The 285983-nt window shown below is 43.5% G+C and overlaps 10 protein-coding genes across 24 annotated transcripts in view; 4 read left to right on the plus strand and 6 right to left on the minus strand.

Moving 5' to 3' along the window:
- The first annotated feature begins 5493 nt into the window (after positions 1-5493).
- On the plus strand, positions 5494-18674 carry GFAP (glial fibrillary acidic protein). Its single transcript, XM_020997665.2, has 9 exons — positions 5494-6052; positions 8051-8111; positions 8472-8567; positions 9388-9549; positions 10004-10129; positions 10329-10549; positions 11744-11787; positions 15471-15556; positions 16279-18674. The coding sequence occupies exons 1-9, from the start codon at positions 5499-5501 to the stop codon at positions 16315-16317; spliced, it is 1389 nt and encodes a 462-aa protein (XP_020853324.2). The 5' UTR covers positions 5494-5498; the 3' UTR covers positions 16318-18674.
- An 86-nt stretch (positions 18675-18760) lies between these two features.
- Positions 18761-22903, minus strand: FAM187A (family with sequence similarity 187 member A). Its single transcript, XM_020997666.2, has one exon. It carries the CDS (start codon positions 21255-21257, stop codon positions 20019-20021), a length of 1239 nt encoding a protein of 412 aa, XP_020853325.1. The 5' UTR covers positions 21258-22903; the 3' UTR covers positions 18761-20018.
- Positions 22904-22985: 82 nt separating this feature from the next.
- DNAAF19 (dynein axonemal assembly factor 19) lies at positions 22986-27504 on the minus strand. Of its 2 annotated transcripts, none has more exons than XM_020997678.2 (4): positions 27291-27504; positions 25386-25537; positions 25067-25211; positions 22986-23830 (listed from the first exon to the last, which is right to left on the minus strand). In XM_020997678.2, exons 2-4 carry the CDS (start codon positions 25526-25528, stop codon positions 23345-23347), a joined length of 774 nt encoding a protein of 257 aa, XP_020853337.1. In that variant the 5' UTR covers positions 25529-25537; positions 27291-27504; the 3' UTR covers positions 22986-23344. The 2 variants fall into 2 exon arrangements, with proteins under 2 accessions (XP_020853337.1, XP_020853335.1); XM_020997676.2 differs by having other exon boundaries at positions 27210-27503.
- Positions 27505-27566: 62 nt separating this feature from the next.
- EFTUD2 (elongation factor Tu GTP binding domain containing 2) lies at positions 27567-72769 on the plus strand. Of its 2 annotated transcripts, none has more exons than XM_020997664.2 (28): positions 27567-27672; positions 29686-29802; positions 36094-36259; positions 39795-39873; positions 41671-41746; positions 42257-42322; positions 43178-43213; positions 47649-47739; positions 50000-50082; positions 50866-51032; positions 56253-56377; positions 59744-59807; positions 60467-60557; positions 62855-62990; positions 63911-64038; positions 64480-64673; positions 65476-65587; positions 65980-66120; positions 66694-66795; positions 68484-68566; positions 69459-69545; positions 69847-69973; positions 70191-70278; positions 70799-70917; positions 71148-71242; positions 71747-71900; positions 72004-72111; positions 72451-72769. In XM_020997664.2, the coding sequence occupies exons 2-28, from the start codon at positions 29698-29700 to the stop codon at positions 72544-72546; spliced, it is 2919 nt and encodes a 972-aa protein (XP_020853323.1). In that variant the 5' UTR covers positions 27567-27672; positions 29686-29697; the 3' UTR covers positions 72547-72769. The 2 variants fall into 2 exon arrangements, with proteins under 2 accessions (XP_020853323.1, XP_078012088.1); XM_078155962.1 differs by lacking the exon at positions 27567-27672 and adding an exon at positions 28004-28024.
- Positions 72770-73607: 838 nt separating this feature from the next.
- On the minus strand, positions 73608-76952 carry HIGD1B (HIG1 hypoxia inducible domain family member 1B). 2 transcript variants are annotated; one of them, XM_078155963.1, is made up of 5 exons: positions 76713-76952; positions 75993-76594; positions 74958-75164; positions 74282-74416; positions 73608-73754 (listed from the first exon to the last, which is right to left on the minus strand). In XM_078155963.1, the coding sequence occupies exons 3-5, from the start codon at positions 75055-75057 to the stop codon at positions 73690-73692; spliced, it is 300 nt and encodes a 99-aa protein (XP_078012089.1). In that variant the 5' UTR covers positions 75058-75164; positions 75993-76594; positions 76713-76952; the 3' UTR covers positions 73608-73689. The 2 variants fall into 2 exon arrangements, with proteins under 2 accessions (XP_078012089.1, XP_020853343.1); XM_020997684.2 differs by lacking the exons at positions 75993-76594; positions 76713-76952 and adding an exon at positions 75202-75436 and having other exon boundaries at positions 74958-75093.
- Positions 76953-86314: 9362 nt separating this feature from the next.
- GJC1 (gap junction protein gamma 1) lies at positions 86315-127081 on the plus strand. 9 transcript variants are annotated; one of them, XM_020997667.2, is made up of 6 exons: positions 86315-86556; positions 99004-99097; positions 106292-106434; positions 111486-111593; positions 119403-119478; positions 120765-127081. In XM_020997667.2, exon 6 carries the CDS (start codon positions 120785-120787, stop codon positions 121961-121963), a length of 1179 nt encoding a protein of 392 aa, XP_020853326.1. In that variant the 5' UTR covers positions 86315-86556; positions 99004-99097; positions 106292-106434; positions 111486-111593; positions 119403-119478; positions 120765-120784; the 3' UTR covers positions 121964-127081. The 9 variants fall into 9 exon arrangements, with proteins under 9 accessions (XP_020853326.1, XP_078012090.1, XP_020853328.1 ...); XM_078155965.1 differs by having other exon boundaries at positions 86496-86560; XM_078155964.1 differs by lacking the exon at positions 99004-99097 and having other exon boundaries at positions 86315-86560.
- A 27416-nt stretch (positions 127082-154497) lies between these two features.
- ADAM11 (ADAM metallopeptidase domain 11) lies at positions 154498-190830 on the minus strand. 4 transcript variants are annotated; one of them, XM_020997735.1, is made up of 27 exons: positions 190499-190830; positions 189736-189914; positions 171663-171739; positions 171226-171292; positions 168401-168486; positions 168207-168264; positions 167621-167684; positions 167458-167525; positions 166471-166545; positions 166226-166297; positions 164916-165082; positions 163579-163663; positions 163336-163426; positions 162887-162938; positions 162306-162405; positions 161876-161947; positions 161668-161760; positions 161114-161194; positions 160882-160932; positions 160635-160698; positions 159877-159976; positions 159383-159502; positions 159040-159208; positions 158774-158888; positions 157956-158046; positions 157687-157704; positions 154498-156813 (listed from the first exon to the last, which is right to left on the minus strand). In XM_020997735.1, the coding sequence occupies exons 1-27, from the start codon at positions 190563-190565 to the stop codon at positions 156798-156800; spliced, it is 2298 nt and encodes a 765-aa protein (XP_020853394.1). In that variant the 5' UTR covers positions 190566-190830; the 3' UTR covers positions 154498-156797. The 4 variants fall into 4 exon arrangements, with proteins under 4 accessions (XP_020853394.1, XP_020853395.1, XP_020853393.1 ...); XM_020997736.1 differs by lacking the exon at positions 157687-157704; XM_020997734.1 differs by having other exon boundaries at positions 154498-157704.
- A 26800-nt stretch (positions 190831-217630) lies between these two features.
- On the minus strand, positions 217631-239912 carry DBF4B (DBF4B-CDC7 kinase regulatory subunit). The gene is made up of 13 exons (XM_020997769.2): positions 239769-239912; positions 238980-239053; positions 237480-237628; positions 235813-235995; positions 234789-234839; positions 233886-233970; positions 231414-231487; positions 230447-230483; positions 228515-228560; positions 223749-223865; positions 221172-221280; positions 220776-220900; positions 217631-219979 (listed from the first exon to the last, which is right to left on the minus strand). Exons 2-13 carry the CDS (start codon positions 239017-239019, stop codon positions 218665-218667), a joined length of 2331 nt encoding a protein of 776 aa, XP_020853428.1. The 5' UTR covers positions 239020-239053; positions 239769-239912; the 3' UTR covers positions 217631-218664.
- A 23414-nt stretch (positions 239913-263326) lies between these two features.
- CCDC43 (coiled-coil domain containing 43) lies at positions 263327-275074 on the plus strand. Its single transcript, XM_020997707.2, has 5 exons — positions 263327-263555; positions 268797-268884; positions 269545-269680; positions 271392-271450; positions 273594-275074. Exons 1-5 carry the CDS (start codon positions 263367-263369, stop codon positions 273779-273781), a joined length of 660 nt encoding a protein of 219 aa, XP_020853366.1. The 5' UTR covers positions 263327-263366; the 3' UTR covers positions 273782-275074.
- Positions 275075-277122: 2048 nt separating this feature from the next.
- Positions 277123-285983, minus strand: part of MEIOC (meiosis specific with coiled-coil domain) — a 16576-nt gene continuing 7715 nt past the window's right edge. Inside the window, exons 4-8 of the mRNA XM_020997744.1 lie at positions 285791-285895; positions 282939-284814; positions 282073-282207; positions 279464-279644; positions 277123-278893 (exon numbers count right to left, since the gene is read on the minus strand). Of these exons, the coding sequence (XP_020853403.1) occupies positions 278664-278893; positions 279464-279644; positions 282073-282207; positions 282939-284814; positions 285791-285895 (2527 nt within the window). The 3' untranslated portion in view covers positions 277123-278663. The remainder of the gene's footprint in view (positions 278894-279463; positions 279645-282072; positions 282208-282938; positions 284815-285790; positions 285896-285983) is intronic.

Here is a 285983-nt window from a genome sequence, read left to right on the forward strand (position 1 = left end):
ATACAGCCATGTGTCAGAGAAAGAGCTAGAACCTAGGTTTTCCTGACTCCAAGTACATTTTTTCAATATGCTCATTGGTGGCAAATCTCCCACCTCTACGGGTAGCCTGGATTTTTTTTTTTTAAAACAGGAAGACATCATGTGGAGCTACATTTGGTGATGAAGCAAAGGAATCCCTTTGGAGTCAAAAACTGAGGGGTTACTATAAAGGATGAAATGGGTTTTGTCTAAGCCACAGCTATGGCCTGGGCAGCTGGGTACTGCCATCTAGCTGCCAGCTAGATACTTCACTCTCACTCAGTGTCTGGCCAGGACGTTGGCCATAGGGTCAGCCTCCAAGGGTGTCAGGCTGACAGCTTCTGCACTTCTCTACTCATTCTCCTCCCAACCAGGATCTCTGGACCCTTTGTAGCTCTAGTCAGTCAAGCTCTGTTGAGTTCTCTGCCTCCCCAAGCGGACAACTCATTTGGATCATAGGTCTAGAGATGGAAGGACCATCAGAGCCCTCTAGTCCAACCCCCTCATTTTAAGAGGAAACTTTGACCCAGAGAGATTGTGACTCACCCACGGTCACACAACTAATAAGTTTCTTTCTTTTTTTGAATTTTTAACATATATTTTTTAAACTTTGGGTTACGAATTTTCTCCCTTCCTCCCTCCCCACCCATCCTCATTGAAAAGGCAAGCATCTCGATACCGGTTATAGCTGTGTAGTCATGTAAAACACTTCCATTGTAGTCCTGTTGTGAAAAACTAAGTATATTTCCCTTCATCCTATCCTACCCCTTATTTATTTTATTCTCTCTTTTGACCCTGTCCCTCCTCAGAAGTGTTTGCTTTTAATTATCCCCTCTCCCAATCTGCCCTCCCCTCTACCAACCCCCTGCTCTCTTGTCCCCTTCCACCCTTATTTTCCTGTAGGATAAAATAGATTTCCATACCCCACTGTGTATATTATTCCCTCCTTAAGCCAAATCCTATGAGGATAAGATTTACTCATTCCCTCTCAACTTCCCCCATTTACCCTCCACTGTAAAAGCCTTTTCTTGTCTGTTTCATGTGAGATAATTTACCCCATTCTACTTCTCCCTTTCCCCTTCTCCCAGTATAATCCTCTCTCACTCCTTAATTTTATTTTCCAGATATGACCCCTTCATCTTCAACTCACCCTGTGCCCTCTATCTATCTATGTATATATACCTATACTGACAAAGTACTCAGGAGTTATAAATATAATCTTTCCCTGCAGGAATGTAAACAGTTCAACCTTAATAAGTCTCTTATGATTTCTCTTTCCCGTTTACCTCTTCCATGTTTCACTTGAGTCTTTTTTTGAAAGTCAAATTTTATATTCAGCTCTGGTCTTCCTCAGGAATGCTTGAAAGTCCCCTATTTCATTGAATGACCATTTTTCACCCTGAAGGATTATACTCAGTTTTGCTGGGTAGGTGATTCTTGGTTGTAGTCCTATCTCCTTTACCCTCCAGAACATCATACTCCATGCCCTCTGGTCCCTTTATGTAGAAGCTGCTAAATCTTGTATTATCCTGATTGTGTTTTCACAATACTTGAATTGATTCTTTCTGGCTGCTTGCAATATTTTCTCCTTGACCTGGGAATTCTGGAATTTGGCTACAATATTCCTAGGAGTTTTCCTTTGGGGATCTCTTTCAGGAGGTGATCAGTGGATTCTCTCAATTTCTATTTTGCCCTCCAGTTCTAAAATATCAAACCAATAAGTTTCATAGGCAGGATTTGAAACTAGGTCCCTTGACTCCAGAGTGAGAGGTCTTTCCAACGTGCTATGACAATATCCCTAAGGGGCAGCTAGGTGGCGCAGTGGATAGAGCACCGGCCCTGGATTCAGGAGGACCCGAGTTCAAATGTGGCCTCAGACACATAACACTTACTAGCTGTGTGACTCTGGGCAAGTCACTTAACCCCGTTGCCTAGACAAAAAAAAAACAAAAACAAAAAACAAACAGACAATATCCGTAAGCTTCAGTTGTTTCTTTATTTTTTAAATGAGAGAATTGAACATGGTAAGTCAATAAATCAACAAGCATTTATTAAGTGCATGCCTGAGCTAAATGACCTGTAAGGCGTTTTCCAGTTCTAACATTCTTTTTAAAAAAAGCATAACCAAGGATCTAAGACAACTCCAAAAGACTCACAATGGAAAACACTATCCACATCCAGAAAAAGAACTATGGAGTCTGATGCAGAGCAAAGCCTACTGTTTGTTCTCTCTTTTTCTTTTCTTCTTTCTTGTAGTTCCTCCCATTGGTTCTAATTCTTCTTTACAACATGACTAATGCGAAAATATGTTTAATACCAATGCAAATGTAGAACCTATATCAGATTGTGTGCCATCTTGGGGAGGGGGAGGGAAGAGAGGGGGAGAAAATTTAGAACTCAAAATCTTATGGAAGTGAATGTTGAAAACTAAAAATAAATTAATTAATTTAAAAGCATAACCAAGGGTCCAGACCTTTGCTAGTTGAATGACTCCTCTGCTAAACTCTGCCTTCCTCCATGATCCTTCCCTCTGCTGGCCTGATGTTCATGAGGCTGGCGTTCTAGACTATAGAGGGAGTGGGTAAATGAAGGTAGAATGTTGTCAGGAAAAGACACTTGTTGGAAGGCAGGGGATAGTCAGAAGGGGACCTAGGTAGAAGGAGAGTGGTCAGATGAAGCTGAGGACTCCTGGCTGTAGTTTGGGGTGCATCTGTCCTGCTGGGTGTATCTCAGAATCAAATCTGTTTTTGTGACTGTCTGTGTAGAGGGTGGTAATGTGGTATAGGGGTGGAGGCAGGAACAGGAGCAGGGCTTCAGGGAGGGTTAGGGAGGAGGATGAGGCAGGGAACCAGGAGTGGGGCTGCTCTTGCAGCTGTCCCCTGGGTATGATGATGGGGCAGGTCACTAGCAGATGGACAGTGATTCAGAAAGACAGCAAGTAGCAGAGAAGGAAATTTCTCAAGGCTCTTATCTGTCACTAGTCCATCATGATCAAAGCAAAGAAGGGTTACCTAGCTTGTTTTTGTGATTTCTTATTCTCCTTTACTGGCTTCCTTGCTCTTTCTCAAACAGGACACTCCATCAACCAACTCGATGAATTTTCACTGGATGTCTTCTGTGTCCTGATGTCTACCTCCTGAATTCCCTGGATTCCTTAAAGTTGGCTAGAATCCCACTTCTACAAGAAGGCTTTCCCAGACCTCCTTAATGCTCATGCCTTCCCTCTGATTTATCATCTCTCTCTCTCTCTCTCTCTCCATTCATCTATCTAGATATAGTTTGTACTTGTTTGTATGTTGTCTTCCCCAGTAGAATGTGAGTTCCTTAAGGGTATGGACTGTCTTGCATTCTTTGTAAACCCAGTGCTTAGCACGGTGCCTGGCACTGTATGTAGCAGGCACTTAATAAATGCTTCTTGACTGGACTTGACAGCATCTTTAAAGTTCACTGGAGCTTTACTTTCTCTTGGATACAAATGGCAGGTGTTGGTGGGAAGAGTACACAAACCTATTGAATCCCACTGGAAATGTCCTCAGTTTCTCTCTGAAAAATGAAGATGAAAAATTCTAGCCTCTCAGTCTTGCCCACTCCCTCATACCTTCCAGTCAGCCCTTTTTCTATTTGGGGGCAGTTCAAGCATTTCCTGAGCCTTGCCTCAAGGGTTCTCCAAGTGTTCCAGACCTAAAGCCTTTGGGTAGTGTAAGTTCTGGGAACCACGGACATCATCTTGCTCTTCCTCCCTTTGGAGGCTCAAGGGAATGCCCAGACGACTCCAGCCCAGGCTGGTGCCACTGATTGGCCAACTGTAGAACAAGCTCTAATTGGAGACAATACTTTGATTCAACTCAAGGTTCCTCTGAGTTTCCCAGAGAAACTGTGGCAGGGAGGGTCAAGTTGGCTTTGTGAAAAAAAGTTGGGGAGGGGGCAGCTGCTACAAGCTGGAGCTGTGGCCTCTCTCTGGAAATGATTTCTCTTTTAGCTTTTGGTCTCCCTCTTACCCTCATCCCCCGCCTCTGCTCCCCTTACCCGGCCTCTTCTGCCCGCTGCATGACTCACCTTGGCACAGATACAATGGCTACAGGGTGGGCACAAAGCCCACTGCCTCCTGCTCATCAGCCCGACTACACTTCTTTCCGAGAAGCCCATTGAGCTGAGAGCTTGGGCAGCACCCTGGTTTGGCAGTCTTGCATCCCTGGGATAAAAGCAGCTTTGCCTCCTGGGGGGAATGACATTTTTCTCCTCCCAAACCCCTCAGAACAAGAATCCTTTCAGCAAGTGCCCAGGAAAGTAGAAATCAGCAGCCTGAGAATAATTGGGACAGGGTGGGAGGGGATGCCTATCTCACAGAAGCTCAGGGAGATTGGAACTTGAATTCTATGTTATCGAAGCAAGAACACTAAGGTCTGGAGGCAGGACAGGAGCCAGGAGTCCCAAGGCAGGGGAGAGGACCCAGGCATCAGAACTCCCAGTCCAAAGTTTACCTGGAGGGGTAACTTGTTCCCAAAGTTCTCCTCCTCCCCATCCCCTTATTTCCCAGAGTACCAGTCCCTAGCTCTTCTGCCTGGGAACCTAGAGGATCTGATGTGTGGGAACTCAGGGGCTATAAATCTTTGGTGAGATATTGGTGGGGGAAGGGAGAGGATGGAGTTGGGGAAGGGACCCTGGGAACTCTCCCTGGGAGACAGCTCAGCACAGTACAGCCTCCCCGGCCATCTGTAATGGCTTTGTGGAGCTGTCCAGTCCTGGGCCCTGGTGAGAGGCCCAGTCAGAGGTGACTTATGGACCAAGGCAGGGTGGCATGGTTGGGAAGGCCAGGGGAGTCCTATGCCCTCCTCTGGCTCCTCCTTGAACAACCTCCCCCACCTCTCCCACCTGCCAAAGTCATTCCTTTCCCTTTCTACCAAGAAGGAAGACCAGGTCCCAAGATCATGAGATAATGGAAAGAATGCCAGAACAGAAGTCAAGAGGGCCTGAGTTTTAGCCCTATTTTTGTCACTAACTACCTGAGTAAACTTTGACATAACTGAGGACCTCTCTGGATCTGTTTCCTCTTTGCTAAAGTGAGAGGGTTGGATTAAAAAGTCTTGAAGGTCCCTTCCTGTTTTGAGATTTTAGGAGCCAGGTTTCCAGACTGATAGGTCCTGGCCAAGCTCCAGGTCCAAAGCTCTTGGTGTGGAGGGAAATGGGTAGAAGGAGAGTCTTGGGGAATGGCAGTATCCTGGCCTCTGCTTAGAAAAGGGAATGCCCTCAAGAAGCCCTGTGTTTGCAGTGAGAAGGACTATGAAGTGTGTCACAGTAGAACAATTTATTCCAATTCCCTGAAAAATACAAAGGCCAGCAAAAAGACCTTCTTTCTGTCTCTGTCTTCCCTTCAGCAGACTAATGAGATGGAGAGGGGGGAGTGGGAGAAGAGGGCTCCTCCCCCAGGGGGCCTTTGGTCAGCGCCTCATCCCTTTCCAAGGGACAGTGCCAAAGTAAACATGGGCAGTGCCAAACACCAACAGCTCAGGGTAGTGGAGCTGGGTGTGCCTTTCTATAAAGCCCCCTTGGGGCCCCCTGCTCCAGCCAGAACCAGGGCCAAGATGGACAGACGGCGCTTCACCTCCTCTGCCCGCCGCTCCTATGCCTCTGAGGTTGTGGTACGCTTCCCGGGCGCCCGCCGCCTGGCTCCAGTTGTCCGGCTGTCCCCAAGCAAAATGCCACCTCCAGTTCCTACCCGAGTTGACTTCTCAGTGGCTGAGGCACTCAATGCCAGCTTCAAAGAAACACGGTCCAGTGAACGGGCTGAGATGATGGAGCTCAATGACCGCTTTGCCAGCTACATCGAGAAGGTTCGTTTTCTGGAGCAACAGAACAAAGTTCTGGCAGGGGAGCTCAACCAGCTTCGGGGCAAAGAGCCCACCAAGCTTGCCGATGTCTACCAGGCTGAGTTGCATCGGCTCCGGTTTCAGCTGGACCAGCTGACTGCAAGCAGTGCCCGGCTAGAGATCGAGAGGGATAACCTGGCTGAAGATCTGGCCACCCTGAGACAGAAGTGAGTAGGTGGTTGTCCTAAGGAAAAAGGGAGAGGACAGGGTGCAGTGTGACTTTGAATAGGTTGGTTGACCTCTCTGGAGCAAGGGGCTGGGTATCCTGGGTCAGGTCAGAACCTCTCCGGGCTTCAATTTCCTCATCAGCAAAATGAAGGGGTCGGATTGGGTGATTTCTGAGGTCCCTTCTCAATCTAAATCTATGATGTTATGGGTCTGTTTCTCCAACTTAATAAGAGTGGTCCCTGCTTCCTGGGTCTGCCATGAGGCTGGGGAAAATGAGAAGAAATGAAGCTAGAAAAGGTAGGGGAAATAGATCTCAGGGCCAAATATGGAAGCCACCAAAGTTTCTCATTCTGTTTTTTCCCTCTGATTCTTGGAGCAGTGGCTCCTTCTGGAGGAGAAGTATGGGACAAGTGCCAGGGTGCCCAAGCTCTGGTGACTTTTGCCTGACTGGGTTACTCTGGGCATCTTGCTTGACCCCTCTGGGACTCAGGACTGTATAAACATCAAGGAGGGAGAAAGGGCTGTGAGTGTCAGAGAGGATGAGAAAGTTAGATCCCGGGTGTATATGAAACTGCAATTCATACTCTTTAGACTCTGGCTTTGGGGGCCTATTAGTCACTCAGTTCATTAGTCCACTCATCCCACAGACTGTGAGCCTCTCACCCCTGTGAGCAGAGTCTCCTGTGCTGAGCCCACAGGGGAGATACACACACCCCTGCAGGGGAGCTACCAATCTGACCAGATACATAGGAGGCACATTCAAAACAGAGACAAGGAGGGACTCTTGGGTAGAGCTGTGAGCATCAGTGCTAAGGGAATGCATGGGGAATGGGAGGAAGCCGGGAAGGCAGGTGGGAAGAATTAAGGAAGGCATCCCGGAGATGAGGAGGAGTCTTGAACAGGGCTGGGGGAGGAAGGAAGGGAGAAGGCTAAAGAGTGAGGCTAGAGTGGGCTGCCAGGATGGGTGTGAGACTACTGTCCACATTATTCTTCATGGTTACCTCTAAGAATTTGGAGGCCCTTTAAGTTATTCAAATTCATCAATTTATCCGTACTACAGACTGACTATCCCCTGTGGGCAGGGCCTTGTTCTGAGTAAGCATGGAGGGGAGATACGTGCATCACCAGGGATTACCTGGATTGGAAAATAGAAGCTGGAAAGTCCAGAGAATGAGTAGGGATAAGGCGTCAGTCTAAAGAGGCCTTGACAGTCTGAGCAGTACAGTAGGGCCAGGCTGACATCCAGATTTACAGATGAATTCCTCACTCTGGGGCCATGTGGACAATCTGCTCACATGCTCTAAATAAGCATGTTCTCAGGGAGCCGGTGGCGCCCAGGGTTGAATGGGCAATAGAAAGAAACCCCACAGAGAAACTTCTGGGTTATTGGTGGGGGCCGGAAGGAAAGAGGAGGGGAGGGAATACTTTATATGTGTGCATATCATTGTGTAGAGAGATGTAGATGGGTTAGTGGAATAATGTGAGCATATAATCCATTAACTAGCTGCATGACTTTGGGCAGGTCACTCCCCCAACTCTGGACCTCCATTTTCTAGTCTGTCAAATGAGGGAGTGGGAACCAGGTGATGGCTGGGGTCCCTTTTGGCCCCAAGAACTTATGACTAGGATTCTATCTGATGTGTGTTTGTGGGAGCACATGAACAGTGTTGGGGCCAAAGGTTTTGTCCTCCCCTTAACTTACCCTTTTTCCCAGAGGACTGTTGTGACCCTTCTCTCTGTAGCCTTCAAATGGGCAATTTAAGGCCACTATGTAGCATAGTGGGTGGAGTGCTGGACCTGGACACTTCCTAGTTGTGTGACCCTGGGCAAGTCACTTAACCTCTAATTTGCCTCGATTTCCTCTACTATAAAAATAAGGATGATAATAATAGCACCCACTTCACAGGGTTTTTTGTGAGGATCAAATGAGATCGTATTTGTAAAAAGCACCTGGTACATAGTAGGTGCTGTATAAACGCTTATTCTCTTCCCTCCAGGCTCCAGGATGAAACCAACCTCCGGCAGGAGGCAGAGAACAACCTAACAGCTTATAGACAGGTCAGGGGATTTGGAGGGACTGGAGGGAATCCGGGTAAAAGGTGGTGGTATCCCCTAAGCCTGCCCCTTGTCTCTGCCCCACCCCCTGTTTTTGCCTTTGTCTCTCCCTAATCCATCATCCTTAAGTTCTGCCTTCTTTTCCTGTGCCTGGCTTATCTCCGGTCCCTCTTTTGTCCCTGTTCTACTCATTTTCTGTTCTATTCCTTGAAGAGCCTTGTCCCTGAAGAACAGAAGCTGGGTAAGAACTGGGATGAAGAGAATGTATGTATGTGTATGTGTCTGGTGGGATGGCAGTGGGGAAGGGGGGAAGGGAATGATGTCCTGGGGTCAGATCCAGACCTTCTCCTCTTCCTGCTGCAGGAGGCTGATGAAGCTGCTCTGGCCCGCCTGGATCTGGAACGGAAGGTTGAGTCTCTGCAGGAAGAGATCCGCTTTCTCAGGAAGATTCATGAAGAAGTGAGAAAACCAGGATGTACCAGGATTTCCCTTCTCCTTGTATTCCCTTGGCCCCAAAAAACACGCAGGCACACGCTGGACAGTTACACGCACACAAATACCCAGTGCTTATCACAGCCATAAGCAATCTGCTTCCTCCTCCTCTCTGTGTCTCACAAACACACACATACACAATCTCTCTTTATCTCTGTATCTCCTTCTTTGTTTCTGTCTCTGTGTCTGTCTTCTCTGCTCCCCCTTCCATCTATCTCTCATGTATTCTCTCTCTCTCTCTCTCTCTCTCTCTCTCTCCTCTTCCCCCATCTTCTCCTTTTCCCTCCCCCTGTCTCTCATACACCCATTTTTCTGTATTTGTCTCTGTTTCTCTGTCTTTCTCTCCTCCTCTGACCCTCTCCCTCTCCCTTCATCTCTTTTTCACACACACACACACACACACACACACACACACACACACACACACACAGAATTTCCTCCACGTACACAGTCACCCCCTGAACCCTCACCCCTCACCTCCCCTGCCAGCTAGCTTTCCATGTTGGTGCCAGCCTCGCCCAATTGCCCAGAGTCTCTACCCCCAGGCAAGAGACAGAAGGACAAGAGAGGGGCCATTCCATGGATGTATATACTCAGGACACTTAGATTCCTTCCTGCTCTGACTAGGGCCATGATTAGCTCTTGTCCCTATTTCCCTAACTTGTATCCAGGCCCCTTTGCTTATCATCTCTGACCCCTCAGTCTCTGGGAAGGGAAGAGGAGGGACTGGTGATGTGGAGGGCAAAGGCAGTACCCAGTCCTCCAACCTCTCCACTTCCACACCCAGGAGCTTCGAGAGCTACAGGAACAACTTTCCCAGCATCAGGTCCACGTGGAACTTGACGTGGCCAAGCCAGACCTCACTGCTGCCCTGCGTGAGATCAGAACCCAGTACGAGGCTGTGGCCTCCAGTAACATGCAGGAGACTGAGGAGTGGTACCGGTCCAAGGCAGGCCTGCCCTTTCAAACCCTTCCTTCTGAGCCCTAGGTGCCCTAGCCCTGCCCTGTGGGTACATTTCCCTCCGTCTCCTTCCCAACAACAACATCACTTTGCTCTGGTTCTACATTTGTAAGACACCTTGTTCTTTTCATGCTTAACATCTATTACTTCCCTTCCCAGTATCTGTTTGCTCCTCTGGGAAAGAAAGGGCGTGGCAGGAGATGGAGGAAAGAGAATCAATGAGCTTGGGTGGAAATGGGAGGGTAGTTATATGCTAGCGTGTCTAGGATTAATGGAATTTTGGGAGGGCACTGAGGAAGGAATCCCCCACTGGACACATGCCTCTCTCCTCCATACTCTTCCCTGGGCCTGAATCTTTTCCCTCCCCCACTCCCCCCCCAATGCCAGCCCCAGAATTTATCTACCCCACGACCACTGATTGTCTTTCCTCCATCCCCTCCAGTTTGCAGACTTGACAGATGCTGCCGCCCGGAACGTGGAGTTGCTACGCCAGGCCAAGCACGAGGCCAACGAATACCGTCGACAGCTGCAGTCACTGACCTGTGACCTGGAGTCCCTCCGCGGCACTGTAAGCAAGAGAAGAGGGAAGGATCCCACTATGGGCAAATGGGGGCGCACAGGCATGGACCAAGACAACGAATCCCTGTGCTTACTCCCGAGGGGCTGGGCTGAGGGTGCTCAGGGTATGGTGCCATGGGGCGGTACCCAAGGGTGGTGTCCCAGGATGGATCCCATAAAGACATGAGCCGTGGGGTTTGTTTGGGAAGAACGAATCCCTGGAGAGGCAGATGCGGGAGCTGGAGGAGCGGCATGCCAGGGAGGCAGCTGGCTACCAGGAAGCACTGGTGAGGCTGGAGGAGGATGGGCAGAGCCTCAAGGATGAGATGGCCCGGCACCTGCAGGAGTACCAGGAGCTGCTCAATGTCAAGTTGGCCCTAGACATTGAAATTGCCACTTACAGGAAGCTGCTGGAAGGGGAAGAAAGCCGGTAAGCTTTAGTCACCAATGCTAATTGGGACTTCCACACTCTGGACCCTGACTAGGAGGTCCTATCCTCAGAACTCCAAATAGCCATTTTGGTATCCGAGGCCAGCAGCACAAAATTCTCCATGGCAAGTGATGCTAAATATACCCTCAAAGATAGCTGGGGAGGCTATCATGGGGATGGGCCAGGGAAGAGTTCATCTGTCATATGACCACAAGTGTACTCTCTCATAGCTTTCTATTTTAACCTAATATTCCTTGTTAAACTCAGTTGCTTCTATCCTGCAAAGGTATGCAAATACTGTCATCACCATCTAAATTTAGGCACCCTAGGGCAAAGCCCTAGCCACCCTGCCCTAGTTATGGCTCTGCCCAGTTCTGACCTTCTCACTCTATTCTCATCCCAGCTTATGGACCCCTTGACTTTACCCCATGACTCTTTGGCCATTTGACTCCTGATGCCTCTCTCCTTGCCCATCAATGCCAGAACCTGCTTTTCAGCACAAATAATACCCACCCTCTTTCCATGGCCTTTGGTATCCTATTCAAAGTCCTCCCTATCCTTACCTTCCCCAGTCTTTCAAGGCCTACCTCCATTCCTATCATCCTTCTTTTTCTTGTCTTCACTCCCCATTACCCTTCCCATCATTCTCTACCTTCTCTCCCATTACTCCCCGCTTCTCTCCATCCATAACTGCTGAGAATTCTTCATCTTCTTTCTCCTCCTCCTACCTTATGATTTTTCCATACCCTTCCCCCAAACTTCTAACCCCACTCTATGTCATCAAAGTCATCTCTCTCCCTTCTTCTTTTGTCCATCTCTTTTGGGGAATCTTCTCAGACTCAGAGGAAGAAAGTGTGCTTATAGCACTGCTTTGATCCTAAAAAACCCCTCAATTCCCTACCAAGATCTGTGTGATATTATCTGTCTGGGGGGCCAGGAAGCTAGGCAGGAGCCCATGGAAACCAGGACACACACATTTCCATGAGCTTGGAGAGAGATCACACAGATCTCCGGTCTCCCAGTCATCAATAGAATGTTTGGAAAGGGCTATTTGTGACTGAGATAGATAGAGGCACATAAGGTTGTTTTAACCCTCACTTTCTGCCCTGACATTCCCAGAGATCAAAGTCAGTTTGGGGTCTCCCCCACCCCTTCCACTCCTGCTCATCTTGCTCATTCTCTACTCCCTTTTAGCATCACCATTCCAGTCCAGACATTCTCCAATCTGCAGATCAGAGGTCAGTGGGGACTGCTGGAGTGAGGGAGTGGGGTAGGGTCTGAAGGCCTGGGAAGGGAGGAGACCCATTGAGGACCCTGACGGGAAAGTTCCCATTGTTTTGTGCCATGCACCTGTTGGGGTAGCAGAGCACCATCTATCTGTTCTAGTGTCTATGAGGCAAAGAGGGTCTCCACCTGAACGGCCATTGGGAACACCAGGGTTTCCTACTAATATACACACCTTGGGGATCCCCTGGGTGTCCCAAGGCAGATCCCAGCTAATCTTTTAATCCTTCCTTCAGTAGACCTTATGGAATGAACTTCTAGTCCCCCTCTTGGCTCTTACCACCTGTTCTTCCACCTGAGGTTCATTCTTTAGGGATCCAAGGGGGAACAGAAAGCAGTCTCTCCCCTCACCTCACATAATCCTCTGAAGATTTTCTAGGGGTGGGGTTTCTCCAATAACTTCAGGCAAGAAGAGGCAATATGACATAGTGGATAAAGTTTTGGGCTTCGAATCTTGGAACAATTAACAAATTTTTTTAATCACCTACTATGTGCCATGCACCGTGCTTGGTGCTTGGGATACAAATAAAAGAGCAAGACAGGCCTTGCCCTCAAAGAGTTTACATTCTACCAGGGATACACATGTTCACAGATAAGAAATATTTTATATATACATATATATACACACATACATACACACACACACGCGCACACACATATATATACACATACATAATCATTTCAACATGGGGGCTGGAAGGGGGACAGTACTAACCACTGAAGGAATCAGGAAAAGCATTAGAACTAGAACTGGGCCTTCAAGGGAGGTAGAGATTCCCAGAGGCAGAGATGAAGAAGGAGACGAGTTCAAATCCCACCTCCATCACTTCCTGTGTAACCCATGGACTAGTCACCCAATCACTACCTACCTCCATCAACTTCCCTGAGATTTATCTATTAAATCAAAGACGAGTTGGGATTTGCCTCGGTAGAGAGAGCTCTCCATTCAAACAGCAGGGATTTCTTCACTCTGAGGAAATCTCATTGATTACAAGGAAAAAGACAAGGGATAAAAATAATAAAAGAGGTGATGGTAGTGGGGGAAGTTACTAATTTCCATGAAGTCTCAAAATAACAGTTATCCTTGATATTCAATATAATGTAAGTACAGATCAGGCCTAATTTCTCTTGGCTCCCTGACTCTACTTGTGAAAATGAAAGGGTTGGATTCCATCAGTCAATCAATTAATCAGTCAATCAACTAGCACTTATAAAGCACCTACTGTGTGTCAGGCATGGGGACACAAAAACAAAGAATGAAACAATCTCTACTCTTATGGAGCTTACCTTTAAGTTAACAAGTTCATATTTAAGTAATAACAAGTACATATTTAATACATATATATAAATGCAAATACATATATTCTGGATATACAGAATAAATGCAAAGGAAACAAATACAAATGATACAAGGTAGTTGGGGGGTACTAGCAATTGGGAGGTCAGGAAAGGTTTCATGTGGAAGGTGGTGCTTGAAGTCAGAGAGGGATTCTATGAGGCAGAGGTGAGGAGGGAGTGCATTCTGGGCATGGGAGATGGCCAGTACAAAGTCATGTAGATAGGGAATGGAGTGAAGAACAGAAAAAAGTCAGTTTGACTGTCTTATAAGTACAAGAAGAGAAATAATGTATAATGGAATTGAAAAGATGGGTTAGAGCAAGGCCAGCTTTTGAAAGACTGTAAAAGCTAAACATGGGAGGGTAAATTTTATACTAGAGGAAATAGTGAGCCACTGAAGTTTATTAAGCAAGAGAGTGACTTGGTCAGATCTGTGCTTAAGGAAAATCATTTTGGCGATTATATAGAACACAGGTGTTCAAACATGTATCCTACACTCCCATGTGCCCCAGAACCAGATTAAAATGTAATTGGGAAGCATTTAACAAAATAAATAAAAATACAACAAAACATAGATAACATTACATTTTAAAACTAGATCAATATGTGGTCATCTGGGATCCTTATGTATGGATGACTGCCTCCTCTTTCTCTTTGAGTTTGATGTTACTGGTATATAAGATGGACTGGGATGAAAAGAGATTTAAAGCCTGGAGACCAATTAGAAGGTTATTGCAATAATCTAGTGTTGAGGATTTGAACTAAGGTAGTAGCTGTCTGAGTAGGGAGCCAGGGTGGATATGTATGTGTATGAGGGAAGGTACAGCCAGTGGTGGAGAGGATGACGAGAGTTTTCTGGAAGGAAGCCAGGTCTCAATGAGGACAAGTAGATGGAAGCAGTATGAGAAAAAGAGATCCATGATGGATGGATAATTATTCACCAGGGAATGGGAATTCCAGAGGGTACACTGAAAGGGGTAGGAATATTTGGAATGGAACATGAGTATGGAAGAGTAAGTTGAAGATAGTTTGCTTCTTGGTGACCAATTACTGAGTAATACAGGAATAAGGGAAGAAGCAGATAATGGGAACCATTAGCCACAGGAATAATGATGAGTGGCCAGCCCATAACCTCCAAGGAGTGTTTCATGACTCCTAAGGTCTCTTCCAACTCCAGAATCCCTGAGCTGGAAAGGACCTTAAAAGTGAATTTAGTCTAGTTCTCTCATTTTACAGATGAGGAAACTGAGGCCCAGGGATGTAAATTGAATTGACTTGACCAACACCATGCATCTATTAAGTGACAGAGCCAAGCCTTGAACCTAAGTATTGTGATTCCAAGTCCAAGGCTTTCTCCAGTACACGTACAAAGAAAACCTATGGCCTAGTGCCTGAATGTTCAAGGACTCAACCAAGATTCATTTCCATAGTCATAGAATGTCAAAGCTGGAAAGGACCTTAGAAATCATCAAGAACAAATCCCTCAGTTTATAAAGAGGATGCAGCTGAGGTCAACAGGGCCAGCTGTGTCCAAGATCCCAAAGAGAGGTAGCAGTAAGTTCAGGACTTAATCAGACCAAGGTCTTTTGTTGCCCAGTTCAGGATGCCTTTTTTTCCCCACTACATACACAGTTTTTCTCTATTTTTTTTTCCCTCTTGACCCTTGTTGGATTTGTTTTGAGAATCTCCCCTTCAATTCAACCTGTGGCTTGGTTTTCTTCTTCCTCTGGTAATATTGCACTGTGGCCAGCACAGAGAATTATGTCCCCAAGAGCTTCTCTTTGTTGAATAAAGTTTTATATTCTCTGTTCTTAATTTTAAAAATAGGCAAGTGGAGTATTTAATCTCTCTTTCTTCCAAGAGGGGGAGAAACAGCTAATGAAGTTACTTTTAACTTCTTCAATGTAATCCCTGATTCATTCTTTTTCTTTTCTTTTCTTTTCTTTTTTTGGGGGGAGGGTGAGGCAATTGGGGTTAAGTGACTTGCCCAGGGTCACACAGCTAGTGAGTATCATGTGTCTGAGTCTAGATTTGAACTCAGGTCCTCCTGACTCCAAGGCCAGTGCTCTATCCACTGTGCCACCTAGCTGCCCCTCTGATTCATTCTGTCTGTGAGTCAGTGACCTTTGTCCTCCACTTCTGTGCTAGGAGGTATTTTTTTCTTGGGGGCGGCAGAAGAATGGAATATTGTCTTGAGGCTCAGCTTGTACGACTGGGGTAGGTGGTAGAGTAAGGTAGATTTGGGCCCTGGTGCCTACAGTACCTGCGCATAAGAAAGTGGCCCTTTTCTTGCCTGTAGAGACCAGTCTGGACACCAAGTCTGTGTCAGAGGGGCATCTCAAGAGGAGCATTGTCGTAAAGACTGTCGAGATGCGTGACGGAGAGGTAATTGACTGGAAGTCTGGAAGGAACCCTTCCCACCAGCCCACTACCATGAGAATTCAGTATCTAGGGGTTTCCCAAAAGCCCAAGATGGAGAGGGGACCAGTAGTCTGTGTCTTATGGGGAGGCATAATGTGGAAAGGAAAGCAATCAGAAGATAGAAGCCCACGCTGCTGCCCTCTCTTCCTCTTCTTCCCAATTTGGCTCTAAGACTATATTCATAACTTGTAGGCAGAAATATTATCCCTATTTCATTTCATTTATTTATTTATTTTTGTGTTTTGCTAGGCAATGGGATTAAGTGACTTGCCCAGGGTCACACAGCTAGTTAGCGTTAAGTGTCTGAGGTCAAATTTGAACTCAGGTCCTCCTGAATACAGGGCTGGTGCTCTATCCACTAAGCCACCTAGCTGCCCCATATCCCTATTTTAAAGAAGGGTAAACTGAGGCTCAGAGTGCCTAGATAATTTGCCCAAGGTCACACAGCTAGTGTTAGAACCAGAATCTGAATGAACACAGGGGAATACAGGCCATTAGATGAATGATTCCAGTTAAGGGTAGAGGAATCATGTGCATGTCTTCTTCCCACATTTGGCTCAGATTCAAGTAGGAAGGGGGAGTCTGGAGAGATGGGCTGAGTTTTCCTAAATCAGAAAAAAGGTCCTTGAGCTAACTGTGCCTCATCTTTCCTTTCCACCAAACATGTCCTTTCTCTCTTCATCTAGGTCATTAAGGAGTCTACGCAGGAGCACAAAGATGTGTGAAGAGGGGCACACCCAGAAGCCCCTACAACAGGAGGCAGAGTAGCTGCCTTGGTTCCTAAGTGAGAAGCTGTAGGGTAGGCGATTTATCCAGATGCAAGTCCCATAGTATGCCTCCTCCTCTCCCCAACCCCCGGTCCCTCAGCCAGCTTTGTTTGTTTAGGCCCCATCAGTATCAGGGCTGATGCTACACTTGTCACAGTTCCTCCACTTCCCCAGTCCCCTCTCCTACTGACTGGACAGGATGAGCCTCTAGTGTTTGTATTTCTGGGACTAATCATAAGGCGATGATGTTAGAGATGCTTAGAAATCAGTTCGGTTTAGGCTAGTAGGGAGAGATGGAAGCAGAGGGGAGAACATTGCTGGAGGTTGCTCCCCCTTGACCCTCCCCACATCCTTGTTTCTATGGCAACTATTGCCAGGGCACCAGGAAGCCCAGAGCTGTCATTCCTAGACTAGGGGAAGGGAAGGGTGTTGGAGCTTGTGGGGATGGGAGTGGGGGATTGTCTGGGCCCCTTAGAAAAAATAAGACTTAGTGAGGTGAAAGCAGGGCCCCTCAGGACAAGGGAAGAGGCTGATCTCCTGTCTCTGGCCCTGACCTGGGAGAGGCTGGGGACCTTCATGGAGGTAGTTATTACTCAGTTATTAATCATTATAACTCACTTATATAACTCATATATATATTTATATTCAAGGTTTACTATTCACTCTTGCTTACAATGAGTCTGTGAGGTAGGCAGAACCATTATCCCAATTTTAAAGAAGAGTAAACTTAGGGTCAGAGGGCCTGAGTTCACACAGCTAGCTTTAGAATCAGGATCTGAACCCAGGTCTCTTGACTCCAAATCCAATGCTCTCTTCCTTTGTCTTCTGAGTTCCAGGAGAATAAAATACCCCAGTTGGCTTCCAGTTGACTTCGTTGTTAACACAGCATATGGTCACTTGTTACTCATAGGTCTTAGGATCATAGATGCCCAGAGAATCAGCACTGCGATACTCCCCCCCTACACTCTACCTCCACCCCCACCACCCCAGATGTGGTTGCAGCAGAATCATTTATGGGGATTAAGGTCTGGAAAGTGTTTATACTTGGAGAAAGCCATTTGGAGTTCCATTCTTAGAGCTTCAAATTGGGAGGGAGGGAGAGGAGGCAGAGTATTTTTTGGTGCAGGAAAGTCTCTGGTGGATGTGGAGGGAGAAAAGGGATCAGAGGTGGGGAGGGAACAGAGAGAGTTGTACAGATAATTCCTAGTTTGGGTCAGGAAGGGCCTGAAGAAGTTCAAATGGAGACTTGAGATTCTGACGTGCAAGAAGCCCGGGGGTGGAAACCTAGTTCAATCAATCTGTCTCTCCTTCTCCCCCTTTCCTCAGTTGGAGCTAAGTGAACAGATCACAGATCAGAATTCCCCTCAAGGTTCACTAGTTGCTTCATTTGGCCTCTGGATCACGGCAATTAAGAAGTTAACATCCTCTTCCCCATGCCAGATTCTGTTGGGGAAAGTACAGCTAGAGAGACCACCAAGCTTAGGGGATCATGTAGTCTATTTCCAAGGCCTCTTTCTTGACCAGTCAAGGCCTCACAGTCCTTTTTATACCATCCCACCTCCACAGCCCTTCACCTTCCCCCATCTTTTTCCATTTTTTTCTGTATAAAATGGATTCTGATCTTGACTTCCCCTCCCTTCTCTCCCTCTCATAAATTGAACTAAGAGGGTATATAATTTCCAATTTCCTGGTATAAGTTTAAGCTTTAGGCTCTCAAACCAAACTTAGTAGAGTGTTCCTTTTCCCCAATAATTCCCCTGGCCCAGAAACAGCCATGGTTGGTACTGTGGGGGGCTTCCTACACACTGCAGAGGCTGCTTGGATGATAGCAATACCTATCTTCTGTCCCTCTCTCACACATTGCTGACTAGCTGTATTTCTAACGTGTTGATGATCTTCTGTAGCAACTCCCTCCCTCTCTTGCTCCCACCACACACGTCAGCCTAGGCTCCATTTTTAAAAATGGGAAAACTAAGGAGTAGAATCAGGGGAAGAGATTAGGCTGAATAGGCTTAGATTTAAAAGCAGCGCTTGGCCCGGTGTGTGTCCTTGGCATTCTGTAGAAGGCTTTGCTGGGTATAGGGTTGGTAGTGCAGCAATATGTGGAGCCTAAAAAGTGATCTGGGGGCATTTGTTTCAAGACCCCCACTTCACACCAACAGGCCAGACCTTGGAAGATAATGGAGAACCTTTCCTCTCTCTCAAGCTTCCTTCGACCATGCCTTTTCCTTAGCTCTGTCACTTCACTGCTTCGCCATTGCTGACTTTAATCTAGTCAGTTGCAGAGGATAAATAATAAAGTGTGATCTGCATTCCTTGGAGTGAGCACCTGATTTGTATTTGAGAGGGAGGCACCATGAACTGAGGCAGGAGCAAACCCTGCTGTCTCCCCTAGCCCTGGATTCCAGCATAGCTGGGAGCCACCAGTGATTCTTTCCTCCTTTCCTCCAGTTCTTATCCCACACCAATTTCCCCAATTCCACCCCCAATGAGGGTTTGACTAGGACTCTCTGTGCTGGTTCTCAGATCTGGGGCCCCACATAGGCCCAATAACCAGCCTCCTTTTCAACCAATCTCACTTTATGTTCCCACGTCAGCCTGTGAATCATGATTCCCACCACAACTTTCCCTAGTTCATGACCCAGAAAAGGCCTGAACTTTGTCTCATTATCACTCACTTAGGACCCCTACCTTGTTTTTTAATCTCTTCTCATTGTCCCAAGTCCCCCATTTCCCCCTGCCGACCTAGCCAACTGGGGCCACCTGCGGTAGGATGGAGGCTGGGTGTAGCTGCCTCTTCTTTTGCAGAGATGAGAGACCATGGGTGTGTGCACTATCTCATATACTGTCAGACACACTTGATGTGTTTAGTTGGGTTTAATGAGCTGCTTTTTTCCCCTCCTTTTTAATGATGTGTTACAAGGAAACGTCACTGGATAGGAGAAAATGAAGGGAGCCCACCTCTTGGCTCTAACACCATACACATTTCCCGTAGGGGAGGGGAGAGCAGGTTTAAATATGGAGCAAGACAGTACCAGCCTTATCACTGTCCCCCTGATCTCAGACCTTTATCATCTCTCCATTTCTCTAGTCTATGCTAATGATACTGTTCATTCAATAGTAGGTTGGGGAGTTATAACAACAGCATGTGTTCCTGCTTCCTGCTCTCCACTTCCCAACCATGATGCAGTATCGTTAGGACTTCTTACATTTAACTAATGAAGGTAGTTTACAAACAAAAGATATTTTTAAACTTTTTTTTAAATCAATAACCATTGAGGTCTTCTCCAAAAGAATCAATCAGCTCCCCAAATCTCCCCCATTAACATGGCCATCTCTATTTTCCCCACCAAACCAATGCCTACTTGACCATCTTTTAAGGAAAGCTCTAAGACCCCATCTCTTGGCTCTGATTCCATACATACCTACTTTAGGGGAAGGGAGAGGAAACTGGTCCCTGAACCCAGACCCTTATCTCTTCTCCATCCATTTGCCTAGTCCATGCTAATGATACTGTTCATTAAATAGTAGATTGGGGAGTCATAACCAACTGCTTCTCTAGTCTCCACTTCCCACCCATGGCGCAGTATCATTAGAACTTTAACCATTTAACTAATATATTTAATAAATAATTGGTCTCTAAGGTCTAAGGGAAAAGCCTATATATCAGGGCAGCAAGTAAAGAAGTAACAGCAGCAGCGGCACAAGTGGATAAGGATGAAGACAACTGTAAGGAACACATAGCCCACCAGGGCAGCCTGCAGGGCATATCGGGTCTCAGGGTCAGAGAGAGAAGCATAGTAGCGACCCCGAGACGTCACAGCTACCCGGAAGCCAGCTACCATCTCCCCTTCTCGCCAACAGTAATAGATTCCTCTGTCATTCAACTGGGTGAATCGGATATGGAATTGATTGCCATGGTCAATGAATATCCTCATGGATCGGTTGACCCCCTTCAGGAAGCTGGTGCGGTATAGACGGAGCTGGTCCTTGTCCCAGGCTACAGCATGTTCTGGACGAGCCCCAGGGCAGGAGATGATAAGCCCATGGCCAAGCTTCTGTTGGTGGAGCTGAATGGGTACTTTGGGAACCCAGGGTTTGCTGCCCAGCTTGGAGACGAAAGTATAGATGGCCATCAGTCCCACCTGTGACTTCTTCTTGCAGGGCACCATGCAGCTCCGGATCATCAGCTCAGGTGGACGGTGCTTCCCTGCCATATTTCGCAGTTTCCTGGGCACTGCCTGGGAGCCACAGGATATCATATCGGGCACACTGTTTCGGAACCGGGGAGGAAGGCCTGGTTTATTCAGGTAGCAGAGACCAATCCGCCATTGTTCCCCCCGGACACCACAGCGATCACAGTGGGTCCACTCCCAGAAGGTAGTGAAGATATGGAGGTTCCCATGCTCCTCATCCACAGCAGGCTTCTGGCCAAGGTCAATGAACGCTGCCACCATTTTTTTGCTGCTTTGTATGTCCACATCGTAGCCATAGAAATAGTCACCGTAGCGTGTCCCACAGAGGTAGAGCCCTGAGTCTTCAGGCTGTGCCCGGAACACCAGTAAGCTGAACATCCGGATGCTGAAGCGGGCCAGCATGCTGCTGCCTACCCGCACTTGTCCCGAATCAACCACCACCCGCCCATCAAAATCTGTCAGGACTCTGGTGTGGTGGCTCCCTAGTTGCTCCTGGTAGTACCAGACCACAGCGGCCACCCCTTCAGGCTTGCAGTGACAGGGGAGCTCAAAGCTCATGTCGGTCAGGTAAGCTGCATTATCAAACATCAAGAAGGCAGGACAAGGGACCTTCTGAAAAACATTCTCCTTTTCTACCAATTCAAAAGCCTGGAGACTTCCCCAGCTCCACAGCAGTAGCAGAGGGGTATGGACCAGGCCCATATTGGTAAAGCCAAAGAGCTAGATGGGAAGGAGAAGTAAAGAGTAAAACCAAGGGGCTAAAGAACTTTGGGCTTAGAGACCTCCCAACATTGTGTATAGAGGGGAGGGTTAACAGGGAATCACTCTTCCAGCTCAGTTCTTAAGGAAGTACTTTTCTGTAGAGAAAGCAGATCCCAACTAGAAATGTTTGCCTTTTTCATACCTACTGAAAATTAGAATGTTTCTAGACCTGATCCTACCTCATGAAAAAATCATTCTAGAACCAGTTCTTTCTTTCTGTTCTAGAATGCCTATGTGGAGGTGACCAGATCTGATGGTATCATGTCAGTGTTCTTCCTTCTTGACCTCTCTGCTGCATTGGGCACTGTTCACCACACAGAGATGCTCTGACCTCTCTAGGATTTCAAGATATTTCTCTCTCCTGGTTCTCATCAGACAGTACCTCTCTGACTGCTCCTCAGTTTCCTTTGCTGGCTCACCACCCTAACTCTGCATGTTCCTCCTCTCCTCTTTTTGATGACCTCATCAGCTCTCCTGGGTTTAATGATTACCTCCATGTAGACAGCTCATAAATCCATACATCCAGGCCTGGTCTCTCCCCTGAGCTTCATTCATACATCAACTGCCTAGTGGACATTTCAAACGGGATGTTTCACAGGCATTTCTACTCAATACGTCCAAAATGAAATTCATCATCCTCCCCCAAAACCTTCTACACTTCTGTCAAAGGCACTATATTTTTTCCATTCTCCCAGGTTCATAACCTCAGAGCTATACTTGACTCCAATATCTCACCCCTCCCCCATATATCCAGTCGGTTGACAAATCTTGTTATAGTGTACCTTCCTAACATCTCTTGCATGTGACTCCTCCTCTCTCTTCACAGAGGCATCATCTTAATTCAGGTCTTCATCACTTCCTCCCTGAACTATTTCATTAGCCTCTTTATTGATCTTCCTGACTCGTCTCTCCCTACCTCAATCCAACTTCCACAAAGATGCCAAAATGATTTTCCTTACGCTCATGTCTAACAATGTTATTCCCTCACGAAACAACTTCAGTGGCTCCCCATTGTCTCTAGGATAAGACTGGGTAGCTTTTCAAGACCATCACAACCTAGACCCAATCTATCTTTCCAGCTCCATTACACATTACTCCCCTTCCTGCATGCTAACCTGGTCAAATTGCCCTTTTAAAATTTCTCACACTTGGCACCATCCCCCCTCTCTATGCCTTTGTAATTGCCTCTCTGTGCCCAGAATGTGCCCCCCCTGCACCTCTGCCTTCTAGAAGCCCTTGCTTCAAGCCCACACCACCTTCTACACAAAGCCTTTCCTGATCCTCTCAACTGAGACTGCCCTCCCTAGCTACCTGCTCATATAGAAGTAGTTTTCCTGATGGAACATAAACTCCTTTGTTTCATTTCTTATACTGCATGTCCAGTGCCTGAAACATAGCAGACATTTCATAAATGCTTGTTGATGGCTTTTCTCCCATGTTGTTCACCCTATCTCTTTGGGAACAAAGTTTTTTCTTTCATAAATCCTGGAGAAGAAGTAAGGATAAGTATGTGTATAGCCTGGCAATTCTGAACCACCCTTTAAAGCCTGGGTAGCCTGACAAAGCACTACTGATGACTCAGGATTTCCCACAGCCCAAATCAGAAGAACTCAATTCTTGGGGGAAAATAGTGTCCTCTTCCCCACCCCGAAATAAAGTGTCAAAGTCTGTCAATAAAATGTCTTTATTGGCATGGGGTAGATCCCTATAGATATTAATGGACATAATTAATCACAGATTTTAAAACTCTGCCTGCACGGGTTGGTGGTAAACACTAGGATGGAGGATTTTAATCTTAGGGCAAGGGCACGATTCTTAGCAGGTTTTAAGGATGAGAAGTCAAATTTCTCACAGTATATATATATGTATATAGGTTTAAATAGACCTATTTAAAGTTAGAATGGATAAAACTAATCTTTTGCCACAGTTCCGGAGGGACAAGGCTAAAAGGAAAAGTTTGGGGTCAGGCAGCAAGATGGCCAACAATATTAAGGACTGTCTAGGAAAAACAAACCTCCAATAGATAGTTAGGTTTGCTGTTTGTTCTGAGAAAGATAACATCTCTGGCCAATTTGGTATAGCTCTGATAGCTCCTGGAGGAGTTTCTCATCCCCATCATTCCCACTGTGTGGTTTCTCTAGCTCTTGCTCTTTACAGCTCAGTTCTTCTTCTGCGGGCCTGGTAACATCCATACTTTGAAGTTTCTGAAATAATTTTTGGCAGCTCTCTCTCTCAGCCTTGCTCAGCAAGCTCAGATTGAGGCCAAATCGGCCAGTTCTGGATAGGCTATGAAGAATCTCTAGAACAGCAGCATGGTCAGCTGGCTTAAAATTCTCTGCCAATGTCATCAGCAGTTCACCCAGAAGTCCAAAACCCACATCTGCCCGGAAAAGGTGGCCCAGGTTGGGGGCCCCAAGCTGTAACAGGGCCTGGTAACGCTCTGGTCCACTCTGTAGGTAGTGGCGCCAAGCCCTGTAGAAATCTGATGATGTCTCAGGCTGACAATCTCCCTTCTAGGTCAAAGGGGAAAAGTAAAGAGAGTTAGGTCCTCAGGACACTGAGGAATCAATATTTGCAGGCTCTATTCCTAGCTTGTCTACTGACTCAATTTTCATCTTAGGAAAAACATGACCCCTTGTGGACCTCAACTTCCTCTTATGAAATAGGTTATTTTAAACTTGCCCCTTCTTAGGCACAATCTTAGGGATTAGGGTATTGAATTAACAACATGATTTAGCATCATATCATGGAAATTTACAGAATGTGGATATAGCATATTCTATGATGGGAAGAACGCTAGGTCACAGGTCGCAGAATCCTAGAGGTCGGTCTAATTGGCTGAGAGTCGACAGATCCTGTCTCCTCATTCAAACCATAACAACTGCACAAGCAGTGGGATTGTACTTTATACCACGTGTCCTTAGCAGAATGTCATCTGGGACACTGAGCTCCTGTAGTCCCCTTACTCCCTCATTTGAATTTGGTGCAGTTTCTGCTAGTTACAGCTCTGTACACAGTTGTTGAACTGGGAAAATACAATACAATATAGATAATGTTAATTTGTGGTTTCTATAAGTCATTATGGGGCCCTACAGGGATCCATTTCTATTCAAGTTTAGGGCCTTTGTTCCATAGAGTACAGAGAGCCTGGCCAAGGTCACAGAATCTAAGAGACAGCTCTGATTGGCTGAGACCTGACAGACCTGCCTTTTTTCCAAATCACAACTTGGCTCTTCACCCTGTACTTATCATAGCCCAGAGTCTGTATACCCTATACCTGAATGAATGGGATTTCTCGAGTAAAAGGGGAATAGGGCTTTCCCTCAAGGCAATGGCATGGTGGGGCTTACATGCCTCTTCCCCAGAGATATTGGTTTCCATACCTTTCTTTGAAGCCCTCAGGATGCCTAGAGCACAAATGCTCCCTTGGAACTCTTGAAAGATGGGCCTTCCCCTTTAAGCATGACTGCACATACAAGTGGGACTGTACTTTATACTACATGTGCTTAGCAGGCTGTCATCTGGGTCATTGAGCCCCTGCAGCCCACCTACTCCCAGCACTTAGCTCAGTGCCTGGCACAGAGTAGATGCTTAATAAGTATTTATTGACTGATCGGATTGAATTTTGTCTAGGGCAGTTTCTGCTAGTTACAGCTCTGTAAAAGTTTTATGAATTAGTTAATTAAGAAAGAGATGTATTACAAGTTAGGGTTAGGGTTCCCCAGTAGATTATGGAATGCCTATTTCACCTGGGAGATATAAGTGCTGTCCTCCTGAGTAACGCCTGTCTGGGCAGTGGTCCTTGTCACATGGCAGTTCCAAAGCACTGTCTTCTTGATATTCATTTTGTCCTTCCTCTCTAAAGGCTTCAGGTGTGAGGCAAGGACAATGTCCCTGTGGGCAAAGTAGATAGTATTTGAGGGAAGAATCACCAGGCTGGGTGTGCAGGTATGAAGCTGCTGAACCCTGTAACTTCTGCTGCATGAGCATGGTGCTGTAACTGTCCAAGCTAATTGGGCCATGGAATATAGGGAGGACAGCTCTGGGAAAAAGTGAAAGTGAGCCAACCTGAACTCTTCATAGGAAGCCACCTTCTGTTCCACAGCCCGGAATTTGGCAGCATTCTCTCTTCGGTATTTCTCGTCAGCAGCTAAGGCAGCCTGCAACTCCTTCTCCAGAGCCTTAAAGTCAATGGTATCAGTCTTTTCCATGTCTGGAGCCTGGGAGTGAAAAAAGGGTGAAGCCCAGCAATGAGATATTACCAGGGGAAGAAGCTACTCATCATGATAAAGCTTTGCCATCCTAAAAAAGTTGAAGCACGTTGTCCAAATTGTCACTTATCTCAAAGGGAAGGGTACAAAAGTTAAGTCTCCTCATTTTATTTTATTTTATTTTTTGTTTTTTTCTTTCTTTTTTTTTAAAGTCTCCTCATTTTAAAGAGAAAGGATCTAAGCTATGTAGCAATGGTCTAAGATCCCAAATCACTCCATTGTTTCACTGGGGATAATAATTGACAACATTTATATAATTCTTTAGGGTTTACAAAAGGCTTTACACATATATTGTCCATACATATATATTTCACCTACATATCCCACAAGAACACTGTGAGGTAAATACTATTATTATCCCCATTTTATGGATAAAGAAACTGAGGCTCAGAGGAAGCAAGTGACTTGTCCAGGGTCACACATGTAGTATGTATCTGAGAGTATCCAAACTCAGATCATCCTGATTCCAAGTCCAGTATTCCATCCACTCTTGAGGACTTCTGAGTTGATATTCCCATCTAGAACGGCCTCTAGACTAAAGACTAAATTGCTACTGTCAGTCTCTTTATTGAAGCAGTGGTTTCAAAAAGCCATTTGAAACTGAAGGCACCTCAGAATTCAGACCTGAGAGGGTCCCTCCTAAGAACTCTCTTTGGAGTGGACTGTTAATAATGAAGGGCAGATGGCTTCACACAGCAGATGTGACTATAGCTCCTTTTGAGCCTAGGATAAATTTCAAGTTATGTCTATCCAAATCAGACGTAGTGTTGGGGTGGGAGTAGAACCGCACAATCGTTGCTGAATTTTCTAAGGGTCTAATGACACTTTCCAGCCTCCTCAATTGTAACAACTGAGCTAGGAAGAAATGCAAGAGTATCAGAAAGAACTGGTTAGGATGGATGCACCATGACCTTGTGGCCTTCCTCTCTTCTGGAGTCACTGGCATCACGTGGTCCCAACTCAGTGGACACCTGTAGCAGCAGGAGTGGATGTGGACTAGTGAAAAACCAACGCCTAGAGGCTCATGTCTTGCACAAATTAGACACTTCATAAACATTCCCTGAATTGAACGGTGGCAGGAAAATGGACGAAGGGCAACTTTTCCTTCTACTCGATTTGGATACCTTTGCGGCTAGACCCTTCTACCCTTTTCTTCCCAGGTCTCAGCGCAAACTGGCACCCTGCACCTCTGAGATGATGGAGCTACTCTGAAGGGTCAACACTACTGTGGCCTCCCTCGCTCTCAGAAAAGACCAGCAAATTAAGATCTGTAAAGCACCTAGAAAACTCATCTGGTCCAAGCCCCTCTTTAGAAGGGTCTTTCAGAGCTTATCCAGTCCAAGACTCTCATTTGGGGGTCCGGAGAGATTGAACAACTCGCCCAGGGTGATACAGGTAGATAATCCAGATCCTGACCCCAGATCAAGTATTCTTCCCACTGCACCGAGGATCTTCCGCCACCACCAAAAAGGGCCCATCCCAAAAGTTAAACCGGGTGGCGGGAGAGCCAGGGACATCGACCCCCCCCCCGCGTGCATGTAAACTGAGACCACACAGAGCCCAGGAGTCCCAACCCAGTTCCAACTGCCCCGAGAACTAGCAGAGGAGAACGCGAACCTACCCCAAGCTCCTGGCCAGCCGTCGCTACCCTCTAACCCTCCCCCCCAATCCAAGAAAAATCCTAATTTTTCTCCTGCCTTACAGCTGCAGTTCAGGCTATAGCCACGCCAGACGGTTGCCTAGCAACCGTTTGACTCAAGCGACCCACGTGATCGTGCCAAAGGCCTCTCCCCGTCCGAGCTGCCCTAGGGCTGCCTGATAAGATGAACGCCGCGCTGGCTCGCTCGGCCTCGCCTAGGCCGTTACTCTTTCACGTCCGACCTGTCGCAGTGTTCCCCCTCGAAGCACCCCTTCACCCCGGAATGGGATTATCCTACCCCGGCAACTCAGGCAGAGAGGCTGACGGCGGCGGAAAGGGGCGTGGCCTCGACGCCGCGCGGGGTCCTTCCTAACGGGTGTCGCAGGCGCCGGCGCATCTTCGGACGCAGCGAGCGCGGTGTCGGAATCGGGAGTTGAAGCTGCAGGTGAGGAGTTACGAGCCCCCGAAGTCGGGGAGTAGACTTGACCGGATGGGATCCGAGGCAGGCAGATGTGGAAGGGGTGGACCTTAAAAAAAATTATCATCTTACAAAAGAGGAAACTGAGGCTTGGGGGAACGACCGGACTCTCCTCGGCCCAGGGTCTCGGTCTCCCACGAGAAGTGGGGATGAGTGGGCCGGGCCTGGTGGTGGTGGGGAGGGACTGGCGTGTCACTGATTGGCCTGGTTGTAACCGTGGGCAGGTTTCCTAACTGCTGCGTGCCCCTTCATAAAATGGAAGCTTCTTGAGGGCAGAGACTGTTGTTTTTGGTTCTGTGGCTTTGCAACTACATACGTAGTAAGTGCTTTACAAGTATTTGTTTAATTTTCTGCCTTCTTTTCTATCTCCAGCACATGGCACTTAGTAGACGCTTTAAATAAGTATTTGTTGAATTAAATGAGCAATAATGTACATTTTACCAAGTGCTCTGAGGTTTACACACTGCTTTCTTCCCCGATCTCCCTCCATAACTCTGAAGTCATAGGTACTTTATTCCTATGTGACTGATGAGGTCCAGAGAGGTTAAGTGACATCATCACCATCATCATCTTCATTTGTAAAGCACTTTAAAATTTATAAAGAGCTTTGCATGTGTTACCTCATTTGTTCCTCACAGCAATCCTCTGAGGTAGGTGTTAACTATTATCCATATTTTACAGATGAAGAAAATGAGGCTACAGAGGTTGTGACTTATCCAAAGTCATACACAGCTAGTAAATTTCTGAGGCAAATTTGAACTCAGGTCTTCCTAACTACACTAGACTTGTCTCGCTAATAAGTGTTAGAGCAGTGAGTCCAACTCCTTCCATTAGAAGTCTGCTTCTGTTACACAGAGTGCTGTTGGGGAGTACCTTTAAGCTTCAATAGCTTTTGGGATGCCCTCTGCACAGTGCTGGCCCCCTAATATATAGAAGATGTGTTCTCTCATTAATATAGATTCTATATTTAAATCCTGGCCTACCTTGGAAGAAAGCTTAATAAATTACCCTAGCCAAAAAACAAAAAAACAGGTCATGGTTTGGTGATTTACTACATAACATACCTTCTGATGATGAATATTCAATTAATCTAATCCTTGAACTGTGCTTGGTACAAGAAATTTTTCTAGTCTGGCTAGGACCTGCTTGAGCTAATGTAGTTCTGCTGGGATTGACTTGTAACACCAGTGTCACTTTATCACATTGGGGCACTGGAGTGGAAGCTTAGTAAGGGATATTCATACCTTCACTGGAAGTTGATTCAACAAATGTTTGATTTAAAAGTTTTGTTGATATCTTTTGTTTTTACATTGCCTACAGTTCCAAATGTATCCCTTTGTTATCTACTTAACCATCCCTAGTGTCAAAGAAGAAAAAAGAGGGAGGAAAAAAAGTAGTTGAGTAAAACTAACCAACACTGACCATGTATATAATTCAAGAAATATTTATTAAGTACTTTCCGTGTGAAAGGCCCTTGGCTGTTTGCTGGAGAGATACAAAACATAAATGAATCAATTCTTGTCCGCGTGGAGATTATAAGTTTGGATAAAATGGGAACAGATCTTAAAGTATTTTGAAGGTGTAAAAATTCTAGAGAACCAGATAGTACATTTAAACCTCATAGAGTTTACATCAAAAGGGTTTATCTTAGAAAATAGGAGATGCTCACTTAGTGTTTCTTGGGGTGGGAAGCTTGGAAGGATCTGTAGGAGAAATAGTACAAAAATACACAGGGAGTTTTATTAATTGGTCTTCAAGGAACATATAGCATGATGATTTCGTTTTGCTCTGCAGCTAGCATAACATAACTAGGGAGGGGCAAAAAATAAATAGTTCCAGATAGATGTAACTGTTCATTTTACACTGAAATGGAGGTTAGTTTAAAGATAGTCAGTCATGGCCAGGAAAGGAAACATATAGTACCCTCCTCTTCTTTGCCTGCCTAGAGATTATTCATATTTTTTGTTTTCTTCCCCTTAGATATTTAGCATCATGGACACAGATCTCTATGATGAGTTTGGGAATTATATTGGACCAGAACTAGATTCTGATGAAGATGATGATGAATTGGGTAGAGAAGCCAAAGATCTTGATGAGGTAAGACTACTTTAAAATAAAGTTTACTCTTTTTTGGGTGGGGGTGGGGGATTTGAAATTTTATGTCACTGAGAATAATAGCTGGTGTTTATATAGACCTTTAGGGCTTACAAAGCACTTTATAGATATTATTTCATTTTATCCTCACAACACCGCTGGGAGGTAAGTCCTATTACCACCTCCATTTTACAGTTGAGGAAACTGACGTAAGCAGGTCACATGACTTACTCAGAGTCACACAGCTTACTGTGTAAGGCACTAGTATCTTGGTGTTTGAACTCAGATCTTCCTGACTCCAGGCTGAGTGCTTTATTCCCCGTGCCACCTAGGTGCCAGAATAGAGAATGTGAAGTATTTTATTTTATCCTTTCCTCTCATTGATTTTTGATGGAAATTTTTAAGGAGGTGTGATATTTTGGAATTTTATTTATCTTTTCCAGATTTATTATTGACTTATTTTTAATGTTCTTTCCTTTTCAAATTTTGAGTTCCAGATTCTTCCCCTCCCGTCCCCTCTCCCACCCACTGAGAAGGCAAGCAATATAATATCAATTACACATACGAAATCATGCAAAACACATTTCCATTACTGCCATATTAAAAAAAAAATTTAAAATGTGAAAATTATACTTCAATTTGTACTCAGAATTAGTTCTCTCTCAGGAGGCAGGTAGCATTTTTTCCCCAGCACGAGTCCTTTGGAATTGTCTTAGATATTGTATTGATCAGAATAGCCAAGTCTTTCACAGTTGATCATCATCCAACATTGCTGTTACTGTGTACAGTGATCTCCCAGTCTTCAAACTTCATTTTGCATCAGTTCATCTAGTTCTTGCCATGTTTTTCTGAAACCACCCCTTCATCATTTCTTTTTTTTGGCGGGGAGGGCGTGAGGCAATCAGGGTTAAGTGACTTGCCTAGAGTCACACAGCTAGTAAGTGTCAAGTGTTTGGTCTGAGGTCGTATTTGAACTCAGGTCCTCTTGACTCCAGGGCTGGTGCTCTATCCGCTGCATCACCTGGCTGCCCTGTCCCTTCATTTCTTATAGCACAGTAGTGCTTCATCACAATCATATGCCACAACTTGTTTAGCCATTCCCCAGTTGATGAGCATCGCCTTAGTTTTTCAGTTCTTTGTCACTACATAAAGAGCTGCTGTAAATATTTTTGTATATATACATCCTTTTCCTTTTTCTTTGACCTCTTTGGGTACAACTCTTATAGTGGCATTGCTCAGTCAAAGGCTATGGACAATGTTATCATAACCCTTTGGGCGTAGTTCCAAATTGTTCTCCAGAATGGTTTGAACTATAACAATAGCATACCTATTTTCCTCCATGCCCTCCAGCATTTATCATTTTTGATAGGTGTGAGGTGGGACCTCAGAATTGTTTTCATTTGCATTTCTCTAATCAGTAGTGATTTAGAGCATTTTTTTCATATTCTGTAGATAACTTTGATTTCTTTGTCTGAAAACTGCCTGTTAATATCCTTTGACCATTTGTCAATTGGACAATGACTCTTATTTTTATGACTTTGACTCAGTTCTCTATACATTTGAGAAATGAGGCCTTTATTAGAGAAACTTGCTGTAAAAATTTTTGATGTTATTTCATTGTCTGTGGTACCTTTTAGCAAAATGTGGTTTCCCTGGTCTATTTTTGCTTTTGCTTTGTCTGAGATTATGATTGCTATCTCTGTGTTTTTTTCTTCAGCTAAAGCATATTGGGTTCTACTCCAGCCCTTTATTTTAACTCTGTGTGTGTCTTTCTGTTTTCAGTTTGTCTCTTGAAAACAGCATATTATTGGTTTCTGGTTTCTAATCCATTTTGCTATTTGCTTCTGTTTTATGGGTGAGCTCATCCAGTTCACATTTATAGTCATGCTTACTAACACCTTTTCATTTTCTTCTATTTCCTCTTCTCTCTCTTTTTATACTGTCCCTCCTCTGTTTTGCTTCTGGCTACTACCTCCCTTAATCTTCCCTCCCTTTTATTATTCTCTCCGCTTTCTCTTATCCCTGTCCCCTCCTATTTCCTTTTGGATAAGTTACACAATTGAATGTGTATATATATTCTTCCTTCTTTGAAACAATTCACTCCCTGCCTGCCACTCCCCCCAGTTTCCCCCTCCTTTGTAAAAACTTTTACTTATGAGCCTTTATTGTGTGAGAAAATTTCCCCCATTCTACCTCTCCCTTCCCCCTTCTCCCAGTGTGTCGGTCTTTCTCACCACTTCTTTTTTTTTTTTGATGGGAGGGAAGCTCATCTAAAGATAATTGATACACATCCATTGCCTCTGTCTATGTAGACTCCTTCCAACTGCCCTAATAATGATAAAGTTGTTAGGAATTATGTGCATCATCTTCCCATACAGGAATGTAAACAGTTTAACTTTATTCCTTTTGATTACTCTTTCATGTTTACCTTTTTATGCTTCTCTTCAGTCTTGTGTTTGAATGTCAGATTTTTTATTCAGCTCTGGTCTTTTCATCAGGAATGCTTAGAAGTCCTCTATTTCATTAAATATCCTTTTTTTCCCCCCACCCATGAAGGATTACACTCAGTTTTGCTGGGTACATTATTCTTGGTTGTAATCCTAGCTCTGTTGCCTTCTGGAATGTCTATTTCAAACCTTCCACTGCTTTAACGTGGAAGTTGATAAATCTTGTGTGATCCTCACTGTGGCTCTGCAACATTTGAATTGTTTCTTCCTGGCTACATGAAGTATTTTCTCTTTGACCTGGGTGCTCTGGAATTTGTTTATAATATCTTGGGAGTTTTTATTTTGGGATCTTTTTCAGGAAGTGATTGGTGGATTCTTTTGACTTCTAGTTTACTCTCTAATTCTAAGATATTGGGGCAGTTTTCCTTGATAATTTCTTGAAATTTGATGTCTAGGCTCTTTCTTTGATCATGGCTTTCAGGTAGTCCAGTGATTCTTAAATTATCTCTCCTGGATCTATTTTCTAGTCAGTTTTTCCAGTGAGATATTTCACGTTTTCTTCTATTTTTTTTTTATTAATTAATTTATCTTGAATTATCAACCATCACTTCCATAAGCTTTTGCGTTTTAAATTTTTCCCCCTCCCTCCTCAAGATGGCGCACAATCTGATATAGGCTTTACATATACATTCCTATTAAGCATATTTTCACATTAGTGATGTTGTAAGTAAGAATTAGAACCAATAGGAGGAACCACCAGAAAGAGGAAACAAAGTACAACAGAAGAAAAAAATAGCAAATGGTATGCGTCAATCTGCATTCAAACTCCATAGTTCTTTCTTCGTATGTGCATAGCATTTCCCATCATGAGGCCTTTGGAGATGTCTTAGATCCTTGTGTTGCTGAGAAGGGTTAAGTCTATCATTGTTAGTCATCGTACAACGTGGCTGTTACTGTGTACGACGTTCTCCTGGTTCTTCTCACTTCACTCAGCATCAGACCATACATTCTTCTGACTTTGTTTTATTGTTTCTTGATCTCTCATGGAATTATTAGTTTTTATTTGCTCAGTTCTAATTTTTAAGGAATTATTTTCTTCAATGAGATTTTTACCCCTTTTTCCATTTGGCCAGTTTTTTTTTAAATAGTATTTTAATTTTTTTTCCCCAGTTACATGTCAAGACAATTTTTAACATTTATTCTTACAAGATTTGGAGTTCCAAATTTTTCTCCCTTTCCTCCCCACTTCCTAAAATAGTTGGCAGTTTGATAGAGGTTATATACATGCTGTCATGTAAAACATAGTTCCATATTAGTCACAGCTGTGAAAGAAGAAACAGATCAAAAGGAAAAAACTACAAAAAAGAATAAAGTAAGTGAAAAAAGTATGCTTCGATCTGCATTCAGAGTCCATCATTTCTTTATCTGGATGTGGATAGCATTTTCCTTCGTGAGTCCTTTGTACTTGCCTTGGATCATTGTGTTGCTGAGAAGAGCTGAGTCATTCATAGTTGATAGTTGATAGAAGCATAAAAAGGTAAACATGAAAGAGTAATCAAAAGGAATAAAGTTAAACTGTTTACATTCCTGTATGGGAAGATGATGCATGTAACTCCAAAGAATTTTATCATTATTAGGGCAGTTAGAAGGAGTCTATATAGGATAGAGGGCAATGAGTGTGCATCAGTTACCTTTAGATGAGCTCCCCCCCCCAAAAAAAAAGGAAGTAGTGAGAAAGAGGGATATGCTGGGAAAAGGGAGTGGTAGAATGGGGGAAATTTTCTCACATAATAAAAGCTCACAAGGAAAAGTTTTTACAATGGAGGGGAAATGGGGGAGTGGGGGTGGCTGGCAATGCTTGAACCTTACTCTCCTCTGATAGTTGACAGTATTTCTGATACTATGTACGTTTTCCTGGTTCTGCTCATTTCACTCAGCATCAGTTCATACAAGTCTTTACAAGTTTTTCTGAAATCTGCCTATTCATCATTTCTTATTGCACAATAGTATTCCATTACATTCACATACCACAGCTTATTCAGCCATTCCCCAATTGATGGGCATCCCCTCAGTTTCCAATATTTTACCACCATGAAAAGGGCTGCTATAAGTATTTTTGTACATGTAAGTCCTTTTTCCTTTTTTATGATCTCTTTGTGATACAGACCTAGTAGTAGTATTGCTGGATCAAAGGGTATGCACATTTTGGTTGCCCTCATCTTCCTGAGTTAAAATCTGACCTCAGACACTTACTGGCTATATGATCCTGGACAAGTCACTTAATCCCTGTTTGCCTCAGTTTACTCATCTGTAAAATGAGCTTAAGAAAGTAATGACAGACTGATTCAGTATCTTTGGCAAGAAAACCCCAAATGGAATCACAAAGAGTCACTGAAATGTGTGTGTAAAATATGCAAATACTTATTCTTTTTTTGTTATTTGTTAAATTCGGAATAAAAATAAAAATTTAAAAAAAGAGAAGTCAATCAGAAAGCATTATTAAGCATTTACTATGAGTCAGGCACTGTGCTAAGCACTAGAGATACAAAGAAAGGCAAAAACAGTTCCTGTCCTCAAGGAGCTCATGTTCTGATAGGTGAGACAAACGTGAAGATAACTGGTATATATGAGGTATCTACAAAGAGGGAAGCGCTAGCAGTTTAGAACCTGGTAGAAGGTGAGATTTGAACTGAGTCTTGAGGAAAATTAGGGAAACTAAGAGACAGAGGTGAGGAGTGAGAACATTCCAAGCATGACAAAAGCTCTGCGGTGGGCGAAGCCCAGTGTGATGCAAAGAATAGACGGGGCCACTGTATCAAGAGGGTATAGAGGATGGAAGTGTAAGAAGACAGACTAGAAAGGTAGGAAGGGGGCAGGTTTGAAGACAGTCCAGTGCCAAATAGAGTTTATATTTAGCCTTGGTCTTAAGAAGAAGTGATTAGAGTTTATTTAGTAGGTGGTAGGGCAATGCCTAGCGAGACTTTCCCTTTAGGAAATCCTTTCTGGAGGGAGGATGGATTGGAGTGGGGAGAGACTTGAGGCAGGGAGACCAATCAGAAGGCTGTCACCATAGTCCAAGCAAGAGATGCCAAAGGTCTGAACCAGAGTGTGGTCTTGTGAGCAGAGAGAAGGCATATATATGAGAGGACAAGATTTGGCAATGGATTGTCTATGTGAGGTGAGTAGAGTGAGTTGAGGTTGATAGTGAGGCTGTGAGCACTGGATAACTGGGAGATTGGTGGTGCCTTCAACAGTAATAGTTCAGAAGAGGGGAGGGTTTGGAGGGACACTACAGAGTTGTTCCAGAGCTGTGCTTTTGTTTCCTTTCTCATGGATCTCAGGTAGGAATTTAGGGTAGATAGTCTTACCAGTAGGTACAAAGAATTAAACAGCCCATCCACAGTCCCAGAAATTTATAAGTAGTAAATAATGTCCTATGAGATTCCCCATGATGCTATTGATTGTTAATAGGACATGTCCTGTGGGTTGTTTTTCCATGAGTATTTTGTTTCTTTCTCTCTCATCTGGTCCTTCACTCTTGTGATCAGAAATAAACATTGTTGATATCTCTCTGGTTAGGGTTAAGCAGGTGTTCTTGCCGTGCAATCTCTTTTCTCTCTGTGTGTAGTTAACTGGCTCACATAGGGTGTGAAACCGCCACACTGGCTTCATTAGAATCCTTCTCTAACCAACTGAGCTAACCAGTCCAGACTCTCACCAGGAGTAGTAAGGTGAATGAGATCAGTGCTTTTTAAAGTAAAAAACATTATCTTCCCTCATTTGTTACTCATCTTTTTTGAATAAAAAAGTGCTGGCCATTTGTAATCTCATTCCCTCTTGGTTTCAGATGGATGATGATGATGATGATGATGACATAGGAGACCATGATGATGATCACCCTGGGATGGAGGTGGTGTTGCATGAGGACAAGAAATACTACCCAACCGCCGAGGAGGTCTATGGACCCGAGGTGGAGACGATCGTGCAGGAAGAAGACACTCAGCCCCTCACGGGTAAGCCACTGTGGTCCTGGACTAAGCCCTGGGTTACTGAGGTAGTCTAGTTTAGTGGAGAGTCCTGGACTTGGGGTCAGAGGTAGCTGGGGTTTAAAAAAACCCCCGACACTTACTAGCTTACTTACTTAACCTCTCTGAATCTTACCCTTCTTATTTATAAAATAAGGATAATAATATCAGCAGTGCCTGTCTCAGAGGGGTTGTGTTAGAATCAGATGCTTCCACTTCCTTTCCTCTTACTTCTTGACACTCTGTAGTTTGGCTTGTAACCTCCTCATTCAGCCAGAGCCATTCTCCAGAGCTACTAATGTCCAAATCCAATGACTTTCTCTCTTTTTATGTTCAAGTTCTTTTGGTTGGCTGTTCATTTTTCCAGCCTGTTTCTTGACTTTGAACTTCATGTTAAAGTTGGACTCTGCTCACCTGGTGGGGAAAGGAGGGTGGGTGCTGTCCCAAGCTTCAGGCTGTTTTGCCCTGCTGTTTTCATAGATAGTTCTGGGGGGCTTTCACAGCTAATTTTTGGTGCTTCCAAGGTGGTGTGATCTGAGAGAGGTGAGGTCACCGCCTTCCTGTTCTTCACTCTAATCCTTACCTAAGAGGGGCTTCTGCTTCCTTTTAAGTGCAAGTACTTCTCCATAGCCTGGCCTTGGAACTGCTACCCAGAACTGAATAATAGGCAGTGGAGTTGCCAAACAAACAGTGCCTGGTCCTGCACCCAGTGCTAGCACAGGGGTCCCCTGTAATCTCTCTCTGACCAGTTGTTCAATCCCCTTATCCAGGCTGAGAGCTCTCAGAGCTGCTGCTGCTGCTGCTGCTGCTTTTGCAGCTACCTCCAAGGCCCAAGCTGGTGTTGCTGCTGCCTGCACTCAGGACCAGCCCTCTCCCCAGTGTCACAAATGTCTCTTTCTGATGTCCTAAGTTGTCTGGGGCTGGAAAAATGTCTCACCCTGACCTTTTGTTGGCTGTATTGCTCCAGAATTCCATTTGACCCATTATTTTAAAGTTGTTTGGAGGGGAATGTTGGAAGAGTTCTGCTGGAATGCTTCTTCTGCTTTACTGTCTTGACTCCACCCCCTTTCCAATGGCCATTTCTTAATCATCATCTTTCTTGACCTCTCTGCAGCCTTTGACACTGTCTGTCATGCCTTGATATTCTCTTCTCACTAGCTTTTGGAATACATGTCTCTTTTGGTTTTCCTCCTAACCTATCTGACTGTTCCTTCTCACTCTCCTCTGTTGTATCTTCATGCAAATCATACTTGCTACCTGTGGATGTCCCATGGGGTTCTGTCCTAGGCCTTGTTTTCTTGTCTCTGTATACTCTTTCACTTGGTGATCTCACCAACTCACATGGATTCAGTCATTATCTCTACGCTGCTGATTTTCTGATATATTTACCCAGCCCTGATCTCTGCTGATCTCCAGACTTACACCTTCGCCTGCCTTTTGGATATCTTTAACACTATGTCCCATAGACATATTATACTCGACAACTCCAAAGCTGAACTGATTATCTTTCCCCTAAAACCTTCCCTTCTTCTGAACTTCTCTGTTTACTGTTGAGGGTACCACCATTCTCCTGGTCACTCTGGCTTATAACCTAGATGTCATCCTCAACTCCTCTCTCTCTCACCTCCCATATTCAGTGTTGCCGAGGTCTGTTGTAATATCTCATCTATGACCCCCTCTTTCCTGACACGGCCACCGCCCTGATGGAGGCCTTCATTACTCTGAGTCTGGACTAGTGCAGTAGCCTCCTGGTTGGTTTCTGCCACAAGCTCTTCTTCCCACTCAAATCCGTCTTCCACTGATGAAACTGATTTTCCTAAAGCTCAGATCTCACCATGTTACCTCCCTACTTAGTACACTCCAGTGGCTCCCTGTCACCTCCAGGATCAAATATAAAATGTCCTGTTTGGCAGTCAAAGCTCTTAATAACCATCTGCTTCTTCTGGCTTCCCTGGCCTTCTTCAGGTCCCAGCTAAAATCCCGCCTTCTACAGGAAGACTTTCCCATTGCCTTCCCTCTGTTGATTATCTCCAGGTTATGCTGTCCATAGCTTGTTTGCACATGGCTATGTGCATGTTGTCTCCATCATTAGACTGTGAGCTCCTTGAGAGCAGGACCTGTCTCTTATCTTTCCCTGTATCCCCAGTGCTTAGCCCAATGCATGGCACGTGGTAAATACTTAATAAATGTTTATTAACTGATTGAAGTCACACGTCAATGAGTGTAAGTTAATATACTTGTAACTAAGAAAATGTGTGCCGAGGGCAAGTGCCAATTAATAAAATAAATAAAACTAAGTGGGATTACTCAGGGAAGGTTGGCTGGGCAAAATGATTTTTGATATATTAGCATTTAATCAGATTATTTGCTTGGGAAAAGGGCAGTGTTATTCAGCTGTCTTTAGGGAAGCAGAAAGGAGCAGGGGGAAGGCTGTGAGGTTTCCTTGGTCCTCACTGGTTGATACTTAAGAGATGGATACTCTGTTCTTGAGGTGAACTCTGAAGCTGACTCTATCCATTGTGCTACTCTGCCTCTGCCTCCATTGTCTACATACATAAAAAAATGTTTACATCCTTGAAGACAGTTGTTGAGAGTCTTCCCCTTAGCTTTTTCTTTTCCAGGTCAGACAAACCTAATTCATTTAACTTTTTCTGCTCTCTGACTTTAATCACTTTTGTTACTCTCCTCTGAGCAGGAAAGCACTTGGAAGTAGTGACAATCTCACAATCCATGTGATACCCTTTTAACATTTTGTGGTTATGATTTCTGGACCTCAACTCCGCTAACCTCTAATTATGGTCTACTCCAGTTATCTTCCAGGATGACTACATTTTGACTTCATATTGCTTGGAAGTCCCAAGATCGTAAACTCTGAAATTCCCTCTCTGGCCAGAATTTCCTGTCCAGCCCTGGCTGCATCATTCCCTTGCCAGGAGTGGGCTTTTCTTTTCTCTTCCATCTCATCTCTCCTCATCAATTGACTGAAATCAAGACTCAGCTCCTGTATCCTCTTTCTCTTTTTCTAAACAGCCATCAGTGTGGTCTCTCCATCCTTAGAGCATTGTACGATCCTGTTCACTTATCCCATTCTAAAGAACATCATGATTTAGATGAGAATTCTTTATGTGTTCTTCTTATCTCTCCAACATCATTATGTGCTTTCTGAGTTCAGTAGCTATTAGTGTATTTGCTTTGTATGGTGCCTTGCAGGTGTTCCCTAGTAGAGCAGGGTAAGGTAATGCTTAGAGAGCTGGCCTCAGAGCCAGAGGGATGATCTGGGTTCAAGTCTTACGTCAGACACGGATTGATTGTGTGACCCTGGGCAAGTCACTTAATCCCATTTGCCTCAGTTGTAAAATGGGGATAATAACAGCAGCTGTCTACCAGGGCTGTTGTGATGACCTGGAAAATTGTAAACATGAAATAAATGTTAGCTATTATTGTTAATTCACATATAGGAAAGGACATGTGTACATTTATTCTTGCCTGAATATGAGCCATATTTATTATATTTCTTCCTCAGAGCCAATTATTAAACCAGTAAAAACCAAGAAATTCTCTCTGATGGAGCAGACCTTACCTGTCACTGTGTATGAGATGGAGTAAGTAGCAAAGTTTTCACCTCCTGTACTGAAACAGCTTGGAGATAGAGCGTGGTATGTCATTGGGTTGTGGAAACATCATTTCTCTTAACCAGAGTCAGTTTGGGCTATCAGCTGGGAAATCTAACTCTGGCTAAGTGTGTGCTGGTTGATCTGCAGTTTCCATGTCTTTAGACTTTTACTTGGTGGTAGTGTAAGTGAACTTCTGAAACAAAATGAAAAGCTATTAATTTTTGATGTTGTGTTAAATAGCATGATTGTCAGGATCCCAGCAGCAGCCTTGTTTTTGATTGAAAGGCATATAAATGTTTTTCAAACACATTCACCCTTTATTTGGAATGGGGAGAGCACCTGCTGATGGAAATAGGTTCAGAAACACTGGGCCTGACCATAGAATGAATGCTGCTTTTGAATATACTTTCTCTGTGAAATGTACTTGAGATTATACTTGAGTGGCACTGATATTCTCATTGCTCAAACATCTAAACAAATTTCTGTTGATGTTTTTTGTGTACCCTAGATTTCCCCTTGTATTATTTTTCCCAGAGAAGCGTCCCATGTTACAAAAGATACTTTTAAAGAAAAAAGGAGGAAAAACAATCAGTAAAACTGATTAAAACATACAAAAAAACCCCCCCAAAAGTGAATGCAGTGTTCTACACCCATAGGCCTTCTGCCTCTGCAGAGGAGTGGGGAGGTGCCTCCTTCCTTCTCTTCTTTGGAGCCATTCTTGTTCTTAGTGATTTGGGAACATTCACCTTGGAATTGTTTTGTGGTTTTCTTGTATCACAGTCCTTCAGTATCCTCAGTGGTGGCAAATCTTCATTCTTGAAAGGTGGATTTAACTTTTGAAAGTAGTCAAAAGGCATCTGCAGCTGCAGTGTGTTACAGCGGATAGAGCGCCAGCCTCAGGGTCTGCAGGATGCAAGTTCATGTCCTTCCTCTGACCTGTACTGATTTTGTGGCCCTGGATAAGTTACTTAACCTCCTAGAGCTCCAGGCTCCTCTGTAAGACCATAAGTTATACTATTATCCTTCCATACTGGTCAAGTGAGTTTAGTCAGTAGACATTCTCTCCTCTGACCAAATCCAAGATTCAGACATCTGGAGCCTAGGCTGGTGATCAGACTGCCTCACGTCATTCTGGATCACAAATGAGCTATAGTTATGAAGTAAAGAGACCAGTTTTCTTGTGCAGCTTGTGACTTAGGTCAGATGGTAATTCCAGATCATAAATTCCAAAGGAGATTTCAATTGGAATAACACTGTAGCTTCCTGAGATGGCTGCTTTGAAGTTGGCAACACTCATTTGGATGTATTGATGCTATTGTGTTTCAAAAAAGAAAAACAGGAAAACAATCAAAAATAAAAACTTTATAGTTGCAATATAATATATACATGTATATATTTAGAGAGGGAAAGAGCCATATATGTATATAGATAGATATAGATAATATATCTATAATCACATAGATATATATCTATCTGTAGTAATTTTCCAAGGCATGCATTTCCGGGTGTAGTCCTGCTGTTTAAGCGACTTTGGTAGTGAACCATTCCATTCTGGGTGCCATAGTATCTGTGTAGATACAGAAGTAGTGCTTCCATTTTCATTTTCGCAGGCTTTCCAATTGTTAAAGTCACAAGTAGAAAATCTTGTTTTACTTCAGAACTCTTTCCCAAATGTTATGAAACTGAAATATGCATAATATTGGGTGTTTGGGTTTTCTTGAATAATTCAAGAAGCATAGCTCCCCTGCTTGAGGCCATTTGAAACCAGCCCTTCTTTCTTTCCAGTTTCTTGGCAGACTTGATGGACAACTCAGAGCTGATCAGAAATGTTACCCTTTGTGGACATCTTCATCATGGCAAAGTAAGGAAGGCCTGGAACCGCTGTGGAACTGGATTTCTCTTTATTTTCATTAGTGGTTCATCATCCCTGAAAATTGAATGGATGGGGGGGGGGGCAGGTAAGCAAGTTTCCTGATTCCAGAGGGTCAGTCCTTGCCATGGAATCATACTATGAGTGGCCAGCATTCTTGTCTCACAGCAGATGTTTATAAGTCACTTGCCTTCCTGAGCCTTGTGTCTACAACTTGAGAGAAGAGAGATTGAGCTTTTAGTTGACTTACTGCCTTACTCTGATTTTTATGAGTTTTTATTTCCTAGGGGATACCTGTCTGAGAGGCAATTCATCTTATTTCATTTGGAAATTAACCTCTGGCCTCAGAGTTAATACTTTTCTCTCCCTCAGTCCTGCCTTTTCTCCTACCACTTCTCTTCCCCTTTTCCCTAATTATGTTGGGGTTTTTTAAAAAAAAATAATTTGATGTTATACCTTTTCTAATGTAGTTGACAGATTTCATTTTTTCTTCCCTTGAAGACTTGTTTTGTAGATTGTTTAATAGAGCAGACTCATCCGGAAATCAGAAAGCGCTACGATCAAGATGTAAGTAGACTACCATTGTGGGTGACTCAGGTTGAATCCTAGTGTTCTCTCTGTCATCTCCTTTTACTTTATGAGGAGATGGAAACTACCAGATGCGGCTTTGTAGTTGTTGGTTCTGCTGATGGTCTCTGAGAGGGTGGTGTGAACTCTAATTTGGGTGTAGAGAATCTTCACCTGCCAGGTCTTGGCAGTCTCTTCTCACCCTGGAGTATATCTTCTGTCCTGATATATCTAGAGTTATGCACTTTATCCCTTCTTATTAGTAACCAGTCTGCGAATACACATTGGGGCTTGTTTTCAGTATACCTAGTGAATACCTCTAATATCTAAATTCCTCTAAGTGAGGGCAGAGTAGCTAGAAGTCTCACTGCAGTAAATGCTGGCAGGAAAATATTTTTGAAATATTTAATATCAGGAATCCTTAGTTCCAGGGGAGCCATTGGGTAGTGGGGAAGAAGGGAAAGTGAGTGACAAGGAACCTATTGGCAATTAAATTCAGGAAATACCAGTTGACTGTTCTGACATACAGGGTTTCTGAGAAGGCTGCTCTGCTGCTGTTACCCCTCTAAGGGCCCTTCATGGGTTTGAGTGATTATATCCATCTTACTGCCCCAGGTTTTACCCCTTATTCTCTAGTGTCCTCCTCCACAATTGCATATACTTTATTCACATATCTAGTGACTGTCTCCAGTTGGACAGACACTGTCCTAAATGCCAGATTTTAACTGTGGGGTCTCATGCACTTTCAGTTCCTTTTTTTGCTTATAGTACTTATGAAGGTTAGGATGTTGTTTGTCCAGGACAAGGAATCTAAATCTGGATAATAATAATGAGAGCCCTTTATTTTTTTTTCAGCTCTGCTACACAGACATCCTATTCACTGAGCAAGAGGTAAGTGCCTAGGAAGACCAGCTCTTTTTGACTTGATCTAGCAGCTATCAGATCAGTAAGGTGTGAGGATGAATGACAACACCATGGAGTGACTTATAACACATCTTCCTTCCCTCTGGCATCTTAGTCTCCTTCTGGCACCATACTTCATAGTTTAGGGTGGGGTGGGGAGTCACATTTTAAGGTAAACCGTTTCTGCTTGAATTTGATATGACCTATAGAGCCAGTAGCAAGAGACAGTATCTGTGCCTATAGTTGCAAAAATTCAGCACAGATCTAAAATTAGCAATATATTAAAAACAAGTCACTTAACCCTGATAGCTTCACCAAAAAAAAAAGCATGTAAGATAAAGATGTTACTCTGCAAAGAGGGTATAATCGTATGTATGTAGCATACAGAAATACATTCATAATAATAGCTTATGTTTTGTAGCAAGATATTATAATAGCAGAATACTCTATTGTATTTTTAATTTGCTTGTAGTAATCGCCTGGTAAGTTAAATAGCCATAAGTGGGTATATCCTTATTTTACAGATGAGGGGATAGGTTCAGAGAGGTTTAAGTGATTTTCCCAAAGTTTCAGCACAAGGATTTGAGGCCAGGTTTTGTAGCTCTCAATCTAGCCCCTTTTGCCTTAACATGAGTGTGCTACCACCCATTCTTTGGTCTATGAGTCGGTGGGGCGTGTGTTTGTCTGTCTCTGTCATCCATGTTTTCATTTCTTCTCCTCACCTTTCTTCCTTAATAGATGAACAGTTTATAGAACTAACGTGTTTGTGTGCGCATACCCATACAATAGCTCACATTTTCCTGGTGCCAGAGTTTGCAAGACACTTTGATCACAAACATTTGCTTTATTTTGCAAGGCATCATGGTGTGGACTGAGTCGTGGGCTGGAGCCTCAGATTCTGCCTCACTTACTAGCAGTGTGAGACCCTGGGCGCTTGTCCAGCCGAAGCCCACTCTTTAGGCTTCAGTTTTTCTATCTGTGAAATGAGGAGGTTGGACTCAGTGACCTCTTCCATCCATGTCAGCCCTTAATCCATGGTGTCTGAGGTAGAAAGCCTGGGCTTTATTGTCCTCATGTGACTTAATCAAGGTCATATGGGAATCAGAAGAATTACATGTCAAATTCATCGACTTCTTGCTCTACATTTAGAGACCTTTATATTGAACCACACATAATATCACAGATTTAGAGCTGGAAAGGACCTTAGAGGTCATCAAGTCTCATTTGTAGTTGAGGAAACTGAGGTCTGGAGTAGTGAAAGGGAAGTGATTTATCCTAAGTCACAGAGCCAGTGGATGTCAGAGGCAGGGTTTAAACCTAGGATCTGTCCTCTAAAGTACACGAACTCTCTTTCTTTCTCTGTCCCTGTCTCCCTTTTTCTCCATCTCTCCCTTTCTCAGTCTCTTTTACTGTCTCATCATACATATGCTCGAGTACATATACGTACATATTTCTATAGAGAGAGATATATGTAATATACCATGAATCTGCAATTTCTGCTCTGATTTCCCTTTTCTTCCCTCCCCAAACCCTATAGTTAACCAGCTGAACTTTGCATTATCTTCTTTGCACTGTATTCTCAAGTCTTATATACCCTTGGCCTTTCACCACTCATTCCTTGCTCAGACCCACCTCTTGGTTACACCTACCATCTGCTTCCTTCCTTCCTAGACCAGTGTTGCAGAATAGTGATGGAAGAAGTCACACAATTATACTTCCCGGGTACACTACAAGTTTGTTATCCACTCTCAATTGGACCCTCAAGGAAATCCCTTTACTCTTCCTTAATTGACGGGACTGTGTTCCCTCCTGTGACTGTTCAGAATCTTTTCTTCTTTCAAGCCTCCTATGCCAAGCTCTTTTCCCTCCTCAGAGGATGTTGCTTCATACTTTACTGAAACAGGAGGCCATTTTTTTTTGAGCTCCCCATTCTCCTGTCCTTTAATCCAGTCTCATGATGAGATGGCCTTGCTCCCAAGGCCAGCCATCTCTGTTTGTGCCCCCTGATCTCAGAAGATCACTGTCATTATCATCATGTCTCTCTCTCTATTCTTCAGTCTCTTCCTTCCTTACTGCCCACAAATATGCCCAGAATTCCCTCCTCCGTCCTTAGAAAATTTTCACTTGACTCTACCAATATCCTCCCCTCCCCTTCCCTGCCTAAGCCATCCTCCCTTTCACAGCTAGACTCCTAGAAAAGGCTGTCTACACATTCTGCCTCCAGTCCTTTTCCTCTCCCTTACTCCTCAACCACTTAGAGTCTGACTTTGCCCCTCATCACTTAACTAAAACTGCTCTCTCCAAAGTTACCAGTGACCTCTTAATTGCCAATGAAATGACTTTTTCTTAGTTTGCATCTCTGTAGCTTTTGATGCTGGTGACTCTACCTATCCAGATACTCTTACCTTTCCAGGTTTGTATGACATTCTTCTTTCTTGGTTCTCCTACCTCTCTGGATGCTTTCGTTCTCCTTTACTGCCCTCTCATCCTTGTCCTGCCACTAACTAAATACACCTGGCCTAGGCCCTCTTCCCTCCCTACACCTTCTCAGTGATCTCTTTATCTCCTGTGGGTTCAGTTATCACCTCTATGCTGATGACTCCCAGGTGTATATATTGAGGCCTAATCTGTCTTTCTGAACTCCACTTTGACCTCTCCAGCTGCTTAGTAAACATACCACCTTGTGTCCCATTGACATCTCATACTCAGTAAACCCCAAACAGAACTTGTCATCTTGTCCCTCAAACCCACCTTCTCTTTCTAACTTCCCTACTTATGTTGAGGGTGCTACCATCCTTCCCATCATCCACATTCAGAATTCAATCAGCCTCAGTTCTTCACTCTCATCGCTGCTCCCTATCACATCCTGTTACTCTGTCATCACCACATGTCTCACATCTAAGTCCTTCTTGACAATCATAGTCACCTTGATGTAGGCTGTCAGCACCTCTCCACTGGACTGTTGGAATAGCCTTCTAGATTCGAGTCTCTCCTAATTCATCTTCCACACAGTTGCCAGAGTGACATTTTTTTTATTAATTAATTTATTTTTAGTTTTCAACAGTTCACTTCCATAAGCTTTTGAGTTTTAAATTTTCTTATCCTCTCTCTTCACCTCCCTCCCCAAGAAGGCATGCAGTCTGATAAAGGCTCTACATATACATTAGAGTGATATTTATAATGCATACATCTGACCATGTCACTTCCCTGCTCAAGAAGTTCCAGTGGCTCCTTCTTGCCTCTAGGATAAAATACGAACTCTTTTGTTTGACATTTAAAGTTCTTCACAGTCTGTCTCCAACCTGCGTTTCCAGACTAATTTCTGAATTGGGCCCCCAAATTTGAGCTGTTCTTCCTCCTCATCTCTGCTTTTTCGAAGCCCTAGCACCACTTCCTACAGGAGGCTTCTTCTGATTCCCTCCCAGCTGCTAGTGCCCCACTCATGAAATTACTTTGTATTTATTGTGTATATTTACTTATATGTGTACAAGTGGTTTCCCCTCGTAGAAAGTAGGCTTCATAAGGGCAAGAACAATTTTAGTTTTATCTTTGTGGGTGCCCCCTCTATCCCTGCCACAAGACCCTAGCACAGTACCTGGTACACAGTCCTTGCTCATTAAATGTTTATTGATTGATTTTTGTCATTGTAGAGAATTCCTGGTATAGGAACTCCCTCCACAAACATAGATTATAAAGGGTATGATTTAATAGATAAGTCATGGAGATTTGCTTGAAGCACATAAGGGTTAATGAGGATCTCAAAATTGGTAAGCATCAGAGGCAGATTTGAACCTAGCCCAGCAGTCTATCCATTGTGTTCTGCTGCCCCCTCTCAGAATCTGAACATGCGCGTATGTAGATACACACGTGTACATATGTCATTATGTAAACATAGGCACTATGTCTAATTCTGTTTATTAGTTTCCTATTGTTCTTTTTTTATGTCCCCTGTTATTTTAAAATGAAATAGATTTTAAAATCTAAAGTAAAAACTACCCCAAAATAAAATCACTTTTTACTTAAGTCACTGAATTGATTTTTTTTTACTTTAGACCAGTCACACTGGATTAAAACATTTATTACCCATATTAGAGATATTAGACCTAGATTTCTCTAAATAAACTTTGTATGGTCTTCATACTACATTCCATCTCTCTTCACTATTCCAGATTTATCATAGGGAATCTCTCCCCACCTCATTAAAAAGAAAGGAAAAAATAATATATCAGGATCATAGCAGGAAAGCAAAAAGATCATAGCAGAATGGGCTTAGATAAAAATCGCATACTGTGTGTGTGAGGAAGGGGGCTCTTGGGGAAATAGTAGGGTTATCAGTGCATCTTTAGTTGGCAAGATCTCCAGAACAGAATGACCTCAGTGCCCTCTTATGTTTAGATCTCACCTTCTAACTTTATCCTTTCAGAGGGGTGTTGGCATCAAAAGTACTCCAGTAACAGTGGTCCTGCCAGATACCAAGGGAAAGTCTTACCTCTTCAATATCATGGACACGCCAGGTGAGCGTGCCAGTATCTGCTGACACAACTAATAGGTCATTCCTTAACCTTTTAACGTCTCAGCCACATCTTGCTTTCCTTCATGCTCTCCATTTCAAGAGTAGACAAGTTCATGCTTGGATGTCAGTCAATCAATAAACATTTATTAAATATCTAATACGTACTAGTGCTAAGTTCTGTGGATATAAAAGGAGGCAAAAGACAGTCCTGCCCTCAAGGAACTTACAGTCTAATGGGGGAAACAACATGCAAACAAATATATACAAAATAATCTATATACAGGAGTCATGGGGAGAGACTTAAAGCAGGCAGATACTACAGCAAGCTATTGCAATAATCAAGGCATGAGGTGATGAGGGGCTGCCCTAGAGTGGTTGCAGTGGCAGAGGAGAGAAGGGGGCATTTGAGAGATGATGCAAAGGTGAAATTGATAGGCCTGGGTAACACTTTGGATGTGGGGGGGTAGGGGTCTGGTAAGATACAGTGAGAAATCCAGGATGACTCTTAGGTTAAGAGAGTGAGGGACGGGAAGGATGGTGTTACCCTGTACAGTAATAGGGAAGGTAGGGAGAGTTTGTGGGTTCTGTTTTGGACATAATGTGTTAAAGATGTCTAATGAACATTCATTTCAAGATGTCTAAAAGGCAGTTAGCTATGTGAGATTGGAGGTCAGCAGAAATGTTGGGGCAAGATAAGTAGATTTGAGAATCGTCAGCTTAGAGATGGTAATTAAATCCATAGGAGCTGATGAGATGACCAAGTGAAGTAGTATAGAGGGAGAAGAGAAGAGGGCCTAGACAGAATCCTGAGGGACCTATGTTCTAGGGGGGGTGATCTGGAGGAAGATTCAACAAAAGAGATAGAAAAACCAAAAAGAAGTCAGATAGGTCGAAGGAAAGTCAGGAGAAACTGGCATTCTGAAAATCTGGAGAGAAGAGGGTATCCAGGAGTAGAGAGTGATCAACAGAGGCAAGGGCTGCAGGGAGGTCAGAGAGAATGAGCATTGAGAATAGGCCATTGGATTTGGCAACTAAGAGATTGTTAATAACTTTGGAGAGAGCAGTTTCAGTGGACATCCATCACGCTTTAAATCCCTCCTACCTAGGAAGGAATAATGAATATGTTATGTAATATGTAATAACATACATGTTATAAAGATATAACACATATTATATAGTCAATATATATATTTGTAATATTGTGTTACTATTTTACATTATATATTGTTAAATATATTATGTGTAATAATAAAGGGCCTTTTAAACAGCTCCTTTGGCTGACCAGTTCCAGGCATCCCATGTCACCCTTGTTTCTATTCCAGTGCCATATAGTTGAAGGAAACCATGACTTCCCTAGTAGGTTTTCCCTCTCGATCTAGGGCAGGGGTGGGGAACCTGTGGCCTTGAGGCCCCATGTGAGCCTCCAGGTCCTCAAGTTCAGCCCTTAGACTGAATCCAAACTTCACAGAGCAAATCCCCTTAATAAAAGGATTTGTTCTGTAAAACGTGGATTCAGTCAGAAGGCCATATCCAAGGAGACCTAGAAGGCTACATGTTGCCTCAAGGCTGCAGGTTCCATACCTCTGATTTAGGGTATCCCTAGATCAGAATTATAACCCAGCCGTCCCCTACTTTTTAATTCTACTTCTTCCCCCTCCAGAGCACTGGTACTGCTCATGACCCCCTCCCGCCCCTGTCTTTCTCCTGAATTCTGAACTGTCCCTTGACACCTCCTGGGCCAAGAAAATGTGTTTGTTATAGAAAAATAGGCTATCAGAACTGAGAGATAATCTAGTCCAATTCCCAAATGAGGCAGACAAGGCCCAGGGGGGCAGTGACTTTTCCAAGGTCAAACAATAATTAGTGGAAGAGCAAGATATAAAGTTCATACTGTCTCCTATCCCCTTTTCAAAGGATTTTTTCTCTGCTTTCTAGAGCCACTATCTGCTAGTTGAATAAATGTATTTGTATTAATCTGTTAGTGGGTACAAATGTGTATCCCTTCTTACCTAATAAGGGCTTTTGTAGAAGAGGATTAACTCAGTTTGTCTTATCAATGGGAATTTCAGAATTGTGTGAGACTTTGGGTTGGAGGAACGTGAGGAGGTGTTACAGGTCTGGAGGTTGTCTATAGTTGCAGTAACCGGGCTGAAGTAAGAGAGCCAGAGACTTTCGTTTGAGCCATTGCAGGCAGGTAAGAGTACCAGTGCATTAAGCTGTACCCACGGACTGCCCTTTCTGCATGCTTGGTTTTTTTTCAGGACATGTGAATTTTTCTGATGAAGTAACAGCTGGCTTACGCATCTCCGATGGGGTAGTGCTTTTCATTGACGCAGCTGAGGGGGTGAGCATTTGCTTTTGTGAGATATTGGACAATATTTTGTTAACCCCCTTCCTTGTAATTGCTGCAAATAATTCCCAGAACAAAAGAACAAGAAAGGTTCAGAAGTTTTGGTGATTAGTTTAAGGTAGTTGTGTGATTAAATTTAGTTTTGCTCTGATTTAAGGACAGTGAATCAAATTCAGCATCCGTTCTTAAAAGGTGTGTAATCACTCCTTTTCCTTGGTAGAGCTGATCAGTGGAATTCAACACGATTTGGGAAATGAAGAGATAACATTGTAATCTGGAGGGAGGGGGCAGGTATAAATGTATTTTAAATATTTGCTCTAAATTAATGATTTTATTGAGTTAGTGGTAGGAGTTAGAAAGATCTGCTGAGAAAGAATATGATGGTTGGGTGGACAAATTCAAGGTTCCACAGGCCCTTGTCGGGTAGTCAGAAAGCCGCACCAATATTTATAGTTTCCTCACTTATGTGCCATTGGTGAGCTGGCCAGTAGGGGGAGCTATTAGTTCTTACCCAGATAATCCTGCTTCTTCAAGGTAATAATAACAAAAACTAGCGTTTTTATAATGCTTTAAAGTTTGCATAGTTCTTTACAAATGGTGCTTCCTTTTGGCTAATCACAGGTCTTGGCTTACCAATTCCAAGAATAAGTGAGGGAGCTTGTCTGCTGTCTAAACCCTCATTCCTGCTTTGCCCATGTTAAAAGATAGGGCCCTTTGCAGCCATGCTGTGGGGCTTTCATGGCTTCTCCTCCATTCTGTAAGCCTGGTGTTCCTTAGGTGATGCTGAATACTGAACGGCTGATCAAGCACGCGGTGCAGGAGAGGCTGGCCGTCACTGTGTGCATCAACAAGATTGACCGGCTGATTCTAGAGCTAAAGCTTCCCCCAACAGATGCCTATTACAAGCTGCGCCACATTGTGGATGAAGTCAATGGATTAATCAGGTATGGGGGAGGCCATTTAGAGTGTGCTTTCCTTCTTCAGTACTATTGAGTTTTTTAGAGATTGTAACCCTGAGGGCCCGAGGTTGTGGTTTGGGAAGACTGGATGGAGGTGAATTGTTGTGATGTCAAGGAATAGAGTTTCCTGGGGTCAGAACCCAAGAGGCCCAAAGTGATGAAGTGACTGCCCAAGGCAACACAGGTAGTAGTAAGAAGCATCAGGATAATTTGGCCTAGGTAAAAGAGGGACAGAGATTGATGGGATTTAATAACTGAGTTGGTGTGTTTGACATAGACAGAAATGCTGCTGCTGACCCACCATTGACAAGATGTGTGCTCTGAGGTTTTTTTTCTAGTGAGATCAAGGCTAGGGACATAGGCTGTGGCCATAAAAGGATCGAACCATAAACTTGGTCTCTCGTCACTGCTAATAAGCCAAATGACCTAACTGCCTCAGACCTTCAGGAAAAGGATTATTAAATAAGTGGCAGCAAGTAGCTATCCTTGTTTTCACTATAAATGGACCTAACTCCAAACTGCACAGGTTCAGAAAGAATTTCCCAACAAAGCATTGGAAAGCCTGTGATGTATTGCATAGTATAGAGAGTCAGCATTCTACACAGTTGGAGTCAGGAAAGACTGGGTTTGGAGTATGCCTTTGGCATTTAATAGATGTGTGATCCTGGGCAAGTCATTTAACTTTCTGAGCTGCTTTCTAATCTGTAAAATGGAGATTGTAATAATAGCACCTGACTCACAGCATTGTTGTGAGACTTAGATGAAATCATGTGTGTAAAGGACTTTTGCAAACCTGAAAGGGCTATGAAAATGTCAGCTGCTTGCACGAGCTGCATGAAAGCTTTATGAAGCCGCAGCTGCAGCTGGTGCTACTGATGTTACCATCACTCCTACCATCTACCACGGTCAGTGGGGTAGGTGCAATCTTGTGTGAAAACAGAGAAATAGACAGAATGATCTTTTGGGGTCTCTGCCAGCCCTAGGGTTCCATAAAACAGCCGTCCAGATCCATCTGTAAAGATATTTTGTCCCTTAGAGTTCTTCCACTTTACGGAATTGAGGGTAGTGTCTGAGCAGCACACAAGACTGCTTCTAGGAGTCTTTTGGTTTCTTAGCCCCCTCTTTTGTAGTTTCTGTTGCTTTATAATGTAGTCTGTCTGTTCCTCTTCACTTATCCCGCCTTGTAGCTGTGAAATCTTCTCTAATCCGACAAGCATTTATTAAGTTAAGTACTTGCTCTGTGCCAAGCACTGGGATTACAGAGACAAAACATGAGCAGTCCCTGCCCCTGAGGAGTCAGCGTGCTCCTTGGGAGAGGGGAAGGACGAGGGATGTTGGGGAACTGCAGCATATTAACTGATTAGTAAATGCACGGTTATTTGAGGACGAGTTGAGCACCCACAACTAAGGGTACCAGGAGAGGAATCCAGAAAGAGATGACACATGCTGAGCTTTGGATGTGAGGAGGAGGCAGCTCATGATTCCAGTACAGAAGATGGAAAGCCTGGGATGAGGCCCAGAAGATGGCTGAGTGCTGAGCTCAGGAAGCCATGCGGGCCACTTTGCCTGTGATGGAGAATGGCGAGGGAAGCAAAGACAAACTGGGCCAGATTGTGAAGGACTTTAAGTGCCGAGCTAAGTTTGTGTTTTATCCTAGAGGCTGAAGGGCACTGCTCACAGTTCTGGGGCCGAGGAGTGACATGGTCAGACTTGTGCTTTAGGAAAGTGATTCTGCCAGCTGTGTGAGAGATGGATAGGAGAGGAGGAATTAAGAGGCAGCATGTCTGAGGTTTGCCACATACTTTTTCTACAGGAATTCATTCAACACATTGACTAAGTGTCTACTGTGTATGGCATCCTGTTGCTAGGGAGATAAGAAGTTTAGATAGCCATTGTTCATGTTCTCATGGAAGTTGAAGTCTAATGGGATTTTATATACCCACAACCAACTTTCGTAATCCATGAGAAGTACCTATGAGGGTTCAAAATGCTTGTGCAAGCCAGGATGCTAAGGTTATTATCCATAAGGAAATGCACAGGATGGAGGTGAGAAGAGCTTGGCTACAACAAAGTAGAGGTAGAGGGCAGTAGTATCACCCTGGGTAGGCCACTTTGTCTTTTAGCCTCCTCTTCCTCATCTTTAAGAAGAGGATAATGGTACCTAGAGAACCTGCCTCACAGGCATGTTATGTGGGTCAAAATGAGATTTGGCAGTCAACAAACATTTGTTAAGCACTTAATATGTGCCAAGCCCCTTGCTAATTTTTGGAGATACAAAGAAAAGTCCCTGCCCTCGAGGAATTTGCATTTCAATGGTGGAGATAATCTGTACATATGTAGGAATTTATAAAGATATATATCGAATAGATGGAAGGTAACCTTAGACAGGAAGGCTAGTCTGTTGGCTGAGGGAACACAGAAAGGCCTCCTACAGAAGGTGGCACTTGTGCTGAGTCTCCAAGGAAGCCAGGGATTCTACGGAAGCATTCCAGGCATGAGGCCAGCCAGCACAAACATATCAAGACTATAGATAGAACATCCTGTGTCAGGAACAGTAGATAGGCTAATGTGGCTGGGTTACAGAGCACGTGAATGGGGAGTAATGTAGAAGACTGGAGACATTACAAGAGCTTGAAATATTCGATTCTAGAGGTAAGTGGGAACCACTGGAGTTTACTGAGTAGGGCTTGGTGATGTGGTCAGCCTTGTTCTTTAGCAAACCACTTTAGCAGCTGTGTGGAGGTTGATTTAGAGCAGGGGAAAAGCTAAGGCAGGGAGGACCAATTTAGGAGACCATTGTGTATATGAGAGGTGATAAGGACCTGAACTAAGGTGGTCACTGAGAGAAAGAGAACAGGTCAGATGCAAAGAGATGTGGTGGAGGAAGAAAACAAGATTTGGCAGTGAATTAGATATTTGGGGTAGAAGAGAGTAAGGTGTCAAGGATGGCACTGAGGTTGTGAACCTGAGTCACCAGGAGAATGATGGTGCCCTCAGCTACATGAGGAGGTTCAGAAGAGAGCAGGTTCTAGTGTAAAGCGTCCAATAGGCAGTTGGTGATGATGAACTGGAGTTCAGGAGGGAAACTAAAGCCAAATATGTAGAACAAGGAGTCCTCTGCATAGAGGTGATAATTGAAGCAATGGAAACTGATGGGATCACCAAGTAAGAGTATATAGAAAGAAAAGAGGTGGGTCCAGTCAGAGCCATGAGGTTTACCTCCAGTTAGGGGATGTGGTATAGAAGATGAACCAGCAAAGGAAACTGACAAGTAGCAGTCACACAGGTAGGAGGAGAACCAAGAGAGCAATGTCATGAAAACCCAGAGAGGAGAAAGTGGTCAACAGTATCAGATATTGCAGAGAGCTCACAAGGGAGGAGGATTCGGGAGAAACCATTAGATCTGGCAGTTTAAAAGTTCTTGGTAAATATGGAGAGCAAACTTTCAGCTAAGTGAGGAAGTCAGAAGTCAGATTGCAGAGGGTTCAGAAGAGAGTGAGAGGAAAGGCAGCATAGATGCAGCCAGTTGGCTTTTTCTAAGAAGATTAGCTGAGAAAAGGAGAGAAATGGGGGAGAACTAGTGGGGAGGGCAGCATCTGGGGAAGGTTTTTTTAAGGATAAGGAGACTTGAGCGTGATTGCAAACAACAGGAAAGGAATCAATAGATATGGAGAGATTAAAAATTAGAGTAGGGATGATGGAGCAATGTACTAGAGATAGGTTGGAGGGCATATGGAGAGGGCTTGGCCTTGGTGAAAAGAATCACCTCTTCATCAGAGACACCAGTGATCAGTTGGGGATGATGTCAGCAGGATGTGTGATGAGGAAGAAGGGAGAAGAGAGAGCTTTCTGCTAATCACTTTGATGTTTTGTGAAGTATAAGGTAAGATTCTTGGCTGAAAAGGTGGGGGAATGGCTTGTTGTGGGGGGATTTGAGGAGAGAAGAGAAGGTTTGGAACAGCCACTGAGGTCAGTGGGATAGAGAATCAATTAGGTAGGAACAGGAGGGTTGCTTTGTTGTAGTGACTGCACAGTTGACATAATATGAACTGATAAAACTCATTCTGAGGTAAGACTGGGAAAATAGAGTGGCACCAGATTAGAGGGTCTTGAATGCCAGGCTAATAAAGAGTTTAAGATTTACTTAGTATGGAAGAAGGAACTTTTGGTGGATTTTGAACAGAGATGTATATTCTAGAGAGATTTGTCTGGCAGCGTTGTAAAGGATGGGTTGGTATGCAGAGAGAAGGCAAGCTTAAAACCCTGGGAGGATGAAACTTCAGGAGTAGAACAGTAATGAGAATCTGTATTAGGGTAGTGGCAAGGGGATGCAAAAAGAATTAATAGACTATTAGGACTTGGTGTCTGATGGACTTGGCAAGGGACCGGGAAAGTCCTTAGATAAAGCTGTACTTTGCTCAAGTACAGTGCTCAGGAGGCAGAGGGGCCATCTCCAGTCATCCTGATCTGTGTCTTGCCACTGCACCCAGACGGCTCCAGAGGAGAGAGTGAGGCTTGTTTAAATCCAGTTCACTTGCAAGTCATGACATCACCTTCCTGATGTCATGGTCCTCACTGAGAGCAAAGGACCAACTCTGCTCCAACCAACTCAGCATTTCTCAGACTCTAAATCTATGATTCTATGTCAGGACAGAGGGAGGAAAGCCTGACTCATAGTCCTAAGCTGAAACCATAGGAAAACAGATTCACCGTAAAGACACTGCATTAAAACAATAAAACAGAATGGTACTGCATAGTAGGGAGAATTTTTCAGCAGATGATAACCTACAAGGAAAACGTGTTTGCATTAGTGACTATTCCCAAGTGTATTAGTCTAATTGCTATTTCTCTAAAATTCATTCATTTCTTGGCACAGTTGATTTGTTCTGTACTGCAAAATCTTTGTCTTTGGTCTCTGGTTTGCCCCTTGTCAGTCCCGTGCAGTTAACTTTTCCCAAGATTATATATAATATTACCAACTCTGGGAAGTCAGCTTGTTAATGAGAGTTAGGAAACGGCTCCATCGTATCAGTCTCTTGGACCAAGCTATTGGCGATGCTGAGCCTATTATGTAAGCATGTTTAGGCGATTGGATTGTGTGATGATACTCCCACACACACAGCTACATGCTGTGTGTCAGTACTATCCCATCATCCAAGTGTCCATACCAGCTTGTCATTCTGTTTGTGGCCATCTCTGTTTCAGCATGTATTCCACCGATGAGAACCTGATCCTCTCTCCGCTTCTGGGCAATGTCTGTTTTTCCAGCTCCCAATACAGCATCTGTTTCACACTGGGCTCCTTTGCCAAGATCTATGCTGACACTTTTGGTAAGCTGTCTGTCTTTTTTACTTCAACAGAGTTTCTCATTCTGAATGGATGGGATTGTGGCATCCCGCCAGAATCTTCCGTGGGAGCCTTTTTCTGACTTTTACTGTATTTTGAATACTCTTTTCCTTCCCCAGGCCACTTCTTAGAATCAAGTGGATTATGAATACTAAAGAAGTATAAATGATAGGAAAAAGATAAAGAAAAAAGTGAATTACTCTTTAGCATGAAAACTCCTGGTAGAGTGCATACCCTGAAGCCAGGAATGCCTTAAGCCAACAAAGTACTTTGGGGCACATTATTTAGATGTGAAGCATCTATTACCATTGGCCTTCCTAGCAGTTCAGTTCAGTTTGCCAAGGGTCCTGAGAGAGCTAGGTAAAAGGACTCTGTATTAGCTTTGCAGTGGGTGTGTATAACCCTCTTTCTGGCTATGCTTAGTTGAACTGTTATGTCGGCTTTTTGGCTTCTCAAGAGCTCCTGCCTCAGCTTCCCAAATTGAGAGTCCCTGTAGCTTTCTTATCCAAGCCTCCTTGGTTCCCTAAGCTTCTCAGTATTTATTCTCAATATTTATATATTTATTCTGGTGAAAGAATAAGAAGATATAGTCTAAGTTTGAACCCACTTTCCCTAGACTCTGTATAGACTAGTGGGGAGAGTCTGTTACAGACTGCTGGTCTGAACAATTGGTTTTATACCAACTGTTCTTATTATTACACCTCAGTAAATGCTCCTTTCTAAAAGCTGAAAAGAGAAAGACGAATGGGGATGTCAGACCTCGTTGGAGAAGGGCTTTTCAAGCATAGACTGACTGATGTGGGAAGCTAGTATCAGACTAAGACCTACTAATGTAGACAGTACGACCCTATTACAGTGGTGGAGCATAGGTAACATGTGAAGCAGATTCATGGGAATCCTTTCTGCAGCTGTAATGTAGCTGTATGATAGTAACTCCTAGTTGGACATCTTTGAGACATAGGAGAGACAAATTCCTATCTTCCGACTCAGTGTTAGTGCAGGAAAGTGTCATCATGGAAAACACAGGAGAGGAATAGACCAGCAGCATTTAGTTTTGTCACTGTCACTGTACACGTTTGTAGCAGTAGCCATGATCTGTTCTAGGCCCTGGCGATACAGAGAGAGAGAGGAGACATGGAAGACACAATGCCAGCCCTCAGGGAATTTGGAGATGTATTAGGGAGAGAGGACATAAGCACAAGGGATGAATAACAATTCAGACAGCGGAAACTAAGAGCCAAAGCGTGGTATCAGCACTAATAACTAGTGAGTGGCCCAGAAGTTCAGAGGAGGGAGTAAGCCCCAAAGTTCGGTTTGGATTGGACTTGGAAGAAAGCTAAGGACTCAGATAAGTAGAGAATAGGGAGGGCATTGCAGGTGTGGAGAACAGGCAGGGAGCTAGGAATGTGCGCGGCACAGGTAACGATGATTAGATCAATGTGGCGAGCACAGAAAATTCTGTAGATGAGCAGTGGGGTCACCATAGTCAAGGGTCAAATGTGGGCCTTAAGCATCAAGCTGAGGAGTTGGAACTTTATCCTGTAGGCCGTGGGAAGCCATGGAGGGTTTTTGAGTGGGGAACCTGCGTGTGCAAGTGGAGTTTGGAGCGGATTACTGTGGCATTTGTGGATATTATATAGATTGACAAACATTAGTTAAGCTAGCCACCATACTTGGCGTTAGGAATACAAATACAAACAGGAAAGCTTACAGTCTATTGGAGAACATGAAATGATCAGATAAGTAAATACAAGATATATTGAAATTGGCAGGAAGGAAGTAGGATTAACAGCTATGAGAATCAGACATACAGGTGTGGGGGGAAGAGGCTGGAGACTAGATAGCAAGCTCGTGCAGTGGTCCAGGTGTGAGAGAATAAGTGTGATGACTAGAGCAGTACCTTTGGGGATAGAATGGTGTTGGATGAAGTGGATGTAGCCTCTGAGGAGTATTCCAGGATCAACAGGACGTGGTGACTAGAACTAAATGGGGGGAGGAGGAGGGGAAGAGTGATAAGGGATGTTTATCTTGTGACCACAAAAACGGTGGAATCCCTAACAAAAATAGATGGAGCTGGTTTGGGGGACAAGGGAATAGAAGAAGAAGAATTATTTTGATTTTAGATTTATTAAGTCTGAAGTGACCAAAAAGGTACCCATGTAAAGGAAGTTCTAGAGATGCCAATGTAACAGCAGAATCTCCCAGAACCCCTGAATCTCAGCTTGTTGTTTGACCCAGTGGGAGACTCAGCTGGATTGGGACTGAATCCAGTCTTAGAAAGGCTGAGTTGTTCAGTCTGTCTTGGTCAGGATCAGTGTTTATAGCCCAGCCAGAAAAAACTCTTTTTTGGGGGGGGGGGGAAGTGGAGATGAAATGTCCCAGACTCCAGACGAGATATTCGGTGTTTTTTCTTGGGCACTATAAGGTCCTGTATGCCCACAGAGTCAGGGTGGAGGGACAGCAGAAGTGAGGTGGGCCCAGGCAGGCTGCAGCTGTAGGGTTGCTAAAACTGGCAGCAGCCCAGAGCTTCCCCATGGATCACAGAGAAACGAGAGGGAGGGATGGGGTATCAGTGCTAGCAGAAAACCCTGTGCAAGAAAGTCAGAAGAAGCATCAGTCATCTTTTCCTTCAAGCACCACTAAACGCTGAGACTAGAGAGTGTGAGGGAGACAGAGAGTTGTGTTTTGGTCTCAAATGGTCTCATTGACTTAGTTTTGCTTATTTTTATTCTCAGTTTAACAAATACCACATAAAATGGGTAGTTCTGTGTGCATAGTAGAACAGAAAAAGAAGATTGTACATGAAGCCACTGATTCTGTTATGCACAGCTTGCTTTAATTTTTAAGTACATAATAAACTCAACTTCCAGCTTTCCACACTGTCGTGCTTTGTCTACTTCTTTGTGGCCTTCTGTCTGTTCTCTTCTCTATATCTTTTAAAAAGAAGCCCCAGCAGCCCTCTTTTCTCTTCTGCTTTTTTTTCTACTGCCCTTTTCTTATGTCCCATTACCCTCCCTTCACCCCCAATGGAGGGGGGAAAAAGAAAAGAAAAAAGGAAAACAACACATGTGTTGTTTAACATATTTTTAACAAATATGTATAGTCAAGGAAAACAAATTCCCATGTTGACTATGCCTAAAAATGTGTGTCTTATTCTGCCTCTTACTCACTGTCTTGGAGTGGTTGCTTCTTTCTGTCTGTCTTTTCCACATGTACCCCTGTTCTAAATCTTTTAAACCTGGAAAGAAGTTTATTGATGCTTTTATTTAGGAGCCATTGGTGATAATTTAAAGGATTCACACAATCACTACAAGCAGAAAGTGGATTATCATTTTTGTCTTGTCATATAGGTGACATCAATTACCAAGAATTTGCCAAGAGGCTATGGGGTGACATTTACTTCAATCCTAAAACGTAAGTGGCCTGAAGAATTTCCCTTTCCTCAGGGGGTGGTCTGCTTTCCCGCTGAGGCTTTGTCCCAGTCATTGAGGACATGGAGGAAGAGAGCTCATAAAGATTAAATCCAAAGCATTCAATGGCATAAACTGCTCCTCTTCTCCTTCTTAAATGAGATTGGCTTCATTGTCTGTAACCAGGGAGACGATGTGTCTTTATGTCAGCAAGCACTTGCTATGTGCCAGGCACCGTGCTAAGCACAAGGTAGCAGAAAGAAAGACAATCCGTGTCCTCAAGAAACTTAGATTTCAACAGGGAAAACAGCACATAAAAGGAAACTGAGAAACGGGGGATTGGAGGCAGGAGATTTGGGTACCCACCGAAGGGGCATGGTAGAGAAAGCCTGGAGCATCAGCAACGAAGACATGGCCAGGCCGGGCTGGGCTGAGCATCCTCCTATAAGTGGAGGTTCTGAGAGCAACTAGCCAGTCAGGAGGAGGCCACTGCCAGTGTGTGAAGAGGTCCCAGGGTAGCCCCAGAAGGTAAATCCCTTAGGAATTCTCCTCTGACAGTTTCTACTTTCTTCTCTCATGTCCTGACTGGCTTCAAAGTCCCTTGGATGATAGGCGCTCTGTCCTCCAGAGGTATCCACAGCTCTCTTTTCTCTCACCCTTTAGGCGGAAGTTTACCAAAAAGGCCCCAACCAGCAGCTCCCAGCGGAGCTTTGTGGAGTTTGTCTTAGAGCCACTTTATAAGATCTTAGCTCAGGTGAGTGGAGGGGGATATGTCGTTTTGTCCTCCCACATCTTCACATCCCTTTCCTGCTCAGGTCTGCTGTGCTCTTCTGAGCTGAAGAAGCACAGCCGTGGTGAGTGGCTTCCTCCATCCCTAAATCCATCCTACTGAGTGTTACCATTTATTAGGATTTCTTTTGAGCAACTGTTGAGCACTGATGTGTGCTAGGTTCCATTGGATGGGAAGGAAAGATGAAGTGGAGTACAAAGGAACAGTCCTTTAGGGGAGGCCAATCCCCCGGGGATGCCTTGAGAATTCAATTCAGCCAATAGTAATCGACCACCAGCTATTTGTGCTGGGAAAGTGTGTGAAAAATGAGAAAAGCATGTGACAGTTGTTCCTGTCTTCAAGCAGCTTGTGATCCAATTGAAAACAGAATTACTTATCAACAGATGCTAAATAGCATAATTGAAACTCATTACAGGGGCTGAGGAAGACCCAGAATGAAGTGGGGTGAAGTTAGACAAAGCTTCATAGAAGAAAGCTTCAATAATACTTGCTGAATAGATATTTTTTTCTCTTCTGGGATATGTCACACTAGAATCAATGAATTAGTTCACAAACTTTTCAAAATAAATGTTCATTAATATCATTTTTTATATCATTTCTATTCCTTGACATGTAAATGGGAAGTATATAACCTTCTTTTCAAAAAACCATCCCTTATTGTAAAAAATTAAAAGACAGGGGGAAAAGTTCAGCAAAGCTAGTTGATTTCACAAAGGTCTAATGTTACATGTGGGTGTTCCACACCCGTAGAATTGATAGGTAGTGTTTTCTCATACCTCTTCTTTGGGGCCAGTCTTGGTCATTATAATTTTGCATGTGGTTTGCATTCCGTTTCACTTGTCTTGTTGTGGTGGTGGTTTTTTCCATTAACATTGTTGTCGTTATATAAAATATTGTTTTCCTGGTTTTGCTTACTTCATCTTGCATCAGTTTATTCAGGTATTCCCATGCTTCTCTGGAGTCATCATTTTTTACAGCATATATTCCATTGCATTCACGTACCACAGTCTGTTCAGTCATTCCCAAATCTTCGTAATATGGAAAGTATGAATTAGTACATTTCAGAATTTAGGTATCTAAAAAAAGAATGCAGAGTGCCCTGAGCTCAGCTGAAGGAGAGGTCACTTCTAGCTGAAGGCATCAAGAAAGGCATCTTAGAAGAGGTGGCATTTGAGCTGGATGCTCTCTCTGGCCTGAGTACAAAATCCACCAGTGGCTTTATTTAAGCAACAGCAGTCATGAGCCTGGCTCCTGTGGCCTTCCATTGTCTGAAAAGGGGTGCTCAGTAATCCTGAGGAGGCTTGCCCACCTGGAGGTGAGAATAAGGAGATAAAGGTCCAAGGGACTGCTGGGGGACAGGAACAGCCTCTTTGTAATCCTGGGAGAGGCTTGTCCCCTCCAGATAGCTCCCCGTATGCCTGTGCCTCAGACCTCTCACCTGGGGGAGATTCTTTATCAGCTTTGGTCAATTGTACCACATTCAAACCATTTATTGTCAGAGATGAGTAGGCTGTCAGGAGGTAGAGATGGGGTGGGGGGAGGCACTTTGTGGGATTCCAGCTATACAGAACACAGTGAATAAGGGTGCAAGGTTTGGTTGGAGCCTGAGACGTGAGAGGAGACATGCAAAATAAAGCTGAGTTGGGGCCATGTTGTAGGAGTACTTTGAATGACCAGCCAGGGTTAATGAAAGGAATTGATAGGCTCACCCTCCCTGTAGACCCTGAGAGCGCTGGGGATGATTTAGATTCAGCCTTGCCTGGAGGAAGGGTGATATATATCCAGCCCTGTCTACGTGTGGTCACTGCTAAGTGACCTTTTTTGGTTTCTCACAGAGGTCTGATGCTCTAAATCATGTGTGTCTGCCAAGAGGTGTGGGTGATTGCTTGGCCGAGGTGAAATGCTATTTTTAGACACAAGGTGGCAGCACTGAGAGCCCTCTGTCTTGAGTGAAGACCAGCCATTGGGAAAGCCAGTCTGTTCTTTCCCAGTCAGTGACTTCCAAAGGGCCTCTCACCAGAGCAGGCAATAATTTTCCAACATTGGTGTTTCTGTATCGGGGGTGGGAACTAAAGTAAAATTCTTTTCTGTCCCTTCACTGTCATCTTTGGTGGAAGCTCCAGCCACAGGGACTCTTGCGATTGTCCTTCGGACCCTCCTCTTGGCCTTACTGCATACATATAGCAAACCAACAGCACCCCCTGGGTCACATCCTGGAGCCAGCTTCGACTGACTATGTTAGTGGCTTTCTGTCATGATAGGTTGTGGGAGACGTGGACACCAGCCTCCCAAGGACCCTGGATGAACTGGGTATCCACCTGACCAAAGAAGAGCTGAAGCTGAACATACGCCCTCTCCTTAGGCTGGTCTGCAAAAAGTTCTTTGGGGAGTTCACAGGTAATAAACAGTCCTGAGTGTCAAGAGATACTAGAGATCACCTGCCCACCCTGGCAATGCTTGGGACGGTCTTTGAGAGCACGTTCAGGGGCAGCACAGCCATATGCTTTTCTCATCTCATCCCTGGCGTCAGGACGTAGGCCTTGAGATCACCAAGGAGCTGATTTGCATCTCAGGGGAGAGCAAGGATAAGTGTGACCCTCTTCGGAGGGCTCATAGCCTGGTACAACTTGTTGTAGATGGACTGATTCAGAAACTCCCCGGACAGATATTGTTGGTTAGCAGTTGTGCTAATTGTGCCCTGGAGGTACAAGATGCTCATTCTGGCCTAGCACATGGGACAGGTAATAAAGATGGGAAATTTTCCTATTCTCATAGAGAACTGCTAACAATTTATTAGAGAAACTAGGAAAAAAACCACATTTTAAACAGAAATAGAATACAGTGCTTCAAAGAGAGGAGTTGGATCAGGGATTATTCTTTTTTTTGGCTAGGCAATGGGGTTAAGTGACTTGCCCGGGGTCATACAGCTAGTGAGTGTTATGTGTCTGAGGCCGGATTTGAACTCAGGTCCTCCTGAGTCCAGGGCCAGTGCTCTATCCACTGTGCCACCCAACTGCCCCATGGATCAGGGATTATTCTGAAGGGTTGGATGAGGGAGGGGAGCATGGGATGTCTGGTTTTAGTGTATAATCTGAATAAATAACCTGGATCCGGAATCATGAAAACTTCTTAGAGTTTTGGGTTGAACTTAAAAATCTTTTGCTAGATGAGTATTAGTAACCCCTCACCAGATGACCTTGCCCCTGCACAGGCCAATGAATGATCCTGTTTGCTGGACGCTCTACACCTTCTCTGAATGTATGGGCTTTCCTTAAGGGCGGGGGTATCATCATGGCATTCTCTTCCTCTCATCACAGGCTTTGTAGATATGTGTGTGCAGCATATACCTTCTCCAAAGGTGGGCGCCAAGCCCAAGATTGAGCATACTTACACTGGCGGTGTAGACTCAGACCTTGGTGAGGCCATGAGCGACTGTGATCCTGACGTAAGGAGACCTGCTGTGGGGCCGACGTCCTTGCTCCCCCACCCCTCCCTATCCCTGTGCTCCCTGCCTTTCCTCTGCCCTTTCCCCTCCTACTGCATTCTCCATTCTGGCCTTTCTGTCTTTTTCTGCCATTCCTTATCCTGAGTAGATTCATAACCTGAAGGTATAGGCAGTTGAGCATCAGGATTTGTGTTTTTGGCAGAAAGAACCCCACCTATTCTTTTGTTCCCTGGTTCTTTTCCTCCAAAAAAAGTGGAGGAATTATCTGCACTCAGTTCTCAGTCTTTCTGTTGACTGTGGACAGAGTAGTGTTGAGCTTTGCTTTCTCCCAAAAGAAAGCAGAGCAATGCCCAGAGAGCTCATATCCCAGCCCCAGCAAGCTGGCATTGTATTCTCTTGCAGGGCATATGTAAACACGGCTTTTCCATGTCTCTCTACCAGGGGCCTCTGATGTGCCACACCACCAAAATGTACAGTACTGATGATGGGGTACAGTTCCATGCCTTTGGGCGAGTGCTGAGTGGCACCATCCATGCTGGGCAGCCAGTGAAGGTGCTTGGGGAAAATTATACTTTGGAAGATGAAGAGGATTCCCAGATCTGTACTGTGGGCCGGCTGTGGATTTCTGTTGCCAGGTACCACCAGGTGGCGCCAGCATCCATATTATTGCTTTTCAGGCTATGAAGAGGAGTCTGTATTGAAGGAAAATGGTGGCAGTCTATTTCTATGTAGTGTGATTAAGAAAACCTCTTGACTTGTATTATCTGATTCCCATGGTATAGATCCCTCTTCACTGGTCCTAAAGGCTTTGCTTTTGAGTTTTGGTTAAACCTCTCTGTGGGAGGATTTCCATTCTTTTCTGTAGCCCAGCCCAAAGATGTCAAACCTACAACATTCCTAAATGGGGCCCGAACCAGGTTAAGATGGAATTGGGATTTAACAAAACAAAAATATAGTAATACATAAATAATGCTAACATGATTTTCTACATCGTATGGCCCTTAGGGATGGGCCTTATATGTGGTTATTGGCCCTGTTTCTATTTGAATTTGACAGTCCTGGCCTAGCCTATAACTTTAAAAATCATCCTTTACTGTAAGCTCAGCTCCATTGTCTGTCATGTGGCAGAGATGTGACTGCTGTACACCTCCCCAAGGTAATTTCCCGATTTTGGTGGCTGCCCTGGGGGAAATGAGAACGCTTAAGGGCCACAGGAGGCCTGTGCCTTGACTGGAATACCCTTTGTCTACCTCCCAGCTTGCATTTCCTTATTCCTCATATATATATACTCCTAGAGTATTGCTGAGGCAAAGTAGCCTGCTGGAGTGGAGAGTAGCTTCCACATCATTAGTACACTTAGTTCCTTTTTCTGTGTTGTACCTCAAGAAACTACTGCTTGATGTGCCCTACTTGTGTCATTCTTATGTTGGGATCCAGGTATCACATAGAAGTGAACCGAGTTCCTGCAGGCAACTGGGTTTTGATTGAGGGTGTGGATCAGCCCATTGTGAAGACTGCCACAATCACTGAGCCCCGAGGCAATGAGGAGGTAGGGCCTTGTGAAATAGCTGCCAAGATTGTTATCAATTTACGTGGTTCTTGGGGACAACACCAGAGCCACCGAGACTTAATAGGAAATCTGGGCTCTGACACTGGCTTGACTGAGGTCAGACCTCACTGGTTTTCCTTGCGCGAGGAAGTTTTTGACGGTAAGGGTATGCTCAGGAAACCCTTTCTTTGTCTATAGATCCTCCTGACTCCCCAAGATCTGTGAGATGAAGTAGATTTTTAGGCTGCTCAGAAGCATCTGAGCTTTTAGCAAAAACACCCCAATACTGGCTCCTCAGGGGAGCCAATCCTCTGTTATATGTCAGCTATCACAGCTTTCTCTAGTTGCTCCTTAGGCCAGGTGGCCTCACTTCTCTGCGTTTTGAATCTCAGGCTCAGATCTTCCGGCCTTTAAAGTTCAATACCACTTCGGTCATCAAGATTGCTGTGGAACCAGTTAACCCCTCCGAGCTCCCCAAGATGCTGGATGGCCTGCGCAAGGTCAACAAGAGCTACCCGTCCCTCACCACCAAGGTGCGTCCCAGGCCCCACAGACTCTTCCCCAGTAGGCGCCATGTTGGTGCTGTAAGAGGCAGGAGTAAATTCAGCCTTAAGCTGGCATCTCTGCCAGTCACTCTGCTAGTCTGCTTTCTGGCATTGGTTTTCTATACCCTGGTCACTACAGAATGCCTACCAGCTCCTTTTTCTTTCTTTCTACCCAAAGTACCTAATGCTGTCCTTTAATATGGAGGTGAGCTGCTGAGTTGTATTGAGCTAGCCATGCTCCCTTTTGTGACAGAGTTAGAGGCTGGCTTGGGGCTGTGACCATGGGACAAAGTTTTGGTTTTTTTGTTTTGTTTTGTTTTTTCAAAACTAATGTTGTCTGGTAGATGATAAACCCTGATCACCTTTGTAACTGGCCAAGGGGTGGTTTGAATTGATCACTTGTACTTCTGAAGTGTCACTTTTTAAGAGAGGCTGGCCCTATCCAAGGGTAATGGAACACTGAGTTCCTCCTCCTTGGTCTTCCTAATCCTGATTATATCAGTAATTGGTGGCATTGTTGAGCCCCAGACCGAGATCTGTACAAGAACTATTGTATTTCAGGTGGAAGAATCTGGGGAACATGTGATCCTGGGCACGGGAGAGCTGTATCTGGATTGCGTGATGCATGACTTACGGAAGATGTACTCGGAGATAGACATCAAGGTGATGTCACGGTCCTTTTCCCAACCTTCCTTGGCCGGTGGGTAGCTTGGCTTCTAGTTCAAGACTGGTTTTTACCAGTGAAAACTACATATTTCTCCTTGAAAATACTGGAGATGGAAGGGAACAATGGGAGTCTGAGAGACTAAGAGAATCTTGGTGGGAGGGTATCTCTACCTATTTATCCTGTTTTCTTGGATCATGTCAATGTTGGGACCCCGGAGCAAAATTTTAGAAAGAGTTCCTTTGTTTCTGAGATAATCTGTACCAAAGAAGAGCCCTCTCTTTTGGCAAGTTCCTCTTTTGGTGCCAGTTTGGTTGGGTGGTCTTTACATCCATTATCCTTTTTCCTCACTCCTTTATTTCCCACCCTACTTTTTGATAGGGCAAGGCAGCGCAGAGTTACAGTGGGAATGAGGCTGGCTTTTGCCTCTGTTCCCTCAGTGCTGTGCTCTAGAGTGCCCCATCACAGGCTTGCAGTGGTTAGTTGCAAGAAGAGAGTGGGAGCCAGCCCTGCTGGCTTCAGAACTCCAGGTCTGTCCCTAAGTCACCTTTTTCTTTTCTTTTTTTTTTTTTTAATTTTAATATTTTATTTTTTCCCAATTCTTTAAAATGATTTTTAACATTCATTTTTAAAAATTTTGAGTTCCAAACTCTCCCTCCCTTTCTTCCCTCCCCCGCTTGAGAAGGCAAATGGTTTGATATAGGTTATACATGTGTAGTCATGTAAAACATATCTCCATATTAGCCATGTTGCAAAGAAAACAGACCTAAAAAAAAAACAAAACAAGAAACAAAGTTTAAAAAGTATGCTTTAATCTGCATCCGGATTCCATCAGTTTTTTTCTCTGGGGATGGATAACATTTTTCATCCTAAGTCCTTCAGGATCTTCTGGATCCAGTGATCCAGTGTTGATCAGTGCATTGCTGAGAATAGCTAAGTCAGTCACAATTGTTCATCTTGCTGTTGCTATGTACAGTGTTCTCCTGGTTCTGCTCACTCCATTTTGCATCAGTTCACATAAGTCGCCTTTATCCTCATAAGCAAGTTCTGTCTTTTGTCTGGGCATCTGTTTCCTATTTCATAGAAAGTTCCTCTTAGTGAGTGGTGATGTCTGTGTTCTCCCTCCAGTTCCTTGTTCTGGTGTTGACTGAGTAGAGGATGTTGGCTTTCCAAAAGGATAGACTGTTGTGGGACCTCAAGAAGGATTGTGATACTTGGGCCTCCTGTTATCCTATCAGCCCTTTGGCGCTCATCTCTTAGTGTTAGATTTGAACAACAAAAACCACAGGATTGCTTCTCTTTCCTTTTTCTTGCCTACTCCTTTTTTTGGGGATTTCTAATGGTGGTGCAAGCAAACCAATTGTCTCCGTGTTATTCTTTGTAAGTTATTAGTTGCTGGGGCAGCTCGGTGGCGCAGTGGATAGAGCACCGGCCCTGAAGTCAGGAGGACCTGAGTTCAAATGTGGCCTCAGACCAAACACTTGACACTTCCTAGCTGTGTGACCCTGGGCAAGTCACTTGACCCCAACTGCCTAACCAAAAAAAAAAAGTTATCAGTTGCTACTTTGCACAGCTGAGGGAATTCCTAAGAGGAGCAGGCCCTGGAGCTCCTGGTTTCTTTTTGGGTGGGAGAATACTATCTTACCCCAGCAGGCCCTCCCCTAACCGTTCATCTTCTCTTTCCCAGGTGGCTGACCCAGTTGTCACATTTTGTGAGACAGTGGTAGAAACGTCTTCCCTCAAGTGTTTTGCTGAAACACCCAATAAGAAGTAAGCAGTAGATATCTCCTCATGTGGACACTAATACCTTCAGCTTGCATGCAAGCAGATTTTGCCTCCTGCCACATAGGATAGAAGGCAGGACTCTAAAGTTTTGATTTTGGCAAGAGTCGGTATCCCCATCTCCCTTAGCACCTGTGCCCGTGGGCAGATTTCTGTGTTCTCTCCTCTATTCCTTTGTGCGTTCCTACTGTCTTATGGTGATTTTAAGAATTTACCCAGAACCTGCTTTTATTTTTTTTTATTTTATTAATTTATTTTGATTTATCAACAATCACTTCCATACGTTTTTGAGTTGAAAATTTTTCTCCCTTTTCCTCCCCCCCACCCTTCCCAAGACGGTGCACAATCTGATATAGGCTTTACATTTACATTCCTATTAAACATATTTTCACATTAGTGAAGTTGTAAGTAAAAATTAAAACCAATAGGAGGAACCATCAGAAAGATGAAACAAAACTCAACAGAAGGTAAAAATAAGTGATAGCAATTTGACTTCCATAGTTCTTTCTTTGGATGTGGACAGCATTTTCCATCCTGAGGGCTCTGGAGATGTCTTAGATCCTTGTAATGCTGAGAAGGGTTCAGTTGAACAATATTAGTCATCACATAACGTGGCTGTTATTGTGTACAAAGTCCTCTTGGTCCAGAACCTACTTTTAAAAACAAGTGATTTCAAAAGTAGGGAGCAAATCAAAATATATGTTTGACTGTTAGTATTGTTTTCTCCTTTCATACCCCTTAGTTTCTCATTGGTCTGTAATCACATTTTTGCCACTTATTTTACATCACCAAGTTTCTTTCGTTCCCTTTTACTCAGAGAGTAACCCTTCTCCTAGCCTTGTTTTGATCTTTCCATATTAACCCATTTTTTTCTGCACAGGAACAAGATCACCATGATTGCTGAGCCTCTTGAGAAGGGTCTGGCAGAGGACATAGAGAATGAAGTGGTACAGATCACTTGGAACAGGTGGGAATGGGGTTTTGTTCCAGAATTGATGGGGGAATGGGTAAAGAGCAGGCAACAGAGGGAAATGACTTCTCTGTTATCTCTACCAATACTGACCTCCTGGGGAAGGTGTTAATATGGTCAGAGGAGTGCTCTATCAGCATCCCCTTGCTGTTACCCCTATAATCTACATATGTATAGGGAAGAGGACAAGGAAGATTGATAGTCCTCCAGAGAAAAACCACTAAAAATCTGTATTATCAAAAAGGCCAATTGCAATGGAGCCATCCCTAACACCTCCACTTTCTCTTCTTCCTACCAGGAAGAAGCTAGGTGAGTTCTTCCAGACAAAGTATGACTGGGATTTGCTGGCTGCCCGTTCTATCTGGGCCTTTGGCCCTGATGCCACTGGCCCCAACATCCTAGTGGACGACACTTTGCCCTCAGAGGTACAGGGGAACTGGTGGGTGGTTTACTCATGGTTGCTAAATAGGGAGGGGGCATAATGAAAATGTTCTCCCAATTCCTAGGAGAGCTTTGAGATCTTCTCATGAAATAGAAGGCCTCTCCCAGGTTTATCTCTCTTTTCTTGTTGTCCTCTAAGGCTATTGGTCCCATGAACAATGGCAAGAGTTGTGGCTAAGATGCCTTCATGTTTCTGAACAGGTGGATAAAGCTCTGCTGGGCTCAGTGAAGGATAGCATTGTCCAAGGTTTCCAGTGGGGCACCAGAGAAGGGCCCCTCTGTGATGAGCGTAAGTTTGCTAATTATTTATAGAGGCCTCTCACCTGGCAGTAAGGTGTACTGTCATCTCACCACCTCTGAGATCTGGGCAGTGGACCAGATTGAAAAGCAGAGGCAGAGCTATACCCTGCTCCAAACTCCCTCATTCGTTTTTTTACTAGGTGCCTCCACCTGGCACAGGCTAGAATTAGATGTACCTTGTGTCTCCAGATCCAGAAGATGCCCTTCAGGTCTGCTGAGAGGAGGGAGGTCAAGCTTTGGGCCTGGGTGGAGAGAAATAGCAGGCCACAGTAGCTGGGCTTGCCAGACTGTTGGAAAAGATGTAATCTCTGATTCAGGCCCGAAACAGATACTGGCCATCTATCTGAAACCCGAGCATAGCCTTGCAGAATTCCCTCCCTAGGATTTTCTGTCACATGCTGTTTCAGTGAGCAGTAATTATTCTGCTTTATTTCTCACTTGAACCACCACTGGGTTTCTCATCTTTTGGCTTCTTCATTCATGGTCCACCCATTTCTCTTCATTCCCAGTGATTCGCAACGTCAAGTTCAAGATCCTGGATGCAGTTGTTGCCCAGGAACCCCTGCACCGGGGAGGAGGCCAGATCATTCCCACTGCCAGGAGGGTTGTGTATTCTGCCTTCCTTATGGTATGGAGCAGACGTAATGGAGTTGCAGGGGTGAGGGGGTGGTGGCAATGCCTTATCTATCTCTAGAAGGCACTTCACCCAAACAGCAATTGAGAATATCTGTGGAGAGCTGAACCCTTGAGAGACTCCGTGCTCCTGCCCTCCACTTTGGCCTTGCCCATCCATTTTCTCTGGTTCCCTTCTTTACCTCTTCCCAAGCTGAGGACTTCTTTCTTTTGCCTTTGTTGCAGGCTACCCCTCGTCTAATGGAGCCCTACTACTTTGTGGAAGTTCAAGCCCCTGCAGACTGTGTCTCTGCAGTCTACACTGTCTTGGCCAGGCGCAGGTGAGCAAATCTAGCATCCTAGACCCAGTGGTGACCCAGCTTTTAGTGAGGAAGGAGAAAGAACTGTTTTGCCCCGCTTAAGACCAAGCATGCTGAGCTAATTTCCCCGAAGGAGTGATCAACAGGGGCTCCCAAGCAAAGGGTGTCTTGTTTTCCCAACTGCCTATAAAGAGAAGTCCATATTGACCCTTTGCCACCTTAGCTCTTGCTCATCTCTAGAGAGGGACCCTCAACCACTAATTTGGGGAATGGTGGAAGATGAGGGATGACTTTCAGAGGAAGGCCTCTGACCCTAATGCCAGCTGAACTCCCACTCTTACTTCTTGTCTTATGGCCCTGGGAGGAGCACACTGAGAGCACTCTACTTAATGTCTAATATCTGTTTTCTTTTTTTTTATAAGATGATAGCTTTGGTTTGGGGTAGATTTAGGGTTGGCCAGTGGTTAGTGCTTGCTTGCCCATCTTCCCAGGGCATGGGGCTCAACTTTTGTCTGTCTGTCTCAGAGGCCATGTGACACAGGACGCACCTATCCCAGGCTCTCCACTCTATACAATCAAGGCCTTCATCCCAGCTATTGACTCATTTGGTTTTGAAACTGACCTCCGGACCCACACCCAGGGACAAGCCTTCTCTCTGTCTGTTTTCCACCATTGGCAGGTGAGGTTTAGAGGAAGGTGAGACATTTCCAGGGCTCTGGTAAGATGGTTTGCACCCCAGGACGTGGGAGCCTTCCCATTCTTATATATGGCCTATGTTTTAGATCGTACCTGGTGACCCACTGGATAAAAGCATTGTCATCCGTCCCCTGGAGCCACAGCCAGCCCCTCACCTGGCCCGGGAGTTCATGATCAAGACCCGTCGTAGGAAGGTACATGTTCCCCTTCCCCCATCCTGCACTCAGTGTTCTCACTAGAAGTCAGTCTCCATTCTTAGGGATTCCTCTCCCAGTGGACCACTAGGTAAAGCAATACTCGTGGTATGTGGGATTTCTGTGCTTTCCTTACAGCTGCAGGCACTGGGAGATACTTTCTTACTGGGATGGGAGGGACACAGAAAAGTCCTTGCCCTTCCCTGTGAGAAATCATTGCTCTTTCTGAAATGGGCAGCTTTGTCCAGAGCTTTGCATCAGCCCTTCCCTCCCTCGCTGCTAGAACACAGATCAGCTTTTCCCCAGGCGTCATTCTGGCCTTTCCTTCCCCAACCCTAGGGTCTGAGTGAGGATGTGAGCATCAGCAAGTTCTTCGATGACCCCATGTTGTTGGAGCTTGCCAAGCAGGATGTGGTTCTCAACTACCCCATGTGAGCTGGGGGGATGCTCCTGGCAGCTCCCGTACTTGGTCCTGGGCAGCGCTTTCTGGACAGCAGAGCCTGGGAGGCACAACTTTGGTGTATTGGACCAAGTGGCTTTGCCTTTGCAGTTGCTGATGGCGGGGTAGGGGGAGAAAAGAAATGGTATTGATTTTTTTCAGCAGCCAGTAAACTGTCTCTACAGACTCCCCAGGAAGGGAGGAACACTTGGCCTCTTAGGTCTTTCCATGGCCTCTGCTTATTAGCTCTATTCCTCAGGGAGTGAGGGAGGGAGTGAGGCTCAAACCTCAGGGGGGAAGAAGAGAAGGAAAATGTCTGACCCTGAGAAACCCTGTCCTGGAATTTAGAATTTTATTTTTACAAATTTGACCCTAAACATTGTTTGTAAGTGAGCAGAACATTCTGGTCTTTGTCTGGTCCTTTTCCTTTCATCCGTTTCCTTCTATCCCTTACCAAATCTCTGCAGCCTTGCATTTACCCTGGTACTTGCTTTTGGGTGAAGAGGTATAGAACCTCCTAGATGGTCCTGCTGGCTCTGGGCTTCTAGCTTAGGGCTCTCTTTCTCTGTTCGTGCCCAGGGAAGCCTATTAAGGGATCAGTACTTGCAGCCACTCTTGAATTAACATTTCTATCAACTGTCTAATTATTCTTTTTTTCTGTGAAAGGAGGTGGAGGTGGGAGGAGAGGGAGGAATCTGGGATCCCTGATTTAGGAATTACATTTGTGCTTAAATTTTCAGCGTGCCCAAATCCTCCCCGGTGTCATCGTGCTAGAGTGGAGAGGATTCTAGATTTGGAGTCAAAGGATCTGAGTTCAAATCCTAGCTATCTCACTTAGTATTTAGCTGAGCCTTTCTCACCTCCAGAATGGGGGGGAGGGGGTCAGATAACCTCTTAGACCCCACCAGCTCTAACTCTATGATCCTGTGAACTAAGAGGCCAAAGTGCTGATTGCCTGCCCCCACCCCCCCTCCCCCAGCTCATTCTTCTGAGCCCTCACACCAGCTGCCACCACCAACTTCTTGAGTGCTTCCCTGTGTTAAGAACAGACTGTCGCTCATCCTCAGAATCACTTTATTATAAGGAAGCATACAAGGGACTCATTTAAGGGAGTCTGACCGCCAGCCTCCATACAGCTCCTACTTCTCCTCGGCATCGTGTGCTGTTCTCTTGATGTAGTCACAGTACATGGTGTACACTGCACCTGTGTGAGAGGAAAGGCCAGAGATAGCCCCTTGGGGTCAGAGCCCTCATGCCCCCTCCAGCTGGCCAGGGATCAGGAGTTAGAACAGCTTCCAAAACCCTGGAGCTCCACTGTGGCAGAGCCCCTGGGGGTTTTACTTCCTCTCTCATCTTTCTGCCCCAAGTCACAGCAGCTGCTCTAAACAACTGACTGCTCCAAACCCTTTCTCCCTGTTCTCCGCATCCCGTCCCCCAGCTTCTCAGGATGAAGATGGACCGATGTGGGGAGGTGAGGGCAACTGGCTATAAACAAACTTACACTTTGCTGCATTTCCCCACCCTACCCACCCTGAGTGGTAAAATGGGCTCTACCTGCATAAGTGTGAAAGAAGATGTAGAGTCTGGACCCTGAAGGCTTGTCCATGTTTGTGGCTCCTACTGGGAAGCTGCCCTGCCCACAGGGTTAGGAAGAGTTTGGACTCTTGCAGCCCCTGAAGTATCAGGGCATCAAGCTAGGTTTTGGGGGCCCTTGCTCTGATGCCTGCTCACCCAACATGATGGCTCCCACGGCGCAGGCCTGAGCTGCCACTCGAGTGTGGATCAGGTGTAGAGACATCTTGAGAGGGCCTCGGGCCTTTAGCCGATAAATGCCATAAGCTGTTACCACCAGACAGCCCCCCAGGCCTGTGCAAAGAGGTGGGGGGTAGGGGGAGGCTGTTAGGACAGAGCCACAGGGGGCTTCAGTGGCCTTCAGGCTCACCTGACTCGGGACTGTTTCCCTTCAGTTCCCCCACCACACCCTGCACCTTATCCCCTTAACTCACTTCAGCAAGCACACACACCCTTACATCCTACTCTAGTCACTGCCAGCACCCCCATCTTGCCTGACAACTTCTGATTCTCCATGTTTATTTTTAGGGTGCCCCCCCGAACCTCGATGGGTGCTAGCTCCTCTGACCCTTCGAGTCTGTGTGCCAGCCAGCCCTGTAGCTTGTATGCTAGCTTCTCTCTTCCTTCCACCCCCTTGGCAGTTCCTTTGTTACTTAGTGTGTCAGTATAACACTCCTTCCTCTTGTCCCTCGGCACCCTCTCTGTCCTTCTGCTTCTACTCCTGGTCAACCAGCTGCTGGTGGTGTTCAGTGGATTGTGTTGGTATGTTCATTATCTGGACCTTAGACTCCAAGACCTTGGTTGGCTACTTTCCCCATCCCCATCCCCAACTCACCCACAGGTACCAGTGGTGACTCCCTGGTCTTCCTCAGTAACTTATCAGAGGCTCCACCTTCGCCCTCAGGTGGCACCCACCAGTCCTTTTTAGCAGACATGGTCCTGGACCCAGATGCTGGGGCCCTAGCCCTGACCTAAAAAGACGTCTCCCACAATCAGAATCCTTGAAGTTGTCCTCGTTTCTTCTTCTCACCTGTATGTTGGGCTGGAAAAAGAAGGGTTGGACAGCTAAGGCCCCTCACCTCTCATGCTAAGGGCCACCTCTTTGGAAGAGTAACCAACAAGTCCTTTTCAGTAGATAGCCGAACCATGCTGTCTGCTGTTTTCCGTATTTGCCAACTGTCTCTCTACAACTCCCTTCTTATAACTTTCTTCTCCCTCCTCATCTTCCTTCCAGTGATTTTTTTCCCCTGCACCCCTCCCTCTCCCTAAGCTCCTTCCTTGAGATTGTGATCCCAAGCTGTTTGGAAGAAGTCATTGGAGGGGTTGGACAGGGAGGGAGGGAGGGAAGGAAGAATAGGGAGCTTCATGGATCCCACTGGACCTGAAAGTAGCATGGATAGGGGCCCTTGTGCCAAAGTATCCAAGAGAGAGAGAGACAGAGAGACTCAGCATTTTAATCAGTTATAATTTACATGCTGTTTTGAATATAAGTTTATACATTAGTTTTCTGTCAAAATGAACCTATTTTCCCCTGCGTCCTATACTTTCACCTCCTACGTTTCACCCTGCACCTTCACTCCAGCTTCTCTCCCAATCTTTACTCCCTGCCAAGTGGTGGAAAGAAAGTAAAGTAAAACCAACGTCCCCTGACTTTCTCCTTTTTAACCTCTCCTTGAGTACCCATAGTCCCAGGAAACAGATGCTTGGCTCCCCAGTTCTAACCATTGGAACATCCAGCATTTGCTGAATCTGGACCTCCAAAGACCTAGTTTTTCTCCTAGGGGCCGGGGCTGATGCAGATGAACTCTGCCCCTCCAGGGACAATAGAGGGCTGCTCCACCACAGGGAAACCTAGCATAGTGGCACATACCTTAGTGGTGGTGGTGAAAGGGAGGACTGCCTGAGCCTGTGTTCACCGTCCTAAAGCTGTTATAGAACTGGAGATGAGCTAGTACTTTGGGGTCAGGGGAATAGTGGCTTGGGTTTTATGGAGATTTTGGAGTGAACAAGGGGAGGAGAGTGAAAAGAATGGAACACTAGCCTTAACCCCTCCATCTGCTGGGAACTCCAGGCCTTCAGAAGTGTTGGGAACAGATGGAAGCAGCAGTGATTAGGAACCTAGGCCATCCTGGTTCATTTTCAGGCACCAATGGACACATAAGGATTAGAGCAGAGCCAGACTTCCTTGTATGAGGGGTAAAATGGGAAATGTAATGTGTTTGGGGGAAGGGAAGCAGAAAGAATTGACACCAGTTACAGAAGGCCACGTCTCCCAGCCATATGATCTTGGACACTGCACACTAGGCCAGCTGCTCTCCAAACAGCTTCCTGCCCCTGCTTTTCAGGTTCCCACACTCAGCTGTGCTTTGTTAGAATCACTGATGGATCCTTCCCGCATAGCTCTCCTGTGGAAATGGTCAGTATGATGGTCACCTTGGGGGGTCGTGGATTCAGGTGCTAGTGTTAATTACCCTGTGAATAGGGAAAGGGAAAGAAGGGACCTCCTCAGAATCTGATCACCTCCAGCACTCCTGTTGGCCCATGAGATTTGTTTAGGGAGGAAAAGTAGGAACAGCTGGGACCCTCTCACCTTTCAAAGGTTTCCTGGGGGACATCTGCTTGTGGGATGCATGGACAGGTTTCAGAAAGCTGGACAGGGCCCAAGGCAGGCATCTGTCAGGATTGGCTATAGAACCTAGGTGTCTGTAGGAAATGAATATCATCCTTTGTTAGCAAGAGAAGGAAATAGAAAGGTGGATCTTGGAAGCCTGCCAATAAAAGGATCCTTGAACATATAAGACAATAGAGATTTCCTTTTCCACCAGATGCCTTTGTTTCTACCCTTGAATTCCCCCAGGTTTCCCTTCTTCCATCTCCAGTCTCTGTCCTCATCCACCAAAAGCCTAACATTTGTCTCCGAAGCTTAGAAGGAGCCGTCCAACCTGCCCCACCCCCTCCCTAGACCCAACATAAAAAAACTGGTAGGCTTACATTTCCAAGCAGGGGACAGGAAGTCACTGCAGATCCCCTGGGCCTTCCCACCTCCCCAGGGTCTGTGGGAACTGGCCTCTGTCTTTCTCTCACACTTTCCTCTATCCCTTATTCCCAACTGCATCATCTGGGACCTCAGGAGAGGCCCCAGATGGGGATCCTCCCTTGGGGTTCTGGATCAATAAGTGGGGGACAGGAAGGGTGGAAGGCTCATACCAAGAGGGCCAAGGAAGTGGGGAAGAACACCGGGGTAGAGAACTTGGACTTCAGACATGGGCTGTTGTGGTCCCAGCTCTGCCCATGGAAAGCTGAGCAAGCCTGGACAAGTCCCTCAACCTTTCTGAACGTCTATTCCATCTAATGAAGATCAGATGACATGAAGTACATGAGTGCACTTTGTCTGATGTAGTGCTGTATGCCTGAAAGAGATTGGTATTGTGTAGGGTCAGACGTCGGAGACTGAGTCACAGCGTGCGGAGGTAGGGACAGGTGTGCAGGATAATGTTGCATCCAAGAAGAAGGACATGGTATTGCTGTTTCCACCAGGGAGAAGACTAAGAATGAAGCCCACAAGTCCCTGTTTCTAGTCCAGTGAAGGGTTACCAAAATGAATTTTCCCTCCTGCACGTTAATACTGGGGAGGGGGATGCTTAGGAGGGCCAAGGTCAGGTCTTAGACCAGCAGATCTTAAGAACAAAACATTTTTTTAAAAGAAATTCAGCTTTGTTAACTTTTGAGAATGTACTTCTTCCCAAGTAAAGAGCCTATTTTAATTCACTGATAATCATGTCACAGGGGAGATGGAGAGGGAAGGAACAGGTATTTATTAAGCACCTGCTATGTGCCAGGCACTGTGCTAAGTGATACACAAATGTTATCTGATAATGAGTTCATATTGCCGAGAGTATACTGGCATGCCAGTGAACTTTTATGTCAGGATCCTGTTGTGCAGTTTTCCCAATACAACCCAGGCTGCTCTGTTCCCACTCAGTTTTGGGCCCACATCAGTGTCCACATGTAGTCTATCCCTGACCAGGGTATAAGGACCAATGGACTAACTCAACAGACAGCCCTATTCAACTATGTCAGAAGGGATGGGGAATGGACCTGTGATTTTCATTTGGTATATAGAATTCCTGGATGAAGAAACATCACTCTTCCCCAATCCCCCCCCACACAAACACACACATTGGCACATTCTTCTTAACTTAGAATCATAGTTGCCTGGAACACAGATGTTAAGTGATTCGCCCAGGGTCACATAGCCTAAGTATGGCAGAGATAGGAATCTGTGCAATAGGCATTCTTTAGCCCTTTGTTGTTGTCTTTTTTTTCTTTTCTTCCATATGTGGACTATTAGAATGGCCTCTTTTGAGTAGCCGTGGATCTCATCATAGTGGTCTTGTTAGTGTTCTGGGACCTGATGCAAAAAGCATGAAAGTCATCTGCAAACAGGACTGTGTGAAGGAAGGACCTCAGTATCTATAGGCAGTCCTATTTAGACCCTGTGTGGGACAAAGGTGAACAAGTTCAGGAAATGTGTCTCCCTGTTTTATGTCTCACTTGACACAATTAAAGATACTAGTGTGGCTGTAAATCATGGAGCATCATGATTTCTACAGAATCAGAATGACAGATGGCCCAGAGGAAAAGGAAGAAATGTGCATGGAGGCTGGATATAAGTAAGTTTCAATACATTAACAATGATCTGTGTGCTAGAGATGATATGAAGAAGACCATCTGGAAATACGTGATAGCAAAGAAAGTGAGCTGGTTACAAAATCAGCTGAGGGGTAACATACAACCCGAATGTTGCAGCGGTGCCTATAGAATGTCAAAAGACCCTAAGGAAGGCTTCAGCATGTTGGATAAATCATGAGGATTTGGGAGAAGACACAGACAAATGGGAGGGGGTTGTAAGCTCATAACATAATTAGCACTATTGGAGGGAGCACTTGAATGAACTGGACTCATGAATCCTTGAAATGTGCATGTTCTACGCAAAGCAATTTGCTTTCTTATGTATGATAAATATGCTATGGGAAAGCTTGGCACAGAGATCATCTTCCCCCCTCTTCCAGTACTCTACACAGAACTCCCCTGGAGGAGGCACTTGGAGTGTGCAGAAGGTGAACAGGACCGATCAGCTCATTCTCCACTCCCACCCTCCAACCTTGAGGATTTAGGGGGAGGATACCACTCCCCGAACTTGGGACCTGCTAACTCAGGATATGAACTTGGAATAAAATGTGTGTGTGTCCACACACACACACACAGTTTGGTCAAAGATGGAAAGAATGGAACTGTAAGATGTCAAAAGTCTAGCTACTACTGGCTGCAGAAGGGTTAGAAGTTCCACTGAGTAGAGCTGGGGGAAAAAAGAAACCTGGGATGTGGTGAGAGTGGCAAGAGAGTAGTGTAGTTTAAAGGGACAGGCAGTGGGAGGACACTACCAGGAGAAGAGAAAGCTGGGGAATGTAGAATCAAAGTCAGGAGCAATTTAAAAAAAAAAAAGATTAGAACTAAAGACTTCAGTATAGAAAAGTAGAGGAGTCTGACCAGTCTCTCCCACAGTCAGAGACCAGATTCCTTCTTCATGGGCCCTAGGAGGTCTTAGTTATTCCAGTGATCGGAGAAAGGGAAGAAAGAAGTAGAAAATCTATAAGGAGCAGATAGGAATAACAAGGTGGCCTTGGTTGGTTACATTTTTAACTCGCTTCATGTTTCCTGGCTCTTCTGCATTGGCTTCCTCCATTATTCAGCCCTTATCACTTCTTAATGGTTGGTGCAGCCAAGCAGGGCTGAGATGCCTGGTGTCAGTATCAACTATGTCACTCGTGCTGTATATAAGCCCTGTGGAACAGAATGACCAAACTGGGAGTGTGTGGTGGAGAAAAGAGAGAGAGATGCATAAATTCTGCTGTGAGCCAAGGTGCCAGGGAAGCATATGAGGGAGAAGGAATGAGTAGGAGCTGGAGGACCCTAGGATCTGGGAGAGGTGGCCCAGCTGGAGGAATGGAGTAAATACCAGGTTGTACCCAGAGGAAGTTAAGAAGTAAGAAGAAGGGGGAAGAGAAGAAAAGCCTGGGAAACTACATTCCAGGATGAAGTAACAATGCTGAGAGCCTGGAGGAGATACCTCAAAGGGTCTCATCCTCTCCGGGGCATGAACCCTCCCAAATACTTTGACCTAACTAATATTTCTCCAAGACTATAGCTGAAGGCCACAGGTTTGCACCAGGAACTGTTTTCATGAGCCTTTGAATAGGGCATGGGGCCCATCCGGTGTATGATTTCATGGGTTAAGGGAACTTGAACTCCTAGATGAAGAAACGCCTACCAATGCAGCTACGCACCTTCCTGAAATGTTAAAAGTCCTAGATAGTTACCTAGAACACTGAGGAGGTCAAGGGACTTGCCTGGGATCACGCAGCTAGAATATGTCAGAGGTGGCGCTTGAACCCAGGTCTTCCTTGGTTTTGAGGCCAGCACTATATTATGCTGCCTCTTGTTGAGTTCTTTTTCAGTTGCATCTGAGTCTTTGTGACTCCATTTGGGGTTTTCTTGGCCAAGATACTGGAATGATGTTGCCATTTCCTTCTCCAGATCATTTTACAGATGAGGAAACTGAGGCCAACCGTTTGTGATTTGTCCAGGGTCACACAGTAAGTGTCTGAGGCCAGATTTGAACTCTGGAAGATGAGTCAGACCTGGCTCTCTCTACACTGTGCCACCTAGTTGCCCATTTCTTCCAGAAATACTCTAAATGTGAGGAAGCACATAGTACTGGATTCAGGAAACCTAGGCTCTGTTGCCCAGTAACTGTATGGGGGAAGGGGGAAAGGGCACAATTGTTTCACCTATCTTGGCCTCAGCCACTCTCACCTGTAAGATGAGGCAGGTTGAACTAACAGCCCCGAAGGTCCATCCTAGCTCTAAGATACTATGGTTCTAGGCAGCCCCAATGGACCTTTAGAACCCATGGAAACATTTGAAAAGACATGGCGCTATTATATGAGTTGATTCTAGAATTGACCCAATGAGTATTAGAAAGTTAAAGGTACCAGCAATATCAGCACTGAAGAGACATGTAGTATGCAAGGGAGGGGATCATTTCTGGCCACATGAGAAGCTGCAGAGGGGCTCTCACCACTTGCCTCTGCTATTTTGTGAATAGTTTATTTGCAAGTTCTCCTTTTTGGCTATCTTTTGATTTATAAAGTGATAGTAGTGCCCACAAGTTCCCCCATACAGCCACCCTTCCCCCACAAAAATCACCTACCCTCAGGGCAGCTAGGTGGCGTAGTGGATTCACTGGCCCTGGGTTCAGAGGAGCCTGAGTTCAAATTTGGCCTCAGACACATAACACTTACTAGCTGTGTGACTCTGGGCAAGTCACAACCCCATTGCCTAACCCCCCCCCAAAAAAAAATCACCTACCCTCATGGTGTCTGTGGCTGCCACATTAACATGCTGGAGGTGACAAGATGTCCTTGTATATGAGAGTTCTGACAGATTCCTTACATCAATCAGCCAGCCCCCCACTTCTGGTCCCCTCACATCCAAGGGCAGGGTGGTCAGGAAAGAGTTTTTTTTGTTTGTTTGTTTAGGCAATTGGGGTTAAGTGACTTGCTCGGGGTCATACAGCTAGTAAGTGTCAAGTGTTTGGTCTGAGGCTGCATTTGAACTCAGATCCTCCTGATTTCAGGGCTGATGCTCTATAAGAAATTTCATTTTAAAATCATCTGGAGCTAGATCTAATTATTGCTTACACTTCTAAGGTGCCTTAAGGTTTACAAAGCTATGAGGTAGGTAAGGGCAGGCATTTTTTATTTTGCAAATGGGGAAATTGAGGCCCAAAGAGGCAAAGAGAAGAAATTCCCTTAGGTTAGCTGAAATTTGGGATTTCTATACTCCCTTGTCCTGGCTCTGAGACATCTATCGTGGGCAAGTTAACCTGCTCTAGGCAACTCTCAAAGAATGTAAATTGCAGAGAAGGTGCCTAACTGCATCGGTAGAGGGAGTGTTCTCACCTGGGAGTTCCCTATACCAGTTAAACCACAGGTTTAACTCTGTCTCTATCCTTCCTTGACTGAAAGGTATAGTGGTATAGTGGAAAGAGTACTAGACTTGGACGTCAGGAGGGCTTTATAGCTTGTCTGTGACACTGGACAAGTCACTTAAACTCAGCCTCAGTTTCTCCTCTATAAAATGGGGAGGACAATAAGTGGAGCACTTACATAACTTACTAATCTATGTAAATGTCGGTTATTATTTTTCCATGGGTAATCAATATGTGTTTGTAAACCAATTCCCTTCATCTGGAGGAGGCAGCCTGCGTCAGACAAGACTCCTGGCTCCCACCTGGAAGATTGCCAAGATCCCACACTTTGCTTCTTGCCACTCAGACAGAAAGGACCCTCTGTGAATGTTCTCCAGCCAGGCAGAGCCCCAGTGTTCGTAATGGAAACAGTGACAGCAATGGAGTCAGTGAGCTGGCCCTGAAATTCCCAAGCCCCAGAGTCCCAGAGAGACTTTTCAGTTCCAGAACTAGCCTTTGATCCTGCTCTGCCTGGAGCCTTGGGTGAATGTGTAGTGATGTGGTTCCCATAACAGAGATTCCCCTCCCCCCCCAGCCCACAGCTGGAAAGCAGAGGGGCCAGTAGTCCCTCCACTGGACGGTGGAAGTTCTTTTTCCAGGCTTCCGGTAGGTGGAACACAGACAGAGTACTCACACACTCTTCTGGAGAGAACAGCACATGGCTGTGTGTCTGGAGCAATCCACTTACCTATAAAGTACCAGTGGGGTAAAAAGAAGAGTGAGTTATTGCGTATTGTAGGGGCTTAGTAATCGTTGAATTAAATTTAATTGAAAGGGACCTGGGCTGGGAAGTTAGAGATCTGGATTGTGCTTCTGATTCAGTCCCTGACCAGTTATGCTGTGGTCTTTGAACATCTCCCATGATAGAGAAACCAGCTAACTCATGAAGTAGCTTATTCCATCCTTGGAGGCTTATTCTATTCTAAGGTTCTTCTCTTATCTTAAAAGCTGGAATCTGCCTCCCTGTAACTTACACCCACTGGTCCCAATTCTCCCCTCAAGAGCCGCACAGAACAAGTTTTACCCTTCTTTCATATTTTTTTTGTTGTTGAGGGTTTTTTTTTTCAGTCATATCTGACTTTGTGACCCCATTTAGGGTTTTTTTCGGCAGACAGTGGAGTGGTTTTCCATTTCCTTCTCCAGCTCAATTGATAGATGAGGAAACTGAGGCAAACAGGGTGAAGTGACTTGTCCAGGGTCACACAGCTAGTAAGTGTCTGAATTTAGGTCTTCCTGACTTCCAGGCCCAGCACTCTATCCCTTGCCACCTAGTTGCCCTTCCTTTCACTCCGAAGCCTTCAAGTATTTGAAGTCTCCCATCCTTTCAAATGATCCCTGGGTGACATACTTTTGAATCTTTTCCTGCCACAACCCATTAGTATCTTTCCCCAAAAGACTATGTTCCTGTGTGGTCTGATTATATAGAATCACTGACGGAGCTAGAAGGGGGACCAGCTAGTTACAGGGCCATAAAGTTACAGTTAGAGGGGATATAGTCCCATTTTCTTTATTATACAGATGAGAATATTGAGGCTGGGAAGAGGGAGGAATTGAGTCCTTGGGGAGGTGGGGGAGGGGAGTCTGAGAAAGGGACAGAGTTGGAAGTGACTTTGTCCAATGTCACTCATAGATCTGGAAGGGACCTCAGAGGTCATTTATGCTACCTCTTCACTCTAGGAAGGAGGCAAGCGATTTACCCAAGGTCATGCAGAGACCAGATCTGAATCTCCCAATCCAGCACTCTTGCAACCGACCACCTTAAGGGTCTTCAGATCTCCGAAGGATTGGTATTTGGGGAAGAGGTAACTTGTCCACAACTGCCTGCATCCAGCTGAAAAAAGAAATAGTGTTGAAGCCAAAGCATCCAAGATTCAGCTTAGTTTTTAAGGAAGAACTTCCAGAACAGTAAGGCTTATGACATGCAGAATAGGCAAGAGTGGAGCTGGGGAAGTTTGGGGTTTTCTTCTGAAAGTCTTTTAACAGACTCAAATCTGAGATTGTTTTGGTGAAGATGTATCAGGAAGCAGGGGGCTAGCTGGCAGAGATGAATCTTACTGAGGGGAGAGGTGCCTTCCAGGGAAGGAAACTAGATTAGCAAAATGTCAGACTCTGGTAGATAAAGACTTGGAAGGGCCCCGGAATGGGGAGCAGCCTAAGTGTCTCTTTTAGACCATGACCTAGTGCAGAGTTGGGGGTTGGAACTGGAAGACCCTTTCTGCTTTGCAGCCCTCCAGAAAGCGCAGCTTCCGACTCGCACAATACTTGGCTAGGACCCTCAGGAAGCCCAGGAGGGACTTCTGGCTGCTGGCACCTCTCCCCTCCAGGAATCTAGACCTGGGGGAAAGCTCGAGCCCCTGGCCCCCAAGGACCTGGACTTGGAGATCCCCAGCTCAGGAATGCAGCTGGGCACGCACTCACACACACACATTTTACACGCGTGTGCTGGGTGTGTGGAAGGGGCGTGCCTCCAAGGCTGGGGCACACGCCCCACCAGCTCCGAGACGCTGGGTCCCGCTTCCCCGCTACTCTACGGGCAGGACCCCCCCCCCAATTCCACCGCCCCCGCCCGGCCCCCAGTGCGCAGGCGCCTTGGCGGGTCCGGAGGCGGCGGCGGCAGCGGGCACGGGCTCGGAGGCTGGAGCGGCGGGCACGGGCCGCGCCCCGAAGACCCCTTACGGCGGAGGAGGCGACCATCCCTGGCAGGGGAGGGGCGGCGGCGGGGCCATGAGGTGCACATGAGGCGGCCGGCGGCGGCAGGACGGGCCGGGGGCCCGGAGGAGGAGGAGGAAGAAGAAGAGGAGGAGGCGGGGGCTCCGAGGGGCCCCGGGCCGGGTGAGTCGGGGGGGGGAAGGGCGGGAAGGCAGAGTATGGGGGGAGGGGACTCTGAAGGTCCTGAGAAGGGAGACTTGTGGGGCTCGGGGGTTGCCAGGGACACTGGGAGGGGGATGCCCGCAAGGGGTCCCTGGAGAGAGGGTGTTCTTGGAGGCAGAGATGGGATGTCTTGAGAGGACTGGGAGTCCTAGAAGGGGACGTGGGGGTGTCCCGCGAAAGCACTAGGGAGTTCTTAAGGGGCAGATGGGGTGTTCTGAGAGCGGACTGAGGGATCCCTGAAGGGGGAGATGGGGAGTCCTGAACTAGGGGCTTGGTGAACTTGGCGAAAGGAATCCTTAAAGGGGAAGGAGCGCGGGTCCGGGGCGGGGGGTCAAGGGACTGGAGGCTCCCGACAAGGGGACACTGAAGGGTCAGGGAGGAGGGGAGCTCTGGAACCGAGGGTCTTGGGGAGGAAGAGGGGTCCCGGAGGGGGGTCAGGTAGAGGTGGGCCTAAGAGGGAGGGGCCCAGGAGGAAGGAGGAACTAAGAACTGGGGGACCCATGGAGGGGGGGAACTAAAAGCCGGAGGGCCCGGGAGCAGGGGACCGAGGGCCGGGGGCGGGGGTGCCTGAAAGCCGGGGGACGGAGGAGGGAGGAGGCCAGGGACCCAGGGGGGCGGGGTGGGGGGCGGCGAAGGGGCGGGGAAGGGGCTGGGGAGAAATGGGGGCCCCTCGGGGAAGGGGGCCCCGACAGCTAGGGGCCGGGGAAGAGGAAGAAGTGAGGACTTGGGTGGGGGGGTACAAGAAAGGGGAGGAACCAGAAGTGGGGGGCCCGGGGAGGGGAGGGACTGAAAACTGGGAGGGCCCGGGGCGGGCAGGGGACTGAAAACTGGCGGCTGTGGGGGTGCCGGGGGCCCGGAGGGGCCTCTGAGGAGCGGCGGGGTGGGGCTCGGGAGACCGCGGAGGGGAGGGGGCCGGGCCCGGCTTCTTCGCAGAGCCCGGGGCCGGACGCGCCGTCCCCTCCCGCGTTGTCCGTCCCCTCCCGCGTTGTCCCCCCCCCCGGGCGGGCGGCGGACGCGCTCGCGGCTGCTGCCCAAATTGGGAGGGAAAAGAAAGGCTGGGGGTGGCCCCGGCTCTGCCCCGACTGCTCTGCTCGGGCGGTCTCTGCTCCCCCTCCCCTCCCGGTTCTCCCCCTCCTCCTCCGCGCAGCCGGCCCAGCCCAGTGCTGCCCCACGGATGAGGAGGGCGCTGGTGGGGGCCCGGCGGCCCGGGGCCTGAGGGGCGGGAGGGCGGCAGCGCCCGGCGGGGGGGGGCCGGCGGCCCTGCCTTGCACCTCCTGGAAGGGGGAGCTGGCTGCTTTGCTCTCCACGCAGCAACGCCGCGGGTCCGTTGGAAGCTGCACGATGGGGGCGCCAGCCTGGTGCCTTTTCCCAGTCTAGCCTTTGTCTCCCGCGCTGGACACCTCCCGATGCACAGGAGCCTTGGGTTTTACTTTTGCCTCCCCTCCGCTCGGACCCGGAGCCCGGGAACCGCGTGAGTACGTTTGAGAGACGGAAAGAGACGGAGAGGACTTAGCGGAGGGGGAGATGGTGCGGGAGGAGCTGGGCTGGGGGCGACAGACGGTCTCCTCCCCATCCTCTTGCCTTAAAATGGTTGTTTTCGGAGGCTCTTGAAACTTTGGAGGGCTCTGGTCTGCAGCCCCACGTACGAGGAGAGAAGGAGCCGAGTGTCCGTGGAGGCAGGGCTGTTAGCTGGGATTGCCCGGGAGTTGGGAGTTTGGAGCCGGGCCGGGGGTTTGGAGCAGGGAGTCGGGAAGCTTTGGGTGGGGGGTGGGGAGGCGGGAGATTTCATTTTTACGTGCTGCTGTTGGGGGGAGAGGGGGACGGGGGGACGTGAGTTTGGATTTGACTGGAGAAGGGCTCCGCTAATCAGAAACTAACAGGACCCCAGTGTGGCCGGTTTGGGTTTCCTCCTTTTCTGTTTGGTGGGCATGAGGCATAGACCAGATTGTGGAAGGGTAGGGTAAGTGAAGTTTGAATCCGCCTTTTTAGAGAAAGCCGCTCCTGTTTAAGGAGGCTTAAAAGTGTTCTGGAAATTGTCCTTTTTGTACCCCATCCTACTTTGTGTATGTTCACATGCAGATGAGATAATAGATAAGAAAGAGCTGGGATGATTATTTTCTTTCTTCCTTTCCTTTTTCTTTCTTTCCTTTTCTTAATTTCTTCCCTTCTTTCTTAATTTCTTTCCTTTTTTCTTAATTTCTTTCATTTTCCTTTATTTTTTCCTCTCGTTTTCCCTTCCTTTCTTTGCTTTTTCTTTTTTCCTTCCTTTCCTATTTTTCTTTTTCTCTTTCTTCCTTTCTTTCCTTCTCTCCTTTCTTCTTTCCTTTATTTTCCTTTACTCTTTCATTTTTTCTTTCCTTCCTTCTTTCCTTTTCTTAATTTTTCTTTCCTTCTTTCCTGTTCTTGATTTTTTTACTTTTTCTTTCATTGTCTTAATTTTTTCCTACCTTCTTTCCCTTTCTTAATTTCTGCCTTTCGTTCCTTCTCAATTTCTTTCTTCCTTTCCTTTCCTTTTTTCTTAACTTCTTTTTTCTTTCCTTTCCTTTTCTCAGTTTCTTTCCTTCTTTTCTCTTCGAGTATTCTCTTCTAAGTAGAAAACAATAGTGTGACGTGTACACAGTTGCCTGCTTTTTGAAAGAACTAGCAAATTGATGGTTTAAGGATAAAATGATCTTTCTTCTCAAGGTGGTTTTAGTATTTGAAGGAAGGGTCTGGAAAAATAAATAGCGTACAGCCTCGGAACTTGAAATACTGTTAAGTTGCTGTAGGTCTGCTGATTATTTCTGGAAATCCACCTTTTTATCTGCCTTCATTTTAAATTTCTCAAGTACTACGTAATGACGGAACCAAATATGAACTAATTCTTCTAGGTAAAAGGTAAAGGTTTTGTAAACAAATCTGCGTATTCTGTAACCAGAAGCTTAGATGCTCAGCAGGATATATGGTTCCCTTGGAGAGAGAATTACTTTAGAGGAAGGATGTTTTGGAGAACATTTGTGAAGGTTCCATGAAAGTCCTCTTTTAAAAATTTGTTTCATGTTGTATTGTCTGATTTTACGTGCTGATGGATCTGTTTTAAAAGGAATCCATAGTCCTTTTTAAGTGTTACAAACTTCTCAGTATTATGAGCTGTTTTTTAAAAAACAAAAAAACTGTCATTTTATGCTTTTTAGATTTGAAGGAATGTTTGTTCTTAGAGTTATTTTCTGTTCTGTTACTCCCACCCCCATCTCCAATGACAAAACAGGAAAAAGAATTTTAAAGATTTCTCCCTTTTCCCTTATTCAGCCTTCAAAGGAGCTATTGATTTTTAGCCATTAATTTAAGGATTTCCTACGTGAGATGGCATTATATCTGATACTAATCAACGTCTCATAGTTGGGGTGTGTCCATTAAGTGCTGAAATCTCTTAATATCTAGTCTTTATTCTGTTTTAGCTTTGTAGAAATCACCCTTATTGGGGATAAGCTGTAAGGATATTGATGTTCACCCCAGTGTGCCAATCTCAACCCTTACTTAGCTCACTCACATTATAAGGAATTTGGATCCTTAAACAGATGGTACATTGTTTTCAATCCAGGCTATCACTCAAACAGCATATATTTAGTACCTACTATGTGCCTACTTTTGTTTAAGGTGATAAACCAACTCCAAACCTTTACTCAGAAGTCTGTTTACTGGTCATGTTTAGAAATGGTTGTGATGCATTGGAGCTTAATGAATCCAGATTTTTAAGAAGAAATGTGAGAGATTTATGCTTATTTAACATTTGTGTATTAATGCTGCTTTTGCCGTATAGAAATGAATCTGTGGCCCCTGATGGAAGAATACCTATTCCTAATAAACATAGGCAAAGAATTTGTTTCTTTATCCTTGACATCTCTTTAAGCTGAAGACCACATCTGGGAGTCAGATTACAGCATATATTTGGCAAACATTCTTTGAGAATTTAGAGGTTGAACCACTGTCGGTTGTCTTCGTATTCAGTTAGTTCAAACATAATGTGCATGGAAGCCAGTGTCTGTTTAAATTTGGTTGTTTGGTTGATGGGAAAATAGGCTTTCTGTCCTTTCCTTCTTCTATTAAATCTGAGCATTTTTTAGTTTTAACAGAAAATCTGCAGACTAGTCAGGCACAACACTGTCACATTCTGGCACAGGAAGAATTGTGCCCAGGCTGAGCTGACAAGTCCCCTTTGGCAGTTCACCCTTTGTGATTCTGGGCTGTGGAGCATATTGCCCACAGAGGTTTCCTGCAGCAAGGACAGGATCCCTTTGTAGATTTCAGTGTGCTCCCCACTTGAGGAAATTAAGTGATTTGTGGCATGAACGCAAGACCTTGGTGACAGCCTGTTCTCTCTTAGGCATGTAGGATGGATAAATGAAACTACATCCCCATTCCTTAAGACACCAAATTGGGGCATCAGCGCTTTGATGATTTTCAAGAATTGTGATAGGCACAGCCAGACGGTACAGGTGGAGAATGTCCAAGATCCTACCGATGCCTCCCTAGTCTTTGAAACAGCTGTAGGCAGAAAAGGAGTGTTTGGTACTTTATCTCGGACCTAACTAGTCATGACGAATGTTTTCTTAACAATTTGGAGTTAAGATACCCAGTTTGGGTCTGAGGCCTAATTCTGTTACTTAGTACAGGTTTGCTCTTCAGCATTGTTGGTTTCTCTAGGTCTCTGTTCCCTCATCCTTAAGAGTAGAGCTTTTGGACTTAATTTTATCTTCAAGGTTCTTTCCAGGTCCAGATCCTGTGAACTTACTCATCTTATATCTGTATGGAAATCATTCAACTCTAAACACTTACTTGGAGACAGTCCTTTGACTTTTGACTCACATTAACCATGTGTATCAAGTCTTAAATTTGTAACCATTGAGAGAGAATTTTTGAACACGTTGGTGGCCTAACAGTTGTAACATATTGGAATTGGAGTTATTTACCAGATAATTAATAAAATTCCCTGAGGACATACCAGATTAGGTGGAGCTAGGATCTTCTTTGTGATAGGTGATGTAAGGTGAGAGCAGACCTGGAGTGCTAGAAGCAGTAACAATCCAGACCCAGCTTTTAGCACCTGCAGAGAAGGAAGCTGGTTACTTGTTACTTTACTAATTAACCAGTTAGGGAGTAAAATTTGTAATGGAGCCACCAGGAGGCACTACCTCTGGGCAACTACTAATTAGTGTCCTCAGAGAATATATTTACTGTCTATGCACTGACCTTTCTAAAGGCCTCCATAGACCCACTGCTCTCAGAGGGCACTTGACCTCCATAGCACCTGGGCACTGGCCCCAGGTTCAATCCAGATCTAGGAACAGGATATGAGACATATACCAAACTTAATAAAATAGGACATCTCTTCTCTAAAGCTGCTACCATGCATTTGGGCAGTCTGCTTGATTAACCAACTTCTCACATGAGATGTAGATAATTGACTTTTTAATTTCCACGTGATCAGTTAAAACCCAGGTGTAAAAGAGCTGATACGTAGCAAAACTTTCAAGGAGCTGCTTTTCCTGATGATCATTCTAGTCCTCCCAACCACTGTTCCTGCCTAGGGCATGAAGAGAAGAATTGGGGAGGGGATTATGTGTATAGAACTTAACCAGATTGACTGGGCATGTAATCAAAGAAAATGGGATAGGGTTATAGCATTAGGGTTTGAGAATTGCATCTGACTCCATCTGGTTGTTTCTGAGGTTTTCCCACAGTTGCTAGTCCTGTTCGGTCTCTTTTTGGTGTGTATAGTAGTGGGTAGCCTGTCTGTGCCACATTCCCAAAACTTTAGCCTCATCTCTGCTCCAGATCTCTGTCTTGACCACTACAGTTCTCCAAGATTGCTCTAGTTCAAGGGGTGCTTGACTTGAGCTCTGTGAACTTGTTTTTAAAAATATTTTAATAGCTATGTTTTGATATAATTGGTTTCCTATGTGGTTTTTTAAAATGCATTTAAAAACTTTATTCTGAGACTGGATCCATAAACTTCACTTGACTGTCGAAGGGGTCCATGATACAAAAGAGATTGAGAACCCCTGGTCTAATTGGACCACTGTGACACCCAACTTGATTGCTAGTGACAAGAATCATAAGGAGCAAGCAGTTTGTAGACCCCCCTGTTCCATTGGGAACCCCTGATCTCGGGAAGCATTTCACTCTTGGCCTCATGGAAGGAAAGGAATGGCATGGTAGGCTAGAAGTCTTTTTCACAAGGGCAAAGAAGAGAAAACTTGAGCAATCTGCGGAAATGTTGACTTAGGTCCTACCTTCCTTGGGTCCTAGGTTTCTTCTGTCCTCCACCCCCATGAATTTCCTGGAGGCTTTCAGAACACCTGTGACATTTAGAGAATGCCCTTGGATTACTACTCCTTGTGAATTGAGAAATTCTTCTTCAGCACTTACAGGGATCTGAAGTAATTTTTCTCTTGTTTATGGTCATGAGAATGGAGAAGAGATTTCTGACAATTGCCTTTGTGTGTATTTCCAGCAACTACTGTTTTTTTGTTTTGGGGACTTTCTGCAGTATTGATCTCGTGTATTAGGAGAACATGAGGTGCATATAGATACTTGGCTGACTGGTGAATACAGGTCTTCTAACAAGCATAGATTTTGCTCTTGGCTTTCTGAATCAACAGGCATTTAGTGGCATGGGCTTAGGAACAGTAGCATCCTAACAGACCTCACTGTAGGTCAGTCAATAGACTTTATAATACCTCATGCGTATAAAGCACATACAAGGGCTGTGGTCACCTAAGTAGGGGCAGGAGGATTGGCACTGCCTTATCTGGTCAAGTTGCAGTCAGTATTTTAGAAACTGAACAGTTGATTTGTTTCATTCACAAATGTAGCTCAAACATTAGGTGTCAAGCAGCCGGGGATAGGGGGTAGTCCCTTCTCCCAAGGAACTTGTACATTGTCTGTACAGTGGCATGAGATCTGATTAGAGACGTCAGTAATTTTCTACCTGAGCTTCATTGACTCTTAGAGCAATTACTACAGATTTTAAAAGTGCTTTGACGTCCTTAAACACTAAATAAATGCTAAGTGTGCTTGGAAGAACCAAGTTGTAATGTTGAAAAAATTATTTTGGAAAATAATAGTTGATCAGGCAGTTTTCAAAGGAAGAAGTCCAAACTATCAGTAGCCATATTTTTAAAAATCTTACAAAAATCACTAATAATTAGAAAAATGCCAGTTAAAACAACTCCAAGTTTCCTCACAACCATCAGATTGTCAGAAATGCCAAATGTTGGAAGGGCTGTGAGACAACAGGCACACATGCTGTGAAAATTGGTCTAGTCATTCTGGAAAGCAATTTGGAACCATGTCCCAAAAGTCACTAAACTGTGCATGTTTTTTGACCCAGTGATATCACGACTAGTCCTATATCCCCTATAGAGATTTTTTTTTAAAAAATAAGAGGAATCACATACAAAAAAACATTGATAACAGCTCTTTTTGTAATGGTAAAGAGCTGCAGATTAAGGGTCATTAATTGGGGAATGACTGGACAAATGATGGTATTTGAATGTGATAGAAAACCCTTTTGCCATAAAAAGTGATGAAAAGAGTGGTTTCTGAGAAACCTAAACTTAACATGAACTGACCCAGAGTGAAGTGAGCAGAACCAGGAGAACAATTTATATTATAGCAACGTTGTAAAATACAGTCCTTAACAACTCTCATTAGTGCACAGACCAACCATGATTCTAGAGGACTAGTGAAGAAGAATGTGCATCACTACCTGTTAAAGAGGTGATAGGCTCAAGATGCAGCTGTAGAGATGTATTTTCTAACATGACCAATGTGGGGATTTGTTTTCCTTGATTGTATATATTTGTTATGAGGAATTTTTTCCTTTTTTCCCCCTCCCCCCATTAGTGGGGAGACATGGGAAGGAAAGAAATACTTATGAATTGAAAAAAAGGAAAACTAAAAAAATAATAATAATAGGCATTACATTGAAAAGATGTTGGAAAATTTTATAAGATCTGAGAGGTTAGGCCTTCTGGATTCCGTATTTTAAGAACTATAATATATTGTCACTCATCACAGTGGAAATGCACGTTCATTGAACTGCTGTGAGCACTGGACTCAGTAATCCTTAGCTTAACTGTTTCCATCTTGATCCAGCTAACCAGACCATGCTTTATCCTATCAGATTTTCAGTTTCTAGTAGGTTCTTGATGGTCCTGTGTGTCCCAGGCTGTTAGTTAAGCATCCCTTTTTCGATTACTGTGGAAAATGTTTTGGTGAGAGAAGGCAGATAGTATTTACCTAAAGGAAATCCTCCCTCTTTCACGACAGGGAATCCGTTGTTAGTGTGTCTGGCCTAAATGGTTTGTCCTGACCTCACATTCCAGTTCAGTAGTAGACATTCACGTTATCTAAAGTGAAAGCTTTGTGTATAGGGTGGGCAGGTCAAACATGTGCTCTTCTCAGAGTCACTCGGAAAGGAGAGCTTCCTTTGTGCTTGGAAGAATCATTGAAAAGGAAAGAAAATGTGGAGTCTATGGTTTGGTTTGGTTTTTCTTATAGATCTGTGTATTTGGAGCTATAGTATTGAGATGGAAAGGGGTTGGAAAAATACGTTTATGATTTGAGGAATGCCCAGGGGTCAGATTGCATTTGTACAGTTTACATTCTGCTGGACAAATTCACTTAGTTACCAATTAATGGGGATGCTTCATGGAGCAATTAAGATGGACTTGCCGTTCTGAAATTCAGGTAAAGTGCCTTTTGTTGAATGGAGGGAGCTGTGTGTACTTTGAAGGAAACCTGGTGTTTAATTCTATCATTTGAGAAAACAGCTGTCTTTGTGTTAGTGACCTGTGGTGTGTGAACATGTGGCTGGAATAGAAAGCAAGAAAAGCTTTAGAGAATGGTGGTCCTTGGAAAAGAAGTAGAATTGGAATACCTCCTTAGCAGAATTTGAAAGGCTAAAAAAGTTATATTACTTAATGGTAATACTATAAAACCTTCAATAGCTTAGGGAATATATACAAATATAACATTTCTCTAGGGAGATAGGAATTTTTAGTACATGTTGAAACATGATAGGCAAATTTTTATCTTATAAAAATTATTAGTGTCTTTTAAATCACAATTATTTCTGGATATACCCTTCTCATCTCCCCTTCCCTCCATTTCCCTTGAATAATGAAAAGCAGCCAATATAACACCCACATGTCACATTTGCCATGTGTGACTTGCTGCTCTCCTCTCACTGCAAGACGAAGGAAGATTTGTTTCGTCATCTGTCGTCTGGAATCAGTATCGATCATCGAATTTAATCTACATTCACCTGCCTTTTAGAGTTGTTTTCATTTCCATGTAGTCATTGTGTCTTTAATGTTCTCATAATTTTGCTTTCTTTGCTCTGTATTATTTCATACAAATCTTCCAGTATTTCTCTGCATATATTATTCAGGACGGTAAATAAACCATTACCTTCATATTGCCACCCCTTAATCAGCCACTCCTCAGTTTATTTCTAGCTTTAGTTCAACTTTATTTTTAGCTTTTTTGTTAGCAACAAAAAGTGCTGCTATGAATGTTTTGGTATCATTGAAGTTGTTCTTTTTTTGTCTTTGGCTTTCCTAGAGTGCCTAGTAATGGGGATTGCTGGATCAAAAGGGAGGAACAGTTTAATAATTTTTCTCATATAATTCTAAATTGTTTTTTGGAGTGATTGGACCAATTTATATGTCTGCCAACAATATTAGTGTGCCTGACTTGCCACAATCCCTCCAAAATGGACTATTTCCATCTTTCATTATCTTTGCCAGTTGGCAGGCATAAGGTAAAATATCTGTTTTTTTTTAATTTGTGTTTCTCTTATTAGCCTTTTGGAGCATTTTTCCAATATAGTTGTTGATAGTTGTCTTTCCTCTTTTGAAAAATTGTTCATACCCTTTGACCACTTTTCTGCTGTGTTTTTTATATAATGGATTCTTCGATTGCTTTCTTTGGCTTCTTTGAAAGGAAATGGAAGTTAGTGATGAGCCCAGCATCTAGGTGTGTAACTCACGTAAAGGAAAATTGTAAGAGGGTTGGCCAGTTGTATAAATGGGCAGGTTTTGAAATGTGTTTCCATTATTCTTCTGTTTCAGATATAAAAGTAACTTCTAGTCAGGGATTCCACTCTATTTCATGAGAAAATGAGGAGAATGGTGATAATGGCATTACATAGAAAGTTTTCCAGTGCTATTTATTGGATTGTACTTGTAGTAGCTTTGATGTAGATAAGAAAATAGATGATTTGTTCATTATAGGTAGATGTGTAGTGAGAGTTTTTTATGCCTTGAGGAGTAAGCTGCAGTGTTCTCTTTACATTGGGCAGAGCTTAAGATCTAACTATTGATGTTTGGACATTTGTATATTATTGATTCTGCATTGTGTTACTCAATAGCAGACCTTGGGTAAAAATTACTACATAAAGAAAGAAAATGGAGATTTTGTGTTTTGTCGTATTGCATATTGTATATTTGAGTTAACAAAGTCCTGATTAGTGTGAATAATAAAACCCCTGAAGTAAATGCATTGTTTGCATTCACATTGCATATTTTCATTGAGCTAGGACCAATCTTTTATATAAATATAATTTTGAATAGTGAAAATTCGGACATTTGGGAATACTTCAGAGGATTCATGGTTCACACTGAATTAGAACTAGCTGTATTGTATCCAGTTTTGTATTCAGAGAAGATGGAGGTAGAAAAAATACTTCTATGATCTGAGAAACACTGAGCTTAAAAAAAATTTCAAAAGTTCATGAATTAAGATTTACATAAAATCATCACTGTCATAAAATTCACTACAGAATGGAATCCAGTGTAAGGTGGGTCTATCTTGGATCCTAGCTAAAGGAGAGAATAATTATTGAATTTTACTGAATTACCAAAAGAATATTGAGTAGTTTCACATGTAAAGTAATGCCATGTCATGCAGACTGTAGTTATATTATGGTTTTTATTATTGCCCATATACCTATGAGTAAAACAACTCTTAAAGAGTTATATGTAAATTTGGTAGATTTTATATCCTTTACTCACTTTAGGAAACAACAACCCACTTTTAAATTTAAATGGGTAATCTTTTAATTGAAAAGCTATGTCAATTTCTTTTATTCTAAATCAGCTTTTTCCACTTTTCCCCATCCATTATAGTTTCTCCTTCAGTTTTCTTCTTCCATACCTAGTTTTCTAGCCTAATTTTTCCTTCAAAAAGAGTATCTGTTTTGATTTTGTATATTGTCAACTTGGTCATATCAGAAATAGCCTACATTTGACTTCACTTTGGCATAAGCATGTTCTTTTTTCCGTATTCCAGTTCAGAATAGTTAGTTTGACCCAAACTTTAGGGTGCTTTGAGTGTCAGTCTTTTGCCCTCTTGTGTTGTGGAAGAAATATCACTTGTAACTCTTGGAGAATAAATGCATTATTTCAGGTTGCCCCAACTTCATCTGGTCCTTATGAGTTCTTAATGTGTTGAATGAAAATGGAATTTTGCCAGTGCATGACACCATGTACTTTCCCTCTCCCTGTCCGTTGACAAAGCTGATTGCAGAATGCTTTTTAACTTGGTTTTATTCACTGCACATATTACTTTCTTGTCTCTGGAACCTCAGTTCATTTTCAGAATCTCTTCTGAAAAAACAAACCCAAAACTTGTTGATTACACAGATTACTATTTGCTAGTCAGCCAGCTTAGAGGTTTTGCTTAGGAGCTGGCACTAGCTGGTTATTAAACATCTATTATCACTTCTCTGGAATTAACTTGCCCTTAAAACATACATTTAAAATAAAGTTAGGCATTGTAGTCTCTCTAATTGCTTCTTTGCTACATCACGTTCAGCACTCTCATTCAGGAGTATGAATCATCCGTGGGATTCCCAGAGGGCTGTTCAGCTTATTACCCGTAATACCAAGACAGTTAAATTTGGAATCCTAGTGGTTAGTCAGAGTTGATTAACTTTGAACTCATGCTACTCCTTTTTTTTTTTAACATTACACTCCAAACACAGAAGGGTTATTCCTGACGTTGGTGGGAATCTGTTTCGTATGATGTTCACAACGCATACTTCATTCATTCCATCATCTCCCCCTGCCCCTAAAATTTTTGATAATGTGTCTATACTGTCCATTGCTTAGAGGAGCCATGATTTTGTTCATGTTGAAACTCCATTCTTGGTGCATATTATAATCCTCTTATGCTCTACTGGAGAGTTTTCCTGTATTTCTGAGCCACAACAATGAATACTTTTTTAGCCAGCCTAGTGGCTTAAGGTGACCCTTTGCAAACTTAGGTAGGCTGCTGAGCCCACGCCTAATGCTGTGCCAGCTTCCGTGGGACTTGAGAGAGCCGCTTCTCTTGCTGACACAGAATTTGTGGACGATTCCTGTCTGTCAACAGAAAGCTGTAGTGACCTAAAGGATAAGGCACTGGCTCCTAAGCCCGGGATTGAGAGTTTGAATCCCATCTGGGGTGGAGTGGCCACTCATTTTGGGGCATCGAGGTAGTACAGTGGATAGAGTGCTGGGCCTGGAGTCAGGAAGACTCATCTTCCTGCTTTCAAATGTGGCTTCAAACACTTACTAGTTGTGTGACCCTGGGCAAGTCACTTAACTGTTTGCCTCAGTTTCTTTATCTGTAAAATGAGCTGGAGAAGGAAATGGCAAACCACTCTAATATCTTTACTAAGAAAATCCCAAACAGGGACAGAAAGCCCAACAACCAGGCCATCATGAGACATAAGAATAGGATTTTGGTGGAGGATTCATTGACCCTGTAGCATATACATATACATATATGTAATGTGGGAATAGGGACTGAATCTGTGATTTGTTTCATTGGCATAAGGAATTCTCAGGTGAAGAAACTCCCATTATCAATGAAGGTAGACACTTTCTCTGAAACCTGTAGTCCTTAGAGAGTTGCCTGAAAGGTTAAGTGATTTGCTGCAGGGTCACACAGGCGGGACATGTTATATTTGAACCTAGATCTTCCCGGCTTTGAGGCCAATTCAGCATTCACCATGTTATACTGCTTCTCTTATGTGTGTAATAGAGATAGAAAATACTAAATCATTTTTGTTTTGTTTTGGGGAATGACACCTGAAACACATTAAGATACCCTTATAGTATTTAAAACTGTAGTTCGCAATCACTGTTCTAGGATTTGGACTTTTCCTGAGCCCTAGGTTTGTCATTTTATAAAGGAGAAATTAAGATCTAGAATTGTAGTGTCATTTTGTTTTGGTCTTGACAGTTTGGAAGCATAAAACTCAGTTTTAATGCAGTGGTTTGTGCTAAACTGGAAAATTTTAGAGCTTTTAAAATAGTATTAATACTTAGACATAAAATTTATTTTCAACAATTATACTGGTTCCTATTCATTGCATTTATCAAGAATTTAAAAATTGGCCAGAAAATGTATGTAGCAGGAGCCAAGTTACTCTTTTAATTGGTTAAGCTGAAACCTCAAACATTGTTTTACACAAATCTAATTGGAAAGAATTTTTCGAAGCTATAAATAAAAAAAGATATATTTGGAATAACAGTGTATTTGTGGTCAGCATTATAGTAAGTAAGGGGAATGTAATGGAAAAAATGAGTCAGATAATCTGAATGTATTGTTGGTTCTCAACCCCCACCCCCAGCTCAGTTGATATAATCTCAGAAAATAAAGAACATACAGTGGAGGTAACAGGGTGTTAATATATTAAACAAAGTGCAATGATAGGCCTTGTTATTTCTTTACAAGTGTGAAGAAGTTTCCATGATGGAATTGGAAGGGTAACTGCCATTGGCTCTTGGAGGATTAGCCATTCCCCTGGGACTTTTTGCTTTTATTTTTTATTTTTGATGTAATTCTTTTTTTTTTTTTCAATGAACAAAAATCTATTTTTTAGGTAGCTAGGTGGTGCATTGGATAGAGCGCTGGACCTGTAGTCAGGAAGACCTGAGTTCAAATCTAGCCTCAGACACTTAACTGTGTGACTCTGGGTAAGTCACTTAACCACTGTCTGCCTTAGTTTCCTCATCTGAAAACAGTATAAAAATAAGTTACCTTTTGCAAACCTTGAAGTGCTATAATAAATGCTAGCTAATACCATTTTTCTTCTCACTTCCTCCCCCCCAAATTTTTTTTAGTCTGCACTCTAAGTCTGTCATCTCTCTGTTAGGAGATGAGCAACATCATTAGTCCTCTGGCATTGTGGTTAGTTACTGCATTGATTAGAGTTCTTAACTGTTTGTCTTTGCAATGTTGTTGTTATTGTGTAAATTGTTCTCCTGGCTCTGCTCATTTCACTCTGTTTGCATCAGTTCATATAAGTCTTCCAGGGTTTCTCTGAAACCTTCCTGTTTTTCATTACTTATATCACAGTAATATTCCATTACATTCCTATGCCATAATTTATTTAGCCATTCCCCAATTGATAGGCACTTCCCATATTTCTAGTTCTCACTGCAACAAAAAAAGCTGTTATAAATATTTTTGTACATACAGGTCTTTTCTCTTTTATTTTGATATAGGCCTAATAATGGTATCACCAGGTCAAAAATATGTACAATTTAGTGACTTTTGGTGCATGGTTCCAAATTACTTTCCAGAATGGCTGGACTGAATTCATAGCTCCAGTTATATTAGTATGCCTGCCTTCTCGTAGCCCCTCCAGCAATTAATGGACTGATATTTCTAGCTCAGGTGACTACTGTTCATTTTTATTTGTTTGGAAATGGACATAAGAGTTGTTACAGTTCCGCCCTGTTGCCACCTGAAAATCCCTTGTCAACTGAAAATGAGGGAAACTCAAGGAAAATTAAATCCCAGTTCTTACTGTTTGGGGAGTGGGGGGAGGTATGGTGTCAGGACTCCTAATACCTACTGCAGATAATAGCCCATACCATCCAGGAGCCTGCAATCTAATCAAGGAGAAAAAAAAAGACAAGATGACTATTTAAATGCTAAATTGTGTGATTCTGACTCTAAATATGGTAGGAATTCAGACATGAGAAAGATCAGTATTAGTAACTCAGAAAAGCTTCATGGAAGAGGTAAGAGGAGGAGCTGAACTTGAACAAGAGGGGAAGAATATGAGGTGGGGGAGGGTGTGACAATGGGGCAAGCATTTATTAAGTGCCTGCCTTGTGCCGAGCAGTGGGCAGAGAGCTTTACAGATAGGATCTTATTTGATTCTCACAGCAGTCCTTCGTAGTAGGTGCTGTTATTTTCCCTGTTTTACAGTTGAGGAAACTGAGGCAGACAAAGCCCATCACTCTATCCACTGAGCTACCTAGCTGGATTGCTGAGCGTCTATCCTGAGGGTAAAAATGGTAAATTTAAAATATGATGCCATGAATGCATTCATTTCTCTCAAGTAGAGATTTTAGATGACGGAAAGAGGTGATGGTTCTGATTGTCCGCTGCCCTGATCAGACCATCTGAAGTATTGCATTCAGTTCTGGAGACCAAATTTTAGGAAGAACATTGAGCTCATGCCATAGGAGGACTGGTTGAAAGAACTGGGGAGTTTAGCTTGGAGAAGAAAAAGGTTAGGTAAGATAGGTAGCAATTGTTAAGCAAGTACTTGAAAAACTGTCATGTTCACTTTGGCCTCCCAGGGCAGAACTGGAGCAGCAGGTGGAAAGTCGAAGAGAGGTAGATTTAGGCTTGATGTGGAGAAAAACTTCTGAACCATTTAGAGCTATTGAGGTAGAAAGAGCTATCTTGGGGAATCGGGGATCCTGCCTTGTTTTGAGCAAAAGAGGTTCTATGACCTATTATGTTGGTACTATAATGTATATTGTATTATACATTATATGTTATTATATATAATAATTATTATTATACCATGTATATATTATATACATCATAATACATATTATGCATGCATTATTTGTATTATAATGTATATTGGTATTATAATGTATGTATAATTATTATAATGGTGATTCTTTTTTGGGTAGGGGTTTGATTCCATAGCCTCTGAGGGTCCTTTCAACTCTGAAACTATTATTCTGGGGTGTCATTTACATGCTTTGTGATGTCCTCCAAGAGCTTGTCGAGGCAGCGATGGTCAAGAGTTAAGGTGGCCAGGTAGGGTGTTAGTGGACATATTGTTAAATGACTAACTCTTGGAGTTTGGGGACCAGTCTAGGATTCCTTTCTTAATTTAACTTTTTACTAAGCCAGGTAAAGCTGTTGGTCTTAGTGATATTTGATTTGGGTGGTTCTTTCCCTGGTATCATTTCCATATCGCTCTGTCATTTACAGTGCTTCACAAACTGCCCTCGTCCTGCTTTTCCAGCCTTCCTATACACACTTCCCCTCCCAGTGCTCTTTGGTCTGGCTTCCTGCCAATAACGTTCTTTCCCCCTTTTCTGTGATTTGTGCCAGCTGAGCTGCAGGTGGCAGTTCTCACCTTCCTTTCCTCTGATTCTTGGAATCTCTGGTTTCTTTTGAGACTCAGCTCAGGCTCCTCCTTCTGTAGGTATCTTTTCTTTGTCTCCCCAGTCTATAGGGCCTTCTCTATAGTTACTTTGTATTTGTTGTATTTGTGCTTTGCATTGGTCTTTCTCTGTTTTTAATCATATATGTACATGTTTTCTCCCCATTCATTCAGGTCCAATGTGGGTGGTGATTGTTTTTCTTCCCAGAAATGCTTCAAATGATTCTTTTGCTGATTTTCCATAGTTTTCATTGATAATTAGACTCAGGTGTGTAGTATTGGGGGGGTTGCAGCTTGAACTCCTTTGCTTTTTGGATTGTACTATTCTATTTCCTTCTTCAGTTTCTAGTGGGTACAGAGTAATCTCATATTGTTTGAGAGTGTTTTTCCTGTCTGCTTGCAGAATTTGTTATTGGAATTGTTAAATTTAACGGTTGTGTCTGGAAATTTTAAATACAGGCTTTTTTCCCCCAGAGGCAATATGTGAATTCTTTTGATGGGCATTTTGTTTTCTATATTCAGAAGTCTTAAATGCAGAACTGAGCAATTTCTTGTATTATTTCCTTCATTATAATATTCAGACTTCTTGATTTGTCATGTTCTTCAGGGAAACCTACAATCATTAGTTTGTGTTTCCTTTCTTCAAGGTCAGTTGTTTTGGTTTGTATAGAGATCATGTGTTGTTTTAATTTTTTTGCCTTTTGCTTTTTTCCTCTCTACTTTAGCATTTTTGTATTCCAAATCTGTTACCCTGTAAAGATTCTCTAAAGATGTTTAAGTGAGAGTACAGTCAATTTTTTTCTAATCTGCCCATTGAATTTTTTATTTCTGCACTGAAAGTTATAACTTTTGATTGATAGTCATTCCTAACTTCTTCTCTTACACATTTCATTTCCTTTTTTTTTTTTTAACCATTATGGAATTTTTTGTTCTGTGCTCTTTTGGGTTTCCACAAAATTCTGTATTTCATTAGGCATTGGTTCACTTGGTAATATTGATTGGGAGATTTGTAATAATCCCTTTAAATGTATAATACTCATCCTTCCCTTCCAGTTTTAGGATCCTCTTTGTTGGTTGATCTGTTTCTGATCTGGTTTTTTAGTGTTCTCCTTCTTGAAATCTTTGATGTTTCAGTATTATTTCCTTATTGTCTCCTGTCACTCACTTTCTGACTCTTCTGCATTTGCTAGTGGATATGTCTGCAAGACTGGGCTGTCAAGTTGCCTTGGCTTCTTCTTACACTGATACTCACTGGTCTTGTCCTTGGCCTAAGTAGCCCCTCAGAGAGCAGAATTGACTGCACATGGATTTTAAGGTCCCTTTGAGTCTGGTGCAGCACACTGGTCCCGAGTCCCATTTCTTCCCTCTTTCCTCAGCTCTCTTTTCTTTCTTTGGCTATGCTGAATCAGTTTCTCTCACTTTTTATAGGTTTGGGGGAGAGTAGGAAAAGTGCTCTGGATGTAGGCTCTGTAGCCTTAAGGTTCCTATTGTAGAGACCAACCCAGGGAGAAGACAGTATCCTCTCCTCCCACCCTCTCAGCCTACAGTGTAGGCTGATCAAAATCAGTGTCCACCATTCATACAGGGTGAGGGGGTGGGGTATATTGGCAAAGTCTCTGTAGCAGAAATGAATTCCAGTATGGGCCCCAGGCACATGCCTGCTAGTTTGTGCATCCCTGCTGGGGGCATGGAGACTAGTGAAAGTGGGTTACTGAATGAACACTCTAAAGATTGTTGGCCTGTGCTATTCTGGATTTTACCTTGTTGGGTCTCTCTTTTTTGTCCTGTGGATTAAGTTGTAATTACTCAACATTTGATATATAATTCCTTTTTTTTTTTCCATTCTGGGTCCCCCTATCTTGCCCAGATTGGAAGTGCAGAGACCATTCCTAGATCCAGTCCCACTGCTGATCAGCCCAAAGCTTTAACCTGCTCTGTTTCTGACCTGGGCCACCTCATCCCTGCCTTGGCATCCTGGTGGCCCTCTGCTCCTCAGGGCTCACCATAGGGGTGCATTCACCCTGTCAGCTTTTCTACTGTCAGAACTCCTGAGTTCAAATGAACCGTGGGCACAAGCCTCCCCAAGAGTAGATACTACAGGTGTGTGCCACCACGCCTGGCTCTGGGGTTTCATTTTCTGAGAGTTAGTGAGACTGGGGAAAATATTTAATTAGTTTATTTGTTGGTTCCATGACCCTTCTGTGTTCAAGAAGCTTGTGGTCTGTGCAGAATCAATGCGTACACAGGTGTGTGTGTGTGTGTGTGTGTGTGTGTGTGTGTGTGTGTGTGTGTGTGTGCACGCGCGTGTATATACACACAAAACACAAATACAAAAAATTGAAGGGAGGGGACAAGAACTGGGGGAGGAGCGTTAATAATTAGAGAAATGCAATTAAAACAATTCTGAAGTTATATCTCATACTGACCAGATTGTAAAAAATGACCAAAAAAAGGAATGACAATTATCAGAGGGACTACAGGAAAACAGGCACACTGCTGCTCTGTTTTGGTAAAGATGTCAATTGGTCCAGCCATTCTGGAAAGTAATTTGGAACTGTGTCCCAAAAGTCAATCAATAAACACTTATTAAGTGCCTACTTTATGCCAGGAACTGTGCTATGTGCTGGGGATATACAGAAAGGCAAGGACAGGGGTTCACTTCCCCCCCCAAAAAAAAGGCAGGGGCTCCCAAGAATCTCCCACAGTCTAATGGGGAAACAACCTGCAAATTATTGTGTACAAACAAGGTATATACAAGGATAAATTAGAAATAATCAAAAGAGGGAAGGCATTAGAATTTAGGAGAAATCACTTACTTGGGAGGTGGGATTTTAGCTGAGACTTGAAGGAAGTCAAGAAAACCAAGAGGTAGAGATAAGAAAGAAAGAGCATTCCAGATATGGGAACAGCCAGGCAAAGGTGCACACCCTTTGACTCAGTTATACCACTGCTAGGCCATTACCCTGAAGAAGGGAAAGAAAGAGGTAAAGGACCTATGGATACAAAAATAATCATAGCAGATCATCTTCTTGTGGCAAAACCTAGAAACTAAGGGGGTGCCCATTTGTTTGGGAATCACTACACAGATAAATGATGACAAACACCAACCAGGGAGATCACTTAACAGTTTCTTTCTCTCTCTGTCTCTCTCTCTCTCTCTCTCTCTCTCTCTCTCTCTCTCTCTCTCTCTCTCTCTCTCTCTCTCTCTCTTTCTTTCTCGACAGTCAGGTTAAGTGACTTGCCTAGGGTCACACAGCTAATATGTGTCTGAGGCCAGGTTTGAACTCGGGTCTTCCTGACTCCAGGGCCAGTGTTCTATCCACTGTGCCATCTAGCTTCCCCTATCAGTTTCTCTTTTGAGTTCCTCATTTTTCTTTTCCACTTAATCTCTTTCCATCATCCTCGGTGATTTCAGTATCCTTTTTTAAATAAATATATTTTTAGTTTTCAACAATCACTTCCATAAGCTTTTGAGTTTTAAATTTTCTCCACCTCCTTCCCCAAGACAGTGTGCAGTCTGATATAGGCTCTACATACACATTCCTATTAAACACATTTTCACATTAGTCATGTTGTAAAGAAGAATTAGAATCAGTATCCCTCTTAAAGACTCTTTTGACAGCCGGACTTCACAATTCCTCAGTTTTAGTTACCTTTCTCTCCTGGCTGCTGTATCCACCTTTGTAGAATGGTCATCCCCATCATCTTCCTTCACTCTGGTGCTGCCAAGCTGTTGAGAAAGACATGAACCCCTGGGGCTGGCTATATATGTATACCCTTCCACTGTAACTGGATTCTCACTGCAGTTCAGTGGTCCTTGTTGGTTTCTCTCGTTGACTTTTCATTGCATTTTTCTCAACAGCTGTTCCAAAGCTGTCCCTATTTAGGCATCAGAGATTCAGGCCATCTAGCAAAAATGCTACCTCAAAGTATTTCTGTGATCACATCCTCCTCACCACTTAAGAATTTCCTTGTTTATCTTTCCTTTCATTTTTTCTTATCTCAAAAGATGGTATCCTCCTTTTCTCATCCTTTCCAATGCTCGCATCATAGATCCAGAGTGGGAATGGGCTGCAAAGACTATCTAATCCACCTCATTCATTTTACAAATGAGAAAAAGGAAGTCCAGAGAGGTTAATTAGGTGACTTTGCCCAGGGTCACATGGTTGTAAAGTAACAAAGCTCGGTTTGGCACCCAGGCTCTTTAGTTCCAAATCTGGCAGTCTTTTCCTCTGACAGATTTCTACCTTACACTAATCTGTCCACCCCATCAATTATTTCCTCTTTTGTATCTTAAAATCTCTTTATTTTTATTGCCTTCATTTTTGCTCATTGACATGCTCAGGGTTACACTATCTTTAAACAAATTTCCCCCAATTCCCTGTTTGAACTGTACTTTCTTATTTCTGTCTCTCATTGCAAGACTTTTCTTTAAAAAGGGATATGTACTGTCTACCTTAATTTCCTCACCATTTCTTCAATCCTGTACCCCTTCTAATCTGATTCTCTCACACCACTTTCCTAAATGATCTTTCTAGTGTTACCAGTGACTTTTGTTTGCAAAATTCAGTGGTGTTTGTCATCATTTTCTGGGAAACTGGTTGCAAAATTTAATTGTATCTACTTAACTCTTCATTTTCCTCAATGTCTTTAATGCTGTTGGCCACTCTGCCCCCTTGAAATAAATGACCTTGCAGCTTTAGCTTCTGTGATCCTATAACCACTGCAAAAAATTCTTATCCCTTAGCTTTGTGAAACAACTAGAGACCATTTGAGTGTGAAATTGTATGGGACAGACTATAAGCACAAGAGGAGAGATTAGAGGAAGGAAGATCAGTGTGGTTTAGAAGAGCTGAAGAAGGCCGCTGCAGAGGTGCAATGGAAGTATAGGTAAGTCTTAAGTAAGGAGAGTACAAGCTCCAAAGGGCATTCCTTGAGTCCAGCCCCCACATCTTAACAGATGAGGAAACAGATATAGACAGGTGAAGTGATTTGCCCAGGGTTACAGAGGTGATTGGCATACAAGTCAGGATCTAAACACCATGTCTTTCTGACCTCAGGTCTAGTGCACTACCCAGTGCACCATGTTGCTGTTTCCAAAGTATCTTGCAAGTTAGTAATACATAAATTATCACATGATGAAGAAGTGTTGTAGCATTTGAACCCAAGTCCAGTAAGCTGTCCACTTATTCTGTGTTATAATTGCTGATGATATTGTCATTGTGAGTGTTTAGTTGAAATTAGTGCAAAAATCTAGTAGTGACTGTCATGCAAAACATTTGCGAACTCAGAACGATGGAGAAAAATTATTGAACTTCCTTGAATTAAAAAAAGATCAGTACAAATGGTATGCCTGAAAATAAAACATCAGTCAAAACAACAAAAAAAGAAAAGAAAGGGTATTCTAGCCAGGAGGAGGTCAACAGCATAACGGCAGCAATGAATGTCCGTACGAACAGAGAGTAAATGGATCTGCCCAACTGAATGAAGGGCCTTGAAAACCAGGCTTATATGTTCTTGAGTAGGGACGTGACACACTCCAATTCAGGAGTCATTTAGTCAACGATCATTTATTAAGCTGTTAAGGGCAGCTAGATGGCATGGTGGATAGAGTGCCAGGCTTGGAGTCAGGAAGACCCAAGTTCATATCTGGCCTCATACACTCACTAGCTGTATGACCGTGAACAAGTCACTTCACCCTGTTTGCCTCACTTTTCTCATCTATAAAATGAGCTGGAGAAGGAAATAGCAAACCACTTGAGTATCTTTGCCAAGAAAACCCCAAATGGGGTCACAAAGAATCAGACATGACTGAACAACAAAATTTATTAAGCACCTGCTATGTGAGCCGGGCAGTTTTTGCTAGGATATAAAGACAAACATAAAACTGACCCTGCCCTTAAGGAGCTTACACTTTATCAGAGCTACACTACACTTATAAATAGAGACAAAATACATAACCAAGTAATGGGCTGGGGAATGCCACTGGCAGCTTGGGGATCGAGAGTTTGTGAAATTCAAATAGGGAAAAAAGCCTGTAGTTAGCTAGGAGACTTATGTAAGTCTGGGTGTGAAGTGAGGTATGCTTGGGCCAGCTTTTGTATTTCTATCATTCTGTACTTTATTCATTTAACAAATATTTAGTGACTTATGTTCAAGTCGTGTATGTGTGTGTGTGTGTGTGTGTGTGTGTGTGTATTACATCTATGTATATATCTGTATAGGTGGACTCTGCCCTTTGGGAGCTTAGTTGAAAGTATAAGATATATACTTACATTCTTTAATGAATGTATGTTTTCATCAGTGTGAGGCTTTATGGGGTAGGTTGGATCGGATCTGAGCTGAACCTTAAAGGATGCCTGCCAGTTCCAGAAGGACAGAGCTTGCTAGGTAGGGAGGCTAGCATAAGCAAAGAATGGGGGCAAGAAGTCAAAAAGACATGTTTCAGGGCATGGTGAATGGCTCAGTTGGTTTGTGGTAGCAAATTGGTCTGGAAGAATAGCTTGGGGCTACATTAACAAGGGCCTTGAATGCCAGCCTGAGAAATTTAGGGTTTGTCTGCTGGGCAGTACTGAGTTATTGGGGGCTTTTAAGCAGGAGACTTAGATTGAATTATAGAATTTTAGAGTTTCAAAGAGACTTTAAGGATCTTTGTTACCTTTCACTTTGAGTTAGGAAGGTCCATTTACTCTTCTTCCACACAGATATAACTCACACTCATTTCTGCCTCCTTGACTTTCTTTGTTTATGCTAAAAGTAAATGTTTGAGGAAGACAACCTGGTGACTTCATGTAAATACATTTGAAGGGTAGAGGGGAGAGACAGAGAGGCTTCCAAGTAAGAGGTTCTCTTTCGGTTCTGAACTAGGGTGATAGCGATAAGAATAGGAAGAAGAGACTGAAAGGAGATAGGATGGAAGAATTACTGCTCACTCCGTGACTGACCAGATGTGGGACTTGAGGGAAAGGAAAGTCAGAGATGACTCCAAAGTTTGGATCCTGGATGATTGGGGAAATGGTAGTGCTATTAACAGTAATAGAAGTCAGAGGAAGGGGCTATTTTGCAAGCTCCGGCTGTCCCTTCATTTCCTTGACAAAGCACTTTTTATGGTCTGGAGGGTTTTCCCACCTCTAGGACTGCTACTGTTTTGTCTTCTCAAACTCCTCCCACCCTCCTGCGCCATCTTCTGAGACTCTGTCCTTTATTCCCTCTCTGAGCATTTCAATTTCCATAGCCTCAGTGATTACCTTTATTCAGATGACTCTCAAATCACCAATTCTGCACTCTTACCTGTAACTCCAGTCCTACATAGTCAGTGGTGTACAGAACTATCTCTACGGGGATGTCCTGCTCAAACTTAGTCATGTCAAAGTGACCTCATTTTTGCCCCTCAATAGGTTCCTCTGTAACTGGCACCAATATTCCCTCAGTCCAAGACAAAAAACCCTTATAGTTATTTTTGACTCTTCCCTCTCCTTTATCCCCTGAATCTTGTCTATGATCAAATTTTGTCATCCCCCCCCCCATTAAACACACCTCAGATTGCTAGGTGTTGCAGTGGATAGATAGGGTACTAGATCTAGAGTCAGGAAGACTTGAGTTCAAATCTGCCATCGCACACTTTCTAGCTGTGTGATCCTAGGAAAGTCACTTCACCTGTTTGCCTCACCTTTCTCATCTGTAAAATGAGGGTTTTAATTTTATCTACAGTCAATTTATTAACTGTTACCTAAAACAGCACCCACCTTCCAGAGTTGTTGTGAGGCTCAAATGAGATAATAATTTTAAAGCAATGAGAATAGTGCCTGGCACATAGTACATATAAGAATATATAAATGTTGGCCATTATTATTAATCTCCTTACTGTCCACACATACAGGCTATACTCATCCAATATGCCTTTATGACCTTGTGTATGCTGCTCCTTCTTCCCTCCATTTCTTGGGATCTTAAACCATATTTCTTGCAAAATAGCTCCTTCCTCTGACTTCTATTACTGTTAATGATGAAGCAAATGTCTAACAAAGAGTTAATGTCCAGGGCAACTAGGTGGCGTGATGTATAGAGCACTGGCCCTGAAGTCAGGAGAACCTGAGTTCAAACTTGGACTCAGACATTTGACACTTACTAGGTGTCTGACCCTGGGCAAGTCACTTAACCCCATTGCCTAGCCAAAAGAAAAAAAGAAAAAAAAGAGTTGATGTCCAAGATAAGTGAGGAGATTGTAAGAATGTAACTAGCTGATCTTGATGAATTCAAGACACCTTGCCCAAGTGAATTAACTACATCCACACATCTTGAAACAAGTGGCCAGTGTAACTGCTGAGCTGCTGTAAGCTCATGGGAAATGAGAGAAAACATCCTAATGATTAATGCTTTCTAACAGTCAGAGTCAGGAAAACCTTTCTAACAATCAGCTTTTCAGAAGTGGAATGGGCTGCTTCAAGAGGTGGGTTTCCTCCCCTTAGAGGTCTTCACAAAGAGGTTGGATGATCACTGGCCAGGTATGTTACAGTGGGGAGGCCTTTGGGGTATGGATTGAACTAGATGTCTGCTCAAATAAACTCTCAGGATTCTGTGATTCTGTCATTTTATACTTAGCGTCAGGAGAGTGGAAGAGATAGCAGAGAATTCCATGGGGAATATCAAATAGTACCTAGGATTGGTGATGTCATGATGCATTTGTCTTCAGTTACTGCCCTACTTTCATTGTGTTTTTTGACTTTTTTTTTTAAAGTTTCTACATTGTCACCTGTTGTTGGAAGATAGGGGTCTGAATAGGATCATCATTTTGTCTTTTTGCTTTTGATGCTTCTCTGTTGCTTTGGGCTTCATGGAGAGATTGGATTTCCCTGCTGAGCAAGGAAATGTTTCTCTTCCATGAGAATTCTATGGTATAAAGTTCTTATAGGGTGCTTTTTTCCCTTCCTTATATTGACTTTATTTAAATTTTTTTAACATGAAAGAGCATTACATTCCCTTCCCCCCCCCAATTTGTTTAAATTTACGTCTCCATTATCTTTCATTGATTTATTTCCATCATCTTTTCACATGGGCCTATGGACTTTTTCTGGTAATACAGGTCTGGATCAATTTTCTTAAATTAATGATGATTTTACATAGAATATAATAAGCTCTAAGGATTTTCACTTTTATAGATTAAGGCATGGAAGAGGCTTTTAGAAATTGTCCAGTCCAATCCCATTTTTAGATGAGAATACTGGCTGGACTAGTGTCACATAGGTATAGATATGAGATTTAAACTCAGGTCTTTTGATTCCAAATCCAGTGTGCTTTCCACCACACCGTATCACATCACTAAGCACTTTCCTCATAAGGACCCTGAGGAAACAGGTGAAGAGACTTCGCACAGTCACACAATCAGTCAGTCTATAAGAATTGACTATTTGCCAAGCACTGTGCTGTGCTGAGGATACAAAGAAAAGCAAAAATGGTTCCTGCTCTCAAGTAGGTTACATTCTAATGCTAGAGACAACATGTAGATGAATGAGAACATACAAGATAATTAAATAGTAACAGAAGGAAGTGGGGCACTAACATCTGAGGCATCAGTAAAGACCTCCTGCAGAAGGTGCTGCTGGAGCTGAATCTTGAAAGAAGGCAGGAATCCCAGGAGGTGGAGGCGAGTAGGGAGAGCACTGTTGGCATGAGATCAGATCGTTGTTTGAGGAAAAGCAGCAGCAGTAGGCCAGTATGGCTGAACCATAGAGTGTCGGGGGGGGGGTACTGTGTAAAAAGACGATAAGGATAGAATAGGAAAAGCTTTAAATTCAAAACATGGAAGTTTATATTTGATCCTAGAGGTTATAGGAAGACACTGGAGTTTATTTACTGTATAGGCGGGTTTTATGATCAGACCTACATTTAGGAAATTTTGATTTAAGAACTCTGATCAATGCAATGACCACTCATGATTCCAGAGGATTGATAATGAACCAAGCATGAACCCTACTTCCCACCTCCTGACCAAGACGTGATGGACTCAAGATGCAGAAGGCGATACATGTTTTTGGACATGGCCAAATGCGGTAAATTGTTTTGCTTAACTATGCATATTTACTAAAAGAATTTTGTTTTATTGCCTCCCCCCCCCAGTTTGGAAAGGAAATAAATGTTTGTAAATAGAAAAACAAATTTAAATCTAAAAGATTTTTAAAGGAAAAGCAATGGAAATGTGAATTGGTCCAGCCATTATGGAAAGCGATTTGGAACTGTGCTCAAAAAAATTACTATCCTTTGATCCACTAGTACCACTATTAGGCCTATATCCCCAAAGAGATCAGAGGAAGGGGAAAAAGACCCATGTATCCAAAAATATTTATAGCAGCTTTTTTTGTGATGGTAAAGAACTGGAACCTAAGGGAATGTCCTTCAGGGAATGGCTGAACAAAATGTGAATGTAATGGAGTGCTATTGCATTATAATAAATAAATGTGTTAGAGAACGGAGAAACCTGGAAAAACTTGTATGAACTGATACAGAATGAGGTGAGCAGAACTAGAACAGATTGTGTAATAACAACATTGTAAAGACAAACAACTTTGAAAGATGTAAGGACTTTGAACAGCACAGTAACCAACCACAATTCCAGAGGACCGTGATGAAACATGCTGACCTCTTCCTGACAGAGAGACAGTGGAGTTAGGGTGCAGGTTGAGATCAGTATTCTTTGGATGTGATCAATACATAAGTTTGTTTTGCTTGACTATACATATTGGTTACAGGTGTTTTGCTTTTCTTTATTTTGTTTTTCAAAATGGAAAGGTGGGAGGGAGGGAAAATAGATTTTTGTTCATTGAAAATGTTAAAATAAAAAAGGAAATCACTTTGGCAGCTTTGTGAAGGGTAGATTGAAGTAAGGAGGCTAGTAAATAAATAATAAAAGTGAAGGTTGTGACTCTGTGTAACTGAAAGAATGGTGGTGTCTTCAATAGCAATAGTATGGGAGACCACAAACAGGGAGATTTGAGAGTAAAGAAAGTGAATTGTGTCTAAAACTGAACTCATTATCTTTCACCTAACCACCCTTCTCTTCCATACTTTCTCTTTCTGTCGAAAGCACCACTGTCCTTCCAGTGACTCAGACTTGTAACCTTGATATTATCTTTGACTCCTTTCCTTTCTCTCATCCCAGCTGTCACATATTGTCATTTCTACCTTCACATCTCTCGCATGCCACCCCTTTTCCCCACTAACCCAGCCTATTGCCTTAGTTCAGCTCCTGCCTAGATTATTGTATCCACCTCCTAATTGTTCTTGCCTCAGACTGTCTCTCACACGCCAGTCCATCATACACCCTGCTGTCAAAATAATTTTCCTTAAGCACTGACTGACCATGTTGTTCTCCTACTCAGCCAACTCCATTGCCTCCAGAATAAAATCTACATCACCCATTCCAAGATCCAACCAAATTTCCCGCTGTTCTATTTCCCCATCCCACTGCTTTGCATCGTTCATCCCCCCATGCCTGGAATACATTCCCTTTCGACCTCTTCCTCAGAGAAAGAATAGTTTCAGTTGGATGATGAGGTCAGAAGACAGATTACAAGGGAAGGGAAAAAACTAGCAAAATAGATCATGAGACAAGTGGTTTTCCATTCCACTGCAAAGGAGTGCGAAGAGGGGGTGATCTTCATGATATGATTTGTATCCATTTAAAATTTATTGTAGAATATGGTATGAGGTATTTGTCTAAGGCTAATTTCAGCCAGACTGTTTTCCCAGAGGCTTATCAAACAGGAAGTTCTTTCCTTAAGTAATTTGTTGTTTTATGTTTGTCAAATACTAGGTGATTTAGTTTCATTATTTTTAATTCTCACTTGTCTAGTCTGTTGCATTAATCTACTTCTCTATTTTTTAACTAACGCTAAATGGTTTGATAACAGTGTTTTAAAATGTAGTTTGAGATTTGGAAGTGGTATTTCCCTTCAATTCCTACATTTGTCCATTATCTCCCCTAAATATTCTAGATCTTTTGCTCCTGGAAATGAACTTTTTTTTTGTCTAGTTCTATAAAGTATCTCTTTGATAATTTGGTATAGCATTAAAACTATAAACTAACTTTGGTCATTTGTATCATATTGGCAAGAACTAGCCATGAGAGCTTACAGTTCTTCTAGTTATTTAGGTTTTATTTCTATGTAAATTATCATGTCAGCAAAGGATAGTTTTACCTCCTCTTTACTTACATTTATATTTTATTGTGACTTCTAGCATTTCTAGAACAATATCAAATAAAAATATCAGGAAGAGAGGGCATCCTTATGCTCCATTGTGCCCCCATTGCATAGGATACTTGCTTTTGGTTTTAGATACATACTTTTTATGATTAAAAAAAAGATCCTTTAATTCAACTTCTTTGTAGGGTCTTGATATAAATGAGTTTTTCACTGTGTCAAAAGCTTTTTCTGCAACTTTTTTTTCTTTTTGGTGAGGCAATTGAGGGATAAGTGACTTGCCCAGGGTCACACAGCTAGTAAGTTTCAAGTGTCTGAATTCAGATTTGAACTCAGGTCCTCCTGACTCTAAGGCTGGAGCTCTGTCCACTGTGCCACCTAGCTGCCCCTGCAACTCTTAAGATAATCATATGACTTTAGATATTTTGGGTTTTAATATGATTAATTGTATTGATTGTTTTTCTAATCTTGAATCATCCTTTTGCCCTTGGAATAAATCCAACTTGTTCGTAATGAACATTTTTTTGTACAATTAGCTATATGGTATGTTTTACAGGATTTTATTTAAAAATTGTGAAGTTTGGCTGTGAAAAGGAGGAGAGATATAAGGAGATAGCTTTGTGGAATGTTGGGATGGAGTGAAATATTTTTAAGAATGAGGGAGACCTGGGCATGTTTGTAAGCATCAGAGGAAGCCTGTAAATATGGAGGGATAGAAAATTAGAGATGATGATGGATATGATCTTCTGTAAGAAATTGAAGGGGATGGGCTAGGCCTAAATCCAACCCTATGTGAGAGCCTGCAGTAAAAGATGAGAGAATGGGAGATGCTGTCAAAGAGTTCTGAAATGTAGAGTAAGGCAGCTACTTGACAGAACTATAGTTAGGGGAAGAATTCATATGATAAGCAAAAGATAGAGGTTATTACAAAAGACAATTTCAATTAGCATATAAAAACTTTTGCACAAACAAAATCAGTGCAACTAGAATAAGAAGAAAAGCAGTGGTTTAGGCAAAAGTCTTTTCAAGTGTCTCTGATAAGCATGACATCCAAAATGTATAGGGAATTTACACAAATATATAAACTTTTACCAGTATACCCTTTCTACAATTTATAGTCTTAGGGCATGGCAAAATCCAGTGTTGGAGAGGCTAAAGAAAAACAAACTAGGGGCAGCTAGGTGGCACAGTAGATGGAGCTCCCGCCTTGGAGTCAGAAGGACCTAAGTTCAAATCAGGCCTCAGACACTTGACACTTACTAGCTGTGTAACCCTGGGCAAGTCACTTAACCCCCACTGCCTCACCAAAAAAAAAAAGAAAAGAAAAAAAGAAACTATAAATTGATCTAACTGTTCTGGAAAACAATATGGAATTATGTTAGAAAAGTTACTAAACTGTTCATGCTCTTTGATCCCATCATCTGATAGCAGAGCATACATACCCTGATGAAGTTGGTGACAGAAAGGTCTCTTATATGCTGAAATATGCATAAAAACATTTTTGTAGTAGTAGCAAAAATATGAGGAAAAATCTATGTGTATTGACTGGCAACTGCCTGTATAAATAGTAGCGTATGGAGATGATGGAATATTATTGTGGGGTAAAGAATTAAGAGAATGGGGAAGACTTGGAAGAACTGATACAGAGTGAAGAAAGCAGAGTCAGGAAAATAATATGTGATTATAGTAATGCAAATGACTACAACACTAAAAGAATAATAGAATTCTTATCACATGCATTGACCAATGTCATTTATAGATGATTGATGGTGGAATATGCTTCCTTTTCTCGGTGGAGAGGTTGGGGATTACAAGTGGTGTGACCTCTCTGCCATAACTTGACATTATTGACCTCTGTCGGCTCCCAGACGCTCTCATATCTATGAATTTTTGTGATAATTGCTCTCTTGGTGCTATTCCTACTAATTCTGTTCAATCTCCTTTGATAGAACAATATTGATGTCACACGTTTTAATAGTGGGTGCCTCTCTCTGCCACAGTCTCTGTCCAGAAATGCTTTCTCTGCTGTCTCTTATTCTGTCTTGATGACTTCATCAGCTCCCATATGTTCAATTGTTTCTATGCAAATGACTCTTAGATCTTACATAGCCATCCCTAGTCTCTCTCCTGAGCTCTAACTCTGAATCACCTGCTGTATTGTCTATTGTATGTTTCCAACTAGGTATCCCACAGACAAATGAAATTCAACATGTGTAAAACAATTCATTTCCTTTACCTTTAACCCCACCGATCTTCTGGATTTCCCTATTGAGCCCGACTGAGAGCACCACTTTCCAGTCATCCAGGTTGACAACCTCTGAATCATCCCTGACTTCTAACTATCATTTCCCCCCCACATGTCCAATCAGTTGCCATATCTTATTATTTCTGGCTCTTATGATTCATATTCATCCCCTTTTCTCCACTCTAATGGTGACCAAAATGATGTGGTTTAGGTCTCACCATGTCACCCCCAACTCGAACTGCAGTGTTTCCCTGTTACCCCTAGGATCAAATAGAAACTCTGTTGACGTAAAGCTCTCCTCACCTGTCTCTCTCCTTTCCTTCCAGTCTTCTGACACGTTCCTCCACTCCCAGGCACACTTCGTTCCAGCCATTCTGGCCCAGCTCCATCCTCCTCCATGCCTTCACACTGTGTGACCCTCACTTGGAATGCTCTCTCTTCTCACCTTTACTTCTGAGAATGGTCAGCCTTCTTGAGGGAGTTCAGTTCTGGTCAGTGCAAAAACCAGCAACTCCACCAGAGGGCTGGTGGTGAAGCGTTCTTCCCACATCTGACAGAGGCGTACATATTTGGACATGACCAATGTGGAAATTTGCTTTGCCCGACAGTGCATATTTGTTGAAAGGTTTATGTCATTTTTCTTTCAACTGGGAAGGATACAAGGAGAGGGGAATAAAGGATAAGTTCCCCCCAAATAAAAATTAAAATGAGAAGAAAACAAAAGAAAGACTAAAAGGAATCAGACAAGTGAGACAGCTTAGAAATGCACATGTGTTGAATCTATCATATTAATTAAAAACAAAAACAAGCTCTACATGAAAGTGTCATACTTTTATGGACAATCCTACCCTTCTGTTTCACAGTGTACGTGAAATGTTCATTTTATTTGGTGTCTGTTTAGTTCAGAGCAAATAAAATGGGGAAAAAAGACTCAGTTCAAGTGCTTTCTCTAGGAGGCCTTTCCCAGTCTGTCTATCTTGCCCCAGCCCTGACCCCCAGCTTCCCGTGTTTTCCCATACAAGGTTAGCAGGTGCCTGCTTTGTCTATGTTGTGTATGTACCTACATATGTACCTATCTCCTCCACTAGGATGTAAGATTCGTGAGGACAGCGACTGTTTGATTCTGTATCCCCATCACTTAGCATAGTGCCTGGTATGTAGTAGGTGCTTAATAAATGTTTGCTGGTGTATTGTTTGAAGGCTTACTGGAGTTAGTAGGATTTTTTTTAATAGTTTTTAAAAGGGAAGAGTTTTGCTATAGCTGACATTTGGTCATTTGGGAGGGACCCTGTGTATAGGTGTCAGCATTTTTAGAGGGCTTTGTTAGAAACCTGCTATGTATCACATTTAAATAATTAAAATGGTTCTTCACTGTGTGTGGTTTTAATAGAGAAAGGTTGGGGGCCCTTGGGGAAACCATGCCTGGAATTGCCAGTTGGACTAGCCCCATCGATACATCTGGGGCCACGATGAAGCCATTTGCTCCCATGATGGTTTATTTGACTATAGCATTCTGGTACTCCAGTTTAAAGAGCACCAAACTCCCCCTCAATGTTTAAGGGATGTAATCTCTTCTCAATTTCTGTATAGACATGGCTAAAGTCATAGATCCTTGGAGCAAGAAGTGACCTTAGAAAGTAGTCTGGCCCCCAGTTTTATTTGCAGATGAAGAATCCTATGCCCATAAGGGGAAGTGATTTGCCCAATATCCTGAAACTAGTTAGTGGTAGAGCCAAGGATAGAGTCGTGGTCTCTAGACTCTTTTAGTGAAATGTTACTACCTCTCCCATATATGGAAACATTGACAGTCCCATATATTCAGATGTGTAGTTGCCAAAACTTCGGAAACTTTCTTCCATATGTAGATGTCAGAAATGTAGAAAGTTTCTTCCACATTAACCTCTTTATGGGCCTTTGGAAATCATTCAGAAGCCTTCCTGTTTTTTATTTCTTAACTTTTACTGTAAGTTCTTGGGACTTTTTACATGCTTTGCTTCAGACCTCCAGCAGCCAGAGTCATAGAATGATGGAGCTGGGAAGGAGGGCCTCAGATCTTATAGCTCAGATGAGGAAAAGAAGGCCTAGAGAAGTTAAAAGACTGGCCCAAGGTCTCTGATACAAATTCACTCTTTAACCTTTAGTTGTAAAGAGTCCAGGCTTGCTGATCCAGGTCAGTGACCTTGCCTTAAAGGTTTCATCTTTAATTTATGAACCTCAACTTGAGGTACCAGGTTTCCAGTCCCCTCTCGGTGCCTGAGCTTTCTTGGTTCCCTGGGCTCAGAGGTGAGTTGTGCCAGATCCTCGATGGCCTTTTCTGCTTCTGCCACTGCACCTGGATGCCTCATCCACCCTCCAGCCCCACCTTGCTCCCTAGATCACTCAGAGGTTCTTAACATTGCTCTGTAGTGTAGTAGACCCCTTCCTTTGGTGCTGGTGAGGACAGCAGACCCTTTCCCAAAATAATATGTTAAAATTAATAAAACAAAATACTTAGGATTACAAAGGAAACTGACTATATTAAAACACAGTTATCAGTGTTTTTTAAAACCCAAATTTTGACCCCAGATTCAGAGCCCCTGCTCCAGACCACAGGGGTTTCTCTACAGTGCCTAGCAAATAATAGGCATTTAATAAATGCTCATTGACTGAAGGATGAGAAATAGTACAGGGTACAAGTGACATGAGGCACCCCCTCCTCCTCCAGTGACCTGGGAGCCCCCTGGAGGGGGAGGGGTGACTCAAGGGCTTAGAGAGGATGGAAGTAGCACAAGCCCTCTCTGCTGGAAGGGAGAAGAACTGCAGGAAGCACTCCAGGAGGCCTGAGGACCACAGCACCCATGAGGGACTCACTGGCCAGGAAGGGGGCAAGCAGGGGCCAGAGGAGGAGCCAGGCCCGCTACCTTCTGCTGGGAAATGTTTTTGTGACAAAGAAAGAGCTAGGTAGGGAGTGTCTTAGGTAAATAATTTGGCTACTCTTTGCCCAGCAGGACATGTTGGTTTATAATAAGTAGTGGAATTAGTCCAAAAAATGTAGAGAATAAAGATGCATGTGGTCCCTTTGGGGACCTGATTTAAAGGAGCTGGAATTGCCTCTGCTTTGGCGTTTTCCTATGGATGACAGAGTTTATCAGCTTCTGTTTCTCATAAATGTTTCATCTTCATGTCATATTTTCACAGATTGCTGTGTCAAAAGAGTGTATAGCTCACTGCTGTTTTATTGGTCCTGCCTCATATAGTTTTAAAAAGAGAGAGAAATGTAACATTCAAATTCTAATTCAGGCTCTTCCTTTTCAGTGCTTTGGGTATAATGAAAGCTTTGTTTCCTTGTGCCTTTTGAATATGACTTTTTAGTAACTCATTGTCACCTATGGGAGGAGGCTTAAGACCCTGTCTTGTTTTCTTTTTTGTCCTTTCAGTGGGATTCTGGAAGAACTGCAAGATAAACATCCATTCTTCAAGTGTATTCTGCATAACCAAAGTTCTGGCTAACAGGTAAAAATGTGTGTTCAGATTGCCTTTGAGTGGAATGGATAAAGTATCTGTAACCGAAAGGAGCAGCAATCAGTCTAAAAATTTTAGAACAAGACTAGATTTTTCTTTAAGGAAAACTCTTCTCTCTTTTCTCTTAAAACATAGACCTAGTTTAACTAGTCATTTCAAATGGGCCATCCCATTCCCTGTACTTGATATCCAAAGCGAAACTACAGTTTAAATGTAATCATCTGCATGCAACTTCTGTTATTCTATAAAATGGCCATAGAATCTGTTGCTGAATTTACTCATTGCAGTCTTTTAAACAAAACCAGGTTCCTAAATTCTGCCATATGAGGCAGGCTAGCCAGGGGACACAGAGGGGGGGGGTGAGTCTCCCCTTGGTTTCTTTCTGTCTTTAAATTTCAACTCTTGATTGTTGCTAACGATTTCCAGCTGTACCATTTCCTTAGCTCCCCTTAACAGTTTGCTGGCTGGTGCCACATTTCAGCTGCTCCTGAAAGAAAATCTATTTTGTTCATTTTTAATTGACCCTTACTATGGAATGAGGTCCTGTTAAGAAACCTGTTGTCCTCTTTTAAGAACCCAGCTCCTTTGTATCTGTATTAGTTACAAAGATTAGATAACCATTGCAATTAGACCCTTGTTTTAAATGTTAAACAGATGGTGTTAAGTTTGCAATATTTAACAAACAAATAAAGATCTTTGTTTCACAAGTTGGCATAGCCAAAGAATTTATCATCTAGTAGTTACCTTACAGCTAATGATGAATATTGAAAAGATTTCAGCAGAACCTAGCAGATTCTAGATGCCTTTGGAATCCAGAATTTGAATAGAATCCTGAAATGGGGATTCACTTATTCTTCTCTTTCCTGATATTAGTCTGGTTTCATACCATCCCTAATATTGTTTTCTGGAGTCTGGGCAGACCAGGGCCAAAAAGTTGAAAGTCCTTTCAGGTCCAGCCTGACTCCGGAGTTTGGAATTAGGTCCACGGTAATTTCGAGACTAGGCAAGACCTGGAACCATCCAAACCACACAGGGCCATTTTGATTCAAATGTAAACCCGTATGGTCAGACTGAATTGGATTGGATTGGCCAGTGGGGATAAAGGGCAAAATTCCATTTACACCATGATTCACTGTAATGTGTGTTCCTTGAGTTTAGATTAACTGGCCCTGAATAAGGATGAGAGTGGTTCTGCTGTACTTCCTGGTAACATGAATTTGTTAAAGTTTTTAAACACTTGCAGATTTCTCTGTTGAGGTCTCCTTCTTTGTCTGCAGGGTAAGCCGATCCAGTCACCATGAGTTGGAGCTTCCTGACTCGACTATTAGAGGAGATCCACAACCATTCCACGTTTGTGGGGAAGATTTGGCTCACCATATTGATAGTCTTCCGGATCGTACTCACTGCTGTGGGTGGGGAATCCATCTATTACGACGAGCAAAGCAAATTTGTGTGCAACACAGAGCAGCCGGGCTGCGAGAACGTCTGCTATGATGCTTTTGCCCCTCTGTCCCACGTCCGCTTTTGGGTGTTCCAGATCATCCTTGTGGCCACCCCATCTGTGATGTATCTGGGCTATGCCATTCACAAGATTGCCAAGATGGAGCACGGAGAGGCAGACAAGAAGGCAGGGCGGAGCAAGCCCTACGCAATGCGCTGGAAGCAGCACAGGGGCCTGGAAGAAACCGAGGAGGACCATGAGGAAGACCCCATGATGTACCCAGAGATGGAATTAGAAAGTGAAAAAGAGAACAAGGAGCAGAGTCAGCCTAAACCCAAGCACGATGGCCGGCGGCGGATTCGGGAAGATGGGCTCATGAAAATTTACGTGCTGCAGTTGCTAGCAAGGACCTTGTTTGAGGTGGGTTTCCTGGTGGGGCAGTATCTTCTGTATGGCTTCCAGGTCCGCCCATTTTATGTGTGCAGCAGAGTCCCCTGCCCTCATAAAATAGACTGCTTCATTTCTAGGCCCACTGAAAAGACCATCTTCCTGCTGATAATGTATGGTGTGACGGGCCTCTGTCTGATCCTCAACATCTGGGAAATGCTCCACTTGGGCTTTGGGACTATACGGGACTCACTAAATAGCAAAAGGAGAGAACTGGAAGATTCAGGTGCTTATAATTATCCTTTCACTTGGAATACTCCGTCTGCTCCGCCCGGCTATAACATCGTGGTCAAACCGGATCAAATCCAGTACACCGAACTGTCCAATGCCAAGATTGCCTACAAGCAGAACAAGGCCAACATCGCTCAGGAGCAGCAGTACGGAAGCAACGAGGAGAACCTCCCCGCAGACCTGGAGATGCTGCAGCGAGAAATCAAGGTGGCCCAGGAGCGCCTGGACCTCGCCATCCAGGCCTACAACCACCAGAACAGCCGCCATGGCCCTCGGGAAAAGAAGTCCAAAGCCAGCTCCAACAAAAGCAGTGCCAGTAGCAAATCCGGGGATGGGAAGAACTCTGTCTGGATCTGATCTTGGCCAGGCCCATAACTGGTGCTTCTCCTCGTTAGGGTAAGCAGCAAGCGGCTCACTGAATAATGACTTCCATTGAGTAAACATTTGGCTCTGGTTATCTTCAGGGAGGTTTAGCATTGGCCAGTGATCCGAGCTCAGGGGACTTGGGGCCGGGAGGGGGAGACTGGGGAGTGGAAGAGAAGGGAAACAGAGCGTTCCCGGGCACATGTTCTCAGCAATAACACGGTTACGGAACTTTACCCTTGTGTCTTCCAGATCTGGAAAAGAACAGATATATTTAAATCATTCTTGTTGAACAGTTTTTTATGTACAGTATTATGGTACATTTTTAGTATGCTAATTTTCTTTTGTATTTGTACATTTGACCTCTGCAGTTATACTTTTATATTAAAGGAAAAAAAACTGTAATAGATAACGCCTAGCATTTGGCTAGTGTTATTATTACTTTGGCCAGCAGACTTTTGCCGTGTGTTTAAAGTTATAATAGATGCAATTCTTAATAAAAGTGCCTCATGCTGTAGGGAGGACTTCAGTTACAGAGGGAGACCAAGAAGGAGCCCTGAGTTTGGAGATTTGAAAAGAAAACCCTGTAGCAACTTGGGCCAAATTCCTTCACTCTTCCCCAACAGAGACAAGCTCCTATTGGTCTTATCCGGATACTCAAAACTGCCTCTTGTACAGATGTGCCCATCTGAAACAAACATGCTAGGTGAAAAGCCTGAGTTACAAGAAATGAAGTAAAGTAGTGGGGGGCAGGGAGTGCTACACTCTATGAAAAGATTTGATGGAGTTAGTGAGCTTGGCTAATGCCAATAGCATGTCATCCAATTTCTTTTTCAAATCACCCAGCTTTTTTTTTTTTAAGCCCAACATCTGTTGCACAAAGGGAGGCATGCCTACCTCTGGATAGCATGGCTTCCCTGGGAGTGTCTACTTACCTTGTCAGAAAGCAAAGTCACACCTGAAGAATGGGCTGTGAAAGCAGGGAGAGAAATTATTCCTTGCTTGGATTGCCTTCAGTCTCCCTCCTGTAACCTGACTGTCCTCTCACGAAGCCTGTAATAAACAGTTCCATTTTTATATATTAGCAGGAAGTATACAAACAGCCTTGCTTGTATGAATAATACTTAGAGCTACTCAGGCTGCAAAAGACCAGCGAGCCTGGAGTCCACGTTCCATGGATTCTAACTGTCCGCTGGCCAGGTGGGGAGAGTGACATGCCAGGATGGGTTTTCTGGCCAGAAAACCCATCCAGGCTGATACTGTGGATATTTTGGCAAATAATTGGCGTTTGTAAATGCAAAAGGGAAGAATTTTCTGTGTTTACAGCCTGTGGTACTGTTTTTTGGTAAGAAGAGGCAGTCCTATTTGTAAGATACTGATAATTTATGTGCATTTTTAGCCTTGAGGGGGCAGTGATCTTAGCACTGGGTCATGTCAAAATGTTTGGCCTGCTGGTATTTTCACGTTGTTTGTCTTAGGGTGTATAACCTTTTTTTTTTTTTTAATTACCTGGTAGTGAAAGGAAAACAAAGGGACTTTTACTCTAGTGGATCATTTCCAGAGATGTCTGTTGGGTCCTCACCTACAGGCCCCAAGTTCTCCAAAGCTCAGTTTCCTTATATGTAACTCCTAAGACCTGCCAGCTGCCTGTCATTTGGTGAAGTCCGAGAAGCAAGCCCTCTTTTTTTTTTTAACTGGGTTTTTGTTTCTCTCCATTGCAGTCCAAAACATATCATAACATGTGAATTACCTTCTAGCCATTCATGTTCACTTTTGGTGCATTTTTTTTCTGCTTAGCAAAGAAGAGCGTCCTCTGGGTCCTCCAGGCATCTTAAACCAAAAATAAAACCAAGTAGGACAAAAGGAGAATATTCCGGAAATGTAATCTATAGATATATCACATATAACTAACATAAACTTGCTGTTTCCTTAGAAGCAAAAGCTTAAGAAGGAAATTTATCATCATTCACTTTAAGAAAATACGCAAGATTTGAGCTTCCCAAGACTAGCCAGGGAAGGATTACCTCTAATTAATTCATCTGTCACTAACCTTAAGGCATGGTAGAGCTCCACATAGCTCTCTTCCTTGGAGAAGGAGGAATTTTGGAAAAAGCCTAGAGAAGAGCAGAATGGCTAAGCCAAGGGAAAATATCAGTCAGGGAAGAAAGGGCGTACGTTGTCAAGAACCCGGCAAAGACGTTTGAGGCCTGGAGTGCTCATTATGTACCCATCCTGCCCCTGGTTCTTCTCTGTTTTGTCAAGAACTGTTCTCTCTTTTGAATTTCCTCGTTGATGACTTTGTGGATGACTCTGAACATCTTAGATGGAAACAGTAATGGTTTAAAAAATAACTACTGCTCACTGTCTCCTCCCTCCACCTCTGTGTGTGAGATGAATTTCCTGATGGTTGGTACCCAGTTTCTCAGTAGGCTTTCTTTCAGCCTTTGCTTGTGTGAAGGGTCCGAACCATTCCAATAATTCAGTGTTTCTAGGAGCCTACCTGTATGTCCTGGGCAGTCCCAGCTGCCTCAGATTGACAAAAAGATCACAGGACTCAGCCCCACTTAACCCACTAAACATTGGACCACCAACGGTGATTCCCACCCAAAAAAAGTATATAGAATTAAAGGCACTTGTCACTCAGTTTACTTGTTAACTTTAATGTGGAGCCTGGTTGCAGTTTTTCTTAGCTTGTTAAGGATTCCAGACTCACCTCTACTGCTCAGACAGGCCATTCTGGTTGTTTTTTCGTATTGTTGGAGAACTTCAGGATTTGACTATTTACAAAACCTGCTCCATCCTTCCGTGGAATGCTTCCCTAATGGAAGGGTGGAGTGGTAGAGTGGAGGACTTAGGTCTTTGAAGCATGGTTGCATTTATTCTAGTGCAGCATTCACCTTGTTTGGACATCAGTGTAAATGTAATGGGGAAGAGACTCATCAGAGAAATAACATTTAAGAAGCCTTTTTCTTGGGTGAGTCTTGAAGGAAAAAAGCTAACATGAGAAAAATCAGACATTTCCCATGAATTAGATGCTAATTTTTTTAATTCTGTTTTATTTTATTGCCTTATAAGGTTTAAGGGTCTTACGTGGTTCTCTAGTCATTATTCATTCAGCAACCATCAGATCTTGGAAGCCACTGTTTCCTTGACTGTGGAATTACACTCAGTGATAAGAAACTTTACCTCCGAAGGTGTTTCTTACAGTTGGAGTGAACAAGAGCGATCAGTGACTATATTTTCCCCAAAGGCTTTGGGTGTATTGAGGAAACTATTTTTGTATTTCTCTTTTACCTACCTCCACTATCTTTGTGCCCTCCCCCTATATCTGTCTGAAGGAGGGGGTAAAAGAGTGTGATTTGTTAGCTAAAACCCTAGCCTGGGACCTGTGGCTCCCATTCTAACATCACATTCCTCGTCTTTCTCGTTTCTTCATGTTGTAACCTTGGGCACATCGTTTTGTTCCTTTGTCCAAGCTCCAGGAATATTCTCTGTGAAACAGGGGTAAAATAGCTGTCTCTCACCTACCTCACAGGGATGTTGTAAGGGTTGGTCTCACCAGAGCTCCTGGAGAACTTTAAATGACACCATTATTTTGCCATCTGTCTGAGTCTGGAATTTGAACTGTAAGATACAAATGCAGTTGAAAGAATTGGTTAATGATAACAAAATGTCTCTCCAGTACCACAGGTAACAGTACTCAACAGCCTGGGAAACCTAATTAACCCAAGCAGTGTTTTCTGAGAAAGGGTTTACTAAGAAGCAGCATTCTACCTGAGCACACCCACCAGGTGCTGGAATTTCCACCCCTTGTGCTCTCTGCATTACATTCTGATGCCACCCCTTTCTAAGAACAAACAGGTGGGGGAGGGGAGTGCTGGCAGCTAACTTTCAATAAAAAGCCAAGTATTTTAGACTTCACCTTCCCCTTTGGAAGGACTTTTGGTAAGACTAATGATTTAATTACCTGACGGTAATGATTCAGGGCTCTTGGCAGCTGTGAGTGATAGGTATGAAGCATTAGATATAGAGGGATTTTTCTTCACCTGTTCAGTATCCCATGTGGTCTGGGGCTACATTTATGCTCAGTTAAAATGACCCATGACCGCTTTGCTTTCAGGAAGCAGACCTCATATGTTGGTGGAATCCTGACTTTTGTGGGAGATGAGCTGAACTTGGCAGTGTCTTTTATTTTACCCCTTTTTAATCATGTATTCCCATGAGAAAATTCTTCCCCTTCAAAAAAAAAAAGTAGAGCCTGGTAAGAGGGATATAATGGAATATAATGTAAAGTTCTGAAAGTTTGGCAATCCCAGTTCATTCATGCCAGTAATGTCTTAATTTACTGGCCGTATCAAATTTTGGAATCATCAAGCTGAGTGAGTGTGCTTGCCATTCATTCTGTCTGCACATCTTGGAGACCTTAAAATGTTGTAATTTGCTACTGCCCAGACATAGCTCTTTCTCCTTTGTTGTGCGAAATGGCTTTCATTCGTGCACGTTCCATGTTCACAGGTAATAATCACTCCTTGAAGGAGCAAAACTATATATAGTGTTGCAGAATTCAAGCAGCCAAAGGAAATTGTTTTCAACTCCAGTCCAGAATCCCTACAGGAAAAAAAATAAAGTTATATTTTTTCAGGATGAGGCTGCTTGCTTTGGTTGAGTAAGGGCCATGGGCCGTGTCTGCTTGTATACTTCCGAGAAGATTGGAAATCTTTTCCCCTGTTGTACTCAGTCATGTTTTCTGTAACAAGCCTTTCATGGAAGTCTCTACCTCAGGCACTAATTATTTATAGTTGTACTTAGTAAATGAATATTGAACCAAATTAGCTGGGATTTCCAACTTCCTAGGGCAATTCAAACAGAAAACCCAATTAAGTTAACCAGTGACCTAATGTTATTTAGTGTACGGAAAATTGGAAAGTGCATGAATAGCCGGGGAACTAAACATTCCAGTACCAAAGATCACACATTTCTGATTTTATTCTCTCTGTGGTTAATGTAAAGCTTTATGGCAGAGGCAAACCCTGTGTCCAGGGATTCGTCTCCAGTAAGGTTTTGTTTTTGAAAGAATGTTTTGTCCGTTCCAAATACAGTTTAGAAGATTCATTTGTGGTCTGTGCATCTTTTTTCCAAAACTTGAAACCCATTAATAATCCAGCTGCCGGAAAATGTCGTGTTTGAGATTTTCCCCATTCTTTGTGTAAAATAATGCCGCCAAGAACTTAATGGTTTTAGTCATAGCATTTGATACCGAATTCTCTTCTCCAGTGTTCCGGGTAAGTTGATCTCAATGGGAATGTTTATGCAGAAAATCCCCTGAGGAAAAAGGTTGCCTGAGAATACTGCTCCGAAGTCACCCATGCCCCTCGGAGACGGCCCCTGTGGATGGCTGGGCTAATGTGCTTGGGGCATTAGGAGTTAGAAAGTGATCTTTGGTAGGAAGAAGGAGTTTAAATGTAGAGGGGAGGGACCAGGAGGTCAGATCTTCCATATCTGTTATCTCTGGTATATATCTTCAGTGGTTTAATTCTGGAGAGTGCCTCAGGGAGGTTTGTGGATAAGCAGGTATCCAGTTTGGAATGGTGCAGTTCAGGATTGTCAGTGGTGTTCTGACTCTTCCAAGAAGAAGGTTAAAGGTTGAAGGGGTGTGTTTTGGGGGGTCTGGCTTCCACATCTTTAAAGGCTTCATTGTCTTTGTTTTCCCATGAGCCACTAAACAGTTAACAGTGATAGAACAGGCACATCCCTTTCTGAGAAATCTGACTCAACCTAACCATATTTGGTTAAAAAAATAATAATAAAAAGGCAAAAAAAACCAGTGGAGGGAGAGTATCTTAGAAGCCTCTGGAGCACCTTGAGTTCTTCTAATTCCATTAGCTTCCTATAGATTCCTAGGTTAATTTGCCATAAGACCGGGCTTGTATAACACCAGAACAAGAGGGTAGCTGTCCAAGTCAGATGTGTGAATTCCTAAGCACTCTGTAGAATTAAAACCAATTTTTTCCCTAAAGTTCCTGAGGAAATATGTTAAGCCTCAGACCCTTTCCATGGATATCTCATTAAGTGGTACATATTAGTTCACCCATTTTTTATTTTGGAATTTACGGGATTGAGGTAGGAACCTTTGGTATGAAGCTAAACCCTGTAAAGCACGAGTTAGAGATGGGGCTGAGAGCAGGAACTGGTTTCCTGTCTGGGTTTCCAGATTCTTCCCCAGTTTGTATTCAAACCTTTTCCTTATTGTTAGTCACGTTCGACTCTTCCAGACCCCATTTGGGGTTTTCTTGGCAAAGATGCTGGAGTGGTTTGCCATTTCCTTCTCTAACTTATTCTGCAGATGGGGAACTGAGGCAAACAGGGTGAAGTGACTTGACCAGGGTCACACAGCTAGTGAAGTGTCTGAGGCCAGATTTGAACTCATGGAGAAGAGTCTTCCTGACCCCAAGCCCAGTGCTGTATCCATTGCATCACCTAGCTGCCCAAACCTCCTTAGCTCTAATCAAAAGATAGTTATCAGAAAGTAGGATTTTGATCTTAAATTTGAGATCCAGGTAAAAGAAACGTAACAGAGCCTTGAGGCACATATCCTGAAGAGAAAACATTTTTGATAGCATTATCTTTAACCCAGAGTAGCCTGAACTTGAAGCTATTTCCTGTCTTCCCTTGCTTTCTTAACGATCTCTGTCTGGCTCTCTGGCTTCTGCATACAGTCAAAATGGAAAGAAACGTCCCACCCCAGGTGTGAATTAAGCCTTTTTTGCGGTTGGACTCTGTAGGACACATTCCACCACCCCCTCTCCCACAGTGAGGTCTTTGTGGAAATTGGAAAAGGGGAAGTCCCTCAAACTCACTACATTGCCAGAGGTAAAACCATGAAGGCTTTTGATTCAAGCCGCAGCCCCATCTCCTCAAGCAGTGGAATAAGCCCAATCAGAGTTTATTTTATCCATTCTTGTCATTTTGTGCCTACCCTCCAAATACTGTCATCAGAACTGTAAGAGGAGGGGGGTGCAGAAAAGAGATTCCCCTCTAGGGATCCCCACAGGGGAAAGCTGACCCAAGAAGGCAGCCCTCTGCTTCCCTTCAAGCTTAGCTGAACCCCCAGAAGTGCACTTGCCTGGCTCTGTCTCCTGGGGCCATTGCAGAGAGCTGAGGAGGCTGACAGTCTTCAACTCCGAGCAAGGCGGAAAACCAGGCAACTGTCCGTAACTGATTTGAAAGCACATCCAGTGACCCAGTTGGGGCCTGACCCCAGGGGAAAAATACAGATTTAGATGTGGAAATTTTTTTTTTACACTGGAAATTTATCTTTGTACTAAGAACACCGAGAAATTAAAAGGCCCGTTTGGCCTGACCCATCTTTCCACTCCGGAGTCTGATGTTAGATCCTGTGCCCAGGTGCTGGAAATAGCAGTGACCAAGGCCTTGTAATCCCTGACACTGTCTGGCAGACATTGTTTTTGTACACATGGGCACGGAGGACTTTGGAAGGTGAAAGCCCCAGAAGGCAGGTGAGTGCAGATTAGGGGCTGGACTGGTTGGTTTATTCTTCTCAGTTGGGATTTTTTTGTTTAAACCAATCTTGATTCTGGAACCCAGAGCAAGAACCTGAAGATCGAAGGGGGGAAATGAGAAGTACGGAATCTGATGTCATTCTAATCTTTTATTTCATCTATTACCCCTTCTTGGAGGAGGTGGGCATTTACTTAGGTGAGAATTGGGGAACTGAAATTTCCTTTGGCAGCTTAGTTGAGAGTCCTAGATAAACATCGTTCTTCTAGAGCTGGAAAAAAATCATCCAATGACTTTTTCCGCAGCTGAGGAAACAAGCCCAGAAATGGGACACAGAATTGAACCCCAGGACCTAAGCTAAACTACTCAGCCAACTTATAATGAAAAGTTATATTAGAATGCTGAACCATTAATTACAAGAATCATTGACTCTTTAACCTGTCAACCTGAAGGGGTGGAGTGGGGTGGAAGGTTGTGGCATGGAAAGTTTTTTTGCCAGGCTAAGCATCAGAAAAGCTCGTCTTTTGACCTTCAGTGCAAGTTTCTAGTCCTGTAATGCCGGGTAGAAGACCTTATTAAGCAAGCAGGGCTTTCCCCCGCCCCAGCAAAGTTGTGGAAATACTGCCTGGCTCCAAAGTAAGTATCAAGGAGCTCGGTGCTCCTGTTCAGGCATGGCTCGAGGCTATAGTAAAAGCAAGAGGACGGGACATCCTCAGATAAATCCTTTAAACATGGTGACCCTCCTGCTTACCAATATCACCCATTTCTTGCATAAGGATTATGGTGGGGAATGTGCTACTGGCTAGGAGATGCTCCTGTGAGACACAAGGAATCTCAGTGGCTCACGGGTTGGCTTCTGTAAGCCTACAGGAGGGTATTCTGTCACTATATAAATTATCCAGCAAGGGAGTAAACAGCGTGTGAATTGCTCAACGGCCATCATTCTCCTTTGAGCCTGTTGTCCCAGTAACCATCTCATTTCTTCTCTGGTCCCCTCTCAAATGCTACTGTATACCCACTTGGCCCACTAGAAGGTAGTCACCCTGTGGATACCTGGACTGTTCTCCCTGATTACCAAGCCCACCTTTTCTATGGCTGTACGAGTGGTTTAATTCAACATGCCCCTTTTTCCTCCCAGCCCCTGTTCCAAGCAGGTAGTCATCACTGTATCTTTGCAGCATTGTGTGGGTCCTGTCATTTTGACGCCAATTACACTCCATGCTTTCTGGAAGTGCTTTTAAAGCCCATACTCTCCCAGATTTTAGTTTATTTAAAAGCATACATAAAAGTTTGTGTTAACTTCGTTTTCAAGGTATAAAGTGTTTTGCAGAAGGTTCGTTTTGTGTTTCCAGTCTGTCATCAATCTGAGAGATGTCAGATGTTTGCACGCATGTAATGAGCCTCTGATTCTCAATACACAAGGATACCTCTCAAGCCCTTAGCACAGTCCTAAAAAACAAACAAAAAACTGAGTTCAATGTAGGCCGAAGTATCAATTTTCTCAGGATTGGACCCTGGAGATTTAGGTTAAAGCACATAGGTGCAGTGGAAGAGCTGCCTTTTTTGTGAATAAATAGGAGGTTTCCATCTCCTGGGCTTTTGCACAGTACTGCATTTGTTTAGTCTATTTCTCCCCTATATTTGCTCATTTCACAACCCGAAGGCACACTGGACAAGTTTAGGCATCCCATAAATCTTAGACATCTTAGGGAAGAGGAACCCACAAGGCATACATAGACCATTCCTGAGTGCACAGACCATTCATCGTGGAGCAGTGGACCAGATAGAACTTAGGAAGCCTTCAATGTTTTCTACCTAGAATTCCAAAACAGTGTGAAACATCTGAGTTATTGGCTAACATCCATTATGTAGTATTTGTATGGCCCAGAAAAAAGTACAGTATGCTCCCTTACCACAGAGACTCTCACCAGAAAGGAGAACAAGCATGAAAATAAAATTTAATAGCATTTACATAGTGTTTTAAAGTATGCAAGCACTTTAGAAATATTAACTCATTTTATCCTCGTAACAGCTCTGGAAGGGGGGTGCTTTTATTTGTCTCATTTAACAGGTGGGGAAACTGAAGCAGGTAAAAGTTAAGTGACTTGCCCAGGGTCACACAGCTAGTGTCTGAGGCCAGATTCCTGACTCCAGACCCAAGCACTGTGCCACCTGCTGTACAAGGTTGTATGTGCTAAGTGCCAGATGAATGATTTTTTTTAAACCACCAAAATTGCCTTAGGAATTCAGAGGAAGGAGCAGATCTCCAGAACCTTGAATAATTGGAATAGGCTTCAAGGTGGAACTTCTGCTAGGCCTTGAAGGATAGAAAGAAGTGAAAGCAAAGAGGATGAGAGAATTCAAGGCAGGAGCAATGGCGTGAGAGAAAGTATGAAACGGGAATTCTGATAGCATCTCCTTCAGAGTGTTTTTGCGACTTGGATCAAATGAGATATGTAAAATGCTTTACATATCTTAAAGTACTATGTGAATGCTCGCTGCTATCATTATTATTATTATTATTATTATTATTATTATTATTATCATTATCATTATTGTTCCCAGAGCAGTGAGATTCACCTAAGGGAGAAGTAGCATGGTCTGATGGAAGAAGCCCGGGATTTTGAGACAGATGACCTGAGTTTCACGGGTCGTCTCTGCCCTCCACCTGTGACCTTAGGGCAGGTCATTTAACCCTGCCCCCAGTTTCCTCATCTGAAAAATGGAGTGGCACAAAATGACCTCTAAGGTCTCTTCTAGCCCTAAGTCCTGGAAATACTTGAGTAAATAAGGTCCAGGCGGTAGGAATTCAGATTCTCGTCTAAGAAGGCAGTGAGGAAAATATGGAGGGGGGAGAGTCAGAGAATAGCAATATCATGGCAATGATTCACATTTCTAGAGTGCATTACAAAATGCTTTCTTCACCACTACCCTATGGTCCATTTGATAAATGAGGAAACACTCTACGCAACTAAATGGCTTACCTTAGGCCAGTCAGCTACACCCGATTTGGAATTTGAACTCAGGTCTTCTGATTCCAAGGCAAGCACTTCTAGGGTATCTATCATGTTGCCTCTCTTGCGAACATGCAAAGCTATGTTTTTTAAAAGATGAGTCCAGCAATGTCTTCTGGGGATTGGGAGGGAGGGAGGGTATTGCAGATGTCACAGTGCCAGGCATGGAGTTGAGAAGACTCCTCTCTCTGAGTTCAAATCCATCCTCAGACATTTACTAGCTGTGTGACCCTGGGCAAGTCACTTAACCCTGCTTGCCTCAGTTTCCTCATCTGTCAAATGAGCTGGAGAAGGAAATGGAAAACCACTCTAGTAAATTTTCCAAGAAAACTACAAAAGGGGTCATGAAGAGTTGGACAGTACTGAAAAAAATGTATATGATAAACAGGCCCAAGACTAGTGGATGGCATTGCAGATGGAAAGGAAGGGGCGGGGGAGAACATTCAGAAAGAAGTCTTTTTTAATTTTTATTTATTTTTTTATTTTTAGGCAATTGGGGTTAAGTGACTTGCCCAGGGTCACACAGCTAGCAAGTGTCAAGTGTTTGGTCTGAGACCGGATTTGAACTCAAGTCCTCCTGACTTCAGGGCCAGTGCTGTATCCACTGTGCCACCTAGCTGCCCCCCAGAAAGAAGTCTTAATGGGACTTGACTGACTAGACATGGGGAAGAACCAATCATGGCTTTAAGGACTACATGGTACCACAGATAGGATAGAAAGAAATGTGAAGGAAGAACTCATTTGGGGGATAAAATGAGTTTTGTTCCTTGTCCCCAGGCTAGGGTCAGTTTTTCCTTGTATTGCCATTGTGAGCTAGAAATGGAAGCTGCTGCCTGCAGTGAGGAGAATGGCTTGAAGGGAGGGCCGCAGACAAAATGTTTTTTCCTGACTCTAAAAGGCCAGTCACATTTCCACTGTAGATTCCCAAAAACTTGAAGGGGGTGTGTGTAGAACAGACTTGAGGGCCAGTTCAGGTTTTCCCCAACACCCTCCCCCCCAAACATTAGGGCTTCCTTAGATCGACCCTGACCTCAGCCAGTCTCTTACCTCCCATCCTCACGCCCCTTTGCTCTAAACCCACAGCCCTTAAACTACACAGTTTCAAAGTGATGGGGTACCATTCGACTTACTCTGTCCCATGTGATTGGCTAGTGTGACAGATTGCGTGTGATGGGTTCTGGAGAGTAACCTCAGACATCTTGATTCCAGAGGCAGCCTGATCCAGACTCCGCCCAAAAAAGTGATCCTTTTACAGTGGTTGGTCTGGAGGGAAGGCAGAAAGCCCCTAGCAGACAAGGAGTTTATTTTTAAACCCAAGTGGGCACTACAGCTGCCAGAGATAATAGAAGGAGGAAGATAGCTCTCAGGGAAAATGAAGGTTGGCAGCACGTCAGACATTTGGAAAGAAAACTCGCCTACACACAGCCAAAGGGGCTTCCATTCCAGTGGCAGAAGACCAGAGTTATATGACTGGTCAGAGGGGGTGGGGATGAGAAGAATAGTTAACATTTTAAAAGAAAATCTAGGAACGGACTAGTGGGGAAGCCATAGGTCACTGAACTGTTTCTAATCTTAGCTTATCTGTTGACTTGCTGTGTGGTATTGGGCCAATACCCTCTCTGCCTCAGTCTACTTAATAATAGTGACTAAATAATATAAGTGACTTAATAAGTCACTTTCAAATAACATTTTACAGTTTACATACTGTAGGTTGTTCATGTGACCCTTAAAGCTAATCCTGGGAGGTAAACAAGATGTTATCACCATTTTGCAGATGGTGAAATAGACTCCATGATGTAGCTCGGCCAATTTTACACAGCTAATAAGTGTTGGAACCAGAATTCTACCCGTGGTGTTCTGACTCCAAGTCTTGTGACCTCCAAGATGCTATGATGCCTCAGCCGTTTATCTGTAATCAGTGCTGTCTCCCAGGAATGGCATGAGAATAAGTACATTTGTGACCTTGGTGAAAATGTGCAGTATAGTCTGTGCCAGGGATGGGGAGACCAGCCTCGATGTCATATGTGACCTTGCGGCTGGTTTCCCCACCCCTGGTGTTTGCCATTCAGAGCATTCTAGTCATAACTGGTGACCAGCAGGGTCACCGAAGAGTTTTTTGTTAAGGATTCTCTCCAAGATCAAAGTCCTGGAGCTGTCTAGAACTTCTCTTTGTCATAGATAGGGCTAATAGTGTACCCTCAGAACCTTTTTTCAAAAATTGATTTGGGGACAGCTAGGTGGTGCAGTGGATAGAGCACCGGCCCTGGACTCAGGAGGACCTGAGACCTCAGACACATAAAACTTACTAGCTGTGTGACCCTGGGCACGTCACTTAATCCCATTGCCTAGCCAAAAAAAAAATTTTTTTGGATTCAATTAAAAATCTGTTTTCTCTCCCTCAAACCTCTGTCCCATATGATAAATATGTGTAGTCAAACAAAACAAATTCATATGTTCGCATGTCTCGTTTAAAATTATATACACATATATAATACATATCTATACACGTATGTATATACATATGCATGCATATACACATAAAGTGTACGTGTGTGTGTATATACATATATACACACACACACACACACACATATATGTATGTGTGTTTAGGCAGCTAGATAGCACAAGGGATAGAATGCTGGCCCTGGAGTCAGGAAGACATCTTCATGAGGTCAAATCTGGCCTCAGACACGTACTAGTTATGTGACCCTGGACAAGTCACTTAACTGCCTCAGTTTCCTCATCTGTAAAATGAGCTGGAGAAGGAAATGGCAAACCACTCCATTACCTTTGCCAAGAAAATGAGTCACAGAGAGTTGGACACAACTGAAACTAATGAACAACAACAAATATATGTAAGTATAACTGTATATGCTACGTATATGTGTGTGCATCCAAGGACATAGTATTGCTTTGAATCACAGCATCCTTGTAATTCATAAGGCTCCAGATGTCTGTGCTGTGCTCTGGACAGCCCCAGGGTTATAGCTCTAGGCTGAGAGCATTGTGTGTCCTGGCAAGGGTCGGACCACCCCCACACCAGGCCCTCATCCTTGAACAATAATAATGATGATGATGATGATGATGATGATGATGACAATAGCATTTACATAGAGCTTTAAGGCTTGCAAAATGCCTTACAAATATGACACAACAACCCTGGGAGGTTGGTGGTGGTGTTATCCCCATTTTATAGAAGAGGAAACTGAGGCAAATAGCAGTTAAGTTACTTGCTTGGAGTCACACAGTTATTAAGTGTCTGAGATTAGATTCCAACTCAGGTCTTCCCATCTCCAAATCCAGCACTCTATTTACTCCACCACCTCCCTGAAGAAGTCTGAGGGAGGGATAGATGCTACAGCCAGATGTCAGTCACTGGCAGTGTCCATTCTGTGGCTGATTCAAGGGCTGTAGAGGTCGCACAATTTTAAGCATTTTTGTTTTGTTTTGTGAGGCTATTGGGGTTAAGTGACTTGCCCAGGGTCACACAGCTAGTGAGTGTTATGTGTCTGAGGCCGGATTTGAACTCAGGTCCTCCTGACTCCAGGGGCCGGTGCTCTGCCCCTGGACCCGCACGATTTTGATCCCCCTTTCAAGCCCCAAGAAATGTCTCGCTTTCTAGGGTCCTCCCAACCTCAAAGTTCATGTGTAGATTGTTCCTGGCAGCTGATGCATGGGCTGCCAAGTCCTTTTAGGAGAGGGGAGCTCTAAGCCTGCTGAATAGAGGACCAGGAGGTTGTGGACAGTTTTTCCCGCAGGGGAAATCTACAGAGGGCCAGATCAGATATGGGCAGGGTTTGCCTCCCTCTCAGGCCAGCTCTCGGGTGCTAGAGGTCTCTTTGCCTGTAGCTATTTCCCCAGACTCACCAAAAACCTTCCTAGGGTTGTAGAATTAGAGCCAGAAGATCTTAAGGACCACCTAGGCCAACTCTCCCTATATATCTCAAGGTTGTTTTATTTTTTAAAAAATAATTGATTTATTTTTAGTTTTCAATATTCACTTCCATAAGATTTTGAGTTTTAAATTTTCTCCCCCTCCCCAAGACAGCATGTAATCTGATATAGGCTCTAATTATACATTCATATTAATGATGTATAGAAGAATTAGAACTAATGGGAGGAACCATGAGAAAGAAGAAATAAAACAAAACAACAAAAGAAAGGGAGAGCAAATAGTATGTTTCCATCTTCATTCAGACGCCATGGTTCTTTTTCTGGTTGTGGATAGCATTTTGTATCATGAGTCTTGGAGTTGTCTTAGATCCTTGTATTGCTAAGAAGAGCTAAGTCTGTGAAAGTCAGTCCTCGCACAACATGGCTGTTACTGTGTGCAGTGTTCTCCTGGTTCTGCTCACTTCACTCAGCATCATTTCATTTAAGTCTTTCCAGGTTTTTCTGAAGTCAGCCTGCTCATCATTTCTTATAGCACAGTGGTATTCCATTACACTCATATACCGCAACTTGTTCAGCCATTCCCCAATTGATGGGCATCCCCTCAGTTTCTAATTCTTTGCCACCACTAAAAGAGCTGCTATGAATATTTTTGTACTAGTGGGTCCTTTCCCCATTTTTATGATCTCTTTGGGATACAGACCTAGAAGTGGTATTGCTGGGTCAAAGCAACCCTCCCATTTTTACAGAAAAGGAAACTGATGCCCAGATGGGTTCGTTGGCTTGCTTCAAAGCAACAGTGAAGGTAAGGTAGGTAGTAAGTGATGGAGGCAGAGTTTGGAATCAGGGTCTTCTGATTTCAAATACAGTACTCTTTCTACCATACTACTGCCTCTGTTCTGTTTCAGAGCAGAAATGGCCCGAGAGTTTCACTTTTTCCGGTGGAAAGCTCAGAATACTCTAAAGGTCATCTCAGCCCTCCTCTTGCTTCTAGGAAGAGCTATAGCTCACCCCTTCCAAACAGATGTCTCCATCTTTGACGGCCCCAAATAGCTTAATAAGGAAGTGCTTGCTCACAGCCTCTATCCCAGTGCATTCCCACTATGGTAGCCTATTTGCTCTCAGCAAAAGCTTAGGCGGGTTGGTTACACCTTCTTTCTGAGAAAGCATCCCTTGCTTAAAGCTGGCTGAATTTCCTAGATCTTTGTGCCTCTTTTGAATCTAAATAAAGTCTGCCTTCTCTTTGCTGCTAGCCTTCATGGTCCCCAAAGCTGCTTCCTGCCTAGAATGCCTTCTGTGTCTGTGTCTCCAGAATATGTGTGCTCCTGCTCCCTGCTGGATGCATCTCCCAAATTCTCTTTTATTAGACTGGCAAGCTGGTCTTTAAGTCACCCTATTTCCCCCCAGCTTGGCCAGTGATGTGCTACCTGGAGCTTGGATGATACAAGCTCCCTTTCCAGTTCAGAGAATTTTTTCATACTTCCTTAGCATACCAATATCTTGTTACCACTCTTTTCTGTGATTACATCAACTAAGCTGTCTGGGGGAGCAGAACCAGATCTCCCCCTGCCCCAAAATACACACAGGCACTTTCCACTAGTTTTCACACCTCCGTACCTCTTCAGACTATCTTCTAAATAATGTAACTGTGTTCTCTTCCCCCTTTCCCCATGACTCCCCACCAATAAAATCAATATTAATAAATCATTAAACATTTATTAAGCACCTGCCATTTGCCAGACACTGTGCTAAGCACTGGGCATATAAAAAAAAGCAAAAGACAATCGCTGCCCTCAAGGAGCTTAAAATCTAATAGCAGCAGAATGTAAACTTGGTATCACAGAGTGTTTTGTGCTTTTTCTTTGTGTCCCCAGCACCCAGCAAGGTGCCTTAGACATTTTGTTGTTCAGTTGTGGCTGACTCTTCATGACCCCATTTGGTGTTTTCTTGGCAAAGATGCTGAAGCGGTTGCCATTTCCTTCTCCAGCCCATTTTACAGATGAGGAACTGAGGCAAACGGTGAAGTGATTTGCCTAGGGTCACACGGCTAGTAAGAGTCTGAGGCTGGCTTTGAACTCTGGAAGATGATCTTCCTGACTTCAGGTTCAGTACACTGTTCACTGTGCCACCTAGCAGCCCCACCTTAGACATGGGTCCTTAGAAGATAATTGGATAATTGGATTTTTAAGTTACCAGCTTGATGTATTTTTTAAATAAAAGTCTATTTTTTACATTTTTTTATTTTAAATAAAGTCTATTTTTTAAAAAATCACACTTTTGATTTCTTTGGTATGGGAACTTCCAGCAAGGAAACTCCCTTTTCCAATGTGGATTGGTACTTAATTCTTAGGTCTTCAAAGTTATTTATCTTTAGATTGTTTTTATTATAGTAGAAATTATTCTTCCTGTTCACTCCGTATTGGTTTATGAATACTTTAAAAAAATTTCCTTTGAAGCTAAATCGCCCCCCATTTCCCCACTCACATCTAAAAATATACCCATAAAACAGGCTATAGGGAAACCTGATAGAATAATCTAAACTTCATACAATTAGGGTAGGCATTCTTCCCGTTGTATAAATTCTATGTTTTACAAAAGTACCTTTTTTAAAGTCTTTTTTTTTTTGGTGAGGCAATTGGGGTTAAGTGACTTTCCCAGGGTCACACAGCTAGTAAGTGTCAAGTGTTTGGTCTGAGGCCGGATCTGAACCTAGGTCCACCAGACTCCAAGGCCAGAGCTCAATCTGCTGTGCCACCTGGCTGCCCCCCAAAGTACCTTATTTAAAAAGCAGATTTCAAGTATAACAATTTGCTATGCATGCACATTTCAGCAACCTGTTTGTTGTAGCTCTTGCTTTTAAGGAAACGTTTGTAATGCATCCTAGTGCCCAAAATGCTTTTAGTGTATAGCTTGGCTTTCCAAGATCTCCCAGAAGTGGTCAGGGTAAAGAGTCAGAGAAGCTTGCATAAGCTAGGAAATGTATATGAGTGTATGCTTACCAGAATACTCTGGTTTCAAATTCCTTTGACCTTAGAGCATGGGTTTTTCATTAATTTTGCCCCCTTGGACAAGTTGGTGAAACCTAAGGACCCCCTTCTCAGAATAAGGTTTCTAAAAGGATAAAATATATAGGAGTACCAAGGAAGCCAATTATTTAAATGCAGTTGTTAACAGAACTAAAACAAGCTCACTCCTGGATTCTGGGTTAGAAACCCCTCCATGTCTTAGAACAACTCCCTAGAATTTTTTAGAGTTTGAGGAAAGAGAAAGAAAAGTCAATCCTTGAACTAACTCCATGCTGAGTTTTTTTTCCCGCCATGAGCAGCTGGAATGGGTCAGGATGTCCTTACATGGATGCTGGCTCAGCCTCAGTGGTTACAAGGAAGTAGGGGGAAACCAGACTGTCCTGGACCTAGACCTGGACCAGACAGTCAATGGACCTAGAGCCGACTTCAAGAGGGAGAGATGGAGATTGAGCAAACTGGAGGACCGTGGGGGTGGGGAGGAGGATTTCATGGTAGACATGCTGAACCAAGAACAGGTATTGCAGTGTGGACCAGAGCAAGTGCCTTGTCATCCAAATGAAATCATCAAATGCAAGCCCCGCTGTTTTCTTCTATTTCCTCAAATTGCTTGCTGAGAAAATCCTCTTGAATTTTAAAACTTGTTTAAATTTCCCACAGAAACTTTCTTGTTGCTCTCAACTTGGGGGGTCAGGGGAAGGAAGCCAACTCAGGCTAGAAACAATTTTGTACTGCGTTCTTTGATGGTCTTTTGTTTTATTGATTGAATTTCTGTGCCATCCTTTTAGTATATCACGTGACCATGAAGAGTGAATTATTGATTCCTATAATTTGTGAGTTGTATTGTGGGTTGGGGGAGGGAATGAAGGGGGGGCGGGGCTCAGCAAGCAAAATAACAGGGATGACTTTTTTTTTTAATTTTGAGGCCTATTCTAGATCATCGGGCTCTGGAACATGGGGCCCGCTGAGTCTTATGTGGGTTCTCCAAGGGCAAAAGCACGAAAGTGGAAGCAGACTACATGTGAGAAGTCAGGGGACCATCTAGTGGTCAAACAATATACTACACTCTGATCAGATAAGTAATTGACCACTGGGACAGCCTGCTGCTCCAGGAGAAGGATTAAGGGAGGGATGGCTGGACGTACATTCCATCATGCCCTTCTATCTCTGGGCACCCAAACTTGCTATCTCAAGAATTATCTGTACCCCAGCTCCCTTACTACAGGAAAGTTGAGCAACCCAATCAATCAACAAGCATTTATTAAGCACCTACTATATTCCAGGTGAGAGGCAGTGTGGTATGGTGGGTAGAGAGCCAGCCTTGAAGCTAAGAAGACTTGGGTTTGAGCCCTACCTCTGATACATACTGGCTGTGTGACCCTGGACAAATCACTTACATTCTCAGTGTTCTAGAAAACTAAGATTTCAAGTTTGATGGGAAAGTGCTGACCTGCATTGGTATAATTTCTTCACCTGGGAGTGTCAGTGAAATCACAAACCTGGTCCCTGTGTGCCTGGGATAGGAAGATCAGAGCATCAAGAACGGCCTCATGTGAAGTTAGCACCTGAGCAGAGTTTCGAAATAGACAAGAAATCCTAGAAAGTAGAGATGAAGTGGGAATGTAGATGAAATGGGAGCAAGGAACAGCAGTAACACCCATTGGGCCAAACTATAGAATTCAGAAAGAGAAGTTAACTGAAGAGAGATGGAAAGGCAGGTTGGAGTCAAACTATGAAGGGATTTAAAAGCTAAACAAAGGAATTCCATTCCCATATATATTCTAGAAATAATCCGCAAAGGGAACCACGTTGAAAAATGGTCAAGAAACCCAGATGGCAACATTAATAAGCTCCTTCAGCCCGGGACTACCCCAAATATAGCCAGAAGCTGCGGCACTGGGAGAGAAAACCAGCATGATCTCAGGTGAACAGGCAAGAAGACCAAACCAGTACTTTGACCAGGGATAGCCCACCACGGGGTGGGTTCTGACCCTGAAGTCTGCCGGCAGTGTAAGCACAGACTCATCCAGCTTGGCAAAAGCCAGATTTTGGAGTCCACAAAATTGTGAGAGCCTGGCCTTGCACAAAGTTCCAAATCAGGAAGTGGGGCTGGAGATATGAATAAACAGAAGATAACAAAAACCATGAAGAGATATGAGCCAAGGGATACCCAAAAAGGAAAACCCAAAAGAAGAGAGCATTAATAACATAATAAACATGAGACAGAGCTAAGCAGGGAAAGAAATGGCTTGCTACAAGGACTACAAGAGTAACTGGAAGAAATAAAGCAAGGAAGGAAGGAAGAAAAACTTTGGAGGAAAAATTGGAAGGAGAATAGATAACTTAGAAAATAATGGGGAAATTCATACCAATTGGCAAACTCTCTGAAAATTAGAATAGACCAAACAGAACTTGATGAGATAATAAGAAATATTAACCAAATCAAATGATTGAAAAAGTAAAAAGAAAATGTTCCTACTACAAAAACAACTGACCTGGAATATAAGCCAAGGAGAGGTAATTTGAGAACCAAGGGACTCTTTGAAAACTGTGACCCTCTTCTTTGTCCTTAGCCTCACAAAGATCCTTGACACCGTATTTAAAAAAAAAAATCATAAATGAAAATCACCCAGATTTACTAGAACCAGAAGGCAAAGTGAAAATAGGGAGCTCGGCATTCGTTTCCTGGAAGAAATTCCAAAGTGAAAATTCCCAGACATCTTATAGCCAAAATCCAGAGCATCCATCCAGGTCAAGGATAAATACTGTAAGCAGTTAGAAAGAAAGCAGTCAACTATCAAGGAGCTGCAGTCAGGTTCAGACAAGACTTGGCAGTAACACTATAAAGAAGTGAAAATCTTGGAATTCAGCACTCCAAATGTGAAAATGATAAAAAGCTTAAACCAAAAATAATGTATCCTGCAAGACTGAGTGTAACCCTATAGGGGAATATTATCTTCCCCACTAGTAAGCTTTCTGAAGTCATGAACCATTTTTGCTTTTTCTCTGTATCCCCCCAGGCATTAGCATAATACCTGACTCATACTAGGAACTTAATATATGCTTGCTGATTGGGGGGGGGGGAGGACCTTTGTTGTAATAGAGGCCTTTTAAGTATTCTTGATGAAAAAAGTAGAGCTAATAGAAACTTTGAAATGCAAACACAGGAGTCAAGAGAAATCCAGACAGGTAAATATATTTAATAACTTGAGAGAGGCTAAATGAAAATCCCTAATAGAGGGAGAACAAATGATCTTTCAGCATCCTAATGTTTTCGAGGGTCATAAAGGGGATTAAATAAGACAGAGACTAGAGGTGACTTTGTTCTGTGTTGATGGCCTTGAGAGGGAAAAAAAAAGGAACCAAAAAAGCAATGTGCTAGAGAAGAAATGAAGAAGAAAGGAGTAGAATTTACCATATAATTGGGGTAGCTAAAAAGAGCATAAAAAGGTGAAAGAAGGGTGAGAAACACAAGTATCACATGCTCCTCACCCTTATCTGAACTGGACAAAAGAAGGTTGAATGTGCATATACATGGAGTTTAAATACTTTTAACTCAAAGGAGGAATGGGCAAGGATATAGAAAGAAGAGAAATGGAAGAAAGGTAGAGTGAGGAAGGAGATAGACAAATGAAGCTAACTTCCACCTGAGAGTGGGTCATAAAGTGTGGATTAAAAGGAAAGAAAGTATAAGAATCTGTGATGAGGTCTGGAGGAGAGAAGGGGTGGCCAGGTGAAAGCAGTTTGCTACAGCTATAGATCTGTTGTGTCCATCATATTTCATCACTTGCAATGTAAGAAGGAGGGAGGGAGGAACTAAAAGCAGTGAGGAAAAAGTACAAGAGGATAGGATGGTGCTTGAATTGGGGAGAGACAAAGCAAAGAAAGAAAGCTATAGGCCTATAATTCCTAATGAACATTTGTGCAAAAATTTTAAATATTAGCAAGCAGGCTATAATAATGTGTGAGGATGGTTATACATGATGACTAGGTTAGGTTTATACCAGAAATGAAGGATTGATTGAACATAAGGAAGACTGTAAATATAATAAGTTATGTTAATAATAAAAAGCATAAATACTGAAAGAACTTTTGAGAAAATCCAGCATCAATTTGTATTTAAAACTATAGAAAGGATAGGAATAAATAGGCCTTTCTTTAATCTATCCAAATAGAAGAGCAAACATTATATGTAATGGAGAAAAGTTAGAGGCTTTACCATTAAGATCAGGGATAAAGCAAAAATGCCCATTATCACCACTATTTCTTAATAGTGCTAGAAATGCTAACTGTAGCAATAAGACCCAAAAAAAGCTAATTGAGAGAATAAGCAAAGAGAAAAAAAAAATTACTGCTTTGTACAAATGATATGATGATTTACTTAGTAAACCTTAAAGAATCAACCAAAAAATCAATTGAAACAGTTAATAAATTCAGCAAAGTTTCTGGGCACAAAATAAATCCACATAAGTCAATGGCATTTCTGTAGATTACCACTGAAACTCAGCAGTAAGAGTTAAAATGAAAAATTCCACTCAGCATAACTACAGAAGCTATAAAATATTTGATGGTGTTTCTGCTAAGATGCACCCAGGATCTAAATGAATCCAAATATAAAACACTGTAGAAACAAAGACAGACCTAAATAACTAGTTGAAGAAACATGAATTGCTTATGGGGTAGGCAAAGCCAATATAATAAAAAATGACAATACCACCTAAATTAATTTACTTAGTCTATGCCAAGAAAACAACAAAAGCATATTTTATAGATTTAGGAAAAATGATAAATTCATATGGAAGAACAAAAGGTCAAGAATATTAAGGGTAATAAAAAATTGAGAAGGAAGAGGTTCTATCCATACCAGATCTCAAACTGTATTACAGGGCAGTAATCATTAAAATGATTAAAAAATAAGTCAATCATTGGAACAGATTAAGTACATAACATTCAGAAACAAACACTATCACAGTGTTCTATCACTATTTGACCAAAATTTCTGGGAAAACTGGATAGCAATTTGGCAAGAATTAGGTTTAGACCAATACTTCACATCATATACCAAGATAAGCTTCAAATAAATATATGAACCAGGTATAAAAGGTCAACAAGAAGTTACCTTTCAGATGGAAAGAGCTGTAGAGAAGTTTATACAAGTTAAAAGGGACAATTTTGATTATGTAAAATTAAAAGGTTTTGTATAAACCAATTTCATGTAGTCAAAATTAGAAGGGAAACAGTTATAAATGGTGGTGGTGGTGGGGAGTTATATCAAGTTTTTCTGTTAAGGGTCTCATATCCAAGATATATAAGGAGCTGATTTAAATTAATAAAATTAAGATAATTTCCCAGGAGATAAATGGTCAAAGGATATGAATAGGCAGTTTTCAAAGGAAGAAATCCAAGTTATGAATTATGTTATAGTACATAATATACATAATAGTATATATGCAATGTTTGTAATATACAGTGTATCATATACAATATACACCATATGAAACAAAAATACTCTAAATCGTTACTAATTAGAGAAATTCAAATAAAGCACACCCATGAGACTGGCAAAGATGGCAGAAGAGGAAAATGACAAATGTTGGGAGGGCTCTGGGGAAGCGGGCACATTAATGCATTGTTGGTAGAAGGAAAAGGGAAGCTTGGGAAGAAAGATAATGATTTCAGTGTTGGCTGAATTCCCTTAATACCTTCCTGCATTAAGGCAACTTTTTTAATCCTCCCTAATTACTTCCTTATCCCACCCCTCAAAGAAGCTGTTCCAAACCTTTTCTGTCTCCAAGCTTCCCTCACATCCTCCTCTTCCCTCTCTCAGTGAAGATCTCACCTCAGACTTTAAGAAAATTAAGGCAGCTAGGTGACGTAGAGGATAGAGCACCGGCCCTGAAGTCAGGAGGACCTGAGTTCAAATCTGGCCTCTAACCAAACACTTGACACTTACTAGCTGTGTGACCCTAGGCAAGTCACTTAACCCCAATTGCCTAAAAAAAAAAATTGAAACCATTGGCTACAAGCTCCCTTTCCTCCACTTCTCTTTATCTCTCCCCTTTCCAGTCTCTGATAATGAGGTAGTCATTCTCCTTGCCAAGTCCAGTCCATCTATTTGTGCCTTTGATCTCATCCCCTCCCATCTTCTCCAGCAGACTGCTTCCTACCTAGGCAGCTTGGTGGCATAATGGATAAAGCTGTAGACCTGGAGTCAGAAAGACCTGAGTTCAAATCTAGCCTCAGATACTTAATGGCTGTGTGACCCTGGGTAAGTCACTTAACTTCTGTCTGCCTTAGATCCTCAACTCCAAAATGAGGTTAATAATAGTGCCTACCTCCCAGGAATGTGGTATGGATCAAATGAGATATTTATTAAGCTTTAAGCATAGTGCCTGGCATACAGTATGCTTGTTTTCCTCCACCTCAAACATTCCCCTCACTTCCTTCCCTCTTCAGTGTCCATTCACTGGTTTCTTTCTGCTGTCTTCAACATTAAAGAACAATATAACATCCAAAGTGCTTTGCAAATTTTCTAGCTGTTATATAATCATTATTTAATATACTGTGTAATATATAGCATATCATATGTAACATATACATAATTATATATGTATTTATGCTATGTGTAATAATATATACAGTGTATCTGCTAGTGTTTTGGATATCTAGGTGGCACAGTGGAAAGAATGCTGGGCCTGAAGTCAAGAAGACCCATCTTCCTGAGTTCAAATCCAGCCTCAGATACTTACTAGCTGAGTGACTTTGGGCAAGTCACTTTACCTTGTTTGCCTCAGTTTCCTTATCTCTAAAATGAACTGGAGAAAGAAATAGCAAACCACTCTAGTATCTTTGCCAAGAAAACCCGAAATGGGGTCATGAACAGTCAGACACTGCTGGAAATGACTAAGCTATATAATATATTTTACATAATTATACTAAGTATTATTATATATTTTAATTGTGTATCATATAATTATAATTCTGTATTATGTATAGTTATGTACATTAATTATATGTATAATATATTGCCTATATTATACATATAAATATATTGTGTATATCATACTGTATGCAATACAATAAAGATTCTATATTCTATAATATATTCTATAACAATGAATGAGCCCCAAATCCACTCCAACCATCTCCCAAGATCTCCTTTTCCTTCTGTATTCCTAGAACAAGCTTCCTACACTCAATGCCTCCCTTCATGCACGCCTCAACTCTTTGCAGTCTGGTCTCTGACCTCATCGCATAACTGAAACAGTTCTCCCTAGAGCTTGCCAAAGCTGATGGTCTTTTCTCAGTGTTTATCCTTCTTGACGTCTCCAATGCATTTGACCCTGATGACCACCCTCTCCTCCTGGACTGTCACTTCTCTTTGGGTTTTCTCTCCCTGTCTGTCTTCTTTGCTGCCTCATTATCCACATCACGCCTCTCAATCTGAGTGTACCTCAAGGCTCTCCTGGGCCCTTCTGGTGACCACATCCCTCCCTCTTGCCTCTAGGGTAAACTATAAACTCCTCCATTTGGCTTTTAAAGCCTTTCACAACCTGACCTCTAGCTATCTTTCCAGATCCTTTCAATTACTCCCCTTCCCACACTCCAGAGTTCAGCCAACTGGCTTTCTGATTATTCCTCAGGGGTGGGATGGAGCCAGCTCAAACTGACCCCCGCGATTGTTAAATTTTTAGTATAAGCATTCACACTTTGGAAATCATCAAACAGCCACAAAACAGCACCTTATCTATTGTTTGGTTGATTGTCTAAACTTAAGAAAGTAATGGAGAAAATGTGATAACGTGTATGTTGTAAATACTTTTTTTTGGAGAGGCGGTTGTTAAACATTTACCAGCACAACATTGTTGACACACAGCTCTACTTCTGTCTTCATGCCTTTGCACTGGCCATCCCCTATGCCTTGGGATGCACTCCCTCATCACCTCTGCCTCATAGAATTCCCCCCGTCAAGATGAAGATCAAGCATTGCCTTCTACATGAAGGCTTTCTTAATTCCCTCCAACTCCCAGTCAGTAAGCATTTCTAAGCACCTACTGTATAACCAGGCACTGTGCTAAGCTTTGGTGATACAAAAAGAGGCAAAAGACAGTTCCTCCCCTTAAGGAGCTCACAATCTAATAATGCCCATTGGCTTTTTTTCCCTAATGACTTTGTATTTAACTACCTTGTATTAATTTGTATATATCTGTATTATTAACAAATAACCCCCAGGCCCATACAGGGACCTGAAATGAAACAGAGTCCAATACGCCAGTTAAATGCATTTATTGTCTGAGAAAAAGCTTGCAGGGGAGAGAAGATCCTCCAAGGGAGCAAAGAGGTAGAAAGAGTTCTTCAGCTGTTCAAAGGGGTGAGATCATAGAGTTTCTAGAGGCTTTCATGGGGGAGGAGGGCTTTAAGGGAGAAGACATCTGTAGATACAGTTAACTGAAGAATAAGGTGTTTGCAAAGTCCCAAGTCTGCAGCTGCTGCCCAAGGCCACCTTGAACCATTCAAGGCTGGTCCAGCCTCTGCAGCCATCTTCCCAAAGTTCACGCAGTTTACTTCACGAAGGATCACTGGTATGTCAAGCAGCTCTGAGCCTCAGAAATCCTTCTGTGGTGTAACTCCATTGTCCTCCTCCCCTGTGAAGAAGGGAAGTTCTAACACATAGCATAGTCATTACAGAGCTCATGTCCATAACATACATGTGCATACATATGTTTGTTGTTTGGTTATTTCAGTTGTATCTGACTCTCCATGACCCCATTTGGAGTTTTCTTGGCAGAGATACTGGAGTGGTTTGCCGTTTCCTTCTCCAGCTCATTTGGCAGATGAGGAAACTGAGGCAAACAGGGTTAAGTGAGTTGCTGGGTCCACTGTACCACCTCGCTGCCTGTATACGTATATAGACCTGTACATCTTCATATGGACATGTACAGACCTGTATGTATATGCACATATATGTGAATATATTTGTGATATATTGTGATATTTGTGTGTGTATATACGCACACACACACACACACACACACACACACACATATATATATATATATTTGTGAGTGTATACATGATATATCTATATAGGTAGCTAGGTGATGGAATGGATGAAGTGCCAGGCCTGGAATCAGGAAGACTTCTCTTCTGAGTTCAAATCTAGTGTTGTGTGGCCCTGGGCAAGTCATTTAACCCTGTTTGCCTCAGTTTCCTCATCTGTCAAATGAGCTGGAGAAGGAAGTAGCAAACCACTTTGGTATCTTTGCCAAGATAACCCCAAATGGGGGTCACAAAGAGTCAGACACAACTGAAAAAAATTGAACAACCAGCAACAATGCATTAGGAAATGTAAGTGATGAAAACCAAAAAATACCAATCATTTTTAAAAGCAGCTACTATGTGCCAGCTACTGTGATTGGCATTGGGGATACAAAGGTAAAAAAAAATGGAACAATTCCTGATTTTAAGGAGTTTATATTCTAGCAGGAGAAACAACTATATATATATTTTGTTGTGCAGTCATTTTCGATTATGTCTGCCTCTTCATGACCCCATTTGGGGTTAAGTGACTTATCTAGGGTCACAAAACTAGTAAGTGTCTGCTGAACTCAGGAAGATGAGACTTCCTGACCCCAGGCCGGGCACTCTACTCACTGCACCACCTAGCTGCATCCTATGTGTTATACCATCCTTTATCACAAAGAATATAAGGGAGAAGGAGAGAAGGAACAGTTCAGAAAAACTAATTACCATCTCAAGATAGTCTAACAGCATCTGCAGTATTCCATACCCATAGCCTCCCATTTCTACAAAAAAATAGAAGGAGGTACTTTTTTGTATTTCTTCTTTGGGGCCAAGCTTGGTCATTACAATTTCATAACGTTCCATTTCAGGGGGTTTTTCCTCATACTTTCCATTTATAACGTGTATATTGTTTTCCTGGCTTACATCACTCTGCATCCGTTCTTATTGGTCTTTCTGTGATTCTCTGTATTCATTCCATTCATCATTTCTGGCAGCACAATGACATTTCATTATTCATGTACCGTAACTTGTTCAGCCATTCCCCAATCAATGGGCGTGGCCTTTGTTTCTAGCTTTGTGCTATTATAAAAGTACTGCTGTAAATATTTTGGAGTATATGGAGCTTTCTTTTTTATCCTTGCCCTCTTGGGGCAGCACATACCTCCCAGTGGAATCACTGGGTATAACAATATGAACATTTTAGTCACTTTCTCTGAACAATTCCTAATTGTTTTCCATGACAATTGGACCAGTTCACTCCTTTACCAACATTGTGCATTATTAGTGGGCCCATAAGTAGGCACTTAATAAATGCATCTTGATTGAGAGAAGGCTGGATTGATTGTATAGATTGGAAAGTCCCATGCAGAGATAATAATGAAACCCATGAAAGCTGAAAAAATCACTCAGAGCTCACAGAGAAAAGAGATGAGGGTCAGGTCCGAGCCTTGGGGCACCATTTATCCTTCATGTCATGTCCCCTATCAAAGGAGACTGAGAAGGAGCTGTCAGAGAGGGTAGTGCCATGAAGAGGGTAACCAGGAGGAGAGACGGTCACCTGTTGTTGTGTGCTGCAGAGAGGTTGAGAAGGATGAGAACTGAGAAAAGGCCATCGGATATGGCAGTTGTGGTCACTGTAGAGGCCTTTTCAGGTGAACAGTGAGGTTGGAAACCACACTGCAAAGGGCTGAGTAGTGAGTGAGAGAAATGGAATCAGTGAGGGTAAAGTACTTTTTTCAAGGAGTTTGGCCAGGTTGGAGGGGAGGTAGAGAAAGATGGCTTTGAGAGGATGTAGTAAGGTTTTTTGTTGTTTTTCCCGTGATGGGACAGACTTGGACGTATTTATAGGGATTACGGCAAGAATGGATAAATAGGAAAAAACAAGATTGGGGAGAGAATGGATGATGGGGGGGAGATTGGCAATCTGTTGGAAAAGTGGGAGAAAATGGGATAGAAGGTACATGCAAGGGAATTGTCCTTGGCAAGAAGGGTCTTGTCTTCATCAGAGACTAGAGTAAAAGCGATGAGAGATGATGTAAAGGGGGGTTGAGATATAGAGAATGGAAGAAGAGGGAGCTCCCTAAGATTGGTCTCTTTTCTCAGTAAAATATGAAGCAAAGCCCTCAGAGGAGAGGGAGGGAGGGGGGAAGGAAGGAGAGGCTGATGTGGGAGATGGGAAGAGAGAAGACTTGGTACAGCTTGCACAGAGAGTGGGATAGAGAATCAGTTAAGGAAGAGCAAGAGGGTCATTTTCCTGTGGAGATTGCCTAGAGTCTGGTGTCCTGTTCCAGCCTCCCAGAATTTAGGAGTACGTTACCATAGTTACAGAGCTTTTCTCAGTAGAGGTAGAGAGTAGTTGAAACCAAAATCTGCTCCCTGAGTCCTCCACTAGTGTTATGCCTAAGTATTCATACTGAGCAAAATTGGTCCTTTTTATGCCTTAGTACAGAAAGCATGTTGTGCTGTTGAGTATTTTTTTCAGTTGTGGCCGACTCTTTGTGACCCCATTTGGGGTTTTCTTGGCAAAGATACCGAAGTGGTTTGCCATTTCCTTCTCCAGTTCATTTGACAGATGAGGAAACCAAGGCAAATAGGGTTAAGTGACTTGCCCAGGGTCATACAACTAGTAAATATCTGAAGCTGGGTTTGAACTCAGGTTTTCCTGATTCCAGGCCTGGAGCTATAGCCACAGTGACACATAGCTGCCCCTAAGTGTCTGGCACTTAATAAATATTTGTTCCCTTCCCCTTCCCCACCATTGTAAATAGAGTTGCTTCAGGACTTTCCACTGTTCTCTGTCTTTACCAGCCTACCTATTTCTGCCCATTGAACTAGACTTCCTACGTTCCTGCTGTCTTCTTACCACCTGCCTTGCTGACCACAGACCATGCCTTGGGGTTTTTGAGACATTTCTCTCTAAAACTTCTACCCTGATGTCCAGTCAAACTCACTGGTGATTGACCCCAGCAGCACTCACTCCCTTCTCCCAGGCTATCTTTGTTCCTTTCCTCCTCTTTTCCAGTTTTGAAATTATGATCAAATTAACTCAGTTACTGCTTCTGGAAGGGAGGTAGTCCCCAGTGTGGGTGGGGTAGGGGGATAGGAGGGGAGGGGCAGGGCGCAGCTAGATGACAAAGTGGATAAAGTGCCAGGCCTGGAGTCAGGAAGATCTGAGTTCAAATTCAGCCTCAGACACTTACTATGTGACCCTAGGTAAATGGCTTAACCTTATTTGCCTCAGTTTCCTCATCTGTAAATCGAACTGGAGAAGGAAATAGCCAATCACTTCAGTGTCTTTGCCAAGAAAACTCCAAATGGGTTTGGGCACATCTGAACAACAAGCACTTATGAATACTTTTTCAGTCATTCATTGGAAACCACTGTATCCCGGAGCCTTCTCACTCTGAAACATCCCTCTACCGTATTGGTCCTCTTCTCCCATTGGTGGGTTCCTCCCCAGGAACCTCCGTTTGGGGGAAGATCCCAGGTCAGCTAACCTTCATTCTCCTCTTGGCGGTGCTTCTGACTTTCCAGACCTCAACACCGTCGTCCCCAAGTTGGCACCTTCTCCCCCAACTCCCGCCCCCATTTTCAGTTTCATTTTCTGTGATGTCTTCACCTCATAGGGTGGAAGCTCCATGAGGGCAGGGACTGTCCTTTTTTTTTTTTCATGCATTTGTATCCCTAGCACTTAACACCATTCCTGGCACTTAGTAAGTGCCAAATAAATGCTTACTGCCTTGTCACCAAGCTGCTTACTCCCATTGCCTTTCCTGGAACCCAGCCTGGCATGAGGAAGAGGGCTTGGACTTGGAAGAGTTCTCTTGGAGTCCTGGCTCTGGCATTTACTAGCTTTGTGGTCATGGACAAATCACTCTGCGAGGCACATTTTCCACATCTGAGAAATGAGGGAGATAACACTTGCACCACGTACCCCATAAGGTTGTCATGAGTCAAGTATTTTGTAAAGGATATTACTCACTTAGGTTTCTATGGTGCTTTAGAGTTTGGTAGCTATCACTCTGGCAGCTAGTGGTACAGTGGATAGAGCACCAACCTGGAGTCAGGGAGACTCATCTTCTGAGTTCAAATCTGGCCTCAGACCCTTACTAGCTGTGTGACCCTGGGCAAGTTACTTAATTAATCCTGTTTGCTTCAGTTTCCTCATCTGTCAAATGAGCTGGAGAAGGAAATGGCAAACCACTGCAGTATCTCTGCCAAGAAAACTCCAGAGAGTTGGACACAAGTGAAACAACTCAACAAAACTGTCGCAGCAAAGATTCAAACTCTGATCTTTCTTGATTACACGTCCAGTCCAATTCGAACAGAGAAGTATGTACAATGAAAACAGCACTAGATTTTGAGTCAGAGGACCTGGGTTTAAATTCACTTATTTCCTATGTGACCATCAATCTTTCTGGACTTCAGTTTCCTTATCTACAAAAACTGAGGGGGTTGAGCACATACATTCACTGGGACGCCTTGTTATCTACCCACTGCTACCCTAGATCCACTGGGAGCAGACCATGCCTCTTTCCCTGGAGCTGCTCTTTTCTGATAGGGTGAACAGGTGCAAATTCACCTAACCTACTATATGCCAGGCCTGGACCATGCCTTCATCCTCATTAGACATCTTGCCATCTGTATTACTCCACCCCTGTTTTCCATCTCTCTTAAGGAATGGTAATTGAATGAATATTTCAGGTGCTTCTGGAAAGAGTATGAGAACAGGTAGTCCTACGGTTCCAACGTTCAACACTTTTTTGATGTCCCTCACTAGGACAAAACTCCCTTCCCTGGCTGCCGTGTAAGTACCCTTCTATTAGAAGGTAAGCTCTCTGAGGTCAGGGACTGTCTCACTGTTGTATTTATATCCCCTTCACCTAGCATAGTTACTGACACATAGTAGGCTCTGAGTAAATGCTTATTTATTCAGCTGGTCCTTTATGTCCCTTCTAGCTGCAAATCCATGATCCCATGAGTTATAACAAAGTCCCCTCTTAGTCTGGAATGATTTTGATTTACCAAATATTTAAGCCTGCTATTTTGTGTGCCATTTGGAACTTAAGGTGTTCCCTAGTGTTTTGGGTTACATACGTGATGGCGGGAGCAATGAATGTATAGCTCAGGATAGGTATCAGATCAGTCTGGATGTCTGGGCTGTGTTTTCTTATGCCAAGCCCAGGGAGAAATAGTTATCTCTTTCACATCGTGGAGGTTAGGGACGTGGCATCCCAGCCATCTGGAAAATCTGCCTAAAATTTTTTGACCCTCCCTTTGTACCCGAGAAGAAGCCTCAATTTTTTCTTTTACTTTTATGGGTTATTTTTGTAAAATCTGTGTTAAGTATTTAGTCATAGGTTTTGTGTCATCTGCTGGCCTTCACATGTTGTCTGCAGCTTCCACAAAACTCCCCCCCGCCAAATTCTCATTTAATTTCTTATGCCAACCTGTGATATATGGAAACCTTGATGGAGAAAGTCACAGTGTGGAAGGGATAACTGATCTGGATCCACCTTTGCCCTCTTGAGGTGTAAATGAATTCTAAGATGAGATAGACTCTTTAAGAGTGTCTTACCAAAGTCTGGGCTGGGGAGAAGAAGAGTTGGGTTTTCTATGAGTCAAGGAAGACTTTTGACAGTGAAGAACAAGAAGGATTCTCTTGGCTAGATCTGATCCACCTTCTTTGTGCCTGTTCCCTTCTCGATGAAATGAAAAATGAGCTCCCTTCCCAGGAGAGAATCCATGTCCCCACCCTAGGCTCATAAACTCTAGCACGTTGGAAGTGGACTGGAGGGGAAGAATAACCGTGGTACCTAGAGTCAATGAGCAAGAGAGGCTGAGAAGGGGCAGCTAGGTGGTGCAATGGATAGAGCACCGGCCCTAAAGTCAGGAGGACCTGAGTTCAAATCTGACCTCAGACCAAACACTTGACACTGGCTGTGTGATCCTGGGCAAGTCACTTAACACCAATTGCCAAAAAAAAAAAAAAAAAAGAAAGAAAGAACAGAGGCTGAGAAATCACATCAAGAGCCAAAGTCAATAACAAGACCAAGAGTGTGAGTGTGAGCTCCATGGAAGCCCCAGGATGTGATCTTTATTTCCCTCTCTTCCCCTTCCCCCCATAATGGTGTATTTACAGAATGCTTCATGAAGACGGCATCACTCTCAGGGAATCTACAGCTTCTGCCCCAGCCTGGGGGACCACGGGGGCAGGCAGCAGGGCGAGAGGATGCCGATGGCTGAGAGCATCAGGCTTACTGGTCACACAAAGGTGGTAGACATTCTGTCTCCCTTCCCCCAACCAGTGTGGGCACATATAGACACCATACACACGAGTGTGCAAGTGCACACGTGCATGCACACAGCCAATCACACACACACTCACACACTGGCACACCCAGAGCTACATTTGTGCAGAGGGGCAAAGCCAACACAAATGTGCACACAATCCCACCAGGGGAACTCCATAAGGCATCACTAGACCTGCTTTTACTTCTCCAGGCAGCAGGGCAGGTGTGCTTAGCGCAGGGCTTGTCAGTGGGTTCCCACCCATAGACACCTTGCCTTGGGCAGAGCCAACTAGAACTTAGGAGCATCTAGGGCCCTGCCATACCAGTTACTGCAGCCAGGTGCCACCACCGTTCCCACAGCTACTTAGAAGGAATCAAAATGTAGCAGCCCCAGGTCCCCCCAGCTAGCACCTGAGGTGAGGTTTGGGGAGGGAAGGGGGATGCAGCCCACCCCCCTCTGATTCCTCCCCAGAGTTGCCCCAGTTGAGGGAGCCTGGACTTAATAGAAGACGTGGAAAGGGCTGAAAACTGCAGCTTTCATCAGGAAGGAGTGGTGTTGGTTGTGGAGAAGGGAAGCATAGGCCTTTTTGTCTCCCTTCTCACACATCCCGGGCCAGACAGATTTAAACCAGGAGAGAGGGAGAGGACAGGTTCCCTCACCCCCTTCGTTTTGTTTCTTCGGCTCCAGGTCAAAGTTCATAAAGGAAGCCCAGAGGCAGGGTGACTGTCTGGGGAGAGCCAACCATGGGTGGTTTCTCTCCCCCCAGATGGAGAGATGCCTCCCATTTTGGGTTCAAAGGGTGGGGGTGGAGAGGCAGCAGCAAAAACATATGTAAACACTGCTCAGGCCTTGGGTTCAGGGCGGAAGGAGGAAGGGGAGTATAAGTTGAGTGTCTGGGAAGATGGAGTCTTGAAGTCCTGTCTTGGGATTGCAGATTGCTATGGGGACCTGTGCTTTCCTTCCCCATTATTCTGATACCCACCATAGCACCAATCACAGGATGCCTCGAACCCAGTCCCCACGGCCAGGGAAGAGGTTCGCCTGCCTACAACATCTAAGGTCACCCCAGTGGGCACTCAAACCCTGAGTTAGTCCCAGAACCGCCCATAAGGGAATAGCTCATGACATATGCCTCCCTGGGATTGCCAGTCCAGTCCCTGGCCCTAGCTGACATTCTGGGGTCATCGCCACAGAAGCAGGCAGCTTTGGTTTAAATTCAACACTCAGGCCCTGTCCTGTGTTTTTTTGGGTTGGGGAGCTCCAGTTTGGACTGGGGATAGATAGAAGTAAGGACTGCTCCCCAAACTCCGCCTTAGATTTGAGGAAAATGTATGTTCTGTAGTTATGACTTTGACCCCATCAAAGGGAAGGAGGAATCCCTATGTCTTTTTTTCTCTTCCTTCTCCCCCTTAATACCAGAATGCCCTTAAAAGCTACCCTGGTCCCTGCCAACCTTGTGGTTACATTCATTATTTAGGTCTCAATAAAAAAAATCAGACATCTTAAGCCACCTCCAGGCTCTGACTGGGAGAGTGAGGAAGCCAGAGCATGGGGCAAAGAGCAGTTATCCCCCGAACCCCTGGAAGGCTGGGTGTGGAGGCCCTGGGACCTGGCATTTTGTTGACTGAACCAGTCTTGCAGGCAGGGTCAGCCAAGGTGCCCCCAGGGCCAAAGTGCAGTGTCAGCTGGTGGCTGTCCCCCTCCCTCACTGATGCCCTCGGGCCTGTGGTCTCAGCCTGGGCACAGTCAGTGATAATGGAAGCTACATTCACGTGGGGAGGGGGTGAGTGCACACAAGGCAAAGCTGGGCATGAGGTGGAGGAGGGGGGCAGGACGAACACTCCAGCCCCACTCACTCTCAGTGGTAGTGCAGGGGCTGGGGCCACAGCCCTTCCATCCCAGGGACCCATCCCACCAAGATGTTCTTTTGGGGACCTGTCTGATTGCCGGGCCCCAGGAAGACTTCCACATGGCATGGCTCCTCTGTTGGTGGATTGAGGGCAGGTGTGTCCTTTCCCCTTCCAGGTGGTGAGTGTGAGCGCCAGGCAGGGGGTGGAGAGGAGCTTAGGCCCCACCTGACCTGGAAGAGAAACAAGGGACCAGAGAGGGTGAGGGGAACCATCATACAGAGGGGACGGGCTTCAGTCCAGCTGAGCACAGAAACACCCAGACAGCTGACCGGCGAGCAGGGGGAAAGCGGGACTCTCGGCTTAGAATCCCTCCCTAGCCACCCCACCCCCCCAAGATGGTGAAGTGAAGAAGGGTGCTAAAGCAAATAGGATTTAGGGCCTTCTTCCCGCAAAGGCCCTCACAGAGAAGCGGATTCCCCCACCCACCACCCTAGATGTCTGAACATCTGCTCTCTAAGTACGACCTGTCTGTCACCATGACAATCTATAGAGGGTGAAGGGAAAGTCACAGAACACATGAAAGGTTAGAAGGGAGGAGGAGCAGGGGAGGTCAGACAGTAGACAATATGGAAGAAATGAACAGACGGGATGGGGAGACAGGTGGATTGTGGGGCCTGTGTTCCCCCATCCCCAGGGGACTGGTGCTGTGGGTATTTATTGCTGAAGGACAGAGGCTGAGGAGACCCAGTGGATATTTTAGGGACCTCGGTCTGTAGTGGGGGCTGTGGAGAGCTGGTGGTGGAAAAGGATGGTCCAATAAAGTGACCCTTTCAATGAGTAAGCAGGTGGATAAGCCAATAGCCAGGCTGGATCCAAGGCAGGCAGGCTGGAATGATAGAGGGCACTGGTGCCTGTCACTCTCCAACCTAGCGCCTGACTCCCTACAAAGGGAACTAGGGGGCAAGTAGTGAGCTCAGGTCTGTGCCCAATGGAGAAATCAGGATGGTAGCTGATGATGGAGATGGAGACGAAGACGGATGCAGATACGGGTGGAATGGAAGTGGAGATGTCATCACACTGTCCCCTGCTGAGTCGGGTCATACCTTCCTCGGCGGATGTTTCTTCAGGAGTGAAGAAGGGAGGGGAAAGGGAGACAGGAGAGACAGAGACAGAGAGACAGAGTCCATTTAGGGACGTACTTCCTTGTGCCAGCCTTCGATTAGCCCCATCAGGACCAGCGTTCCCTTCCCTCTCCCCAAATGCTGGCCCAGGGTCATCAGAGGCCAGGCAGTCCTACACTGTGGGAGCCACACGGTGACCCCACCACCCCTGGGTCAGTAAAATCAGCTGGGAGAGGAAGGGCAGCTCTTACTTAAATCCCCAGCCAGTGCCACCCAGGACGATGGCTGCAACCAGCACTGCCCCTGCGATGGAGCCGATGATGATATTGGTGCCGCTGGGACCTGGTGAAAGGGAATTTGACCTCGGTTAGAAGTGAGCAGAGAAAGAATGGAGAAAGAACGCGTCTACAAGAATCAACAGATGAAGGAAGGAGGGGAATCACAAAAATACAGAGGTGAAGAATGATTAAAAAGATGTCGGCTGAGAACTACATCCCAAAGAGATCAGAAGAAAAGGAAAAAGGCCCACAAGTACTCAAATATTTATAGAAGCTGTTTTTGAGCTGGCAAAAGAACTAAAAGTGTGTGGGGGGGTGCCCATCAATTAGGGAATGGCTGAACAAATTACGTTGAATGAACGTAATAGAATATACTATAAGAAATTATGCCATAAGAAACAATGGAGATGATTTCAGAAAGACCTTGGAAAACTTGTAGGAACTGATGCAGAGTGAAGTGAGAAGAACACAATAACTCGGCAAAGACAAGAACTCTGAAAGACTTAGGAACTTTGACCAATCCGACGAATAGCCATAATTCCAGAAAACACACGATGAAATATGCTACCCACCTCCTGACAGGTGATGGAGTGCAGAATGAGAAACATGTTTTGGATATAGCCAAGGAGATAATTTGTTTTGCTTGATTATGAATGTTTCTTATGGGGGTGGTTGTTAATGAGGGAGGGGCAAGGGGAAGGCAGGAGAAATATATCTGAAAAAATGTAATTTAACTTAAAAAAAAAGAAAGATGGAGTTCTCACTCCAACTCCTAGATCCCCAAAGCTCACCCTTGTATCTCTCAGTCTCTTCTGTGGGTGGAGATGTGGGCATTGGGTTGTAGACACTGCAGTCTTTGCCTGTCCAGTCTGGCTGACAAATGCATTTCCCCTCATTGCTACAAACCTGGGAGGGAGAGGAAAGGCCTTTGTGTGAGGTGTGATGTCACCATCTCCCCTTCCTGTCCTCATCCCTCTTCCCACCCTCCCTAGACAGACTGGCTTTGACCCATTTCATGGAAGGACCAGTGTTTGGGCTTGGAAAGGCCAGTACCAACCCCATGGTCAGAGCAGATCCTGCGGCCCACACTGCCAGGGCAGCTGCTGAAGTTGAAGGCTGAGGCCGGGAGGCAATGGTGATCCAGGCAGAGCATGTTGGGGCCACAGGGAGTGCCGTCCTCCACATAGCTCAGGTCTGAGCCATCTGCTAGTTCCACATGGCCCCCCCTGAAAGGGAAAGGCAGCTTCTGCTTCAGTCTCTGACTTCCATTCACTTCCCCATTTTTTTGTCCCTCAATCAAAACCTTGTTCCCTCAGCCTCTCCCTCCCACTTAGTTTTTTCCTTCTCCCCCCTCTAATCCCCCCCCAGCTGATAAGATAAAGAGATAGGGCTCAGGGTACCTGCAATCAAGCTCCCTGCCCTGGTGATAGAAGGTGATGCTGCTGATGTCCCCACCTAGGTCCCCTAGCCGAGGCCCACCAGAAATATTAACACAAAGAAGAAATCCACAGAGCACATCCCTAGTGGGGAGGTGGGGAGAGAATAAAGATGAGTACACTCTAACTCTGATGATTGGTTCCTGATCTGAAACACCTCCAGACAAGTTCAGCTCCAACCCTGGCTCATCAGAAACCCAAACCATGACCCTGATCCTAACTATAATTCTGAAAAGATGAAGAAACTGAGGATTCAGGAGGTAGAGGCTGATAGGTACCCCTCATAGCTCCTCACCATCTCTCCCTCCTTCTCAGCTTCTTTTGCCTTGGTTTCTCCTTCTTTCTTACCTCAGGGCCTTTGCCCTAAATAGAAAATTCTTGAGGCGGCCCAGAGCCAACTGTCTCCCTCACCAAAGAGCCCAGGGCCAGGGCTTTCTCATGGAAGGGGACCCACTCACTGCTTACTACACTGGACCCAGCCAGAGCCCTTCCGCCCACAGTTTCCTCGTTCTGTCCCTTCCACGTTCAGTCGCTCATAGCAGTAGCGGTCAGCAGCATCTGCAGGAGACAAAACACCCGGCTTGCCTCGAGCTCTCTGCACTGCTGCCCTTCCTCAAAGGGTTGACAATTGGGAATTAACTTCTTTTGTGTCATGGACCCCCCTGGCAATCTGCTGAAGCCTATGGACCTTCTTAGAAGAATGTTTTAAAAAATGTATACAGCAAAATATGATGGATTACCAAGGAAACTAATTACTTTGAAATACAGATATTAAAAAAATAAAACCCCAAGTTCATGGACCCTAGGTTAAAAACTTGTGTTGTAGATCATCTCTCTATGTGCACATGCAACTAGGTCTTTGAGCCCCTGGGACCTCAGGAAGGGCTCCAGGTGAGATGGACATTCACCCAGACATTCCCCTTCTACACCCTCAATCACACCTTGTTGGCCCCACAACCAGAGACCCATAATGTGTAAATGTTGGATGAGACCTTAGGATTATAGAGGCCATTTAGTCCAACACACAGTTTTAGAGGCTACCACCACCATTTTGCAGATAGGCCTGGGGAGGGTTTACCCAAGGTTTGTCAAAAATTAGAACCCGGGTTTCCTGACTTCTAACCAGAACTCTTCCTACTACATAACACATGCTGTGCTTTTGTCTGTATTCATGAAATGAGATTGGGGCTGGGGTGGTGGCATGCATAGGACTCACTGTGGCCCCAGAGTGCCCGGCACTGCTTGTCCCTGGTTTTGCAGCGTCCTCCATAGCAGCGACCCTGAGAGAAAGAGAGACAGACAGACACAGAGGGCCAGAAATAGGGACACAGAGATACAGACAGGCAGAGACAGAAAAAGACAGAGATAGCACTGAACCTGAGACTTTTCCAGGGATGGCACTGGGGAGGAAGGTGGGAATAATGAAAAGCCCCCTCCCAAGATCTCCCCTTGTCATTCATTACCTGTTCCTGCTCACAGTAGTAACCATCCAGCTTGTGCAGGTTAGGGGGACACTGCAGAAACAAAGGTGAGTGTTTGGGTGCCCGACCCCAACTTTCCAATGAGAGAGGACTGGAAATAATTGAGGTCAGGGATGCGTTGTACCCCTCTTCCCGTCCCAGCAGTGGGGTGTGGGAAGGTTGGGCTAAGATTACATGGGAGGACAGCGCAGTCCCTCCGGAGCATTAGACCGACCTGGCTGGAGTCCCCTGTACAGGTCTCTGCTATGTCACATTCATTTACAGCTTCTCGGCAGGACACTCCCCTTGGCTCGTACTAGGAAGGAGGCAGGAGGAGGAGACACTAAGGAAACCCTTCCCTGTTCCCTCCCAAAGGCACAGGCCCAGCCCTAAATCGTCCCACCACCCACCCCTCTCAGCCCTGCGCCCATTCATTCTCAGAGCATGCAATCAATGAATCGCTCCTTCCTAGGCTCTGGCCCCGCTCACCCGAGGACTGCCTCCATTCATTCTCCCAGCCTTCCTTATTGCACGAGCCAGGCACCGCCCTAGGACCGCCCCCATTCATTCTCCCGGGCTCCAATGGCTACTCCTCGCCCGCTCTTGGCCCCGCCCCCATGCGGCCCTTCCCTAGGATCGCCCTCATTTCACCTCCTGGGCCAGGTCCCGCCCCCTCCAGGCTCCGCCCTAGAACCTCCCACTTCATACTCTCAGTTTTCGCCCCGCCCCAGGGCCGCCCACACGCAACCTCTAAGCCCAGGACAGCGCGGAGGCCCAGCTGCACCTCACCTTGCACCCCCGACAGCACAGCCCATCGCTGCACATGGCGTCGTGGGTCAGCGTGCATTTCTTGCAGCAGTTCCCGCCGGCTCGGCTGCACTCCTGGGAGAGGAGAGGGAAGAGGAGGGGAGGAAAGGGAAGAGGAGGCGAGCAAGCGCCGGGCTCAAACCCCGGCCAGCGCCCAACCTCTCCCTGGCTGCCCCGCCTGCACCCTCACCTGTATCGAGCCGCAGTCACACTCCTCCCCGGCCTCCACGAAGCCGTTTCCGCACTCCGGGGGATCCAGCAGCTGCGGAAGGGTGCGATTGCAGGGAGGGAAGAGCAGGACCCCTCTCCTGCCCTCCCTCCCTAACACCCTCGAAGGGTGAAGGGCGTAGCCTCCCTGCTCCCTAGGCTACCACTGTGCCAGCTGGGGGGGGGGCGCGAGAGGGACGGGTTCCCTGGGCCCCAAATCCGAGGCCTGTCCACGCCTTAGCCCCACCACCTACCTCCCCTGGGGCAGGAGCGTGGAGAGGGGGCTCCTCCTTTACAACAGAAGGGGAAGTGGGGCCACAGGGCTTCAAGGGTCCCTTTCAGAGTTGACATTACAATTTGGGTGCGGGCAGATGGGGGAGAGGGTTGGAGTGGGAGGGGCCGTGCTTAGCTACCTTGAGGGGCTTGTTGAAAAGGCAGCTGCCGCCTCCCTCCTGCAGAAACTGGCTGTATTCCTCCACGCTACAGCGCGAGAACTTTTGGGGCAGGTAATGCCTGAAGGGCAGGAGGGCGCTCAAGTCCAGCCTGTATCCCTGACTGTTCCCACCCCGCCCCCCAGTCCCTGCCTCCCCAAGGGCCACCCCCATGAGGTGTGGTGGAAGCTGACCTTCCCTAGCAGCACAGGAGCCAGACCTGGTCTACCATGGGGCATGGCGGGAGCTGACCTCTCCTCAGGACCAGGGGATAGGGACCAGGTAACAGTGAAAAGAGGTGTGCTCTAGTCTAAATCAGGCCTGGGGAAATATCTGGTGGCCATCACTGGGAACTGCATGTCAGTGAGCTCCTGGGACTTCTGGAGCAGGGAGATTCTATTTGGGCAGAGCTCCAGGAGAGCCCCCCCTCCCCACCTCACACCCAAAGCCATCAGTCCAGCTGCAGGTCTTTCTAGCCCAGCCTTGTTTCTGGAGCTACCTGGATCTTGTGCCCCTCCTCTGGCCCCACCTTTCCTCCCCCCCCAATAAAAAAGAGAGCTCACCCTGTGTCTTCCATCATACAACCCTGCCAGGTATCTGGACATTTGCACTCGCCTGCAGGAAGATCCAGGGCACGCTCTGAGAGAAGTCCCTGCCCTTAGTAGCCTAGGACTCTCCCCTACACCTCTCCCACCCCATCCCCTAAGCTGCCTGCCTTCTTCCACCACAGAGACCAGGGGCAGTGTGGTGGGAAAAAAAAGGCTCCTAGGTTTTAATTCTGCTACTTAAAAGCTGTGTGACCTTGGGTAAAGAACATGACCTCTCTGGGCCTCTGCTTCCTCCTTTGTAAAATGAGAGGGGTGGGGTAGAAGGCCCCTTCCAGCTCTAAATCCTATTGGTATATAGGTATGTGATGGAAAGCACCCCCTTCTCCTATCATTTCCATGAGCTGGAGACTCAGTCAGGGACAGGATGTCCAGGAAGGAAGGTTCAAAAGACTTTAAGGGGTTACCTGCTGAACTTCGATGTTTGTTCCACATCATGCCCAGATTCTGTCCCAGGGTCTGTGCCAATGTCACTGCCACATATGCCACAGTGCCATACTGGAAGGAGTGATGGAGAGACAGAGATCAAACCCAAACCCCACAACAAGAGAAGCCCCCGCCTGCCTCCAGAATCTTCCTGACCTGTTAACTGTTAACTGTTTCTTCCTCTACCAATCCTTGGTCCCTGCCCAAGCCCCATAGCCTCTTACCTCATTGACGCCGCCTCCCCTAGATTGGGAGCAGATGCCCCCAACGTAGGCAGTGCCACTTCTGGCATTCTGGAAGGTCCTGCCCCTGGGGAAGAATGATGGAGGGAGATATGATGTAAGTGCTTTGGTCTGTCAAGTAAGTAGCCATGGGGTGACTTAAGAGAGTGGGAAGGTCCTCTATGTACACGTCTTTCCCCGTCAATGCCTGCAATTCCATCATTTCTGGGTCATTTCTGGAGTTGGCCAAGCCTCGTTCTATGGACGGTTTAAAATGCAAACATCCCTAGGAGGGATGCCACTTCTACCACAGCTAACTCACTGTGTGACTTTGTAGAAATCACTTTCCTTCTCTGGCACTCAATTCCCACAGCTGCAAAATGAACTAGTTGATCTCTGAGGTTCCTTCCAGCTCTAAAGATTTTAAGATTCCAGGGGGCAGCTAAGTGGCAGCGAGGTGGCACAGTGGATACAGCACCAGCCCTGAAGTCAGGAAGACCTGAGTTCAAATCCGGCCTCAGACCAAAGACTTGACACTTACTAGCTGTGTGACCCTGGGGTAAGTCACTTAACCCCAACTGCCTAACCAAAAAAACCCCAAAAAACAAAAAGATTTTAAGATTCCAGGATTCTAGATGTTAACGCCTTAGTGTGAAATAGTTTATCACATTTTTTTCTCTCCAAGGATCAGGAAACATGAGAGCACTGAACGCCTGGAAGGGAAAGGGCCACCAAAAAGGGGAAAAAAAGAAACAGGGGAGCATCAGAGACCGCCAGTGTGATGGAGCAGGTGTCACTCAGAAGGTGAACAAGGATTTAGCTCCCAGCTGACAGGGAAATCTCTGACCAAAGATGCTGGGGAGAGGACACCAAAAGGAAGAGAGGGAGAGGGCTTTTCTAGAGAAGGACTGGGTGGGGTTACAAAGATTCCACATTTTGGACAGAGATAAAGGTAGGAGCAGAATACAAATCAGAGCCATGGGGGATGGCACCATCAAGCTAAGCCTGAGAGAAGCTACTCCTTTTCCCTTTGCATTCTTCCCACTCCCAGGTCTCATTCTTGGCTCCTGGCCCCTCTGGCAGATCAGCTTATTTCCTGGAGCTGCTAGGAGGCTTGCTATCTTCAGGGGTTATTGAGAGGGAACCCAGGAGTTCAGTGGGGATAACTGAAGGGAACCTAGGAGACAGGGGGTACCATGTGAGTCTGGGATAGACTGGCCTGTCTCATTGTTCCCAGGAGGTTCTGGGAGTCTAGGGGACCCCTCTAGGGTCTGGAGAGAGGGAAGAATTCTCACCAGGAAAGGAAGGGGGGGTCAATGGGGTGGGGCAAGGAATCTCACGAGAAGAGGTGTGTGGCATCACTGGGCTCAGGTAGTCCCTCCCGCCGGTAGACCATAAGTCGAGCCAAGGTCTCTAGAGGGTCATCCTGTACCTGGATCTTGTCACCGGCCGCCCATGTTTCCATAGCAACCAGCACAATTCGAGTGTTAAGCTGATCCTTGTACAGCTGGGGAGGGAGAAGAAAAGAATGGTTTAGGTGGCCCAGTGGGTGGATCTGTAATCAGGAAGACCTGAATTCTAATCTTGTCCCAGACACTAGCTGTGTGACCCTGGGTAAGTCACAACCTCTCTCTACCTTGGTTTCCTCATCTGTAAAATGGGGATAATTTTGTTGTATGGATAAAATGAGATCATATTTGCAAACCTTAAAGCTCTACGAATGCTAATTATCATCATCATCATCATCATCATCATTATTATTATTATCCTGGGGCAAGCCAAAAGGGTAGCAGGCCAGGAAAAGGCCAAGGGAGTAGGGCTGCAGCAAGGGCCAGAGACCTAGCTGAGCCTTCAAAGCTCCAGCTTCTTTATGTAGTCTGGGTCTGTTTTCTCCTCTGTAAAGTGGGAGATAAGTCCTACTCCTCTGTTCCATTTGGAGCAAGGAGTGATATGGCTGGCTGAGAGAGACTGAAATTAGGGCAAAAACTCTGAAGTCACTCCAGAGACCACAGCCCCTAGACAATCTCAGTCCTTGTTCACTCTAGGAGCCTGGGTGGTGTAAAGCATGGAGTACACAGGCCTTGGTGTCAGGAAAACCCGAGATAAAATCCTGCCTCAGGTGCTTCTAGGCCATGTGACCCTAGGCAAGTCATTTAACTGCTCTCAGCCTTAGTTTCCTCATCTGTAAAATGGGGTTGTTGTAAGGATCAAATGAGGTAACATGCAAAGAACTTTACAATCCTTAAAGTGCTACATAAGCATTTACTATTATTTCACTCATAACCCTGGGTAGTGATAAGGGAGCTAGACAGGGAGTCAAAGGGTGCCATGGATAGGACTAGAGGCTGACTGGGAGAAGGGTGTCAAACACAAGGCCCCATTATACCCTGCAACACTCCCAAGTACACCAGAACCAGATTAAAATAGAATTGGGAAATAGTTAGCAAAATAAATAAAAATATGGTAAAACAGATAATACTAATATGTGGTTTTCTAAGGCAACATGTGACCTGCAGGCATCCTTATGTCCAGCTTAGTGTTCCGTGATGCAGAGATAGGGTCCTGTCTGGAGTGAAGGGGAGAAGCTGCAGGTTGCGGGGCTGGGAGGAAGGAGAGCATCACGTCAGGGGTGGGGACAGGGACTGCTTACCACATCAGCCAGGTTCACCACAGACTTGGCGAAGTTGCTGGTAAGGACGACAGACTGACGAAGCTGCTCAAACTGACAGCAAGAAAGGAGAGAGAGAGAAAGAGAGAGAGAGGAACAGGTAGGAGAGATTGGGGGAGGGAGAATGTCCAGAAGAGGGCAGCATCTTCTCAGCCCTCCCCAGCCCTCGCCTTTCCTTGCATACCTGGAGCCCACCCTAATCGCTGCCTCCGACCCAAGAAACTCACCAGCTGGTGGTCATTGATGACAATGAGTTCCACATATTTGGTCTCACTGTGGACGGTGGAGTGGCCACGCCGGACCTGGGGGTGTGGTCGGGGGTAAGAGGCAGGTGAGAAGGCAGCTGTAGTCCTCCCTCCCTGAGAGCTGAGCCCAGGTCACTGGAAGCTCTAAGTCCCAAAGAACCTAGGGCCTCCAGCCAGCTGGGAAACTTACAGATGGTAAATTGGGAACTACAGATTGTAGAGAAGGGATTCTTAACCTGGGGTCCATGGAACCTAAGAAGTCCGTGAACTTAGATGTGAAAATAACTCTAGCTATTTTTTTTAAAAGTAATCTTTGGTTTCCTTTATAATTCTATATATTTGATTTTCTGCATTTAAAACATTATTCCAAGAAAGGGTTCATAAATTTCCCCAGACTGCCAGTGGGGTCCCTGATACACAAGGATTAAGAATGCCTATTCTAGACTCCCACAGGCCTTGCATTCGCTTTCCTGGACTGGGGGATTAGAATTTCTTGGGAGGAACACAGCACGAGAGGGAGCTAGCTCATTCTGAGTTCAAGGCAAGAATATCATATGGCACCCTCTTCCTCCCCATCCCATCCTAATGGCTTGGTTTATTTTGCCCCTTCGTGCATCTTTCTGAACCCGTCTGCTTTATGCCTGATATTCTGCATGCTGGATGCAACATAGCAGATCCTTAGGTCATGCTTTTGGCCTGCAAAGCATTTAATGATCTCATTTACAGTGGGAGTACACCTGTGGGCAGGTGCAAACTCATGCAGATGGGTGGGCAGGGAAGCTGGGGAGGCTACGGGCCCAGGAATGGGCAGGTTGTGGCTGCCATGCGAAATGGGACGGGTACCCGCTCCCCCATATAAAGTCGGAGGCCCCAGGCCATGCTTGTCAGGATCCCCGAGGCTGCAGGCTCCTCCTGCCTGAGTCTGAAACCTGAGGATTCTGCAGCCTGAGGTTTCCATGGGCCCCATACCTGCCTTTTCCTTCTCAGCCTGGGCAGGGCCGGTGGAACAGGAAGTGAAGGAGCAGCAAACAAACAACCTGAGGGGAGGGAGGGCAGGTAGAGGTCCAACCCAGATCCCCTCCCTCCCTTCCCCTCACCCCCCCCACTTTCCCCCTCACTCCCTCTGCCTCACCTGGTTCCCTGCATCCAGGGACTGGGAGAAGAGAGGTCCGATGAATGAGGTGGGGGAGAGGCCCCTGCAGTGAGGAGGGAGGAGTCAGCCCACTCTGGACCCTCTTACTCCAGGGAAACAGAGGCGGACTAGCAGAGGAAGCCCGAAGGGGAGCTTCTGGTATTTCCCTCTTCCCTTGCCCTTAACCCCACCCAGAGGTGAACAGCCAAGGCTCCCATGTCAGTATGTCAGATCCAATCTACTGGCTCCTCAGGTTCCGAGGTCAGGACCTTGGGGGACAGGTACCAGGAGATGGGGGTGGGAGGGAGGGAGGTAAGGACATTGGAGTCAGGTCTGAGGTTACTGGGGGGACAGGCAGGAATGCTGTAGCTGAGGTTACCTGACTGTGACTGGGGTGACAGGAAGGAAAAGGAAGGAAAAGAAAGAGCTGCATTATTGGAGGATGGGGTGGGGTAGAAAAGGCTAGCTTGCCCCTCCAGGGGAAGAATGGTAGTCCCTAGTATTTATGGGAAGAGTAAGTAGAGCTGAGACCTCAAAAGGCGGGTGCCTGGGGGTAGGAGGGAATTACTGGATGACATTGCCTTACCTGGGGTGCTTCTTGGGGCTCAAGGGTGTAAGTGAAATTTCCATCAGAGAAGACTCCACTGTAAGAGGAGAAAGGATTAGTTCCCACCATCCCCCCACCTCCTCACCTGCCCACAGCTTGTCCCAGGGAATGGGGAAGTGGTCAAACGGAATCTGAAGGGTTCCCCAACTGTGCCCTGAGGCACCAATACTTACTGCAGTCCTTGACAGGTAGAGATGGCAGCAAAGGACTCTGTGTTATCCCGAAGCTTTCCTTGGTAATAACAATGGTCCCCAGCCCCCTGAAATAACCACAGAGCCAGGGGGGTTAGTTATGTCTTTGCTCTGCCTGCCTCCTTTGGGCTCCCCTCTCCTGGCATCACCTCACAGGGCCATCGGGATGAATAAGGTGGCTGCTACAAGGATCCCTATAGTCCAGCCACATCCCTTTGGTGGCTCAGCACAGGCACTTCTGTGGCCCAAAGCCCTGGCTTTGAGAAAGGAGACCTAAGCTCAGACCTCTGCTTTGCTAACTCACTGTGTCCTCCAACAAGTTATCTGTCATCTCTGGCCCCCACCTGCCTGTAAAATGGGAAGATTAGACTAGATCAAGAGTTCTTAGCCTGGGGTCTGTAAACTTATTTTAATGAATATTTTTTTTTTGGAGGCAGTCAAGGTTAAGTAACTTGCCCAGAGTCACACAGTGCCTCCTTATGTCCCTTTTTTAGTGAATATTTTGATAATTATATTTCAGTTGAATTGGTTTCCTTTGTATGCCTTTGTATTTTACTTTGGGCATTTAGGAAGATTATTCTGAGAAGGGGTACCTAGACTTCATCAGATGGCCTAAGGGTCTTTCAGATTAACCTAACAAGCATTTATTAAGTTCCTACTACATTCAAGGCACAATCTAGAACTGGACATACAAAGATGAAAAATGCCAGTCCCTGTCCTTGAGGGGTTTAAGATATAATAAGAGAGGGCAGCTAGTGGCGCCTTGGAGTCAGGAGGACCTGAGTTCAAATTCGACTTCAGCCACTTGACACTTACTAGTTGTGTGACCCTGAGCAAGTCACTTAAACCCAATTGCCTCACACACACACACACACAAAAAAGATATAATAAGAGAGATAGAACACAGGTAACCAGGCTACAAGGTAAGGTGACAAAAATATAGTCTAGAATCAAACTGTGAAGGATCTCAAATGCCAGGTTAAGGAGTTTAATTTATATTTTATCCTAGGGCAATAGGGAGCTACTGAAGATTTCTGAGCAGGACAGTGATGTGATTTGGGCTGCGAGAGGAGGGAATGGAGGTAGGAAGACTAGCAGATGATTAGGAGGCTATTATAATAGTTCAGGAAAGAAGCGATAAGGGCCTGGACTAGAGTGACAGCTATGTAAGGGGAGAGAATGCTGGGATTCTGTCTCTTCCATCTGAGTGTCAATCAAGGATGACTCTGGAAGACCACTGGTTGGGGTATGTTATAGAGGGGATTGCCTCTGTGCATGCATTGGACAAGACTGGATTTGTCCAATTTGAGGGCCTTCCAAACCAGATTAAAATGCAATTGGGAAATGTTTAACAAAAATAAATAAAAATACAATAAAACATTGATAATGTTAATTTGTGGTTTTCTAAGTCAATATGAAGCTGTTTCTGTTTGCATTTTGATACCATGGACTAGATGGTCATTGAGATTCCTTATATCTCTCAAATGCTGTGATTCTATAAAGGGGCTTCTCCAGGCTGTAGCCCATTCCTGGCTCATTGGCAGTGGGTTGAACCCCCCCCCCCGTAGCTCCTCCTGTCTCCAGCTCTCCCCTTCCCCCCAATCCTTTCACTTCATGGGAAATTACTTCTGCCCCAGTTATTGAAACTGCCTAAGGAGAAGAGAGGAGTGGGTTATTTATAGAAACTCATTCATCTCTGCCCAGGCCCCTTTGGCAACTGAGGTGGGAGGACAGAGTCCAGGTATTCCTGAGGACAGCCATAAAGTCCTAGTGGGACTTGGCAAAAGATGGCTGATGATAAGGGACAGGAAGTGAACTGAGGATGTTTCTTCAATTACTATAACCAGCTCCCATCACCAACAGAGTCATAGGGCCACTCCAGATGTGGAGACAGAGCTATAGCTATATTTAAAGTCCAGAAGGATGATGGGACCTTCCTTCCTCTACCCTTCCTGATGCCTCATCCTGCTCATAGGATCACAGGGCTATGGATTTAGAACTGGTAGGGACCTTAGAGATCTTCTAGTGAATCTCCCCATTTTACAGATAAGGAAACTGAGGCCTGGAGTGATGAGAAGTGACTTGTTCAAGGTCACACAGGCAGTAAGTAGTAGTCAGGATTCAAATCCCATGCTTCTCCACTGTTGCCTCTCCCTCCCCTCACACAACATGCTAATCCCAGACTTTGACAGACCTGTGATCCAAAGAATGAGGAGCCAGAAAGCCCGGGTTCCTAGGATCCCCAAAGAACGTACCCTCTTTCCCTGCCATCTTTCTTCTCCCCACCTTCTCAGCACAGTCCATATAACTCACATTTCTAAAACACTCTAAAGGTTTGCAAAACTCATTCCTAACCACAATCTCTTCTTAGTGTGTGTATAATTTTACACATAAGGAAATTAAGGCACAGAGAAGGCATTGGATTATAGATTTAGAGATGCAAGGGACCTCAGAGGTCATCTGGTTCACCTCCTCCTTTTTCAGATGAGGAGCCTGAGGCCCACAGTGACTTGCCCAAGGTCACATAGCTAGTAAGTAGCAGATCTGGAATTCAAAACCAGGTCTCTTGACTCCAAGCCCAATATTTACAGGGAGCTTTTGAAGTAATTGGGGATGGGGGGAGAGGAGAGGAAGGGCAGATAAAGATGAGGAGAACTAACAAATGCCAGAAATTGGAGTATCTCAATGACCTCATTTACCTTCATGTCTCCTCCTTTCTGACCTTCCTTCCTCTTCCCAACCCACCTTTTATATTCCCGGAACTTCTACCCCACCAGCCCCACCTCTTCCCATTCATGTCCACTCACTGTGTGGTGCTGGGTGGTCCCATCTCTGCTGAAGTGTCGTTCCACATAATGTGAAGCCAGGAGGTGACTGAAGCCAGACCAAGAGGTAGCAAGGTGGGAGCAGGACAGAGGAAGTGATGGGTGAGGAGTTCAGTTAATCTTTACCTTCTCCTTTGGTCCCAGCAGAGCAGATCCCTCTCCCAAACCCACAGACACCCACCCACTCTGTCCCCTCCTTCAGCCCACTGGCCATCTCCCCACTCTTCTCTCATCCAGCCCCCTTTCCCCGCCCCCAAGCCCATCCTTCCACCCCATCCCCCAGCTCTAGCCTCCTGTCTTTTTTTCCAGGATCCTTGCCTAGAACTCATCCCGACTCCCTCCCACCCCCTGACGCGTGCACACACACACACACACACACACACACACACACACACACACACACACACACACTCACTCACTGGTTCAGCTCCAGGTCCAAAGTGAAGTTCAAACCAAAGGCAGGGATGAGGAAGCTCACCTGGGCCAGGTGGACAGGCTGAGAAGGCAGAGTGCAGGAGTTAGCCCCAGACTGAGCCAGGGGGAAGCTGGGGGAGACCTGGGGATGGGACCACCTGAGAGGGACGGAGGGAGAATTTGGATGTAGGACAAAGCTGGGGATAGGCCCTTTTGAAGGGCAGACCTATATAGAGGGAGACTTGGGATCCTGGGCAAGGAAAATCTAAGTTTGGGATAAGAGTAACTGAAGGTGGTAGAAGGACATGTGGATGGGAGGGGGCTAAGGAGGGGGAGATCTGAGCGTGAAAGAACAGGGGATGGAAGAACAGGGAATAGCAGGGCAACAGAAATGGAGCAATCCCTTTAAAAGAAGAGGGATTGAAGAACTGAGACTTTGGGCAGGGGACCAGGCTAGGAAAGGAGGGCACCATCCGCCATCACCAAGTGTGAGATGAGGGTGGGGTAACTTGGTGATGGAGAAGGGGACAGGTGCAACCCTGGGCTCAACGACTCGGTATCATGTGCATGGGGCAGGGGATGGAGGGGAACTGGTGGTGCTCAGTCCACGGAGGAAAGTTGTTTTCCTTTCAACCTGGGAGATGTGGGGAGCCCCCTCTCCGTTCTTCCTATTTAAGGCCTCATTTTGGGTTGAGGAGTAGAGTAGAGAGGCGGGAAGGAGGGGGAAGAATGGAAGAGCCAACCCCCGCAGCAGCCTGGGCCTCAAGCCACAGACGCCTCCAGGGGCAGGGGGAGAGGCAGCTGCAATCTGCTGGCAGGCTTCTGCCAGTTTGAGTGCTTGGCACCACTCTCCCCTAAGGCCTGGGCACCAGAGATGCCCTGACATAAGCACTCCCTGAAGAAGTGTCCGAGGGCACACTCTCCCCACTTTCCTCAGGGTGCAGGCTGATCGCCCAAAGCTCCCATAGTCTGGGCCAGTAAAGAGAGCCGCTTCGAATGGCTCCATGCAGGGTCAGCAGTCTCACAGTCCAGGTTATTATGAGGACCTGGGTTCCAGGGATAATGAGTATGGGTGAAGAGTCAATGACCCAAGGGGACTGTTGGGACAGAAGGGGAAAGGAGCCCCTAGGAAAGGACAAGGAAATAGTGCAAGCTCAGGACCTAGAAACAAAGTTGGTGTGGATCTGCCTACCCCAACCCCAACTGAAGAGCTCCAAGGAAGATCTCAAAGCACCCAGAAACCTGTCTGTGACTTATGGCTCCATGGTGCAAAGAGGTACAAATTGCCTTCCACCAAGACAGGCAAAACTGATAAATGGATGTAGGAATGTGGCCTCCCTACTCTCAGTCACTAAACTATGGGTGGGGGGAGAGTGAGACTAGCAAAGAGCTCTTGAAATGGTACAGGTGAGAGTATAAAGGAAAACCCAACTGAGGTATGTATGGGGGGGACTTATGTTTGGAACTTCTGCAAAATGATAATGAGACAAGGCCCTGTGGTTGGGAACAAGAAATCTGGGGTTTTGTTCTTTTTACCACTAGAGACCCCTTGGGTCTCACCTCCCCCCCCCAACTTAGGCCTCAATTTATAGTTAGGAGGCCAGCCTTCAATCTCCACCTCTGTCTCCCACATACAGTGCTTTGAGGTCCTCTGGCCGAGTATAACAGGAATACATCTTTGGGGCTACAATCTCAGGAAGGAAGATGTGGGGGAAGGGGTGGTAGTATCCCTGGGAAACAGTGGGATGAGATGAGATGCTAGGGAAAGAAAAGGGGAGAAGGAGTTATCTTGCTAAAGATACAGCACCCCCTCCACACCCAAATTTAGCATTCAGTTCCCCTCTCCCCACTCCTGCCTGAAGAAGCTTGTCTTTAATATTTCAATTCTGATGTTAATTTTTAAAGAGGGAAGTTTTCCTGATAAATTTTTCAGAGGGGCCCTTGCGGTGGGGCCGGGAGGCTCTGGGTTGCCATGGCAACCCACCAGGCCTCTGCAGGATGGCCACCCTCCTAGGCTTGGGCTCTTGTTGACTGAGAAAGATTGGGAAGGTGGAGACCCTGGAGTCAGAGACCGCTGAACCTGCTGATTATTTTCCTGGAGTGGTAGGGTGGGGAGAGGAGAGGAAAGGCAGAGAAGGGGCAGGGTGAGAGAAGAAAGGAAGAGAAAGTAGGAACATAAAAGGGTTTATCTATGGGATTTCAACAAAATGGTGGTGAGCCAAAACCCTGAGACTGGGAGCTGAAATTCTGGGGTTTCATCTTCACCCTCCATCCAATGCCTTTTGGACCTGGATCTAACCTCTTCCCCTACAATGTGTCTCTCTGAGAAGGCAATGTTGCACCTCCACACTCACAGAAGCAAGATGGAAGGCAAGGTCTCAGAGACAGTGGAGAGGGCTAACTTTCAGGATGAAGTGGGCCCTCTGAACCCTGAACCTGCAGACCAAATCAGAACATGCAACTTGGTGTGGGCTTCAAAGTGGGACTCCCAGCTCAGCCCATCCCTGCTCGGGGTTCAATCTGAGAGGCCTACCCAACAGCCATCCTAAATAACCCAGGACATGAGACTCCAAGTTTAGGGTGTAATGGGGGAAGAAGATCACAGGATCAAAGATTTAAAGAAAAGGAAGGAACATTAGAAGAACCTTATCTAGTCCTCTCATTTTACAGATGAGGAAACTGAGGCCCAGAAAGGAGACAGGAGTCAAAAAGGCATATTCAGGTACCTATATATATATGTATGTATGTATGTATGTATACACACATACACATATACATATACTTATATGTATGTGTGTGTGTGTGTGTGTTTGTATATATACCTGGAAAGCAGAACAACCAAGGTCTTATCAAAAAATCTCAACTTTCACTTCCTTTAACTTGTATTCCCTCAATACCCTCTCCAAATACTATGAAGATTAGTTATGATTCACTTTATCTCCCAACACACATACATATATATATATATATACACACACACAACACACACACACACACACACACACACACATCCCATGCACTCTCCGACTAAAGTCCCTTCTGTTGCTAAACCTCATGATGCTGAGAACAGAGCTCTAGCGACACTCAGGTTTGTCCATCATGATCACAGAGCGAGGCTGTCTTGGACCCAAAAGTCCAGCTTTCTAGTTCCTCTCCACATCAGCCAGGAGATGTCTTCCCTCACAGCCTTTGTTGATGTCAGTGTTGAAGAGGAGAAAGCAGAATGAGGGGAGGGCACTCTAAATGATTCCAATTAGCTTGCTGAGGGTGAGTGGTGAATGAATGAATGAATGAATGAATGAATGAATGAATGAATGAATGAATGAATGAATGAAAAATGTATTAAGCACTTCATACCAGGCACCTTGCTAAATGCTGGGGATTCAAATACAAGAAGCAAGATCCCTTCCCTCAAAAAATTTACATTCCAGTGAAGGAAAACCACACATAGAGGGCCAGATAGTCACAGAGGTGTTGAATGGAGACATTGGGTGAGTGACTGACTTCTTTCCAGGAAGGGTATTCTTGACATGCTTTTGGTTTCCAAAACACAAGGGAATGGGGATGAGCAGCATGACACAGAGATGGCCTGAGGCCATTATGGTGGGTCTGGAGGTGCATAGACATGGTGAATTCTCACCAATAAGAGCAGGGAGTGAGAAGGGGGTGGAAAGAGCGGTTGGACTGCCAGGCTGGGTGTTGGAGGGTGAGCAAAGCAGCATGGCAGGAAGGTGGGGTGTCAGAGGCTTGGGGTCCTAGAGGGGCTCTGTGAAGAGCTTAAGAAAGGGGTAAGCAACTTCTTTGATCCCCAAGAAGCAAAGACTTCATACCTCATTGTCCTCCATCCCTGAGCTGGCCAAGGATGTGGGTTCCATTTCTGAGTCCCCATAGCCTCCATCAGGGATATAATTAAGGACAAGGAGTCACTTCTACCTTCCTCTGTCCTGCTTTCCTTACAATCCTGCTTCCTTCTGTTGGTCAGAATAACTCAAACTCACCCTCTCCCCAAAACCCCTCCACCTACCCCCCATTCTCAGGAGTGCCTGTGTCCGAGACCGCTGGGGAGTTCCCTTCTCTGATCTACTCCCAAGAACTAGTCTTTCCATCTCTAAGGGGCTCAGCTTCTCCCTCTGGAAAAAGTCTGGCTTCCTCCTTTTTCCCCCATCACTTTCAGAGATGTGATAAAAATGAATAAGACAGGACTGGGAATCTAAGGACCTGGGTTCGAATCCCCTTCTGCCACACACTGGTTATGTAACCTTGAGCAAGCCACTTTCCCTTCTTTGGGCTCTGGTTTCCTCCTCCTGTAAAATGAGATGTCTGGACTAGAATATCTCTAATGTCCTTTCCAACACCGATATTCTAAGGCTATATGGCTGTTGCCCAGTTAGTTTCCTGAGCTGTTGTGCTGGCATGCTGGAGGGAGGGGAGATGAGAAAGGAGAGATGGGGATATTGCTGGTAGATTCTGAAAAAGTTCTGATGGCAAAGCTCTGTAGCTCTGACTGAACCTCCCACACTTTCAGGGGAATCAGTCAATCCATCTGTCCCTATTGTGTTTGGAACATCCCTTGTGGAGAGGGTCTGGGATAGAGAGAGAGCCAGAGGAAGGAGGAGACCCAGACCCCGTCCTCAGGGAGCCCCCAGTCAGATGAGACTCAGTCCCTCAGAGGGGGTTAGGATACAGATGGAATCACTGACAAGGAAAAAGAGAAATAAAACTATATTTACGTTAACCCAACTATAACCTACAAGGTTGCCTGGCTCCTTAGAAGACTCAGGTCCTACTCCCTAGGATAGGAGGGAGTCAAAATGTGGCTCCTGCTTGGAATGGGATCTCTCCTTTGACTATGACAGCTTCTACTCATCGCCACCGCTCCATTCAGATTCCAAGGATGGGATTTGCTACCTGTGTGTACCTAACTCTCCTCCTCCTATTTCCTAACTTCTTCAGAGAGCCAGACTGCCTATCCAGTGCTGCCTAACCTACACTCTCCTGCACCACCAACATAAGCCTCCTAATCTGTGGTCATCCCCATCCTCCCCTCCATACCTCTGGAGGAAACCCGACCCCACTGTCAGCTCCCCAAAATAATCTAATCTAGCTCAGTCCCACCTCTCCCCAGAAGGTATCCCCACTGACCCCTTCCACTGAGCTCTGAGGAACCTCCATGTAACTCAGTGGGGTATAATCTCCTTTATCTCTTTCAATGTTTTCCTTCCCTCCTCACTTTAAGGCAGGGATTCTTAACCTTTTTTGTGCCAAACACCCCTCCTGACAGTCTGGTGAAACCTATGGATCCTTCTTCAGAATAATGATTTTAAATCCATAAAATAAGATACACAGGACTAGAAAAGAAAATCATTATATTGAAATATATTTCCATCCAGGTTCGTGGACCCCCTCTGAAATCCATCCAAAGGGTCTGTGGACTCTATGTGAATCCTTGCCTTTCCCCTGATGATTCCTCATCTCTCACTTCCCTCTTCCAAATCAGTGGAAGAAAAGGAGGAAGGTCAGTCTGATCCTTGGTCCCAGGCCATTACTCCACTAGGCTCATTCATCATGCTCTCAGACTACATCAGTAATTCCACATTCACTCCTGTCACCTACTGAAATCCAGGTCTCACATCCCTTGAAAACCTGGTTCAGGTTTTTTCTCCAGCTGGCCTCCTGCCATCATTTTTACTATTTCAGCATCAGTGGTGACAACCCATTGGGCACCCCAAACTCCAAGTTCTTTGCCTTCCATCTCTATTCCACCATCAGCCACCCATACCCCCTAGACCTTATCCTATGACCGACGGCACCTCTAAGATTGCAAACTCAGGGTCACCTTGTATGCCCACAACTTCCTCAGCTTTCCCACTCCCACTGAACCTGTGCTTTGCCCAGGCCTGAGTCATCCCCACCATCTGCTGTCTCCATTCCTACTCCCAGGTCATGGAGCATTGCTTAGGCAAGGTCACAGCAGTGTGCAGACTTGGCCCATGCCAAATTCTTGCTATCTAGTTTCTACTAGGGTTTTTGGTGCCATCTAGCCATCTTTTTGCCCTCTCCACCAGCTTATCTTTGATTTTTAAAAAAATCAATATAAAGCAGAAGTGAAGGTTATGTAATTATAATGACCAAGTGTGGCTGGTGGGGGATGCAGAAGTGGGGGCCTATGGATACAGAACACTCACTAGGCCATCAGGCTCAGCTGCTGTATTGGTTAGTTCTGCCGAATTGCTCGCTCTTTTTATTCGGTTCTATAATGGATAGATGGAGAGGAGGGGAGTGAGAGAGAAGGAAGAAGTCATAATAGTCACAAATGAAGGTGATATAAAAACAAAAGACATCAATAACATTTTTGAAACTTAAAAAATTCATGTTTTATTGATGCCTTTAAAAATAATCAGTCATGGGAGCAGCTAGGTGGCACAGTGGATAAAGCACTGGCCCTGGATTCAGGAGGACCTGAGTTCAAATCCGGCATCAGACACATCTCACTCACTAGCTGTGTGACCCTGGGCAAGTCACTTAACCCCATTGCCTAGCCCCCCCCCCAAAATAATAATAATAATCAGTCATTTCCAGTTATACCACGTCCACCCAGCCAATGAGCCTTCTCTTGCTTGGGAAAAAAAAAAACCTAAGAAAATGCAAGGGACAGATCTCCCAGACCCACCTTCATTATTCTCAGCAGACGAATCTGATGTCTCGCTGTGTGGAGGGTCATAGATGGGGGACTTAAAACTTATCTAAATTAGGAACTCAAAGTTTTAAAAACTGAGAAAAAATCAAATACTAATTTTTTAAAGTTTATCTAATCCAATTACCTCATTTTACAAATGAGGGGACTAAGACTGACAGATGTGAAGTGACTTGCTAAGTAGCAAAATCACCATCTGAACCTGGGTCCTCAAAACATATCTCGTTTTATCCTCACAACATAGATTAATGCTATTATTACCCTCATTTTACAGATGAGGAAAATGAAGACTAGAGCAATTAAGTGATTTGCCCAGTGCTAGAAAGTGTTTGAGGCAGGATTTGAATTCAGGTTCTCTGATTCTAAATCTCTCATTCTTTCCATGATACCACAGTGCCTCTCTCTCGGCAGCCTATGTATGTCATTGGTCCTCCTCGAGAACGAAGGACAAATAACAACAATAACAACAAAAACAACTTCATCCTATTCCCTCCCACCTTCTCCAGGACCTTGCCTTTTCAATTATCCTCTTTCTTGTACATATTGTCCTTCTTCCCCTGTACCTTTAAGCAAAAACCCTTCTCTTTGCCCTGACAAACCTTCACTCGATCCAAATGCTCTCATCCTGTTTCTTTCCTTCCATTCACTGCCAAATTCTCGAAGGTGTGGTCTATACTTGCTACCTCCACTTCCCGACAATCCATTAGGTCCTTAATCCTCGAAATCTGGCTTTCTTCCCTGCCACTCGACTAAAACTGCTCTCTGGAAAGTTACCAGTGACCTCCTAATTACCCAATCCAATATCTTTTTATCTGCTCTCATCCCCGATGACCTTTCAGCTGCATTCGATACCATGGACCATTCCTTTGACCTGCTCCTCCCTTGACCTCCAATGTCCCCGTAGTGTCCTGGATCTCTTCTTACCCCTCTGACTTCTACTTATTGATTCCCTTTGAGGCTTCCTCTTTCCCTTTCTCTCCCTGTGCTATACCCCAAGCCTCCAGCTTCCTGCTCTTCTGTATCTGACTTCTCTTCTTTGATGATACCATGACTTCAGCTATCACTCACCAATACTTCTCTCCAGCCCTAGTGTTTTTACTGGGTTCTAGACCTACATCTCCAACTGTCTTACTGTACCTTTCAATTTGCAAGTCTTGCTATCACCGCAAATGTAATTTTGCATTGGATGAGAAGGCAGGTCCCAAACCAAACTCATCTTCCTCCCCTTAACATCAGCTACACCCTTCCTGACCTCCCTATTTCTATCAACATCACCTTTATTCTCAGAGCCTGGGAGATATCTCTGATTCCTTCATCTATCACACCCTTGACATCCAATTAAATTTTTAATTTTTTAAGATAAATTTTTAACAATAACTTTTCTTTTTCCATTGACTAAATTTCCCCTTGTATCTCCCCCCTCCTCTTCCCAGAGAGCCAGCCCATATAACCAAGACTATTTTTAAAGAAAAAAAGGAAGAGGAAAAAGGAATCAGCAATACTGATCAATATACTACAAAAACTCTGAAAATATCTGCAATGTACAACCCATGTAGACCCCCAGCTCTTCAAAGGAGTGAAAGGAAGTGTCTTCTCATACAACAGCCAATCAATGAATCACCAAGTCCTATCAATCCTTCCTTTATACTCCTAAGATCACCAGTCTAGTCGAGGTATTTTCTACCACATGCCTGGTTTATTAAATCAGCTTTCCAACTGCTCTCCCTGACTCAGTCTCCTCCCTTCTTCCCAAAGATTTGGCAGATCTTAGAATGAGAAGAGGGGTCCAGAGGTCTTTTGAAGCTCAAACTAGTCCAAAGGCACACAGCTTGAGGTGATTTTCCTAATGTTTTATCTCTGTATTTCATTGGTTCCACCACCTCATTAGTGAAGTGTTCTGTTCCCAGGGCAAATTACAACTGGTCCATTCCTTCTCATTCGGTGTGATTCTCATCCACCTCTTCCTGCAAATCTCTCACAGAAGGGGGATGCACAGGAAGCTTTCCTTGAGTAATTTACCTTGCACCTACATTTTAGAGGCACAGTTATTTGCATGTTGTCTCATTTGAACATGGGCTCCTTGATAAAAGGGATCATGATTTTGCCTTTCTTTGTATCCCTTGCACTTAGTACAGCACCTGGCACAAAATAAATGCTTAATAAACGCTAGTTAACTTGATTTGTAGAATCTGGTTCTTTCATCAATTTGGGGATACCCTAAGGTCCTTGCAAACAGTGTTTGTTTAACTCACAGTATTTATATCCCCAGGACCTCCAACACCGCTGGGCACACAAACAGCCCATGATAAATGCTTGTTGGCAGATAGGCTGATACTAGTGGTTATCCTTTAGTCTCTCTGTGGGATGTGCCCACCTCCCAGATACTGCGCCTGCTTTCCAAGGACCACCCTAGTCAAATCTGGAGAGGCTCAACACCAGCATGATGATTGGAGGTCAGATGATGACTATTACAGCCAGGGTGATCCACAAAGCAGATTGAAATACAGAATGGCCCCCAGACCTAGACAGCCCCCTTTCATGTCTGCAGTAGTGACAAGAGAGTGGCAGAAAGGGACTTGGAGGCCTTCAAAGTCACACACTTCTCAGACCATCTGCAGATATCAAATAAATCCTTGCTCCTCTTCATGCGTGATCTTTGTCCAATGACCAAAAAGTTAATAAACTGTACTATGTCCAAATGAATATTCTTATCATGAAATCCATACACCTAAAATACTACCCTCTCATGGGATATGTTGCCCTTCCCCATTCAAAGAATGTCAACGACTCCCCAGTACCTCTGTCCAGCCTTTAAGGCCCTAGACAATCTGGCACCTGGTAGGGGGGAGAGAGGGCTGAGGTATTTGGACTTGATCCTGGCTGATGCTGATAGAATCAGATGATGTAAGTTTGAATCCTGGCTCTGCTTTTCATTGCCTGGATTACCTTGGTCAAGTCACTTTTTTTAGCCTTTGATTCAGTCATCTACAACAAAGAGGGCAGTTGGATGAGATGACCTCTAAGTTCCCTTAAAACTTGAGATATACAAGCTGTAAAGCATCCAAAGACAATGTGTGCTAATTCATGAGGGAGGTGCTAAGCAAAGCATCACATGAGCTTCAAGGGAAGGGGAACATTAAGGAAGGCTTCCTGGAAGAGGCAACATGTGAACTGGATTTTAAACAGGCAAAAAGGAAAAAGAGGACAGCCACAGGATCATAGATTTAAAGTTGGAAGAGACCTTAATGGCCATGCAGTCTGACCCCCTCATTTTACAGATGAGGAAACTGAGGCCCAGAGAGGTTAACTGACTTGCCCCAAGTTCCTACAGGTAGTATCAGAGATGAGATTTGAACTCCTGTCTTCTGTGTGCAAAGTCATCTCTCTTTTCACTGTACCATGCAAAGGGAATGTAGCATGATTAGGGAAGAATGACAGCACAAAGGACAGGGCTTGAGTGCAGCATATTTCAATTGAGGAGAGAGACAGAGAGAAATAGTGAAAGAGAGCAAGGAAGCAAAGAAGGAGAGAGAAAAAGGGAGAGACAGAGAGATAGGGAGAAATAGGGAAAAAGAGAACAAAGAAGCAGAGAAAGAAAGGGAGAAATAGGGGAAAAGAGAACAAAGAAGCAGAGAAAGAAAGGGAGAAATAGGGGAAAAGAGAACAAAGAAGCAGAGAAAGAGAGAAAGGGAGAAATAGGGAAAAAGAGAACAAAGAAGCAGAGAAAGAGAGAAAGGGAGAGGGAGAGAGACAGACACAGAGACAGACACAGAGACAGAGAGACAGGGAGAAGCAGAGAAAAAGAGAGAGGAAGTGAAGAAGGAGGGAGAGAGAGACAGAGAGAGAAAGAGAGAGAGACAGAGAGAGAGACAGAGAGAGAAATTGGAGTCATTGTTGTAGATGAGATTGCCTAAGGGGAGAATGTTGGGGGGAAAAAAGCAGTTGAAGAGAAATAGGAAAACCTTGGCAGTGTCATATTTCTAAAGCTAAGAAAAGTATCTAGTTATAGGGACTGGTCAGCAGCCTCAAAATCTGCCAAGAGGTCAAGAAGGATGAAAACTAAGAAAATTTTATTGGATTGGGTGAGCAAGAGATCACTGACTTTTAAAAGAAGCGTTTCCATGGAGTGGCTCAGGTAGGGGCTAATCGCAATAGGCTGAGGTAGGAATTCATAGTAACAAGGCTATGGCATCATTGATGTTAGTTTAGCAGTGATGATGACAAGAGAGACAGGACAATAGTTGGATGGGATAGAAGGGATGAAGGGAGGTTTAAGTTTGGGGAGGCTTAAACATATTGGTAGGTGAATGGGAAAAACCCAGGAGACATAGAGGCAATCAGAGACAGAGACAGGACAAGGAGAGAGAGGGAGACAGAGAGAGAAGATGCATGAAAGAGGATAACAGAGAAGAAAGGTAGGTCCTAGCAGGATGTGGAAGGAAGTGAGATAGAGGACAAAGGGAAAGAGATTGACCTTGGTGAGATGTTGGGATGTTCCCTCTGTGACTGGAAGGAAGGAAGACAGAGAAGGAGATAAATTGTAGAATGGAAACACATTAGACTTGGAATTGTAGGATCCTAGCTCTGAGAGACAAGGTCCTGGAGAAGGTGCAAGGTGATAGGATGAAGTACATGCATTGCTAGGAGAAGGGTCCATGTGACCCTGAGCAAGTCACTTAACCTTTCCAGGCTTCAGTTATGTCATTTGTAAAATGAGGGCATCAGACCCAATGACCTGGGAGGACCCTTCCAGCTCTAAATCTCTATGCCTATGATGCTAAGCATGGAGGAGAGGAGCTTGAGGGAGCTTAAGGTTAGATGGGCTCCATCACAAATGAGCCAGGTTAGCTGTAAGTGTGGAGAATAGGACAGAGGCTAGCTGGGAAAGAAGAGAAGAGATTTGAATGCAGTGGGGAATGACATAAAGAATCTACTTACTACCGTGGCAACTTAAACAAGTCATTTAACCTTTATGAGTCTCCATTCCACCCTCTGTAAAATGAGAGGGTTGTACTTGATAAGCCTCTAAGGTCTCAATCTATGGTCCTATGCCTACGTGACTTCTAAATCCCCCCTAGTTCTAAGTACTATGACCCCAGAACCACCCAAATGTGCTAGAAGCCAATGGACATGGAAACCAGAGAGGCCAGGAAAAATGTCAGGATTCCAAAGCCTGGTCTTTGGCAAAAGAAATCAACACCCTCTGAGTTACAGCGCTCACAAGGTGGTGACAGCGGTGGCAAAGAAGGGACTCCAGATGTCCCAGAGCTCAGATGGGAAGCTGTCCCCTGTTTTATCACACAGACTAAATCCCAGGACAACCCAAACGTCTCTCTGAGGAATAAGCTGATGGCCCACTTAGCCATAGACACAGTAAAATGCCAAGACAATAGAGAAACTTGGACAAGCTTCTGGTGATGAGAAGTGACCTATATTTCTGAGGACAAAGTCACCTCCCTGCAGGGTCGCAGTCTCTGAAGGGAAGGGGACTTTGGGCAGCTGGGTCACTAGAAAGAATCAGGGACAAGATGGACAAAAAGGGAGTGAATGGACTGTGCACCCAGCTGGGATTGGGGATTTCTGAGCCCACTACAAAACTGCATTCCTAGGCCCTTCCTGGCACTAACCATCTTCATTTCTCTTCATCACTAAACTCACCTAACCCAGAAGATGTATCTCTTGATATTCCATCCCTGACACCAAGCCCCCATCCCTGAGGCTGACTCCTCACTATTCCTGACACTGAGTTCCCTGATGTTAAACCCCCACCCTGACACTGAACGCCATCTCTGACATGGAGATATCATTCCTGATACTGAACCCCCATCTTGACACTGAGATATCATCCCTGGTATTGAACTCCCATCTTGACACTGAGCCCCTATCCTTGATAGTAACTTCTCACCATTCCTGACACTGACCCTGTTGTCTCTGAAAATGAATCCCCATCCTGACACTGAGTCCTTCATTCCCGACATTGAGACCTTCATGCCCTGATATAGAATTCCTATCCCTGACACTGAAGCTCCCCATTCATGACACTGAACTCCACAATCTTTGACACTGAGCCCTGTTGTTATTGTTATTCAGTCATGTCCAACTCTTCATGACCCCATTTAGGGTTTGCTTGGCAAAGATAGTAGAGTGGTTTACCATTTCCTTCTCCAGCTCAATTTACAGATGAAGAAACTGAGGCAAACAGGGTGAAGTGACTTGCCCAGGGTCACACAGCTAGTAAGTGTCTGAGGCCAGATTCGAACTCCCAAAGATGAGTCTTCCTGATGCCAGGCCAGGCACTCTATCCACTGAGCCACCTAGCTGCCCCACTGAACCCTACCTATGGTGTTTCACAAGTCAAGATATCACCCTTGTGATGTCACTGGTCCTCTTTGAGAACGAAGGATGAAGAACAATCCCTCACACTCCTTATTCCTTCCCAACCTCAGAACTGAGCACATGTCACGATGCTTTTCTAAAGCAACTTGAATATTGAGCCCAAAATGGAGGTAGCAGATGAAATCTTCCTCCTCAACTAGAAAACTCTCAACTCCAGGGCTCAGCATTATCCTCCTCAACCTGCCCTAGCCTTTAGATAAGACAGCAGATGCATTGGAAATCTGGATGCAGAGCCCAAAGGCAATGCCTTCCCTGACACTTCTACTCTTCCCACTTTAGGTCTTCTCTCCTCCTCTTATTTCTCCTCCTATGACCCGGTCTGTTTCTTTATCTTTGTAGTATATAACTGGTCTACAAGGACTCTGTAAATCATAATTTCACATTTATGGATGGAAAGGGCCTCAGAGATCGTCTGATCTAATAGATTGTGCATCTTAACAGATGAAAGCAAAATATAGCAGAAAGAGTTCTAGAGACCTGAGTTCTAATTCTAGCTCAACCACTAATGCGCCACAAGTCACTACATGACCTTGAGCAATTCACTTCTCTCAGGCCTCATTTTCCTCATCCATAGAAAGGTCATCATTAGATAATAGATGTGAAAGTTATGCTATGTACAGCACCCACAAGGTATTGTTATCAGCACACCCACAGGTCAGTGATTCTGCTATCATTGTCCAGTCATTCAGCCATGTCCAACTCTTCATGACCCCATGGACCACAGCACCCCAGGCCCTTCTGTCCTCCATTATTGTCCACAGGGTTTTCTTGGCAAAGATACTGGAGTGGTTTGTCATTTTCTTCTCCAGTGACTCATTTTTTTTTCTCTCAGAACTCTCCACTATGACTGTCCATCTTGGGTAACCCCAAACATCACAGCTCATAGTTTTAATGAGCTATGCAAGGCCCTCTGCCATGACAAGGCAGGTGGACCAGGCCAGTGATCCCAAGAGGTAATAGAACTACCTGGCTTCAGGTAGGAGGATGTATAAGGAGACAGACAGGTTGGGAACACCAGGTACACACCATGGGTATGGAGTCCGGCCTTGCCCAGCCTAGTCAATATGTTCCACTTGGACATTCCTCAGTCTTGAATCCAGTCTTCTCGACTAAGTCCAGCCCCTTCCCTGAGAAATCTGTATTGCATTCTTACACTTAGTCCCCTGCAAAGCTAAGTTTTGGCTGGACTTTCTTCAGCCCCCTTGAACTCCTGAGGTAGCAAACATTTGTAGTTAGTTCCTGAGAACCTACTCTGATATTAAGGTAAACTGCATCTGAAGCAGCTCTGGGTTTCTCTGGTCCTGGTTCTAATCTAGTTCCGAACTTCTACAGAAGTTTCACAACTCTTTGCTGATGCCATCCTACCTGGGAATGAAAGAGCTGGAAGGATACTCCCAGGTCATCCGTGTAACCATCTCACCTTATAAATGATGGAACTGAGACGTAGGCCACGAGAAGCCATTTACCCAAAGGCACGCAGTGAGTTAGTGGCAATGCCAGAATTCTAATCCAGGGCCTTTGACTATGAATGTAGCTCAGGGCCACACCAAACTATATCTACTCATTTTTTAATCATAGACCTCCAAGTCTATAAAGGTCCAGAAAGAGAATATGATACAATAGAAAAAGAGGCGGGCTTTGGAGCCATCAGACCTGGGTTCAGATACTGACTCTGCCTCTTACTACCTCCGGAAGGTTAGATAATTCATCTAAACTCCCTAGCCTCAGTTTCCTTGTTAGATTAGATTCTAGCTATAAATTTAGCTTTATAAATTCTAGCTATAAATCCATGAAATTACGATTGACAGTACCTGGTTAGTCCAACTTTCTCCTTTAAAAAAAAAGGCTAGGGGTAGCTAGGTGGCGCAGTGGATAAAGCCCCAGCCCTGAAGTCAGGAGGACCTGAGTTCAAATGTGACCTCAGACCAAACACTTACTAACTGTGTGACCCTGGGCAAGTTATTTAACCCCAATTGCCAAAAAAAAAAAAAGGCTAGATTTTAGAATCACACACTTAGGCAGAACCAGAATTCGAATCCAGGTTTCTTGACTTGTAGGCTCCTGTTATTTTCATTATATCACACTGCCTTCCTTCTCCTCCTTTTTTCCTTTTGGTCTCCTTTTCTTTTATACACACATACATACACACAAATATACACACACAACACCTTTGAGCCCTGTGCCTTTAGCAGAACCCAGGGTTCCTTGGGTCTGATCATATGTTATCTTTACTAAGTCCTTACTTATCTACTCTTAACACACACTGCCCCCATACGCTGTCAGTCAATACCCCTAAGCATAGATATTTACATGGGACCCCAAATCCTGTCCAAGTAATAATGTCCAAATAATGTACTGTTCAAAGGGATATTAAAGACCCAATGTTCATCCTTCACCATGTGGGCACTTAAGCCTCAGGATCCACCTATGTCTGACCAGGTAACTTACAAGAAAGCATCTACATGGGGTGAGGAGGGGGGGCCTTCCCCCAGCAGGCACAAGCTTGGATGGCCTCCCCTTGCCCTTTATTTTCTGAGTCTACTGAGTGCTTTGGAAACCTGGGAAGTAACAAAAAATGACAGGAGAGAAGGAACAGGCCCCTTCTTTCCCCAGGAGGTAATGAAGAATGGGCCTTGGGCTGATTACTGTCTACCTCAAACCACACTGGAGCCTGGGTTGGAAAGGTCAAAGGGGCAGGAACTGAAAAGAGGGAAATAGATGTGTCCTCCACAGGACTGGGTACTTTGAATAATGCTCTTGCCTCCCCAACAAGACCATAAGCTCCCCAAGGACAAGAGAAAGCAAAGTATTATATTTCTAGACCAAAATATTTGACAGGAGAGGACCAAGGGGTTGGGCTTCCAGTTTCTTCCTGGCCCCAATCCCTTAGCATCTCCTTGAGTCCTGTGGCGCTCTGGATGGCAAGGGGCCCTGGAGGGGGCAACTCCTACTCTGGATTCATGGTCAGGTGTGGCAGATAGAGTGTGGACTTGAGTCAGGAAGATTTGGGTTCAGATCCTACCTCAAACACAAGCTATGTTAAGAAATCTTTCAGTCTCCATTTCCCCATCTGTAAAATGGGAATAGTAATAGCACTTACTTCAAAGATTATCCTGGGGATCAAATGAAATAATGTATATAAAACACCTTGTAAAGCTGAAAGTCTGACATAAATGTAATCTATGATTCTCATGTCCCAATATACCCCAGTCTCCCAATCTCTTTCTCACCATATACACTTTAGATCAAGTACTCAGAAAACTAGGTTGAGGCAACAGTCTCCTTAGCTTTGGTGTCCCTGTTTCTATCCCCCCCATCTGTCTTCCTTCTCAAGACTGTCCCTTTTTCTGTCCTCCAACCAGGTCAGCCTCCATAGGAGCTGAGAGTGGCGGCCGCTGGGTTAGAGAGCTGGAGGAATGCCACCTTGGCCCAAGGGACAGAGAGGTCAATATTCTCCATTTGCCATCCCCATGTCTTCCCCTCTACTTTTCCAGGGGGACTTGGTGTACAAGTGAGGCCATCACACCAAGGAACAAGGACCTGAGCATCCAGGGTCCCGGCTTCCTTCCTAAGCCCCAAGACGGAGGGCTCAGGAGCCTACATGTCTAGCCCCTTGTTCAAGTCATCTCTCAGCCCTCCCTCTCCCTTCTCTTTCCCCCCAAACCCCAGGAGACCAAAGTAGAGTCTGACTAGACCCCTTTCCTTCCCCTCCACTCCCCAAGCTCTCAGGACCATTAATCTATCCCCCTCCTGCCCTCCCTCCCACCACCCTGAGTGATGGTCCATCTATTATGCATGTTCTCTTCCTGCTCTCTTCCATCTCCAGTCCTCCCCCTCCTTCCACCACATCCCCCCCCACCCTCCCCACTCCCCTGTTAGGGCTTTTAACCAAATACATTAGCCAGGGACAGATGCCAGACTGACAGATGTCTATAATGGTAGTCTCCATTTCCTACTTCCCCTTTCCCCTCCCTCAACATAAATCCCCTCTGCCCTCCTTCCCTCTTCCCCCTCAAGTCTCAGCTACACCCTCCAAGTCCTTCTTCAGGTTTGCATTTCTGTATAGCTGGTCCTACCCAATGTCCTCCATAAGGCTCTGGCCCCCTTCTTTTCAGGGTCTGGTACCTGACCTCCTCCCTCAAAGCTTCAAGATTGCCCAGAACTCCAAATGAATATTCCATCTTGGTGGTTATTATTCACACAATATTAATTAAATATTAATTGCAATTAATTTCCTTCATTCTTAACCTTCCTTTGAGACACCCTAGGGGACAGCAGCTGAAAGGGAGCAGGTGACAGTGGGAGGGCTTGGCAGGCAACGGTTTAGCTGCGGATCTCAAAGCACCTTCTGGACACTCCAGACTCTGCCTTCAAAGGAAGGAAGGAAGAAGGACTGACAAGTCTCTCCACCCTAAAGTAGGGAACCATAAATAGAGCTGAGATGTCCTCAGTGAGATTTTGGGGCCGAAGAAAGAACCCAGGAGTTTCAATTCTTGATTCAAAGTTTCTCTCACCACTACTCCTCCTCTCCCATACCCCAACCAGGCCCAAAGTTAGCCCTATTTTGTAACAAAACTGTTCTCTCAAGGAAAAGGAATTTAGAAGCCTGGGGAATGGGGTATATCAGAGAGACTGGGATGGAGAGCTTAGAACTCCCCTGCCCCCAACCAAGTCTTTGAAGCACTTAGCTCACCAGGGCAATTGGAGATGAGTCTAGAGAGCTTAGCAGATCCAGCTGTTCATCAGATCTTCCCAGCCTCCTGTCTTGCAGCCCCTTAAGCATCTCCCTACAGAAAGGGAAACTGAGGCCCAAGAGAGGCAGGGCTTCAGAGGCTGAGTCAGTTCCTGAGAAGAGCTGGAAGGTTCAGGCTTGTCCTGTGGGTACCTCATTCCCTATGTCCCTTATCCAGGAGTCTAGGGAAGCAAGTCCTCTCCCCAAAACTTGCCATCCAGTTAACCATGCTCCCTTCCTAATGCATCCCACTCACCGGGCCCCCAGGTGGCTCCTTGCGTGCTCTGGTGTCCAGCTCTTGCTTGCTGATCTCTCTCCCAGAGCTCTCCCCCACCAGGCGGCTGGGATAGGTGACCTCCGAAGCATGCAGCCCCCTGTCCCAGGGATGTTTCCCCCACTGCAGGGCTCCTGTTGGCCCAGCCACCCCACCAAGACCTGCAGAGACAAAGCACCTGCTAGGGGGGAAGGCACCACAGTGGGGGAGAGGGGACAGGGAACAGGGACTGGGACAGATACATGAACAGAATGATGGACTCCCCAGAGCCCTAGGGTTATGGTGTCACCTGTGGAGACCTGAGGAGGTAGAGTCACCGACAGGGAGGGAATGGCTGTGCTGGGCAGTCGGCAAGGATGAGGAGCGATGGACCAGATGGGCCCTCCTCCTTTATTCCAGCCCAAGCATCACTACAGACCCCCTTCTCCAACGTCCCACGGGGGGAGCTGGGAAACCTGGGCATCCCAGCAGGGGGGTGGCCCCGGTAGAAAGACAGTTTGGATGGGGACAGGTGGGTGGATGGCTCCCTGGCACACCTCAACCCTCCTAAACTCGGTGCTCCCCCCACACACACTGCAGAAAAATGTGGATGCAGCAAAAATATACTGCAATCTGGGGGGGGCAGGGAAGATGGGCCGGGGCTGGAGAAGAGGAAAAGGGCCTGGTCGAGGGGCTGGGGAGTGGGGTAGGATCTTTGCGACCAGGGCCCTCCGATTGGGACTGGGGGAAAAAGGGGGGCACTCACCAGGCTGTGGGAATAGGGCGAAGAAAACGACGAAGGCTACCAACACCCAGCGGAGCATCCGACTCATCCTTCCCTCATAATCTCCCCAGGTCGGGGGGCTGAGGACAAGGAGGGAGATGCCCGGCTGGGGGGCCGGGAGGCTGGGGTGGGAGCCAGCCGGGGGAGAAAGAAGGCGAGGGCTGGAAAGGGGGTCGCTGCCTCTGCTGTCTCTCTCCCAGGCTGGATTGGGGTGGGGAGGCTGGGATTTGAGGAGCAGGTGAGGGGAGGGGGGAGAGGGGCAGGGGCCGGGTGGCCGCCCCCAGAGCTCAGGAAGAGGGAGCCGTCTCCATCCCCCTGCGGCGTGAGCCCAGTGTTAAGTGCCGAGCTGGGGGAGCACGTGAGGAGAGAGCCCGCCCCCCTTTCCCTTCCCCCTCCTTTCCTCCTCCCCTCCCCCGCCCCGCCCCGCCCCGCCCCAAACCAGCACAGGGGCAATGCCCGGCCACCCGGGCACCCGGGACAAAGCCCAGCCGAGGCACCGCGGGAGGGAAAGGACAAAGAGAGAGGCGGCCGTCCAGCTCCCCTCCCCTTCGGCCCCCTCTACCTCCCCAGCGTCGGCTCCAGGCTTCACCCGACCCTTTCCTTTCCCTCCCCAGGCACCCGGCTTCTTCCCAAGTCGAGCGGGCAGGTTCGCAGGGCTGGGGATGGCTCTTCCCCCCCGGCCCCCTGAGGTGCCCAGGCCATGGGCCAGGAGCCCCTCCTGCCCCTCATCAAGGGGGAAGGTCATTCCTTCTGCTTATCTACCTCTGCCCAAGTCCAGAGACAACAGGATACTCCACTGTCCCCCATTAGGAGACCCAAGCCAGAGCTGCACTCTAAAAGGAGCCAGGCACTGTATAGAGATAAGTTTGGGGTGGGGTGTAGAAGACAGCATACCCCTAAAGAAAGGAACACTGGGGCGGGGGGTGGGGCGAGGGTGGAGTAGGAGAGACATCCTCACCTCTTTTCATCACAACGTTGTCCCAAGGGACTGCTCCTATGTTCAGGCTAGGCTCTGGGACCAAGAGGGATGGGGACTAGGACTTCCCCATTCTCATCCTTAGAGACCTTCTTCGGAGGGTCACTGAGGCTGGGGAGGAGTCACCTCACTGGGTGAGGGAGAGAATACCAGGGCTCATCCCATCTAGCCCTCTGGTCCATTGAAACTGACCACAGAGGAAGAATTAACGTGGAGGCTAAGGGTTGGGGTAGGGAGCAAGTGACTATCTGAATGGGGCAGAGAAAGGTGCTGTAGAAAGACCAATACAGGGGAGCAAGAAGGAGGCTACTAGGAGAAGTGTGGCAGGGACCCATGATCAATTCTCTTCTCCACCTCCTTCCTACAGGAATCATACACCCACTTGCTCTCCCTGCAAAGTGGGTTATTGCTGAGTTGACCCATGAATTGGTGTCTCTGCCATGGAAGGGGGCTCAGCTACGCTTCCCTTGGCTCTCTCCATCAGTCACTTCTTACATTGCCCAGCTCCTCATCAATCCATATAAATCTCCTTGGTCTCTTACTGACCCTTGACCAACTTTTGTATCAGCACCCCTTTATCCTGATCCTGTAGGCTCATTGCTTCTACCCGCTCAGGGTGCCCTCTACCTTATTCTTCAGGAAGCCTTATTTGATAAAGTCCATCCAAGAATAATAATAATAATAGGACATAGGGACTGGACCTCTGATATCATTTGTATATGCATGTAAGGAAATTTCCTCTAAGGAAGTTGTTGTTCAGTCATGTCTAACTATTCCTGACTCCATTAGGTATTTTCTTGGCAAACGTATGAGTGGTTCACCATTTCCTTCTCCAGCTCATTTTACAGATGAGGAAACTGAGGCAAACAGGATTAAGTGACTTGCACACAACTAATAAGTATCTGAGGTCAGATTTGAACTTAGGTCTTCCTGACTCCAGGCTCTGGTGTTCTATCCACGATGCCACTTGAAAGCCTCTCTAAGGATGTAGTTCCACACTTTTTCTGTAATTTAGTCTTAGAGAACACCCCTGAGTAGTTAAATGATTTACACAGGTTCACATAGGCAATAAGGTTAGAGGGGGGCTTGAATTCAGGTCCTTCCGGCTTCTTCAACTGGACCCTATCCACTAAGCCCTCTTTGCCTCTCTAATAATAAGAGCTGACTTATATAGCAGTGCCTTATGTTATCTCATTTATCCCCCAACAATCCTGTGAAATAGGTGCTATTATTATCTCCATTTTGCAAGTGAAAGGTTGAATGAAATAATGTATGTTAAACACTTATAGAACTACATAAATGTCCCATCATTATTATTGAGTAGTAAATGTCTGGGACAGCATGGCAGAATGGATACAGAGCTGTCCTTGGTATCCAGAGGCATGACTTTAAGTCTCATCTCTGACACATCCTAGTCTGTGACCAGGACCACGGACAACTTCCCAGTGCCTCAAGGCAACTCCCTATAAAAATAACTTGCAGAAAAAACCGGTGATCAGCTGCTTTTGGACAGTTTCCTTACTGGAAGTTCCCTGCATTGATAAAAATCACAGATCCAGTACTATCCCACTCAAGTGTTTGGGGCAGGATGCATACCTAAGTCCTGACTTTCTAAGTCTTCCCCCATATCAGTACTGACTTGGTGCCTCCATGAATAGATCCTACTAGTCTTCTCTTAGACAAAGCCAGAAGCCCTGAGTTTGAGTCTCAGATCTGAGCCTCACCTTTCTCATGCATAAAATAGGAGTCATAATAATTAGCCTCATGCCACCTCCTCCTTAAGGCTGTCATGAAGACACAAACATAAGCCACTGTGCTTATCTTGATCCAAGCCCCTTAGATTTAGGTTCTTCCCTGAGGGCCATCTGGTATCGCCCATTCTGCACAGGGAAATTATAGAACAAACAGGTAGGGCCTGGCTCCTATCCATTCTTCTAACCTCCACCAGTCTTCCCAGTTGCTGGTTCCCTTGCTTTGGGGAGCTTTGTTGGAGTTTGGTCCTGAAGTTCTGGCTGAGGCAACAGGTATTTCTTCTGCTTTCTAACTCCCTCATCTTTGATTTGGAGTAGGTGGGAGTGGGGTAGAAATCACATAACTTGGGAGGGGATCTGAGCTCCTGGGTCCCAATTGTTTTGGCTCTTGAGCTGGGGAGTGAAAGACCTGCCTTGTTCAGGGTCATTGGGAAGAGGAGGCCTAGAGACAGGCCGTCCTTCTCACTGTGCCAGCTGGAGACTGGGCACCCACTGCAGAGCCAGGCATGCAGCCCACAGGCAGCAGGCACCAGGTTAGCACAGCTGAATCTTTCACTCTCAGACCCTAAACAAGGTGAGGGACAAGAAGGCTGGAACAGGGAGGGAGGTCATTCCATGCTTCCTCTGGAGACTCAGGCCACAGTTAAGAGGGTGGTGGTGGCAGCTGGCTCATGACAGACAGTTTTCCTAGCCAAGCTCTATTTCAGTCTCGGGAGAGGTGAGAAGGCGTTTTCCCAGGAGCTGACATCAGTGCTGGGTATGTGTATGTGTGTGTGTGTGTGTGTGTATGGAGGGGGTGGGGGGGTCAGGGGGTGGGAAAGGGTGCAATGGGTGTGACTCCTTTCCCTCCACCATACAGTTGAAGAGATGATTGTGGGGCAGGGCTTGGGGAAACCGACTTTTTTCGGGAGCAATCTGTGAAGAAGCACTCTGGATTTCCACAGAGATCCCAAACTGATAAATGAAGGGGAATAAACCATCAGACCTCTACACCTTGGTCCATTCCTCTCCCTTCCATAGGGGAAGCTGAAACCCCAATGAGTCAATGGAATCCTCCTGGCTAGGAGGAAGGAAGGTTAATGGGATATCCCCAGGAGGAAGAAGGAGACCTTCACCCATCACTACATTAATAATAACTACAGTGATACTAATAATAATTCCTTACATACAACTAGTACTTTGCAGAAGTATTTAGTTTTTTGCACAGACTTTCTTTAATTTGATCAGCACAACAGCCTTGTGACATTGAGTATTATCATTGTCCCCATTTTACAAAGGAGGAAAGTGAAGCCCAGAGAGATTACATTGTAGGATCATAGCACTGAGAACTGGAAATGATCGAGTCCATCCTCTTTATATTATGGGAGAGGAAATTGAAACCGAGAGAAGATTAAGAGAATGTCTGAAGGAGACCATGGACTCCTTTAGCAACAGTACGGCAAAAGCTTTGGACTTCCTTCTCAGAATAAAGCTCTTAAATGCATAAAATAAAATACATAGGATTCCCAAGGAAACCAATTATATTGCAATACAGTCATAAGAATATTTATAAAAAAGTTAACAGACCCCAATTTAAGAATCCTTGTTCTAGGGATGCTCTCAGAAAAATATGGAAAGACTTACATGAACTGATGCAAAGTGAAGTAAACAGGACCAGGAGAACATTGCACACACTAACAGCAATATTGTATGATGATCTACTGTGAATAACTTAGCTATTCTCAGCAATACAATAATCCAAGACAACTCTGTAGGACTAATGAGGAAAGGTGTTGTCCATCTCCAGAGAAAGAACCAGTAGAGCCTGAATGCAGAGCAAAGATATTTTTCTTTACTTTATTTTCCTTGGGGGTTTTTTGTCTGTGTTTTCTTTTGAAGAATGTCTTACATGGAAATGTGTTTTGCATGGCTACACATGTATAACCAATGTCAAATTGCTTTGTCTAATCAATTCGGGGGAGGGGAAGGAGGGAGAGAATTTGGAACTCAAAATTTGAAAAGAGTGTTAAGATTGTTTTTACATGTAATTGTGAAAAATAAAATATCAAATAAGATTTTAAAAAAAGAATCCTTGCTCTAAGCTCAAACAGATGATAACAGCTAGTATTTGAGCCCAGGTCTTATAGGTCCATGCCAGATACAGGGCAGACCTTTGCCTCCCAGAATCACAAAACCTCTGAGTTGAAAGTCTCCGAAGCTATCTGTCCACCCCATAACAGTTCAAGAATCTCTTCTATAACATCCTAGATGAGTAGCCATCCAGACTGTACTTGGGGACCTCCTGCTTCATCACCTCCCTAGGTAGCTCATTTCACTTGAGGGGCAGCTCTATGTGTTAATTCAATTTAACAAAACTTTATTAAGCACCTACAATGCATAAGTGGTATGACAGAGTCCCTTCCCTCAAAAAGAAAATTAGATTCTGTGGAGAAGAAGTAAATACAGAGTGTCAGCAAAGTGATTTCAAGAGAGGCAAAGCACAAATACCTGGATGGATCAGGAGGCAGAAGCTGAGCTCTGCTTCGAAGGAAACTATCATATGGCATCAGAAATAAATTGGAAGCCCCTTGCAGACACCAGGGGCTACCTCTGCAAGGGCCCAGAGAAAAGAGATGGAATATTGTGTAAAACGAACACCTAGTAAGCAAGTCTGATTGGAGAGAAGTAACATAAGATATGACTGGGCAGCTACTTGGCACTGTGGATAGAGAGCTGAGCCTGGAGTCAAGACAATTGTCCTCCTGAGTTTAAATGTGGCCTCAGACACTAGCTGCATGACCCTGGGCAAGTCACATAACTGTGTTTGCCTCAGTTTCTTCATCTGTAAAATGAACTGGAGAAGGAAATGGCAAACCACTCCAGTATCTTTGCCAAGAAAACCCCAAATGAGGTCATGAAGGGTCTGAAATGATTCAATATTTTTGGTGGCACAGTAGATAGAATGCTGGGCCTGGAGTCAGGAAGACTCATCTTCATGAATTCAAATCCAGCCTCTGACACTTATTAGCTGTGTGACCCTGGGCAAGTCACTTAACCTTATTTGCCTCAGTTGCTCATCTGAAAATGAGTTGGAGAAGAAAATGGCAAATCATTTCATGATCTTTGCCAAGAAAACTCTAAATGGGGTCTAGAAGAGTCAGACATGACTGAAAAACAACAACAATAATATAAAATAAAATGGGAAAGGTAAATAGAAGCCATACTATGGATGACTTTAGATGCATGACTGAGGATTTTGTTTTTTATCCTAGAGGCATTAGGGTAGCCACAGAAGATTTTTTGATAGAGGAATAACCTGGTGTATTTTTTCCATTTTGATTTCATTTTTATAGTATGTGTTTTATGAATATCAGTCTAGCAGCTGTATAGAGGATGGACTATGGGGAAAGAGCCTAGAAACCTGGAGACTATTTATGTGCATTATTGCATTACTGAGTGAGGTGATGAGGACACTGAATGAGGTTAGAGGATATACGAGTGATGAGCAAGAAATGGACACAAGAAATAAAAAAGTAGAATTGACAAGATATGACAACCAATAGAATATGGGGGGATGCAGGATGAGGAATAGGGAGGGAGAGTGAAGAATCAAAGTTGACTCCAAGGTTGTGAATGTGACTAGAAGTTGGGCAGAGGAATAGACTTTGGGGAAAATGTGAGGTCCGTTATCGCTTTGTCATTTGGGATGCCTCTGAGGTATCTACGGGAGCCAGCCAGCAGGTAGTTGATAATGAAGGACTGGAGTTTAGGAGAAAGATTGTTGTTTGGTCATTGTTCAGTCATGTCTGACTCTTTGTGACCCCATTTGGGGTTTTCTTGCTAAAGATACTGGAATGGTTTACTATTTCCTTCTCCAGCCCATTTTACAGATGAGGAAACTGAGGCAAACAGGGTGAAATGACTTACCCAAGGTTACACAGCTAGCAAGGGTCTGAGGCTGGATTTGAACTCACGAAGACAGGTCTTCCTGACTGCAGTTCCAACTAGCTGCCATAGGAGAAAGATTAAGGTTAGATATAGAGATTTTGGAATGATCTGCCTAGAGGTGATCATTGAACCCATGGAAGCAGATGGGACGAGTAAGGGAGAGAGTCTAGAGAGAAGGGAAGAAGAACCAAGACCAAGTTAGGGAGGGAGAGATAGAATTCAGAATTCAAAACTTTAGAAAAAAATGCTTAAAATGGTTTTAATGAGTAATTGGGGAAAAAATAAATTTTATACATATTTATATTTTAAAAAGAAAGGGATGTGGGAGGAGAGGGAAGATAGTTTAGATTTTTTCAAAAAAAGTTTTATTAAAGCCTTCTGTTTTTACATCATGGGAATTTCTAGATATACCCTCTTCATACCGTCCCCCCATACCTCAAGGGCCTCCCCTTATAACAAATGGGGGGAAAAACACAGCTAAGCAAAACCAACTGACATTTGGACTGAATCTCATAGTACATTCAACATTCCACAAAGGGCCAACCCTTGATTAGAGACTGGAGCAAAAGAGGAGAAAATGAGGAATGATTGGGGTGGGGGAGAGGGAGAGTTGGAAGGAGTGGAGATATAGAGAACGGGGGGCAGGTGAATGTCAAATCAAAATAATCCAACACCCAACAAATTGGCAAAGATGACAAAAGATGAGAAATAGCAATATTGGAGGAGTTGTGGAAAGTCAGGCACACTGCATTATTGGTGGAGTTGCAAAGTACAGTCCTTCTGGAATGCAACATAGAATTATGCAAGTAAAGTGACTGCAATGTCATACCCTTTTGACCCAGAGATTTATTGCTAGACATGTATCCCAAGGAAGTCATTGATTAAAATAAAAAGGTTCATATATACCAAAATATTTATAGCAAAGAGAGGGAGGAATTCATGGTGGTTGGACTCTATTTTTGCAGGGAAGGTCTTCTGTGGAGATGGTGAGCGGAGGGGTGGCATTGGGAGATTTGAGTTGTTGAGTTGTTTCAATTCTGTCTAACTCTTCCTGACCCTAAAGGGTTTTCTTGGCAAAGATACTGAAGTGGTTTGCCATTTCCTTCTTCAGCTCATTTTACAAATGAGGAAACTGAGGCAAACAGGGTTAAGTGACTTGCCCAGGGTCACACAGCTAGTAATTGTCTGAGACCATATTTGAACTCAGGAAGATGAGTCTTCCTGATTCTAGGCCTGGAACTCTATCCACTGTGCCACCTCACTGCCCCTGAAAATCAATTAGGGAAGAGTAAAAAGGATTGCCTTGATGGAGGGAGGGCCCAGTTGTGATTAGACAAGAGAAATTGTAGGGAATCTAGTCAGCGTATTTGCATGACTTCCTCTAGCACATGAGGAGAAATGGAGCAAGTCCTGGTGGAGGAGGTAATGCAAGGTTGGGGTCTGAGAAGCCATGAGCAACAATAGGAGAACAGGGCAAAAGATACAAGATTCAAGAGCAGAAGTCAGTGCAATGTTGAACTATTTTACCAAAGGGGCAAAATTGGGAAGATAGTGAGGGTTGTGAGAATATTATGGGTGCATGACCTAGAGATAATAATAAGGATAAAGAATAGGCTTAAAAGTAATCAGGCAGCTTTCCCAATAAATATTGTGATCTCTTAATCAAATCCAATGGCCATTTGACCATTCTGTATCCTTTGATGCTGTCAATCACACCCTTCTCCTTGATCCCCTCTTCTTCCTGGGTTTTTGTGCCACTATTCTCTCCTGGTTCTCCTCTTATTTATTGGGCCACGCACCCTACTATGCTGGATCTTCATCCCAGTCATACCCACTAAACATGAGTGCATCACAGGGCAAGCTCTTTGGCTTGCTTTTCTTCTCCCTGTACACTATTTTGTTTGGTGATCTTGGCTCCCATGGATTCAATTATCCTCATTGTATGGATGATTCTCAGATATTCAGTCCTAACCTCCAGGTCACCAGTCTCACAACTCCACCTGCCTAATGGACGTTTTGACCTGGAAGTCCCACAGACGTGGTTAACTCAGCAAGTCCACAACTGAACTCATTATCTTTCTCCCTAAGCCTTCCTCCTTCCTAATTTTCCTATTATCATAGAGGGTACCACCAGTCTCAGTCATCCAGGCTGGAAAACTAGGTGCCATCCTCAACTACTTCCTCTCACCCTCCGAATCCAATTTGTTACCAAATCCTATTGATTCTACCTTCATAACATCTCTCATATATGACCCCTTCTTTCCTCTGGCACGGCCACCACCCAGGCCTTCCTCATTTCATGCCTTGACTACTGCAATAGATTCTGACTGATCTCCCTTCCTCAAGTCTCTTCCCACTCCAGTCCATCCTCCACCCAGTTGCTAAAGTAATCTTCCTAAAGCACAGGTCTGAACATGTCACCCCTTCTTAATACATAAACTCCAGTTGGGGAGAGGGTTGTAGAGCCAAGATGGCAGAGTAAATGCAGGGACTCTCTGATGTCTCCCAAATTGCCCTCCAAACAACTTTAAATAATGCTTCAAAACGAATTCTGGAACAGCAGAAGTGACAAAAAGATGGGGTGAAACAATTTTCCAGGGGACAGCTAGGTGGTGCGGTGGATAGAGCACCAGCCTTGGAGTCAAGAGGATCTGAGTTCAAATCTGGCCTCAGACACATAATACTTCATAGCTGTGTGATTCTGGGCAAGTCACTTAACCCCAATTGCCTCTCTGGAAAAAAAAATAAACAATTTTCCAGCCCAAGACAATTTAGATTGGCAGGAAAGGTCTTTCTCACTGGGGTGAGAGTAGAACACAGCCTCGAACAGGAAATGCTGCAACCAGTCAGCTTACAGGTGACTGAATTGGTAGTGGTGGCTTCTACGGCTCTCTGGCGATAGACAATAAAGGGGCTGGACAACTAGTCAGAAGGACATTACAAGGGACCCTTTACTGGCACTGGCTGCAGGACTCTGTTGTATTGCCCGTATGTAGATCTAGGTAAGAGTCCCAAGGTGAGGAGGAGCACGAATATGATCAGGGACCCTGGTCACAGACGCAGGGCAGAAGAGAGTGCTTGTGGTCACTCAGACCAGAACACAGGCCAAGACAGTAGTAAACACACCTCTCCTTAGATCATACCACTTTGGAAGAAATGAAAACTTACAGATGCTCCAGAACTAGCTCTGAAAACAGTAGCACAAAAAACCTGAAGTTTGGAATAGTGCCCCCTCTACTCTAGGAACAGAGCCCAACTTTAACATGAAGTCAAAAGTCAAGATATAGGTTGGTAAACATGAGCAAACAACAACAAAAAGAGCCTGATGATAAAAAGTTACTATGGTAACAGAGAAAATCAAAGTATGAACTCAGATGAAGACAACAAAGTCAAAACTGTTACATCCAAAGCCTCAGAGAAAAATGTGAATTGGTCTGAGGCCCAAAAAGAATTCCTAGAAGAGCTCAAAAAGGATTTAAAAATCAAAGAAGAGAGGTAGATAAAAAATGGGAAAAGAAGTAGCAATAATGCAAGAAAATAATGAAAAAAGAGTCAACAGCTTGGTAAAAGGGGGATAAAAAAAACTGAAGAAAATAATACCTTAAAAAACAGAATAGGCCAAATGGTAATAAAAGAGGCACAAAAATCCACTAAGAGAGGAACTCCTTAAAAAGCAGAATTGGCCAAATGGAAGCTCACTAAAGAAAATAATTCCTTAAAAATTAGAATGGGACAAGTGGAAGTTAATGACTCCATGGGACAGCAAAAAATAATAAAACAAAATCAAAAGAATGAAAAAATGAAAGAAATTAAATATCTCATTGGAAAAACCTGGAAAATAGATCAAGGAGAAATAATTTAAGAATTACTGGACTCTCTGAAAGCCATGATTTTTTTAAAAAAGAGCCTAGATATCATTTTTTCAAGAAATTGTCAAGGAAAACTGCCCCAATATCCTAGAACCAGAGGGTAAAATAGAAATTGAAAGAATCTATCGATCACCTCCTGAAAGAGATCCCAAAATGAAAACTCCTAGAATATTATAGCCAAATTCTAGAGCTCCCAGGTCAAGGAGGAAGTATTGCAAGCAGCCAGAAAGAAACAAAGCAAATATTATGGAGCCACAATCAGGATAACACAAGATTTAGCAGCTTCTACGTTAAAGGATCAGAAGGCTTGGAATATGATATCCCAGAGGGCAAAGGAGCTAGGAATACAACCAAGAGTCACCTACCCAGCAAAACTGAGTATAAGCCTTAAGGGGGAAAAATGGATTTTTAATGAAAAAGAGGACTTTTAAGCATTCCTGATGAAAAGATCAGAGATGGGGGCAGCTAGGTGGCACAGTGGATAGAGCACTGGCCCTGAAGTCACGAGTACCTGAGTTCAAATCCGGCCTCAAACCAAACACTTGACACTTACTAGCTGTGTGACCCTGGGCAAGTCACTTAACCCCAAATGCTTAAAAAAAAAAAAGACCAGAGATGAATAGAAAATTTGGCTTTCAAATAGAAGACTCAAGAGAAGTATGAAAAGGTAAACAAGAAAGAGAAATCATAAGGGATTTGATGAGGTTAAACTGTTTACAAGTCCCCCTACAGGGTAAGATGATACTTATAACCCCTAAGAACTTTATTATTATTAGGGCAGTTAGAAGAAGTATGCATAGACAGAGGACACAAGTATAAGTTGACTATGATGGGATGATATCTAAAAAAATTAAATTATGAAGTGAGAAAGAGGGATGCACTGGGAGAAGGGAGAAGGGAGAGGTAGAATGGGGTAAATTATCTCACATAAAAGACACAAGAGCTTTTACTGTGGAGGGGAAGATGGTGGTGGGGAGTAGACAATATTTGAACATTACTCTCATCAGAATTGGCTCAAAGAGGGAATAAATATACACACTCAGTTGAGTATAGAACTCTATCTTACCCTATAGGGAAGTAAGAGGGAAATAAGAAGGGGTGCTGATAGAAGGGAGGGAAGATTAAAGGAGGCAGAGCCAACATGGCAGAGTGAAAGCAGTGACTTGCTTAAGTTCTCCCCCAAACCTCTCCAAATACTCATAAAAAATGGCTCTAAACAAATTCTGAAGCAGCAGAACCCACAAAAAGACAGAGTGAAACAACTTTCTAGCCCAAGACAACCTGGATGATTGATCAGAAAGGTGTATCGCAGGCCGCAGAGAACCTGGAGCAGGCCTCAGAGGACTGAATCGCGGGGACCTGTGGAGGTTTCCAGACTCCTCAATCCACGAATGCCAAAGACAATTTAGAAGGTCAGCGGGAAAAGTCTGTTTCTGCCGGTGCTGAGAAAGGAAGGCGGGGTTTCAGCTCCATTCCCTAAGAGTGTGGCTCTGGGGGGGCAGCTGCTTCCTGAGTTCTGGCCCACTGACTGAGGGGGAATCCAGCGGCTGATCAGAGAGGGATCGCAGGGATCTCTTTGCCAGTGCTGAGGCAGGAATCTCTTGCTTTGCCTGTGTTTGGATCTGGGTCACAGTTCTGGGCCGCGGTGCTGGGGGTGAGGAGGAGCACTGGCTCAGTGGAGTTGTAGTGGCTACAGAAAGGAGTACTTGTGGTCACAGGCCAGGAAAGGAGTAAACACCTTGCCCCTTATCATACCACCTTGGAAGAACTGAAAATTTACAGGTGCTTACAAGTATCTCTGAAAACAGCTGTACAAACCCCTGAAGCTTGGGACAGTACATTCTCCACATTGGAAGAAGACTCTTACCTTAACAAAGAGTTTAAAACTCTAGTAATTGGCCGGGATCATGAGCAAGCAGCGCAAAAAGAGTCAGACTGTATTATCTTGCTTTGGTGACAAAGAACATCAAAATATACAACCAGAAGAAGACAACAAAGTCAAAGCTCCTACATCCAAAGCCTCCAAGAAAAATATGAATCAATCCCAGGCCTTGGAAGAGCTCAAAAGGGATTTTGAGAAGCAAGTAAAGGAAGTAGAGGAAAAACTGGGAAAAGAAATGAGAGTGATGCAAGAAAATCACAAAAAACAGGAGCAAAACACTTTTGAGGAGGGAAATAGTGAAAAGAGGGAAGGATAAGGATAAATGGGGGAGATAGAATGGAGGGAAATACACAGTAATTATAAGTGTGAAAAAAATTTACAGCAAGTTTCTCTGATAAAGGTATCATTTCTCAAACATATAAAGAACTGAGTCAAATTTATAAGACTACAAGTCATTCCTCAATTGGTAAGTGGCCAAACGATATGAACAGGCAGTTTTTGGAAGATGAAATCAGCCATGTACAGTCATATGAAAAAATGCTCTAAATCACTATCGATTAGAGAAATGCAAATTAAAACAACTCTGAGGTACCACTTCACACCTATCAGATTGGTAAATAGGACAGAAAAGGGAACTGACAATTGTTGGAGGGGATATGGGAAAATTGGGACTTTAAAGCACAGTAGGTGGAGTTGTGAACTGATCCAAGCATTCTGGAGAGCAATTTGGAACTATGCCCAAAGGGTTATAAAAATGTGCATACCCTTTGATTCAGCAACAATACTACTGTACGCCTAAGGGATTTTTTAAAAGAATAAGAAAAGAACTTGTACGTACAAAAATATTTACAAGCAGTTCTTTTTGTAGTGGCAAAGAATTGGAAATTGAGGGGATACCCATCCATTGGGGAATGGCTGAACAAGTTGTGGTATATGATTGTGATGGAATACCATTGTGCTATAAGAAATGATGAGCCATATGATTTCAGAAAAACCTGGAAAGACTTACGTGAACTAATACAAAATGAAGTGAATAGAACCAGGAGTACACTGTAACAGTAATATTGTACAATGATCAACTGTGAATGATTTAGCTATTCTCAGCAAGATAATTCCAAAGAACTTATGATGAAAAATGTTATCCACCTCCAGAGAAAGAACTGAGTCTGAATGCAGATCGAAGCATACCTTTTTTAAACTTTATTTTTCTTGACTTTTTTCTGTTTTCTTTCACAAAATGACTAATATGGAAATATGTTTTACACAACTGCACATGTATAATTATATCAAATTATTTGCCTTCTCAATGAGGGCGGAGGGGAGGGAGGGATTGAAAGAATTTGGAGCTCAAAATTTTTTAAAAATCTTAAAAATTGTTTTTACATGTAATTAAAAAATAGAAAAAAAAAACCTCCAGTGGCTTCCTATCACTTCCAGGATCAAATATATAACCCTCTGTTTGGCACTGAAAGCCCTTCATAACCTGGTCCCCTTTTGTTTTTCCAGTCTTATATCTAACTTGGCTGCACATACTCTGTATTCCTTACACAAAACACTCCATCTCTCAACTCCAAGGTCTTTTCCCTGGCTGTCCCCAATGCCCGGAATTCTCTCTCCTTATCTCTATCTGCTGGTTTCCCTAGATTCCTTCAAGTCCCGGCTAAATTCCCATCTTTTACAAGAAGCTTTGACTGATACCCTTGAATGCTAGTGCCCTCCTTCAACAACTACCTTCATTTTATATCTTTTTTTTTTTTTTGTACACAGTTGTTCCAAGTTGTCTTCTCCAGCAGACTGTGAGTCCCTTGAGGACAAAGAGTTTTTTGTCTTTCTTTGTACCTCCAGTGCTTCATACAGTACCTGGCACATAATAAGTCCTTAAATACTTGTTGATAACATTTTGATAACATAGGAGTAAAGCAAGCATAGTCCCTGTTCCCTGCTGTATTTGATATAGTCCTAGAAATGCTAACAACAGCAATAAAACAAGAGAAAGAAATTAAAGGCATAAGCATAGGCAAAGGACAGGAAAAAAAAGGTTCCCATTGGTTGATACTATGATGGTTTACTTAAAAGATTCCAGAGAACCATCAAAGAAACTGAGACAATATCAATAAAATAGGATATAAAGTGAATCAACAAAAATCAATAGCATTTTTATATAACAAAGATGAAATCCGATAGGAAGTGATAGAAAGGAATGTTCCATTCAAACTAATTACAAGAAGCGTAAAATATCTGAGAGTTCCATCTACCAAAGCACACTCAAGACCTATTTGGATACAATTGCAAAATGCTCTTTCAAGAAATCATGTCTTCAATATAACGGGGACTGGCCAAAGAAGACCTAGTTCTAGTGAATGAATACTAGGTTCTACTGGCTAACAACCCACATGATGCTGAGTCTTTTTCTGGAAGTATGTGATCATGTGCAATCCAAGAGGTCTTGCTTCTGAATAGTGAAGAAGAGCCTTTTGATTAGCTGTCGAGCTGGACTTAAGTTGTACATATGAAAGGTCATAGACTGACCAAATTTCTCTCTTCCCTGTGGGTAAACAAGGCATCTGAAAATCTCCAACTGGGGAGAGAGGCCTTGGTCCCTTATCTCCCCTTGCAGGCTACTGTTTGCCTTGAACAAATAGTTCTATCTATTTTCTGTCTCTGTTGTGTTTAATTCTTTCCTGACCTTAGGTGAAGAAGTGGACGAGATAGAAAGGACTAAACTTATGAGCCCTTAGGAGCTGCAAAAGGTTGGAAGGGCCACCAGAGATCCAGGAAGACAAGAGTTTGTTAGTGGTGGAGGCTGGTGAGGAGCACAGAACCTGAAGACCAACGCGAGGGAGGCAGCCCAGCAGTGGATCTACCCAGCAGCCTAAATGCCTGTCTGCAGCTATGACACATTCAGAAGTGAGCCATTGTAGCAGCCCGTCTAAATCTGAATTCACTCTCCCCAGTGGCTGTGTGGGTAGAAGGGAGAGTTAGTCCCAGTTCAGGGGCGTGTCTTTAAATATGGCTAGGTTATTTTAGTAAAAATCCCTTTATAAAAGCAAATCGTTATTAATTACGTATTGATATTGAGGAGATATCAATTACCTTGTCCAGTTATGTAGTGCATTGGATAGAGTGCCGGGCGTGGTATAAGGAAGACTCATCTTCCTGAGGTCAAATCTGGTTTCAGACACTTACTAGCTGTGTGACCCTGGGCAAGTCACTTCACCCTGTTTGCCTCAGTTTCCTCATCTGTAAAATGAGCTGGAGAAGGAAATTAGCAAATCATTCCAACAACAACAACAACAAAAAAAAATGAGGTCACAAGGAGTTGGACATAACCGAAATGCACGAACCATAAGACTGCCATCTACAGAGTCTGATGAAGATCTCGTTGTCTGGCTCTCTATGCTGCCCCGAGCTGGAAAAATGAATTGCTGAAATTTTCTTTTCTTGGATGTTCCCATCAGGATTTGGTCTGGCATGTTTTCTAGATCTTTGTGAAGAGCAGTGGGGAGAGTTTGACTCTGCTACTTTCTTCTATTCTGCCATCTTGGCTGTCTACCTTTTCCTTTAACTATTTGGACGCCATGCAAAGAATAGTGTACATTCACTTCTCAGCCCCTTACAGTCTGGCCTCTGACTCCACCACTGTCCTGAAATGTTATTTCAAAAATAATCCCTTCACCAGTAAATCTAATGATCTTGTCTTGTTCCTCACCTTCCGTGACTTCCCTGAAGCTTTTGACTCTCTTGCCTACCCTCTTGGATACTCTGTCCTTCCCTGGGTCTCTACACTGCTGTCATGTTTTTCCCATTTCCCATTGATCCTATGGATCAATCATATATATATACACACACACACACATATATGTGCGTATATATATGTATAATACATTATATCTATTAACATATATAATATTATATATGGTTATATATAAGTATATGTAAACACATATACACACATATAAACATATGTCTATTATGTATATGTATTATTGATGATATTTCATAATTTATGAAGAATAATGGAATTTCCCTGCTTATCTCTTTCAACCATGTCTATTTTTTATCGCTCCTTTATCTTATATCATGTTTGCTACCCCCTTTTAAAATTTTATTTGAAGCATAATAAGTTCTGTTCCACCTCTGTATTTTAATTCTGTGTGAATCTTTATGTTTCAAGTGGGTTTCATGTAAACAACATTTTTCCAGGTTCTACTTTTTAATACATTCTGTTAGCCAGCTCTGCTTTATAGGTGAGCTCATCCCATTTATGTTCAGGGTTATGATTGTTACTTGCATATTTTCCTCTATCATATCCTCTCTTATTTTTTCCTTTCTTTACCTCCTAACCTTTAAGAAGAAGTTTATGAGAGAGATGAAATGTGGTCGACACTAGTAGTCAGGTAGCCCAGGGTACAGACCGGACCTGTGCACTATGTACCAGAGTTCTGGACCTGGAGTTGGGAAGATCTGAGTTCAAGTCCTGCCTCGGACACCTACTAGCTTTGTGACCCTGGGCAAGTCAGTTAACCTCAGTATCAGTTTTCTCAATTGTCAAATGGAGATAATAAAAGCACCTGCCTCCTAGGGTTGATGTGAAGATAAAATCAGATAAGATTTGTAAAGTATTTCACAAAACCTATATAAATGCTAACCATTGTTACTATTAGTAATCTGTAGTTGAAGTGGTCTGCTCCCACTTCCCTTATTCTCCTCTCTACACTTGGCCCAGACCCCTATCACTGATCACTATCACTTCTTCCTGTCTCCTGGATGTTTCCTAGTTGAATTTAATGTATTTCCACATAAAACTCTTTAACTCTGTATGTTTATATATGTGTTCACCACACTTTTGTCTAGGTCAGAGTGAGGTTCATGAGATTCAAACTTACCCCACCATTCCCTCCATGTTTGTATACTTGTCTCTCAAATACCAGGTGTGAGAAATAGTAAGTTTCTCATTTCTTCTCTAGTATATTCTTTCCCTCTCTATTTTCTTTCCTCCCTTAAAACCACAAAAACAGAATAAAACTCTTAACTAGATCCTGCACTAGTTTCTTAGTTCCTTCTATGACCCTTAAAGACAGTGTGGTTCAAAAGAGACATTTGTCCCTCTTTCTACTATTGGCATCTAAAATCTTCATCCAATGGATCAAATGTAGTGATCTTTCTAGGTTTCTCTTGTCACCTGCATTTATAGTTCAAAGATTCTATCTAGTTCTGTTCTTTTCATCAAGTATACTTGAAAGTCCTCTCTCCTATTAAATATGCAGTTTTCTCACAGTATGGGTTATATTTAGTTGTTCAGAATAAATTATTCTTGTTTGTAAGCCTTTATCTTTTGAATTTTGGAATATAACATTCTAAGATTTTTTTTCTCCTTTATAATAGTTTTTACACAGTCTTGTGGGATCCTGCTTACAATTCCTTGTAGTTGAATTCTCTCTCTTCCTCTTCCTCTTCTTCTCCATCCCCATTCCTCCTTATCTCCCACCTTTTCTCTCTCTTTCCTTTGCAATATTTTTTTTCTTTGATCTGAAAGCTCTAGATTTTGGTCATAACATTCCTGAGTGTTTTCAATTTAAGGTTTCTTTCCAAGAAGCAATTAACTGGTTCTTTCTACTATTACTCTGTTCTTGGTCCTTGGGTTCTAATAGATAAGGACAATTTTTGGAGGTTTTTTTGAAATATGGTGTCCAGATTTTTGTCTCATTGTGATTTTAAGAGAGACTAATGATTCCTAAATTATGTCTACTCGATTTATTTTCCAAGTCAGCTGTTTCTGATAGTAGATAACTTACATGCTTTTCTATTTTTTCATTCTTTTGACTTTGTTCTAATATTTCTTGTTGTCTCATGGAATCATTGAGTTCTGTTTACTCTATTCTATTTTTCAGGGAGTCTGCTACTTGAATAACAGTTTCTACCTTCTTTTCAAAGCTATTTATTTTCCTTCCTTTTTTTCTTTGAGATCTAATTTAATTTTTTATCTTTTGCTTCCTTTCTTTCAGCCATAATTTGGAATCCACTTGGCTCATGACTCTGCAGACTTTTCTACCTCTGTGCTTTCTCACTCTGAAGATAACTCTATTCCTGTGTCCTTCTCTTCTGATTAATGAATTCCTGCCTGGAAGCACCATTTTAGGAAGTGCCCAGGCCATTCATCTTCACTTCTCTCCCAGCTCCACTCTTGACTCTCTAAACTTTTCTCCCTTGTTCCTTTCCCCACTCGCCCCCCATTTCCATCTCCTTTTTATGTGTTGTCATCCCCTATTAGAATGTAAGCTCCTTGAAGTTAGGAATATCTTTTTTTATTTTGGCTCGTTTTGTATTCCCAAAAACTTAGTATAGTTCCTGGCACATAGTAAGCACTTAATAATTTCTCTCTCTCTCTCTCTCTCTCTCTCTCTCTCTCTCTCTCTCTCTCTCTCTCACCCCATCTGCCCTCCCCAAAGCATTTTTTCTTAGTCATTTATTTTACTTACTCTTTTCTTCTGGGTGTACCTCTTGAGCATCTCTTAATCTACAATATTCATTGTATTGAGGACTTTTTTTCCTGTTTAATCATATCTTTAGTCTAAGTTCCTAGTTTGGGACTTTGAGCAGGATCTAGGCTCCACTCTCTCTTGCGTTCTTATGTGGAGTGGTCAGGTCCTGTTACATCCTATCTTTGATTTCTAGGGCTCTTGCCCTGGTTTTGTCACACCTTGCCTCTCTTCCCTAGTATCCCTGGCCAGCACTGTTGGCTTCATGTCACCTTAGAGCATCCTTGGTCAGAGCTCTGGAAGGCTTGTCCTAGCTTCCCTGGTGGGACCACTCTCCCAATGCCCATAGGCTTCTGGCTATATTTTGGGGCTGGAGAGAGGCACTTAGTTGTTTCTCTTTGGATTTCTTGATCATTATTTGATTTGGTACATTTTTTTAGATCTTTTTGGCTCCTTTGTGACATCTCACATCACCACCTTAACCAGAAGTCCAGTCTCACCTATTCTTAAAAAGCTTCCACTTGACTTTGCCATCTCTTGAAGTTTCATAGACAAACTACTAGAAAGAATAGTCTACATTCACTTCTCAACCCCTCACAATTTAGCCTCTGACCTCATGACCATCCTGAAATGCTCTCTCAAACTAACCTCTTAACCAGTGAATCTAATAACCTTGTCTTGCTGCTCATCTTCCTTCACTTCCTGGATGCTTTTGACTCTCTTGCCCACCCTCTCCTCCTGGATACTCTCTCCTTCCCAGCTCCCAACACTGCTATATTTCCCCCATCTGTCAGATCAGTCCTTCTAAGTTTCCTTTGCAGCAGTAGCAGCAACAGCAGCAGCAGCAGCATCCATCTCTTATCCTCCTAAGCCCTCTTCCTTCTCTATGATCTCCCTGGTCAATCTCATTTCCTCGCAACTATCTGTGGAAGAATGCATGTATCAACGATGGTACCACAGACAGAAATGATGAAGTCAGGAGGATAAGCAAATCTAATCTAAGAAGGTCAGCATCTAGTATGCTTGGAGAGATAATATGAAGATGAGTTACCAGCTCTGAAGGAGAAACATAGAGGCTAGAGCAAAAAAGACTGAGGTCCTCAGTGCTGGGGGAGGTGAATAAGAGTAGAATAATGTTAGTTAGGGAGGTGTACTTTGAGTTGGGTTTGGAAGGAGAGAATTGGATATAGATTAGCAGAAAGAAATTGGGAAGGGGAATAATGCTTTTCAGAATTTTATTGCTGTAGAAGGCACTTTAGGGGCAGCTAGGTGGTGCAGTGGATAGAGCACCAGCCCTGAAGTCAGGAGGACCTGAGTTCAAATCCAGCCTCAGACCAAACACTTGACACTTACTAGCTGTGTTACCCTGGGCAAGTCACTTAACCCCAATTGCCTAAAAAAAAAAAACCAAAAAACTCCCCAAAACACAGAAGGCACTTTGCTCCCAACAATCCTATGAAGTAATTATTATCATTCCCATTTTATAAATGAGGAAACCAGCCTTTAGTGAAGGAACTTGCCCAAGGTTACAGTGGATCTTTGTGGTATGATGAAAAGAGTACAGGGCTAAGAATTAGAAGATCAGGGTCCCGGTTCTTTCAAATGTGTGCCTTTAGCCAGGCCACTTCTCTGGGCCTCAGTTTTCTTATTTGTAACATGAAGCAAAAACTGGAAAAGCATTTGGCAGAAATTATGTTTACACTCACTGCTTACCCCATATATCAAGACAGATATATAGATAGATACATGGCTACATGTATCCATGGCTCTACATGGATATAGATCATTCACATCATAAACAAATCAGAAGAGTAGGGAAGAACATACCTTTCACAATTATAGACAACTACATAAGGTATAGAGAGGATTATTGGAGATAAAATGGATGATTTTGATTATGTAAAATTATAAAGTTAAAAATGTTTTATTGATCTTTTTTAAAATATCATTTTCATTTTTGAATATATCTCTCTCTCCAACCTGACCTAGTAACATTGTGGCAAAGAATTTAAAAAAAAAAGAGGCAAAAGCAATCAGTTTATCAACTGATCCTAACAGTATGTGTGTGTGTGTGTGTGTGTGTGTGTGTGTATTTTCCATATAGCTATAGCCCTTCACTTCTGGATAAAAAGAGGAGGCATCTTTTCTCAATTTCTAGGTCAAGCTTTTTGAACACTATAATTAAACAGTGTTTGGTTTCTATTGTTTGTTGTTTTTTCTATCCATTTATAGTTATTGCAGTAATTTCATATATTGTTTTCTTGGGTCTACTTGTTACCCTCTGTATCAATTCATAGAAGTCTTCCCAAAGTTCTCTGAATAATTTATATTCAGTCTTTCATACAATGAGGTAATATTCCATCTAGGTTCGTTTCCTTTTCCCTTTCCCTCACCCTGGTGTGCCCAGGCCCTAACTTGGGCAGCCAGGCAGGAAGAGCAACATGGCTATTCACAACATCTGAACGAGCTGGGAGGCACCAATTACAATCCTTCCCGGACATGGAGAACCAACAGGCCTTATCACTCGATCTGTACCTCCAGGCTCCTAGAAACTTCCCAATGACTTGTTTGTGAATTGTAAGAACCCCTCCCCAGGCCTTGCTATGCACCTTCGCATTGCACCCTCAGGATTTCTGGGCCTTTCCATCTACACTACAGTTGAACTTTTATATGTTTGATCTCCCCCCCAATTACAGCGTGAGCTCCTTGAGAGCAGGAACATCTCAATTTTTTTTCTATTAGTATGAACTACATGAAAAAAAAAATCCCAAATCACTAATTAAAGAAATGAAAAGTAAAATAAGCTTGAGGCTTCACTTCACACCTATCAGATTGGCAAAGATAACAAAAAGGAAAAAATACAGCTGTTGCAGGGCTATGGGTAGACAGGCACATTAATGCATAGCTGATGGAAACGTCAAGTGCTCTGACTTCTAAAAAGCAATTTGGAACCACACCCCAAAAGTCATTAAGCTCTGAATATCCTCAGGTCCAGTAACATTATTACTAGGCCTATGGGGCAGGTAGGTGGTACAGTGGATGGAATGCCAGGCTCAGAGTCAGCAAAACTTATCTTCCTGAGTTCAAATCTGACTTCAGACACTTACCAGCTGTGTGACCCTGGGCAAGTCACTTAACCTGGTTTGCCTCAGTTTCCTTATCTGTCAAATGAGCCGGAGAAAGAAATGGCAAAACTAGTATCTTTGCCAAGAAAACCCCAAATGGGGTCACGAAGAGCTAGATTCAACTGGAACAAGTGAACAACATGGTTAGACCTGCACATATGCTTCTCTGTGTGTGTGTGTGAATGATTATATACTTTGAGTTTTCACCTCTCTATCAGAAGACGGTTTATCATACTGTATATTTTAAAAAGAACCAAGGTGGGCAGCTAGGTGGTACAATGGATAGGGTACTGGCCCTGGAGTTAGGAGGACCCAAATTCAAATCTGGCCTGACACTTACTAGCTGTGTGACCCTGGGCAAGTCACTTAACCCTGATTACCTCCACACACAAAAAAACACAACAAACAACCAAGGAGTTATGATAGAGATGGAGTTCTGTATAAAATGCCTTTTCTAATTCTTGGTATTTGGAGATGATCATGTTTTATAATATTTGCCAAATTCCTATAATAGTAATAATAAATATTATTAAATAATATTTTAAATTTTAAAACCGAATACTTGAAACTCTTGAAAGGCAATATGGCCTAGTGGATAGTGGGCTGGCCTTGAAGTCAAGAAGATGTGAGTTCATATCCTGCCTCTGACACACTCTAGTGTATGACCACGAGCACAGCAGGTAATGTCTTAGTGCTCCAGGTAACTCTCTAAGACGATAAATTGTAAAACAGTTGCAGATCTGAACTAGAGGGAGTCTCTTCACTGGAAGCTTCTTCCACTGAAGAAGTCACAGGGGCCCCCTCCCCACTCCCAAAAGGTGATTTATGGTGGGGGGATGGTATGAATTGTAGAGAGAAATAGGAGGAAGAGGGAGACAGAGAGAAGGATCTGTGAGACAATCTCCTGGAGTGGGAGGGGATGGGATGAAGGAACAGAAGGGATCTCAGAGGTCAAATCCAAGTACAACTTTAATTTGTAAAAATAATTTTTTTTAAAAGGAAGGCCCCTAGTGGTTTACATGCCATGTCCAAAGTCACAGTAAGCACCTGAACTGAACTCAGTCTAGGTACAAGTAGAGGGATTTGTGTTGGAAAAGCAGAAGGCTAACTCTTCTTCAGAGATTGGAATAAAGGAAGAGAGGATGGTTGAAAATGTAAATTTTTAGGTGTGGATTAGGGGAAATGAGGGAGCTACAGGAGACGCCCTAGATTTTCATTACAGAAGGCAAAGTCATCGGCTGTGATGGGGCGAGTGGTAATGCAGGCTTGAGAAGTTTGGGGCGGCCAATGAGCGTGATAGAGTCAGGGACAAAAGACTGAAAACATCACATTGTAACAGGGAAGTCTGGTTGATATTCAATGACATGATTTTGAAGCAGACCCAGTCACAATGGAATTGCTCTAGCAACATTCAGCAGCTTGGGAGTGGAAGTGGGGAATGATGCTAAATGGAGCAGTGGCTAGAGTACCAGGCCTGGGGTCAGGAGGATGTGAGTTCAAATCTGGCCTCAGACACTCACTAGTGGTGTGACCATGGGCATATCACTTAACCCTGTTTGCCTTAGTTTCTTCATCTGTAAAATGAGCTGGAGAAGGAAATGGTAAACCATTCCAGTATCTCAGCTAAGAAAATGAAGAGTTAGGGGGCAGCTAGGTGGTACAGTGGATAGCGCACTGGCCCTGATGTAAGAAGGACCTGGATTCAAATCCGGCCTCAGACCAAACACTTGACATTTACTAGCTGTGTGACCCTGGGCAAGTCACTTAACCCCAATTACCTTAAAAAAAAAAGAAAAAAAGAAAATGAAGAGTTGGATATGACTGAACAAAAAGGGAAAAGGGGAATGATGGGATGCGATCCAGGGTTGGCAAGGGGTCCATGGAAGTAAAATCAATTAGTGGAGAACAGAACTGAAATGGTTAACTATAGGGTCAAAACCTCAAGGGGAGGAAATTGAGGCCAGAATTGTGGTGATAGATTGAGCAGAGATTGGAGGTCATGATTATGTTTAGAAGTGAGGCATAGGGAGATATGGAAATATAGGATACTATGATCAGAGAGACCAAGATCACAGAAGTTACAGTTTGGGGAGACAGTAAGACCTAAGCCCCTTTGGGCAACTAGAGTTAGAAATGTTGGTCATAGGAGTTGAGCAGATTGATGGAGTCAGAGTGTTTGAAGGTGCCAACAATGTAAATATTGAAGGATAAAATAATGAAAAATTAAAAATAAAAAAGGATAAAAAATTTAAAATTGGGACGGAAGAAGACAGTACAATAGGTACTGAATTGCTTTAGAAAGGAGGGAGAATGACCTGGAAGCTGGCATCAGGATCTGGATTAGGTAACAGAGACAGATGGAGTGAACTTCAAAAAAGTTGCTAAGTGATGGAGACAGAAGAGTCTAGATGTGAGGAGCAGATTCCTTCTGCTTAGAATAAGAAACGTACCAGGAAAGTCGCCTTTGCTGTTAACCTCCGTTTCCAGTAGTGAAGGAAGCAGTTGATGAAAGAGGCTGAGAGGAGCACGGGATGAAGGAATTTCTAATCCTAGTCCGCTAAAGGGATAGAACAGCAGGGCTTCTCTTGCTGGCTCATGCCTCTTTAGTGATGGTGGTCCTTACCATCCTCGTGTGTGTGTGTGTGTGTGTGTGTGTGTGTGTGTGTGTGTGTGCATGCACACGAGCACAGGTGCATGCATGCATAAATGAGTAGTCATTTCCCCACTCTGGGACTTGGTTTCCTTTTTTATAAAGAGAGGGTTGGACTAGATGGTCTTAAAGTTTTCTTCTGGCTGCAAAAAATCCAATGACCTGTGAGAGGTACAATTAGTCTCATCTGTGGGAGGTGCTGATCAGGTAAGACTTTATAGAAAGAGTAACAACTGGGTTGGGACATGAAGGATGGTGGGAAGAGAGATTCCAAGGCAGGACTGAACATGGTGAAATGTTTGGATACTAGACCAGTTAAGCTGGAAACAAAGGGTTCACGTAGAGAAACAGAAGCAAATAAAAATTCAAATTTGAATTCTAGGCCATTTATCTTTTAGGTTATGAAGAGGAACTAGTTTCTGAGCAGCGAAGAGGCCTGATGGTAACAATGCATTAGATTAGTATCAGATAGCTTTCCTGATTACTGTCTTTTAATTTGAAGTCAGAAAATACTATTCCCCTTTCATTCCTTTCCCTCCTTCCCCCCATCCTCATTATTCTCCTTAAGATTCTCAACATTGTGTTCCTCCAAATGAATTACTATTATTTTATCTAGCTCTATAAGTTATCTTATGGCTGGTTTCAGTGGCATAACACTAAATATGTCAATTTAGGTTAACAGAATTTTTATATTGGTGGGCAAGATAAAGAGCACAAATATCCTTCTGATTAGTGGTAATTAGTGTTTTTTAATTGTATTTACACATCTTGAGCACACCTTGGTACATTGGCATCCAGATGTCTTATATAATTATTTTAGATGAGATTCCTTTTTATTCCCTCTTAGATTTTGTCATTACCCTTACAGAAATTCTATTGACCTTTGTGGATTTATTTTGTCTTGCCGCTTTACTGAAGCAATTGTCCAAATTAATTTCATTTGCTGAACCTGTTTTCCAAGCAAACCATGTTTACAAATAGGGATAATTTTATCTTCTATTTGTCTCTGTTTGTACATTTGATTCCTTTTTTGTCTTACTATTTGCCAGCACTATTCTAGATAACAATAGAGAAAGGGGGCATCTTTGCTTTATTTCTGTAATCACTGGGAAATCTAGTAGGTAACTGTGTTAGAAATTAATATTGCATCAGCGTGTAGAATGGGTTGAAGAGACTAATACTACAAAGAAGGAATTGTTGGGTCATTTCAGTTGTGTCCGACTCTTTGTGACCCCATTTGGGTTTTTCTGGCAAAGATACTGGAGTGGTTTGCCATTTCCTTCTCCAGCTCACTTGACAGATGAGGAAACTGAGGCAAACTTGATGAAGTTCCTTGTCTAGGGTCACACAGCTAGTAAGTATCTGAAGCGATTTGAATGCGTCTGGAGGATGAATCGTCCTGACTCTAGGCCTGGCACTCTACCCATTTTGCCACCCAGTTGCCCCAAACTCCAGAAGTAGCAGTAGAAATAAAAAGGGAATATTTGTGGGATATTATGAATGAACGAAACTTGGAGACTAATTTGATATGGAGGGTGAAAGGTAGAAGTCAAAGATAGTCGAGTTCTATAACATCAATGATTGGAGAATGAGTCAGGAGCCATTTTATCTATGCCTGTGTGTTTGGGGAGGGGAGAAGTTGAGACATCTTGAGTTTTGGTGAGGTCCGTATTGATGTAGTTGGCTATATGGATTCAGAAGAGATCCAATGGCTTACTCCTGGCATTGTCAAACTGATGGTTCAATGGGCACAATGACAAATAAGAGGTCAGAGAGGGTGAGGCACCCAGTTTGAGATTTGGGGTGTCATGTCATGATAAGGTGCCTAAGGTGGAGATGCAGGTCTCCGTGACAGGATAAGGATTTTACAACATTGAGGCCTGAGTTATTAATAATGAAGTAGTGGAAGATGATGACAATAGGCCAGGCAGAAGACGGAAGAATGGGACCTAGAGAAAGACAAGTGAGAAAAGTGACATAAAAAGAGCAGTTAGCACAGTGCAATGGCAAGGACTTCAAATGAGGACCAAGTGATGCTGGTGAACCGAAGGCCCCAAGCGGCACCAGGGCCCAGAGTGGGCAGACACCTCCCACCAAGGGGAAGGACTTATTGGAAAGGTCAGTTGGGGATATGATAGCATATGGGCAGAAGCCAGGCTATGGTTATGGCGAGGACAAAATTGCATGGGGGTTCCGTAGTACTCAATGGGAAGGACCTTTACCAACGCTCACAGGGCTCATAACTGGGAGGGACCACAACGATCGATCATCTAGTACAACTCTCTCATTTAACAGATGACAAAGTTGAGACATAAAAAGATTCAACGACTTGCCCAAAGCTACGTGTCTGTGGTGTCAGGATTTGAACCAATACCCTTCAACTCTAGATTCAGTGCTCTTTCCACTGTACCAATATTGTTCAGATCAAATGAGACAGTGTATGTAAAGCATTACATACACAATCAGTCACTGCTTTATTAAGACATCTATTTATTTATATTCTTTATAACAAAATTAAAATTTCTCAATTTAATCAGGAATACTATTTAAAACACCAAACAGGGGATCAAGGCTTGTACATTCAGATGTTTCATTTCCAAGTCAATAACTAAGGTTTTCATGGGGACCTATGCCAACCTTCCCCTAAACTTAGTCATTTAATAGCATCAAGCCTCAGGCAGTTCCAATTAAAAGAAGGAGTGGAGGAAAGAGATGGACACAGACGGACAAAGAATGAGAACTGTGGCATAGATTAAAGGGGGGGGCATTCAAGGAATCAATAGCAAACCCATCTCTATTTACAGATTAACGGTTCAGCAGAGTGCAGTGAGGAGAGTAATGGGGGAGTAAGCGGCGTTAAGACAATTACCTCAGAAAAGCAGGACTTCTAAGTTATTGGGGGTGGGCTCTCCGCTCTGAGTCTAGGGAAATGGCTGGAAGGACTGACATCAGCTCCCCATCCAGCCCCATCCTGGAACGGAAGGGAAAGGTCAGAGCTGGGAGCCAGCTAAGTGGGTTGGGAGGAATCTCATGGGCGTGGCAAATCCCAATGGCCTGGCCCCCTCCTGATTCTATCTGGCAGAGACAGGGCAGGGAGGAGGACCACAAGTGAACCACATGTTTGTGGGAAGAGAGGCTAATTCTAGGGGAAACCTTAGTCTTTTGCTTTGGCTGTAACAGAAAACTGGGATGAATGTAACTCCTGTTGTTTTATTTGCAGTCCCTCTCTGTGCTGGTCCTGCCCCTTAGAATGGGGGCGAGGGGCTGGGAGGGTGGGAAGAGGTAGTGACATCCTGGTCAAGGATCATTGCCCTGAATAAAGGCATGTAGACAGTGGGATCACGGCTGGGGGACATCAGGAGGGAAGAGCAAGGGCATCGAGAGGTCAGCCCAGCCTAGCCCATTCTACACGAAGTCTCTGGAGGTCAGCAAGGTTAATTAGGTTGGGTCCACACAAACGCCCAGATCTCTGTACTTCAAGGAGCTTGCTCAGCTGGTCCAGGTGTCCAGGCAGGCCTCAAAGGTCAAGAAGGGGGCACCATCTGTCTCTGTTGGGCAGTTCCTTTGATTCTGCTCTTCTTTCCTTTCCCAGTCTAGCTCAGGTTTGGGCCGTAGCACCGAATAGAGGTGAGACTCGTAGCCGCTGTCTAGAATCACGATCCGGGCCCGGCGGAGACCCTCAGCATCCAGTGAGCGGTCTTGTGAAGCCTGTGGCCTCTCCAGCTTGGAGAGGAGCTGCGTGTCCCATTCTGACTCTGAAGAACAGTGCTCCACCAATAGCGGACAGCTAACTTTAGCTGGAGGGAGGGAGGCAGGGGCTGCAGAAGGTACAGGGAACCAGGGGCCATCCAGATTACCTTGTCTCTCTGATGGTGGGCAAGGAGGTGCAGATACCACATCCTCTAATGATGATGGCAAACTGGTTCCCTGCAAATGCTTCTCAGAGCTACACGTTGTCAGCTGGAGGGGTGCAGATTGGCAGGCTGGGTAGCTAGACTGAGAGTGATGGTCAGGGGAAGGGCCAGAGACCCAACAGGGAGACAGCCCTGGGGCTGTCTGTCCCTCTCCTTGGAGAGGGCTCGCGTCTTCAGACACCTTTGTTATTACGTCTACTTCCAAGCCTGGGAAACCAGAGCACAGTGGATCTCTCTGAAGCTTGCTAGGGGAGCCATGTGGGGAGGAATATGTAGATTTGTGGGTAGCACCACGTGGAGAGGCAAGCAAAATGTCTGGATTCATGGCCAGGTTAGGAGGGAGAGATAAAGTGTCTGTGTGTCCCTGCCCAGTGACCAGAGGGCACAAGACAGGTATATCCGAGATGCTCGGACAAGGCAGTGCATCAGGGGGCACTCGAAGTTTCTTCTCCGCCCTACGATCAGGGGACGGAAATTTCCGCTTATGGCCCATCACTGACCTGTCTTGCTCACTGAGGAAAGGAGGGGTTGCTGATCGGTCACAACAATGGCGCTTAGCCAAGAGGTCCACAGAAGCAGCACAAGCCAGAGTGAGCTGGTGAACAAGTGATGGAGCCCCTGAGGAGTTCCTAACCATCCTGCCCAATTGCCCCAATCTCCTGGAACCTTCTCCTCTGACAGCTTTCCCGCCACTAGTCTGTTGAGTTGGTGCCAAGGGGTCAAGAGTGCCCGATGACAAATGGTCATCTCCTGTCTTCTCAGTACTTCCTGGGGCTCCATTTGTCTTGGGAGATGGTGTCCTGGGATCTGGAAAGTGGCTTGGAGGAGGTGATCCTTGTAAAGAACCCAAATCATGAGGTTCTAGACCAACAGCTGGAGAGCCCGGCAGCCTAGAAAGATAATTCCTTGATCAGTTGCAAGTACAGACTCACAGGGAGGGAGAAGAGAGGACGACCCTGTGAGAAACAATGGAGACCTGAGCTTGGCCTCCACTGGGGCATGTGCTGCCCCTGCCAGGACTTGTTTCTTTCCAACTAAAAAGATCAGTGTTCCCCTCCCTCGAGCCCCTCATGCACCCCCGTGAAACAGCTGAGAGGGAGGCGGCCGTTTCCTGTGTCCAAGCCTGCACTGGATTCCAGAACCCCTCTTCTCCTGGTTCTGTGGCCTTGTGGTCAGAGCTGGCCAGAGAGGAGTGGGTGAGAGGGCATTCTGGTTAGTGGCTCTAAGCAAAGGGATCCTACTGTGGGGTTGCTGGAGAGGGCAGTGGAAGAAGCAGCAGCATTAGGGAGGAGGCAAAACCACAGCTCTGGGCAAGATGAAACCAAAAGTTCACTAGAGCACCAGAAGCTGTCTCTTTCTCTGCTCCCAGAGATTCTCCTTCTTCACCTGTGACATGCCCACTTAACCCATTTCAATTTAGTTTCTTTCCAAAAGGAGAATTTCCCTTTTCCTTCCCAGAGGGAAGAGAATTCACCAAGGTCACACAATCACAAACAAACAGGAAAAGAAGGAGGGGAAGGGGAGAGAAGGGAACACCTCCAGGGCAGATCCTAACAACCTGCAATTTCTTTCCCCCCCCTGCCCCAAGCATTTGAAATGGGAGAACACCAAAGGCAGCACCCCAGGTACAACTGGGTGGGGTTTGGGGGCCCAGCTGCGCCTAGTCACAGGGCAAGTCAGACTCACCTGGGGAGCAGCATCTGAACGGAGAGGTCAACAAAGTTATTGCTGAGCTGGGATGTGATCTGGTCCACTGCCGCATAATTGGATGCTTCCACAGCAAAGCCCCTGTGCTGGTCACTTTGGAGATGCTGAATGGGAAGCAGAGATGCAGACCTTTGAATGAGGAGGTGGCTGCACATGCAGACAAGGGCACTGCCAGGTTTCCCCTGCCAGCTGAGAGCCAGATGCTGAGGTGCTGATGGTGGGGGCATGAGCATTGCCCCAGGGCTCGACAGGGAAAGGGGGTGAGGGATTTGGGACTTGGGGCCCTCTGGCTGCCCTGTCTACATTACTGTAGCACTCCAAAACTTGTGTGATGCCTCTCAGAAAAGCCCCCAGCATCAGAAGGAGCAGCCTTACCACACGGAGCTCCTCAAAGTCCTTCTGGCAACACTCACAGTACCCCTTCTTCCTCTTGGGCACCGTACAGGCTGGAGACTGGGGGCTCAGCTCATCGCCTTCAGGGTCTCTAGGGACAAATAGACAACAAGCAAAAGTTACTACGGCTTGAGAGAATCCCAAACCCTTCAAAAACCAAGCCAGCCACTTGTCTCTCTTCCAGGGTCTGCATCTCCAGACACCACTGAAGACCTATAACCCTCTGACCTGCAATCCAACAATCCCCGAGGATGCGGGATCTGGGAGATGATGGCTCTGGGAATAAGCCAATAAGGAGAAAAAAAAACTCTATTTCTCATTTACAGGTCTACTTTGGGCTGGGTATATCCCTCCCTGTGTCTATTGGCTTCTGGCAGCTTAGAGAATCGAGGTGAAGAGGGAGGTACAGACTACTCTGGAGGTCCCTGTCTGGTGAGTCAGACCTCCTCCTCCTCTCCTGACCTCTGCCTTTCCTCCTTCCTGACAGTGAATGTGGGTGGGCTTCTTCAACCCAACCCCTGACCTCAGGGCACAGAGAAAGCATCTGTGAAAAGAAAGAAGACCACTTGTGGGGAATCAGATTCTGCCCACCCACCAAACAATTTGTCTTTTGGGACAAAGGGAAGCAAAGATCACAAAGCAGAATAGGTAAAATCTCAAGTTCTTCCTCCTAACCAATCCCCCCCCACCACCACCCAAGCATTCTTCCCATCTTTCTAGAGTCAGTCTGGGACTAGTCCCTTATTTGCCTGATCCCAAGTGTTTAAGATCAGAGATTAAGTGCTAGAAAGGACCTTAGAGATCATCTCATTCAAAGCCTTCATTTTACATACAAGAAAACAGAAGGTCAGAGGGAGGAAGGGCTTGCCTGAGATGGCCTGAGTGCCGAGTAGCAGAAGCAGGCACTCACATCTGTTTCTCTGGCTCTCTCTGCTAGGCCAGAGGAGATCTCTGTGAGGGCAGTGAATGAAGTCTACACTGATGACCTTCTCGTCTACATCACCAGCCCTGTCCCAGCCCAGCTCGCCCAGACTCCAGCTCTATCCCTGCTCCTCAATGTCTCACCAGCAGCTCAGATCATCATGTCTAAAGCCCATCTCTCTTCTATCCCGCTCCCAGAGAGGCTTTCCTCCCCACCTTCTCATTCCCTTAGAACTGAGATTTCTTTAGTATTCCTAGTAATGAAATACCCAGTCAACAGACCTACAACTACTCTGCATTTTACAGTCTCAGGGACTTGCCAGGGCATTTAGAAACTAACTTGTATAAGGTTCACTTAGGATGTGTCAGAAATCAAATCTGAACCCAGGTCTTCCTGATTCCAAGGCTAGTTCTCTATGTGATTATGCCATCTGCTTTGCTAGATATGTGACATTTGTGATGTGATGTTACTGTAGGTAAAGTAAATGTGTAAGTAATTTTTTTTGTTTTTTGCGAGGCAATCGGGATTAAGTGACTTGCCCTGGGTCACAAAGCTAGTAAATGTCAAGTGTCTGAAGCCACATTTGAACTCACGGCCTCCTAACACCAAGGCTGGTGCTCTATCCACTGCGCCACCTAGCTGCCCCAATATGTAATTTCATTTTATTTTAATTTTAATTTCTTAAAAGGCAATTGGGGTTAAGTGACTTGCCCAGGGTCACACAGCTAGAAAGTGTCAAGTGTTCGGTCTGAGGCTAGATTTGAACTCAGGTCCTCCTGACTTCAGGGCCAGTGCTCTATCCACTGTGCCATCTAGCTGCCCCCCCCAATATGTAATTTTAATATAAATTTTATTTACCCCATATATACTATGGTAAATATTCAGAAAACAAAACTTGCTTATTGCAGGTACGCAGTGACCTCAAACCATATTAGACTTGAACTCACATAGAGCTTGACAAAAACAGCTACTCTTGGTCATGGGAAACTTCATACGCTGAGTCTCTGGACTTACCAACTTAAAAATCCATTGTGCTGCTGTCTTTCATGGCGATGAATACTGCACCACAAACAAACACGTTTTGAGAACTAATGCTTTATGGCATGATGGCTCTTAAGACCTTGAAATTAATTCTGCTGTCATCTTCTTTTCACCCCTATATTCATTCACCAAATCAAACGCGGTCAGTTTTCCATCGGAAATGTCCCTCCCATCACCTTCATCTGGATGACGCTCACCGTGGTCTAGGTCTCAGTCCTCACCATCTTATGGTGGGATGACTACAGCTGCTGCTGAGCTGTTCTCGTCCAGAAGAAATCCACCAACTGGACAACTGAGTGCCATCTGACCTTGGCTGCAGGGCCTGAACAGATACAACTCCCTTTCCTTCTCCCTGGAATATCACGTGGGCCAGTAGGTAGCACTTCTGGGGATTGCCTGGAACTACCGATGCTCAGGGTTAAAGTGATACCAACTATCTCCTGACGTAAAGCCCAGAGGGAACTGGAGGCCACCTAGTCTATTCCTCTTTTCCTGCTAACAGTACAGATGGAAACTGCAAAGTAAATCTTTGTAAACCTTCATTTGTAAGCAGCCCTCATGTTCAGGTACCCAGGCATGGAGCCAGAAAGACCTACTTGGCTTTGTGTTTGTGGAAGGAAGTTCTCACGGTTTCAAATGGACTTGTGTTTTTGGGTCCCAGGAAGTTGAGCTCAGGAAAGCACTTGAATTGATGGTAGAAAGGTTGGAATTTCCTGAAAAATTAAAATACATAAAAAATATTTATAGCAGCTCTTTTTGTGGTGGCAAAGAACTGGAACTTGAGAGGATGCCCATCAATTGGAGAATGTCTGAACAAGTTGTGGTATGTGAATATAATGGAATACTATTGTGCTATAAGAAATGTTGAGCAGGCAGACTTTAGAAAAACCTGGAAAGACTTATATGGATGGATGCAGAGTGAAGCGGGCAGAACCAGAAGAAGGTTGTACACAGTAACAGCTACATTGTGCGATGACTGATAGACTTAGCTTTTCCCAGCAATGCAAGGATCTAAGAAAACTCCAAAAGACTCACAATGGAAAATGCTATCTACCTCAAGAAAAAGAACTATGGAATTTGAATGTAGTTCGAAGCATACTATTTGCTCTCTCTTTTTTTTTGTTTCAACTTTCTCATGGTTTCTCCCATTGATTCTGATTCTTTAATGTGAAAATAGGTTCAATATGAATGTATATATGGAGCCTTTGTCAAACTGTACGCTATCTTGGGGTGAGGTGAGGGGAAAGATGGGGAGAAAATTTCGAACTCAAAATCTTATGGAAGTGAATGTTGAAAAGTAAAAATAAATTTTTTTTCAAAAACCACGTCATCAAAAATACATCAAAAAACAGGAAAAACAAACAATCAAACCTACAAAGCTCCAAAGTTTGCCTGTAATTGGGAGAGGCAACGGAAAAGAAGTTATACCAATCCATATCCCAGGCCGATAGGAACAATCCTAATTACACACTTAATCTTAGTTTATTGTTTTTTTCAATTTCAAAGCAAAAATAATATCAAGAATTTCTAAATGAATATATTTAAATACTTTCCAAAATACTTGAGTCTTTCAGTAAGCTACTGGGGGCAGCTGGGTGGTGCAGTGGATAAAGCACTGGGCTTGGAGTAACATTTGAATTCAAGTCCTGCCTCAGATACTAATTGGCTGTGTGATCCTCAGCAAATCACTGAACCTGTTTGTCTCAGTTCCTCAACTACAAAACTGGAATAATCATAGCACCTGCCTCCCAGGGTGGTTGTGAAGATAACATGAAACAATAACTGTAAAGCACTTAGCACAGTGCCTGGCACATAATAAGTGTTATACAGGGTCACACAGCTAGTAGATCATAGGATTACAGAATTTAGAACTGGAAAGGACCTTAAAGACTGTCTAGTCGAACCCCCTCCTTTTACAAGGGGAAACAGAAAAGTGAAGGAACTTGTCCAAGGTCACACACAAACTAAGAACCATGACACAGGTCTCCTAATTTAATGCTTTTGACTGCACCACTCAAATCTGATCAACTTCAACAGGATTTTTACTTATTCTAATTTTAAAAAGTTCAGTATTTATTAATAGGCACCTATTATATGCAAAATAACTATGCTTCTTTCTGGGGATACAGTCCCTTGAGGGAATATAATATAGATGAAGCAAGAGAGAAGTATATAATACAAATTAGAACGTGATAAAGGCAGAGGGCAACAAAAAAGAGGTATGAGACTCATGAAAGGAAAGATTATTTCTTTCAAGTACAGGAGGAAAGCAGCAAGAACTTCAGGGAGGAGGTGGCCCTGTGAGAAGGGCCCTATAGGAATGGCAGGAATGTGGGGAAGGTCTCCCCTCAGCAGCATAGGATACAGGGCACATAGAAATAAGAGGCAAAGAGAGGTGAGGATGAGAACAAGGCACTGACCACCATTCAATTTGGCTGGCATAGAGCATTTATGGGGGGTGCAGTGTGTGAAATAAGGCTGGAAAGTCACCCTGTAGCCACCCTGTGCCCTCTCTAATGCCAAACTTAGGAATCCGTATTTTATCTTGTAAGCAGTAGGGGGTCACTTGAGGTCTCTGAACAAGGGACCAACATGCTTAGAACTGTGCATTAGCAGGATTGCTTTGGCAGCTGTGTTAAGGATGGATTTGAAAAGGAGGATACTAAAAGCAGGGAGACCAGTTAGATTTATTACACTAGTCTAGGCAAGAGATAACAAAAGCCTAAATTAGGGTGGTAATGGTGGTGGCGGCAGTGGGAGTGGAGGGGAGGAAGGGACTAGACGAGGAAGGTGACAACAAGTCAAGAGTCAAAGCTGACTCAGGTTTGAACCTGAGGGACTGAAAAATTGCCTTCAACAGAAATAGAGAAATTGGGAGAGTCTTGGGAGGAAGACGATATGCTCTATAGGACGTGTGGGATGTGAGATATGGAAATGATGTCAAGCTTAAGATGTTTCTTAAAAATCTATAGATTTTTCAAGTCATTAACATAGAAGAGATCATTGAAACACTGGCAATGGACAAAGCCATCAAGGAAAAAAGTGTAAGGAGAGAAGAAAAGACAACCGAGGACCTAGCAGAAAACAAATGACTGTTTTTCAGAGGAGTAATTTCTCCTCATTCCTCCCAGTAAAGTTACAGGGAAACAGAAACTCTTTCTTTTTCAGCATTATGCCAGGATCAGCAGAAAAGTTTGAGGAGGACACTGAATGAGAACAAAGCCTTGACAACAGATCTACACAGCGTGATTTCAGGATCATGTCTGAGACACTCAATACGTCAGAGAATTAAAGACGTTCTCATGTTTAATATGCAAATTCAAACATAAAAATGTATTTCAAAACCAAACAAAAAATTGATTTTTAGAACATCCAGACTCATAAGATTAGAGTTGAGACCAAGTCACTGGAACAAGGCCTATTAGTAGGGACTTAAGTAAAAAGTTTTTTGAGGCCAAGAGAAGAGGCGAAATGTGTCATTCATTCAACAGCCTCACTCACTCTTATCTTCAAGACTGGGCTTTCTTTATGTTAGTGTTTGCAGCTGAGCATCTCTCTGCATGCTTGTTGGAGAGAAAGCGAAAAGGATTTCAAGATTTACTCAACAGAAGGACTAAAGAAACACAAGAGGCCTCTGCTGCAGATCAGTTCTCCTTCCTTACAATAAAACTGGACACAATCAGGTGCTTTTTGTATATGGAGAGACTCAGACAAAGGCCAAAGAGAGAGAACAATTCTGCATAAGTGCAAAGGCTCTCGAGTCTGAGAACCAGAATTGAGGGTCCTCAAATTCCTCATCTGTAAAATGAGGGGGTTGGATTACATGGCTTCTGCGTTGCCTTCCTAGGGAATTTAGCAGTCCTAGGATTACACATGATACGGATTCAATAAAGCACTGTCTGTAAGGCCTGGGCTATAAGAAAAGCTTCAGGCACACCCACATTGTGCACACACCAACCTCCTTAGATTACAGGGTACTTGCATGTCAACTCTTTTATCTGACCCTCTCAATCACACTGTGAAGGCAAGCAAGACAGAAATGATTCTCCCCACATGACTCATGAAGAAATGGAGATTAAGAGATTCACCCACAATCATGATGCTAGGAAGTGACAGAGGTGGGACTGGCCCCCTGGTGTTTTCTGACTCTGAGCCCAGGGCTCTTTCCACTTTAGTATTTTGTGGGTAATTAAGATTTTTTCCCCCCTCTATGTGCTATTTGGGATTTTTCATGTCTCTGTTCTCTCATCCATTAGTGTAAATATTTCAGAGCTAATTACTTACATGTTTTCAGCACAGACACATGCTTTATTCCCATTCACAGGGTTTTCTGCCCTCCCCCCCAATCCCCTGGGTCACATTAAGCCTCTACCCTGATGCTGCCAAGGGCAGTAGAGACATCTTTCTTTGGGAGGTGTTCTATGTTCCTCTTTGCAGAGTTCTCTGCTTTCATTCCATAGTGTGCCAGGGAAACCCTGCGCCTCAGGGAGCAGGGGCTCATCTATGACAGGTACTCACAAAACAAAAGGCTGGACAATCCTTGGTCTAACGCTGGGGTAGCCCTCCCTCACCAGCCTTCACCAGGTGATCTTTGTGAGAGGAGACAAGCAGCATGACAGAAAGGGTGGGGAATCAGATTCTAGTCCTGGCACTGTGGTTAGCTGGTTGTGTGGCTGTAGGCAAATTATTTCGACTTTCTGGGCAGTTTCGCCACCTAAAAAATGGGTAGCTTTATGTCATAGAAGCGTTTGTTGTGAGGATTAAATGAGATGAGATGAAAGTTCTTTGAAAAAAGCTGAAAAACAACCACCCCCTCAACAATATTAAGGACAAATATTCTTAAGTAGAAAGAGAAACAACAGAAGCCAAAAAGTCACTTAAGCTAAGTGAGTCTCCTCCCATACCAAACTCTTAAAACTTTTAGATTATGAATATAAGCTGATGTTCAATGTCCACAGATACACTCAGGAAAAGAAGAAAAGCATTAAGAAACCCTAAAAAGAGTAAGAAGAGTTAGTAAAAATGAAGTATTTAAAACAGGAAATCCCAGTAATACATTAAATAATCAAGCCCCCAAGTCATCATGAGTCATCTTTAGGTATGGGGAGTATCATCATCTGTTGAACAATAACCCGAGATGATTAAAGACCAGATCAAAATGGTTCTCATTCTTGTTTCTGACTTCCACGTGTGGAGAAAAGCTTTTTCTGAAGAGGGAACAGGAACATATACTGGGTCTGGGGAACTCCAGATGTTAAGTGCAGGTCAGCCTCTATCAGTGCAACCTTGGACAAGTCATTTCCGTGGTCAGGGTCTCAAAGGGAAGCATTGGGGGAGTCTTGTGGGGGTGATTCTCATTTACCTGCTGCTGTCTTCGATCTTTAAGAATGGAACCTTCAATCTTGCCACTGAAAAAGCAACAACATATAAGTTTAGCCATTTGTCTGCAGATCAGACTTGGAGGGGGGTTTTCTTAATAAACAGGATGTACAGGAGATTCTGCCAAAGTCTAAAAGGCTCTCATGAGCTAGAAAAACAAGACAGATTGAGATGGGTCTTTCCATTTGGCAAGGGATAAGTTTTCTACTCTCCTTTCCTTCCCTCCTTTATTTGGATAATATTAACAGTTCTGTAATTTCCAGAGAGAGAACTAGTGATATGTAGGGGAGGAGTATCCTCATTTTATAGGAAGCACTTTGAGAACACATTCAGGAATCCAGTAAATAAAACAGACTGCAAACACGAGCTATGATACAAACCCCACCCCCACCTATTACCATTACAAATTATGTTAGAGTCAGCCATACAACTTTGTCTAAGTTAGGAGTGTTAGTTAGATCTTCCCCAAAGGCTTGACGCTGACTCCAAGGGCCCTAAAAGTCTCTCAAAACAGCATTCCACATTAAACACCAGGGAAAAGTAATAAGACAAAAGAAAAAGTTGGAGTAGCAGCCATATTTAAAGGTTAGGGTCAAGGAATCCAGGTTATGTAATGGGAAGTGAAGTCTCAAAATAAAAATATGCCCCATGAAACAAGCTAAAAAAGGCATTTAGGTTCAGAAATCACCAAGTTAAAAAAATTCACCTATTTGCTTGAGTTGCTTATAAAGCCAAAGAGGTCTGTTGGGTAAATGGGATGGTAACCTAAACCCAAAGCTGCTCTTTCCTGCTGCAGCTCATCTATGGAACCTAGGGGACTAGTCAGTGTTCACTCATTCCAGGGCCATCCCAGTAGAGGAAAGACAGGGAGTGGCAGTCTCCTGAATAAATGCCTAAGCCTGGATAGTGATGGTACCCTCTAATCCCATTCCTTTTTTGGGGGGCAGGGGTGTTGGGAGGGTGAGAATTAATTTGGAGATCAGACATGGAGGGATGAACTGGTGACAGAAGAGTTTTAGCTAGCGTGGGTAAACAAACAATGACCAGGGATGAGGGGATAGAGCACATAGTCAAAAAGGGATCTGAAAAGCACCCAGAAAGCACCAGAACTTCAAAATCAGGCTGGTATCATCACACATCCCAACCCAAATTTAGGATCTTGACAATATCAAAGTAAAGAGCAGCCTCTTTAGTCTTGAGACAGCAGCTTTTATTAATCCTATTCTGGGTGATTCCTTCTCCTTTTCTAATTAACTTAGACACAGTGATTAAAATCAATTCCTCAAAGATTTCCTTTCATTTCAAACACCAGCGCCAAGTGACTTTTCTTCGCTCCTGCTTTTGGATGTGTAAATGCCACTTAAAGAGCATCTCCGGGAGAAACTCTCTCTGTCCAAAATAAGATGGTGAAGAAAAATCCTGTCAATCTGCCTGTTTGTCAAGTTTCAAGGAGTTTGGCATTTCTAAAAATGGAAAGCAGATGTCAAACTGCCCACCCTGGAATGTTATAGAATTGAAAGGAAAAGGGAGAGAGGGTATTTCGAACCCAAATTTGCTCCATGGCTAACACTGCCAGAGGATCTGAAAGCATATATGATTGTTCAGACAGCTCTGGCTCCAAGTCCCTGCTCTCCAAGAGGAGCCCTTCAAGCCCTGGCCTCTGAAAACACCCTCCCAGAAGCAGCCCCTTGGATGGAAGTAAAAGGTGGATGCTCATCTCCACCCACAAATTAGGGCACCAGCCCTTCACGCTGACAAAGCACTGGGAAGGAATGTGTATCTGAGGCAGGAATGGCTATAGATTGGACTCGTTTCCTGTCACAAACAGGATAGGACAGATGTCACCACGCAGGGAGTCAGGGGTGTTGGGGGAAGGAGGAATTTCAATTAGATGGTGAAAAGTTTCCACACTGACCTTTAGGAGCTCTTGATTCCATTGCTGCACACGCTTTCTAAATGGGAAGAAAGAGTAGGTTAAAAGTAAGAGGGAATTGTAGGATGACCTTCAGTAAGAACAAAGACTGTATGACCCATGCTGCTTCTCTCCCATGTTTCCCTATTAGGAGGAACTGGTCAAAGCCAAGAGCTCCTTCCCTCTGCTCACGGGAACCTGCCAGGCTGCCTGAAGCAGAGTTTGGTGCTAGAACAGCCTTGAAGGATGTTGAGAGTAGACTGTCTAGTCTGGTGCATGGCCCCTCATCTTAATGCTAGCTGCCTCCTCAGCTGGAGGGTGGGAAAAGGGGATTAAATCAACAGGGGAATGTCCTAGTACTGTGTATATATAATCCTAACCCAAAGAAAGGTCCAGAAAAAGTGAAACATTTTCTAAATTTCCTCTCTAGTCTAGCCTCAACCACTGATCCCTGTGCCAAGAGCCTTAACCTCTTGGTTACCAGGAAATTTGTGCTCAAGACTTTCACCAACAGCAGTGGTTCTTCAGATGGGGTCTGTAGATCATTAGTAGCCCAAGTGGACCCTTCAGGTGGCCCATGGTCTGGTACAAAATGCCAGGATAAGGTATGCTAGTATCTGTGTGAAGTTCCCAGAGAACATAAGGAAAAAAGAGAAGAAGGAAAGAGGTTTATTTTATATGTCAGATAGCTGGGAATAAAGTAAAACATAGGAAAACAAGGGACCACCCCTTGAACTTTTCAGAAAAGAGAATTGAAGCCCAGAGGTTAAATGATTCACCTAAGGTCATATAGGTAATATATGATAGGGTTGGAATCAAAGAAGTCTGCTCCAAAGGCATATGAGGGAGCGGACGCAGCAAGCGAGAATAAATAATTTGGATGGTCCACTGGATTACCCAAATGGTCACCAGACTTGAAAGCTCAGGTATCACTGACCTACAGAGACTACCCCAACCCTTTCAAACCCACCTTTGGCTTCTTCTGTTCTTGTCTGGTCATATGCAAAATACCAAGGCACAGTTGTTGCACATGCATCAACATTTCTATTGGGAGAAAAAAAAAAGAGATTGTGGATCAATGGGCCCTGGTCCTCATTCCCCTAGTATATCCTGTCCATGGAGCGAGCCCCCGTCAGAATTAATTATTCCCCAAATCCTGCTTCATGGCCTTGCCTGACACCTTCTGGCAACCTATAGCTCTTACAACTTCTGAAAAAAACCAGCAGAAAATGGCCCGAGGGTGGGCGACTGTTCATGAAAATCCTTTGTTCCGGAGGCAGGGGGAAGAAAAAGCACTTTGCTAAGTATAAATCAAGACCTTCTCACAAATGCTAATGAGTAGCAGCCCCTGATGGGCCAAGCCAGAGAAATAACATCAAGGGTCCAGATGTCTTCTCGGAGGGGAGGGGCAGGGGGCTAACCATTCCAGAACTTAATCAACCCACCAGAAAGGAAGAAATACAAAGAATTTGGGAAAAATTTAATTTTCAGCAACTCTAAGCCCCTCTAGGGTACTCAGAACCAGCTAGCTGATGGGTCTATTGTGCATATGTGGGTGGACTTAAAATTTAGGGTGGAGGGAGATTAGCATGCCTATAGTCTATAATAGCAGGTTACATTTATTTTATTTAAAGTGCTATAGGATTTTAAGATTTGCAAAACTATATATATCATACATACATATATCACCTCTTTTAACTGTTAAAACAATCATATGAGGTTGGTAGGTTTCTCAGTTTTGTAGAGGAAAAAACAGGAGGCATAGAGAGGTTGTGACTTGTCCAGAGTCACAGACAGTAAGTACCTGAGACAGGTTTTGAAACTAGTTCTCGATGACCAAGTCCAGGACTCTTATCCACTACATCATATTGATTTTTCTATAAGTTAAAGAGTAGAAAGTGCCAGAAACAAAAAAGGTGGCAAAACTGCCATTTCCAGACCCGTAATTGCAGCAGTTCAACATGGTCCATTCCATGGCCATTTTAAAGAAGTACTCCAAATTCCTGATAAAATATCTGGGGATGCCATCACTCCTATGACACTCCCATAAAACGAAACAAAACAAAAAACCTTTGCTTCAGGTATTTCTGGTAAAAGTAAGATATCTAAGATACTAAGGGAATTGATACAAATACATATCGAAAAGCCATTCCTCAGAAGTTGGTAAAGGATATGAACAATTTTCTAAAGGAAAAAAATGTTCCAAATTACTAATAATAAGAAACGTGAAAATTAAAACAATTCTGAGGTTTCACCTCACACTCAGCAAGCTGATAGAGATGATAAAATCCAGAAACAGACAATGTGGGAGGGGCTATGGGAAGATAGCAACTCTAATATACTTCTGGTGATGCTATCAAGTGATCCAACTGTTGGAATCATGGCAGCAATGCAACTAAATTATCCATACCCTTTGACTTCATCATCTGCTACTATAAATATACCTCAAAGGTATCAAAACCTGAAAGAAAAGGCCTATGTACACTCAAATATCCATATCAAGATTTTTTCAGCAGCAAAAACCTAAAAATAAGCAGGTGCCCATTGACTGGGGATACTTGAATAAACTGTATATATGAATGTAATGGGATATTACTGCACAACAAGAAATAATGAATTATTGGGCTATATCACACAAGATGAGGAATTCTGAGAAGCAGTGGGAGACTTGGTTTTTTGGGGTTGTTTTCTTCCTGTAAGCTCCAGGAGGGCAGGAACTGTTTCATGTTTGTCTCCAGCATCTAGCACAGTCCCTGGGGCAGTGCTTGATAAATGCTTGTAGATGGGCTGAATGAATGTAAAAAGCAGGACATCTGCTCTTCTCCAGCACTGTACCAGCATTCCTGTTTCCCATGGCTTTTTTCTTGCTTTTCTTTTTTAATTCAATGTCATTTTATTTTTAGATCCACATTCTCTTCCTCCTCACAGAGAAAGCAAGAAAAACAAAATCCCTGAAACAGGGCAAGACTTGTATAAACTGAAGCAGAATGAAAAACAGAACCAGCAGAACAATATACACAATGACTATAATAATGCAAATGAAAAAAACATGAAAAAGTCTCAGATTCAATGTAACCACCAATCTAGGTTCACCAGGCCAGAAGCTGAAACAGACTTTCATTTTCTCAGTAAGGGCACGGGAGACTAAGCGCAGAATGATGGGAACACAGATGCTGTGAGAGTTGGTTTTTCTTAACTGTCTTTCCCTGTTACAACAGAGGATGTACCAGAAAGTGACTATGGTGTTTTTCAAAAAGGCATCAATGTAACTTAACTTAAAAATTAGTAAATAAAGTTTTAAAATAACTTATGTCCCATCCTCTCATTCCATTGCTTATGCCCCAAACCATCTATGATCTGGCCCACAGAGATTCTTCTTCCCTCAAATTCATCAATTCCCACCCCATGCTGACCACACAAAAGGAAGAGGGTTAGATAGTACCATCAACATGGAGGATGCGCACTCCCCAGGATCGGGCATTGGTCAGGAGGCTGCTGCCGCTGCCTGGGCTGCCACTGGGGCTACCCTGCAATGAGGGAACAAAAGAGTCAAGTCCTCAAGATATCCCCAGGCACGAGAATCAGGACAACAGGGCTTCCTGGACCTCCTACATACAATCATCTCCCAGATACCCATAAGAACTAAAAGAGACAATAAATAAATGGTAACACACTTCAAGTATTTTCCTTACATAACCTGGAGGCATGTGAAACAAGGAAGGAAGTGAGGCCATTTACCCAAACTGACACAGCTGGTAAATGACACGGGCAGGATAGAGGGCTGCTTCTTCAGCATCATTACCAAGCCAATTAGAACATGCACCTATGCTATTGAAGCCTCTTTATTCCACAAAGCTAATGGTTGTGAGTGAGACAACAGAGGGAAAGTACCTCAGAAATAACCTGTGAATAACCGAGTCTGACGATGATTTTTCTCCAACCACTGCATCCCCAAATCCAGAAGCTCACACAATATGTCATAGGATCACAGATTTAGAGCTAGAAGGGATGAGGCACCTAATCCAACCCTCTCACTCTGCAGATGGGGACACTGAGGCCAGGGAGAGTTCAGTGACTCGTCCAAGGTCACAAAGGTAGAAAATGTCAGAGGCAAAATTTGAACCCAGGTCCTTTGACCCACAGCCAGTGTTCTCTCTACTTCTCTACACTACTCCCTCACTTCACTAGATGAAGATGGAAAGCACATTTACTTTCCTTTTTTAGGTAAAAATCAGCAACATGGGTGAAACCCACAGGCCCATATATCCCACAGCGGCTTTCAGGAGAGGCCAAAGAATTCAGGGCAGGAACATGCCCCCCGAGTTACTGCCCTTCCCAAGCTTGCCTGATTTTGGATGGCCTTTTGCAACAGCTCCTTCCCTCTGCTCATGGGAACCTGCCAGGAAAAAGGACAAAATGAAATTTCAGAGCTGATGCTTACCCAATACCAGGTATGGTTTAAAAACTATGGTCTTGCTACACATTCCCTAGGATGGCATGTTCTTCACCCCAGAGTGCAGTCACTGCTAAGGCGTGAAATGTAAAACCTCAATGTGACCGAAGACAACATTTCCTAGTGAGCCAAAAGCAGAGCTGACACCCAAATACAGACACTCCAGCTGTCAAATCCCATCCTGTTAGAAGGGCTCTGAGACAGTTACAAATACAGCCATTCTTTAAAGATCCACATGTCTCAACTGTAAGACATGGAAGACCTTGCACAAGTAGGACTAAAACGTGGGTCTTTTAAATACTCACCCAGAATTTCTGCCTTTATGATAACCCTACAATGATAATCCCTACAAGAAAGCCAATCTGCAGTAAATTGTTAATGTCTTCCCATCCGCAATATATATCTGTCCTGGCCTGTGCCAATTTATGCCCAGGGAACATATCAAATGAAGTAATGCCTGTAAAGTGCTAAGTAAATGCCAGCTGTTGTCACTGTTATTGTAAACTTTAGTAATGACCTAAGTTAGTTAGGATGGTAATTAAGGTGACTTTTAGGGTTATCTGCATCATTGTTGGTGGCTCCAACGTAAGACAAAGGAAGCCATTCCCCAGGGATCTTATCGCACACACTCAGGTAACATACATGCCACTTCTTATGTAAAGAGGAATGGATCCATCATTGAAGAGTTGTATGGATAAATACACTTGGGAGTGATAAGATACTGCAACCGCGTTTCCAGGGTCACTGAGCTGTGATGAAACATTCACAGCCCCTGATTCAGAAAAGAGAGGTCTATCCCAAATGACAGTAGAAGCCCACCACCCTCTTCCTGGACAGAGCTCTTCCCCACCCCTAAGGCCATATAAACACACAAAGGAAGGTTCACATTCTCAGTCTCTCCTTCAAAAATTCTTACAGTATCTCTTGGCTTCGGCCCAAGCTTCTGGTCCCCTTTAGGATCAGCTGGAGAGGTCATTTCTACCCGCCTTTTCCTAAGGCTCTCGAAGCCCTGGTGGCCCAATGCACTCTTCTCTGCTTTGGGCTCCCTGCGGCTGGTTATGATGTAGCTCACCTCCTTGCTTAGAAAGCTCTCAATCACCTGAAAGCAGAGGAGGGAGAGAAAGGTGGTTTTAAAAAAAAAAGGTTGTGATTGCAGAATGGAAGCATCAACACCAAGGTCTGGGGAGGTAATTCTGCCTCTCATCAAGCCAGAAGTGAAGAAATGTCAATGCTTTGAAACAGTCTGAGGACAGCTCTGTAGAAAACTCCCAGTAGAAAATATCAACCCAAACTATAAGCAAACAAAACAAAACCCAGTCAACTGTACAGAGATAATGCTTTTGACCACACAGTAACAGGCCATGGCTAATGAGCTGTTCTTTTGGGAATAAACATGAGTCTACACTGGGCCATCCATAGCTCTTCTCCTTTATGCTCCGACTTCCAAATTATCTCTGAGAGAGCTGGCTGTAACACTGCTTAGTACAGTGTCTGGCACATGGAAGACGCTTAATAAATGTTTATTGATTTTTTTGAAAATTGGAACAGTTTTTGCTTTTTTTTTAAATGTGAAGTGAACTGACCCATATGAGAACTGAATCTCTAATTATGGCAAGACTATTCTTAAAAAGGAGCTTAGGAAAAACAAGAGAAGAAAAGGATATTTGGGCAATTTGTGATTTCCAGTGGAAGAACCTCCAGTTCCTTTTCAGGTGGCATTAGAAGGAAACAGAGTCCTTTCAAATGGCATACTGAGACACTTGGTATTTTCTTTCAGAAAACAGACCAAGGAAAAGTTCTGGCTGTTACTAATATAGATAACTATACTGAATATGCAGAAGAATGAATGCCACAATGGGGCCAATAATAACACCTACCTCGCAGAGTTCATGTGAGGGTCAAATGAAATAATATAAGGAAAGTGCTTTGCAAACCTTAAAGTGCTATGTAAATGTTAGGTATTATTATAATGCCAGAAGTTAGGTAGGAGAATCACTGTGATGAATGAAGAGGGCAAAATCAGATTAATTCTGATCAGCAATTCTTTATTCCATCCCCCATGCCAAACTTTCTTTGCTCAAACTTTCATTCCTACCAGTTCGATGGCAAGGAACCTTTGTACGCTGACTTAGTTTGGACAAAGCTCAAGCTTCCGTGTTTACTTGCTGCTGAGCCAAGCACTAGTGGCTCACTATGCTGTCTCCAAAGAAAAGTACCATACAGAGCTTCATGGGAACTCTGACCTCAGCATCTGTCCATGTGACTTCTTTAAACTCTGTTTAATATCTTTTCTCCAATTTAACTATTTGCTAAATTCAAAGTATACAACAAACAGTTAGTCCCAATTTTTTGGAGTTTTGACAATTTACTATTTGCATGATTTCATAATGTACCCCCTACCCCTAAACCCCACTTCTGCTCCCATACTTACCAGAAGGGATTGAAATGGCATACTTAAATTAATTTTGACAATCTAATGAGATATCTATGGGTGTGAATCATTAATCTAATCCCTCTCTAATTCTTAGTTCCGACAGGCACAAGATTCCCCCCCACACCCCAAAAGACAAATCTGTCACTCACTCCACCCAGCTGCTGGATAGCCCTCATCAGAAACTGGAGGTTCTTGCCAGCAGGCAGATCCAAGTAGAAGGACTTTCCAGAAAGTGGCTGTCTCATGTTACTAGGAGGTTCTTTATGTTTTTTTCCTAACGAACTGGCCACTTGAGCCGCTAGAAAAAAAGACAGTAAAAAGGAACAATTAGCAAAATGTTTATGGGTACTAGAGTGCCTCACTGACAAGATACTTGGCTCATGCCTCCTTCTGCTAGTTTTCTCCTTGACAAAATGCTGATGATCACATTTGCATTCTCTTTCCCTGCTATTTATGAGTTTCTTGGATGCCTCAAATGTTTAAAGTTACAATTCCACTTGCTTTATCATTGACTTTTCACAATCAAATATAAATTCTTGTTTGGCATTTGAAGCCCTTTACAACCTGGCCCCAAGCTACTTCTCTGACCTTATGACTCATTACTCCCTGTCCACATGCAGTGACTATCTTTTTGTTCTTCATCCACAGCTCTCCATTTCCCATCTCCATGACTTTGTACTGGATGTCCCCCATGCCTGAAATGCACTCCCTCCTCTCCTGTGCCTCTGAGAATCTCCAATTTTCTACAAGGTTTAGCACAAGCACCTTCTACCTTTTCTCATCTCCCTCCTCACCCCACTCCATATCATATCTATTTTGTATCTATATTTCATACATATGCTATTCTCTGCCCTCTTCACCCCCACCTCCCCTTACTGCAAGTTCCTCAAGGGAAGAGCCCATTTCACTTTTGTCTTTGTATCCAAAGTGCCTAGCATACAGTAAGTGCTTAATAAATGATTACAGGCAGATAAAGCAGGAACCAGAGCTAAAATTAAGGTGAGCTTTTGTTTCTGAATATATCTATCTGTCCTCATTTCTAACTACCCTCATCTTCACCATTTGCCTCAGACAAAAAACAACAGTCCTTTGTTGTCAAGAAACCTACTACTAAGGGTAAAACAAGGCATACAGGTTAAGGAAATACAAAATAGCCTAAGAGAACTGGAAGGAAGGGCTCCTCAAGAACATTTAATTTAATTCTCGAATTTTACAGATGAAGCAACTAAGGTCCAGAGAAGGGAAGTAGGTGACTTCCCTAAGATTAGGGCAGTTAGTGGCACATCAATGACCAGCACCCAAGTCTCCCAACTTCAAGCCCAGAGCTTTCTATTTCCCTATACTACAAACCCAATAAGGTAAAAAATAAATCCCCTCCTGAGGAGGCGCAGCGAATAGAGCCCTTGGCCTAGAGTCACCTTAAGACCTGAGTTCAAATCCAGCCTCAGATACTTCCTAGCTGTGTGACTCTAGGAAAATCACTTAACCCCGTCTACCTCAGTTTCTCATCTGTAAAATGAGCTGGAGAAGGAAATGGCAAACCACTCCAGTATCTTTGCTAAGAAAATCCTAAATGGGATCATAAAGAGAAGGACAAGACTGAATCAACTGAAAACAAGTCCATGATGAGGACAGACTTCAACACCTACCTGAATGTGGAGGCAGGGGCTGGAGCCTCATCTCAGACATCAGCTTCCCAAGCTGGAGGATCCTGACCACACACCTGGGAAAGAAGAAGAGAGCAGCTGGTCAGCACCCACCAGCCCCAGGCTCTGCCTGTCAGCCTTCCCCAACTTGGATCACCCCGTCTGTGGTCCAGCTCACAGAGACCAGAGAGTGCCTCCCTGCTGGTGGTCCTTCATGCCCTCCTGGCCTTCCCCCAGGCCACTCTGTCTCGGTCCTCCCTTAACCTGTGCTCCCCATCTCCCTCCCCAGTCCCCTCTATGTCCTCATTCTCATTACTCTGTGCTCCCATCCCCCTCCTCAACCCGTGCTCCCCATCCCCCTCCATTCTCCTCAACCTGTGCTCCCAACCCCCTCCATAGCCGCTTCTCCCTCCCCAACTTGTGTTCCCCATCCCGCTCCTCAATCTGTGTTCCCCAGTCCCCTCTATGTCCTCATTCTCATTACTCTGTGCTCCCATCCCCCTCCATTCTCCTTAATCTGTGCTCCCAGACCTCTCCTCAACTTGTGCTCCCCATTCTCCTTCTTGACCCGTGCTCTCCCACCGCTGTTGCTCAGCCTGTGGTCTCCAGCCCCCTTCACGGGCCCAAGCTAACCCGTCATTGATGCTCCCCCGTCTCCCTCCCCACGTGTTCCCCGAGCCCCCCCCCCCGGCTCCCCTTCCTTCAATCCGGGTCCCCCCGCTCCTGCTTCCCTTCCCCGTCTCGATTTCGAGGGTCCCGTTCATTCTTCTGTTTCCTTCTTTCGCTTCCTACCTCCCCCGCGGCTCCCGGCTGGGCCGTCGTCCAGTCCCCCGCGCCCTCAGCCGCGGCTCTAAGTTTAAATTTCCCGTCCGCTCCGCCCCTAGAAACAACCCAACCACCGCAGGAAGAGGTAGGACGGCGGCCGCAGGGGGACAGAAAATCTCGGCAGACGACGCGCGCCTTCCGCTTGCCTCCGCTCCGGGCTTCGGCCCCGCCTCTCCCGACTTCCCATTGGCTAAGATTTCTGCTTTGCTCGCCCCGCCTTTTGTGCAAGACTGCAGGCGGGGCTTTAAAGTTTAAAGGGGGCGGGGCGGGCCGCCAGTGCGGCCCGTGGGGAGGTTCGTGATTGGGTTTCGAGCTGGTTGCCTTGTTACCGTCCCCGCCCCTGGAGGATGGGGAGGGCGGCGCCTCTTGGTTATTATCTACGAAACCCAGGCGGGTGTGTAGACGGATAATTGTATGTGGGGGCAGGGGAGTTTCAGCTGTTCTTACCTATTTCCTTTTACTCGAACTGATTCCCACCCATTCAAATACCTTTGGGCTTCCCTGAAGACCCTCTTCAACTCCCACCTCCAAGAATTTTCCCTGAAGGCTTCCAGCCCTCCGTGATCTCTGCCTTCCCCTGTGTTATTAGTGTGTTGGGGGTGCTGATGAGATGATACAGTATTTGTAAAGCTATTAGCGCAATGCCTGGCACATAGTAGGTGCTTAATAAATACTTATTCCCTTCCCTGCTTTTCTCCCCAATTGTTATCTATGCCCCATCCACTGAAGTCCTTCTCTGTTCATCCTTTCATTCTTAAAAAAAAAAAGTTTTTATTTTTCCCGTCTCATTGAGCAAAGTTGTTAAAAAAAAAAAAAGGTCAAGCATCTTTTAATTGTCTACTATGTACCAGGCACTGTGCCGTTATATGCATTGGAGATTAGAAAAAAAAAAGACAAAAGACAAAAGGAGATCCCTGCCCTCAAGGAGCTCACAATCTACTGGAGGAAACAACAAGCAAACTATGTATAAAGAAGCTCTAAATAGGATAAACCGGAGATAATAAAATCCTCATCACAGACTTTCGAGGTCCAAAAAAATAAAATTCCCATATTGGCAAGGTCTGAAAAATTGATGTCTTTCCCTGCATCGTTGGCTGAACGTCATCCATTTATAGCTGAAAACTTGGCCAGCAGAACACACAATCTCTAGCAGATTCTGCTGAAGTGGAAAGTTTTGAGTATTCAGCTGATGACTGTGTCTACCCATCTAAGATCAGACTAAGATTGGTGAGGCTCAAAGTTGGCCTAATAGTGAATTTTGCCACCAGAGCAACTCTCAAAGACTAGTTTACTAACTTGTAGAGGAGTTTGGATATGGTAGAGGGAGTATCCACAAAAGTCAACTCACTCAAGTACTTATTCACGTGTTCACATCTCTCTGAATGTTGTAGGTTTCTTAAGGGCAGAGACCAAGTCTCACTTTTCTTTGAATGCCTTATAATGCCTAGCACAGTGTTAGCATAATAGACTTTTAGAGTTGGAGGAGACCAGATATACAAAGAAAGGGAAGCGACAAGTACTTAATTGTAAGTAAGTGGGTTTTTTTAAAAAGGCAATTGGGGTTAAGTGACTTGCCCAGGGTCACACAGCTAGTAAGTGTCAAGTGTTTGGTCCAAGGTCTAATTTGAACTCAGGTCCTTCTGACTTCAGGGCCGGTGCTGTATCCACTGAGCTACCTAGCTGCCCCTGCATAAGTACTTTTCAAATGTCTCATCTGATCCTTACAACGACCTTGGGAGGTAAGTGCTATTATTTATCCCCATTTTAGAACTGAGGTAACTAAGGCAAACAGATTAAGAGACTTGCCAAGATAACAAGAGCTAGTAAGTATCTGAGGCAGGATTTGAACTTGGAGCTTCCTGACTTCCGTCCTAGTATTCCATCCACAGTACACTTAACTGCCACTAAATAGATTATAGAGACAGCTAGGTGGCACAGTGGATAGAGTTCCAGGCCTGGAGTCAGGAAGACTCATATTTGGGAGTTCAATATGGCCTCAGTCACTTAACCTGGGCAAGTCACTTAACCCTGTTTGCCTCAGTTTCCTCATCTGTCAAAAGAGCTGGAGAAGGAAATGGCAAACCAGTCCAGTATCTTTGCCAAGAAAACCCTAAATGGGATCACACAGAGTCAGACTCGACTAAAATGTCTCAATAACAACAAGTAGATTATAGATCATAGATTTAGAGTTGGAAGGGATTGTAGAGGTCATTTAGTCCAACTCCCTCATTTTATATATGAGGAAACTGAGGCTCAGAGATGTTAAATGATCTGTCCAAGGTCACATAGGTTATAAATGATGGAGGCAGGATTTGAAGCCAGGTTCTCTGACTCCAAATCCAGGGTTATGGAAAGAGTCTTGGATTTGGAGTCAGAAGAAGTGGTTTCAGATTCCCTTGTGAAACATGAGTAAGCTGCTCTTCTGCGGACTTCAGTTTCTTCATCAGGGTTAGTCTAGATTAAGGGTTCTTAATCTTTTCGTGTTATGGACCCCTTTGGAAGTCAGGTGAGGCCTAGGGAGCCCTTCTCAGAATAAAGATTTTAAATCCATGAAATAAAATACATAGAATTATTTTTTAAAAGAATTTTAAAAGAACAGTTATCAAAATGTGTGTTTGCAGGGAGAAGTTAAAGTCCATGAAACCCCAGGTTAACTAGGAAGCCTTGGACAAGATGATCTTTGTCCTTGACACATCCTTGGAATGAGTTCAGAGAGCTATGGCCTACCTGTTCATCAGTCAATACAGGATAAGTTCCAACACTACTAGATATTGACTCCTTACAAAGACCCCCCTCCAAAAACAATTTAAAAAAAAACAACAATCCTCCTCTACTGGCCTGTCCCAGTGCCTGCAATATATTAGGATAGATTTCTTTAAGATTCCATCACTTGACACCTCTGAGAGCTGAAATGTTAAACTTAGTAGTCATTAACACTTGGTCCAAAGTGGCTTTTATCAGATACTTTCCAAAGCTCACTGAGAGCAAGGGATGAGGGTGGGGTGGGGGTGGAGAGGTTGGGATTGGAAGGAAAGAGAGAAAAGAAATAAATGGTATTTGAGAGAGTGAGTCAGTGGTAGACATCAGAGCTGGAAGTTTAGTGACCATTTAGACCAAACACCTCATTTTACAGATGAAGAAGTTGGGAGGCTGAAGGTCAGCAAGTGATGAAGCTGGAGGGAACAAAGCCTCCAGATTGTCAAGGCCAGGGTCCCTTTCAGTATAGGTCACTCACTGCCGTAGCAGGACGTGGCTTGCTGTGAACCAGAGTGGGAAATGTTTTGAAAAGGAGAGGAACGAAGAGAGGTGGAAGGAGAACGCAGACACTGGAGTGGGGCAGTCAGTCTGACCTAGGTTAAATTGTGAAGTCAGCATTTTAAAAATGAAGGACTCCATTTTTTTTTCTTGTCCCTCCACCCCCACCCCACCCCACTCATTTTGGTGACGCTCCTTTCCCGAAGCACCCACTGTGCTCTACATGCCCTGAGGCACTCAGGAAAGGCAGTCCTCCCCACCAGCCTTTTCTTAGCCCTGCCCCTCCCTTTGCGGAGCCATGCCTTTTCTGAGCACAGAACTTTTTCTAGATTGTAATCACAGGCCAATAGCTTGGTATAGGGGAAAGAGCCCTGGATTGAGAGTTGGGACCTTGGGTTCTAATAACTCTTTTTTTATATAGGGCATCCAGATAGTGAAATGTAGAGTGATAGTTCTGCAGTCAGGAAGACCCAAGTTCAAATCTAGCCTCAGATACTTAACTAGCAATGTGTCCTTGGGCAAGTCACTTTAGCTGTTTGCCTCAGTTTCCTCTACTGTAAAATAGGGATCATAATAGCACCTATTTCCCAAGGCTGTTATGAGGATCAGATGAGATAATAGTGATAAAGTGCTTAGCACAGTGCCTGGCACATAGCAGGCACTATATAAAAGCTAGCTGTTACTGGAGAACCACTGCACTATACCATGTTGTCTCTCAATAATACTAGCTGGAAAAAAAATAAAACAAACAAAAAATAATAACTGACTCTTAAAGGGAGAGAATTTAGAATTCAAAATTAAAAAAAAAAGAATGTTAAAAATTGTTTACATGTAATTGGGGGAAAATAAGACATTCAATTTAAAATAATAATAATAGCTGACATTTGGATGGCATTTTTTGGATCTCATCTCACGTCTTATCTTCACAACAGCCCTGTGAGGTATCTCTGGGAAGAGAGCCACTCTACTGCTGGTAGAGATGTAAGACACTGGGCCTCACTCTGGCCAAGCTTCCTTTGACCTGTGACCCTCTTCCATGTGTTCTCTGGCCACACTTATTCCCCATATCTGTTCCCTTTCTCAGCTTGTATACTTGTTATTAATTTTGGTAGACTGTCAAATAAAATTTCTTCTGTCTTGCATTAGTAGTTCTCCAGCTGGTCTGATAAAAGAAATATCAGTGGAGGTAATGAAGTAATATTTGTAAAGTGCTTCGCACAGGGTCTGGAACATAGTAAGTGCTATATACATTTATTATTATTAATATATTATTAAATATACCAATATATTATAATTATGGACTATTGCTTATTGGTATATTATAATTATTAATGTATTATTGTTGTTATTATTCTTATTGCTGAGGAAGACAAAAGACTGCTTTCATCTTTCCAGCTATCTATATCTCATCAATGTGAGTCTTTCCCAGGAGGCACCTTAGGGGCACTGGCACCCTTCCAATGGCTAATGGAGAAAATAGTCAGAGATATGAATTATCTATAAGTGTTGTTATACCTTGATGACCTCACTGTCTTTGGAAAGTCATTGGAAGAACATGAAGAAAGACTAATGAAAGTGTTGTACCAGCAAAAGGAAGTTGATATGAATGAACAGAAAAGCATTTAAGTACTTACCACAGACCAAGCACTGGGGATAAAAATACAAAAGCAAAGATGGTCCCTGCCCTCAAAGAGCTTATATTGTAAGGGGCAAAACATATAAGGGAGAGGTGGGGTGGGGGAAGAGGCATTTTGGTCAAAAAGTTACAGGGGTAGTAAATGGGGACATAGAGGAGTAGATTGTCACGCTCCATTCACATCTGCAATGACAGAGTTGATTCAATTATAGTTCATGTTTCCATGGAAGAGGTGGTAGGTATGCAGAGGGAAGCATGACTGGGGCTTTCCTGAAATAATGTTCTGAGAGGTCATCACAGATCTGGAGAGCGGGGCTCTAGGGCAGAAATTCCTCTAAGACAATGGTGTCCAACTCAGAGAGAAATGGGAATGACTAATCAATAAGTCATAAGGATCCCTGCAGACTACATATTGACTTATTTTTAAAATGTAATATTATTTATGTCTTATTATATTTTTATTTATTGCATTAAATATCTACCAATTACATTTTAATCTAGTCCAGGCTAAATTCAAGAGTGGACAATTCAGGACAACTTTGTTCTAAGGCCTGGTCTCTGGTACAGGTAGCATGTTTGACCGTAACTTGTCAATTGACAAATGCCAATTTTATAGAGCCCCTTTAATTATGTGACATAATTATGTTAATTATGTGACAAACAGTATGTCAACAAGGCATGATCACTGATGCAGGAATGGTTGTTCTCCTGCATTGGCCACATCCACAAAATCTTTGGGATATAGGGACTTTTCTAGGATTGGTCAGTTTTTATTTATTATTTCTTAAGAACTATGCTTCTATTGAGGAACCATTGAATGAAATGAAATCTGAAACACTGAATAAAATCATTAAATGATTGAAAAGACTCAGAGGCAGGTCAAGAAATGTGAAACTTACAAAGTTATTTGGAGACCAATGGACAGGAAAACATGGACAAGTGTTCAGAAACATGGTCTAGCATAGGTTCCCAAAATGGTCCATATCACCCCCTGGGGGTCGCTGGAATGATTGGGGTGGGGGGAGGGCCTGGGAGTAGTTTGAAATGATGTGAATTAAAAAAGAAACAACACGAAAGGGTTAAAGAAATTAGATGGGGGGGGACTCCTGAGTAATTTTTTTAAAGGGGACAGTAAGCCAAATAAGTTTGGTAACCTTAAGTGTGTGACATGCGACCCTTACTCAAAATAATAAAAAAAAAAACTTAGAGGTATCTCAAGGTAGGAACAGAAAGTTTATTTTTCAATTCTCGAGAATTAGGTGTCCCTCCACCAGTATAGTGTGGTGAAGGGAGACAAAGTACAGAAGCAAAAAGCCAGGTTAAATAAACCCTAATGGGAAAATTCCCCCTCTCCCACCAACTGACCAATATTTGGCTCACAATCTAAACACGAAAATCTACCCCCAGAGACAGAGAACAAAGAACAACACACATCACCATAGTTTTACTGAGGTAGCACCAAAATGTAATAATTAGAATGTGTGGTCAAGGTAGACACTGTTGTGGCAAGATCACTGTGACCAGAATGTAGCAACAGGATATTGGGGGGTTTCACAGGTTTCAGACTGGGCAAACTTTAACTGCTGATGTGGCACTGAGAGAAGAGGGGAACTATAGAAATCTATACTTAAATCCTATTCTGCCTCCTGAACTTATCTCAAAATTCAGGATAGTTTTATCCCAAACCTTAATTTCACTGAGAAATCTTCATAGGGACATCCCACTCATTAAGGAAACCTTTTGTCCTGAACATAAGATGCCAAAATTCGTTGGGAATCAGTGCAGGACAGTGCAAAAGCACTAGTTTTGGGGTCAAAGGATCAAACTTCTGCTGGACCTTGTTCAGAGCCTTAGTTGCTGCATTTGTAAAACAGACATAATAATACCAATGATAGGTAGCTAGGTGGCGCCATAGTGCACAGAGTACCAGACCTGGAGTCAGGAAGACTCGAATTCCCCTGGGCAAGTCACTTGACCCTGTTTGCCTGAGTTTCTCATCTATAAAATGAGCCAGGGGCAGCTAGGTGGCAGTGAATAGAGCACTGGCCCTGGATTCAGGAGGACCTGAGTTCAAATCTGGTCTCAGACACATAACACTTACTAGCTGTGTGACTCTGGGCAAGTCACTTAACCCCACTGCTTAACCAAAAAATAAAAAATAAAAAATAAAAATGAGCCAGAGAAGGACATGGCAAACCACTCCAGTATCTTTGCCAAGAAAACCCCAATGGGGTTATAGAGTCAGACATGACTGAAACGAATGAACACCACCACCAATGATACCTACTAGGATTGTTATGAAGATCAACAGAGATAGTGCATGTAAAGTTCTTTGCAAAACTTATGTTATAGGTAAAGGGTTACTGGCGTTGACAAGTGGAGTTTTCCTCTATGTTCATATATCTGCCCCTTTTCCAAGGGTGCTGTATGAGCATCAATCCCGAAATTCCTCCCAGAAGTGTGGCCTAGTCTGAGCCATATGGGGTCAAGACCCACAGTTTAAAAAGCACTGAAGGGGTCCCGAGTGGAAAAAAGTTTGAGAAGCCTAGAATAGTTAGTCTTAGTGCAATCTCAACATTGGCCACGAGGTGTCACTCTGAGCTCAGCCTATGTCCCAGGTCCATAGGCCTATTTCCAAGGCTTGGAGTTGCTATTTGAGATTGGATTGTTTTTGCTTACATAGAGAAAAGGCTTTATTTCAAACAATACCTTGATCAGTGAAGCCATGCTTTTCAAGTGTTCTTGAAGCTTTAATGCACTAATTGGCCAGGGCGGATGTGTCTGAACCTGTGGACAGTCTTTTCTAGGTACTAATTAGCTAGGACACACAGGCTTGAACTTGCGGGCAGTTTCTTCCACACTCATGAGTGGTCTTGGAGGCAACTTGGCCTTGGCACATATTCAGGACCCTTAGCGGCCTCAGATGTAGATATGTGTTGTCTGAAGTTCCCAGCCTGTAATGGGCTGGTTCTCATACATAACCCAAAGTGATACAGTCAATGAAACTGGAAGGTGGTGGTTATCTCAGTTTTCTCAGGACAGTTTGCTCAGCCTGATTATTAATAACTACCTTACAGGTCCAGAGTGCTGGACCTGGCAACAGGAAGACTGAAATTTATATCCAGCCTCAGGCACTTACTAGCTCTGTGACCCTGGGCAAGTCACTTAACCTCAGTCTTATCTCAGTTTTCTGAACTGTAAAATGGAGATAATAATAGCACCTATGTCCCAGGGTTATTGTGAGGATCAAATAAGATACTATTTCTAAAGCACTTTGCAAAGCTTTAAAGCATTACATAAATGTGAATTATTATTATTTTTACTGTTCTGAAAAAGACCTTGACAGAAGTTACCATTACACGACAGTGAGGGTTTGGGTAGGTTCCAAACCTTTTGTAGAAGTTACTCAAAAAAAAGAAAGAAAGAAAGAAAGAAAGAAAAGAAAAGAACAAACAAACAAACCTATTGAACTTTTAGCATGCAATGTGCTTCAAAGAATACTATTAACTCAGGGGCAGTTAGGTGGCATTGTGGATAGAGCTCTGGCCTTGGAGTCAGGAGAACTTGGGTTCAAATCCAGACTCAGACACTTGACACTTGCTAGCTGTGTGACCCTGGGCAAGTTACTTACCCTAATTATAATAAGAATGCTTCTTCTACTTAGAAAAGCAATCTCCCAAAATGGCAGTTGTATTTGCATTTTCAGTAGTAATAATGATAATGACAATATAATCCCCCTCAAAATTCAACAATTCAGCCATTGGGTGGGGTAGAGAGGTAAGAAAGGGGCCAGCAGAGAAGCAGTGGTATTTGTAGAGTTACTGTTAAGGGCAGCTGTGAAAGCAGGAACCCAGAAATGCTGGAGAATTGCCCTCTTCTGAGTTCAAACCTGGCCCTACATATTTACTAGCTGTGTGACCCTCAGCAAGTCACTTAACCCCTGTCTGTCTGAGCTTCTTCAACTGTTAAAAAAAAATGGGGATAAAAATAGTATCTACCTCTTAGTGTTGTTGTGAGGATGCAGTGAGATAATATTTGCAAAGAGTTATTAGTACAGTGCCAGATATACAGTAGGCACTCAATAAATGCTGTTTCCTTCCTTCCATGACAAAATTAGAAATAAATCGTGCCAGTTATATACAGGGGCTTCATGATGCATTTTGTTATTGGTAACTTCAGCTCCATAGCACACAATGACATATTGTTGACCGCCATAAGGCAATTATAAAAACTAAACTTCATTCCTAAATCTAGACAAAATGAGATAGGAAGTTTTTGAGCTTTAAATATGAAGAATGAAAAGCTGTATTCATGGAAAATCTGCACTTAATGCAAACTATAGACATTATACTTAATAATGAAATGGATGATAAATATAATACCTATCTTTCAAATTATTTTGAAATGGGGATGAGCTTACTTAGAACGGAATTTCAAAAGAGCTTTTTTGAATTTGATAACATGACTCCCCGACTAGAACAGCAACTATATCAAAACAGATTAATTCTTTTTAAAGAATTATGAACAAACACATTCTCCCACAAAAATATCCCAAGACTTGTACAAAGGTTCCAACTGTTTCAATGTGGGCATGGCCAACCATGGTCTTTCCTCATGGTGTCTACTTCTGTTCTAATAAGGCAGAGCTAGAATCTAGCTTTGGGTTTCTGATCCCAAGAGCTCAGCTGGCTTGTGATTCCCTCTTCCATCCCCCACCTTTTTTTTTTTTTAAGCAGGAGTTAACTTCAGGTCTATTTGCAGGAGTTCAGTATAAGTTTCCTTGTTCAGCTCACACTTTCCAATCTTCTGGCTCCTCTTCTTCCTCTTCTCCCATTTTCATCAGCTTTCCCCTTCCCCTTTACCTGAGCATGGGGCTTGATGGGGTGCTTGGGTGCTTGTACTTGGACCCCAATTTCTCCCTAGCCTCAGAAACACTGTACCTGACAGTTTCTCCCCAGCCCAAGGACGCTGGGCCTAGCAATTACTCATGAGTGGGCCCCAGCAAGACCCTTATCTCTCTCCCTCATGCAGTTCCAAACAGCACCTGAAGGATTTATTAGTTTAAACTGGCTTTGCACTGGGTCATAAAGACATTCTTACCCACTACTATACTATCCTACCGCCCTACCTCATTATCTACATCCTGGGTTCCTCATTAACTGTATTCTAGACTTAAGACATATGTATACTCCCTACATCTATCTTGTCAAACAAGACATTGATTGGTGGCAGACTGGACAGCTCTCAGTTACCCTGAACTCTGGTTGACTTAGTGATGTAGCAGGCCTAAAAACCACACCTCCACGTGGCCCCCCTTGTGGGCTTTTCCTAGTGAGCTGTGGGTAAAACGTGCCTGCACAGTAGGTACAAGAAGTGCATGTTCTTTTAAGAACGGACCACTCTTTAACCACTCCCTAATCCCACCCTGCATCCCCTAGTTAGCATATTTGGCACATGTTTTATTGTATTTTATCCTATATAAACTTTAACTGTACCTCTCTAAGGCTGCAGGATCCTTTAAGAATCCTTGCCCGCTGAAAAGCATAACAATAAACTTTGCCACCTTGGCTTAAAGAATGCTTGAGTCTGTGAATTCATTCCAGACGACCCGTCCTGTACTCCGGTCTTTGAGGGGTCACAACCTCTCAACCTCTCAGCCCACAACAGGGCTTCTTCTCACTCCCTCCTCCCATCTTTCTGTGCCATTTTGGACAGGATGGAAAAACCTAATTGTTTCTTTATCATTAATCTTTCCGGAGCCCTGTCCAGAGACCTGGGCTTCTCAGGTCTTTCATATTGCCATCTGAATCAGCAGCTTTTAAAACATAAAGACCTAGCAGAAGAAATAAAAATCATTCAGGTACACGACTTCAATAACCATACCATTCCCATCATTCAGTTTGCTACTAGAGTTAAACTATGAATACAACAGTATGCCTTCTGGATAACAGAAGATGAACTTACATCCCAATACTTTCGTTCATCTACAAAAAGCAATGATTTTATTCAGACCCCATTTAGTACCTTTCTCACCACACCTTCCTTTTGCCCTTCCCCTAACCACTTTGGGGCCTGCTCTGACTCTACAAGATGGCCCAGACCCTATGGGATAGCAGGGCAGGGAATATGGAAGGAAGACTGATATGGCTATTCACACCACTTAGATAAGTTGGGAGTCACCCACTACAAGCCTTCTGATTCAATGGAAGACCACTAAACCTTACCTTCCACCTTCATTCTGCCTCAGAAAGTCCTCCAAGGCCCTGCAGCTATATATAACCCCCAGACATCTAGGCACTGTCATTTGACCTCTTATGTACCTTAAGGACACCTGGGCCTTGCAATCAGACCCATTTATCCACCCTTAGCACCTCCAGACCCTTCCATTCCCTGCAATTGAGTTCTTTTATGTGTGTTGTCTCTCTTAATCGGAGTGTGAGCTCCTGGAGAGTACTGACCATCTCATTTTTTCTCATTTGTATCTTGGGGAAACAGGCAAAGCTGCCCTCACCTCCGCTAATTTAAAGCCTAGTTTAAACCTCTAAGTTAAAGCCTAACATACTAGGAAAGTATGTAGGGAAGAAAGCTGAGGTCCCTGAAATAGTACTGGTTACCAGACTTGTGTTAACCAGACTTTGAATAGTAAAACCTCAAGAGCTAATCAAGGTTATCATTGCCTTTTCCCAAGCCTTGAAGAGATTCGTAAAGATCTCTTCCCATCCCCTAAAGCAATGAAGGTAATGAGAAGGAAAACAATTCTTGGATTACTTCAATTGACGAAATTTAGGTTCTTTCTTGTAGTTGGGTCCTTCATTCTGTTGGGGTTTTTTTGTTTGTTTGTTTTTTTAGGCAATTGGGGTTAAGTGACTTGCCCAGGGTCACACAGCTAGTAAGTGTCAAGTGTTTGGTCTGAGGCCCAGGATTTGAATTCAGGTCCTCCTGACTTCAGGGCCAGTGCTCTATCCACTGCACTACCTAGCTGCCCCGGGGTCCTTCATTTCAGAAGACTAATGACATGAGGAGGGTGATGTCTTGACTTGCAAATGAATTGGATTTAAGTGAAGCAGGGCTTGCAAAGTTAGCAGCCTCACTCTTTTCTCCAGTCATCAGGTCCAGTGGTAATATATAGGTCAGGAAGACTAGAGATGGCAGCTGGAAGGCATGGTTTTAGGAAAATGATTCTCTGAGGTTGTGTGCATAGAATTAAATGAGTATTCTTCTGTTTGATGAAGCAAACTATTACCTGAACTGTTTCCTAAACTCTTTGTGACTCTGCCTCAATTTTACCTTTCTTGGTGTCCACAGGGCTTAACATAGTGCCTAGCACATAGTAGGAGCTTATTGAATGTTAGTTGACTGACTGTGTGTACCAGTCCTCCTGGCCATTTTTTCTAGTTTAGGAAAAGAAGAAGCTAAAGAGAGATTAGGAATATAGGGTGGAAGTTTCCCCTACAGTGGGAGTTTTAAGGACACTTAAAAAGCAGGAGAGAACACTCAGAGAAGAGGAAGGTGATGAGCCTTCCCATCACATGGAATACCAGTCCTGGTGACATCACCCTCTCTTCTCCCAAGAGACTAAAATAGCAAGGTATATCCTGTGCTTTTGTTTTTAATCTCCAGTGCTGGAACTCTAAGGGGACCCACATACACATATGAGAAGGAACTTGTCTCCTCTTTCCTTTCCTTACTTAAAATGAGTGGGATTGGCAGCTGTGTCTAAGTATGGTCTTTAATTGTATTAAACTCTACATCAGACTGATTTAATCTTCTTTCTTATAAATATTTGTACAACATGAGTGTGTGTGCAGGCTCCAGGAACCACAGAAGAGAACGACCTTTTCTAACACAGTTCTGGGATCCCAGCCTCCAGGCCACTTGTTAGAGATTTCACTCTGTAACTGGAACAAGAATAGAATTACTAAGAACCTAGGGCCTTTCAGATTTGCCTCTTCAAGCCTAATGCAGCCTTAGGGTTACATGTGAAATATACTGGGACTTCACAATGACTTGTGATTTAGGGAGCTGTCCAAGGGCTCGAGGAAACTATAAGCTTGGTCATTTCTCTCTCTGCAAGCAGAAAAATGGTAAGATACAGGATAACCTAAAATTAGTAGAAAATTATTTCTGACAGATTTGTGTCTGTGGCAGAGGATGTAGTATAGTATTTGTTCCTTCAACAATTCCTAAAATTTAGCATAATACTTGGACCCTATAAGCAGTTAATCATGCTTTTGCACTCATTCATTCACCTGTTCCACAGAACTTTAAATATAAAAGAATAATAGCATAATAGTAATTTGAACTCCCTGGAATAAGATAAGGGCATAATGGGGCGGAGGGGGGGGGGCTCCAAACAAAAATCCAAACATCGTTTACCAAAATACAGAGCTCATCACTCCAAGGCAGCAATAGAATGATGAAAGCTTCCTCCTCAAAAAGGAGGAAATAGATTGAGAGAGCTTCTCAAAGCACATTATAAACAGGCAGAGGTTTTTTGGAAAAAAAAAGAGCTCACTTCACAAAGCAATAGTAAAGGCTAAGAACAGCTACATTCAAGTGGATTTGTCCAATGTAACCCAATGAGTTTAGGAGACTAACGTCACGGAATCAAAAGGCTCACTGTGGGCAAATATTCACATGAATCTCATCAACAGTGTCTTGACAAAGTGTGAAACAAAGTCATAAGGATTTGTTTACAGAAATGGAAGAGCATTTTTTTAGGATTAGGTAACTGCCACTATAAATTACAGAAAGATTATCCTTAAGGACCTGGGGGTTAAAGATTGATGGAAATCATGCAATAAAACGGTGGAAATTGCAGGTTGCAGAATATACTATCATCCCTATCATCTTGTGTGTGCCTAGAATTGCCCTGAAAATGCTTTTAGTAGGTTTGCAGAAGATGAGCTCCCATACTACCACTTGAATTCAATTACAAAAAGGAGTAAACAATGAGAAGAATGAGATAATGATTATAATTACTTATAGAAGTACCTTTCAAACAAACAGAAATCACTTTACAAAGCAGCAGTAAAGGCTGACAACAGCTATACCTCACTGGACTTGTGAAATGCAATCCCAGGCCTGAAAAGAATCGTTATTATAACATACCAGCCAAGTGGTCATCCGGCCTCTGATTGATGTGGGGACCCCCTCCACCTCTCAAGTCAGCCCATTTCATTGGAGCACTCTGCTTGTTATAAAGTTTTTCCTGATGCACATATCTTTGACATGACAGCCTTTCCAATCCTGGAAGCAATTATCTTGTCCCTCTCCAAGTCTTTTCTCCCCCAGGATAAATATTCCTAGTTCCTTCAGCACTAGTTATATGTTATGGATATATGACATGGATTCTAGGTCCATCATTCTGAATGGTCCCAAAACTGAATACAGCCCTTCAGATGTGGTCTTTGCCAGGCAGAACACAGGGGTACATTGGAACCACCATTTCCTCCTACATGGAAGTTATGACTCTCTTAATGTAGCTCAATTTCACATTAGGTTTTGGGTTTGTTTTTTGGGGTTTGTTTTATTTTTGGCTGCCCCTTCAAACTGTGAACTCAAGTTTAAAAATCCCTAGATCTTTTTCAGACAAACTCTATTCTAATCATGCCTCTCCAATCCTGTACTTGTGAAGCTGATATATTTTTTAAACTAGTCCTACAATTGCCTAAAAGACTATTTTATGGCGAACTCACACAAGGCAAGTGCTCACATAGTGGTCAGAAGAAGTGATATGAGGACATTCTCAAGGTCTTAAGAACTTTGGAAATAGGGGCAGCTAGGTGGCACAGTGGGTAAAGCACCGGCCCTGAAGTCAGGAGGACCTGAGTTCAAATCTGGCCTCAGACCAAAAAAAAGAACTTTGGAAATGATTGTGTGATGTGAGAGACTCTGGCACAGGACCTCTCAGCATGGCATGCCCTCATCAGAGAAAGTGCTGCGCTCTATGAACAAAACAGAATTGAAGTAGCTCAAAAGAAATGCAAGATGTGCTAATTTAGAGAATCCACCCCAAATGTTCACATGGATTATCTGTGCCCAACCTGTGGTAGAGCATTCCAAGATCCCATTGCCTAGCCAAAAAAAAAAAAAAAGGAATGACAAGCAGGATGATTTCAAAAAAACCTGGAAAGACTTACATGAACTGATGCATAGTGAATCAAACAGAACCGGGAGAACATTATACATGATAACAGCAAAACTGTTTGATGAAGATCCATGAATGACTTAGCTATTCTCAGCAACACAATAATCCAAGACAATCCCTAAAGACTAATGATGAAGCATACTATCTACCTCCAGAGAAAGAATTGATATTAATTGAATACAGACTGAACCATGCTATTTTTCATTTTCTTTCATTTTTTCCTTTTTATTTGAGTTTTCTTGAACAAAATGACTAATATGGAAATGTTCTACATAATTGCACATGTATGACCTATATCTGATTGTTTAGCATCTCAGGGAGCAGGAAGGGACGGGATAGAATTTGGCACTCAAAATTTTAAATAAAAATGTCCTAAAAATTTTTTTTTAAAATAAAACTTTGTAAAAAAAAATAAATTTCTTGCAGAGATTTTTTTATATCCATACACATGTGAAAGTGTTGTCACTTTAGAACAGTTTTCAATTGGGTGATACAGAGAGAAGTGATAGGGCACCTTCAAGGAAAGAAACATCAAGGAAGGTACAGCTGTCTTTACTTCCTAGAACTGTGGTGGCTTTTGCCAGGACCTTTCTATTGGTGGTAGTTCCTGGTGGCAGGGCAAAGTGGATGCTGGCCATGGGGCATGACCCTACCCCCCTACTGCTCCAGATAGCTGCAGCTTTGGAGCCAGGCACCATTGTGGCTGGGGCCACTTGTAGCTACTGGGGCAGGATGTATACCTGGGTGATGCCCCCAGGCTTGCCTAGAGGAGTGGGTTTCAGGATGCCTAGAGCAATTGGGGTCACTGCCAGTGGGGGGACCCCTGCCATAGCTGCTGCCCCCTTCCCCAACCAGGTGACCTCTGGAGCTTTGAACTGCATAGCTGGAGGGGCAGAACACAGTTCAAATTTCCCAACATTTTTCCAGAATTTTTAAAAAATACCTATATTGGGAATCTGATCTGGGATGAGAGGGGCTAACAGGAAGAGGGTCTTTTGGCCTATGGGAGTCGCAAGAGTCTCTTTAGTTTAAACATTTTTTCACTTTTCATGGTCAGGAATGTCAAGAAAAGATTAACATGAAATTACTATAAAGTGCAAACTGTTTACCTGTTTTTTTTTCTTTTTTCACTCTGGGATTACTTTCGAACTAGCTACCTTCCTTCATTGCGCTGGAACAGGAGTGGGGAATCTGTAGCCTCAAGGCCACATGTGACCTTCTAGGTCCTTAGGTTTGGCCTTATGACCGAGTCCAAGTTTTACAGAATAAATCCTGTTAGTAAGGGGATTTGTTCTGTGAAGTTTGGATTCAGTTCAAAGGGCTGCACTTGAGGACCTAGAGGGCCACTTGTGGCCTTGAGGCCCAAGGTTCCCCACCCCTGCCCTAGAACAATGAAGCTATTAATCTTGCCATTTACTTGCAAAACCTTTATAAAATTTAAACCTTCTTTTTCCTTAGGACAAATTCTACAGAGTGGTACCCCAAAACTTGCTAAGGTATTTCAGAAGAGAGTGAGTTCTTGGAATTACTCCAAAGTTTCAGGAGTTCTCTCCTGCAATCTTAAAATAATAAACCTTCAGACTCCCAAAATTGCTAAGATGTTTTTAGTAGTCCTACAAACTTTGACTGTCTGACTTTATTTGTATAATTCCAACACAGCCAAAGCTGAAATGATAGGGGAAAAGTCTTACAAGTTTTTTTTCTTTTCTTATAACCTAATCTCCCAAGGAAAGCCTAAAGTGGGGGTTAGTCCTGCTTACTGGGACAATTGCTTCAACTATGAAAGTTCGTTAATCTTTTCCAGTGTTCTAAACTCTCTGGCTACAGCCTTTAGAAGTTTTTCTGACTGGCTGCATTTTAAATCTTTCAGGGTAACAGAATCTAGCTCACAACATAAACATGCCACAGACATTTTACATTTTACAAAAACAGAGAAACAGAAAAAAATGAAGAGACAGATACAAACAGTACCAGTTTGGCTGAGGCACACAAGTTAGTGAGGTGTGTAGTTAGACACACAGTTGCAATTTTGCAGAGATGTGCAGAGAGGCTCCAGTTTTACAGAGGATTGCAGAGAGGCCTGTTGACAGAGGTGTGCAGTTAAGAAAGGATATTCTTACCAGAGAGACCTTAAACAAACCAGGTCATGGGAGGAACCTTGGAGTTTTCCTCACAAAGAATGCTGAGCTCAACCAAAAGCATGAGCCCAGGATTGGAGCCAGGAAAGAGCAGCAGACTTATAAGACGAGGGGGTAGGTAGGTGGGTGGAGTGGTGTGAGACTCTAGAGAAATCTCCAGTGGCAAAATCCGCTCCCACTGGTACCAGAAAGTCCACTCAGCCCTGTTCTATCCAATCCCACTTCTGACACCAATTTAAATGACAACCAGACCAGAACTGGCCTCTAACCTGTAGGTGGCTGGAACCAAACAAAGCAGTCTAGAAACAGGAGAGTCAGGAATCAAACAGATGTTTCTTGATTAGGACAAAGAGCCTCTTGAATTTAAAGTATCAAGACATTAGGAGACACCCTGTTTTCCAGAGCTAAGGCCCAGCAAGCAGGCTGTGCTTGAGCTTAGCGTAACAACAGTCCTTCGTACTCACCCTTTGGAAGATCTCACCCTCTGGTAACAGGTGTTCACCTAGGGATTTATAATTTTCATATTAATCAATTCCTATTTAGATTTGTTGGAGCTCCCCTATTTCCCAGGAGATTCTGGCCTGAGAGCTAGAGCTGTGATCAATCACCTCTCCTGATGCCCTGAAGAATTCCTGGGCTTGTAAATTGCTAAGTGAACCGAAGCAGGGGCTTCACTCCTATTCCTTCCATGCTAACTCTGGTTTTGTACCTTGCTGAATGATCACAAGGCTCAACAATTCTAATAACTTAGGGACTGCTCCCACAGGACCCAAGAATTTCTATGATGTCCCCAAAATGCCTGCACACATGGGCCTGCTGTGGGAACTGTTTACTGAAGACCTAAGAATGACTGTGTCGAGTCCCACCTTTTTGTAGTTTTCATGTATAAAAATCCTACCTCTGCCATAAGCCACAAGCCCTCCTTCTCAGGGGCACTTTGGTTTAATTTGGTTTGGTTTTCAAATCTGTTTCCTTCACCTTGAAATTACACTTCTGTTTGATTCCTGACTCTCTTGTCTCAAGGCTGCTTTATTTGGCTCTGGCCGCCCACAGCTTAGAGCCCAGTTCCAGTCTGGTTGTCAAAAGTAATATTTTGGGTTCCTGAGGCCATGTGCTTCTTCCTCAAGGTAAAGCTTCCAGCTCAATTCAGAGTTGGGGCTTTTTACATCATTATCACCATTTACCATCTTTCATGTGTGTGTTGTTAGTCCACAGGTATGGGAGCATGGATAGCTCTATCAATCAACAAGTTTACTATGTAGGGAGGTTAGGGGCCTGCTTCTAGCCACGTGTTGCTGGAGGTTAAAGGGCTTTCACACTGAGAAGAAGCACAGGCCCCTTGTTGACTAGAGAGCCCTAAAGGCTAATGACTCAGTACATGTATAAAGGGGCAGAGGCAGCCTTTCCTCACTTTCTTCCTTTCCAGCTGCAAGTCATGTTGGGACCGTAGGAGCTATTTCTCCAGGACTGGGTTGGGGGAAGGGCATTTGCCCTGACCAGCACCTCAGCCTCCATGCAGCTGTGAGCACAGGGTGTCTAAAGCACGTGTCCTAGACGAGCAAGCATAAATCTTGTTTCAGGCTGCCTGTTTTGTGTTTCTTCCTTCCTGGTCTTAGGATAATGAGTGTCTACTCATACCATATTGTCAGAATTAAATTTCTGTCAATATAAAGAGTGTTATATAACATAGGGTCTTGATCAAAGGAGTTCCCTAATCGACTTGATGACTTTATAGAGGAGAAAAAAACCCCTTTATTGGGGACTTTGCCTCTGCCTTGGAAGATGCGGACCTGCCCATTTGGCTCATTATCCACTCAAAGTCACTAAATTAGGGATGAATTGGTTGACTAGAAGTGGTTGGCTGAAACAATTGGACTGTTGTGGCCCCAAAATTAGAGGAATGGCTGTGAGGCTAAGCCAAGATTCAAGAAAGCGGGAGACTTGGACTTTTCCTTCCACTGTTACCGTGAGGTACTATTCAGACAAGGCAGATCTAGTGGGAAAGGAGTTACCACTCTAACACCCTTAAGTGTGTTTCCCTTCCCCTGAGAGTTCAAACCCTCAGGAAAGTGGGACTTGCTAAAATGTCAGGGAGTCGCCCCTCTCAGAACTCTAAATTCGTTTTCCTTCTGAGGGTAACAGTATAAGTTTGGAGTGGTGGTTTAGAGCCCTGGGAAAGGTGCACATCTAGCCTGAGAAGGAGAAGAATTGGATGGATTGTTTTTAGATATGCTGGGACCTTTGCTTTCTGCAGTGTTTATGAGCTCTTATGAGCCTTTTGTTTTAATTTTCTGTAGGGTGAAATAAAGGTTGCCCTGTATTAGATATATTTATTATTTACATTTATATATTTAAATTTATTATTATTCTGAGTGCTTACATAGAACCTTTTTACACACATTGGTGGATTGGTAGAGACCTAGACATGAGCTCTATTCAGAAATTTCTCAGGGTCATTAGGAAGTAGGGGTAATGTATGCCAAAGTAGAGTGATGAGGAGGGCTTTGTCTGGATTGAATCTTACCCATGTAGGCCACTGGAGCATAGGTTTTACTAAAAACAAACAACAAAAAAGCCTGATGGTTATAAGAAATATACTTTATGAGATTGGTGGATGTCATGTCAAAACAAAATATTATTTTGTAAAGGAAAATATTAGATTAGTTATTTTTACCAGTGACTTGGATAAAGGCACAAACAAGTATGGTCATTTAAACCAGTACTGACAAAAAGTGAGAGTGATAGTTTACATACTAGGTGACAGAGTCAGAATCCAAAGAGATCTTGACTATCTAGCTCTGGGCTAAATTGGATAAAATTAATTCATTAGGGATAGGGATTGTTTGTTGTCCTTCCTTCTCAAAGGGGACCGAAATGACATCACTATGTTAAAGTCAAGTTACAATGAGACTGACTATGGCTTATCAGACCAATATGATCTTGGAATGCTCTACCACAGGTTGGGCACAGATAATCCATGCGAACATTTGGGGTGGATTCTCTAAATTAGCACATCTTGCATTTCTTTTGAGCTACTTCAATTCTGTTTTGTTCATAGAGCACAGCACTTTCTCTGATGAGGGCATGCCATGCTGAGAGGTCCTGTGCCAGAGTCTCTCACATCACACAATCATTTCCAAAGTTCTTTTTTTTGTTTGTTTGTTTGTTTTTTTAGGCAGTTGGGGTTAAGTGACTTGCCCAGGCTCACATAGCTAGTAAGTGTCAAGTGTCTGAGGCTGGATTTGAACGCAGGTCTTCCTGACTCCCAAGTACATGACCCTATCCACTGTGCCACCTAGCAGCCCCTGCTTGTCATTTCTTACAACCATTAATATTCCATTACAATTGTGAAGGGAATTATGATTTTTATAGTAATTGATAAGATATGTGTAATGAATATACTAATAGACTTTTCAGAATTTCCTTTCTTGTGAGTCAGACTTACAGTGAAGCTTGAAATGAACAATCAAACCTTTGACAATGCTCACAATCACTGCCTGTATACCTTAAGTGAAGCGAATCAAAGACTGCTAAACCTATTCCCATCATGGAACTCTCTAGTATTGTGACTCCCCAGGGCTTGAGCAATATTGATCCAGAACTCCAGAATTGTTGTATTGTCTTTCATTTGTGGGTTGGTCATAGGAAACTACTCTGGCCCTAGAGAATGACTGTAATCCACCTTCCCCCAAGCTCCTGTTTCACTTGGGATTTGTGTATATAATCTCTGTCTTCATTTTGCCAAGGTGGAATTCTGATCAGCATCCCTGATGTGCAAATCTGTTCCTACTAATGAAACTAATTAATTAAACAGCTATCTGATTACTGTACTTTGTCTCTGGCCTGGTCATTCTCAGATTAGAGACTGGGTCAGTAAAAATCTGGTTAACAAAGGCAAAAGGAAAGGGGGGGAGGGGCAGAGGATGTCATGGATAGATGGTGTCATGGAAGCTTGGATAGACTTCCAGAAATAGTGGAGGATGGAAAGACCCACCATGTGGTGATCCATGGGGTCTTGGAGAACTGGATACAACAACAACTTTGTCCCTTCCTATCTCCCTAGTCTTTTTTATATTTTACTTCCCTCTACTCATTTTATGATCTAGCTACAAGTGACCTACTTACTGCCCCTCCCAGAGGCCAAATCATCTCCACAGACGTCTGTGCCTTTGCTCTGGCTGTCTGCTATGCCTGGAATGCTCCCTCTCCTCACCTCTGCCTCCTGGCTTCCCTTGATTCCTTCAAGACTCAGTTCAAATCCCACCTCTGTGGGAGGCCTTTTGTCATCCTTGCCCTATCCTCCCCCACTACTGGTGAAGTGATTACCTTCAGAGTTAGTGGTCTGGGATTACTTTTCATCTACTCTGCATAGATGTTGTGTATGCATAATTATTTACATATTATCTCCCTTTAGAATGTAAGATCCTGGAGGCCAGGGACCATATTTCAGCACTTAGCACAGTGCCCGACACACAGTAAGTGATTAATAAATGACTGTTGACTTGATGTTGTATCCCCAGCATTGGCATAGTGCCTGTGACGGGGTACTTTGGTGCTTGTGTTTGGGTGCTTGTACTTGGACCCCAATTTCTCCCTAGCCTCAGAAACACTGTACCTGACAGTTTCTCCCCAGCCCAAGGACCCTGGGCCTAGCAATTACTCATGAGTGGGCCCCAGCAAGACCCTTATCTCTCTCCCTCATGCAGTTCCAAACGGCACCTGAAGGATTTATTAGTTTAAACTGGCTTTACACTGGGTCATAAAGACATTCTTACCCACTACTATACTATCCTACCGCCCTACCTCATTATCTACATCCTGGGCTCCTCATTAACTGTATTCTAGACTTAAGACATATGTATACTCCCTACATCTATCTTGTCAAACAAGACATTGATTGGTAGCAGACTGGACAGCTCTCAGTTACCCTGAACTCTAGTTGACTTAGTGATGTAGCAGGCCTAAAAACCACACCTCCACGTGGCCCCCCTTGTGGGCTTTTCCTAGTGAGCTGTGGGTAAAACGCCTGCACAGTAGGTACAAGAAGTGCATGTTCTTTTAAGAACTGACCACTCCTTAACCACTCCCTAATCCCACCCTGCATCCCCTAGTTAGCATATTTGGCACATGTTTTATTGTATTTTATCCTATATAAATTTTAACTGTACCTCTCTAAGGCTGCAGGATCTTTTAAGAATCCTTGCCTGCTGAAGAGCGTAACTAAATCTTTGCCACCTTGGCTTAAAGAATGCTTGAGTCTGTGAATTCATTCCAGACGACCCGTCCTGTACTCCGGTCTTTGAGGGGTCACAACCTCTCAACCTCTCAGCCTGTCACACCTGGATCAGTTAATGAATAAACATTTATGAAGTGCCTACCATGTGCCAAGCCCTTCAATAAGCACTAGAAATACAGAAAGAGACAAAAGACAATCCCTGCCCTCAAAGAGCTTACAATCTAATCAGGGAGACAACATGCAAACAAATATATACAAAACAAGCTATATACAGGATAAATAAGAGATAATTAACAGAGGGAAGGCACTGGAATTGAGAGGGGTTAGGGAAGACTTTCTGTAGATGGTGAAATTTTAGTTGGGACTTAAAGGAAGCCAGAGAGGTCAGTAGGCAGAGAGTTACAGGAGATTCGAGCCAGGCCAACCTCCTCCCCTTCTCCAGTCCCTTCCCCAGTCCCTTCCCCAGAAAGATACTGCACTTAGTCCAGAGCTGAGGTGATAAATGCTGGCTGACTTGACTTTGCATCCTCAGTGCTAAGCACAGTGCCTGCTACCCACACAGTGCACAGTTAACAAATGAATGCTGGAGTCAGGGGAGACCTGAATTCAAATCAGACCTCAAACACTTCCTATCTGTGTTACCTTGGACAAGTCACTTAACCTCCCTCTCCCAGTTTCCTCATCTGTAAAATAGGGATCATAACAGCATTTTACCTGGGGTGGGAGTGTGTGTCATGAGGTTCGAATGAGATATCTGAAGAAGCGCTTTGCAAACCTTAAAGCACTATATAAATGATAGTTATTATTAATGTTGTTATTAATAATCATTATGCTGTCTGACTGAAGTGAGAGCAACAGACTAGAATTCATTCCACTAACTCTGGGACCATTAAGCATGGACCCGCCTCGTGGTACCGGGTAGGTCTAAAGAGGGCGGTCCCGTACATGCCAGATACCGGACGACCAATCACCTCTCCTTTCCTGCCCGAGGGTCGGTCTCTTTAACCTTTGGCTCCGCCTTCAGCTCCTTTCCACGCTCCCTCTGGCTCAGACCGGCGCCCTATGGGAGCATGCGCACTGCGCCCGGCGGGCCATCCCCGTCAGGCAATGCAGGAGGCGGCCCGGCGGCGGGGAGGACCCCTGCCGTAAGATGGCGGCGCCCAGCGGAGCCACTGCCTCGGGTGAAGGTGACGGCGGCTTCGGGCCGTGGCTGGACGGACGGCTGGAGGCGCTCGGAGTGGATTGGGCCGTGTACGGCGCCTACATCCGGGGCGTCCTGCAAGAGGACGACGAGGAGGAGAGGCTGGATGCTCTACAGGGCATCCTGGCCGCCTTCCTGGTGAGAAACCTGGGCATCCGCCCGCCCTGCCCTGCCCTGGCTCCGGCGCCCTCGCGTGGAGCCGCCGAGGCCCGCCCCCGGAGGAGGTCGGGGTTGGGGGGCGGAGGGGGAGGAGCCTGCGGCTGGCCAAGGGTGGGGAAGGAGGACCCGGAGGGAGCGCCGAGGAACAGCCCAGGCCGGAGGCGGGAGGTGGCGGGAAGCGGGAGAAGCGGCACACACGCTGCTGAAGGCTTCATCCTCCCAGCCGCCCCCAGGAGTGGGGACCCCGGTGGCGGAGTGCAGCTAGCCCTGGATGGGAGGTTCATTGCTCCTGCTGGCCCTGATGCTTGTTAGGCTGGTGAACTTGCTGAGCCTCAGCTTCCTCCTCTGTAAAATGAGCACATTCTCATCGCACGCTTCCTGCCTCCTGAGATTGTTTCGGGGAAATCCCTTTTTGGGGATGAACCTTGGGAAAGGCTTCGTCTCCTCGTTCCCTCCCCCATATTCATTCAGATCCCTTGGATTTTCACTTTCTGGTGGGGCAAGAACACACAAAGCACCTGCTGGGTATGAATGAGGAGGTCAGCACTTTTCAGCTGAGAGGCAGGTTCAGATCTCCTCTCTGTTATTTAATTAGCCGTAGGAGTTAATCATAAGTCACCTAATCTTTCTGAGCCTGTTTTCTCATTTATAAAATGAGTCAATCAGTAAACATTTGTTAATGACTACTGTGTGCCAGATGCCAATTAATTGCATGACTGGGCAAGTCACTTAATTTTTCTGAGCGTCAGTTTCCTCATTTGTAAAAATGAGTCAGTAAACATTTATTAAGCGCCTACTATGTGCCAGGCACAGTGCCAAAAAAAGGTAAAAGACAGTTTTTGACCCCAAGGAGCTTTTAGTCTAATGGGGTGGGGCAACAGGCAAACAGTGAAGGACAAACCTCACTGGGTTTTTATAGGGCTTGGATAACATCTTGTACAGAAATAGTTGTGCAAACCTTTGCAAATACTCTTGACGTTCTTGCACTTTGACCTGAGTCTCCAGTAATGGGGTGACCCTAACAAATGAATGTTGGAGTCAGGCAGACGTGAATTCAAATCCTACTTCAGACACTTCCTAGTTGTGTGACTTTGGACAGGTCTCTCAACCGCTCTCTGCCTCAGTTTCCTCATCTGTAAAATGGGGATCATAATAACACCTACCCCCCAGGGTTTTCATGAATCAAATGAGATATTTGTAAAGAGATTTATTTCTTTCCTGGTCCCTTTATGTTATATTCCAGCTAGATAATCTGACTAGGTTAGCTATTTAAAAAACCAACTCCCAAAGTCAGTGTATCAACAACAGAAAATGATGAAGAGGCTAAAGTTAGATCTGCCTTGAAGGGGATGTGGAAGACCACAGTGTGTGGCTGTGATAGCTGTCCGTGACAGTCCTGTTGCTCTGATATCATCTGAAATGAAGAAATCCAGAATTGGTAGGGCACATTCTTTAATTACTGATGTGTAGAGCAAGGGCTGGTAAAGTGATCATTCAGTTACTAAAACCCTGATGGAAGGTATGTGGGATGCAGAGTGTGAATTTCAGGAGGTTTTTGCTATTGGAATGTTGTGTTAACACACATGTTAACACATGTAGTGCTTCTCTGTGTGCCCGTGAGATCGAATATTGGCTGAGACTACCTAGATCAGGCTAGGGCAGGGCATAACCCGACACTGCTGGGGTACCCTCTGTGGCAACAGAACAGTTTTCTATATTCAGTCTCCTCATCAGAGCTCTCTGTAGCTTATAGTACTCTTCAATAGTAAGTGGCACACTTTACTGATTGATGAGAGTCTGACACTTTTTCATAACCCTACCCGTGAATGAGCTGGGAAAATTGGAAGCTGGAAAGAGCTGAGGCCAGCAGCACTCAGTGACCTGAGGGAAAGAAGTCCGGAGACACTACTCTGGCTGCAGTAAAGGGGGATGCTCAGGGTCCCCGTTAGGTCATTTCAAATGACCACGAGGATATCAGGCCAGACCAAATGAACGAGACTCGGAACACTGTTGTGGAACCAGGAAAATTGAGAGCCGCCCAGCTGGTCACTGGACAGATAGTTGTGTAGTACTTGATATCTTGTACCCTTTGAGTCACCTGTGAATTTACTGTTCTCTTGTAATTAAGCCCATTCTAATCACTATACTTCAGAGAGAAGCAGCTGGGGAAGATGGATGGGTGCTGATGGTAGGAGCATTTGAAACATGCCAGCAGTTTGTGGGTCTAGCAAACTGGAGACTGAGGTGCAGTGAGGCACTGAGTACCCCGCTGTGTAGGTAAGTGGAGTTAAGTACAGGTCAAAACATTTGTGCTGGTTGTAAGGCAGTCATAAGAGTTGCTCACATCTACAGTGGTTTAAGATTTATAAGGGGCTTTCAGCATGATACTGTGACATTAAGTCGATGCCAAAGCAGTCTCGGATTAAATGACTGGCTCAGGGTCAGTGAACTAACTGGTGTCAGAGTTGGGGAGAGGTTTAGCCAGACCTAACATGGGAATCTTGAAGCCCTTGCCTAGCTAATTATGGTGTGGGAAATAGCTATATTAGGGAGTGGTTAGGGTCCAACCAGGATCCTGGCCCTTTGGAGGGTAGAGAGTCATGTTTTCCAGATACAGAAGAGTCCCTTCATCTTTCCTTCCTCCACACCAATCACATTTTTCCTTTGGGAGGCCTGTGCAAGCCAACAGAAGAACAGTTCATCAGCTGGGGGGATGCAGCAGTAACTTGACACAGGGGCAGCTGTTTAGATGTCTCATAGCCAGACCTGTTGTCATTACCAGGGACTCACTAGTGGCATTAATTGGGTCATGCAGCAAAGCTGGGCAAAAGAAGTTGGTTTCATGTGGTTCTCCTAAAATCCTTTGTTGAGACTTCAGGAGTTATAGTGTGGCTTAACCCAGTCTGGGAGGTCATGATGGAGGTGATTTTCTCACTACTACCAGGAATCCTGGGTGGGTGGGAATGGGCAGCTGATTAAGGTTCTTTTTATCCCATCTGGAAAATCTCTAAAGACTCTATAAGTAGGGGGTGGAACTTAACTTAGATGGAAGCTACAAATAGTGCCACCTGCCATGACCACCACTTATAGATTGTCCTTATTTGGAGCCATTCATCTGCTGATAAAACCAAATACAAGGTGTCCCAAAAATCTCAGTGCAGTTAAAGCTCCAACTTAAATCTGAACTTAAGACTTTTGGGACTCCTTGCATGAACTTACCCCACTTTCCTCTCTTTTCCTAGTAGAAAAGGTCAGTTTTTCAGGAATCAATCTAATGCCTGAAGTCCCCACCACCTACAGAAGACTTGATTTGTTTTCTGGGTGGTTTTTTTTGTCTCTCATGTTCCATTTTCCCTTAATTTCCCTCACCACAAGTAAAACTTCGAGGAAATTGGATATACCAATGTGACATTAGCTTCGATTGAGCAGTGTTGGTCTGCAGGGCCATTTGTAGTGAGGAAGAATCTTGGAGAAGTAGAAAATTATGTTTTTGGCCTTGGAAATTTAACAGCCTAACTGGGGAAAGGAAATTCATCCATTTAATTAATGTCTCATGTCTGCCTACTCACATTAAGCCTGTAAAGTAGGTAGTGCAAGCATTATTGCCCCAGACATATAAATGGGAAAACAGACTCGGAGAGGGGAAATTATTTTTGCCCAGTGTCACACAGTGGTAAAGTGGCAAAGGCAGGTGTCTCAGACCTAGGACTCTTGATTCCCAGTCCAGTGTTTTTATGATGTACCACGTTGGCTCTCAGGAAAACACACTTATGGAGGAAGGCTTTCCAAATAATATATACAATACATTCCAAGTATCTAATTCAGAAGGGGACATCTTGTTGACACTCCACCACTCTCCCGATCATGTGCATGACTTTTTTTCCCCTACAGGTCTGACTCTGGGTTATGATTTGTTAAGAGTCCCCTGACAAATTAGATTCCTTTCCAGGAAAATCAAAATTCCTAATGAGATCAGTCCTCAGATCAGGCTTGGGTCTAATAACTAGAAGTAATGTCATTTTTTTTTTTAGCCAAATTTGGAGATAGGATCCAGTGACCAAGGTCTAGTTAGGACTGGAAAGATCAAGGGTATCGCATTCGCCTTCTTGTCTGTTGCACTGGCCAATCAATCACCTGATCTTGGGGCACGAGTCAGGCAGGAGACCTATAGCTGTTCTAGGGGGACCAAGGCAGTAACTTAAAGGGATGAATCTGGGTCAAAGGCCCATGTTCTTTTCTCTCCCTCTCCTCCATATCATCCTTTTTTTCTTCTCCCTAATGCCCTCTGTTTCCTCCAGTGTAAGAAGTGCTGAAAGGGTCTCGAGTGGGAAAAGTTTAAGAAGCCTTGGTGTAGCCCAGCAAGTTTGGAGGTCCAATCTTGATTAAAAAGCTGACAAACATGGGTAGCTAGGTGGTGCAGTGGATAGAGCCCTGGCCCTGGAGTCAAGAGGACCTGAGTTCAAATCCGACTTCAGATACTTGACACTTACTAGCTATGTGACTCTGGGCAAGTCACTTAACCCCATTGCCTAGCCAAAAAAAAAGCTGACAGAGCCAAGGAGAAGTACATTCAGAGTTTAGTGTGATCCATAAGGTCCTCCAGAAGGCAAGCTCTTAAAATGAATTTTTTAAAAATTCATATCGAAGGCTCTTATATCACCTTCATTTCCCAATCTGTTATTCCCCTCTCTCTGACAAGAGAGCCATCCTTTGCAACAGAATAGAAAAGAAAGAAAAGGTGGATAAGGAAGCAGTTCAGCAAAACTAAACAATATATCCACCAAGTGCAACAGTATATGCAGTGTTCCACACCCATAGTCCCTGATGGGTAATGTGCCTGGAAGATACAAGGTTTGTCTCAAAGGGAGCAGGTAGGCTGATTCTGTTGACAAGGAGATTCCTTTTACCTTGAGTCTGGCTCATCTGGCAGAATACAGTAGGTGGGATTGACCTAGCAAATATGAACTCTAGGGATAGTGATGACGAGAATATAAGATTACTGCCTGGGTCCTGGGCCCTTTGCTGTTTTGGGGTGTTTAGAAGTCCTAGAAGGGGAAAAAAAATCTCTGTATGTTTTGTCTTCCAAAACGTGGGTCCCTTTCAGTTTTGGCTGGAATCAGCCCTGTCTTGTGTGTTGGGCCTGTCCCCAGATTTCTCAATTTAGTCCACCTGAAGATTTTTTGGCATTCTTGGAATTACCTGGCCTACTTCTCTGTCTAGGAAGAAGACTCACTCCTTGATATCTGCAGGGAGATTGTCGAGCGGTGGTCAGAAACCCAGAATGTTGTCACCAAAGAGAAAAAAGAAGGTAGCGTGAGTTGGCACTGCCCTCTGAAAGCTTCTCTAGTAGCTCTATACAGCTGTTAGGAAAAAGCATTTTTAGTTCTCCATTTTGGCTGCTTGTCCTTAATAGAATACAAATTCACATCAGTTTCATATGTCTCTTAGCTGTCATTAGTTTCCTTTTCCCATTTTGCTTCAGTGATAGCACATTGGTCCTGTCCTCTCCCCCTCCCCAAGACATTCATCATTTTTTGGATCTCCTTATGGATTTGCAGAGGGGCTGATATCCTTTCCTTCAGTGCTGCCCTTCTTCTTACAGCATACCACTTTTTTCTCTTGGTGTTCTTAGTTGAAAATGGATTTCATTTTAAACTAGTGTAATAATCCAAGAATAGCCACCCCATCCAACATCACTAAAAGCATGAAGGGATCCTAGGTAAGTTAGCCCTTTTCTTACTAGGCTTCTTGGGAGGGAGGTTGGAGTAGGCAAGTTTTGAGACTGAACCTCTCTGGTTTAAGAAAACTCAGAATTTGAACCCCAGTAGCTCCAGAGCCACAGGGTAAACAGGTACTGGTGTCATAAGACTGCCCTGGTCTTGTTGGGACGATTGGTTTATCAGGGCTGACCCCTGTCATGCACAACAACCTTGTTGTCATTACCTCTCTCTCCCTCACGCCACACCAGATGAGGTGCAAGCCATTGCCACCCTTATCGAGAAACAGGCGCAGATTGTGGTGAAGCCCAAAATGGTGTCAGAGGAGGAGAAGCAACGGAAAGCTGCTCTGTTGGCCCAGTATGCCAATGTGACAGATGAGGAGGAATATCCTTTCTGGAACTCTGAAGGTTATTTGTTTATCACTAAAGCTCTCAAGGTCTAACTTAAATATTTCTCCATCATTATTTCCAATCTCATTTCTGCTGGCCCACATTGTAACTCTGGGAAGCCTTTAAATACTCTGTGCCTCAGTTTCACTTTCTAAAATGTGAGTAACTTTATTGAAGAGGGCAGTGTACAGAACTAATGTAAATCCTGAAATAACATATCTAGAACTTTGGAATTCGGGTTTATCAAATGCTTTACTGTTAATGCAGGTATGATTTATTCCCATTTTACAAATGAGGAAACTGAGGCTGAGAGGTTATGACCTTTCCATTATCACATAGCTAGTAAGGGTTAGGACCCAGACCTAGGTCTCCCAATTCCCAGCCTGCTGTTCTTTCCACACTACCAGGTAGCTCTTGAGTATTATTATTATTAAGTATGCCTCACTTCTCACACGTTTTTGGAACGTGTTGATTGTATAAAATGAATCATTTTAAATGTAACAGGGAAACAACCTGAAGTGGGGAGCATTTTTTACTTTTTTTTCCTCCCAAAGCATCTTTGTATATGTTGTCTCATATCTTTCCAATTTAAGAATTATTCTCCCCATACATAGGAAAACTGAAGCCCCAATAGTTAAAGTGACTTCCTTCTCTCCCCGAATCATTCATAGTTTTTGGCTCTCCTTATGCGTTTACAAACAGAGGGGCCAATCTTCTTCACCCCAGTGCTATCCTTCCTAGTCCTATAGATATATTTAGTGGCAGAGCTAGTCTCTTTTAATGAATTACACTAACTAAACCCGGAATGGCGTTGTTTGGATTGTGCTTCCTTAAGTGTCTGTTGTTGCAATGGATAGAGTGAGACCACTGGACTCTTGGGTTTGACCCAGGTGAGTGTGTAGACGGTTATGTACACTGGTAGGGTGAAGTGCGAGTCACTCAGTAAGGATTTACTAAACACCTGCTATATGGCAGGCACTCTGCTAAGCACTGGGGATAAAACAGAGGCAAAAGACAGTCTCAGCCCTCAAGGAGCTCACAGTCTAATGAAGGAGACAACACGCAAACAACTATGTACAAATAAGCTGAGAGAAGGCACTAGAATTAAAAGGGATTGGGAAAGACTTCCTGTATACATAATCAGTCAACTGACTAGAGCATGGTTAGGCTTTGCTTTTTTTCCCTCATTTTTAGTTTACTTGCAACTTAAAACACGCACCTGTAGTTTGTCTGGCAAATATTTGAAATGAATATCATACACCAAAAAATCAGATAGCTGGTTACTAGGCTCTAACTTAGGGAGAAATTGTTCAGGTCAATTCCTTTTTTCCCCAAGACTCCTTCCAAGGAGCAGAATAAGAGTTCTGATAAAAATTTCTGTTCCTTGTATTGGAAAGAAACCTTCAGAAGACACGTCTATAGCATGGTATCTTGCACTTAATGTTTGTAAAATCGAATGTTATTCACCTCTTCAGTAATAAGAGGGTGTCAAATCCAGACGAAATGAGGTTTGTAGGGAGTGTCTTTTCCTAAGATCTTATATTACAGCAATAAGGTTGAAGCAGATAACTTACAGTTCCTTAAGCTACCATCCAAACTTAGCCTTGTCCTTCTCCCTACTTGGTACTTAAGTTCCCTAAGCAAATGAATCTATGGAATACTTTGGTATTCTACCCATTTCCTGTTCATTCCTTAACTCCTTTTACTGAAGCAGATGAGAAGGATGGTTCAGTTGCTACGACAATGAACATTGGGTCTGAAAAATGTATCCTTCTCTGGTGTCTGTCCCCCAAATGCTTCTTCAGTCTTTCCTGAGAATAATGACTTCCATGTTACCTCATGTTATTGGGGAGTAGCAGGGAGAGTGAATTTCAAGGCGATTCCAAAAGTCCTGTTTATTAAATATCGTGCCTGGTGCTATGGGAGCAATATAAAAGAAACCAAAGAATTATCTCTGTCTTACCTCTAGGGACCTTCTACATTAGTTGACAAGGCAGCATACACTCATCAGACATCAAAGAATGTTTCTATAGATTAACAAGTAAAAGGGATATATTTAAAATTAAATATGTAAGTGTTTAGGGGAAGGCATTGAGAAGTCAGATGAAATCTGATCATGGAAGGATTCCTGGAGAAGGCAGACTTGGAACTGTTTGAATGAGGAAAGGAATAGATTAGGAGGAAGAGGAATAGGGAATACCAAACAGAAAGATACCAAGTCAAAAACAAATTGTGTTTAAGGGGTAAAGAGTACTTGGCTAGTATAGACAGCCAAAGTTTGTTATGAAGTCCTTAAATTTTGAAGCAGCTTACCTAGGTATGTATTTTTAACTGTGGTAAAGCTTATTCAGATCCTAGTAAAGTTCAGATTTTGTGACAATTAGGACCAGGGCTAAGCTGACTTTTATCTTGGTACTATCTGGAAAAAGCATAGTATTAAATTAAGCAAATTATTGAGGGTATAAGCAAACATTTAACCAAAAAAGCATTTCAAATACTTGAGCAGCACCTACCTTGAATACAGTATCCTAAATCTAATTACATAGGACTTATGTTAAAATATTTATTTTACATTTATCTACAAATATTTTTGTATATGTGTGTGTGTGTATATATATACGTATATAGATATACACACACATATATAAATATGTACATCTATTTATGTTAGAATTTAACTTCAGTGGGCTTATGCTCTCCCTGATGTGGGTATTCCCTCTATTAGGGAAGATCACAATTTCTTCATCCTATATGTCATTTTCTTCCCATAAATCCTCCATGGGGGGTGGGGAGGGTACCTTATTACCTTGTGTATCGTGGTTCTCATGTAGGTCTGTTTAACATTGCTTTTCACCAGATGGGTTATCCACCAGTTATCCTTCATTTTCACTTCACACCTCCTTTTATAGACATAGTTTCAATAACACCTTTTATATGATGTCAAAGTCGTTGTTGGCAATATGCTGCAGTTTATCCCCATTTTATGTCTCTTTACTATGCTTTTCATGTTCATAAGTAAATATATTAGTTAAATATTACTAAAGCTGAAAGGGAATTTCGATTTGGCAGCCTGGTAAAGCTTATGAATCCCTTCTCGGAATTAATGTTTTTAAATGAAAATAAAATAATAGCTAGCAACCAATAACACTGAAATAGTTATCCATTTTTTTTTTAAACTTCATGGATCCCAACTTAAGGACACCTGATTTGGTCTAACTTCCTCATTTTACAGATAAGGAAATAGGCTCAGAAGAGTTAAGTGTCTTGCCTAAGCTCACACAGATGCTAAATGGCAGAGGTAGCAAACTAAAGATTTCTTCATTCCAAAATCAGTGCTTTTTTTTAAAAATTGCATTACATCCCAGATATAATACTTCTACAACATTTCATTAATGTAACCTTGGCTTGGTGGATAGAATGCTGGCTCTGTGTCAGGAAAACCTGGGTTCAGGTTTTGTCTCTAACACATGCTGGCTTTGTGAACCTAGGCAAGTCTTTAATCTTCTTTCCATGTCCCCAGGCATTTAAGACCATAAACCTATGAGTAGCTGCTCATCTGCATTGGTAGAGGGACTTTTCTCCAGGGGGACACCTAACGAAAGTATAAGTCTGGACCACAAAAACCCAACTGTGTATGCAGAAATAAAACTGTTCTTCTGTATGTACTACTCTTTTAATTCAGACTTTTCACCAGTTCATATTCTACTTTGAATCCTGTCCATGCCAGGCACCTAAATTAAAACTGAATGGCTGAATGATCCTTACCCTCCAGGAGGCTATGGGTAGAAACTCAAGGTAATCTGGAGACGGATAAAACAGTCAGTACTCATTGAGGGAGAAAGTAACCAAAAATTTGAAGAACGAGATAGTCAATGTGCCTGTGCCACTAACCCTTAACTCAACAGCAGCTCTCTTCCGAAACACCAATGTGGAAGATGTCCTGAATGCTAGAAAATTGGAGCGAGATTCACTGCGGGATGAGTCTCAGAGGAAGAAGGAACAGGACAAACTACAAAGGGAGAAAGACAAGCTGGCCAAGCAGGAGCGAAAAGAGAAGGAAAAGAAAAGGACACAGAAAGGGGAGCGTAAACGGTAACGTCTGGATCCTCTCTTCCTCCCCAAGGACTTGAGCAAAGGAAGAACTGGGTCTTGCATATGGTGTGTATTTAGGAAAAATAGGAGAAGTCCTGGTGGTTTTTACTAATGCATTTCCTCCCTTGTTTACACAGCCAAAAGAAAAATCACAAATGTTTAATTGCAAAATGTGCCATGGGATTTGTGGTGTGGGTAATGTTGGATTGATGTAGCCAATGTCTGTACCAAAGATCTGAGAAGGCGTGATTTATTTTCAGCAAATCAATTCCTGTGATCTTTTTATTAACCACTTAAAAATTTTGGTCTTCCTCTTCTTGGCCAGCAAACTAGCTTTGTAGCTTTTAAACCTGGAGTATGTAGGATTGGAATGGATACTACTCTCTCTGACAGAATGTAGAGTGGAAGTTTGCTTTGAGACAGTAGTTAGTTCTAAAATGTGGTGTTCTTTATTTCTATCTGATAAGATAGAAAGCTAAATCCAGATTTTATTTTTTTAATAATATATAGGAGCAGAAGCCTAAGCCTAGGGCAGTGGAGGTAGTTATAGATGTTTTTAAAAAAGAATAGTATGACTATCATGTCAGTGCAAGGCTATTTAAGTATGTAGCTATGCATTTATAGCTGTAACTGTGACTTTTTTTCCAGTGTGATAGTGGAAAGTTTAGTACCATTCCTACCTTAAGACTTATCTAAATATAAATAAAAACTTCTGGTGGTTCCTAGTTTAAAGAATTAGGGTAGATTGGAGTAAATAGAGAAGTCATCTCCCTAAAGAAAAAGCCAACACTAGGAATCTCTAGCAATACTGCATATCCAGCAATGAGGTCAGCCTCTCCTGGTGCACCTTCTCATTCTTCAAGTAACACTGGGGAGAAAGAAGCCACTGGCTACTCATCCAGATTTGTGTTCTGGGAAGGTACGGATGCCTGCATTATTGTTAAGTCCATTTAGATGGGTCAGATGCTAGCAAGAGTTCTCCATCTCTGCTTTCTTCACTGGCTAAATTTAGTTGCAAGGAACTTCTCTTTGATTGTAAACAACTACTGATCATAAAATAACCCAGAGAAGGCATTTTCACTGAATAACAAAACTGAAGGTAGATCAGTTGCATATGACTAATTATGTGAGTAACAGACCTTTTAACTTATGTGCAGATGATTAAAATGATGCTTGGCTAAGGAAAGATTTTTCTCCTCTCTCCTTCACACACTCCTGAGCCATAGCATTTCAAAAATGTAAATGGTTCACATTTTCCACATTTTTTTCAAATAAACTTCTGATATTTAAATCACCATTTTCTGATTTCTTCTGATTTTCTTTTCAACAACCTTTAACCATGGAAAGAAGTTCTGAGTGTGATATAGCAGAAAAGATCACAGGTTTTAGAGTTGAGTAGACTTTGGTTAAAATCTCATCTCTGTTACTTCTTGTTAAAATTACTACCGGTGTGACTTTGAGCAAGTCATTTAAGCTCTCTGGCCTCAGTTTCTTCCTCTGCAAAATGAGAGATTTGGACTAGATGACCTCTGAGATCCCATCTTCCTCTAAATATATAAAACTATTCCCTTAGAAGTATAATGGATTTTGACTTAAATGCTGTTTGCTTTGATTAGTGTTCCAATATGCTGGCTAAATCTTTTAGAAGAACTGGAGTCTTCTAATATCTTATATCATTTTAACACAGTCACTTCTTGAACTAGAGAGAATCTGTAGAATAATTCAAGTACAGAAGAATACATACGTACTTCTAACTTCTCTTATGAAAGCTACTGTCTTTAGAACTTTCATGTTCAAAAGTCCTCAGTTATTCATAACAAATAGCCATTTATATCTTTGGATTTCAGATATATCTCACATTGGAGATGTTACAGATGTCCTTTTTGGTTGCTAAACTGATTATGCAGTTTAAAAGTTAAGATTTTTTAAAAGTTGAAAGGAATCAGTTTTTATTATTAAAATAACAAATTGTATCTGAATGACTTACTTCAACCTACCTAACATTGTGATCATTAATTATGTGATCTTGAGATTGTATATATTGCAACTAAAGTCCAAACTGACAAAATATTTAGCCGTCTTTTAGAGAAAAGGGAATAGGTTTGTTCACCAAGTAAAGTATGTCATCCAGACACCTTAAGTCTTTAATGAATATTGATCTTCAGTGATGTCATTTTGGGGGTGATACTGTTTAAAATCCCTCCTTTTCATATCTCCTCAGTTAATACTGACTAGCCAAAGTTTGGGGTTTTGCTGTAACATTCTAGAGCATCTCAAGCAGGACAGCCCTGAAGCACTGAGTCCCTAGGCCCTTTGAGGATGACTGGCAAAGACAACGTGACTCAAGGTAGCTTTTCAACCACTTTTGGTAATGAGTTTAATTTTCTTAGGTTTGGCCAGATTTTTTAAAGAGAACAAAAATGATAGAAACACTGCATATTCACTGACGAATCTGTTGGCTGTCTCTAAGTAGCTTGTTTAAATTTTTACTTAAAATTATATAGGGAATAAATTAAAATGTATAGAAAATATTTTTGAAAAACTATATGCCATAAGGGGCAGCTCGGTGGCGCAGTGGATAGAGCACCGGCCCTGAAGTCAGGAGGACCTGAATTCAAATCCAGCCTCAGACCAAACACTTGACATTTCCTAGCTGTGTGACCCTGGGAAAGTCACTTAACCCCAATTGCCTAAAAGCAAAAAAAAAAAAATTATATGCCATAGGAAGACAATATATAGTGATTAAAATTACCTAACAGTATAAATAACATGTTTTATTTAAAGATAACCAGGTCAGGATTGGTTAACTGGAAATGGGGCTATTATTTTTTTTTCTTTTTTTTTGGTGAGGCAATTGGGGTTAAGTAACTTGCCCAGGGTTACACAGCTAGGAAGTGTTAAGTGTCTGAGGCCAGATTTGAACTAAGGTCCTTTGGACTCCAAGGCCAGTGCTCTATCTACTGCGCCACCTAGATGCCTGGGGCTATTATTTAGGAGAGAATTATTAACATGGTTTTTCAGTGTATACATATTCTTAACATTCAATCTATACCTAACTTATTTAGATTATTTTGAAAATTTATACAGATTTTCCATCCTGAAATTTCTTGGATCAGCACAAGAAGCAATGCTTCAGTTTTAGGTACTAGCATTTTAGCAACTAGTATATTCAGCTTGAGACCCAAATACAACACAAATACTCATTCAAAATTACTTAGCAACAATACTCACCAAATTTTAATGTAAATTTAGTTACAAGGTTTCCTAATGAGCACAGTGAATGAACCAGCTTTTGGGTTAGCTAGCTGTATCAGGGATGTAAATGTTGAATAATAATATCAGACATTTTCAACAAATGCTAATTTATTTCTTACCTGACAGTCTAAATTCAGTACAGTATTTGTTTTCATAACATCCAACATGTCTTATGTCAAACTTAACCAGTTTCTGTGCAGTGACTGTGGTGGGGTGATATATTTTATTTGGCTACCCTCAATGTAATTCATTCGGGCAGTTCTTTTAAGGCATATCAATGATCAAAATGGTTTCACTACAGTTTCTCCTGCATTCTCAATCAGTTTCTTCCGCACATCATCTAAAGAAAATTTATGTGGTGTGATTACACTCCTTTTTTTGCATACCAGGATTTCTAAAACTAGGAAGAACACTGACATTTAAAACATCAGTGTTTCTAGCCAAGGGTAGTTCAATTAAATTTCATCAGTACATTATATTATAGTTTAACTCATGCTAGAATTGTTAAAACCCAAGGTCTTCTGAGCCACATAATACCAACATTTAATATTAATGAATAAATTATTCAAGTTCAATACAAAGATATTAAGTGATGAGAAACAGAAAAAGCCAAGCTTTCAGGAGCTCTCAAAAAAATACAGAAGCAAACTAATGAACACAACTACACAAAATATACACTAACCAATTGTAAACCAAACTAGCTAAAGAGTAACTTTAAAAAAAATACATTTTAGAACCTCGTGATACCCTCTTAAAAGCAGCAAAACCAAGGGTATTAGAACTATCATTATTTCAGTTGCTGTGCAGCAAGTCTTTCTAAAAGATCCAGATAATGGAAATGTTATGTTTTGATTCAATTTAAATACTTTAAAATTGGCAACATTTAATAATTGATATTATAATTAAATTTTAAAGAATATATACAAATGATTTGAACAGGTTTTATATTCAGTAACTTGCATGGTTTTTACACTGGCACTTTTATCACTAATTTAGGAGAATCAGATGCAATTCCCTCCATAAATTTATGCGCTAAGATTTCAAATTTATAAATATGGTAGTATTTTAATATTAAATTTTTACATGAATATTGGGTACAGCCTTGTTTTCCTTTGGTTCCCAGGTATTATCCAGTTTTGCAAGGAAAACGCTTTTATATCACAATCAAAACTTGTCTTGGTTACAAGACTGTAGTCCTAGTTGGGTTACAGTCACTTAAATTCATTATTTGGAATTATTACTTACTAAGGCAAACTTAAATGAAACTTATCATCTAGAAGAATTTCACATTTGCGTTTACCTGCACTGCAGAATAGGTTTAAGTAATACTTTAGTTGTTAGGAAATACTCATTTTACTTAAACTAACCTGTTATCTTTGACTAGCTAGAATTCGTAGAGTAGTCAACTTTACCTTTGAGAGTTCACTTTTAACTATTCTGATCCATTAGAAATAGTATTCTAGATTTTTTTTAAAAATAGAAGTCGAACTTCATTAAGGTATTAACTTTAAATCTGGGAGAAAATTAATGTACTGAAATTCTCAAGCTTGAAAAGTTCATTAAAATTACTTTAGAATGTCTTGATGCATTTACTTAACAGCTTTTATTCGTCACGTTTTGCTGGCATTTCCTTAACGTTTGTTTGTTTCACCTCTCTGGTTCATAGGATTGCTGCTATTTATACTTTCATGGACTTTATCTTCACAGTTTACTATATCCTGTAAAGCCTTCTCCACATCTGCTTGGCCAGCAGTACTGGCTGTTTTGGGCAAGGTCATCTGCAGTGCACACCATAGGGTAGTGCGTGCTTTCCGAGTAGCCACGCACATCTCTTTAATTGCTGAGGCAAGGGCAAATACATCTAAAAAAAAAGTTAAATACATTTTAAATATAGTCCATGTTAGATACCATCTAAGAAATTCCTGAAATCTAAAAACCAAAACAAAAAACAACTGAACAAAAAAAACCATCTGGCATTATAGCCAAAGTAAAGTTGATTATAATATTACTCTATTCAAGAAGGATGGCTATTTCCTGAGCTAAAGACATTCTGTTGTTAAGTATGGGTGTGGGTTTTTTGGAGTTCTTTTGGTTGTTGTTTGTTTCTTTGTGATTACTAGGGAAAATGACCTATGCTTTATCTGGGGCACTGATTTTTGTCTCAGTTGCACAAATAGAAGTCAAAAGGCTTCCAAAGAAAAGCTAAAAGGAACACTTTTTAATTCTGAAGGATGTAAAAAGTTATCAGAATTGCGTTTCTTCTGAGTTTTTAAAATCTTAGTTAAATTTGTCTAATTACTCCAAGTTCTACTGCTAGCTAAAGTTTTAGAAATGTTCCTTAAGCCTCTGATCGAACATAAAATTAATGTACTCTTATAGTAACACTCTAGACTTAGTATCATCTTACCAAAGAAGGAATATTGATTGGTACCTCTGTCATCTTGGCATCTAAGAACTCCTTGCCTTTGCCGATTTGAAGCATTTACAATTTCATCCTTTCTACGTGACTGTACAATGTGGATAGACTCCAAGTGTCTATCAAGAGCAGTAGAAATATTGGCATGAAGGGGAGAGCTTCGAAGACGTTCCATTTTGCCAAGTAAAGCCACAACCTGTAGGAAGTATTTTAAAGTTAGGTAAGGCATATAACCATAATTCCTTGCCTCAAACTTCAGCAAAAATAAATTCGTATTTGAAGAAGAACATTAAAATCACTTATCTGCTATTAAAAGTTCATCTCAGAAGTTTCAGTGTCTGACTTCAAGAACTTAGCAACATTGAAAAGGTTAAATTTATTGGTAGGTGTTAATAATAGGCAGATATAAGACAAGGGGCTAATATTTTTTAGCACTTGGGGGAACATCTTAAGCAAATAGGTTTCATATATAAAAAGCATTAAATTTCAAAGGAAGGTCTCCTAGGTTGATTAACCTTGAACTTGTTAAGTCATATTAATCTATTTCCCCATCTGCAGAAAATGGAAATAAAGCCTCTCCCCTACCTACTTCTTAGAGATGTGAAGACAGAATGAGATAGGATTTTTATTATTGTGACTGTTAAAAGATTCCACAGCTGTAAACATTACCCAAAGAAATTTGGGAAGAAAGCAGTTTATTCCTATTGGTTACTATGCTAAAAAATGTTTCTATAGTGTCACTTTCATTTCAGTAGGCATACACTCTTTTGAAACATTAGGAGATGCAAGCCACATAGATGTGGACTGTTCTATGGTTCGCTTCAAGTTCTTAAAACAGTGAGTAGTTTTCTCTAACAATTAGGATTTCACAGAGCAAATCAATAACTGTCCCCAGAAGCTAGCTGCTGCTGATTCTAACTACATACAGTAGAGCACAGTTGTTCTAAAAAACCCTTGAGAAGCTGAAATCACTGAGTCACTGCTTCTTGACTTATCAAAATCATGTCTTTTTGGATTGAGCGTATGTCAAATCAGGCCCATAGATTCTCTCAAGAAAACAGGTTTATAGGAGAAAAGAAAGTGTTTCACTACATCTTAGACTCCTAGAAAACAAAACACTACACCAAAACCACAAGCCAATAACTTATTATTATTATTATTATTATTATTATTATTATTGTTTAAGAAAAGCAAAGAGCTACTTAAAGGATAAGGAAAAGAAAATGCGATGAAATTTTATGTCGTTTTATAGGTTTCTGAAAAATCCCACAAAATAAAAAACACTGGAAAACTACATAAGTTGTATAACCAAAAGCAGTTTCAACCTTTGAATATTTCTGAATAACATTGCTATTTATCTATAATAAAATTACTAAAACTTATGTACCCAAAGCCTGTAAGTTAATGTATAACTAGAAGGAGCATTCTAGTTTTTAGATCCTCTCTTCTTATGACTCTTTGTTTTATTATAAGAAGCTTACCATAGAGCTATATAGATTTTAACCAGAAGTAATTTTTATAAAAATAAACTAGTTTTTAAATTATAAATTAACATGATAATATTTAAATGCAATCCATGACATTTCTAGTTTATTTTAAATTGCTGGACATTTTTCTCAGCATAAATATTTCCCTTGGATTAAAAAGACATTTTCTGAAAATTTTAACTGATTGGATATAAACAGGTTCAATAGTCTATAAGAACTGAAAAAAACAAGCCTGCTTCTAGGGAGGGAGACTAATAGTTTGTTTATATTAACAGCTTAAGGACAAAGGATACAATTAGGAAATAAATGTAAGTCAACTCTACTTATTATTTCTTGATTCATAAAAGCTTCTGTTAAGTCACAGAGATAACCTGATTTTTTTGAACACTTAATTTTATAACTTCAAAGGCATGTTTAAAAGTTCTACTTGGAAAGTGTTTTAACTTTTAAATAAGATTTTAAAGAAGTACTTACAAAGTACTACCCCAAAATCCAAAAATTACAAAGCAGATGTTTTTTGGGGGGAAGTGTATGATTATTCCCAATAACAAAGGATTCATTTCAAGATTCCAGCAAAGTTCCCTACTGTTTTAAAAATACGATATTACACAACTGTCCAAGAACATAACTCTATAGTATCATGTAAAGTTAGGTGCATATATTGCTTATTGAATGAGCTGAATGAATGATGCATAGCTGAGAAAATTAAGAATTACAAGCCTTATGTTTTACAGTGTGCACACTACAAATGTGAACTCCCCACTGAAGCTATCTTTGTAAGAAATTTGGGGAAAATTTTTGGTGTTGATATTTGGGAAGAAGTTCTTCCTAAATATTTAAAAATTTTTCTATCCATTAAAGCTTCGTTAATTACCAGTTTAGGTTGAAGTGTAATCTTTTAAGCTGTTGGTAAAGGAATTTTTGATTTATAAAGGTCCTCACTATTTTCAAAATAACTTTTAAATAAATGGCACTTCTTTCTAAATATTTATCTTTATGCTAAGACAAAACATGGAAAATTATTTTTAAAAATCTAATGCAAATGAGATTTTAAAAATCCTCAAAAGTCTTAGATATTAAAAAAATACATGAACCAATTTAAATATAGTGGTGGTGTTTTTTTTTTAAACAGCTTACTCTGGCTTGTTCTCGTAATTCATCCACAATTAGGCGATCAACTCGTGATGGGTTAGAGGTCAGCCTTGGAATTGGAGTGTTATTAGTACTGGAAACTTTTTTCCCTGGATAGTTCTTGGCAAGAGCCAATTCAGTCTAAGAAAAATTGCAAAAGTTTAGACATCTAATTTTTTCAAAATATTATCAAACAATGAATAATAGTTTTCATATGCACATACATGTATATATCCCATATAAGCCTAGTCTTTACCATTCTATGGCTAAACTCAGTGCATGTAAACTTGCCCACTGAAGTCAAGTACCAAGGAAGCTTCAATCTGCTGAGGTATGCAAGGATTAAAAAATTCTATTAAATCTAATGCTTAATGTTAATCTTAATGCTTCTCTATGTGAAGTTTTCATTTCCTTTAAAAATAGTAAATAAGTAAATAACTGCTTAATTAAGGAAGATAACTTGGGACTTGAGGTCTCTAAGTCATATGGTTATACTAAAATGTTCACTTTTGGCTATTCCATATAGCAGTCTATACTTATTTTGCTAAACAAAGCATTTGTAAAATATACTAGTAATCTTTTCTCAAAATTATTTTTAATGGTTTTTTCAACATTGAGATTGACACAAATTCAATTCTGATATTAAAGATTTTTGTCCTTTTAGTTTATTTCTGGGATAATTTTTCTGTATTATCTCGTCTCTGTGCATGTAAAAACACACTGCAATTTTTAACACTACAGAATAAAGAGTTTAGCTTCATTAGTAAGATAGGCTATTCTTGAACTAACGTGGTGATAATACTGAAAACTGACAGAGCTGGCATCATACTACAATTAATTTACTCCTATATACATAGCTGTTTTTGTGTTACCTTTTTTCTCTCCTTTTCTAATGCTCTCCACTGTTCATAGCACTCCTCCAGACGAATGTGAAGTTCACTAGCTGGTCCACTTCGGGTTTTAATTGGTCTTTGAAATCCAAAGGTTGGCACAAAACCAGAAAAGGAATTATCACCATACATCATATCATTGAAATAAGGATACAAGTGACTTAAATCGTCACAAGAAAACAAATCGTAGGAATCCAATAGTGGAACAACAGAATGGCCAAATGGATGGGTAGATCTCAAGGGAAATCTATTTGAACCAAGTTGCTGAAAACTCTGATTATGCCTTAAGTCTCCCATCATGTAATTATTAGAAAAACACGAGGCTTGTGTACGATTCACACGGTTATTAACAATATTGTTGTCTCCACTTCCCTGTCGGTGGCTATTATAGTGACCTTGTGACTCCAACAGATCTTGATATGTATTTTGAGATAAACCATCTAAATGCTTCTGTCCTTCCTCAGGATCATAATGTCCAGTTTGGGGCTTAGCTTGAAAATTATGTTTGGTCACATTTTCAATGATCCCATACTGCTGAGCCGAATAGTTATCACAAAATCCATTTGGCTGCTTTATTTTTTTATCTGTAACTGATTCAAAGAGACTTTCTTCCCCAGTCTTGGTCAGTCCTTCCATATGACTGACAGACTGAATTCTTTCTGTACCATTGTAACTGAAATCAAAGCTAGAAAATGCTGAAGGATTTTCTTGGCAATATTTCTGAAACAAATTACTATTTTGGGTTAAATTTGTAGATGATAGTTGGGGAAAATCTGAAGAATGGCTACCACCTTTTGAGGCTGCATTTAAATGGCTATTCAATTTCATCAAGTTACCTTGATTTCGATATAGCACAGGAGTGCTGTTTTTTGTTTGTACATTCATCCAAGTTGGCCTACTTATGTTGATGCCTCCTGAAGATGTTGCTGAGTTCAATAATAAATTCACTGATTTAAAATATTCAGAATTCTGGGGCTCAGGTTTAGAAAACTGTACTTTTTCTGAGACGCTAGCAAAATCATTATTACCTGGGCAAGCTGTGTGAGATTTCAGACCGTATTCCGACTTTAACCCAAAATCAGCAGTGAATGCTGCCTCCTTTGTAAACTGCTTTTCTGTTAAATGTGGTGTAATTTTTGAAAATGTGAAATTCTGTTGGTCTTGTATAGTCTCCTCCATTTTTTTCTGATTTGTTGGTTTAACTTGAAATAACTTAGTGTATGTGTCTGTTTCTACAGCTGGTGTCTCAGGTGTTCCATTGGCTAATTTTTTGTTATCTTGAACACTAAAATTTGAACATTTATTTAGCTTAGCTTTATTGCGATGAGAATATTCTGGATATCTACAATAATCTGCATTTTCATTGTATCTATTGAATTGTGAAAGAAATATCTCTGCCCTTTTTTGCTGTAATGGTGCCTCAAGCCCTTTGGCACACATCTTATCTCTTCCATAAGGGTAAGCATCAACCCCTGATTCTTTCATGATATCAGACAGGCCAGCTTGTGGTGTAAAACAGTTTTTGATAAATGGATATTCTTGGAATGTTGTCTTAGTGGTATCATTTGTCTGAATATTATAACAGTTGGAATGATCACTTCGTGAGGGGTACATCCATTGCTCTTCAAGGTCTAAGCTAGTAAATCCATGATAAAGTTCATCTATTTTCTGTTGTGGTGTGAGATTACTACTGTGCAGGTACTGCTTTTCCACTGCTGAGACAGATTCGCCACTATAAAAAGCTTGTTGAGAGATGGCTGTATCTACTGGCCTTTTAGTTTCTGACAAGAGGTCATGGTGATCTGCAAATCTGCTTGTATTCACAGGCCAAACTGACTTTAAGTTGGAGGAGCAGGTCCTAGAACAAGTAAATATGTTTAATTACAACTTGGACTTTAAAGACTTTTCCCCAGTGGAGAATGTGAGAAAGGAGTTGCAGTATCTCAATTTTGTCCCACTCAGCTCTTCTCCAATTATCCACAGCACATTATCAACCTTTTACTTATATCACAGAAATTTTTAGAGGATAATGGTAGCTATTTCCTGTCGGAAATAACATAAATGAAATAACTTTCTTAACTTCACTCTCTCTTCATTGTACTTTTTCCTGTGGGCAACTCAAGTCAATGAATAAAATCCCACTATAGCTTCTCATTAACTATATATAGTGAGCAGAGCATAAAAGACTTTTTCTTTTGATTGGCTTATTTTTACTGATAAAAGACAAAATTAATTTAAAGAAAAAATAAAGTTCTGGAGAGTCTATATTTTTTCATAATAAAAAGGGATGTGTTCTGATGAAGCTGTATTTGAAATTAGAATATTTTAATTGGCTACATATGTACTGCAAAGTTCCTGTTTAGGAAATATTCAAAACCCATAGCTTCTGGGTAGGATTTTTCCACAACCAAATAAAACAATTAAGTAAGGTGTCTTTTTTAACAATTAATTTTACTTTGTAAATAAAATCCGTATGTCTTTCTGGATAGAAATCACGAAGTTTTTTCTTTGGAATCAATGTATAAAATGCCTGGAATTTATACAAACTCCTAATGCCAAGTTTTAGCCCATGTGACAAAATGTTTTGAATACTATAAGAACAATTCTTCTAATAAAAGGTATTAATAGTAATTGAAAAAATGAAAACACAGAATGAGGTTTTGAGTAACAGGGCTATAATGAATCACATCAATGAAGTTAAATCTAAAAGTGAATATGACTTAAGTCTCTGACTGCCAAATGATCCTCTATTCACTAAAAGAAGGTTAAGGATGAGGTTCAGACAATATATGCAGCTTAAAAGTTTCTTAAATGGTCGTATATAACATACTAACCCCTCAGCAAAATATGGCTGTGATTTATCTTGTTCTTCCAAAATGTTAGACACAAGTCCATATAAGTCTGTTTCACTGCCATAGTCATTTCTTTCAGTTTGAATCCTAAAAACAAATCACAGTTGGTGAAAACTAAATAGCACTTGTAAATTATTTTATCCTGTAATACAGTGTAATATTAATAGCTTACAGT

Source organism: Phascolarctos cinereus, unplaced genomic scaffold, assembly GCF_003287225.1.
Source record: "Phascolarctos cinereus isolate Bilbo 61053 unplaced genomic scaffold, phaCin_HiC Scaffold_5;HRSCAF=322, whole genome shotgun sequence".
Lineage (NCBI taxonomy): Eukaryota > Metazoa > Chordata > Mammalia > Diprotodontia > Phascolarctidae > Phascolarctos > Phascolarctos cinereus.

Excerpts from the sequence above, each read along its gene's own strand:
- GJC1 (XM_078155964.1), top strand. The coding sequence starts at position 120,785 with ATGAGTTGGAGCTTCCTGACTCGACTATTAGAGGAGATCCACAACCAT.
- EFTUD2 (XM_020997664.2), top strand. The coding sequence starts at position 29,698 with ATGGACACAGATCTCTATGATGAGTTTGGGAATTATATTGGACCAGAA. Across the intron at positions 39,874-41,670 it reads GTCACTGTGTATGAGATGGA|TTTCTTGGCAGACTTGATGG; the intron begins GTAAGTAGCAAA and ends CTTTCTTTCCAG. Across the intron at positions 70,279-70,798 it reads AGGGCCCCTCTGTGATGAGC|TGATTCGCAACGTCAAGTTC; the intron begins GTAAGTTTGCTA and ends CTTCATTCCCAG.
- DNAAF19 (XM_020997678.2), bottom strand. The coding sequence starts at position 25,528 with ATGGAAAAGACTGATACCATTGACTTTAAGGCTCTGGAGAAGGAGTTG. Across the intron at positions 25,212-25,385 it reads GCTTCCTATGAAGAGTTCAG|GGACATTGTCCTTGCCTCAC; the intron begins GTTGGCTCACTT and ends CTTTGCCCACAG. Across the intron at positions 23,831-25,066 it reads ACAGCACTTATATCTCCCAG|AAGGGAGATTGTCAGCCTGA; the intron begins GTGAAATAGGCA and ends CCTTTGACCTAG.
- CCDC43 (XM_020997707.2), top strand. The coding sequence starts at position 263,367 with ATGGCGGCGCCCAGCGGAGCCACTGCCTCGGGTGAAGGTGACGGCGGC. Across the intron at positions 269,681-271,391 it reads AATGTGACAGATGAGGAGGA|TGAAGCAGATGAGAAGGATG; the intron begins ATATCCTTTCTG and ends AACTCCTTTTAC. Across the intron at positions 271,451-273,593 it reads GAACATTGGGTCTGAAAAAT|CTCTCTTCCGAAACACCAAT; the intron begins GTATCCTTCTCT and ends ACTCAACAGCAG.
- GFAP (XM_020997665.2), top strand. The coding sequence starts at position 5,499 with ATGGGCAGTGCCAAACACCAACAGCTCAGGGTAGTGGAGCTGGGTGTG. Across the intron at positions 8,568-9,387 it reads TCAGGAAGATTCATGAAGAA|GAGCTTCGAGAGCTACAGGA; the intron begins GTGAGAAAACCA and ends TTCCACACCCAG. Across the intron at positions 9,550-10,003 it reads AGGAGTGGTACCGGTCCAAG|TTTGCAGACTTGACAGATGC; the intron begins GCAGGCCTGCCC and ends CATCCCCTCCAG.
- HIGD1B (XM_078155963.1), bottom strand. The coding sequence starts at position 75,057 with ATGTCTGCTAAAAAGGACTGGTGGGTGCCACCTGAGGGCGAAGGTGGA. Across the intron at positions 74,417-74,957 it reads GTCACCACTGGTACCTGTGG|GCCTGGGGGGCTGTCTGGTG; the intron begins GTGAGTTGGGGA and ends CTCTTTGCACAG. Across the intron at positions 73,755-74,281 it reads CGTGGGAGCCATCATGTTGG|GTGCAGTGTACACCATGTAC; the intron begins GTGAGCAGGCAT and ends CCTCTCACACAG.
- FAM187A (XM_020997666.2), bottom strand. The coding sequence starts at position 21,257 with ATGGGCCTGGTCCATACCCCTCTGCTACTGCTGTGGAGCTGGGGAAGT.
- ADAM11 (XM_020997734.1), bottom strand. The coding sequence starts at position 190,565 with ATGAGTCGGATGCTCCGCTGGGTGTTGGTAGCCTTCGTCGTTTTCTTC. Across the intron at positions 160,699-160,881 it reads ACTACTGTGAGCAGGAACAG|GGTCGCTGCTATGGAGGACG; the intron begins GTAATGAATGAC and ends TCTTTCTCTCAG. Across the intron at positions 159,503-159,876 it reads TGGGTCCAGTGTAGTAAGCA|GGATGTGCTCTGTGGATTTC; the intron begins GTGAGTGGGTCC and ends CCTCCCCACTAG.
- DBF4B (XM_020997769.2), bottom strand. The coding sequence starts at position 239,019 with ATGTCTGAGATGAGGCTCCAGCCCCTGCCTCCACATTCAG. Across the intron at positions 235,996-237,479 it reads CTATCCAGCAGCTGGGTGGA|GTGATTGAGAGCTTTCTAAG; the intron begins GTGAGTGACAGA and ends CTCTGCTTTCAG. Across the intron at positions 219,980-220,775 it reads GTTCAGATGCTGCTCCCCAG|GCTGCCGGGCTCTCCAGCTG; the intron begins GTGAGTCTGACT and ends TTATCTTTCTAG.